Source organism: Lynx canadensis, chromosome D1 (assembly GCF_007474595.2).
Source record: "Lynx canadensis isolate LIC74 chromosome D1, mLynCan4.pri.v2, whole genome shotgun sequence".
In the NCBI taxonomy this organism is placed as follows: Eukaryota; Metazoa; Chordata; class Mammalia; order Carnivora; family Felidae; genus Lynx; species Lynx canadensis.
In genome coordinates, this window is record NC_044312.2 from 74,845,666 (window position 1) to 75,134,023 (window position 288,358).

At 44.6% G+C, this 288,358-nt stretch overlaps 5 protein-coding genes across 8 annotated transcripts; 2 read left to right on the plus strand and 3 right to left on the minus strand.

The window, feature by feature from the left end:
- Positions 1–50,036: 50,036 nt before the first annotated feature.
- LOC115526331 (60S ribosomal protein L17-like) lies at positions 50,037–50,614 on the plus strand (the record flags this gene model as incomplete). Its single annotated transcript, XM_032595078.1, is given in 2 exon segments — positions 50,037–50,205; positions 50,208–50,614. Coding segments are annotated over 2 exon segments (543 nt in total), but the record flags the coding sequence as incomplete, so codon positions are not given.
- Positions 50,615–53,195: 2,581 nt separating this feature from the next.
- MRGPRX2 (MAS related GPR family member X2) lies at positions 53,196–98,016 on the minus strand. The gene is made up of 3 exons (XM_030333295.1): positions 97,902–98,016; positions 63,003–63,099; positions 53,196–54,243 (listed from the first exon to the last, which is right to left on the minus strand). Exons 1-3 carry the CDS (start codon positions 98,014–98,016, stop codon positions 53,196–53,198), a joined length of 1,260 nt encoding a protein of 419 aa, XP_030189155.1.
- Positions 98,017–104,366: 6,350 nt separating this feature from the next.
- On the plus strand, positions 104,367–156,140 carry ZDHHC13 (zinc finger DHHC-type palmitoyltransferase 13). Of its 4 annotated transcripts, none has more exons than XM_030331670.1 (17): positions 104,367–104,466; positions 117,970–118,115; positions 121,369–121,491; positions 123,418–123,495; positions 125,389–125,533; positions 126,944–127,008; positions 128,412–128,574; positions 128,828–128,953; positions 132,729–132,862; positions 136,256–136,356; positions 141,334–141,458; positions 142,301–142,363; positions 143,060–143,153; positions 144,743–144,826; positions 149,117–149,274; positions 153,015–153,112; positions 155,534–156,140. In XM_030331670.1, exons 1-17 carry the CDS (start codon positions 104,440–104,442, stop codon positions 155,670–155,672), a joined length of 1,869 nt encoding a protein of 622 aa, XP_030187530.1. In that variant the 5' UTR covers positions 104,367–104,439; the 3' UTR covers positions 155,673–156,140. The 4 variants fall into 4 exon arrangements, with proteins under 4 accessions (XP_030187530.1, XP_030187531.1, XP_030187533.1 ...); XM_030331671.1 differs by having other exon boundaries at positions 117,975–118,115; XM_030331672.1 differs by lacking the exon at positions 104,367–104,466 and adding an exon at positions 104,657–104,674.
- Positions 156,141–164,710: 8,570 nt separating this feature from the next.
- CSRP3 (cysteine and glycine rich protein 3) lies at positions 164,711–183,359 on the minus strand. Its single transcript, XM_030331674.1, has 6 exons — positions 183,279–183,359; positions 174,124–174,273; positions 169,794–169,962; positions 167,709–167,841; positions 166,451–166,544; positions 164,711–164,877 (listed from the first exon to the last, which is right to left on the minus strand). Exons 2-6 carry the CDS (start codon positions 174,233–174,235, stop codon positions 164,801–164,803), a joined length of 585 nt encoding a protein of 194 aa, XP_030187534.1. The 5' UTR covers positions 174,236–174,273; positions 183,279–183,359; the 3' UTR covers positions 164,711–164,800.
- Positions 183,360–205,576: 22,217 nt separating this feature from the next.
- E2F8 (E2F transcription factor 8) lies at positions 205,577–222,126 on the minus strand. Its single transcript, XM_030333312.1, has 13 exons — positions 221,819–222,126; positions 221,363–221,489; positions 219,328–219,606; positions 218,804–218,960; positions 215,837–216,151; positions 215,450–215,611; positions 213,486–213,623; positions 211,509–211,712; positions 211,110–211,197; positions 210,328–210,859; positions 206,829–206,961; positions 206,326–206,714; positions 205,577–206,019 (listed from the first exon to the last, which is right to left on the minus strand). The coding sequence occupies exons 2-13, from the start codon at positions 221,375–221,377 to the stop codon at positions 205,837–205,839; spliced, it is 2,595 nt and encodes an 864-aa protein (XP_030189172.1). The 5' UTR covers positions 221,378–221,489; positions 221,819–222,126; the 3' UTR covers positions 205,577–205,836.
- Between the last annotated feature and the right edge of the window lie 66,232 nt (positions 222,127–288,358).

Consider the following 288,358-nt stretch of genomic DNA (forward strand, 5'->3'; position numbering starts at 1 on the left):
GGGCGGGATCTCGGACCCCTAGTCCCCGACCCTGATCTCTGGAGCCCCCTCCCCCCTACTCCGCTCGGAGTCCCCGCGCGCGCCGCCCCCGCGCGGAGGTTGCCTGGACAGGGAGGGCGGGGGAGCTGGAGAATCGCATGCATTTCATTCATGATTTTCTCTTCACGGGAGCCCCGGGCCCGGGCTGCGCCTATTCGGCGACCGCCAGAGGGACCCCAGCGGGGCCGTGCGCACCGAACCCAATGCGGGACTTACAGACAGATGGGGGTAGAGGAAAGCGAGACAAAGGGGTCAGTGCCGTGGGGGGCGGGGGGGGCATGCATGGAAAGGGTGCGGTGGCGCTCCCCGATGTTGCCCGCACGATGCCAACACCTGCACAGAGTGGTTGCATACCCGGGCGCACACGGCGCCGGGTGCCCAGGACCTGCTTCAGGGCTCGGAGGAGGCACCTGCCTTCCCACTCTTCCCTCTTCAGCCTCTAGGGAGCAAGACCGTCCTCCACTAGGTCTCTCCCGCCTGACGCTCGCCGCTGGGCGCGCACCTGTCTTGGCTTTCTCGTGGGCACCATGGGCCGGGATGCGCAAGGAGCTGCCCACGCACCCCACAATCCCACATTCCTCAGGCTGGCACCCTGCTGGCCGGAGGTTCCAGATGTTCCACCCAGATGGGGGCTTTTTGAGGCGTCAGGCTGCACGCAGAGCGGGATTCTAAGCTCCATTTCTACATGGGGAAACCGAGGCGCACCACCACACAGGTCTTACCCTGGTTCCAGCCACCATCCTCTTTCATCTGGATTTCTGCAATAGCCTCCTGACTGGTCTCCCTGCTTCCACCCTTGGCCCCCTGCAGTTGATTCTCTACACAGCAGTCAGAGCCATCCTTTTAAAACGTAAGTCTACTCCTTCACTGGAAATCCTACAGTGGCTCTTCATTTCATCCAGGAGAAAACTAAAGCCCCTATAACAGCCTGCAAGGCTTCTCAAGATCTGGCTCCCTTTGAGCTCCAACTTCACTTCCCACCATTCCAGTCACACCGACTTTTTTAAATGTATCACCAACATGGCACCCACTCTGTGGCCTCTGGACATTTGAACGGCTATTTTCTCTGCCTGGAAACTTCCTCTAAGGTAGTCACATGGCTTGATCCTTTACCTCTTCAATGTGTCGCCTCAAAGAGGCCTTCTGTGACCATCCTATTTTAAATTGTAGGCCTACTCCCCCTATTTTCTCCATGGTAGTCATGACCTTTGTTGTGTGTTTCCTGTGGCTCCCTGACCCTTCATTTCCAGCTCTCACCTCAGTCCTTTGGCGTTTCAGTCATCCAGGCTCACCGAAATTCTGTTCTCTAAACAAACTATATTTTTCCCATTTCTAACCTTTGTTCATGCTGTGCTTTCAGCCTGGAAAGCCATGCCCCTGTATTTTACCTAGTTTATAAGGTCCAGTTCAAATACCTCCTTCTCTATGGGGCCTTCACTCATATCCCCAGGGATACTCAGTACTCATTCCTGTCTGCTGTGACAGCAGTTCCTTGTCTTCCCCCCTCCACCCCCACCCCCCCCAAGCACACTAGAAACTCCTGGGAAAGGGCTGGGTCTCTTATCTCTCCCATCAGTACATATTTGTGTACAAAGGCATTGATTGGAAGGCCTGGATCTTGATTAGTCTTTTTCCCTAGGAGGGGCACAGAGGCAGGCTAGGTCTCCTTCTTATCCTTAAGTAGTTGCCTGTGGCGTGAGGGGAAGGGTCAAATGTCTGATAACCAGGCTGTGATGGTTGGTCTGTATGGAAGCGCGGGTAGACATGTCAGTTGCTGCTCAAGGACTTGCTCTCCCTCCGAGAGCATCTTCTCTGTCCTTCAGCATAAGGCTGATTCTCCCTGATGGCGTCCATGGAACAATAGCAGCGACCGTAAACGAACACTTAGTATGCTCTAGGCACCATTTTGTGTATTTTCAGTGCACTGCTCTATTTAATCTTCATGGTAACTTTGGGAAGTAGGCATTTTGATATCCCCATTTTCAGAAGAGGAACCAGAACAAATAAGTGACTTAAGGTCCCACAGTTGATATGTGAGGGCGTGTGTATTTCAAATTCAGATCTAGCTAATTCCAAAGCCCTAGTTCATAGAGCAGGGGTGCCTTAACAGTGAAGGCCCTGGGGGCTGATGGAGGGGGTGGGGGAAGAAAAGGGCTCAGAGAGCCTCTGCAAGATCAGCCTGGCCCAGATTCTTTTTGAACCCAGCTCAGGAGTCACAGAAGCTTGGCACTCCAGCAGGGCCAGGACCTCACAGGTTTCTGTCAACGGTGCTTGGGTTGTCCTGTGGTGGAGGCTAGTCGTTGCCCTTCAGAAAGACAACTCCAGAAGGCCAGTGCTGCTTCCCAGACATTTGCAGCTGGCTGCTCTAGGTTCCGAGCCCAGCCCTAGCTGTCAGATGTGATTAATAATGTTCATCTCGGGGCGCCTGGGTGGCTCAGTCGGTTGAGCGTCCGACTTTGGCTCAGGTCATTGATCTCACGGTTCGTGAGTTCGAGCCCCACGTCAGGCTCTGTGCTGACGGCTTGGGGCCTGGAGCCTGTTTCAGATTCTGTGTCTCCCTCTCTCTCTGCTCCTCCCCTGCTCACACTCTGTCTCTCTCTCAAAAATAAATAAAGATTAAAAAAAAGAAGACAATGTTCATCTCAAAGGGTTGCTGTGAGGAACTGTGATGATATATATGATAATAAACTTGCATGATATATACCTATATGAATATACCTACGAATTAGTAGAGGCTCAAAAAATGATCCGTCTCTTTTGCTCCTTGTAGGGCATTTCTATCACATAGGGATAGAGCTAAACTAGTCTTCTTACCTTGTTTCTGTCTTGTACATTCTCTTCCTGTTGTAGAGTTTCAGACTCCCACTGTCCAGCGAGGGGTACCCTAGGGTGCAGTTAAGGAAGGAAAGTCTAACTTTTATTAAAGGCTTTAAAAACAAGATATTCCATGTTATGTCCCTGTGTTCGCCCCTTTCATGTGCATGAGTACATTAGGAGGGACGCACTGTTATTACCAACAGGGAAACTGAGACCCAGAGAGGTCCAGGGGCTTCCCCATGGCCTCAGTACTCCCTAATTAATGGCTGGAGTGAGATTCTGGCCGATATCTGACTCTGTGCCCTGAGCAGCACCTGTCTGTGTCTTAACCCTATCGGCGTGGAGAGTGAGACCACCTATTTCCTTTCTCTTCTCTGATGGAGAAGAAGGAGAATTCTGTGAGTCCCACGGCAATGAAGTCGATGGGGCATTGGGAGGATTTAGGCTTATTGAGTCACTTTGTGTGACTCATTTACCCTCTCTGGAGGAAGGGAGGAAGAAAGGTTTGCGAAAGAGGAGGGGAAGGAGGAAAGAAAGATGGTCTGAGTAACCAGAGAGTGTCTTCCTGGTGGTTTTTGATGGGCTCTTAGAGATTAGAGTCAATATTTCTTGCTTTTGGTCTCACTTGGAATTCACTCTACTGATAATGAAATGTTTTGCTTCAGTGAAAATGTTCCCCTATCCAGATTTTATTTATTTACTTACTTATTTATAACCCACCCCAATCCACAAAGGATTTGAGGTAGCTTACCACAGGAGCAGAAACCATAAAACAATTTTAAAATATCAATAAGGAGGGAGAATCAGGACCAAGGAAAATGTAAATAAACTTTGAGAGAGAAGACCAAGCCTTGGTAATTACAGCTGATTCTTATCGAGCTCTTCCTGAGTGCAAAGGAATTTGTGTACATTATTTTATTTAATCCTTAAAAGAGCCCTGTCAGCTCAGTGTTACTATTGTCTTCATTTTGAGGCATAGGAGACTGAGGGCGAGGGAGATCGGCTATGAAGCTCCAAGCTACGTAGCTAGTGAGCAGAACCAATATTTGAATCTAGCTGGATTTTGGAACTCATGCCCTTCACCCCTGTCCTGCCCTGCCTCTCCAAGGGGCAAAAGACCACCAATGTGCAGACCATAGGGGCCTCTAGAGTACTGGGATGGAGCCTCAAAGCCTGTTCTGATCTTCTTGGATGTCAAAAAGAGAGGGAAATAGTTAGCACGTGGAACTAATGCCCTCCCAGCGTTCAAGTCTTAGCTCAGGCGTACCTCCTTGATGAGGTTCACCCTGACCACTCTCCTTAATAGCGGAGCCTGATTCTTCCTCCCGCTTCAGCTGCCCCCATACCCCTTTACCTTTTCCTTCAAGGATGGCACATTTTACCTTCTAACATACTGGGTAATCTGTAAACCGAATCGTATGTTTGATATGCCGTAAGGTATTCTTTAATATACTCTTCATTAATACCTGTATTTAAGAATTTTATTTATTTTAATTTTAAATTAGACAGATTAACTGTTTAATGTACTCACTGTTTCATCGTCCGTCTTCTTCCACTAGAATACAAGGTCCACATGGGCAGACACTGTTGACTGTTTGGAACACTTGATAGATCCCAAGGATCACAGACAATGCCTGCTATATAGATAGATTTTTGTTGAATGCTTGAATGATTATTTCAGAGAGGAAAAAAGAGACCAAGATGTCTAAAGTGGCAAAGTAGGTCACTTTTTTTTTCCTAGCTCATATTTTCTTTCCTTCCTTCCTCCTTTCTTTTCTTCTTTATTTTTCTCCTGTTCATTTCCATACAGAATTCAAGGTAACTCTAGCACTAAGCTCTCAGAACAAGTCTTCAGGAAGCTTTTCCTGATGGTAGACTCTTACGGACCCCATGGCCAATGACCTTAGTGTCATTGTTAAGCAAATGCATACATGAGATTCATGGAGCTGATTTTGATGAGGTCTCTTGACAAAAGCTGGGCATCATCCCACATCTAAATTGGTCAAGGTAATTCATTTAGGGGTCTGGGAATAGTTTCCAAGTAGCATTCCCAAGGACTTGGGGTTTGGAGCAGATGCTGTGGGGATGGAGATGATGGGCAAATTAAAAGCGGGGCATTTGTGTGAAATAATTGACTTAAAAGGAGAGGACATCTTTGTGTTCCTAAGAGCTCACCTCCGGAGTCATATTTCCTGGCTGCAAGCCTGAAGAGTGAAAAGCCAAGGACGTTAACAAGGTTTGTCAGAGGAGAAGCTGAGCCGAGACCAATTGCTGGGGTGGATGCGGGTTGGGGTGTGATGTGATCTTGCCGTAGGAGCTGGCCTCAGATCCGGGCCGAGCCTCTGGGAGCCGCAGACACCAGCCTGTCAGCTCAAGGTGAAGGCCAAGGACACCTGGCTGCCAATCCCAGGAAGAAACATCAGAAACACTTGTGTCAGGAGGCGTGGGAGTCAGAACTTTGTCTCTCTCTGGGATCCTACGAAGCAGATTCATTCGCCAAATGTTTTACAGAGGGCCTCCTCTGAGCTGGCCACTATTCTAGAGGCTGGGTCCCTGTTAGAAAACAAGACAGTTAGCTTCCCTGCTCTCATGGAATGTACGTTCTAGTGGCAGCACACTGCCTATGGACCGGGTTGAAATAACAAATAAAAGGATGATTTTGGATAGTGGTAAGAGCAATGAAGGAAAAGAAAAAGAGACGAGGTGATGGAGAGTGAAGGCAGGGGGAGGGCCACTTCTGACTGGGGTGTTCAGGGAAGGCTGCTCAGAAGAGATCACGTTTGGGCAGAGACCTGAGTCACAAGAAGGAGCTGACCATGCAGAGTAGGGGAAGAGCTTTCCAGGCAGAACTTTCTCTTGTAGGCACAGCAGGGAGGCCAGGGAGAGATGATGTGATAGAGGAGGCTGGGGGAATTCGGGTTTCATTCTAATGTGCTGGGAGCTACAGGAGGCTTCTGCTTGGGGAGAGTGATGGGACTTGACTTGAACGTGGCATCCTAGAGAGCAGCAGCAGCAGCAGCAGCAGAGAAGCACTGAGAATTCCGGCCCTCTGCTCTCATCCCCAGAGGATGTCAAGTCCAGTGGTTCCCAGGCTGGCTGCATCTCAGAATCATTTGGGAGATCTATTTAAAAAATATAGATTCTCGGGTGCCCCACCCCCCGCCCCTAAAGTCTGACTCAGTAGGAAAGGGTGACGTTTGATCTTAACAAAGTTCCCCAGATGGTTCTGCTGACTGGCTGGTAATAGCCAGCCAGTTAAGACCCCCCCCCCCCACCTTAGGAAAAGTATACTGAGTGTAAGGAGAAATTCCTTGTCTGAAGTCACACAGGGTGTTAATGGCTGATCTGTCTCCTGACCCCGGAGCAGTGATGGCTAGGGTTTTCTGGCAACAAGCCACAGAAGTGACTATTGGCTAACACAGGCACAGGGGAGTTTATTGGAAGACCATGGTGGAGCTTGTGGATGGAAGAGAAGGCTGAAGGACCATGCTTGGAAAGGTGGGAGTCAGGTTTGTAGGTTTGTAGGGTTGGAACGTCTCCACAGTCACATCCAGATGTCACCATGGAGATGCACTTGACTTGGTGTTCTTTCCTTCCTGCCACTCAAGACTCAAAGTCCTGGGAAAGCGAGAATCTGATTGGCTGGGTTCTGGTTGTAGACTTACCCCACCGGCTAGAGGAGGGCACACCTTGACTGACAGTCCTCTCCAGACTTCACCCAAGAGGAAACCAGGCATCTGTTACCAAAAGAGCAGCCAAAAAAGGTCCATTACATCTGGCACCTCAGAGGGTTGTATAGATTATTCCTCAGTATCATCATTTCATAGTAACACTTAGTCATTTATAGTGTGCCAGGTACTATTCAAAGCATGTTACATACATTAGCGAATTTCACTCATACTTTAAGGCTATGAGGCGGGAACTGAGGTAGGTAGTGAGCTAGGAAAGTGAAACACAGAGAAGGCATGTAGCAACTAACGTCTACATTCTGCTTTTGTAGGTTCCAAAGGTCATTTACACCTGTTGTCTAATTTGCTCCTGATAATTACCTGCAAGTAAGATCAGGAATTTTTACAGGTAAGGAAAGTGAGGGGGCATATGCTCTGGAGTTACACAGTAGGTGGAGGAGTCCTTGGATTCATATATTCACTCGCCCATTCACCATCCATTCCTTCATTCATCCCTCCGTTTACTCATTCATCCATCCATTGGCTCCTTCTTTCATCAAACAGCAAGCGGCTCTCAGGGGTCAGGACTGTGCTAGGTTCTGGGAACTCCTTGGTTAACAAGCCTCAGTTTGTTTTTTTTTTTTTTTTTTTTTTTTTGTTTTTGTTTTTCTCTCTCCAGGAGTTCACCAATTCCAGGGCAGAGCATTTGGGGCAGTGGCCAGAGGGGTCTAGAGCATGAGCAAGCCCAGAAAAAACAAAACAAAACAAACAAAAAACAAAAACGAAGCGCCTCCTGTTAAGGAGTTTGGATTTTTGTCTTGAGGGCAACGACAGAAGGATTTTAAGCTGGGAACTTGTGTCTTATGAGGACAACTCTGACTGCCAGTACGAAGAATGGGCTGGAGAGATAAGAATGGCGGAAGGGAGAAAATTTTAGGGTGATTCAGGTGAAAAAGCATGGCTGCCTGGATTAGGAGGTTGGCACTGGAGATGGAAGGAAGTGAACAGAGTTGACAGATAAAAAGTGGAATTGACAGGGCTTGCTGGTTGGCTGACGGTGGAGGGTGAGGGAAGGTTTTAGGATGAGGGCAGGGTTTCTGACTTGGGCAACTAGGTGAGGTGTGGCACTCTACATCGTGGGTAAAGGCTAGCTGGGGAGCCATTTGGGTGTGGGACATGAGAGCTCAGTTTTAGACGTGTGGTGTTTGAAGTTCTAGTACGACAGGGATAGGGAGGGATATCGACGTGTGTGGACCTTTTGCCTCCAGGCCCTGTGATCTACCCAGAATGCCTTGCTAAGTGAGAGCCTCCGTCTGTAAAGACCACTCAGAAACCCAGAGACTGCCAGATAAACTTGGAAATCCCCTACTTCATCCCCTTCACATTTCAGATGAGAAAACAGAGGCCAGAGAAAAGCTATTCCTGGAAGTGGTTGGCCGAGCTAAACCCAGAGCACGGGGCTTCCCAGAAGCCCCTTCCCTGCCATCCCATAGTACTCCAGTCCAGAGGGCACACACCAAAAACACTTGTGGCTCAATCCAGATTCCAGAAGGGCTCTGTTTGGACTGCAACTAAATCAAACTACTTGTCATCATTGAAAAAAAAAAAAAAAAAGATTAAGACATTTCCAGTACAAATCTATATTTTAAAAAAATACCAGAAGATCTGGCAACTTCAGCCTCCTGTGCCTGCATGACAGTGACCAGTGGCGCTAGAGAGCAGCCGCTCCCCTGAAGGGGGGCGTGTCCAGCCTGCTGCAGTCCCCAGTCTTCTCCCCATTACTCAGAGCGTGTGCTATTTGCCACTTGTCAACAGCCTTCATCTGTAATTTTCTTAAGGAGGAAAGTGATGTGTTTTTTGTGACATGACCAAAATGTCTCTTGTCTGTCCCCAACTGGCTTCATTTCCCTGGCCTCTGAAAGCGTTTGAGTTATGACCCTACCCCTTCCCCTCTGTGAACCACACGTCCCTCTTTTGTAAAGTGAGGCCCTTGAATATGACGATTCCAAGGCCCTCCACGTCGGCACCTCGGAAACGCGTTCTGCTATTGACAATGCATAACTGTTCTGCAGGTGGTTTTTGAGGGATTGCTCACCCTTGACTCTTTGGTCCTTGAATTATGATTTATCTAAGCCCTCGGAAGAAAAATGCCTTTTGTTTTGGGAGTTTATCCTTCATCTTTTGATTTTGAAAAAAAAAAAAAAAATGAGTACTTCAAACAATGCAGCATAGCTTTTGTTGCTAGGAAGACAGCAGCACCAGAGGCTGCCTGGAGACAGGGCCAGCAGAAAACTCTTGTCTCCCTGCCCTGCCCTGCCCTCCTCTCCCCTCCCCTATTCTCCCCTTCCCTCTTCTCCCCTCCCCTTCTCTCTCCCATCCCCTCTCCTTCCTTCCCTTCCTATCTCTCCCCTCCCTTCCCTTCCCTTCCCCTCTCCTCTCCTCCTCTCCTCTCCCTGCTCCTCCCCTCCCCCTCCCTTGCCCTCCCCTTCTCTCCCCTCCCCACCCCTTCTTTCCCTTCCTTTCCTTTCCCTTCCCATCATCCCTCCCTCCCTGTCTTCTCTCTCTCTCTCTCTCTCTCTCTCTCTCTCTCTCTCTCTTTGGAGCAAAGATGTCAAAATCAATAATCTCTTCTGAAAAGATCAGTCTTATCACCAGTAGAGTTTAGGTTTTCCTGAATCCAAAAGGTTATTGCTAAAGAACCACCCCTCCCCAGCCAAACTATTAAATACTCAGTGAAATGAACTCTTGAGTTTTAATTCTGGCTCTGCCATTAGACAGTCGTTTCACCTTGGGTAAGAAATTTATTTTTCTCTGGGCTTCAGTTTCCCCACCTATAAAATGGAAGGTTGGAGGAAATGCTTGAACGCTCTTGCCTTTCCTTATAGCGCTAACATTATAGGAGACCGCCAGAGATTTAGAGAATAAGGCAGCACCAGCAGGTCTCTGTGACTCTCCTTCAAGGTCAGCAAGACCCTGATACCTCTTCACTGTGAAGCCATAATACTCAGCAGTAGGTCTTTGACTTGCTCCTCTCTGACTCTGGGCATTTAATCGGTGGTAAAGGAAGGATTTCTAGCCACCCTCCTCCGTAGATGTAATGTGCCCCTGATATCTGTCTTGCTAGGTAATCTTACTTGTAGCATCGTTCCTTTGTTGTAGGACCTAAATATCTGTGATTATTTAATTCCTCAAGTCCGGTGTCACCCTAAGACTCTGCAGGTCCCCAGCCAGAGACGACGGAGATGATTTAAGCAACAAGTGCGCCCCCTGGTGACCTATGTAAAAATTGCAGAAAGGCTCATGCCTTCAACAAATACTGAATTTAGAATCTTGCCTCTGCCTAACCCTCAAGGTAAGATTTTTAAAAAGGGCATAAATGTCCTGTAAAGTAATATACGGCCTAAAAATAGAATAGTGACTGTTTCTGAAGGTTGTATGTCCACTCCCAGAGACAACTTTTGCCCATTTGACATATCCACCAGTTGGGGTAGCCGATGTGTTGAGATCCACTCTGCTATCCTCCAGTTACGCCTGTTTCTCAGTGCAACGGTGGGTTATTCTAGGACATAATCTCTCTCCGTTGTTGCAGGTGTAGAAACACATGTGGCAGGAGTCCTTCTGTTTTTTTTTTTTTAATTTTTTTTGTGTTTATTTATTTTTGAGAGAGAGAGAGAGAGAAAGCGACAGAGCATGAGCAGGGGAGGGGCAGAGAAAGAGAGAGACAAAGAATCCAAAGCAGGATCCGGGCTCCAAGCTGTCAGCACAGAGCATGACATGGGACTTGAACCCACGAATGGTGAGCTCATGACCTGAGTGGAAGTCGGACGCTTAACCGACTGAGCCACCCAGTTGCCCCGCAAGAGTCCTTCTTAGGACTGCTAGAAAAGAGTAGGGATAAGGTTAGATTCACTTATTCAAATGATCAAATACTTATTGTGTACCTACTATGTTCCAGAAACTTCCTAAGTGACAGGTGTACAAGTTGCGAACAAAACAAAGTCCTTCTTTTATGAGCTTACATTTTATTGGGTAAGGGGTAGGGAGAAAACAAGCCCCAATACTCTTATCTAATCAGAGATTCTCTGAGATTCACCAATTCCAAGTAATGGTGATCTGGTTTGGCAAAAATTTCTAATAGTGATTTGGCCAGGGACTCAGGGCCCTAAGGAAATTTAGTATATCTGGTTGAGAGCAATTGAGGCCTCAGGGCATCGTTTTGACAGACAGAAGCCCTACCCTTGGAAGTTATTCTGGGTCCTGAAAGTAGAACCTGAGGGAGGCTGGTTCAAGGTCTTCATTTTCCTAGTTATATGAGAAGAGGAGAGAGAGAGGAAGGTATACAGACATCAGGAGCTGCATATATTCACAAATCACCAGATCTGGAAGACCAACTTAGAGATGATCTCTTATAATATCCCCACTTTAGAGACAGAGATCCAAAGAGAAGTACCTTGCCTGAAATCACAATTGATGATCGTTAGCACAGTGGAATTAAAAATTGAATTTATATGTATTGATAAGGAGAACAATCGTATTACAAATCAGTGTAAATAGTCTGATTCCAATTTTGATTAAAAATTGTATGTGGATGGGACATCTGGGTGGCTCAGTCAGTTAAGCTTCTGACTCTTGATCTCAATTCAGGTCTTTTTTTAAAAAATATTTTATTTATTTATTTATTTATTTATGAGAGAGCACAAGAGCGAGTGAGAGAGGGGCAGAGAGAGATACAGAGAGAGAATCCCAAGCAGGCTCCACCCTGTCAGTGCTGAACCTGACATAGGGCTCAAACCTATGAACTGTGAGATCCTGACCTGAGCTGAAATCAAGAGTCAGATGCTCAACCAACTGAGCCACTCAGGCATCCCTTGATTTCAGGTCTTGATCTCAGGGTTGTGAGTTCAACCCAGGCTACACTGGGTGTGAAGCCTGCTTAAAAAAAAAAAAAAAAGAAAAAAAATCGTATGCTATATTTTGGAGGTGAGATTGCAAGGGTTTAAAATTTTTTGGCACATATTGATGTACTTTTAAAATATTCTACAGTGAGAGTACATAATTATAAAACAAAAAATAAACATTATTCAAAACAACTTGTGTTTTCTTTTTATTTTTTTTTTTTTTAAGTTTATTTATGTATTGGGGGAGGGGGGCAGAGGGAGAGGGAGTGAGAGGATCCCAAGCAGGTTCTGCTCTGTCAGCGCAGAGCGTGATTCAGGACTTGAACCCACAAACCGTGGGATCATGACCTGAGCCGACATCAAGAGTGGAACGCTCAACAGACTAAGCCACCCAGGTGCCCCAGAACTTGTATTTCCAATGATTCAAGGGAAACAAACCTAAACCCAATAGCAGTGGTGGAATATATATATATATATATATATATATATTTCTTTCTTTTTCTTTCCATGTTCATGATTCTTCTGCATTTTATTTAACAACTGTTGTAGGCCTTGCTAGCCTTCCCAATATGCAGTTCTTCCCTCATTCTGGGCATCCAGCAGCATTCCCCTGCCTTGGGGATTTCCCTGCCTTGGCTCTCGCACTTATCACATTACTAACGCTGCCCAATAGGTGTGATCTGTGTGATCAATGGAAACGGCCAGAGGTTGCCTTAGGGCCACAGCATTTAATCTCCACTGCAAGTCTCTGTAGCATCAGTGAACCCTAAGCCTCATGTTGAAAGGGAAGTATTTTTTTTTTTAATTTTTTTTATTTGACGCTTATTTATTTTTGAGACATAGAGAGACAGAGCATGAATGGGGGAGGGTCAGAGAGAGAGGGAGACACAGAATCTGAAACAGGCTCCAAGCTGTCAGCACAGAGCCCGATGCGGGGCTCGAACTCACGGAGTGTGAGATCATGACCTGAGCCGAAGTCGGTCGCCCAACCGACTGAGCCACCCAGGCGCCCCGAAAGGGAAGTATTTTAAGATGTAAGTTTCCTGCACTGCTGAGTGGTGGACCTGGAGGCCAGTGGCTCTGAAAGTGCCCAGACATGTTGTGGACTTTGTATGAAAAGGAAATAAACTGGGGCACCCGGGTGGCTCAGTCAGGTAAGCGTCTGACTTGGGCTCAGGTCATGATCTCGCAGTTCGTGAGTTCAAGCCCCGCATCCGGCTCTGTGCTGACAGCTCAGAGCCCGGAACCTGCTTTGGTTTCTGTGTCTCTCTCTTTCTCTGCCCTTCCCCTGCTCATGCTGTCTCTCACTGTCTCTCAAAGATAAATAAGCGTTTAAAAAAAAATTTTTTTTTAAAGAAAAGGAAATAAACTTCTTCTGTGTTACGTCACTGAGATTCTGGTGGTGTTTATTACCACAGCGTTACCTAGTCTATAACGACCAAATACAGTAACACATACCAATGTATATAGTAAAAAGAACCATTAGCATTTTGTAAAATGTAATCAATGAAATGTACAATATTTAGAAATTTTTATGTCACATTTCACACTAAATTATATGTGTAGTGAATAATCATCCTGCATTTGATTTAAAATCAAGATCAGTTTTTGTTTCCATTAAGGAATATTGATGTGTAATGACCAGTTAACTGAATTACAGACTTGTACTATTGGGAGAGGCCTCTAAGTTTCATCTTGCACATCCTACAAGTTCATACAGAGGTATATCAAAACCATCCGCTACAGATCAGTACAAATGAACTGTTTGAACTAATGGATTCCAAAACCTTAATAACCAGTCATGCCAGGAGAACTTCATGAAAACTGAGACTTCGCAGTGACACTTCTGGAGTTTTGGTTAAGGAGGCCTCGTACAGGACCCAGGCGACGGCATTTGAAGAAATCTGCCATGTGATTTCAATCCCAGGTCTGGGAATCGCTGGTCAAGAGGATGACTTCAAATCGCACTTGTGATTACTTCAGTTTAGATTTCGTTTCGGTTTTGTGCCCACGTTGAAACTGAACTCACCTTTGCAATCTCAGGTCAGGGTCTCCAGAAGCGGGGATTCCTGTGCACATGATTCGTGAAGTTGTGCATTCCGGAGGAACCTGTAAGGAAACGAGGAAAGTCAGGGAAGAAGAAGAGGCTGCCCCAGAGTATGATGTCAGCAAAGGTTGTCATCATCAGCTTGCAGGGAGCTCTGGAGTATAAATGGCACCACACCGGGGTCCCACCTTGAGCCAAGGGATCTGGGCTTCTGTACGCCCCCAACAATGGGCGATCATTAGTCATAGGCAGCCTGCACCAGGGGTAATGTAAACCGTGACGTGCATTCAGTCGGCCGAGGATAACTGGCTGGTGGAGTAGCAAGTGTGAGCTGTTAGCGGGAATTCAGTTGGCAGCTGGGGGGTAAGTATAGCAAACTGGGAAACGGGATCCCAGGGGCGCCAACGGCATCTGCTTTTGCCCAGCCAGCCCCAGCACCACTTAGAGGCACTTGCTTTTCTCCACCTTGTCTCAGCTTCTCCAGGATTCTGGATGGCCACAAGCTGTCGTGAAAGTTGCAGGATATAAGATGACTTTCAAGCCCCCAGCTCTGGGGCTGGCCCCAAGGCTACACAAATACTTATCATCGCCTTTCTGTACCACCCGTGACAGATTCTCTTTACCTCTGTTGGCATTTCTCTTTTTCAAGTTTACTTATTTATTTTGAGTGGGGAAGAGGCAGAGAGAGAAGCGGAGAGAGAATCCCAAGCAGGATTCTCCCCGCAGCTCCGCGTTCAGCGTGGAGCCCAACATGGGGCTTGATCCCGCTACTGTGAGATCACGACCTGAGTCACAATCGAGAGTCGGCCGCTTAACTGACCGAGCCACCCAGGTGCCCCTCTTCTAGCATTTCTGTCGGTCCAGGTGGCTTGACTGGTGGGGTAACCTAGACACTCCGGGTCTGAACCTCTTTTTATCATGTTCTTATTAGGCCATGGTTACTACCTTTTGCCCATTTACAGTTAAACTTGGCACAGGAGTAAGAAGGGACACTCCAGTGGCAAACATATTCCTTTCTACCCCCAATATGTGGTAGCAACCCTACCTCCTCATAATAAAGACCAGTTACTCCTGGGAATATGATGGTGTCTTTCTTTGGCTGGTGGTGTGCTGGCACAAAGAACTCAAAATGTCTAGGAGGCAGTCATAATTTTAAGTTCAACGAGACTCTTACTCGGTTCCCTGGTATAAGCATGCTCCCTCTGGGGACCTCTAGATTCCCAGAGTCCAGAACTGTAGATATGGGAGGCACCAATTCCTTAAGTGGGTCACTGGGAGTAAAGGTAAGGGGGACCACTCTCACTTCGATATCCTCATTCCTGGACCCAAGTATTCTACCCACGGAGGACATTCCGCCTATAGCGGCCATTGGCTTGAAAATATGTGACTCTTCGGCTGCAACTTTAAGAGGCCAATTCACCAGTATCAGGTTGGCCACTCTGAAATAATGCGATGTGTGATAAGGGCAGGGGATTCCACGCGCCCACTGCTTTTTTCTTTGGCCATTGATAGGGTTCCTTGGTCCAAAGCAATGTTATCTGTATTTTCATGCCGGTAAATGAGATGCTCTGCAGGGATGGGACTGGAGCGAGGCAAGAGGGGTGCCTAGGATGCGAACTTTAGGATATCACTCCCTCCTTTGTACTCCAGATGCTTCACTTGCCTCACCTTGGTCCTGGCCCTGACTCTGTGAGTGCTTGGATATCGGCTCAGGTGGAGGCAGGAAAGGCAAACTGAAATGCGTAGAATACGCATCAATCCTAGTCACGATGAATTGCTGCCATTTCCAGGATGGAAGCTTCCAGTTACAGCCCACATGTCAACAGGTTGCTTGTTGGCCTCCTTGGGGGGCAGGAGTTTTGGAGTTTCGGTCTTTGTTGCTGACGGATTGGACATCAGAAGCAGCGGTAGCCAGATCAACCTTGGTGAGAGGGATATGGTGCTGCCACGGCCCAGGTGTAACCTGTATCTCTGTCACCATGGCTGCTCCACTCATGATCCCATTTCAAGCAACACTCAGGTGGCCAAGGACAGAGGCTGGCAGGCATCTGTCTAATGGATCCCGTCCACTTGGTTATTTCATGCATCTTCTGCAGCGGGTGCCCTCTGGTGGGCATTAACATGTGATACAAAGTATACAGGTCAGTGGCTTTTAGTATATTCACAGTTGGGCAGATATCACCACAGTCCAATTTTAATATTTTTCTTTTAATGTTTTTATTTTCGAGAGGGAGAGAGAGACAGAACGTGAGTGGGAGAAGGGCAGTGAGAGAGAGAGAGACAGAGACAGAATCCGAAACAGACTCCAGGCTCTGAACTGTCAGCACGGAGTCACAGAGAGCACAAAGCAGGCCTCCAACCCACGGACCACGAGATCATGTCCTGAGCCAAAGTCGGATGCTCAACCGACTGAGCCCCCCCCGGGCGCCCCAGCCACAATCCAGTTTTAGAACATTTCATGGCCCCAGAAAGAAACTCTGTACTTTTAGCAGCTAGTCCCCATTTCTGCCCCTCTCCCTTTTCCTTCACCCCAGCCCCAGGCAACCACTTGTCTACTTTCTGTCTCTATGGATTCGTCTCTTCTGGGTATTTCACATAAACGGAATCACATAATACGTGGTCTCTTATGACTGGTTTCTTTCACTGAATGTAATGTTTTCAAGATTCATCCACGCCGTAGCATGTTTTAGTACCTCCTTGTTTTTATTGCCAAATGATAGGCCATTGTATGGGTATACATTTTGTTTACCCACTCATCAACTGACGCGGGTTTAGGTTGTTTCCACCTTTTCACTATTAGGAATAACGCTGCGGTGAATGTTTGTGCACGTGTTTGAGTAGACATGTATTTTCCTTTCTTTTGGGTATATTCCTAAGAGTGGAATTGCTGGGTCAGACGGTACCGTTATGTTTAGCATTTGGAGGAACTGCCAAACTTTTCCACGGTGGCTGCACTCTCTTACATTCCCTCCAGCAATGCATGAGTGTTCCTCTTTTCCTGCCACAGATACGTCTAGTACCGTGGGATCTGTGGGCCCTACGGCCCAAGTGACAGGGTTACACATACTGCAGATTGAAATCGCTACAGGGCCCTTTCTGGCTTTAGGTTACCCTCAACACTGGCATCCTTCCACATCACCGTGGGGCAGCGCAGTACCCCCCAGTGCGAAATGTGCTGCTTCCAAAACCCAAAGAGGCTTAGCAAGCCTTGCACTTCTTTCGTGGGGGCAGGAGGTGTAAGGTACAATATCTTGTCTTTGACTTTGAAGGGGGTGTTCCAGCATGCCTAAAACCACCAAACCCTGAAAACTTCACAGATAAGGCAGGCAGGGCCCTGAATTTTTAAATATTTATCTCCTAGATATCCAGAGTACTTGTCACTTCTTGACCAGCAGGTCAAATTAATATGATGGCATCAATATAATGGACCAATACGGTATTTTCTGGAATGCCCAGGTGGCTCATGTCTCTTCTGAATATTTTGCGACAGAGAGCATAAGTGTTGTATATACTCTTGTGCATCCTCCCTGAAACAAATTTCTTCTGGTCCTCCTTCCTGATGGGTATTAAAAATAACGCCTTTGCCAGGTCAAAAGCAATGCCATATACCAGGGACCACGTGACTATGTTCTGGTAGAGACAGCAACATAGCATGGCATCTGCCCTTGGCACCTCTAGTTGGTGGATGTCAGTGTCCAATGTCGTCCGCCATATTCATCTCCTTTGTACAGGGGCCAGACTAGTGGACTAAATGCATCATTTAACTATTTAAAAAGTTTTTTTAATATTTATGTATTTTTGAGAGAGACAGAGAGAGCAGGGGAGGGGCAGAGAGAGAGGGAGACACAGAATCCGAAGCAGGCTCCAGGTTCTGAGCTGTGAGCACAGAGCCCGATGTGGGGCTCGAACTCAAGAACCATGAGATCATGACCTGAGCCGAAGTCAGAGGCCCAGCCGACTGAGCCACCCAGGCTCCCCTGCCTCATTTAAGTATTTGAAGGGAATACCATTCTCTGCCATTTCCCCCGGATTGCAGCTTTTAAAAATTTTATTCTTTTGGCTAGTAAAGGTATAGTTTCAGGGACTTCTGAAACTATATGATCTTTCATCCACAATAGCTTTTACTCCATAGGTTAAGGAACCAGCATGGGGCTTTTGCTAACTGCTAAGGAAGACCATTCCAGTTATATATATATTTAAGAGCTGGAGAGATGACCACCAGCTGGTCTGTGAACTCTGTGAGTTCACGGTGAGACAGACCTGGCTTAGCATTCCATTTATTACTTGACTCCCATGTGCTACTTCTCTAACAGGGGACAAGCGTGGCACTTCGGTTCCCTGGGTTTCTGGGTCAACTCAGACTCTGTACATAATAGCCCTCAAAGATCCAGGCATTCTCCTTTACCCAGACATTGTACTATCCCCAGTACTGACAGTTAGTCAAATACTTTGGAAGGACTGGAGGAATCACTACTCTACATACTTAACTGTGGTATTTCACTTCCCCAAGGGGACTCAGCCTTTCTTTCTTAAAAAAAAAAAAAAAATTAAGATATGGCTTTTTACAGAGGTTTTATATTTTGAAACAATTTCAAGCTTGCCAAAAAGTTGCAAGAATAGCACAAAGAAATCTTATATACCCTCTCCCAGAAACCCCATTCAGGTTTCATCAGCAATGTCCTTTCTAGGGGCGCCTGGGTGGCTCAGTCGGTTGAGCATCTGACTTCAGCTTTGGGTCATGATCTTGCAGTTTGTGGGTTCGAGCCCTGCATCGGACTTTGTGCTGACAGCTTGGAGCTTGGAGCCTGCCCTGGATTCTGTGTCTCCCTCTCTTTCTGTTCCTCCCGAGTTCGCACTCTGTCTCTCTCTCTCTTTCAAAAAATGAATAAACATTGAAAAAAAAAAGAATGTCCTTTTTGGGGTCACCTGGGTGGCTCAGTGAATTAAGCATCTGCCTCTTTTTTAAAAAATTTAGGTTTAGAGAGAGAAAGAGAGAGAGAGAGTGCACCAGTGCACAAGCAGGGGAGAGTAGTAGAGGGAGAGAGAGAGAGAGAGAGGGAGAGAATCTTAAGCAGACTCCAGGCTCAGTGAGGAGTCAGATGCAGGGGCTCGATCCCATGACCCTGGGATCATGACCTGAGCCGAAATCAACAGTTGGGCACTTAACCCACTGAACCCCTCAGGTACCCCATGCATCTGAGTTGATTTTGGCTCAGGTCATGATCTCACAGTCGTGGGATCGAGTCCTGCATTGGGCTCAGCACTGAGCATGGAGCCTGCTTAAGATTCTCTCTCTTCCTCTCCCTTTCTCTCTCTCTCTCTCTCAAAAAATTTTTTAAATTTTTTAATGTTTATTTATTTTTGAGAGAGGGAGAGAGACAGAGCGTGAGTGGGGGAAGGACAGAGAGAGAGGGAGACGCTGAATCGGAAGCAGGCTCCAGGCTCTGAGCTGTTAGTGCAGAGCCCAATGCGGGGCTCAAACTCACAGACCATGAGATCATGACCTGAGCTGAAGTTGGTCAGCTTAACTGACTGAGCCACCCAGGCGCCCCCCAAAAAATATTAAAAAAAAAAAAATAAAGAATGTCCTTTTTAGCCTCCAATCCAGGATCACATGTCACGTCTCTGTGGTCTCCTTCAGTGTGCAGCTTTTATGACTTCTACATGTTTTTGAAGATCACAGGTGAGTCATTTTGTAGAATACTCCTCAACATGGTTGTGTCCACTATTTCCTCATGATTAGCCCCGGGTTATGCATTTTGGTCAGAATACCACGGAAGCAACGCTGTATCCTTCTTGTTGCAATCCTGCATGATGTGGATTTGTCCTATGAATGGTGGTATTAATTTGACCACTTGATCGAGATGGTGTCTGCCATGTTTCTCCATTTACAGTTACTTCTTTTTCTCTTTGTAAATAGCATGGATTTTGCAAGGAAATACTTTAAGGTTATACTAAATCCCATTCCTCATTCCATTTGAATCCTCTAGTTTTAGCATCCATTGAGATTTCTTGCCTTAACTAATTATTACTCCAATGGTTGCCAAATGTTGATTTCCTAATCCCATCTATCTTTTTTTCAGTTGGCACTCTACTATAAGGAAACACTTTTTCTGTTTCCCATTTTTTTTTTTCACTTCTATGTTTTTGTCATTGTGGACTCACTGATTCCTACTGTTTATTGAGTTATAATCTGGTACTATCAGCACTTATTTTGAAGCTCATATTGTTCCAGATTTTTCCTGCGTGAGTCCCCATAACCTGATTTCTGTGTCTGTTTTATATGTCTCTGTCATTCTTTGAGTGCTTCCTTACTTTCTAGAATAATACGACTTTTCCAAGGTCATCTTTGTTTTCTTCCTGCCTCAGTCCTGGGATCAACCATTTTTTTAAGTAGACTTACTTCCTTTAAATGGAGAATGGCATTTAGAAACTAAAATCTATTGGAGTATTGCTGTTTCCAGCCCCCACATTCTGCCACCACTTGGCAGACCTAAGATGTATGTATGTGTGTATGTGTGCATATACATAGAGATAAGTATAGATATTTCTGTATCTACATATATGTATATATATGTATAGTGATATTATTATCAATCTATTAGCTTACGATAGCTTACACCTACACCTCCAATTCCAATGCAACACCAACCCAACAGGGTTCACAGGTTTCCCTGTATTTGCCTTTTCTAACTATGAGAAATCTGACTCCCTTTATGCCCAATATATTTATTTGCTGAATCCCCCCTCATATAACTGATAATCTGACCACGCTGGGCCAACATTCTGCTTGGACCACCTCCTCATGCAGGCCCTGATTTTGCTCTGCTGGTCTGCCTCACCCCTCTGCTCTGATGTCCTTCTGGCATGGGCTTGTCAAGCTCCTTTTCAATTGGTGGGCTCTGGGTCTGAGACCTGGCTTAGGTCTGAAAACTGGATAAAGCATCATGACAATCTGTTGAGGTGGCTGACCTCAACCTTCTGCTCATTCACTCTTGATTTCTTTTTATTATGTATATTAAGTGATATCTTTGATGCCTGCAAATATTTATTGCCCCAAGGAATACCGTGCTCCACTTTCCATCTCCATAGATTCCTTCAGGTCAGGCACCCCCCTGGCTGCTACTCTGATATTGCTGCCCGTTATGGTTGATTAAGGTCATCTTGTCATTGATGATTAATGCTGCCATCTGGCCTCTACTACTCCAGAATCCTATCATCCCTTTTGAAACCAGAGAGCCCAACTTTGTAACAGCATCTCCTACTGCCAGTTCCAGCTTGCAGAGGACAGCCACCATGGAGCTTCTCAACCGTGCTGACACTCCCCTCATCATTCATTCCTTTTCACCTTGGTAGAGGTAGCATCCTCTGGGCTGTTCTGAGAAGCGGAGCCTGAACTGGGGATTCTTGCACAAGTGATTAGATAATGGAGTGTCCTCACAAAAAAAACCATGAAAGAATGGGGGAAGCAGAATAAAGAAAAGGGCAGAGCTGAGCATGGAAATGGTTGCATGTAAAGTCAAGTCTCTGACACAAAAACAGACACTCATATCAATGGAACAGAATAGAGAACACAGAAATGGACCCACAAACATATGGCCAACTAAACTTTGACAAAGCAGGAAAGAATATCTAATGGAATAAAGACAGTCTCTTCAGCAAGTGGTGCTGGGAAAACTGGACAGCAGTTTCTTCATGCAGAAGAATGAACCCGGACCACTTTCTTACACCATACACAAAAATAAACTCAAAATGGATGAAAGACCTCAATGTAAGACAGGAAGCCATCAAAATCCTCAAGGAGAAAGCAGGCAAAAACCTCTTTGATCTTGGCTGCAGCAACTTCTTCCTCAACCTGTCTCCGGAGGCAAGGGAAACAAAAGCAAAAATGAACTATTGGGACCTCATCAAAATAAAAAGCTTCTGCACAGCGAAGGAAACAATCAGCAACTGACGGAATGGGAGAAGATATTTGCAAACGATATATCAGACAAAGGGTTAGTATCCAAAATCTATAAAGAACTTATCAAACTCAACACCCAAAAAACAAATAACCCAGTGAACAAATGGGCAAAAGACATGAATAGACAATTCTCCAAAGAAGACATCCAGATGTCCAACAAACACATGAAAAAATGCTCAACATCACTCATCATCAGGGAAATACACATCAAAACCACAATGAGATACCACCTCACACCTGTCCGAATGGCTAACATGAACAACTCAGGCAACAACAGATGTTGGCGAGGATGCGGAGAAAGAGGATCTCTTTTGTACTGCTGGTGGGAATGCAAGCTGGTGCAGCCACTCTGGAAAACAGGATGGAGGTTCCTCAAAAAATTAAAAATAGAACTACCCTATGATGCAGCAATTGCACTACTAGGTATTTATCCAAGAGATACAGGTATGCTGTTTCGAAGGGACACATGCACCCCCATGTTTATAGCAGCACTATCAACAATAGCCAAAGTATGGAAAGAGCCCAGATGTCCATCGATGGATGAATGGTTAAAGAAGAAGTGATATATATATATATATATATATATATACACACACACACACATACACAATGGAGTATTACTCGGCAAGCAAAAAGAATGAAATTTTACCATTTGCAACTACATGGATGGAGCTGGAGGGTATTACTCTAAGAAAAATTAGTCAGAGAAAGACAAATATCATGTGACTTCACTCATATGAGGTCTTTAAGATACAAAACAGATCAACATAAGGGAAGCAAAAAGAATATAAAAACAGGGAGGGGGACAAAGCACAAGAGACTCTTGAATATGGAGAACAAACAGAGGGTTACTGGAGGGAGTGTGGGAGGGGGGATGGGCTAAATGAGTAAGGGGCATTAAGGAATCTACTCCTGAAATCATTGTTGTGCTATATGCTAACTAATTTGGATGTAAATTAAAAAAATAAAGTTAAAAAAATAATAAAGTCAAGTCTCATCTTGACTTTGAGTAACATGGGGATTGAATCACCTTGAGACAAGAAGGAGAGGCTCTTGTAACTTTGATCCCCCTTGATCAGGCACCTCGGGGTAAGGTGGCTCCATTCACCCAAGGACAAGCCTCAAAGTCGCTGGTCGAGCTATTAGCAGTGGCGCCTTCACCAGCTGGTGGATGGACAGATGGGAAAAAACCAACAAAAAGAGTTTCAGGGATCTAGACAGGTCACCAGCAGTGTCTGCTATACCCAGACAGGGCTCAACCATAGGTAATTCTGAATCTGCTTATTTTGTGTCTGCTCCCTCACAGCTGAACATGACTAGCGAATAACATCACTGAATGGTATCACTTTAAAAATGACTGACAGCTTCAGGGCGCCTGGGTGGCTCAGGCAGTTAGGCATCTGACTCTTGATTTCAGCTCAGGTCATGATCCCACTGTCATGAGATTGATCCTCACTTCGGGTTCCACGCTGAGCATGGAGCCCGCTTAAGATATTCTCTCCCTCTCTCTCCCTCTGCCCCTCCCCACACCTAAAATAAAAATAAATAAGAAGAAAAATGACTGACAGCTTTAAAGAGTCCTTAATGCTGCAGGCAACAATAGTACCTCTCCCCAGTCCATTCATCTCTGTTGTTCCTACATGACTGTTTGGTGACTTCTTCTTTCCTTAAGCCTCTGATACCTTCTCCATCATCTTCATTGTCAGCTGATGACCTTAAGAAGGACAATGGAAACAATCAGAAGAGAAAGTCCCCAAAGTTCCAACTCTCTATCTGTCACCTGCCAACATCTTTAACTATGTACCTTCTCGTCCCTTTTGTTACTGTAAGTGAACCATCCCTTCCCTGCTGTTACTATAGGTGAACTGTCACTATTCCTACTAAGGCCAACCCCCACGTGGTAGGAGTGGGGGGTTGGAGGGTGAAGCTCCTCCCAGATGGCACTGCTGGTCTACCAGGAGCTACTCTCATCCAAGTGTAAGGACTGTGCGTCCCAGAGTTGGGAGGGAGCAGGGTAAGACATATTTTGACCACTCTCTCCTACTTTCTGATCTCTTGCTGGTGCCTCCCATTGGCTGAACCAAGGAAGCCCGTGTGTTATACTCAGTAGTAAGTAGCCTCCTGGGGCACAGGGAAAGGCTGAGAAGGGTGGAGAATCGGTTGGGGTTGGAGCAGGTAGACAATAGCCACCACACGTGCCATCTGTATACTGATGTTTTTCAAATTTGTATCTTCACCATAACCTCCTAATTCCAGACACATATATCTAGTTTCCTGTTGAACCGGCCTATCTATTGCTGCATAGCAAATTACCACTAATTTAGAGGCTTGAAGCGGCACATATTTATTGTCTCAGAGTTTCTGTGGGTCAGGCATCAGGGCATGGCTCAGCCAGGTCCTCTGCTCAGGAAGAGCTCATGAAATTGCCACAGAGGCACATGATAGCTTTCATATGGGATCATATTTGGCTCCAAGGGTTTCACCTAAAGACTGTGGGTCTGTATGGTATAGGTTTGCTTGCCAGCAGTAGGAAGAATGTGTTATTCCACGGGGGATGAAACAGAGACCATGGAGAGGAAGAGCCTTGGGAATCAGTTGCCATTTGTTGACAGATAGTATTCTTCAGTCCGGGCTGAATCTGCACACATCAGGACTGTTTTGAGGACCATAGTGGCCATGACTTTGGGTAGTTTCAAGTGGTGTTCCTGGGGGAGTATGATTGAAACAATTGACCCTATCTCTATCATACAGTTGTGTTGGTGAAAATTTATAGGGAGGACCCAATGCTGGGCTGTTCTGCCCTTTGCTTATGGAGACCCCCAGAGAGCTGCAAGGAAAAGAAGACACCTCCCTCTGGTGTGACTGCAGTCATCTGGTTGTGGGACAAGTACAGTCATTCTTCACACACTTGCTGTGATGCTGAACTTCAGATTTTCCAGAAGGAGGAGCAGAGAGAAGTCTATGGGCCGACACTTGTTAGAGATACGGGAGTTTCACACAGTTGAATGGATAGGTCCCACAGTTTGGTGTAATCCAAAGCCAAATGAATAGGAATTCTTTTTTGGTACCTCTAGCAACTAGAGAAAACAATGTCTAATCAACTTTCTAGGCTCTCTGGCAATTCACATGCTGACTTCGACTTACCCTTCCATCCTCATTTATTACTACTATCCCTCTCCTATTTTCTAGCAGCATCCTCCCAAACCCTGTCCATAAAAGACATAATGGATCCCAGAACCTCGTCACACTAAGTCTGGTTAGAATTGGAGAATTCCTCTGAAGACAGCACTCAACAGACTCTACCAATTAATTGACATTAACCTGAGAGAGGAAACCTGCGCATCGTTCAAAGCTCCCTGAGTAATTTTTGTGCCTTTCCTGAAATTACCTCGTGTCTGCCTGTCTGCTTTCCCTGTCATCATGTATTCCTATCAAAAATTTTGTCTAGGGGAGGAGCCAAGATGGCATAACAGCATGGAAGTTTTTTGTGTGTCTCACGTCCATGAAACAAAGCCAGACCAACACTAAACCATACTGCACACCTAGAAAACTGATCTGAGGATTCACACAACAATCTGCACAACCTGAACCACAGAACTCAGCAGGTGCACAGCACAGAGAGGTGAACTGGGGGAGAGAGAAGCTGCGGAGGGCAGGGAGCCGCTTTTGAGAGCAGAGAGAGGACAGAGATAAGGGGGTGGGAGGGAGAATACGGGAAAAAGCACCTCCCCCACAAAAGCAGCTGGAGAGAAAGTGGAAAAGTGGAAACAGCTGCAGGGACTGAACTAAAAAGGGAGAAAGGGAGAAAGGAGAAAGGAGAGGGTTTAAATTCCATTAAGACTGTAAACAGGGGGAGTGCAGAGTCTGCAACTCTGTAGCTTGATACTGGTGGTGCTCTGGTGGGAAAAGCGAATTCCCAGGAACAGAGTGGAGTCCGGCGTTTTTCAGGCCACACAGGGAGAGGTGGTTCCCCTGCTAGGAGGACACCTGGTAAAGGCTGTGTGGCGCCCCCAAAGGCAAGGCCCCAGTGGACCTGGGAGAACAACCACATTCACTGGTGCTGGAACAAGGTCATTAAGGGTGAAGCCTGGTGCCAGATGTATGTTCTGATATTCCATAATCCCTGAAATGCTGCTGCTACACTATGTCGTGAACTTTTTCTGGGGCGGGCTGGCACCCGGCCGCAGTCTCTGGGCATCGGCAGCAGCACAGACCCGCAAACATTCCAGGGGGCTGCCGGCATCCGGCCAGTGCTCGGTCAGACCCTCCTCAGAGGGGCAGAACAGGTCAAAGACGCAGTCCCTCAGAAGTAAGGGGTCGGGAAAAACAGCTGCATCAGAGACAAAACTCAGGAGGGAGGTGCTGCCTGGGGCTTGGTCACGGACTGTATAAAAGGAGGGGGTGAATGGAAGCTGAAGACAAAGGACCAGTGCGCGATTGCTGATCCGGGAGAACAGAGTTCTGATATTAGAGATTGGGTACCTCGGTTATGCCATTTTCACCGGTCCTGCACATGCACGTCCGCACCTACAAGCTCCACAACAATCCACCCCAGTAGGCTAGCAGCACCATCTAGTGGAGAGCGGAGCCGTTACACTGAGCCCCGCCCACCTGGGCCAACCTCGCTCTTCAGGAACACAAGTCTCACCGCCTGCTTAGTTTATGGACTATAAAGCGCTTCATAGTTTGACTTCTAGGGGAAAACAAAGTAATTTCAGTCGTATTTCAGTCTGTTCACCAGTCCATCTCTTCACTTTTCTTTCTTTCTTTTTTCTTTTTCTTTTTTCTCTTTTTCATTTCTTTTCTTTTTCTTGAATACAGAAAGAGAAAAAATTCGTTTTTATTTTCAATTTTTATTAAGAATATTTTTATTTAATTTTTTTCTACTATATTTTTTACTTTTGTGTAAATTTTTTCAAATTCTATTTTACTTCCATAATTTCATTTTAGTCTACTTCAGTGTATTCATTTTTCAAATTTTCAAACAATTTCCTTTTTTTTCTTTCCCCTTTTTTCTCCAATATATCAAGCCCCTTTCTACACCCAGGCCAAAACACACCTAGGATCTAGCATCATTTATTACATTTTGTGTGTGTGTGTGTTTGTTTTTAATTTTTTAATTTTAATTTTAATTTTTTAATTTTAATTTTTTTACCTCATTAATTCCTTTTCTCCCTTCAAGATGACAAAGTGAAGGAATTCACCCCAAAAGAAAGAGCAGGATGACAGCCAGGGACTTAACCAACACAGATACAAGCAAGATGTCTAAACCAGAATTTAGAATCATGACAATAAGAATACTAGCTGGAGTCGAAAATACATTAGAATCCCTTTCTGCAGAGATAAAAGAAGTAAAAGCTAGTCAGGGTGAAATAAAAAATGTTGTAACTGAGCTGCAATCTCAAATGGATGCCACAGCAACAAGGATGGATGAGACATCACAGAAAATCAGCGATATAGAGGAAAACTTATGGAGAATAATGAAGCAGAAAAAAAGAGGGAGATTAAGGCAAAAGAGCACAATTTAAGAATTAGAGAAATCAGTGACTCATTAAAAAGGAACAACATCAGAAACATAGTGGTCCCAGAAGAGGAAGAGAGAGAAATAGGGGTAGAAGGGTTATGTGAGCAAATCATAGTGGAAAGCTTTCCTAACCTGGGGAAAGACACAGACATCAAAATCCAGGAAACACAGGACTACCATTAGATTCAACAAATACTGACCATCAACAAGGCATATCATAGTCAAATTCACAAAATACTCAGGCAAGGAGAGAATCATGAAAGCATCAAGGGAAAAAAAAAAAATCCTTAACCTGCAAGGGAAGACAGATCAGATTTGCAGCAGACCTATCCACAGAAACTTGGCAGGCAGAAAGGAGTGGCAAGATATATTCAATGTGTTGAATCAGAAAAATATGCAGCCAAGAACTCTTTATCCAGCAAGGCTGTCATTCAAAATAGAAGGAGAGAGAAAAAGATGCCCAGACAAACAAAAATTAAAGGAGTTTGTGACCACTAAACCAGCCCTGCAAGAAATTTTAAGGGGGACTCTCTGAGGGGAGAAAAAATGAAAAAAAAAAACCCATACAAATAAACAAAGACCAAAAGCAACAGAGACTAGAAAGGACCAGAGAACACCCCAGAAACTCCAACTCTACAAGCAACATAATGGCAATAAATTCATATCTTTCAGTCAATAAATTGACTAGTCAATAAATCTTTCAGGCAATAAATTCATATCTTTCATATCACTCACTCTAAATGTCAATGGACTAACTGCTCCAATAAAAAGACATTGGGTAACAGAATGGATAAGAAAATAAGATCAATCTATATGCTGTTTACAAGAGATCCACTTTAGACCTAAAGACACCTTCAGATTGAAAGAAAGGGGATGGAGAACAATCTATCATGCTAATGGTCAACAAAAGAAAGCCGAAGTAGCCATACTTATATCAGACAATCTAGACTTTAAAATAAAGACTGTATCAAGAGATGAGGAAGGGCATTATATCATAAGTAAGGGGTCTATCCACCAAGAAGACCTAACAATTATAAACATTTATGAGCCAAATGTGGAAGCACCCAAATATATAAATCAGTTAATCACAAACATAAACTCATTGATAGTAATACCATAATAGTAGGGGACTTCAACACCCCACTCACAGCAATGGACAGATCATCTAATCAAAAAATCAACAAGGAAACAATGGCTTTGAATGACACACTGGACCAGATGGACTTAGCAGATATATTTAGAACATTTCATCCGAAAGCAGAGGAATATACATTCTTCTCCAGTGCACATGGAACGTTCTGAAGAATAGACCACATACTGGGACACAAATCAGCCCTCAACAAGCACAAAAAGACCAAGGTCATACCGTGCATATTTTCAGACCACAACGCTATGAAACTTGAAATCAACCACAAGAAAAAATTTGGAAACGTAACAAATACTTGGAGACTAAAGAACATCCTACTAAAGAATGAATGGTTTAAGCAAGGAGTTAAAGAGGAAATTAAAAAGTTCATGGAAGCCAATGAAAATGATAATACCACAACCCAAAACCTCTGGGACGTGGGAAAGGCAGTCATAAGAGGAAAGTATATAGCAATCCAGGCCTTCCTAAAGAAGGAAGAAAGATCTCAGATACACAACCTAACCTTATGCCTTAAAGAGCTGGAAAAAGAACAGCAAATAAAACCCCAAACCAGCAGAAGACAGGAAATAATAAGGATTAGAGCAGAAATTAATGCTATCCAAACCCCCAAAACAGGAGAACAGATCAATGAAACCAGAAGCTGGTTCTTTGAAAGAATTAACAAAATTGATAAACCACTAGCCAGTTTGATCAAAAAGAAAAAGGAAATAAATAAAATCAAGAATGGAAGAGGAGAGATCACAACCAACACAGCAGAAATAAAAACAATAATAAGAGAATATTATGAGCAATTATATGCCAATAAAATGGGCAATCTGGAAGAAATGGACAAATTCCTAGAGATATATACACTACCGAAACTGAAACAGGAAGAAATAGAAAATTTGAACAGACCCATAATCAGCAAAGAAATTGAATTAGTAATCAAAAATTTGTCTCCCCCAAAACAAGAGTCCAGGGCCAGATGGCTTTCCAGGGGAATTGTACCAAACACTTAGGGAAGAGTTCACACCTATCCTCTTGAAGCTGTTCCAAAAAATAGAAATGGAAGGAAAACTTCCCAACTCTTTCTATTAAGCCAGCATTACCTTGATTCCCAAACCAGAGACCCCACTAAAAAGGAGAACTATAGACCAATTTCCCTGATGAACATGGATGCAAAAATTCTCAACAAGGTATTAGCCAACCGGATCCAGCAATACATTAAAAAAATTATCCCACGACCAAGTGGGATTTATACCTGGGATGCAGGACTCGTTCAATATCTGCAAAACAATCAATGTGGGTCATCACATCAATAAAAAGAAAGAACAAGAACCATCTGATCTTCTCAATAGATGCAAAGAAAACATTTGACAAAATACAGCATCCTTTCTTGATAAAAACCCTCAAGAAAGTAGGGGTAGAAGGAGCATACCTCGAAATCATAAAAGCCATATATGAAAGACCCAACGCTAACATCATCCTCAATGGGAAAAAACTGAGAGCTTTTCCCCTAAGGTCAGGAACAAGACAGGGATGTCCACTCTCGCCTCTGTTATTCAACATAGTATTGGAAGTCTTAGCCTTTGCAATCAGACAACACCAAGAAATAAAAGGCATCCAAATCATCCAGGAGGAGGTCAAACTTTCACTCTTCGCAGATGACATGATACTCTATATGGAAAACCCTAAAGATTCCACCAAAAAAACTGCTAGAATTGATTAATGAATTTGGCAAAGTTGCAGGATATAAAATCAATGCACAGAAATCGGTTGCATTCCTATACACCAACAATGAAGCGACAGAAAGAGAAATCAAGGAATCGATCCCATTTACAGTTGCACCCAAAACCATAAAATACCTAGGAATAAATCTAACCAAAGAGGTGAAAAATCTATACACTGAAAACTATAGAAAGCGTATGAAAGAAATTGAAGAAGACACAAAAAAATGGAAAAAGATTCCATGCTCCTGGATAAGAACAAATATTGTTAAAATGTCAATACTACCCAGAGCAATCTACATATTCAATGCAATCCCTATCAAAATAACACCAGCCTTCTTCACAGAGCTAGAACAACCAATCCTAAAATTTGTATGGAACCAGAAAAAAACCTGAATAGCCAAACTAATCTTGAAAAAGAAAACCAGACCTGGAGGCATCACAATCTCGGACTTCAAGCTATACTACAAAGCTGTAATCATCAAGACACTATGGTACTGGCACAAGGACACTCAGATCAATGGAACAGAATAGAGAACCCAGAAATGGACCCACAAACATATGGCCAACTAATCTTTGACAAAGCAGGAAAGAATATCCAATAGAATAAAAACAGTCTCTTCAGCAAGTGGTGCTGGGAAAACTGGACAGCGACATGCAGAAGAATGAATCCGGACCACTTTCTTACACCATACACAAAAATAAACTCAAAATGGATGAAAGACCTAAATGTAAGACAGGAAGTCATCAAAATTCTCTAGGAGAAAGCAGGCAAAAACCTCTTTGATCTTGGTTGCAGCAACTTCTTAATACATCTCCGGAGGCAAGGGAAACAAAAGCAAAAATGAACTATGGGGACCTCATCAAGGTAAAAAGTTTCTGTACAGCGAAGGAAACAATCAGCAAAACTAAAAGGCAACTGAAGGAATGGGAGAAGGTATTTGCAAACGATATAGCAGATAAAGGGTTAGTATCCGAAATCTATAAAGAACTTATCAAACTCAACACCCAAAAAACAAATAATCCAGTGAACAAATGGGCAAAAGACATGCAGAGACACTTCTCCAAAGAAGACATCCAGATGGCCAACTGACACATGAAAAAATGCTCAACATCACTCATCATCAGGGAAACACACATCAAAACCACAATGAGATACCACCTCACACCCGTCAGAATGGCTAACATGAACAACTCAGACAAGGACAGATGTTGGAGAGGATGCAGAGAAGAGGATCTCTTTTGCATTGTTGGTGGCAATGCAAGCTGGTGCAGCCACTCTGGAAAATAGGATGGAGGTTCCTCAAAAAATTAAAAATAGAACTACCCTATGACACAGCAATTTCACTACTAGGTATTTATCCAAGAGATACAGGTATGCTGTTTTGAACATGCACCCCCATGTTTATAGCAGCACTATCAACAATAGCCAAAGTATGGAAAGAGACCAAATATCCATTGATGGATGAATGGATAAAGAAGTGGTGTATATATACAATGGAGTATTACTTAGCAATCAAAAAGAATGAAACCTTGCCATTTGCAACTACGTGGAAAGAACTAGAGGGTATTATGCTAAGTGAAATTAGTCAGAGAAAGACAAATATCATATGACTTCCCTCATATGAGGACTTTAAGACACAGAACAGATGAACATAAGGGAAGGGAAACAAAAACAATATAAAAACAGGGAGGGGGACAAAACAGAAGAGACTCATAAATATGGAGAACAAACTGAGGGTTGCTGGAGGGGTTGTGTGGGGAGGGGATGGGCTAAATGGGTAAGGGGCACTAAGGAATCTATTCCTGAAATCATTGTTGTGCTATATGCTAACTAATATGGATGTAAATTAAAAAAATAAAATTACAAAAAATTTTGTCTTAAACTATGCACCTCCTAGGACTGTGTGCATATCAAAAGATCAAAAAGATAGCTGTATGAAGGCCCTTCCCCGCGGCTGCCCCATGTTTGCGACCTATCCTTCTGTGTTAGCTCTGAGACGGTAGTTACTGGTGGTCAACATCCCCTGCTCTACTGAGAACACACTGTAGTACAATACCTTGTCCATTTCTTCATCTCCCACAGGGTCCGAGTGCTTTTCTGGTGTTGATGCCTAATATTTACTTATTAATCAACTGATGGCTGGACAGGAATGGCCGTCCCTCCAGCAGAATGTGCAATGTGGCATCAGTCCAGATTCCAAGCAGGCTCTGAATAGCGGAGGGCAGTGCAGCATAGGTCTGAATAAAAACAGCCTGCATTTGACACTGATTTGTGTGGCTGGGTGGCTCAGAAGTCCTTTAGCATCCATGTTTTGTTCTACAACCCTTCCCTTTTGCTGGTGACAGATACCGATTTCCTGAAAAAGGATGATGGTTTGTGAGTAAACGGGAGGCCTTGAGAATGCACCATATCCTGTCTCTTGGGCCAGGTGGTCATGTGACAGGGCTGGACCAATGAACACTATCCACTGAAGTTTTGTTGTTGTTTGGGTTTTTTTTGGGGGGGGGCGTGTTGTTGTTGTTGTTTCTGGACTCGACGTGGCAAAGAAATTTCCTTTTCGTATGGAGCTTCTAGAAAAGATGAGGGGAGGATAGTTTATCCCCTGAGATCAAGGCGATGAGAGTTATTCCCATCTGTTACAAGGGTATGAGGGACTTTAAAAAATCTTACGATAAATGGGATTGTGTTTCTGCCAAGACATCTGTGTTGTTATGGGCTGTGCGCATGCTTAGGGGGAAAGTGTGAAACAGTCCCAGGGGGGCAAGGAATCTTGGTCTTAATTTTAAGACTGTACATGGCTTATTTTGGACCCCTCATTTGTCCTTCTGTCTTTCTGTCTCTTGTACTTTTAATTTCCAATTCACAGTGGATTTTTTAAAGATGTTTATTTTTTTATTTTTGAGAGAGAGAGAGAGAGAGTACATGCGTGCAAGTGGGGGAAGCTCAGAGAGAGGGAGACAGAGGATCTGAAGCAGGCTTTGCGCTGACAGCAGAGAGCCCAACGTGAGTCTCACACTCATGAACCATGAGATCATGACCTGAGCTGAAATCTGATGCTCAACCAACTGAGCCACCCAGGTGCCCCATGAGTCACAGTGCATGTTTGTTCTCACGGTCATTTCCGCCCCCTGAACCCTTGCTTTCAGCTCTTTTTTCATATGTTTTTCACACACCAACGCATATGTGTTAAAAAGCTCGTACAAAATTTTGGTTAGTGTAATAAACTTTAAGTTTTGGTGTCCATGCAAACTTATCCTGTTGTTTATCAGATAGCAAAAATTAGAATGTAATTTGATAATTAATAATAATAATCAATTACTAACACCTATGTATCACTAGCAGTTGTAATCACCTTATATATAAGCATACCGGATTCCCTAACAACCCTCTGAGTTAATATAAACATGAGTTAAAAGTCTCTGCTGTTATTATCTTTTGTTATTCAACACAGTTGGATTTATAGGCCATTTTTTATCCTCTCCACATTTTTCTAATCAACTTTATTGAACTCAAATTTACATATCACAAAAAGTGCCCACTTTGTATTCATGACGCATGGAAAAATGAGTTTTGACAAATACATACATCCTTAAAACCTCAACCATCAGTCAAGATACAGAACTTTTCTATTACCTCCAAAAGTTCCTTCGTGCTTTGTTGCGATCAGTCTCCCAAATCCGCCTGAGACAACCACTTGTCTGTATTCTGTTAGCAGGGAGTAATTTTTCCTGATTTAGAGTGGACTATTACATTATGTAATCTTTTGTGTCCTGTCTCTTTCTTCACGTACCCAGACTTTGTTCTTTTTATTGCTGATTGTACTCCATTGCGCGGATTTACCAAAATTCATTTATCTGTTCATTTGTTGTTAACTATTTGGATTGTTTCAGGTCTTTGGATATTGTGAAGAAAGCTGCTGTGAACATTCATGAATAAGTCTTGTGTGTATGTATATTGTTACATCTCCTGGATAAATACCTAGGAGTGAGATTTAGGACCATGTGGAAAAGTGCATGTTTAACTTCATAAAGACACGCCAATCTACTTTTCCAAAGTAGTTGTACCTTTGTACATCCCCACCAACAACACGGAAGTGATCCATTTCCTCCAAATTCTTCATAACCTTTTGCGTTTCCATCCAGTTTGGAATATTCTCTAACTTCCCTAGTTGTTTTTTTATTTTCCTTTAATCACGGGTTATTTAGAACCACATTACTTAATTTACAAGTATTTTGTAAATTTGGGCGTTTCTCAAATATCTTTTTGTTATTGATATTTTATTTAATTCTTTTCTGTTTGCAGAAAATACTCTGTATGCTTTCGATCCTTTTAAGTGGATTGGGACTTTAAATGTCATGAGCCTGGGTAGGGTCGATCTTGTCAAACTTGAATGAAATTTTCTTGACGTTTGATGTATTTAATTATTTAATATTTTTTTTTTTAAAAAAGATGACAAGTAGCTCAATTTGGTTGCAACATGAAGCTCTTAAAAGGAAGACCCAGGACATAAAACTGAAAATGTTTTCTGGACATAAAACTGAAAGTCTATTGCTGACAAGAATCACGAGTCGGAAGGAGTACGTGCTAAATCCCTTATCTTTTTTTTTTTTTAATTTTTTTTTCAACGTTTATTTATTTTGGGGACAGAGAGAGACAGAGCATGAACGGGGGAGGGGCAGAGAGAGAGGGAGACACAGAATCGGAAACAGGCTCCAGGCTCTGAGCCATCAGCCCAGAGCCCGACGCGGGGCTCGAACTCACGGACTGCGAGATCGTGACCTGGCTGAAGTCGGACGCTTAACCGACTGCGCCACCCAGGCGCCCCTAAATCCCTTATCTTTTAAAGGAGTCAGTAGGTTATGCCTGATACAGAAAGCTGTGAATTTAATCTGTAAACTTATCATTCAAAGTTATAAACAGAACTACTAAAAATTAGAAACGGAAGCTATAAATAGTGATTCCCCTGGGGGACGGACTGGGAGGGCTTTTGTCTTTTATTTTACACAATCCTATGTCATTTGAAGAAAATATTTAAAATCTGTGTGTATATTGCTTGTATAATGAAAAGAAAATGGTCCCACAAAACAAAACAAAACAAAACAAAACAAAACAAAACAAAACAGAAGGATAGAGTGGACCATGCCATGGAGGCCTTGAATGCCAACAACAGTGAGTGCACTTTTTTCTTTAATTATAAAGCCTCTTGGTGTGGGCTCATGTTACCTAGCAGTGGTGCCCGAACTTGCTCTGGGCTGTGAAGGATGCTGGATGGGTGGGGATGGGCAGGGTTGAAGTTGATTAACATCTTGTGAGGTTTTGTGTGTCCAACGAATCTGGGCCTCCAGCGGCCAGTGGGCCTCTGGGAAGGAAGTCACAGGAGCTGTCTGGCATCTTGATAAGCCTTCCTCAGGCACCAGTTTCCACTGGAGCTCCTACAGTCCACCCCCTGAGAAGGCAAATAGCTGAGAGGAAAACTTCCCTTTCTGCGTGGTCCACCCACCCTCGCCAGTGAAAAGAATGGAGGAAAGGTAAGGATTTCCTGAACGATTATCTTACTTTCAAAGCCAGTGATAGTTTTTCCAATTAGTTCACATCTTCATGACTCCATCCCCGGGTAGGTGTGTGTTGGGGCTCCCCTAGGAAGAGGCAGGAGGGCAGGAAATGTTTCCCTGACAGCTTTGGGTGCAGATAACCTTGGCTGTGGGAGATCCGATTAGGGTAACCAGAACTTTTCTCTTTTCTGGCCCACCTTTCTGTATTGCTTTGATTCCTCGAAACATTCAAATGTGCAAAATGGGAACAATAGTGGACGATAGTTCATATAGCAGAAGACCAGCTATCATTTGTGCTCACGGGGACATCAGAATATGTCTGAGCATGTGCACAACCCTCTCAGATGGGATGACTAAATTCATACCGTGGAACGTGAGCGAGCAGGCTAATCCTTTAAGGAATGACTCTACCTCATGGAGAGATCTCATCTCAGTGTTTCTGCCAACTTTTGCCTCTCAGACTCTGTGATGTTCTTTCCACAGCAGGCCTCCTTCCTGTGACTCAGTCCCTTGCCGGTTGCCTTACAGGCTGCTTTCCTGAGGGAGAAGAGTCCAGGACTCTGTTTCCTTTTCACAATGGCTTTCACCCACCTGTTTCTAGCTCCGGACTGTATTGACCGTTCTCTCATGATGTTTCTGAAATTTACCTTCTTCTGGTAGATTCAACATCCTCCCTCCCCCACATACTCACATACGCTCACACCCAGTCACACAAACACTGACTCACGTTGAGTGCATACACACTCAAGGTAACTTTGGGTTGTCTATTTTGTTTCACTGTGCACTAGAAATTATAGTTTTGGTGTTTTTTTTTTTTTTCTTTATGTGTAGCTCAGCGGAAGAACCGCTGGGGAAGGGGAGAGCATTGCACTTATGGTTGGAGATTCTGCAGATGGGTGGTCTGGGAATAGATCTGGGCTCTGAACCTAAAGCTTAGTGACCTAGTGCCTCAGTTAATGCTGCGTGTCTCCGCTCCTTGTCTGCAAAGAGACAATAATGTTAGCACTCACCCTTTAGGGTTGTTGTGCACATTGAGTGAGGAAAATGCACCTAGTACCTGGCAAGCAAGTCGGTATCCCATCATCTCTAGCTGGGACTATTAGTCCAGATGCCAGCTGTGCCCTTGCCCTCTGGCTCCTGAATCTACCTGGATTCACAATTTTCACTCATACCAACCTGAATGCCTTTTCTGGTTGCCCTCACTCACTCCTCAGAGCGGCTGCAAGGATTAAACGAGGCAATGCATCTCATGGGTCATCTGAGGAAGTGGCAACTGTAATTGTTATTTCCCCCTCAACAAGTGTGTATTCCACCCCCCCCCCCCCAACCTGCTTCATTAGACTAAGGTTCAGCCTGGGGCTGAAACTGGCCTACAAACAGTTTTAGTAAATGAAGTCTTCCTGGAATACAGGCGCACCCATTTGTTTAGGTATTGTCAATGGCTGCTTTCACACTATGATGGCAGAGTTGAGTCATTTCAGTAGAGACCCTCTGGCCCACAAAGCCTAAAATATTTTTAATCTGGCCGTATGCAGAAAATGTTGCCTCCTATGCTAGAGTAAAAGATGAAGGCAGACTAAATTTCGTTTGAGGTAGAGATGAGAAAGGAGAATTAGGTATTCCAGGGCACAGCTGAGTGGGCTGAGGTATGACTAGGTGACTGGAAGTTGGGGAGACCCAACCACGGAGGCTTCCAGTGGCATTCTGAGTGTGAAGCTTACTTGTGATCCAGCTTGACCTGGTGGGTAGTCTAGAACCAGGAGGAACCACCCAGAGAGAAAATTACTTTTGGCAACCAGAGGAGTGAGTGTGTGTATGAGGAGGGCACTGCCTAGAATTGAGTGGGGAACAAACGGTGAGATATCTGATTCTTTGAGACCAGGCAAAGGCACAGAAGGTCGAAGCTGTCCAGATATTCTAAGATCCTGCTGTCTACTAGCACTGAAAATCAAGAACCATCAAATCCCTGAGCGGGAGTTGTGTGGCGGCCATGTTACTCCAACCCCTCCTTCTATGGATGGGGATGCTGACGCCAGAAAGGGGAAGGGTGAACCCAAGTTTACACAAAGAGTTGGTGGATGAGGGGCCAAAAGTTGATCTTAGTGCACTTTGCACTGAGCTAGATTCTGAATCCTGTTTCCTCTTCTGTTTCCAGATGTTGTCCTGGGAGCTGAGAGAAGAACCCTCCCCAGAACTTTGAGACAGAAAGCTTCCTTTGTTCCACCATAAACAGCCAGCTACAGTTCTCAATTAAGAATGATTTTTTTTCAGGGGGCCCCTGGGTGGCTCAGGTGGTTAAGCGTGCAACTTTGGCTCAGGTCACGGTCTCACTATTCGTGAATTCAAACCCCACATCGGGCTCACTGCTGTCGAAGTAGAGCCAGCCTCACTTTGCATTCCCTGTTCCCGCACCTCCCCCCCACCCCCACCCCCGCCTCTCTCCTGTGTGTATGTGCTTTCTCTCTCTCTCTCTCAAAAATAAATAAAATAAATATTTGAAAAAAAGGACTTTTTTTCTGATTTGTGCTTTGGTCTGATGCTACCATTTCTTGTTTGAGGGCTGTTGTTAGAAACAACCAATGAGAGGTCGTGTAATAAAGAATCTGGCTGCCCTTTGTCCCTGGTTCCTGGGAAGAAGCATCTAAACCCTTGGAATCTCCTGAGTGATTAGGAGTGTATTTGTTATTCATGGTGGGCTTTTCAGACCATACCCGATAGTTTATGGTAATGCAGTGACTTGTGGTGGGCCTTAGACAATTTATGCTAACCAGATGACTCAGGATGGGGGTTACTCATGAGATTAGAGGGTTGGGGCTTTGAGTCCTGGGGAGGGGAATGTCCACCAAGACCACATGGCCAGCGAGTCCATTAATCATGCCTACGTAACCCAACTCCGATAAAAATTCTGGATACTGAAGTTCGAGTAAGCTTCCCAAGTTGGCAATGCTCTGAGTATTGCCAAATACTGGTGTGCCAGCAGGGTGACACATTTCTGAGGACTTCAAGTCCCAGACCTTGTCCTAAGTGCCTCTTTTTTTTTTTTGGCCTAGTCCTTATTTGTATCTCTTTGCTACAATAAAACTGTAGTCATACGTACAGCGTTTTTCTGAGTTTTGTGAGTCATTCTAGAGAATTACTGAACCTAAGGGGGTAGTGAAAAACACTGAATTCGTAGCCAGCTGCTTAGAAGTAAGGTTGGCTAGAGGTCCCCCAAACTTGCGGCCGGTGGCTGAAGTGAGGCAGTCTTGTGAGGACAGTGCCCTTCCCCTGTGAAGTTTGGTCCTACTCCTGATGGACAGTGTCAGAAGTCATTGCAGAGGCTCACGTCTGTGCGTTCTGTCAGGGTGCAGTTGAGAATGTTGAGTTATGAGAGCGTCCTGGGGGCAGAGTCCATTCTGATCTTGAGACAAAGTCCAAGGCGGTTCTCCTGGGAAGTTGGCCTATTTATACATATCACGAATGTGTGACTGACAAGACTTTGGTCTTCAAGCCTGCTGGAAAATTCGGGGCCCTGAGGGGTTTGCATGATAGACACTTCAGTCTCATTCCTGACATCACTTTGTCCCCAGCCCTGAGTGTCTTTTTTTAAATGTTTTGCCCCAATGTTTAATTCATACTGTCATGGATAACCCAGATGTCCTTGGGAGCCTTGCATTCTTCTCTGTCTCCAGGATCTGTTTTATACCTGACCTCTTTTTTCTCTGTATATCTTTCCAGAAGGAAGCTCATCTAACTTGATTTACACACACCCATACACACCACTCCCCCACCCCTCATCAACCTACCTACATTATTTGTAAGTGTGACGTAGACCTCACTGAAGATTTGAAGGTCATGGGAAGAGCTCATACTCCATATAAACAAATAATCTATGTGTAAATATTACACAGTTCTGTTTTCCCTCACTAGAGGTTTCTCACCGGCCCTTTGTCCTACCTGGTACCCAGCCAACCACCTGCCATCTTGCTGGTCCCTCTCTTCCTCTTTCTTCTCTTATTCTTTCCTCCTTTCTCATGAGCAACAATGAATTCTTCACATTTTCTCAGTGGCCTAATGTGTAGGAATCAGTTATCTCCTTCCTGGATGTCTCTCAAAGGGAATGGATCCTCTGTGGGAGGAGGGCAAGGCAGGAGCCTCCTACCCGGCCATCTTGCTCTTGGTCGTATTTTCATAGTCCAGCAATGAGCAATCGTAAAATGGGGTAAAAAATATCATGTACAATAACATTAGAAAACATAAAATACTCATTTGACAAAAGGTGTGCAGGACTTGTGAGGTGGAAGCCACAAAAAGTTGTTGAGAAACATTAAGGAAGGCCTAAATAAACAGCAAACAATACCATGCGTAGAATTTAAAGACTCTTTATTCTAAGATGTCAACTATTTCCAAATGAATTAAGAGATTCAACACAATCATAGAATGTTAGAGACGATCGAGGGGTGCAGAGATTACCCCCCTCCCCATAACCATTTTGTTCTCCTCAGGTAAGAATTCTGAGAGTTTCAGAACGGAGAAAGGACCCCATCTCCCAACACTGATGTCACCATGTGACTAGGCGCCGGCCAACGAGAGGTGAGCAGAAGTGACGTAACTAACTCCTGGGTCAAGGCTTTAATAGAAGGAGCATATCTTCCCAGCCAGGAGCTGAATGGGGCTGAATGAAGATGTGACCGAGAGCCATAGAGGACCAAAAGGATGTGATTTCCTCTAGAGGAGGCAGGAGCATCAAATTGAAAGGAACGCTGGTGTCTGAAGGTCTTGGAGTATTTTAGCCCAAGTCTAATAAACTGGGTAGCAACATGTAGGCAATGTGTGCTTGCATTGTGAGTTTTTTTTTTAATTTTTTTTAACGTTTATTTATTTTTGAGACAGAGAGAGACAGAGCATGAACGGGGGAGGGGCAGAGAGAGAGGGAGACACAGAATCGGAAGCAGGCTCCAGGCTCTGAGCCATCAGCCCAGAGCCCGACGCGGGGCTCGAACTCATGGACCGTGAGATCGTGACCTGAGCTGAAGTCGGACGCTTAACCGACTGAGCCACCCAGGCGCCCTGCATTGTGAGGTTTTATAATTAAATAGTAAAGTATATCATAGGGTCTTTGAAAGTTCACCAGATCCTCACCTCACTTCTCTTGTGTTTATCATAGTAATAACGCATTCATGTGTATTATTTCTTTCCAAATGATGGAGAAAAGTGTACAAAGTGACACTATCCCTGAATCCCATTCTCCAGAGGCCACCACTTATTACAATTTCCATTCTTATTTCTTTTACTATTAGTAGCTGAGGATGGCAAGTTTATATTTCCATTTTTAGTTTAGCAGCATTAACAAGTGGATCAAGAGACTTCTCATAAAATGTGAAGAGCTCAGCACATACAGCATAGTCTTCTACCTCCATTTCATGACACTTATTTGCTTATTTATTTTTATTTGGTGTAGCTATTAAAACATTTAAGTCTTATCTCCTGTGCCTTCCTTTCATGCGTCTCATGCTACAGTCAAATTAAGCTACTTGTCTTTTTTTTTTTTTTTTTTTTTTTAATGTCATTTGAATTAGAAACTATTTCAGGGGGGCCGGGTGGCTCAGTCGGTTAAGCGTCCAACTTCGCGTCAGGTCACCGTCTCACGGTTCGTGAGTTCGAGCCCCGTGTCTAGCTCTGTGCTGACAGCTTGGAGCCTGGAGCTTGCTGCGGGTTCTCTGTCTTCCTCTCTCTCCGCCCCTCTCCTGCTCCTGCTCTGTGTCTCAAAAATAAATTAAAAAAAAAGAAACAATTTCAGATATTCAGAAAAATTCTTGAATGGATTTATTCAGCAAGTATTTATTATTTTATTTTTTATTTTTAGAGAGAGACTATGAGTGGGGGAGAGTGGCAGAAGGAAAGAGAGAGAGAGAGAGAGAGAGGGAGAGAGAGAGAGAATTTTAAGAAGGCTCCATGCCCAGGGTGAGCCCGATGTGGGACTTGATCCCATAACCCTGGGATCACGACCTGAGCTGAAATCAAGAGGTGAACGCTCAACTGAGTGAGCCACGCAGGTACCCCATCAGCAAATATTTAATAAGGATCTTGTTATGGGCTGAATTGTGTTCCCCGGTGCCCCCCCCCCCCCCCCCCCCATTGTGTAGCAGTCTGCTTGCAGTAGGCTCCTTCCTTCCACAGACTGTGAGCTCCTTGAAGATGAGTATGTTGCCTTTGAATCTCCATTGCCTGGCACTGGGGCTGGAACATAGAAGATGTTCAATTATTATTTATAGAATCAACAGAAGAATGGCTGAGTGACTTTGCTATGAAAAGCTCACTTAACGATAAATTCAAGATTACAAGTGGTTAGGTTAATTGCAAGGTTCCGTTAAATGGCAATTATGAAAAAGGATACACTTGGATAAATATTTTATTTTTACTTAGAACTCATTCACCAAAAATGAAGGAGAAAGAAGGACTTCCCTTTGAATGTGGATTAGCAAATAGAGTTCTACTCTTTCTTGCAGAAAGCACATCCGTTAAGCATTGTTTGTGATTTGCAGTTGGATTTATTAAAATGCGGAACATAACATCATATGTACAGCATTCTGCATGAGGATATTTTTCAATATTGGTCGATTTTTTCAATCTAGTATAGTTGTCAGGATAATTCAATAACAATAATTTTGAGACTGGCTTTTTTTGCCCTTTTAAACATTCATAATTTTCATTAAAATTATAATTCTCCTTTTATTCTCTTATTACATTGATTCGCATTTCATTCGGTTTAGGTAATTACATAAACAAGTCCAACTGGCACAGATGGGATTAGAAACAGACCCAGTTGGTTCTTGTGATGCAGGTTAAGTCAGCGCTCTAGGGTCCAGGCGCACTAGAGAATCAGCGAATGGCCCCTAGGGCTCAGCGTTTATTGGGCATCAATCAATATATGTTCAAAGTAGAATGAACAGGATTGGTTAAAAAGATAGAGTCTACCAGCCAGGGACCTATTTAAAAGGTGTTTGCTCTACACAGAAACAGCACAGTGCTTGACCAGGTAGGCTTAAATAAAGTTTGTTGGATTCATGCACAAAGGAACAGTTGTGGATGTCAGCTCCCGAGGGTGCCAAAAGGGACTTTCAAATCTTTTCCTTCTCCCTGAAGGAAACACGTGGATATCCTGCTTGACCCACCCCAAGGTGAAGCTACAAGGACAATCATCGTTAGCTTTGGGAGGAAGGAGCTCGGGAGCAAACGCTTTCCTTCCCTCGTTCTTTGCGCCCCCAGAGGCAGCAAACAGATCTGCAACGAAAAGGCACAGCCTTCCTCAGACCAAGGGACTCCAGAGGACACTTTCTCTTGGGCCGGGGGATGCTTGCGCTACCGTGGTGCCTGGCTACACAGCCGGTCTTTTCAGGAAGCCGGACGATACCATGATTTTCAGGTAGGAGCTGCTTGAGAAAGATAATCTGAACCGCTTCAAAATTGCAGGACAAGTCCCATGCACCGGGCATTCAAAGACATGCTATCTGTTCTTGCAGACTTCACGGTGTGGCGGAGGAGGAGGCATACAGATGAATCATTACGGCAAATGTCGTAAGGGCTATAAGAGAGACATATCAGGGCCCAGCAGGTTCAGTGTGGGTGGCAGCGGCTAACTAAGCTTAAGCATCCAGGAACTCTGTCTCCTCGTAGCCACCGTGAAGAGGAATGTCCCTGACATCAAAAGACCCAGTTGCCCAGGTGAAACCCAGCAGTCTTTGATTCACACACTAGATGGAATTTTTCTACAGACCTCCTCATGATGTACGTAGTCAGCCAAAGCTGTGGGACTGATGCAATCACAGACTCCCAGGGCTGACTCTCACAGGAACCCTCAGTCTAAGCCGGTGGCATCACATCAAAGTATCGTGTCTGGTGCATAGGCTACAACCGTCTCTTCCTGCCTCCTCCCACGACCCGGCACTCCAGCTGAGCCAAACCTACAGCCAAGCCCTCCTACGGCATTTGGAAATCAGGAGATGCACACAGCATGTAGAAACGGCAGCGGGCTGGACAGAGATGAGCTTTGGATCTGGAGTCAAGGAACCAGGGTTCTCAGTGCCGAACCGCGTTACCGTCATGACTGATGTATTTGGGTGGAAAAATAGAAAACTGTCATTGGCTTCATTCTCATAGCTACCTTGTGCTGTCTCCTGAGTACTCGAGTTCATTTGTTAGCTCCTCTCTCGGAAGGGAAGGCAAGTCTGGGGGCAGCCTCACCCTCTGTGAGGAACAGACAGCCTGTTGTGCTGTCACACCATCTCATGGTAGCCCCTCCCTGTCTGCCGAGTTCTGTGAGGGCCGAGTAAACCGCTGGCAGAGAGCAGTCCAGCATTCTGTACGGAGTCTAAGTTTTTATCAATACAACTGACACGACCAGGGAAGGATCAGATGTTTGCAGTCCTGCCCTTTGTGGGAACTGGCCATGAAACTGACAGAGTCACAGCCAGAACAATCGGTACAAAATCTCGAGGCTTACAGAGTGTTCCCAAAGCTAATATCTGCAAGCTAATAATAAGTGCTTCCCAAGATAATTTTTATCTTGAAATCGATGCAGGTTGCAATGGCCAAATTAGAACTGGTGACACATATTTCTAGACTCTACACTGGTTGAGGCCAGAGCTGAATAGCCACTCACCAATTCTCAAGAGCAAAGGCCATGGTTTTCTTTATTGGAACCTAATTCCGGCTTGTCATCGCGCCACGGACAAAGGCCGCCGGAGGACTTTTGATAAACTGAATTACCTGAACTGTTTTTATGCAGGTAGAGAGTATGCCTCAAAGGACATCGTTTTCCTCAAACCCGGAAAACCCAATGAAGTTAAAAATAGCAGAACTTTCTTATTCAGTCTTTCTAACTGCAGAATGCCCCCGGTCATAGGATCAAATGTGAGTCTTAGGAGAACATAGCCTGAGGGAAAAATAAGGGATCTTCTTTTCCTATACTATCAGATAGAAAACAATTATGAACAAGGGTTTTATGGTTTTTGGATAGTGATCCTTTCCATTGCAGTGAAAATTGGCAAAAAAAAAAAAAAAAGGATTTGATAAGGAAGATTCAGAAGATTAACGCTTTCTCTCGGAAAAACTAGAAGAACCAGATTAAAAACAATCAATTTGAAGGCTTTGGGGATTCACTGAGGCATTTCAGAGGCTCGAGGTTGAGAGAAGAGTGAATAATCGCCAAGTCTGACAGGGCAGTGTCGACTCTCAAAGTCATTTCTGACCGACCAGGGCAGAGACTTCATCAATGACCCCAGTGTACTCCCAGGGGCACCCTCCACTGGTGTCCCTGGGAACACAAACGAGACTTGAGCACCCACTGTGTGCTCACTGATTCTCAGAGCCACCCTGCCACCTGGGAATTACTGTCCCTGTGTTACAGAGTAGGAAAACAGAGGCTTGCAGAAATTAAGAAACTTACTGAAGGTTGCACATCTTTGGAGTCCTGGAAGCTGAGTTCAAACCTGGTCCTCTCCAACTTTAAAGCCTAGGCTCTCTCTCCTGCAACACAGACCTTCTACTGGCATGGGAATGTTCTGTGATCCAAACATCCCCACTGACTGTCCTAGAACATGACATGTCCCCAGGAGGCAGATATGTCTGGACAGGTTGTGTGGGATGACAGACAACAGGACTCTGGGCCAGCATTACTTCTGCTCTGGGACAAGGGCTTCTGCTCAGGGTCAGGAAGTCAGAAGTCTTAAGCATGAACAACGGAAAAATCTCAGTGACTGTAGAGAGGTCCACCCACCAAGGAAAGAGGAGATCATGATTTAGGGTCATGAAGGGAATGTGACTTCTTGCCATGACATGGTGAGGATGCCTTAGGCTGTTGGGCCAGAAATAGCTCAATGTGTCAGCTTTATGAGGACAGGAAAGGGTTTACTCTTGTCCATTGCTGTGTCCCCAAGGCCTAACTCTGTGTGGGCGACACAGTGGATAGTCAAGAAATTTTTAATTGACAAATGAATAATGAATGAAGGAATGAATGAATGAATGAATGAGGAGCCTAAGGGTAGTGGAAAATTTAGGTTCAGTGTAACATAAAAAATTCTTAATGGAATTCGTTACCCAGAGACACACACATAAGGAAACGAAGAAAATTTCATTTCTCAGTATTCCTTCTGTGGAAAGTTCTGGTGTGTGTTAAAGAATTCCTAATGCCTGCACAAATAACTAGTGATGGCCACCGTGAGGTCCCCAACCCAGGGAGGGTCAGCATATGGCTTGAGTGAGCAACCAGAACTAAGCACATAATTTAGGGAGAGGATTCAGCTTAACTGAATTTCTCTGCATTTTAGAGGAAGAGGAAGCAAGGGTAGAAGAGAGAGACAGCGCTGGATCTGGATAGAGGTAGCTGAGGCATAGAAATACAGAAGGGGATTATGAAGTGATTTTTCTATGAGATGTATTGTATAAACCCCACCTATTTTCCCTGCATGTGATTCTGAGTATTCTTTGCAGATTAAAGCATTTGTTTAAGAGAATGGGGAGGGGGCGCTAAAAAGCTTGTATTCCCACTTTATGAAGGGCTTTGCCTGAAAAGAGAGATGCTCTTGCAGATTCCAGGTGAAAAATAGGGACCAACTTACTCGAAGATGAACTGTAGCAGCTGATTGAGTCCTTACTGTTATTACCTTTTCAATCTTCTACGTAGTCAAGTGAGGCAAAGACTAATATTCCCATCTTGCGTGTGACGAAACAGAAGCACAAAGGGGTTGAGTGATATGCTCCAGGTCTCAGGCCCAAAAGTGGTAGAGCCTGGATTTGAATCTCTAGCAGGGAGAAACTTGGCATGTCTGGCTCGTCATTGCCTCTATTTCCCTTGCTGCTATGACCCATAGCTTAGAACTTTCTGCTCAGCCCTGCCTGTAGGTATGTCACAGATTTGCAAAAACTGCTCTTTACCCAAAAGCTACCTCACCCAAAGAGATAAGGAAGTAGCCAGAGTGGTCACCATCCCAATTCCTCAAGATTGAGGAATGGCCATAACTCAAGGGAGAATTGAAACTGTGACCCATAAAGTTATGAGGTTGAAAGCAGAGAGTTTAAAACTTGTTTTTCAGAGAACTGCTTCCCGCCAATCAGCTATTTTGTCTTTTGAGACCCCCACTAACAAACCCACTGGCACCTGGGCTCAAGGTCAATTGATATGGTTCCAGCCCGGGAACAAGCAAGGCCCTGCATTCCTCAGCCCAAGACTCCATCCAGTTCATACCAGCTCTCAGGCCATGCCCCTAGCCCCTTCCCCTTGTCCTAAGATAACCTCCTGAGGTCAGGGACTGAATTTTGCCTCTTGTTGATGTTGTCTCTACCCCAAAGTGAACATGGGATAGATGTTACACAGTGTTTGCTCAATGTACACGCTCCACCTTTCCTCATGAATAAGTTTTCCCACCCTTTTCATCCATACGTAGGTAATCTCCGACTCTGAATTTCCCCTTTAAAAACCCCACAGTTAGTGGGTTCCAGTCTTGCGTCAGGCTTTGTGCTGACAGCTCAGAGCCTGGAGCCTGCTTCGGATTCTGTGTCTCCCTCTCTCTCTGCCCCTCCCCTGCTTGCTCACATTCTCTCTCTCTCTCTCTCTCAAAAAGAAATAAACAGTAAAAAAAAAAAAAAAAAAAAGATTCTGTCCCTCCCTTGCTTGTGTGCTCTCTCTCTCTCAAAAAACCCCCAAAAAACAAAACAAACAGTTACAAATACTGTGTACTCCCATCTTTAAAAAAAACAACAACATTGCATTTGATTCTCAAGGCATCTATGATGATAATGAGAGATTATTCCGGAGAAGTGACACCAGATACGGAGATGCAAACAGTGAAACAAACATACTGAGGAGATACAATGAGAAACTGACCGACTCGCAGAGAGACACGAAGTCCCAGGAAACATCAACTGGGAGGAGGCCATAAGAAGACATGGATTTTCCCCATTTGCCATCACATCTCATTTCCATCTTCTCTACCCGCCTCTCTGTCCTTATCGTCCTCATCAACGGGCTCCCTCTGTCTCTGGCTCCTGGTTGCTTTCAGCGAAAGGGAGACACAGACAGGAGCTGGAGGGCGCGAGGAGGGCGGCTGGGGGCTTGTGACTTTCTGGCTCTCTCTGTCCACCAGGCTGCAGTTTGGCAGTGGAGGTGTTACTCTGCCTGAGGACTTGGAGCCCGTCTGGTGGCCCTTTCCTACAGGCACAGCTACAACTAGCCCTACCGCCACAGCCCTCCTGGGTTCTGGTAACTTCTCCTGTCTTTTAAGCCTCGTCATAGTAAGGCTCCTGCCATGACTTTCAATTGGGGGTATCGGTCACCATCCCATGTAATTTCCTCTAAATCTGCCCATATTGATAAAGTGTCCCTTAATTAAACTCTTCTGAATTATCCCATTTTAGGCCATCTGTTTTCTGCTGGCATCCTGAGAGATACTGAAAGGAAAATAAGTTTCAAAAAGCAAGTCAAACAGATGACTAGGTTATTCACAGCACTTTAGCTTTGGGATGCGTGCGTGTTCCCAATCCTGCTCCCTAAATTAAGGAAAGCAACAGATTTCTCACCATGACAGCACAATCTGAATGGTAGGGAAGGAGGCGAGAATGGGACAAGGGTCTACCGAGGGGAACATGTGGATTAGCGATTCGGACTTCCACGGTCAAGGCTGCCAGCCCTGAGAGTGGCCAGAAGGTGCCAGAAGGTGCTTCATGCCTCCTGTCTTTTCCTGCTGGAGCCCCTGTGGCTCCCCGAATACTGCTGTTCCAGATCAGGTACATGTGTGAGCAAGAAGAGGAAAAAGCCAACAGTGGCTCTGGAAGGAAATACTTGATGAAGGCGCCTTTCCTCCATTCTTTTGGCTGGAGGTGGCAAGCTGCCCTGTACTGTCCTGTGATTGACTGTCGCCACAGGACGCTTCTTTGCCCTGGGGAGGTGCTGGCGGCAGCGGTGGCGGTGGTGAAGCCTGGTGCGGGAGCAAGGCTTATCGAGATGCTGGACGGCCCCTGTGACCTCCTGTGCGGGGATCTGCTGGCGTGTGAGAGTGTGGGGTTCTCTGAGTCGTGACCCCTCACGAGATGTTTCTCGCCATTTGAGTTGAGTCTACTCCCCTCTCTCTCAACCTCTGCTTATCCCCGCCCTGTCTGCTGCCCATGCCTGCAGAGGAGTGGTGTTCTGTAGCCTGTGGCTGCCAGCTGTGTGGGTAGGGAGCCATGCCAAGCAATGTGAGGCTGTGCTGGGAGGCTTTATAGCTGAGAATAAAGACACCCTCCTTACTTGTCATTCAAGGCCCTCCATGGCCTGCCCCACGCTCTTTCATTGTCCTAGGAGTAATGCACGCAGGTTTACAGTTTCTTTCCAACTGACATAGAAGTGGACCAAGTGAATAGTAAGTCTTCCCGAGCCCTCTCCTTCAGAAGCAATAACTTGTTTCAGTTTTGTTTCTAGACTCTTTTTAGTCATAGACTTGATCTGGGGTTTGTTTTTGTTTTTGTGTTTTTAGATTCTAATGTTTATTTATTTTTGAGAGAGGGAGGGAGAGAATGAGCCAGGATGGGGGGCAGAGAGAGAGGGAGACACAGAATCCGAAGCAGGCTCCAGGCTCTGAGCTGTTTGCATAGAGCACATATGGGGCTTGAACTCACGAACTGCGAGATCACAACCTGAGCCCAAGTCAGAGGCTTAACCCACTGAGCCACCCAGGTGCCCCAGTTATAGATTTGATTTGTAAAGTATTACTTCTGTCTTGTAACCTGTCAGTATTAACAATAGGATCAACCGATTCCTTACATAAGATGTAAAGAATTCAGGATATGGCTGAGGATTTGGAATTAGAAGGCTGGGAATTTAAAATAACTGTGATTAATAGGCTCAGGAATCCAGCGGACAGAGTGGACAAAAAGCAAGTGCAGATGAAGACTATAAGGAGGAGGAAATGCTAAAAATAAAAACGTTATAACATAAGTGAAGAATGCCTTTGACTGGACTAGCTATAGCTTTTCAAAGAATCCGTGGGCCTCACAATATGGATGGAACTAGAGTGTATTATGCTAAGCGAAATAAGTCACTCAGAGAAAGATAAATATCATATGATCTCTCTCATATGTGGAATTTAAGAAACAAAGCAGATGAACATAAGGGACGGAAAGGAAAAATAAGATAAAAACAGAGAGGGAGGCAAACCATAAGAGACTCTTAAATACAGAGAACAAACTGAGGGTTGACAGAGATGGGGGTGGGGTAGAGAAAATGGGTGATGGGCATTAAGGAGAGCATTTGTCGGGATGAGCACTGGGTGGTATACGTAAGTGATGAATCACTAAACTCTACCCTTGAAACAAATAAATAAATAAATAAAACTCCAGAAAGAACCAGTGAGCCTAAAGATAAGTTATGAGGAACGTCCTAAACTGAAAATCAAAGAGAAAGACTGAAAAAAAAAAGGGAACAGAATGGTCAAGAGCTGTAGGATGATTACAAGAGGTAAAAAATACATAGAATAGGAATATCAAAAGAAGAGAGAAAGGAACAGAAGATATATATGCAGTAATAATGGCGAAGAGCTTTCCAGATTATTTGCAGGCACCAAACCACAGATCCAGGTAGCACAGAGAACCCAAACCAGGATAAATAATAATAGTAATAATAGCTCTTCCCGTAAGTGGCCTGAGATGACATCTGAAAATTGCTCGCTCTTCACCTGACCCGGGAACCCCCACAAAATCGTGCCAATCAAGAGGTTCAAGCCTTCATGTTCACTTTAAGAACACACGTGAAACTGCCCAGGCCTTCAAGGGTAGGCGTATCCGAAAAGTCACCACGTCTCTGAAAGACGTCACTTTGCAGAAGCAATGTTACAACGCTACAATGGAGTTGGTAGGTGTGTCCAGGCCAAACAGTGGGGCTGGGCACAGGGTCGGTGGCCCAAAAAGAGTGCTGCATTTTTACTGCACGTGCTTAAAAATGCAGAGAGTAAGGCTGAACTTAAGGGTTTACATGTAGATTCTCTGGTCATGGAGCACATCCGGGTGAACAAAGCCCCCAAGATGCGGCACAGAACTTACAGGGCTCACGGTCAGATTAACCCACACGTGAGCTCTCCCTGCCACATTGAGATGATCCTTACAGAAAAAGAGCAGAGTGGTCCTAAACCAGAAGAGGAAGTTGCACAGAAGAAACAGATATCACAGAAGAAACCGGAGAAACTAAAACTTATGGCCTGGGAGTAAATTCTGCATAAAATACATGCAAATAAAAGTCAAAAAAGAAACAACAACAGACCCTACACCTACGTATTCATTTCTGGGGCAGACACACTGCTCTATATGATACTATTATGATAGATGTGTGATAATCTGCATTTGTCAAATCCATTGAGCTATATATACCACACAGAGGGAACCCTAAAGTAAACTATGGACTTCAGTTTATAATAATGTATCAATATTAGTGCATCAATTTTAATAAATGTACCACATTAATGGAAGACATTAGTAATAGGAGAACCTGTGGGCGGGAGGAATGGGGATGGGGAGAGAGAGTAGACAGGAACCCTCTGTACTTCTGTGAAAATTTCCCATAAATCTAAAAGTGTTCTACAGTACAAAATTATTTAAAAATAAATAGGCGAGGGGCGCCTGGGTGGCTCAGTTGGTTAAGTGTCCAACTTCGGCTCAGGTCATGTTCTCACAGTTCGTGGGTTTGGGCCCTGCTTTGGGCTCTGTGCTGACAGCTCAGAGCTCAGAGCCTGGAGCCTGCTTCAGATTCTGTGTCTCCCTCTCTCTCTGGTCCTCCCCCGCTCACACTCTCCCTCTCTTTCTGTCTCCGTCTTTCAAAAATAAATAAACATTAAAAAAATTAAAAAAATAAAAATCAACAGGCAAACCACCAACAAGATGAATATTTATAACGCACCTAACTAAGGAAAGACTCATGCAGCATGTATACAAACTCCTACAAATAAATAACAGAGAAAGCGAAACACTTAATAAAAATGGGCAAAACTTAGACACTTCAAAAAAAAAATACAAGTAGCCACAAGCACAGGAAAAGATGCCAATTTCACAAGTCACTTTGGAAATGCAAATTAAAACACGACGAGATACCACTTTATACTCATTAGAATGACTAAAATTCAAAAGACTGGCAGTGTTTGTGAAGAAGGATCTGGAAAAACTGGCACTTTCAGACATCGCTGGTGGGAATGTGCAATAGCATAACCACTTGAGAAAGGAGCTTGGCATTTCTTCAGAGTCAAGCAGACATCTTTCTGTGACCCAGCAAATTCACTTCAGGTTACTTATCCGAGGGAAATAAGAACATATATTCAGAAAGAGACGTGAATAAGAATGTTCATGGTAGCTTTATTCAAAATAGCCAGTGATAGCATACTACATAGATATCTATCCGTATGAAAATAAACCGGTGCACTCACACGATGAGACAGCGCTCAGGTTTAGCAAAAAGACTGCTGATATATGCAATTGCCGTGGCCTGGGTACATCCTAAAAATATTACGCTGAGTGATACAAGATAGGAACAGAAGAGTACATTGAATGATCCTAAGTATGTGAAGCCGAAGATCAGGTAAAACTAATCTTTGGTGATAGAAATAGGAATAAAAAAAACAAAAAACAAAAAAAGAAATAGGAATAAAGATTTCCTCTGGGGCAGGAGGAGTATGTAACAGGGACATGAGGGAACTTTCAGAGGTGATGAAAATGTGTTATGTTTCGCTTGGGGCTCGAGTCACGTGGGTATACCGTTGCCAAAGCTCACTGAACTGTGCACTTGTGATCTGTGCAATCACTCTCCCCTGATTGTACCTCAATTAAAAAAGTAAAAAATTATTAAAAGATGCAACATTTGAACTTAATATATTGTTTCTATAGAACGTGTAACTTTAGAGGTATTTGTAATCAGATTTATACAACTAACGTTGGGAGCTCTGCGGAATAAGAAGTAAATCTGACAAAGATCCTGTTCTCTGAGGACTAGAGAAGAGTCTAGTGTTCTAGACGTTTTGCCACGAAGGACCGGAGAGCTTCCAGGAGGGAGAACCAGTGCGAGAGCACTTGGGTGGGGGTGCAGCGGGAGTGAGAAGGGACCCCTATGAGGTTCCGCAGGAGGGCTTGGGACAGGAAATCATAGCAAGACGACCTGCCTCAAACCTTAAGCATGCTTCAACGTCGATTTATCCAGTTATAAAACTTAACTTTGCTCGCACAGACTGAAAATGGCGAAGGAAAAACTCACGGATGGTGACTCAATTCTGGGAAATGGGTGTTTAGCACAGGCTTGGTTTAAAAATTCGTCATTTATTCGTTCGTTAAGTCTTGGATTCAATAAACATTAAGGTAGGGACATATTCTAGGCCCTACCAAAATCAAAGAAGACTGCTCTCCGAGGCTAGTCTGCTCTTTAATTCTTTCAATTTTATGGAGACAGGATGCAGGAGGGTGACCACAGAAACTTGCCATGGAATGTTCTTCCAGTCCCTCCCAAGTGCAGCGACCAAACGAATTTAGACCGTCCTGCGCTGCTTTCAGCCTGTGCTGAAGGTGGGGTTCTCCTAAAGCGGACCCCGGAGTTGGTAGAGTTTGGGGTGGAGCGAAGGCCCTGGGGAAGGCAGTCCCTGAGGCGCGACACTCAGTGTTTGTTTCACAGGTGCCGCTGCAGTCCTCACGAGGGAGGATATTATCTTAACCGTAAGGTTTATCTTACAACTTTAGGGTTTGAAGGTCAGGGGCCCCGAGGCCGAGAGAAGTGAAGAAAACCTCCCCAACCCATAGGGACAGAGTTGGTTCTCAAAGCCACATTTGTCTGACTGAGGCAGACGCCGAATCAAGGCACCAGACTGTTTCCCGACATCGCCAGAGTTTCCTGAGGCAGGCGGACTTCGCTTTCATCCCCTCCCGATGCGTCCTGCAGGGCCCTCTGGAGAACCATCCTGAGGGTCTTCCGCTGCCGGGGCCACCGCTGCCTGAAGGAGCCAACAAAGAAGTAGATGATGGGGTTGGCACAGCTGTTGACACAGGACAGGGTGAGCGCAGCCAGATAAAGATGCCAGAGGGACTCATCAAAACCCTGCTGAATCCAGAATACGAGGAACCAGTGAATGCCGTAGGGCAGGCCGCAGAAGAGGAAGGCCAGCACTGTGAGCCCCACAGTCACATACAGCCTGGTCAGCTGCATCCGCTGGGAGCCCCACAGCAGTCTGGTCAGCAGGGCCAGGCTGGACCCAGAGAGAAGCACAAATAAGAAAATCAGCCAGGCGGCCGCGACGAAATCAAACGCCAGACACAACCCAGGGTCAAAATCCCTAAACAGGAAGCCACAGTACTTCCCTTCCAGGATGCTCAGCAGCAGGGAGAGGGCCCAGAGCAGGCCACACGTCACAGTTGACGTGTGTCTCGGGCGGTGGCAGCGGTACCAGATGGGACAAAGGACCGACAGGCAGCGCTCGGTGCTGATGGCGCTGAGAATGCTCACGCTCGCGATGTAGGCGAAGGTCCACATGGTGGTGAAAAATCTGGGGATGGAAAAGTACACCGAATGGAAGTTGATGAGCGCCTCCAGGGCATATACAACCTGGGAGGAGAGGAAGAGGAAGTCAGCTCCTGCCAGGTTGAGGATGTAGACGGAGAAAGCGTTCCTCTGCATGCGGCAGCCCAGCAGCCAGAGCACGGTCACGTTTCCCACCAGCCCGCCCAGGGCAAAGATGAAGGTCAGCAAAGTCACGATCAGGATTTCCACGTTGTTACTTGGAAGAAGGTCCTCGTCACTTCCATTCACTGGTGTGAGTGTGCCCTCCCAGGCCGGGGTGGTGGGATCGATGCTCAGAAACCCTCCACTGGTATTCCTGGGAACACAAACAAGACTTGAGCACCTGCTGTGTGCCCCGATTCTCAGGGCCAGCCTGCTACATGAGGATTACTGTCTCCATGTTACCGAGGAGGGAAACGGAGGCTTGCAGAAATTAGGATACTTGCTGAAGGCCACGTTGCTCTGAAGTTCTGGAACCTGGATTCAGACCAGCTCTCTCTAACTCTAAAACTGGGCTCTCTCTACCGCAACATGGACCCTCTACTGACATTGGAATATTCTAGGGCTCGTGCCAGGTCTGGCGGGGGGAGGCAGGAATTGAAAAGTCTGGACGGGTTATGTGTGATGACAACAGGACTCTGAGCTTGGCATTCTTTCTGCCTGGGACTGAGATTTTCTCTTAAGACAAGGAAGTCAGAAGACTCAGGCATAACCTGTGGACAATCTCAGTGACTTAGCGTGGTCCATCCACCAGAAAGGAGATCGTGATTTAGGGTCATGAAAGGAATGTGACCTTTTTCTGTGACAGGTATGAGTATGGCCAAGCCTCTTGGCCAGAAATGGCCCAGTGTGTGAGCTCTATGAGGACAGGAAGTCCTTTTCTTTCTGTCCATTAGTGTGTCCCCGGTGCCCAGTTCTGTTGTGGGGGACACAGTGTAGGTCACTCTTACAATGGATTTCTTTCTAGGGCAGCCAAAATCATAAACTTAAAGTACTTCTAAATACCTGTGTACTCCTACTTTAAAAAACAAAACAAAACAAAAAACCCCACAAAATTGAAATCAGTTCTCAAGGCATCTATGATGATAATGAGAGATTATTCCGGAGAAGTGACACCAGATACGGAGATGCAAACAGTGAAACAAACATACTGAGGAGATACAATGAGAAACTGACCGACTCGCAGAGAGACACGAAGTCCCAGGAAACATCAACTGGGAGGAGGCCATAAGAAGACATGGCCATCCCCATTTGCCATCACATCTCATTTCCATCTTCTCTACCCGCCTCTCTGTCCTTATCGTCCTCATCAACGGGCTCCCTCTGTCTCTGGCTCCTGGTTGCTTTCAGCGAAAGGGAGACACAGACAGGAGCTGGAGGGCGCGAGGAGGGCGGCTGGGGGTTTGTGACTTTCTGGCTCTCTCTGTCCACCAGGCTGCAGTTTGGCAGTGGAGGTGTTACTCTGCCTGAGGACTTGGAGCCCGTCTGGTGGCCCTTTCCTACAGGCACAGCTACAACTACCCTTACCGCCACAGCCCTCCTGGGTTCTGGTAACTTCTTCCCCTTTCTCTTCAGGCCTTATCTCTGGGGGCTTCAGTCAGCATCCTTTATAGATTTTCCTTAGCTCTGCCCATACCTGTGTAACCAGACCTTTCATTAAACGCTCCAAATATCCTATTAGCTTGTGCCCTACATTTTCTGCTGGGGTAATGCCAGATACAGGAGCCACAAAACAAAACAAAACAAAAACCCCACCTTTGAATAGCAAGCAAATCTGTGAAAGCGGAGGTTGTTAAAACAATTTAGCTTTGGAGTCTCATGCCAGCCTGCCATCTTGCTCCCTAAATTAAAAGTAGCAAAACAGACCTCTCCATAGTTGCAGATTTGAATGTTTGGAGAGAAAGAGAGAGTATAGGGAGAGAGGATAGAAGCAAAAAGAACTTGGTGGATCCTGTTTGGCTCTCCCACAGTCCAAGCTGCCAGCCCCCAAAGCATCACGAGGGAGCTTCATGTCCCCTGATTTGCCGTGGGGTGCCCCTGGTGTCCTGCATGCCCTACCTTGAGATGAATTCACGAGCATGTAGACTAAGAGGAAGAAAACAAAACTGCTTTTGCAAGAAGATAGTTCTTGAGCAGGCTCTTACCTGAGCACCATTCTTCTTGCTGGAAGCAGAGAATAGAAAAGGAAGAGCTTTCCTGAGATTGGCAGGTAGTGGAGAATGTTTCTCTCCCCTCTGGATGGCAAGATGTCTGCCGTAGCAGGAGTGAACTTCGGTGACTGCCTGAGGCTTATCAGGATGCTGGATGACAGCCCCTGTGATTTCCTGCCGAAAGGGCACTGGCAAATGAGATCCTGGAGATGTGTCAAACAAGAAACTTCACGAGATGTTTTTCATTTGCCATGACTCCAATCACTTATCTCAGCCTGTCCCCATCCTACCCCATCCGGTCCCCCGCCTTGTGAGGAATAGCTAGCTGCCCTGGAGCCTTTTGCTGCCCTTTGTGAGCCCGGGCAGTAAACCATCCACCAAGCAGTGTGAGCCTCCATAGCTAAAGAATTGTTTGCTTGGCATTCAAGGCCCTGCGTGGCCTGGCTCGCTTGATCTTTTTATTTTATTTATTTATTTTTTTATTTATTTTTTATATGAAGTTTATTGACAAATTGGTTTCCATACAACACCCAGTGCTCATCCCAAAAGGTGCCCTCCTCAATACCCATCACCCACCCGCCCCTCCCTCCCACCCCCCATCAACCCTCAGTTTGTTCTCAGTTTTTAACAGTCTCTTATGCTTTGGCTCTCTCCCACTCTAACGTCCTTTTTTTTTTTTTTTTTTTCCTTCCCCTCCCCCATGGGTTCCTGTTAAGTTTCTCAGGATCCACATAAGAGTGAAACCATATGGTATCTGTCTTTCTCTGTATGGCTTATTTCACTTAGCATCACACTCTCCAGTTCCATCCACGTTGCTACAAAAGGCCATATTTCATTTTTTCTCATTGCCACGTAGTATTCCATTGTGTATATAAACCACAATTTCTTTATCCATTCATCAGTTGATGGACATTTAGGCTCTTTCCATAATTTGGCTATTGTTGAGAGTGCTGCTATGAACATTGGGGTACAAGTGCCCCTATGCATCAGTACTCCTGTATCCCTTGGGTAGATTCCTAGCAGTGCTATTGCTGGGTCATAGGGTAGGTCTATTTTTAATTTTCTGAGGAACCTCCACACTGCTTTCCAGAGCGGCTGCACCAATTTGCATTCCCACCAACAGTGCAAGAGGGTTCCCGTTTCTCCACATCCTCTCCAGCATCTATAGTCTCCTGATTTGTTCATTTTGGCCACTCTGACTGGTGTGAGGTGATACCTGAGTGTGGTTTTGATTTGTATTTCCCTGATAAGGAGCGACGCTGAACATCTTTTCATGTGCCTGTTGGCCATCTGGATGTCTTCTTTAGAGAAGTGTCTATTCATGTTTTCTGCCCATTTCTTCACTGGGTTATTTGTTTTTCGTGTGTGGAGTTTGGTGAGCTCTTTATAGATTTTAGATACTAGCCCTTTGTCCGATATGTCATTTGCAAATATCTTTTCCCATTCCGTTGGTTGCCTTTTAGTTTTGTTGGTTGTTTCCTTTGCTGTGCAGAAGCTTTTTATCTTCATAAGGTCCCAGTAATTCACTTTTGCTTTTAATTCCCTTGCCTTTGGGGATGTGTCGAGTAAGAGATTGCTACGGCTGAGGTCAGAGAGGTCTTTTCCTGCTTTCTCCTCTAAGGTTCTGATGGTTTCCTGTCTCACATTTAGGTCCTTTATCCATTTTGAGTTTATTTTTGTAAATGGTGTGAGAAAGTGGTCTAGTTTCAACCTTCTGCATGTTGCTGTCCAGTTCTCCCAGCACCATTTGTTAAAGAGGCTGTCTTTTTTCCATTGGATGTTCTTTCCTGCTTTGTCAAAGATGAGTTGGCCATATGTTTGTGGGTCTAGTTCTGGGGTTTCTATTCTATTCCATTGGTCTGTGTGTCTGTTTTTGTGCCAATACCATGCTGTCTTGATGATGACAGCTTTGTAGTAGAGGCTGAAGTCTGGGATTGTGATGCCTCCTGCTTTGGTCTTCTTCTTCAAAATTCCTTTGGCTATTCGGGGCCTTTTGTGGTTCCATATGAATTTTAGGATTGCTTGTTCTAGTTTCGAGAAGAATGCTGGTGCAATTTTGATTGGGATTGCATTGAATGTGTAGATAGCTTTGGGTAGTATTGACATTTTGACAATATTTATTTTTCCAATCCATGAGCAGGGAATGTCTTTCCATTTCTTTAAGTCTTCTTCAATTACCTTCATAAGCTTTCTATAGTTTTCAGCATACAGATCCTTTACATCTTTGGTTAGATTTATTCCTAGGTATTTTATGCTTCTTGGTGCAATTGTGAATGGGATCAGTTTATTTATTTGTCTTTCTGTTGCTTCATTGTTAGTGTATAAGAATGCAACTGATTTCTGTACATTGATTTTGTATCCTGCAACTTTGCTGAATTCATGTATCAGTTCTAGCAGACTTTTGGTGGAGTCTATCGGATTTTCCATGTATAATATCATGTCATCTGCAAAAAGCGAAAGCTTGACTTCATCTTTGCCAATTTTGATGCCTTTGATTTCCTTTTGTTGTCTGATTGCTGATGCTAGAACTTCCAGCACTATGTTAAACAACAACGGTGAGAGTGGGCATCCCTGTCGCGTTCCTGATCTCAGGGAAAAAGCTCTCAGTTTTTCCCCGTTGAGGATGATGTTAGCTGTGGGCTTTTCATATCGCTTGATCTTTTTAAAGTCTGTTCAGTTATAATCTTTACAGCCGATGTGGGGCTGGAAAGCACAACCCCAAGATCAAGTCGCATGTTCTACCAACTGAGCCAGCCAAGCTCTCCTTGATCTTTTTAAAATTTAATTACAGAAGCAAGGTATGCACAATTAATTTTATTTCAAATGACACTGGGGTGTATAAAGTGAAAGTGAAGTCTTTCCCAATTGTGTTCCTCAGTAACAACCAGTATGTCTAATTTCCATTCTTATTCTTATTCTTCTCCTCCTCCTCCTCCTCCTTTTTTTAGAAAGAGAGAGTGTGCCAGCAGGAGAGGGGCAGAGAGAGAGGGAGAGAGAGGATCTCAAGCAGACTCTGCCCTCAGCATGGAGCCCAAGGTGGGGCTCGATCTCACAACCCTGAGATCATGACCTGATGACCGGAGCTGAAATCAAGAGTCGGACGCTTAACCAACTGAGCCACCTAGGCGCCCCTCTTGTTTCCATCCTTAATTCTTTTAAAAATTTTTTTTTCAATGTTTATTTATTTTTGGGACAGAGAGAGAGACAGAGCATGAACGGGGGAGGGCCAGAGAGAGAGGGAGACACAGAATGGGAAACAGGCTCCAGGCTCTGAGCCATCAGCCCAGAGCCTGACTCGGGGCTCGAACTCACGGACCGCGAGATCGTGACCTGGCTGAAGTCGGACGCTTAACCGACTGCGCCACCCAGGCGCCCCCATCCTTAATTCTTTTAGATGTTAAAGTTATAGCTTTGTATAATGAAACTACATTTCTGCTTTCGATTTGTCAATGCCAACAACAGGTATATTGAATTCCCTTTATGAAAGATAAGGAATTTAGCACACTGCACGTATTATCACCAACCTCCCTCTACCGTATGATACTTGTTAGCTAGATTATTTTCAGATCATCTAGAGCCTTAGCTCTTATGGCTTCCTTTCATGTGCCCGTGCCGCAGCCAAATTGGGTTTAAAAACTTAACCATGAAGTATTTAAAGCGATCAGAAAAATTTATTTACTCATTTGTTCATTTACTCAAAACCATAGGTTTGTTGTGAAGATTAATGGATTAGTTATGTAACAGTTTAGAATAGGGCCTCATAGGGGCGCCTGGGTGGCTCAGTCGGTTGAACTTCCGACTTCAGCTCAGGTCATGATCTTTCAGCTTGTGAGTTTGAGCCCCACATTGGGCTCTGTGCTGAGAGCTCAGATGTCAGCCTGTTGGGGCCTGCTTTGGATTCTGTGTCCCTCTCTCTCTCTCTCTGCCCCTCCTGGCTCATGCTCTGTCTCTCTCCGTCTCTCAAGAATAAATAAAACATTAGGGGTGTCTGGGTGGCTCAGTCAATTGAGCGTCCGACTTCAGCTCAGGTCATAATCTCACAGTTTGTGGGTTTGAGACCTGCATCGGGCCTTGTGCTGACAGCTCAGAGCCTGGAGCCTGCTTAGGATTCTGTGTCTCCCTCTCTCTCTGCCCATCCCCTGCTTTCTCTCTGTCTCTCAAAAATAAACATAAAAAAAGAATAAATAAAACATTAAAAAATTAGAATAGAGACTCATAGTAAGTACTATATATTCACTAATTCTTATGATGATTTTTATTACTATGTCGTCTGGAAGTCTAATTCAATACATGTTAAAGTTTCTTTTTTCTATTTTTCCACATCACTTACATTGTTTTTTATTTTCCACCTCTTCGTGTGCTAGGCAGCTTTCTGGATAATTTCTACAGATGCGTCTTCTAGGTTACTAGTCTCCTTTCCACTGTGTCGTTTAATCCATTCACTGAATTTTATTTTATTTATTTATTTTTTAATTTTTTTTCAACGTTTATTTATTTTTGGGACAGAGAGAGACAGAACATGAACGGGGGAGGGGCAGAGAGAGAGGGAGACACAGAATCGGAAATAGGCTCCAGGCTCTGAGCCACCAGCCCAGAGCCTGACGCGGGGCTCGAGCTCACGGACCGCGAGATCGTGATCTGGCTGAAGCCGACTGTGCCACCCAGGCGCCCCATTCACTGAATTTTAAATTCGCTTTTTACGGTATTAATTTCTAGAAGCTCTGCTTGAGATTTTGCTTTCAAATTTGCTTGGTCATTTCTTCATCTCTTGATGCTGGCTCCCATTGTCAATTTTCTCTTTTATATCTCTAACCTCATCAGCCCCGGCAATATTATGCTTCTCTGATAATTCCCGCGCTGAAGTCTATGTATGTCTGATTTTACCGCCTATTATTCCTTCTATCACTTTCATATGGTGCCTTGTTTCTTCCTGTATTTCTGATTTTTGACTATGAGCTGTTCACTTTCCTTGGGACTTATCTGTAGGAGTTCTTTGAGGCCTGAATTATACTGAATTATAGCTAAGTTCCTCCAGAGAGGTCTTGTGTTTTCTTTCGCTAGTTGACTGGGGGACCTTCCCGGCATGGCTTTCAACTTTTGGGATGTCCCCAGAAACCTCCCCTGTCATTTGATGTTTTAGGACCACAACGTGATACTGACTTGTGGCTACAAATTCTCAAGCGAGAGAATTTTTCTTCACTCAGAGCCAAGCTTGATCAAGCAGTTTCTCCATAGTTTTACTTCTCACTAAGAGAAACATACTGAAGGTTTAGTCTTTGGGGGTCCCAACTTTCCATGGAGCACCTCGCCTAGATTTCTGACCTTTGGGTTGCCCTAAAACTCTATCTTCTAGAAGCCTATATGATAGGAAATGTGCATCTCCTGAGAGCACAGGGGATCCATTTAAGGAAATTAAGCAAGGAAGTAACTTTATCAGCTGTGTGCTTCAGAAAAGTCCCGCAGGCTGCGGAGAGGAGAATGTATAGAATACAAATGAAAATATAAATCTCCAGTCATACCGCTACAAGAAAAACAACTGCATGAATGTTTTGGTATATGCGCACAAAACATCCAACTATTTATGCTGTTTGGTAATATATAGCATACTTCCGATTTGATACTTATTCACTGTGGACCCTGTTTGGTGTCAGTGCCTCATCTGTAAAATGAGATGCTTTCCAGCTGTGATGAATCTAAAACTAGGAAATCCCTGGGCCTGTGTCTCTCCCTCATGTGCCCTCCCCCCACCCCCTTGGATCTGGTCCGTACCAAAGAGAGTGGAGACCTCAGATAGGGCTCTCTCCAAGGCCAGATTTGATCCCAAGGTGATTCTCATCTATCAGGTCCTTAATAGTTCCCAGAGACTCCACTTTTCATCACGGTCATAAACTCATCAGTCTAGGCCCCCTCCATGGTCCCAAGTCTTGTGTTATGAATTCTTTTCATTCGAGTTGACAATGCAGGGCAATGTCATTTAGAAAGTCCCTATAAAGAACAGTTTTGTTATATAGTGGGGGGGGGGAGGGACGACGACAGTGAGAGATTGTGTGAGTATGTGGGTGTAGCTGATTTTACTATGTGAACTTGCACAGTTATATTTTGGGAGGGTGTGGCCCATCCCTGTATCTGAGCCTCTTCTCATTCTGCTCCATGGGGGACCGCCAGCAGCTGAAAGCCAGGCAGATGCCATGAAACCAAGGTGGGGGAGGGGAGGGGGCATCCTGATATCATCTGAACTCTGAATCCCGTCATGCCTGGAGCCAGGTTCCCTCACCGAACCTCAGTTGTTTGAAGCAAATGATGTCTATTTTTGCTAAAACTAATTTATTTTGGGTCTCTCTTTTGCTCACACAGCCACCAATAGGTCCCTATTAAAACATTGATCACATAGCACTTTAAGCCTCTGAGGACATATTTCTTTCCTATTGCACTGTGAGTGCTTTGAGAATAATGAGCATGCCTTTGAGTCTCAGTGCCTGGGACACTGCCTGATCCCAGGGCTCAGCAAATGTTTTTAAGCGTATGCATTTATGTCTGCAAGCGTGAGTGAAGTAGTGATTGAGCGGATCACTTGAAAAGGTGAGGATTGGGAAGTCGGTCTAGGCAGGGAATTTTAGAGCCTGTGAGAAACACCTGCCAATAGAAGAGCAAACCAAAATGGAGGCAAAGAACGGTTGACAAGATAGTCTACTTTAAAATTTTCACATTCAGGAAGCACAGTCCATGCGGGAAATGGAACGCTTCTGTAGTTTGACTTAGATGTGTTTCTCAATTACTGTGCAATTTGGGAAGCAGCGTTTTGAGGGAAAGGGGGAGCAGGCCACTGTGACATAGAGAATCACTGGGGAGTCCAGGAACATGGAAGCAGAATGAGCTGGGGTTGGGAGCGAGGACAGAAAAGTCACTGAGCTACAGGATCCTTTCTACAAAAACCCCACTGGAGAGTGCGCCACACCAATCTCTTGTCTCTTTTTGACCTGGGCTGGAAGACTGTGGCTGCATAATCAGAACGATGGTTGACGCATAGTGGCCCCGCCATGGGGGGGGGGGGGCTGGAGGAAATGGATCAAGATTGGCCTGAACTGGCTGGATGGAGGAAAGAACAGTCACAGGGCTTCAGAGAGGGAAAGAGAAGTCAATGTGGGGAGAGCCGAGCAAGGCATGAAGCAGGAGACTCCTTTGTGAGAGTGCTGTGCCCTTCTCATCCAATTATGGTTGTTTACAGTCCTTGCAGAGGAAATCACACAGCTTCTCAGGCTCCTGATAACACCAAATAAGGCAGCAACTTCTACAGGGCTCTCTCTAGCCAGAGGACCAGAAGTCCATTTCAGAGTCAGGGGTTCCAGGAAGGACCTCTTGCTTCAGGCAGCTCTGAGCTTTTTTTTTTTTTTAATGTTCATTTATTTATGGGGGGCAGAGCACACATAAATAGGGGAAGGGCCGGGGGGAGGGAAAGACAAAGACAGAGAGAGATAGAGAGGGAGGGAAAGACAGAGAGAGAGAGAGAGAGAGAGAGAGAATCCCAAGAAGGCTTGGGAGGTCAGAGCCTAATGTATGGCTCAATCCCATGAACCCGTGAGATCACCACCTAAGCCAGGACGCTTAGCTAACTGAACCTCCCAGGCAACCCTGATTTGACTTCCTACTGGACTAGAGGAGGAGGAAAGTAAAGGCTTATTGAATTCTTTTCTTTCCATTCCTTTGCCTTATTAGGTCAAACTGCTCTTGCTCAGCCAAGGGTTAGTTCCTCAGAAAGTCAGAGGATCACGGAGAAGGGAGTTCTGGGGCTTCTAGAAGCTCTGTGGTCAGAGAAGCCTGCAGCCAGGTCCCTCTGACTGAGCAGAGGCAGCTTCTTTCTCCATCTGGTCCTTTGTTCCTTCAGATCTGCCATCAGGGAACAAAATATGGGCCCGGGGAGCTTCTAGGAATGAAAAAGTTGGGACAACCAATGCTCTGGTTTTCCTAGTTGATATTTCTTTTTCCCCTAAGGATCACTTAAATTAATCCAACAAATATTTACTGAATGTCTACTTTGTACCAGGCACTGTTGTAGGCACTGGGGTTACGTAAGGATTAAATATCACAAAAATCAGATGGAGGGCTACAAATGTGACATTCCACATGACGCCACTAGGTGGCAGTCGATGATTATTATGGGGATCATGTAACCCTTGGCTGGCCTGCAGGGGGCGGAGTAAGTGAAGTCTGGGAAGAGCTCCTATTAAAGTGGGGTAGTGATGGGGAGCCATGTTCTTTCTGGATGGTTATTCATGGGTGGCAGTGTAGGGCAGTGTCTATGAAAGCCAACTCTGGAATGGTCATTCCTGGTCTCAAATCCTGGTTCTAACAATTATTATTAATTAACTGAACCTTACTAACAGTTAAGTCGTTCAATCTCGCTAACCCTCAGGGAAATGGTGATGTCCCCCTATAGCGTTGGCCTGAGGTGCTCAGGGAGTGCTTAGCACGTGGGCAAAGCCCTATAAAGACGTAAAGGATCATTATGGCTACTATAGCTCTCTTAACTCTCACAGGAACATTTCTTGGGTAGCAAAAGGGGCCAGACTCGCTGCTCTTTAGCTTCCAACAGAGAGCAGCTCCTCCCCAAGCCTTTCTGGCTTCAAGGAGCCCCGGTGACCTCCATGTCACCCTCTTCTCCCTTGGTTCCTTAAGGCTTGGCTGCCACCTGGTGGGGCCTGCCTGTCTGGTTTTCTCCAGCTCCCTCTGCCAGTGTTCGGCCAGGGCAGGGTGGGGAGAGGCAGCGGGATTTAGCCAGGGAGGAGCCGGGAGAGGTAGTGGGGCCTGGCCGCCAGCCAGCGGGGAGGGTGTGTGTGAACGCTGTGGTGGTGGTCTGGGCACCGAGGAGGAGGACAGAGGTCTGGCCCCAGACCCGGGTTCGGTTTAAACCTGCAGCTCCCCGAGGGCTGGTTTGGCCCCAGACCTTGTTATGGTTGCTAGATGGAGACCCGTTGGGGCCTGGGAGCTGGCAGGTCTCCTTATGAAACCAGCCCCTTGCATGAGGCTGGACTTTAGAAAACCAGCGCTGAGGAGCTGGGCACGTGCCCAGTTTACAGATAATTGCACAGTTGAGGCCTTCGCTTTGGGAGAAGGGAATGGAAGGGGCGAGGGCAAAATGTGTTCCAGAGATGAAGGAACACACTATATCTTGCAAGCCTTTCAAATGCTAAACTGCCCCTGCCTCTAAGCCTCTGCGCATGAAGGCCTCAGGCTCCGTGCTCTTCTCCCTTCTCTGCCTCCTGGAATCTCTCTTGTCCTCTTGGCCTGGTCAAGTTCCCCTTTTGGAAGATAACCCGGTTCATAGGAGGCACTTTCCTGGGCTGAAAATCACGACCCCTGTGCTCTGCCTAGAGGTTTGACACAGCACACGCTGTTCTATGCTGATACTGATGAGTATGTCCTCGGGGTTGGAAACCCTCTGAGAGCAGGGCCTATGTTATTCATTCATTGACTCGTTCATCCATTTGTTCAGCAGTATTCACGGAGTACCCATTGCCTGGCAGGCCCTGTTTTGGGTGCTGGGATTGGCCCAGGGAGCCAGGCTTGCAATCCAGGTCCTGCCTCCTGGCCCAGACCTCCTCCTCCCCACCCACCTCACCTGAAGCCCAGCCCCCTAGGTGTAGGTAGGGAAGCGGCGATCACGGCCCACCCTCCTCTCAGAGCATTTGTGGGCAGGTGTAGGGGGCTGGGAGGCACCTCTCTGCCCACCCCCCTCTTCTTCCTGGACAGTATCAGTAGGTAGCAATAGAAGCCCTTTTCTTTCCCACTTCCGCAGCATCACGTGGTGGCCCCAGGAACCAGGCCCCGGCGCAGTGGGTCAGGTCTGGTCAGCCATTCCTGGCCACGTGACCTCAGGCGAATCCTCCAACCTAAGTCTTGGTTTCCTCGTATCTAAAAAGGAGGTAGTAAGAATACCTTCTCCCTGAGGTGCTTTAAGAATTCTCGAAGATTCTGCGCCTTCAGTAAATGGCAATTCTTGTCCTTCCTGCCCCATTTCTCCCACCCCTCAGGCCACTCTTGACCACGGCAAGTCAGGCTCCAATTTGGCAGGTTCAGAGCTCAGAAGCCCAGTCTTCCTCTTCAGGCACCCAGCCCTAGATGAGAGTAGGAATAAAGATGAAATAATAATGACAATTATAATAACAGCAATGTCTATTTTTTTAAAAATAATTCTTACTCTGTGCCAAGTGTGAAATGCCTTTACATTTATTCACTCACATCATCCTCACCACCATATGAAGTGAGTGCCATCATCATCCCCCTTTTCTAGATGATGAACCTGAGACACAGAGAGGTTAAGGAATTGCCTGGGGCGACGCTGTACTAGCAGTCAGAAAGCAAGAGATATTCTGTACAGCTGTTGTGCAGCTGGTTGCCACAGCAATGGCTAAATTTCAAAGGTGGGCCCAGGATATGTGAAGTAGGGCATAGATTTCCAACACACCCAGGAACCTTTCTGGGATGCCCAGACCCCCTGTGAGTCAGACCCCGGCTGACTCGTCCTCCTATTGGGTCGAGCACATACTGTCATGTTTCATGGGTTTTCTATGTCCTTGAGAATTACAAAAATGTGTCTCCGTGGGACTTGAAGGTATCACTTTGAGACAGGGGGAGGGGAGACACTTGGGGACCCTGTCTCCCTCTGATACCTCTTCCCCCTCTGCTCTGCTTGGGCTGACTTTCTGTCTCTACTGACTATAGCCAGAGATGGATTATCTTCAGACATGTGGAACATAAATTAACATTTCCTTGGGTGTAAGCCTGCATTTGTCAATGACCCAGAGATTTCCAAATCAACTGGGTGAGACTAAGAAGATGTCAATTCAGCTTGAGGAGGGCTGGTAAGGGTTTACCACAACGAAGGAACAGAAAGAACTCGTTGGTCATTGATCATTGCTCTAATTGGAGGTAGCCATGGTGGAGGCAGGGCAGTGAATCCTGTTCTGAATTCCGATTCTGTAGATTTCTAGCTGCATGACAGTAACTCTGAGCCTGTCTCCTATGTCTGTGAGGATGACGGTGCTCTAGCAGACATGAAAGTGCTCTGTAAACAGGTGTGCGGGTGGTGGTGGGAGAATGGGACATGATTATAACCACTGCCAGCACAGTCATGTCAAAGGCCCCCTCAGACTGAGGGTGCCATCATGAAAGAGGGACTCGTGTGCTGTCGAGAGGGAACTCAAGGAGTATCTGGGTATGTCACCTAAAAGGAGGAGAGCCAGAAACTGTGGGCTGGGGAAAAAAGCCAGGGCACCTCAGAGCTGGGAGAAGTAGCACAAGAAGATGTGTCAGGCACAGGGATGATTCTGGAAAAATATTTTTTATAACATTCCTTGCTGCTGGGTATGGCAGGTTGCCTTTAACGGCCGGAGATGGGGCAGGAAAAGTTCCAAATTTTTTCCTAATAGAAAGTGTGTTGGATTTAATTTGGGAAGATAGGGATACTGATTTATATCATTAGTAGGCACTTTGATTATTTTTTCAAGTCTACCTGTTCATTTTTATATAGTAGTCTCCCTCTTATCTGTGGGGGACATGTTCCAAGACCCCCAATGGATGCCTGAAACTGTGGATAGTACTGAACCTTATATATACTCTGTTTTTTCCTATACATATATACCTATGATACAGCTTAATTTATAAATTAGGCATGGTAAGAGATGAACAAAAATAATAATAAAATAGACCAATCATAACACTACATAGGAATAAAAGTCAGGTGAATGTGGTCTCTCTCTTTCAAAATATCCTATTGTACCGTACTCACCCTTCTTCCTGTGATGATGGGAGATAATATGTCTTTGTGATGACATGAGGTGAAGTGAATGACGCAGGCATTGTGACCTAGCATCAGGCTGCGGCCAACCTGACCTTGCTTCGGGAGGATTGTCTGCCTCCCGACCGCGGTTGACCTTGGGCAACTATAACTGTGGAAACCAACACCGTGGATAAAGGAGGACAACTCTTTACTAGTCTCTTTAGTCTCTTGCTCTTTACTTACTTTTTATTCTTTCTTTTATTTCTCTAAACATGTGAAATATAATTGTTTTATATTCTATATCCCGGTATCCGAAGTCTTTGAGGGCCTGATTGTAAGGCTTGTTCTTTCTGCTCTCAGTCACGTGCTCTGTTTCCTTGTATGTATCAAACTTTTGATTGTGAACCCCTGTTTTTTGGTTTTATTATTTTTACTTAAAATTTTTTTTTAATGTTTATGTATTTTTGAGAGAGAGAGCGTGAATAGGAAAGGAGCAGAGAGAGAGACACACAGAATCTGAAGCAGGCTCCAGGCTCTGAGCTGTCAGCACAGACCCTGACCAGGGGGCCGAATTCACGGACCACAAGAACATGACCTAAGCTGAAATCGGACGCTTAACCGACTGAGCCACCCAGGTGCCCCTGTGAACCCCTATTTTTAAAAATCTTCTGATAATTCTACACGGCCTGGTTTGAGGTGCATTCCTGCAGGGAGGATTTTGTGATTGCTTCAGCCAGACATCGGACATACTGATAACATACGGGGGTCCACTTTAGATTTAAATGATCATTTAGGGATTTTAAGATCGTGCTACCAGTGTCATATCAGACTTTCACAGCACACAAGGGTGAGCCCTAAAATCTCAGGGACTTTTTTTTTTCAACTTCTCCAAATCAGGGCTGACACAGACACTTCTCTGTTTTTGCTTTTATTTATATTGTTTTCATTTATATTGATCACCCTTTTCCTCAAGATATAGGCCTTCCTGAGTCCTGGCTTTATGTGGCTTGGACTCCCATTTGACTCCCCGCCCCATATGGGTACAAGAACTATGGCTGAGGGTCACTTTCCTGTTCCTAGCAAAATTCTATGTGTAACAGGTCTGGGCCACGGGATTGTGTAGAATCTTCCAGAAGATGTGACCGTTTTTTTTCACATGTATCCACTGGGACTGGGGTCTGGCTTCATTCCTGGCCTCAGATTCCCCTTTCTTGAAGTCTCTACCATTGATTAAAAGCCTATTTTTAGCTTTTTTCTAACATTTTGATATATTTCCTAGGCGGAGAGTTTCAGAACAGCCTCAGCATCTTTTCAGAGATGCAGAATCTGGGGCTCTATCCAGATCCAAAGAATCAGAATCCGCATGTTTGCAAGACCCCAGGTGACTTATAGAGGTTGAGAACCAGGGTACCTGGGTGGCTCCATTAGTTAAGTGTCCGACTCCTGATTTTAGCTCAGGCCATGATCTCATGGTCACGGGATCAAGCCCTGCATCAGGCTCCATGCTGGGCATGGAACCTGTTTGGGATTCTCTCTCTCTGTCCCTGCCCTCAAAATTAATAAATAAACTTAAAAAAAAAAAAAAAGAGGTTGAGAACCATGGCTTTCATTCATCATATTGCCTAAAACAGAAGTAAGATAGACACTTTTTAAGAAACATTTTTTTATTGGGACATAATCGACATATAACATTGTAAGTTTCAGGTATACCACATAATGATTCAATATTTGTATATATTCTAAAATGATCACCACAATAAGTCTAGTTAACATCCATCATCAAACATAGTTACAGAATTTTTTTCCTGTGATGAGGACTTTTAATATCTATTCTCTTAGCAACTTTCAAATATGTAATATAGAATTATTAACTATAGTCATCCTGCTGAACACCCATGCTGAATTACGAGGACGGGCACTTTGCATGAGTGTTCCGGAATAGCGACAAAACGAAACTTCGTTTTTCCTCTACCTGTTTCTCCCCATCCGGTGGTTCAAATGGAGAGAAAGACTAGGATTAGTAGCGTTGATTCTGTCAGCTGCTGCTTTTCCCAGCCCAACAGAGACCCTAAAGTGATGGACTAAGTCCTGGCCCCAAGCTAGGCATGACCCCCAGAGAATGGGCTCAGAGGTCCCAGTGCTGTCCTAGACTGGTGCTTGCAGGGCAGGGCGCCCAGGTGCCTGCTGAGTTTTCTTTTCCCACCCACTCCCTCCCCTTATTGTCCTCAACTATATAGTTGATCTTCTGCCTTAGTTTCTCTGCTCTGAACAGAAGCTATAGCTAGCCCTGAGCCCCAGTCCTGACGACCTTCTAATCTCAAGGATGACTAGAATTTGTCATCATACTCCTCAGTGTAGGCTGGGAGCCTTCTCTCTGGAAACCTGCAGCTACCAGCCACTCATACCTTAATGTAATTAAACTTTTTAAGAGTCAGAGACATAGCTAGACTCTTCTTTGGCTAGGACTATGTCTAGCTGAGTGGCACAGCTTTCATCTTTATGTAGAAGATTCCCATGGGTGTCTACAACACAACAAAGCTAAAGGACTTTGCCCCTGTATATTCAAGAATCTATCCCCCTGGGAAAATAAGTAGAAAAAGGAAAGAGTCCAGAGTCCATGTTAGGAACCATAAAATTAGATAAGATTACATTAAATTCCATATAATAAAATATCCATTGTCATGCTTGAGCTGAGCCTTCGCCTTAACTCCATCATGTACTCAGTATCCTCGACTCTTTCAATATGGCAGCCACTTACTGAGCCTTCATACTGAATCAGGTACTGGGCTCAGTGCTTGTGCATCATATCATTTAATCCCCACAACATCCCTTTGCCAAATGAGACAGGTGAGGCTCAGGAATACCTATGCAGGGATGAGATGATGAAGCTTCAGTCAGTCTGTTCTCCAAGGTTATGGGATTGATAAATGGTAGAGCTTGGATTAGAGCCCAGGTTTTTGACAACAAATGTCATTCTCTTTCTGCTCCCTTGTGGGCAGCACTCAGCAAAGTGCCTGAGACAAAGTAAGCCCTCAATAAATGCTTTAAATGTGAGTGGATCTTGCCATATGAAGACCACTGCTGGTTGAATGCCCATTGTGTGCAAACACTTTCTATATGTTAATGCCAATGAGTTGATGAACTGGGATTTGAATTCAAGCCTTTCTTTCTGCCATCTAACGCCATGCACTTTTGTCTGTATCGCACCACCTCTAACACGGGAAATCTAGTCTTGGGAAAGGTGTCTCAGGGTTGACACATTACCAGTGGTGTTGGAGAAGGGAAGATCTGTCACCGCGGCACCAAAGGACAGACCCTTGAGCAGTGAGTGAGAACTACATGAAGGCAGATGATGGCTGGAGATAGGGAGACTTCTAGCAAAAAGTGAGGGAGTGGGCACTCCATCACTGAGAGTGTCAGATGACTGTCTCCCCAGAAGGCCCAAACGCTGGCAGAGGGCAAGGCACTTCTGAGTTCCCTTTAGCTCTAGTAGTCTGAAACACTATCATTCTCTTCGTCTACCCTGGAAATCCCTGGGGAGGATGACTCAACATCACCCATTCTGAAAGAGTATTTCAGAAGAACATAGTCCTGGCTATTCTAGTTTCTAGGGAGTATTGTGAAAGGTTTGATTGATGAGGAAATCATGGAGGATGATTAACGACTTAAGGTCAGCTTCTTTCCTCCTTCGCTGGCCTCCTCCAGCGGCCTTCCATAGGGGCTGAGTTTCCTCTTCACACACAGAAGTGGAAGATGTCACACAGCTGGTTCTGAATCTTGGGACTCAGCTGGGAAAAAAATTGAAATCTCAAATAAGTGGAACCCATTTCAATTTACAACTGAATCTCAAAAGACTGGTCCCCTAAAATGCTCTCTTCAGCCAAATAGTCTGAACTTAGAGCTATGAATGCTCTCAACTGTCTTTTGAAGACAAATGCTGAGTCAGTTTTCCTGAAGTCCACAGGAGCGCCAGCCCCCTCCTCTATCACTCTGAAAATCTTCTAAACTATAACTGGTAATAGTAACGATTTCCATTTGTAAAGGAGGTTGCAATTGACAAAGTACTTCTGTGCTCCTGCCACTTGAGCTTCTGAAGGTCCCATGTGAGGGATAAAGTGAGAAGTGTCATGCCCATTATACAGACCAGCACCACGTGACTCTGAAGACGGAGAAGTAAAGAAACTTGACTAAAGTCACATGGTTTCTAAGGAACACATCCAAGACCTGAATCTAGGCGTCTTGTTCCTAAATTCAGTGACGGCTACTGTTTTTCTCAAGGCAGATCATTTGACTTCTGGCATCAATGCAGATGCCCCAAATAAATAAATATTGGTTAAGGAGAAGAGTTTAATTTTCATAACCTTAAAAACAAATGCTTCAGTGGGTCATCTTGGGCTATACCTGTTCCCTGACGCCCTCCATCACTTTTCTCCATTATCACAGCAGAAAATCTCCTGGGGGCTCCATTGTGATCACAACAATGACCGTGCCTTTTTTTCCCCCCCACAAAGGAAGGCAGAGAGTATGGGTTCAAGTCCTGTCTCCTCTTCAGCTGTGTGACCTTCGATGAGTTAGCTAACCTCTCTGAACCTCAATTTCACATAGCTAATCTCATGGGGGTGTGGTGATGATTAACTGACATAAAGTACTGGAAAGCTTAGCACAGTGTTAGGCACATAATAGGGGCTCATTAAATACATACTGAACATAGGTATGTAAAGCAAGGACTGTAGGTCAAACCCTAACATTGCCAAGACTCCTTCTTACAGTGCTCATTCAACCAGCATTGACTGAATACATGCTCCAAAGCAGATGCTTCTGTGTGCCTTGCTTATTGGTACCTCCCAGCAACCTTCTGAGGCAGTTATTATTCCCATTTTAAGAATGAGGAAACTGAGGCTCACTTGCCAGCCACTGTCTGTCATATGTGTCAGAGCTAGAATTTGAACTCGGCTTGGTCTTACTCTTCTTCCAATGCTCTACTGTGCAATAGAAGGTCACCAGTTTGCACAGATTGGATAGGGTGCATTACTAATTAGGAGTGGTGACAGGACCTCCCACCTCCACCCCATTTGGGCTGTCCAGCGACTGGACATCAGAGCCGTGGTTGTGTCACATTTGCTGTGCAACTTTGAGCCAGTCACATTACCTCTCCGGGCCTCACTGACTTTATCTGCAAACCAAGAAAGTTGGACAGATTGTCTGAAAGATCTTTTCCAGCTCTGGCCTGCTGCAATACTCCTCAGATTTCCAAAAAAAAATGCCAGTGCACGATCCTGGAATACGGGAAGCATAACAGCGGCCCCTGAAATCTCAAATCAGTTTCGCCTTTTGAACCCATGTGTCTCTGCACAAATTCAGAACCTGCCAGAGGAAAACTCTCTAATTAACCTACAGGGACTAACTCAGCTAGTAATTACCCCTATTATTTTTAATTGTATTTTATAAGGTGCCTTTCATCCAAGATCTCAAAGGGCTTCTCAAACATTCATTAGCGGAGCCCCACCCCCTCCCATGTGGATATGAAAGGCAGAGACTGATTTTAATGTCAGAAAGAAGAGGTGGGGGCAGAGAGAAGGGGACTGAGATCCTGGGAGCAATTTCGCCTCTGAGTTCAAAGGAGAGAAGAGACATATGCCAGAGAAATGCTCACCTTCCGAAGGAATTCAAGGACTCTTCCTGGAAGAGCAGGTGGATTAGGAAATGCTCCTTCTTTTTAAAAGATCACCTTCTGGGGGCGCCTGGGTGGCGCAGTCGGTTAAGCGTCCGACTTCAGCCAGGTCACGATCTCGCGGTCCGTGAGTTCGAGCCCCGCGTCGGGCTCTGGGCTGATGGCTCGGAGCCTGGAGCCTGTTTCCGATTCTGTGTCTCCCTCTCTCTCTGCCCCTCCCCCGTTCATGCTCTGTCTCTCTCTGTCCCAAAAATAAATAAACGTTGAAAAAAAAATTAAAAAAAAAATAAAAAATAAAAAAAATAAAAGATCACCTTCTGTCTGCTAGGCGCCTAGGAGAGGGCAGATCAGTTTCGGTTCAGTTACATTTACTTCATTTCACTTTTCTGATCAGTTTCCTGAGCGCTGGTCCCCAGCACAGAGGTCTGTGCTTGGGGATGGAAGAGTATAAATGAGGCAAGGGTTCCAGAGTGTACCCACTACAGGTGTGGGCACATTGGTGCAAGCAGCAAGGATACAGGAACCTCCCAGGAGAGTCCTGGTTGGCTGCCTTGAATGAATGGCTGAGGCCAAAGGTCTCAGCATGTGGCCAGCTGCCTCCGCACTACCTCCCTGGCAGTCGGTGGAGGGAACATGAGTCTGGGTCCCTACGCTAAGTCCTGGGATCTGACTGACAAATGACACAGAAGGACCAGTTGGAATAGCTCATCATGGGGGCCACTCCTCTCCTTCCCTCCCTACTCCCTTGCACCATAACCAAGCCACCTGGGGTACTTGTACTGAGTCCCTCTCATCTCCATTCCAGTGAGTAGATGGAAGAGATCACAAGGAAGCCGCATGAGAAGCTTCACTCTCCCAGGGTTGGGTGAGGGCTCTATAGTCTTCCTTCCGGTCTGTGAGCTCCTGGAGGACAGAGCCCTGCCTGCCTACTCACCAATTTCCTTAGCACGCGTTCCGGGTGCAGAGTCATAGATGATCAGCACATATTTGTTGACCAACACAGAGCAGACCATGAAGTTGCCACCCTGTTTCTGGCCTTGCAAGATGGTCTAATGGAGGCCAGAGAAGGATCCTTTCTCTCCCTGTCTTGCAGATGGCTAGATCCAAGGGACAGCCAGGGCCACGCAACCCCAATGATTTTAGAAGCCAAGAACGGAAGACATCGTTAAGCTGTGGGTGAGGGTGCCAGTGATGTGGTGACCCAGGGCCTCAGGGTGAGATGGTGGGGGAAGCAAGGCACATGATGTGAGGCAGCAAAGAGGAGGACTGACTTGGCTGCTAGGAGCATGGAGATCTTTTAGCAAGAAAGTTGGGACTTATGGGGTAAGGCTTCCAATCATTCACTGACAGGAGCTCCAAGGGCCCATGACAGGTACTCTCAGGTGATACAGCCTGGAGGGATAGGCGTGACCTAGGAGAAGGGAGAGGATTGGCCTGGCCCACAAGGAACCGGCAGTTGTGTTTTGGAGATTAGATTAGATTTACATACAGAGCTATTAGAGAACAATGCAAGGAGATTTATCACTGACTCGATTGGGAGTTTCCCATGTAGAGAGAGAGAGAGAGTCTTATTCTTGCCACATTTCTTTGCTGGGCCTGACAAAGTTGTAGGTACTTTTGACCTCTCCGGATACACTTGACATTTAGTCTGATGGCATGAAAGGTTAAATGCCCTAGATGAGAAAAAGGAGGAGCCTGGAGGCCTAGATGCTGGGGAAGGCTTTAAGAGGAGGAGCAGCCATGGTGGTTACTAATAAACGATAAGTGAGAAGAATAATCACCCACCTTGTCAAAGGGCTTTCCCATCACATAAAGCCTGTGCTGTGAGGACAATCAGGGGAATATAGTTACCCGGTGAGAGGACATCTCGCTGGGTTTTGCCTGCCCAGTCCAGTGTCCATTCCCTTATCTCCTGGGAATGGGGAATACCACCTTGCTGTCGCTCTCAGTCCGTGTGTTTCATTGGGGCTGCCCTCACCTCTAGACGCAGACCCAGACAGTCAGTGCTGCACCCTCCTGGCCATAGAATTTGCCCAGAGATGACCCCATGATGCAACCTGGGCCAGGGAGGACCCTCTTGAGGACTTTTTGTAGAACTCGTAGGGGCAAGGCACTCTTTCCTTTGGTGTTGCAAAGCTAGAAGAACGTAAGCACGGAGCTCCTGGTTGTGAAACTGGCTACCAGGTGGAGGCAAGACCATTTGCAGAGGAAGCTAGAACAGAAGAAACCAGAGCTGCAAGACACATGGGACTTTGGTACTCTTGATAATTTCTCGGATATATAAATCACCACATTTCTTTTTGAATTTCCTCTTAAGCCACTTGGATTAAGGTTTCTGTCACTTGTCACTGAAAAACTCCTGGCTCATATGCCCATTCGGTGAGTGATATTGTGAACCATATCCTAGGTTCACATCCATCCATCATCCCTCAATCTGTCACCCATCCATCCTCTACCCATCTCTCCATCCATCATCATCCACCAGTGCATCCATCCATCCATCCATCCATCCATCAATTCGATACACATGTATTTAATGAATAAGGCAGTTGCACAATGCATTTTTATGAATTAACACATGGCTAATTTGTCACGATATATTTGATGACAAAGATACATCCACCTCCCTTTAATCCTAGTGGAGATTGGTCAACAAAGTGCAAACCAAGTTCTGAATTGAGAACTTGGAATTCAGTCAGGGACTCAGTCCCCCAAGGCAATGCTGAGTTTCATCAGTGTCATCAGCACACCGCCAGACGTGACCCTCCTTCTGCTAAACGTGATTCAGTCATGCCGGTGCCACAGACCAAACAAGAAAGTCCAGCACGTCACTGACAAGCATGTGGGTTTTCCTGTTGGAGCTGATGGCAATATTTTGAGCTCTGTGATGTCAGCGTGAATTACCTGCTCTAGCCTCACTTTTGTTCCTTGTACCACAGTGGCCACGTTGAGTGCAGAGCTGCCCAAGAACCACGAAGACAAGTGCCAGCTCTTTAAGGATGCCTCTGTAACACTCAAGAGTTGGGACACATAGAAGTAAATCAATTTCTATCTTGAACTCCTGTTTTCCAAGGAAAACTGCAACTCAGAGAAGAGGAAATGTGCTCAAAGAACAAGGGCACATAAGAAATTACAAGGAGAGGGGCGCCTGGGTGGCGCAGTCGGTTAAGCGTCCGACTTCAGCCAGGTCACGATCTCGCAGTTCGTGAGTTCGAGCCCCGCGTCGGGCTCCGGGCTGATGGCTCAGAGCCTGGAGCCTGCTTCCGATTCTGTGTCTCCCTCTCTCTCTGCCCCTCCCCCATTCATGCTCTGTCTCTCTCTGTCCCAAAAAAAAAAAAAAAAAAAAAAAAAAAGAAATTACAAGGAGAGACTAGATCCAAACTCATGACTCCCAATCTGGTGCTTTTCCTACTATGCCACTCTCCCTCCTTGGTCTACATTCCAAAGCAGGTGGAATTCGTCTCAAAAGGCTCACTTCCTCTTTGATCAGTTACCGGTATTAGTAGGTCAGGAAATACTGCAAACACTAGACCACATTTCAAAGCTTTTTCACACCGTCTGCTATCATCTGCTTGTGGGCCATGTGGCACAAGAAGAATGGATGGAAATGGTGATCACAGAATTGGGAAAGGATCTTAAAAGACCAGTTTCCCAGCCCCCTTCAGATGTTTGGATTCCCTCTATAGTACCTGGTGATCCACCTGTCAGATTGGCAGGTGGCAGAGTTGGGGAGAAAGAGCTGTGCTCTCAGTCCCCTCTACCGACTACTCCAGGACACCAATCTATCGATGGCCTCCTCTACCCCTCTCTAAAACCTTCAGTCTCTTTCTCTTCCACCCCTTCCCCTTGGTTAACAAATATTTTGGATCTCCTTCTCTTAAAGTAACAAAACTAATAAACAAGCAATTATTCATCTTTCAGTGTTGCCAGATGTCTTGAGATCTTCTTGTTTTTCTCTGTTCTTCCACCAAATTTCTTGACTCATTTATGTTTGCTGTCCGTACTTCATGATCCACCCACTTCTTTAAATTTTTTTTAAAGATTTATTCATTTTTCAGAGACAGAGAGACACAGCATGAACAGGGGAGGGGCAGAGAGAGAGGGAGACACAGAATCCAAAACAGGCTCCGAGCTGTCGGCACAGAGCCCAAAGCGGGGCCCAAACTCATGGACGGCGAGATCAAGACCTGAGCCGAAGTCGGACGCTCAACTGACTGAGCCACCCAGGCGCCCCCACTTCTTAACTTTTGGCAGCCTGACTTCTTTCAGAGGTTACCAATGACGTCTTAATTATGAAATCTGGTGTGTTTTTTTAACCTTAAATTTTTAAATATCCTTTGTATTATTGGAGATGTTGGTCACCCAGTATTCAATCTCCCTTGATACAATATTGCCCTGATTCTCTTTCTTCCCTTTGCACATTCTTCTGATTCTTCTGATTATATCTCTGTTTTCACTTCCTTGGCTCATTTGTTTTATGTTTCTCCCCCAGCAACCTTGTCCGTCCATTGGTAGCTCTGTGCTTTCAACAAATAATTGAGTGCAAGGTGCTGGAAATGGAGATTCAGAGATGGATCAGAATGTTTCTTGATCTCAGTGAGCTTACTTTCTATTGATAGAGACAGGTAAATTCATCTTCACACCAGGTGATGACAAATGCTGGACCAGTTACTTCACAGATTCAAGGAAATGGAGCACCAAGAGCAGAAAAGGACCTTGGAGATCACCTTGTCAATTCTTGCATTTTACAGAAGGGGAAACAGGTTTCAGAAGAGGAGACATTGGGAGAGGAAATCAGTTGCCTTAGGTTCTACAGAGAGCTGGCAGAATAGCTAAGAATGGACCTGAAGTCCTTTAAAATGTATCCTTGTCAGAGAATGGCCAAAGGTGACTTTTCTGGTGAGGTGGGAAGGTAGTAGGATACAGAAAGGTATTTGGAGTTTGCTCTGAGATATGAATCCATTTCACTGAGATTTTTCTGCAACTGAAGACCCATCATTGGAACCTACATCTTTCAAATACTCCAGCAAGAAGCCGTAGAGTAGGGATCCCAGAATTGGAGTTTCTTTATGGAAAGGAAGAAAAATGATACTTACTGAACACTTAATATGAGCCACAAAACTAAGGTCCAGAACTGACTCAGATCAATTTTGAAGTAAAACCAGGACTGCAGCTCAGATTTCCTGTCCCTCGCCTATTGTTCGTTTTATGAAGCTAACAGCCATTAGCTGACTGCCACAGCTAGAATTTTAGGCTATCACCTGCCCAGGAGAGAGAGGGAAATGAATGGCTGTGGGCATTCTGAATGTGGGAACCCCTTGCAAGCCCACTGCATGCATTTGGGTAAGAACCTGCCCCCATCATTGTCTTCAGACAGAGATCGTGGGCATCCAACCTGTGCTTAGAAGGGCCCCATGTTTGATTTAATGTTGCCACTTGAATTTCTTAATAATTTGTAAGCAATGGAGTCCCACATGTGGGTCTCACTCATACAAATAGCTCACTGTTCTCTCTGTCCTTATCCCCCTAGGAGGGACCATTGGAAAGACTGCCTGAAGGTCAGCTAAAACTATGCCAGCTAGGTGTTTCTCTGCATTCCATGGACCACTCCTGGAAAGGGTTTTATCCTTCTAGACATCATGAAGCTCTGTCTTCCTGGGTCACAGCAGAGTGTGGATTCATCTGTCTAGCTTTGGCAGGTCAGAAAGCAAAGTAACAACCACTTCAATCATTTCCTTCTCTGGTTCGAGAGCCCTTGGCAGCTCCCAGCGTAGAGGAGACCCCAGTTCTCTATAGCTGGCATCCCAATATGGCTCCAACTTACCTTTGCAGCATTTTCTCTCAGTGCTCACATATATAGAGTCTCGGCTTAGCCCACAGTATCTACTTTTCTTCCCCCAGGTCCACCTTAGACCCTTTGGCCTCTACCTTATTTCTCCTTTTCCATTCTAGTGCTCTGCCTTATTCTCATCAGCTGATTTTTTTCTCCCATTCTTCAAGGCCCAGCTGTGGCCCCCATCTCCTCTGTCAAAGGTCTTCTCTGGCTGCCCATTCTATATCCTCTCTCCCAACAAAGCTACATGGTTTCTGAAGACAGAGCCAGTGCCCCACATCTGTTTTCTTCACCAAGCCACACACCCAACCGTGGTCAGTGAATTGTTGCTGGTGCCTTGATTCTCAAGAGAGGAGAAAAGGAAGGAAATCCATTTCCAGGTGAGGCTGGGTCATGTGCTCTCAGACTCAGTTTGCCTGCTATTGGAGGTGAGCCAGCCAAGCCCTCATTAAGCTGTTTCCCTGACTGAGGCTCTTGGCCCAGGCCTGACCCAGTGCCCAGGTTTACCACAGACCTCACTGGGTGATAGAGGCTCATATGTTCAAGGAAGGGAGGCAACGTTCTCAACAAGGGCAGAAGTGTGTGGGGATGTCAGGGTAGAATGACCACGCTCCAGAAGGTGATGCTGACTGTCTTCTGGCTGACCAGACTCTGTATCCAGAGTTTGGGCACCTCATGATTAAATAAAAGGCGGGAGGTGGAAGGACTACCGGAAAGAAGAGGGGTCGAGAACCCTTGCCAAATGGGAAGTGGTTGTAGGAACTATGCATGAGGAAGTGGGAGAAAAGAGAGTTTGAGAGGGGGCGTCTGGATGGCTCCTTCCGTTAAGAGTCTCACTCTTGATTTTGGGTCAGGTCATGACCTCATGGTTTGTGAGATGGGAGCCCCCTCATCAGGCTCCACACTGTGTGGGGTTCTCTCTCTCTTTCCACCTCCCCCCCGCCAAATGGCATGCTTGCTCTCTCTCTCTCTCTCTCTCCCCCCGCCCTGTCTCTCAGAAATAAACTTTAAAACAAACAAACAAACAAACAAACAAAAGAAAGCTTGAGAGAATGTGACCCACGTCTTTAAAACGGTCAAAGAGGGGGGTGCCTGGGTGGCTCAGTCAGTTAAGCATATGACTCTTCATTTCTCCTCAGGTTATGACCTCACAGACTGTGAGTTGGGCCCCAGTTGGGCTCTGCGCTGACAGGGTGGAGCCTGCTTGGGATTCTCTCTCTCTCTCTGCCCCTCCCCTGCACTCTAAATATATACATACATACGTACATACATACATAAATAAAATGGTCAAAGGGCTGCCATATAGACTCTCAGAGATGGACTCGTTCTGTGTGGCCCCTCAGGGCTGAAGTTGGACCAGGACAGAAAAGTTACAGGGAAGCAGAGGTCTGCTCAAGCAGGACTATCAAACATGGGAGGGTCTCAAGGGGGAGGGAATACTGAGTTGGCTTTCCTGGCTGGGAGTGTCCACACAAAGTTTCCTCCTCAACCCATCCTCAACTCAGCCGCTTACTTCTTGTGCTTCTCCGTACAACTCTTTTCCCTCATCTTTCGAAGTGATCTTTCAAACCTCATCTTCAGTCCTTAAGCCTCAGATCCCACTTTGATGTAAATGCACCACCCCTATTCTGGTCTTAGCATCTCTTGCAACAGTTGCCTAAAAATTGCCCCAGCCAGCCGCCTGCTTCCATGTTGCCGACTGAGACTTCTAAAAGACAAATGTGCGTCCATTACACTCCTGTTATACTCTTTCCTGTGGATTTCTGGTATCCTCATGAAATGGGTGGATCCCTTTCAATGGGTGGGACTTTCAAGGCCCTGCATGGTCTGACCAGGGCAGCTTCTTCCCTTGTGCCTTACACACCGGCAACACTGATGCATTAGATCCGTGCCCTACCACACTCACTCCCACCCCTGGGCCTTTGCACATGCTGTCCCCCTTTGCCTGGAAGACTCTTCTTTCTTACTACCACGCCCATCCCACCGATTCCATTCTACCTGCTGTTCATTTTTTAGGTCTCAAATTCAGCATCACTTCTTCCAGGAAGCTCTGTCGGGCTCCCCAAGTCTAGGTTAGATGTCCCTGCCACATATTACCTCTGCATCATTTCACTAGCTTTTAGCATACAGTATTGTGCATGTATATATAATTACCTACACTCCACTCCCCTCCCCCACCAAAGGGCAGGGACCCATCTGTTTTGTTCACTCTGCATCTTTATTGCCTAGTTCCTAACACATAGTAGCTACTCCATCTACATTTGTTGAATGAATGATTGTCCTTTCCAAGAGGCCATAGGAGGAATTTCCTACTTTGGGCCCTTTCCACCTCTGGGACCATGCTTCTAGAAGACACACTTTTCCTGCTCTTACACATAATATGCTATCATGTACAACAGGAATTTCCAATGTCTATTTCCTCCTCCAAGCAAAAGTATGTTCTAGGCTGTGGGGCCAAGTGTAGCAGGACTCTCCTCAGGGATCCAGTATGAACGGTATTTGGTTGCACAACACAGTTCCAGAAGACTCAATGGTGGAATGTTTGGTTTCCATAGGATCAAGCTCCCTGGCCACACACGGGAGGTGATTAATTTCCTGCAAGGGATTGTGTTCCGACATCCCGCCTCTATGGGTATCATCTTACTTTTGTGACTCCTGTCAAACCTGGTGCTATTTCACTTGGCAGAAACAAATAGAACATCAATAGCCAATAAAATGAACCTGGGCCTACACCTCACGTGTCATACAAAAATAAACTCAGAATGGATCATAGATCTAAATGTAAAATGTAAAACCATAACACTCTTAGAAGAGACCACAGGGAACAAACCTTCATCAGCTAATAGGAGAAGAGCTGAGATGTGGTACCAAAAACAAAATCCATAAAAGAAAAGAAACTAACTGGACTTGGTTAAAATGAAAAACTTTTGCTCTGTGAAAGACTCAGTTGACAGATGAGATAATAAGAATGAACTCGGAGAAAATATTTGCAAATCACGCATCTGACAACAGACTAGTTTTCAGCTTAAAGATCATTCTAAACAATTCATTTAGAAAATGAGCCAAAGGATTTGGACACTTCACTAAAGAAGACCTACAGATGGCTCATAAACACATGAAAAGATTTCAACATCACAGATTATTTGGGAAATGCATAAAGTTAAAACCACAGTGAGGGGCGCCTGGGTGGCTCAGTCTGTTAAGTGTCCTACTCTTGGTCTCAGGGTCATTAGGCACCCATTGGGCTCCACGCAGAGTGTAAAGTCTAATTAAGAACCCCCCCCCATACACAATGAGATACCACTAGATACTCATTAGAATGGCTAAAATAAAATTTAAAAAAAACTCATAAAACAAATAGTGACAAGGATGCATAGAAAGTGGATCTTGCAAATGTTCTTGGTGGGCACGGAAAATGGTATGGCCATTCGGGAAACCTGGCAATTTCGTTGAAAGTTTAACATATACTTGCTATAGGCCCCACGAATCTCAATCCTGGACATTTATTTCAGAGAAATTAAAAACTTATGTTCACACAAAACGTTCATAGTGCCCTTTTTCCCCACACAAACTCATTTCACATAGAATATTTGCAGAACACGTTCACACACAATGTCTTATCCACAAATGTTCGTAGCAGCTTTATCGTACAGCTTTATCTGTAGTAGCCCCAAACTGGAAATAATCCGGATGTCCTTTGATGGGTGAAGGTTGAACAATCTGTGGTATGTCCACACCATGGAACACTCCCAGGGCAGAAAAAGGGAACAATTCTCAACACATGCAGCCGCCTGGGTGTCTCTTAAGGGTATTATACCGAGTGAAAAAAGCTGATCTTAAAAGGTTAGATATTATATCATTTCATTTATAAAACATTTTTCCAATTGACAAAATTACAGGGATGAAGAAGAGATAAGTGATTGCAGGGGCTTGGGAGGGGGCAGGGGAGAAGCAGCTTGACTGTAAAGGGGAAAGCACCCCTGCTTTGTGGTGATGGGCAGTTCTGTGCCTTGCCTGTGGCAGCTGTTATAGATTGTTATATAAATTACACAATGCAAAGATGTACCAGAAAAAGGTGCACGCAGAAACTGATGATGCTATTATGCCAATCAATTGATAATACATTACAGGCATCATGTAAAAAGTCGCCATGGCAGGTAGCTGGGTGATGGGCACATGAGACCTCTCTATACTATTTTTGCAACGTCTTGTGAATCTATACCTATTTCAAAATAAAAAGGATGAAAAACAGGCTGGGAAGGAAGAGGCAAAGGAACCTCATGCTTATTAAACATCTAGCTTGTGGGGCGCCTGGGTGGCGCAGTCGGTTAAGCGTCCGACTTCAGCCAGGTCACGATCTCGCGGTCCGTGAGTTCGAGCCCCGCGTCGGGCTCTGGGCTGATGGCTCAGAGCCTGGAGCCTGTTTCCGATTCTGTGTCTCCCTCTCTCTCTGCCCCTCCCCCGTTCATGCTCTGTCTCTCTCTGTCCCAAAAATAAATAAATGTTGAAAAAAAAATTAAAAAAAAAAAATCTAGCTTGTGCTGAGTGACTTCAGCTTGTTCATTTATTTGATGCATTCTGTACACCAATACAAAAGTAAACAAATGGTTATTGCCTTTTTGATATTTATAGTCTAGCTCAGGAAGATTAAGTGACTTGCCCAAGATCACATACTGGTAAGTGATGGAATTGGGGTTGAATCTATGGCCCTTGACCTCAAAGCCAGGGCTGCCTCCAAAATTTTTTAAGTACCATGTGGCCATCATGTGTTTACTGGTTTTGTCATTTACCAATGACAAAAAAAAAAAAAAAAAAAAAAAGAAAACAAAACAAAACAAAAACTGTCTGCAAAGCATTTATATTGGGAAGTGATTATTAATCAAAACTCTAGAGGGTGTTTTTACTCTGTTAGAGGGTTTGTTACAAAAGACATTGAGTCATGGAGAAATTAATCTGTTTCATCTTTTTTTGTTGTTAAGGACTCAATAGCAAACACAGAGAAAGAAGGGGAGTTAAAAAAAGAAAAGAGGGGCGCCTGGGTGGCGCAGTCGGTTAAGCGTCCGACTTCAGCCAGGTCACGATCTCGCGGTCCGTGAGTTCGAGCCCCGCGTTGGGCTCTGGGCTGATGGCTCGGAGCCTGGAGCCTGTTTCCGATTCTGTGTCTCCCTCTCTCTCTGCCCCTCCCCCGTTCATGCTCTGTCTCTCTCTGTCCCAAAAATAAATAAATGTTGAAAAAAAAAATTTAAAAAAAAAAAAAAAAAGAAAAGAAAGGTAAATTTCCCTTTCTCCTCCCACGAATTTCCCTCAGGTGTTCTGTTCTCAATTCTGGGCTCCTCTAACTTGGATGGCTGTGGGGAGGCGATGGCTTTTCTATTTCAGCTCCAAGATGTAGGGGGAAGGTAGATGGGTCCATAAGAGAGGGGCTAGAGGCTTTGAGGGAGCAAAAGTGAGGAGTGTGGCCCAGCCTGGAGGAGCTGGACGACAGGATTGGGATAAGAAGGAGCACTAGAAGCCCCTGAACCCCTCTGCCCACCTCCCCGGGGGTAGCAGGATTTCTGAGAGGTGAGGAGGACTATGGGGCTGCCTGTGTACTAAACACAAAGCACTATGCCCTTGGAGCCACGTGATGGCCCGGTGGCCAAGTGTGCCTGAGATGGCATGGGTGCCACCAGCGGAGCCACCACCTTGAAACGAATTGTTCACATGCTGGCTTGGCCATCAGTGTCCGCATGGCCCCGTGAGAATCTAGGTACTTCCTCAGCTTTCCTGGACTGTGCAAGGTCAAAATTCATGCACAGTCACAAGAGACAGGGCACAACCTTCCAAATGCCCAAGGTCCTATCTCCTGACTCTGCCAACCAGGCAGGTGGGACCTGAGCAAGATTTGAGTTGACTTAGAAAAATTTAAAAGGTGATGCTTCTCCTGTTTGGGTCTTATGGGTTACACTGATTGTGTGTGTGTGTGATTAGGAGAGAAAGGGGGGTGTGTGTCACGCATTTAAGTCAGCACTTGCTCTGCTGGGATGTATCAATTACATAAAATGACAGATCGCCCGATGTATTGACTGAATTTTAGCACAAGTGCCCTTTAAGTTGAATTGGTTTAAACATCCGTGTTCAAGAACCCTCATGTGGTGGAGCCAGGATGTGAATTCGGGTCTAGCCGATTTCAAAGCCCGTTCTTCCGCCTTAGATAAAGTTAACTCAGCAAATAGTGCCTGGAATGGGATTGTCATTGGGGCTCTAAACCCACATGGAGAGATGCCTGCCGCTTCTCCTGACAGTAGACCGGAAGCATAGGTGTTACCCAGGCTCACCTCTGCTCCTCTGCATGTCCCTGTGTCAGCCTCAGCTGGACTGAATGAGATGACAACTCTGATTTGCTTTCGTCCATGACCCCGCCTTGACCGTCCATTCCAAAAGAGCCTGAATGTTTTCTCTTTGTGGCGCATCTAACTTCCATCTCCCCAGAATGTCCTCGCACAATTAAGAATCCTATTGCCAAGGGCAGGACAGCAAACCTGCCAGGTTTTCTTGTCTGTCCCCTGGTCCCAGCCTCTCCAGCACTGGAGTAGAGTGTATCATGCAAACGTGTTGAAATGAGAACAAATTTTTGTTTCCATTTGGTCGTTGTTGTTGTTTTTTACACACAAGACGTTGAACAACTTTACTCTAATTTTAAGATAAGTTATTGCTAAAAAACAGAATTTAGCCTAGTAAACTTAAAGAGTTAATTGGCTTTATTAAACAATTCATGAATTGGGAAGTCTCCCATCCAGCAAGTAGAGGGGAGCTCCAAAGGTCTGCAGAAAGGGAAAGGTTTTTAAAAGTAGGACAAGGAAGTCATAAACAGAAAAAAGAGTATTTCAGGTGGGGTCACCTTCATCTGGGGACATAAGGGTCTTTGTAGGCCTTCCTTTCAGGGATAGAGAGGTCTCACATGACAACAAGATTACCTTGTTGGTACTGGACAGAAAATTCCTGACTGACCAGTTAAGACTACATTTCTGGGGAAGGTTACAAGTGCGATTAATTTAGGTATGAAGCCTTGGTTGGGTGACTTGGCCTAAGAAACACCATTTTGGGCCTGTGATTTTCTTTTTAACATTATTATAGTCAGAAGTTGGTTTTCGACAATTATTTCTGTAAGTCAAGAGTGAAGAATTATTTAAAAGTGTCTATGGAAAGAACATCATATTTATAAAACAATGAAGGTTGTGGGTTTTTCTTTTTTACATAAGGAAGTCGAGCCCATCTTCGTGCAAGGCTGTATCTGTTAGTGGATGACCTTTAGCAACTTACAGTAACCTCTGTGAGTGACAGTAACGCGAGGTGCTCAGAACTGTTGCCCTCTGTTTTGCACCCTGATTCTGATCTGGCTTATTCAGGGCCCCTCAGCTTGTGTCATCTGGGAGTGTCCATCCCTCCTCCCCAGACCTGCTCTGCCTGAGTCCCTGTGCCCCCTTGCCATGTCAGTTAAGTGTATTGAGATGTCTGGGTGTTAATGTCGACCTGACCCTCAGGATAGGGTGAAACCAGGAAGTCAAACTCATGATCACCATTATGCTTTGTAACAAAATAATTCTATCCGCTCCAGTCATTAGAGGAAGACAGACAAGGTCTCTCCAAGGCACCCTGCAAGCATCAGCATTGTTCCCTCATCCTGAAGTTTCTCTTTCTGTTTTCCTTTCTCCAAAGAAGTGACGGCTTTATGGTATTTTCTGTTTTTAAAACAATAGACACTTTATCTCTAAAAGCGTAGAAAGGCACAGGGAGTAAACATAACCTTAATCTCTCTATAATCTTCCAGATATATCATTATATCCTTCCTTTTTCTAGACTTATGTAGCACAAGCCTATTTATCTGATATTATTGGGACTGTACTTAGTGGGTTAAGAAAAAAAGTTAGTTGAAATAACGAATGATAATGGCCATAAAATATACACATACTTCAACTCTTTTAACTTAAAATGTATCAATTGTTTTTGAAGAGAGAGAGAGAGAGAGAGCAGGGCTGGGGAGGAGAGGGGCGGAGGAAGAGAGGGAGAGAATCTTAAGCAGGCTCCATGCTCAGCGTGGAGGTTGACTCGGACTTGATCCCATGACCCTGAGATCATGACCTGAGCCGAAATCAAGAGCCCAATGCTCAACCGGCTGAGCTACCCAGGTGCCCCAAAATGTATCAGTATTTTAATATAGTCTTTTATGTTACTATCACTCTGCTGAAGGGAGTTTACCTTTGTCTTTCTTATATAGACACCATCATAGTTTGTCTCAAAGTTCTTGGTTTGGCTTCTTTGAGGAAGAAAGCATTCCAAGAGCAGAATCTTGAATTTTTACGAAACACGCTCCCCCCACCCAACTATTGTAACCATGTTACTACTACGTTACTACTTCAAAGCATTCAACTTCGTTTTTAAAAGTAGCTTTTTTTCTGTTTTCACTCATTTTTTTCAATTTACATAATATTTAACTATGAAATTATAATTACAAAGACATTGGAATAAAAAGGCGAGAGAACTGTAAAATTGGTAACCGCTAACCACGTGAGCTATCTGGTGGGTGCAAAAGTAGGGACTAAAAAGGTACAGCTTTCCTCTTCCTTCCAGAACCTTCGGTGAATCTGAGTGTCAGCCCTAGGGGTTTTCAGGTGGAAGGGGAGGGTTGACTCAACTGAGGAGTCAGCTATGTGGTTGGATGCCAATCAGGAGAGATCACGCCGTATACACGCACAACATATAATTTATTTACAAAAGATGAGATCATATTACACGTATGGCCTATGTTTTGGTTTATCATGTTGTTTATTTATTTATTTATTTTTTTTTATTTATTTTTGGGACAGAGAGAGACAGAGCATGAACGGGGGAGGGGCAGAGAGAGAGGGAGACACAGAATCGGAAACAGGCTCCAGGCTCTGAGCCATCAGCCCAGAGCCTGACGCGGGGCTCGAACTCACGGACTGCGAGATCGTGACCTGGCTGAAGTCGGACGCTTAACCGACTGCGCCACCCAGGCGCCCCTATCATGTTGTTTATTTACATAACAATAAATACGGTCCAACATCATCCCTTTGAATGATTGCATAGTATTTCACTGTATGGATATACTACCTTTACCTTATCCCTTACTATGGCCTTTCGATTTTGTTTCATTTTTCTTTTTTTTTTTTTGCACTTGTTTGTATTTTTATATATTTATTTGATTATTTCCTCAGGATAAATTTCTAGTAGCAGAATTGCTGCATCAAAGCATATTCATAGCATTAAGACTTTTGGTACACATTGCTACCAACTCTCTAGAAAACACATACCAATTTATACACCTCCAGCAATGTAACCCCCTAATTTTCTTATTGGCCCCATGACTGCTCCCCTCCTCATTCAGCCTCCTGGTGAGCAGTAAGGACTCTCAGGAGGAAAAGGTTTAAAGGGTGAGGTGAGGCTCCCCCACAGAAGTGTCACTGAACAGTGATACAAAAGCGGTAAGTTCACTAGAGACAGAAAATGTTTGGGGAAGGGAGAAAGTGGGGTGGGTCCCTTTCTTTCGTGGGACTTCAGGATAGCATCACGTGGCAGAGAGAGCCAATAATGGGACCCCCAAAGACCTGGATATGATGGCTAGCTCTGTTATTTAAAGGTTGTATGACCTTTAGGCAGGTCATTTAACCTCTCCTAGTCTCCGTTTCTTCATCTGTAAAATAACATTATCTTCTGTGAGAGCATCTTCTGTCTACAGGTAGACATGTTGCAGCCTAACTTTCACCAGGGAATGGCTGCATTAGTGCAGGGAAGGGGTTGACCTTGGACTTCTGTGTGTATAACCGGGGTCGTATTTATCTCCCAAGAACAAGTCTTTGCTTACTACCCAATTAGGGTCTTCACCTTGTATTTGATGACCATGCTGCACATACTCCCCATTCCTATCAAGCTGGGTCCAGATACAGCTGGAGACCTGAGTGGAGGGTAAGGGGAACAGGAAAAGTTGTGTCTAGTACAATTCCATCAGGTGTGTCTTTGGTTACCATTAGGATTACTTCAACACAACCTACCTGACCTTGAACTTCAGACTGAAGATTCCCGTGCCAAGCACTATACATGTATTGTTCTCACTATGGTCCTAGAAGGTAGGCATTCCCATTTTATAGGTGAAAAAACTGGCTCGACGAGGTTTAGCAACTTTCCCAAGGTCACACAGCTAGAATGCAAATGAGCTGGGATGTGAACCAGTCTGTATGCAACAAAGCCTGGGCTCTTAGTCTTTGCCAACAACCCTGGGAAGCGGTGGGGGTGATGGGGGGGAGCGTCCAACACCCTTCTCGTTTTACAGAGCAGCAGGCTGAGCCTCAGAGCTTGTCAAGAGCACACACAGCTGGTCTGTAGCAGAAAGAAGCCTAGAACCAGATCCCGGGGAAAGCAGGTCAACTTGAGCTAGCTGGACCTAAAGGGGTCACCAAAATGTTTAGAGGTAGTTTTCTGACTCCAAATGTGGGAAGGAAGAAGAGACACTTTGATGTCTTGGATGGGGATTTGGCGGTCTTCACTTAAAGGCTTTTTGGGAAGAGCTGTGAAACACCTGTGCAGACAAGCCTGATTAGTCCCTTTCTTGATCTAAGGCAACCTTGAAATGCATACGCAGAGTGACAAACAATGTGTATGGAGTTGCCGGATAGCACCTTCTGTCATATCAGGGAAGACTTCCTGGAGGGGTGCATTTTCAATAGTCCCTGAAGGGTTGATACAATTCGAACAGAGCTGGTGACACCTGGATGCCTAGTAAGTGTACATGGCTACTGTAAGCCAAGCAAACCCTAGTGTAACATTTACATGCTTGGTGATGTTATTTTAAAACCATCCTTACTGAATGCATAGGCTGTGTTTGCTTGTGTTATTTTATTGAATGAAAAAGCAGAATGATCACCTATGTCGTAGGCCCATCCTCACTACCTCTGAACCTGACCTTCATAATCTCCTTGCACTGAGACCCCTCTACCTTTCTAGGCAAGGCTGTCCTTGACGGTCTCCCTACGAGTTCCTGTTGAGGACATATCTTCTTCGGTCACCTACTTTAAGCACTTATAACTGCTTTCCCATCCATTACATCATTTTATCCTGACACTGTCCTTAGAAAATAGAGGTGCAGAGAGTATTCCCATTTTCCACATGAGAAAACCTAGGGTTCAAGGTAGGGGTAGCAGATACGTGTCAATTCACTTTGACTCTCTACAACATTGAATTGAGGGTTCTGAGGTCAAGTCCAGGTGGTTAGCAAAAACTAGTGCTGTGATCAATTAGCAATGTCTGCCCTGGGCACCAAAATGGAATCAAGTCACCCGTGCCGGTGAGTTAAAGAACTCAGGTTTCCTGATTCCCAGCCCCAGGACTTCCCCCTGTTGCGTGTTCCTTATAGAGGGCTTGTGGAAGGAGATGCAGGTATTCAGATACAGGTAGGGAATGGTACAGAGTAAATGGCCCTCCAAAAGATATCCATGTCCTAGTCCCTAGAACCTGTGAATGTGACCTCATATGACAAAACAACAGTGGGAGATGGTCTTTGTAGATGTGATTAAGTTAAGGATCTTGAGGTGAGGAAGATGATTCTGCATTATCCAAGCAGGCCCTGGATGCAATAATGTGTACACTTAAAAGAGGGAGGAGAGACAAGTTTTGCACACAGAGAAGAAGGTGATGTGAAATACAGCTTAGACGGATTTGGAGATGTGTCCACTAGCCCAGGAATGCTGACAGCCACCAGGAGTCGGAGGCAACAAGAAATGGATTCTTCCCTAGAGGCTTGGGGGGTAGTGGGGATAGGCACGGAGCTCTGCCAGCACCTTGGCTTGGGCTCAGCGATACTGATTTTGAATCTCTGGGCTCCAGAACTGTCAGAGAAAACACTCCCGTTGTTTTAAGCCACCAAGTTTGGGATAACTTGTTACGGCAGCCACAGGATACTAATATACTCAGTAAGTATTAATTTTACTTCTCTTCAAAGACTTCCTGAGCTCTGGAAAATACATTTGCCCGTGTTATTTCATAATAAATAACATGGATTCCCATACAGATTCCATTGCCAGGAAGAAAGACCTCCATTATGAGTAAATATGTTCAAGGCAGAATCTAATGCCTATTAGGACCATGCTTAGATGTCTCCTGCCCAAGGATGTTTACTCTACATGGATACCACTTAAGAAGTAATCCTAATTCTGCTCCATTTCCTGCCAGAACAGTTATTTGTCTGAGGTTTTTTTCCATCCATCTTCAAAGGCCCACGGATGGGAGAATAGCATTCTGAACAAACGTAAGCCTTGGCTCCAAGGGCAAGTTGTGCCTCTACCTTCTGGGGTGTTTTCGTGTATTTGTTCTGAAGGTATTAGGGGATTCAGTTCTTACTCCTTTGGGAAGAAGCTGGTAAGGAAGCAGAAGTTCAGCCTGCCATAAAATTAGTACACAGGCGGAATTAGTATCCAAGGCCAGCTAACTGGAAGCAATAAATCATGTCATCAATTAAATCTCATTCAGGGATGGATGTGTGTCGGGGAGGTTATGAAAGATGACTTGGGAGAGGTTTGGAATGTTAATATCTGAGGATTCAGAAGATGACTGCCATAGATAATTGCAATGCAAACATTAAAATGTGAATCACCATGATGCTTTTTTTTTTTTTTTTTTTAATATTCTACACATGCCACACTCGGGAGAAAACACCTGCCTTCAGAAGACACAGAAGAGCCATCAGGAAAATCATCGTCAAAAAAGCCTCAGGGAAGATTTTTACCAGGCTGGACATCCTGATAGCTGGCTAATAGCTCTGGGTGCTCTCCAGGGCTGAATGTACTTAATCTAGCCCCTCCACCCCATTTCACCGATAAGAAGCCTGAGGCTTGGAGAACCTAAGTTCAGGGGTCTACAGTGAGCGAGTGTGTGGTAGAAACCTTACTCCTAGGCCTGTGCCCCTTCCTAGTGTCCGCACTGCCTCCCAAGGCTGCTTGCCTTGTCAATGTCAACGTGGGCCTCATCTCCAGCCTTCCTCATACACCTACAGAATCAGGTTAATCTCTAACAGGAATTTGTTGGGTAGATGAAGAAACTGGCCACTTCTTATTTGACTGGGTAAGAAAAAAATACCACTTAGAGTGTGCTGATCTGGTTCATTAAGGGCCTCTACCGGTTACTCTTGGGAAACAAGGTTCAAATTGTGTTGGGGCACCAGCACAGCTGGGAATGAGCAGGACTTCAGTAGCCCTTTAGTTAAGCCAGATCTTCTCTGGCCTAACATAGCCTCAGATCAGTGCTGCCTTTGTACACAGAAACCCTAAAGGCACCTCATTTCAGCTGCCCTCCTGGGAAAATCAGGGAAGCTTCCAGAAGTGCTATTTACCTGGTAGTGGCCAAGAGTAGAGATGTGGACGGTGTAAGCAGGGAAACAGGGTTGAGCAGAACTTTTTACTGTCCTGGCTAGATCTCTGCTATATCCAGGAGGTAAAGTTCAAAGACAGCAAGCACTTTTTTGTTTTGTTTTGTTTTGTTTTGTTTTTAAGATCACACGGTGAGTTAGCCAAGCTGGAACCTGAAATTAGATCTTCTAAGTTCTTTTTTTTTTTTTTATTTTTTTAAACGTTTATTTATTTTTGAGACGGAGAGAAACAGAGCATGAATGGGGGAGGGTCAGAGAGAGAGGGAGACACAGAATCGGAAGTAGGCTCCAGGCTCTGAGCTGTCAGCACAGAGCCCGACGCGGGGCTTGAACTCACGGACTGTGAGATCATGACCCGAGCGGAAGCCGGACGCCCAACCGACTGAGCCACCCAGGCGCCCCCAGACCTTCTAAGTTCTTAAGTCAAGCCCTATGTCCCACATGTCCCACAGGTAGCTTTCTAATTAAAGAAATCCCTTTTAGTTTGCCAATGGATGGTGGAGGAATAGCACATCATTCCTCCCAGGAGTCTCTGTTACCCTCTGGAGTTAAAATACCATGACCTTAACAAGTAGAGAAAAGAAATTCCCAAGAGTTGAAGTATGTGTGTGACTTGCACCCACAACCGTCTCTGAAGGGTCGCCTGGGGACTGACTGATGCAGATGCCCAAAGCCCAACTCCTTTCTCTTGAGGCAGGGCAACCTCTGTGTTGCGATTTATATTCTGGAGCTCCCCATGACATCAGGAGGAGACCGGACTTTGCCAAAATCATATCCTTGCTCTGCTCCTCTTCCTCTCCTGTGCTTAATTAATCAGAGTTCTTCAGAGAAACAAAACCCAGAAAGAGAGGAGCAGAGATTTTAAGAATTGGCTTGTATGTGATTGTCAGAGCTCTCACTCTGAAATCTGTAGGGCAAGTGAGCAGGATGGAGATTCAGGTAGGAGTCGAGGTTGCAGGCTTGTGTCTGAGGGCTAGAATTTCTCTGTTGCAGGCTAGAGGCAGAATAGCCTCTTCAGGAAACTCAGTCTTTGCTCCTGAGACCTTCAACTGATTAGATGAGGCCCACCCATGCTATATAGAACGATCTGCTTCACTTAAACTCAATTGATGACAAACGTTAATCACATCTAAACATATATCTTTAAAGCAACATCTAAGCTGCTGTTTGACCAAACAACCGGTCGCCAGTCTAGCCAAGGTGACACATGAAATTAGGCATCATGTCCCCTCACCTTAACAGGCGTTCCTGAGAGCACGCCCTTAATAAATCACTTTCACGTTAATCCTCATCTTATACTCAGCTTCCAGGGAACCTGCACTAAGAGCAACTGATGCTTTGTGTCCTGCTGCACTACCTGGTTTGTTTTAGGCTTGCTTTTGTATTGTCCACCCTTCCCCTCTAGAAGTAAGTTCCTAGAGAGCGGGTTTTTTTCTGTCTTGCTTACTGCTATAGCCCCGGTCCCTAGAACAAGACTTAGCACACAACCGATTGGCTGGTCTTTTGCCTGCTTGCTCTCAGCCTCCGTTTCTACTCTGCTTTGTTCTGCTCTGGACCTTAGGGAGGCTTGGACCCTGTAACTGCATTTTCCAGACTTTCCCACCAAGAGGCTTTCAGATAGGCTCTATCAATTAGGCAATGGTGGGAGATTGGCAGACGGGAGGCTCTTTTCCTGCTTTGGACTTGATTAACATCTCCCCAGCAGGCATGGAGAGCAATAGGTAATTTTTGGCACTTCTGGAATTTGCATGTGAAGCTTCTTTCTCAGAGTCTGAGTAGCTCTCCAACATGGTCCTGGCACCAGCCTGCAGTGTATCCCCATTGGGGTCTTGGTTCCGGCCACCTTTGGGAAACCTCTAGGGCTCAAAGCACCAGCTCACCTCGCCCCTCCCACGTTCTGGACTCTGGTAGCACCACCTCTACCCTGCTCTTCTCCCATTCTTAGGGATGGCAGCTTCTTCCTGCATCACTAAGCTCTGGATTCACTCAAAGTTCATCTTTTGCCTCCTCAGCCCTTCCAACGCTATATAGTCACTTTCCTATATTAAATTCCTTCTGTTCAAAATATCCAGAGGAAAAAAAAATAATAAAATACAATAAAGTATCCAGACAGGTATATGTCCCATGACCGGATCCTCTCAACCCTGACTGATATTTTGATCATCAATAAATACTTGTTGAAAGAATAAATTGTATTGCCATACTAATGTTCTGATTGCTTGTAATTCAAAAGAAAGAAACATCTTTTCCGGCATCCAAAATCAAATTGCATGGAAGGACTCTGGCTGGGCCACATGCTCCTCCGTCCCTTGGACCAGTCTCTCTGGGAGAAGGGCTGGAGCTCCCTGATTGGTTAGGCCTGGCTCACGAACTCGGGCCTGTAGCTCACAGCAGGCGTACTGACATTGACTGTCCCATCTGAACCACTTGCAGTGAGGGAGAGGCACTTCCCCAGTGAAACAGGGAACTGGACAGAAAACAACCCCAACATTTTACCACTATGGTAACTTTACAATCTTCAGGGGGGAAATAGACATGTTGGCAAATTATTATCATATGATGAAGTGAAGCACAAGTATTATAGGAGCACAGAGGAGCATTTACTCTACAAAACATGTCCACATACACAACATAAGTCATTCCTTAAGAGGCCAGCCACTGAGAAGAAGGTATTTTCATCTTCATGTTACAGAATCTTCTTTGGCCTCTGTGACTGGTCTGTTGTCTCCTTTTTGATCCAAAGCCTTGTCTGCCCAGCTCCCTTGGCCAGGCCACATCAGCCTTTGTTTTCTTTCTACTTCTAAACATCTCAGTTCCATTCTTTTTTTAAGTAAAATCGTCCTGAAGGAGAAGCGATTGCAAGCAAGTTTTCCCTGGTCCCATGACAGCCATGGCATGGACCACTGTACAAAACACCCACCACGGGAGACACCACCCCAGATAGTCAACACACATTCCCTCATTTAGTCTTCTTCAAACCTTACCAACTACTAGTGGTGTCCCAGAAATATTGGGTGACTTGGCCCAGGTCTGTAGCAACTTTAAAAGAGTCAGGACATAAAGCTACCACAGTCTGGCCCCCCAAACAGCAGCATTTCTCCTACTTTGTCTTCACGTCAATGGAGGAATGGTCGAGAGAACTGGGGATGTTTAACCAAGAGGTCAACACACATGGGGGTGTCATTATTCATTCAAATATCCAATGGGCTACGAGGTAGAAGAGAGAACTCACTGATTTTTTGTGGCTCCGAGAGCCAGAAACAGTGCCAACTATGTAAGTTACAGTAAGGTTAAGTTCTGCTCAATATAATCAAAATGGTAGAAGGTAGAGTGGGTGTTCAAGGAGATGGTGATGGGGTGCGCCTTTTGAGGGATGTGGGAGAATGAGAAAATCCTGATTCAGAGCAGTTGAAGACCCTACAACTGTGAAACCACTCCTTGCTTTCTGCTCACCCCATTTCCTGAAGTTACAATTCTTGCAAGGGGTACCCAAGATTCTGGGTCAACTCCAGATGGTAAATCGATTTAAAAAATCAAATAAGTAAAGATAACACATTGGTTGTTAAAAAAAAAAAAAAACCAAAAACCCACAAAAATGAGACCGTGTATTGATAATATAGACACACCACAGGGACGTTTTGCAAACTTTCATGCAACTCTGAGCATTTTAGGCTGCCTCAGACTTCTCTAGACTTTTAAATTTCATTTTATCATTTAAGAAGTACTCCATGCCTACCCAGTTAAGACTATACTGCTTGTTTGAAAAAAAAGTACTGATTTCAATATTCTGCCTCATACTCTACGTGAATTGCCAAAGAGAAGGACCCAGATGGGGCTGAGATGGGCAGAGGAGGTGGGGTGAAGCTGACAAGAGGGCGGGGTGGGGGTGTCTAGTTTGTGTCCTGTCTGGGAGGCATCTCGTGAGCTTCCTTCTGTCTCCCTCTGCCCTCTGCCCTCTGCCCCTGGGTCCATGACCCCACATGTGTGCTGAAGTAGTGATGTGGTACTATTTCTCCTGTGGCAGGAGTCCATCTTGTCCTTCACCACGAGGAGACACCTGTAAGTGTCCATGCTCCCATGTTTGGGACTGGGATCAAACTAACTTGGCCTTGGAACTCAAGACCCCCTTCTTTCTTGTCTGCAACATATGGCAAACTATGCAGATATTTCCATGGCAGATACTTTTAAGCGCTATGCAGGTATGCTGTGGCCAAAGTTCCATTCGCAGGTGAGGAAACTAAGACCTACAGAGTTCAATGTCTCGCCAATAACTGGCCATATGAGGACTTGAAAGCTGACCCTCCCGACTCCTAGCCTGGCTCCTTGCACTACCCCATACATCTCCTTCATAGGCTGCTGAGTGGCATGGTTGACAGAGGAGGAAGCTGAGCTAGGGAAAGGCAGGGCTCTTGCTTCAGGATTTCTGTGCCTCTGTGACCCAGCTCTGATCACAGCTGGAGGCCTGGCCTCTGGTGCCCTGTGTTCAAGTCACCAGTCTTGATTCTCCTTTCTGATTTGTCCACCCTCTCGCCTCCCGGAGTATATTCCAGCCTCGAGAGCTCTTCCTGGTCAGTGACAAGCAGGTAGCAGGTGTTGGGCCTGTAAGATCTTGTAGAGTCAGGGCTGGAGTCAATGTCACATATAAGTAGAAGTTGTGGGAAAGCAGAAATTGTGAGTACGGAGAGGGCCCCATGCTACAGTGAGAGCAGGACAGATGTCCAGAGCCGCAGAGACAAGAGAGAGAAACTAGTGACCATGGCTACCTTGGTTCTTGAGGGCACCTCAGTGCTCAACTCCAGTTCCACAAAGGATTTTGCCTCAGGCAATAGGGAGCCACAGAAGATTCAAGGGAATGGTAGAATTTCACGTAATCATTTTATTCAATGTTCTGCCTCTCCTACCATCTCACCCATTGCCCTTGCTGATAACCCATACCTCCAGTGGTCAGATTCATCAGGAAGTCAGTGGGTTTGGGAATGACCTCAGTGCCTTCAGCTTGGGAAATCCAGATTTCGTCTGGACTCACCATCTATCCAAAGCACAGTGTGGAATTCTTTCATTCAGAAACTGAGATGACAGTTAACCAATTAGGGCTTCCCTGGTCCCTTCTATATTCTTGAACAACTTGCACCACAGCAGGCCAGCTTGACCGGTTACCATGGACACCACCGTTGCTATAATTGGAGCCCGCTGGGCAGCAGCTAACAGCAGATTTTACCAGTTTCTTGTCTTCTAGTGAAGGCAGAGCCAATGGGAATGCAGCTCTCCTCATCAACACAAAGAGTTTAGTGTGTAGGGTAGGGTGGTGGTGGAAAGAGAAGAACAATTTCTCCTATAAAATGTCACAAACCAATGTCCTCGCTGAAACAAGGAATAAATTTTGACCAGTAGAACTGTGGCCATTATATTTCCGGTAGTCATGAATATTTCGGAGTGGGATCATAATCAATGTTAGGGCTGAGTTTTCCCTAAGATCTCAGCTTTTCTCTGTTGTCTTAATATCTAGTAACGGCCAACATTTACAGAGCACTTACTGTATGTACATTACATACATTCTTCCATTTAATCCAGACAACTAGTCTATGGAAGAAAGTTCTCTCACTATTCCCATTTTATAGACGAGAGCATGTAGGCTCAAAGTGGTAAGGTCTCTTGCTAAGAGCACGCAAAAAGTGAGCCTCTAAAACTCATGTCCCAACTTGATTCTTCCAAGTAGGTGGGAAGTTTGAAAATACTTTTGAAAAAATACCTGTGGGAGGTTTTTAAAGGTCCTAGGCCCCAAACGTAATTCTTGTCAGTGACTGTATTGGCAAGGCCACAGCCTTGTCCCACAGGAGACAGCCCTGCCCCTGTTACCGGAAGTTCTGGGCCTGGGCTCTTCTAAAGTCTCTAGCCTGACACCCTGGGGAAATTGCTTAAGCTTACTGAATTACAGTCTATAAAGTGGAGTGCTAATTCCCACTCTGCTTACATCACAGGGATGTTATGCCTCAATCTAAGTAAAAGCGAAAGTGTTTTGCAAACTGTATAAAACCATAGATGGGATTCTTCAACTCAAGCCAACATTTTTTGAGCACTTAGCCCGGGTTGGGAAGTGTGCTAGGTGCCAGGGATATAAATAAAAATTAATAATTTTTATGCGCGGGGCGCCTGCGTGGCTCAGTCGGTTGGGCGTCCGACTTCGGCTCAGGTCATGATCTCACACTCCGTGAGTTCGAGCCCTGCGTCGGGCTCTGTGCTGACAGCTCAGAGCCTGGAGCCCGCTTCAGATTCTGTGTCTCCCCCTCTCTCTGCCCCTCCCCTCCTCACGCTCTCTCTCTGTCTCAAAAATCAATAAAAACATTAAAAAAAATTAATAATATAGGATTGTTTGTTCACTCAACAACTGGGTATGGAGCTGAGTTCCCATGGACCAGGTACTGTGCTAAGCATCGGGAATGCATCTATGTCTGAATCAGGGCCGGGTTCCGTGCTCCCAGAACTGCTCATGATGTACAGAGAAGAGAGATGTTCAAAACGTTCAACAATGTTCCATGGGTGCTGTTAGAAGAACTCCGGGTGCTATGGGGGCATCTAGCAGGGAGTCCTAACCTGATCTAGGAGTCCAGGCCTCCCTGAGGAAGTGATATTTAAGTGTCCTCTGGGAGCACAGAGACTAAGTGGGGACTGGGTATATAAACCAATAAATACAGAGCTATGATACATGGACACAGAAGGTAGAGAGGCAAGTCTTGCCACACCTGTATTAATCACACACACACACACACACACACACACACACACACACACTAATCTGGTTAATCTGGCAAGTAAAATATAAGCTGTACACCATAGTCTCCTAATTCAGACCATATTAACTTAGAGTATCTCATTGCCAGATCTTGACGACTTGTATATAAATGAAGGGAAAGAGTCACTTTCACTTTTTAACTATGAGGCTTTTCATACATAGAACACAAGAGACCGAGAAAGACTTGTAAGCAATCCGTGTCCCATCCCGCAACCCTCAGCCCTGGGAATCCGGGAGGTTGTTTACAGTTAGAAACTGAAGCTACTTGACGGTTGTCGAGGTAGCCTTGGAGCGCGGCCAGAAGAGTTGTCCTAATCTTATCTTCTCCGCTAACTTGTAGAAATGGTCTTAGACAGGTCCCTCCCTCCTCAAGCCTCAGTTTTCCCACCTGTACATAGAGGAAGTTGGGAAAGTCCTTTTGAGCTAGTTTTATGCGTTTTTGAAAAGGACTTTTTGCCCTATCTCCCCAGGCTAATGTGGGTCCCTTGTTAGCACTTATCATTGTCTGTACTTCTTTTTCTTAAAAAAAGAAAAAATCTGTTTATCTATTTCTATCAGTATTTGCCCTCTCCTGAAGACCTGACCTTCAGAAGAACAGAGACTCTGCTGTTTGCGACTGTACTCATATGTTTTAGCCTGTACCTGGCACATAGTAGGAGCTCAATAAATATTTGTGGCCCCAATGTTCCTGATGAGCACTCATCCCTACCCCAGCCCTGCTGGCTTGATACCAAAAAGCATTGGGCTGACAGATGTGTAGAGCTTTTTGACATTACAAAGGGTCATTCCAGGGCCTTTGACATAATTACAAACACAAAGCCCTGTTACAACAAACACTCCTTTCCTTTCCAAGGCTGTGGAAGAAATGAAGCCAGAATCACAAGTTCAGTCAGAATGAAGTCAGTTGCCACCCATAGTGTGACAGTAGGGATTAGCAAACCCTATTATGGAATTTTTCTCCAAAGCCAAGAATTGTTAAACGTTGCGAAATCGGTACTGCTTAGAGTGATTTATGGAGGTGAACCACATTTGATTTCCTTGTGTCAACCCTTACTTTGACTGTATTCATTCACTTGTTCATTTGTTCGGATACACTTCTTTTTAGGCTTTACTGTGTGCCGACTTTGAGCAGAACATGGTGAGATGTGTGCCAAGAGCCCATGGAGGGAAGTGCATCTACCCAAGAATTGCAAGGCTCATCTAAGATGTTAGTATCTGGGAACCCATTTGACTAAGGTCTGTCTCTTGCTGGGGTGCCTGGGTGGCTCAGTGGGTTAAGCATCCAATTTCAGCTCAGATCATGATCTCATAGTTTGTGAGTTCAAGCCCTGCGTTGGGCTCTGTGCTGACAGCTCAGAGCCTGGAGCCTGCTTTGGATTCTGTGTCTCCCCTCTCTGTCTGCCCCTCCCCTGCTCATGATCTGTCTCTGTCTCTTCTCTAAAAAAATAAATAAACATTAAAAAAAAATTTTTTTAAAAGTCTCTTGCTACTAAACAGTAAGCCTCAGGGAAACAGGGACTATTTTTTTTTTTTTTTGTCTTGCTCAATATTGAACAGTACTTGGTACACAGTAGGAACTCAATATATAGTTGCAGAATGAGGGAAACAGTATCATCTAAAAGAGATCCAAAAAGTGCTATGGGGATTGGAAGGTAGAGCTTAGTCTCAGCTAGGGAAATTATATGATCAAAACTGAGTGCTTAGTGCTTAGTGCTTCCTGCAGCTGTTCTCAGCCCTATTTGACAATGGGGAAACTGCCACAGAGAAAGAAAATGATTTGTCTGGGGTCACACCGTGTTATGGGCTGAATTTTGTCCTCCTCCCATTCATATGTTGAAGTCTTATCACCTAGTACCTCAGAATGTGACAGTATCTGGAAGGAGGGTCTTTAAAGAGGCAAATAATTTAAAAATGCAGTCATAGGGGTGGGTCTTAATCTATATGACTAGTGCCCTTAAAGAAGAGGGGATTAGGACACAGACACCTATGAAGGGAAGAACCTTGCGAAGACACAGGGAGAAGATGGTTATCCATAGGCCAAGGAGAGAGGCCTCAGAAGAATCAACCCTGTTAGTATAACACCATGATCTGCTGTCCTCTAGAACTGTGAGAAAATAAACTTCTGTTGTTTAAGCCCCTCAGTGTGTGGTACTTGGGTATGGCAGCCCTAAGTGAACTAATATGCTCAATAAGTGATGGCAGAGTTAGGATGAGAAGTCAGGTCTGCTGAATCTCTCTCTTAAGCTCTCTACACGGCCCCACCCGGCTGCTCCCCAACACCTGCTCCTGGTGAGGGCGAGAACGATGATGCTAACAGCTAACCCATATATAGTGCTTATCATGTACCAGGCACCCTTCTACGTACTTTACATACATTGGTTCATCTAATTCTCTCAACATGCTTGGGAAGTAAGTACTATGATTGTTCCATTTTTACACATGAGGAAACCGAAGAACAAATTGAGCAAACAGATTGAGCAACTCGCCCAAAACGCCCCAAAGCAGCCAGCTACTCAGTGCTCCAGGGGCTGAGAGCCGCTCCAGGGACTGCTCCTACCCTCCTGCTGTTCTACTGTGGTTTGTCTACATACCAAAGTCGTTTTTAAACATGGGAGGTAATGGTGGCACTTCGGGCCTCACTGGGTTTGCTTTTATATAGCCATCCTTGTGGCCATACTTACCCCGATCTGAAGCGGTTCAAAGGAGGCATAAAACAAATGAGCGGAGGGGAACTGGAGTCTTGCTAAAGAGTAGAGTGTTGGGATTTATTTGTTCCAGAATCTTCCCATGTGTTAGGATATCAATCAGAAGCACTGAAGGAACGGATTTCAAGCATCCTGCAAGTTCAAAAACATCTTCTAATTCAGTTCTTGAAAGTGAAACAACCAAACGACTCCAGTCAAAGCCGCTTTGCAGTAAGAGACCTGGGTTTAAGTCCTCTCTTGACCACTAACCAGCTGTGTGACTTGGGTTTATATGCTTAGTTGGAGCTTCAGTTTTCTCTTTTGGGAGATGGGGGAACTAACACTCCTTTCGTGGATTAGACATAATATATACAAAAACACTGCCACGGTGCCAGTACATAGTAAGTGATCAATAAACACTGCTCTTATTAGCTAAGCAAAATGACCACACCCAAAGGCTTTCTCCTCCATGAAGCCTTTCCCGATGTCTCATCCTAGCCTGTCCAAATTGATTGCTCACAGCTCTGGCTCTCCCAGGAAGTTGCTTACACTTCTATTGTCCTTCATTGTATCATAGAAGTTGATGACATGCCAATCATTCTGTCCATCCACTCAGTGAAATTATACCAATCATTTTCCGCATCCCAGTGCTGTGCTGGGCACTGGGAGTTCAGAGATGGGTGCCTAGACACTCGCTTTTGCCCCTATCCAGCCCTGTTTTAGCTCTTGTTACCACATCCTTGCAGACTCCTTCAAAAAACTGAGGCTGTTAGTTTAGGCTGGGGAAAGGTGGATGGAAAGAGAGATATGTGCTAGCTATCTGCAAAATCCCAAAGGACATCACTCTGCGGAGGAGATGTTACCAGAAGACAGATGTAGTTCCAGAGAACAGAATGGGCCAGTGGGGGACATCTCAGGAGATAACAGGAGGGCATTCCAAGAGAAAAAGATTCTTGTCAATTTTGCTTATAGCTCAAAGAGTTTGGGCTTTGGGGCAACTCAGGGCTATTGAGACCCTGTGCTCAATAGGCAGGGTCGTAATAATAATAATAATGACAACAACAAAGATTAAAGGGTTTTTTTTTTATACAATTACATTGTATTATAGTATTTATTATGGGAACCCCCATCACTTTGTTGGGTTTCTAGACACTTCTTTCATCATTAAAACTATTTTTACAGAATAACATTTTCAGTTCCTTTCCAGTTTAATTTATAAAGGTCTCAATCTGGTTCAGTTTGGCAACAGATATATCAAAGAATAATTACAAAGGCTGTGTTAAGTGCTGGGCTAGAAGACTCCAGTGTTTTCTGGGGTCTGAGGTAAGAGAACCCCACTGCCCCAGTGGAGCTACCAAAGGGTGGGAACCAAGCCTTATCCTAGCTTCATAACTGTCCTTCAAGCTGAACAGAGTTTAGATGCCAGCTTCTTCAATGCAGTCCACAAAAGGGCATGGAGAACGCGGGGTGGGGGGTGGAGGGCTCTTACCCAATCTTCCCCTAGTCTGGGCAGTGAAACTCACATATTTTCTGTTTTGTATAAAAAACAAACAAACAAAAAAAACAACAGAGGCCCAGATGGTGGAAGTGACTTACTCAAGATCAAAAAGTGGAGAGTGGCAAATGTTTTAATAGTTAACACTTACTGATTCTTTATTATAATGTCAAACATTGGCTAAGGGGCTTTGCAGTTTTCTCTCATTTAATCCTCTGACAAGCTGTCAAGTAGTTACCCTTATTTTTCCCCATTTCACAGATGAGGAAATGAGGTAAAATAAGACATTTTCACAAGGTTATCTAGCTATTAAGTAGCCAAGTCTGCATTTGCTCTCAATAGGTGGTGGGTTGACTTTGGAATAACAGCCTGATCCTGGACGTGTGTTGGGGGGGGCACGATGAGGCACGAGGGACAGGTGGACGCCTACCTGCGCGTGCACTGCACAATCTTGGCCTGGGGCTGGAAGCACAAGGAGGGGGCGGGTTAGGGGTGGGGCCTCCTAATCGCGGTTCCCCACTAGCTTCCCCGGCAGAGGAAAAGTCCCGCCTCCCACTTAAGAAAGGGCAGGGATTGGCTCTTCCGAGGAAGATTGGCAGCACAAAGCACGAAGGGGGCCGCGGCGGAGGCGGGGCCGCAAGCAGGAAGTGGGAGTGAAGGTGGCTCGAGGGGGTGGCCCGCGAGCTGCTACCACCACTTCGCCTGGTCGCGGCCGCCAGGGGCGAGATGGAGGGACCGGGGCTGGGCTCGCAGGTGAGTGCGACCGGACGCTGGCGGTCTTGGGGCCGGGAGAGCAGCGGCGGCCATGGGGAGAGGGAAGGGCGTAGGTGTGAGGCGGCTCCTAACAGGGGCCTCCGGGGGCGGAGGGGCCTGGGCCGGGGAGGAGGAAGCATGGAGACGCCGAGAATGATGCGGGGAATTCTCTCGGAGGCGACCGGAAAGAAAAGGCGAGGACACACGGGTGAGTGTCCTCCCGGCCCTCCAGCCTGCACGGTGGGCCAGGATGCCCCCCCAGGACCGGTACCCCCGTGCCCGGCAGGGACCTCAGGGGCCTGGGAGTGGAGTGTGGCCGTTCCTGGGAGAGGTGTCGGGTGACACACCTGAGTTGGACCAGCCTGTCTTGACCTTGGCCTGGAATCCGTGCGGTTCTCTTGATCTCTTTTTTCCGTGGAGTTGCCTGGGCACCTGCCTTCGCCCCACCCAGCCCTGTTCTAGCTTTTGTTCCCACATCCTTGCTGACTCTTTCAAAGAACTGAGGCTGTTGGCTTCTGCTGGGGGAAAGGTGGGTGGAAAGAGAGGTAGGTACCTGATAGCGATTTGCAGACCCCCCCGCCCCCCCCCCCCCCCGCCCAAAAAAAGAGGATGCTATTCTGTGGAGGAGAACCTACCAGAAGCCAGATGTAATTCCAGAGAACAGAACGGGCCAGTGGGGGACGTTACAGGAGATAACAGGAGGGCGTTCCAAGAGAACAAGATTTTTTGTCCTTTTTGCTTATGGCCCTTTCCCAGTGCCTAAAGTGCCGACTGACATGTTGTAGCTGTTCACTTAATGTTGGATAAATGAAGAATATCCAGATTCTGCCAACATTTAGTGAGTGCTTAGCATATACCAGAAGCTTTTATATGCATTATTTTATTCTGGAATTGAAGCATCGTGAAGAACATCATATTGTCTCCTTTTTTACTGAGGAGAAAACTGAAGCTGCCTCCAGTTGGAGTGAGCTACATAGCAGATTTTCGGCCCTTAATGGGACCCAAGCAGTTTGAGATGACTGGATTAGTTGGCCTCTAAAAAAAGAAGTGTTTACAATCCTTACAGTGTTTCTCATGCTTCCTCATTCCTGTCCTTCTTTAAGCAGCCTGATGTGGGTTTAAGAGAAAGAATAAAACATGTTTAAGAGAAAGGATAAAACAAGAGAATTTGTTAAGTTGTTCTTACCGTATTAGGTGTTCTTGCATTTTGACAGTGGGAAAAAAAAAGGTTCGCAAGCCTGCTGGATTTTACAAAAGGGGGCAAGAGGGGGTATAGTTTCACCTGGAAGCTGTGTCTCATTTTATTTCTCAGAGAATCTCAAGGAAAAGTTGAGAGAATTACCTGTCTTATCTTAATTACTGCCACTCATTGACAAAAGCCTTCAAGTGCTTAAAGTCCACTCCCTGGTGCTGAAGGGAAAGATAGCCCTGCTCCAGTTTCATGACAGGTGGAGGAAGAGAATGATTCAGAGGTTGAAATTAATGGGGCATGGTAGAGTGGTCATTGTTAATAATAATTGTTGTTGTTAATAATACCATAATAATAATAATAATAATAATAATAATAATTGTTTTTCAGTAATAAAGATTTCACCTGTATATGGTGCTCTACAGTTTGCAAAATATTTCCCCATGCTTGATCACTCTGACCCTATGAGGTGGGGAGGGATTGTTATTCTAGTTTGAAAGATTAGAACTGACGCTCAGAATATCAGAGGCATTTGTTAAAAGTCAGATAGCTGCCAAGTGACAGAGTGAAGACTTCATTCTTTCTACTACGTGCCAGGCACTGGTATAGGTGCTGGAGATAAATCAGTGAACAAAACAGGCAGAAACTTTCCTGTTCTTGTTGGATTTGGTTCTGCTGATTCCAATTTCAGTGTTGTTGGGTTTTTTGTTTTTGTTTTTGCCAGAATTTGCTTATGCCATTTGACCCCCAGTTTCCTCTCTGACCTCTTTTTCTTTTTTACTACTTTCTTGCTTGCTTAATCAACCCTAGCCACACTGGCCTCAAGACCTTTGTACTTTCTCTTCACTCTGGCTGGCGTACTCTTTCCTCCTATGCCCACATGGCTTATTCCCCCACCACTTTAAGGTTTTTGTCTTTTTTTTTTTTTTAATAAAGAGTGTTGCATTTTTTGAAAGTTTATTTATTTATTTTGAGAGAGAGAGAGCACAGCAGAGCCTGATGCATACTTTGTCTTGTTTGTTGTCTCTTTCCTTCCATTGAATGTAAGTTCTATGAGGGCAGTGATTTTTATCTGTTATGTTCGCTGCTGTGTGCCTAGCATCTAGAACAGTGCCTGGTGTTGATGGGTACTCTGTAAACAAATGTCCAATGAATGAACTTAGAAGCAACTCTGTACTTCTGTTAATGTCATGAGAAGTTTTAATGGTTATCTATTAGGTTTCTCTTTGTTTTATTTGATAATCTGGCAGGAATAGTCATCCTCATCAGAGTTTGAATATGATTTTTTAGATCTTGGGTTTCTTTTCAATTAATGCCCAGTGTAACTTTAATAGTACTTATTTACTATTTAGAAAAAAATAATATGATTCATGATATCTCCATGTGAAAAATATACGATCCCTTATATCTTATATCTTATATTGTTGTATCTTAAAATTGTTCTAGTTTTCTATTGCTGTGTAACAAACCACCCTAAAACATAGTGGTGTAAAACAACCGTTGTCATGCTCATGGACTGTGTGTCAGGAATTTGGACAGGGCATAGCAGAGATGGTTTGTTTCTGCTCTACTGCTAGAAAGCTTTTGCTAGAAAGACTCATAATCTGGAATACTTAGTAGCTGGGGTTAGTATCATCTGGTGGTGTCTTTACTCACATATCTGGCAGTTTATGTTGACTTTCAGCAGGAACACCTACATGTGGCCTGGGCTTCTGCGCAGCATGGTGGCTGGGTTCTAAGAGTGAGCATCTCAAGAGACAGAGAGAGGAAGCTGACAGTTTCTAAGACCTGGGCCTGCAAACTGGTGAAGCATCAACTTTTGTGGTATTTGGTTAGTGAGGCAGTCACAGAGCTGAGATTTGAGAGGAAGGGACACAGACCCTCTCCTCTTGATGGAGAGGTATCAAAGAATTTAGGGACTTTGTTGTAAAAATCACCACAGATGTATCCATATCTCTGTTACATAATTTTCATAATGTCTTGCTCTTCCCTGTGAGGGAGATTATTCAGGCAGCTACCTATTTCTTGGTATCCTTTGTACTTTTTTAAAAAATTAAGTGTATTTATTTAATTTTAGAGAAACAGAGATAGCCCAAGTGGGAGAAGGGGGCGGGGGGGGGGGAGAGAGAGAGAGAGAGAGAGAGAGAGAGAGAGAATCCCAGGTAGGCTCTTTGCTGCCAGTATAGAGCCCTTTGTGGGGCTTGAACGCGTGAAACTGTGTGATCATGACCTGAGCCAAAATCAAGAGTGGGATGCTTAACTGACTGAGCCACCCAGGTGCCCCATCCTTTTTACTTTTTTTGAATCTTGCCTGTTGTGTTCACTGCCATATCCATGTGTCTAGAACAATGCCTGGCACATATAGGGCGTTCAGTAAACATCTGATGAGTAAATGAATGGATTGCAGCTGGAATTGTCTTATTCCCTAATTACCTAATACAGATCTTCCTCCAGTTACAAAGGGGTTACATCCAATAGGTTTATCATAAGTTGAAAGTGCATTTATTACATCTAACCTACTGAACATCATAACTTCGCTTGACCCACCTAAATGTGTTCAGAACACTTCCATTAGCCTGCAGTCGGGCAAAATCATCTAACACAAAGCCTATTTTATAATAAAGTGTTGAATATGTCATATAATTTATTGAATGCAGTATTGAAAGTTAAAAACAGAATGGTTATATTGGGTACACTATGGTTGAAAGCGTATCAGTTATTCACACTTGTGATCGCATGGCTGAGTGGGAGCCATGCCCAGCATCACAAGCATCCTACCATGTATCACTAGCCCTGGGAAAGATCAAAATTCAAAGTACAGTTCCTGCTGAATGCATATTATTTTCACATCATCATGAAGCTGAAAAATCCTAAGTTGAACAGTTGTAGGTTGGGGACCATCTGTATTGGGATTGGTACCTAGCAGGTGTTCTTTACATTTCTCTGAATGAATGGTTAATGAGAACTCTTATGAGTTTGCTGCCATCATGAGAATTTGCCTAGTCTCTTCTGTTACCTTAACATTGTAGGTCGCCAGATAGCAGTGGAGCTTTCACTGCTGTAAAGGGTGTTTGTTTATGTGAAAAGTCTTTGTCAGTGCACATTTCAGTAATGACTGTTGTAACAGCTCCTCTTAGATCCATACAGCATGGGCGTGGAAGAAACTTTATAGCTACACTGACCAGTTCTTTGTCTTTTACAAATGTAAACACTGAAGCCAAAAATAACCAGCATTCACCCACATTCACCAACATGAAATCTGAGACTTTGGCCTTGTTCTCAAGGGGTTTACATTTCAACAAGGTAAAAATGAAATCAGAGAATACTTAAACATTTTTTTAATTTGATAACTAGAGGGTAATTTCTAAGAAGGATTTATTATCTTGCTTTAGTCTTGGTGATAGGAATGTATGGTTGCTTTCCGTAAACATTTTTATGTGACTGCCCCCAAAGTTGACCTCCCCCAAAGCAGATCATTCCCTTTCTCAACGGTAGCTCTTGTAAAATTTTGGGGGTGTGTGATATCCAAAGCAAAGGAGATCTTTAAGCTGCTTTGATCATGCATTCTTATCAGTAAAACAGTTTTGAGCTTGTACCCCCAGAGTAAAACCCTACCATAATGTGAAAAGCGGAATCCCACATTTTCATTTTTGTAAAACATCATGTGCTGTGAAATTAATGGAATGAAAAATGAAGCCTGCACTGCACGCTGCACGGTCTACATCATCCAGGTACTGACTGCAGTTTGTTAGTCACTTGTTGGGAATTGATCACTCTAACTTACACATTGATGGCACAGTTCTGTGTTATGTGGTCGGTCAGCTGGGACTTAAAAAGTTCAGCTTCCCTCTGTTTGATGTACATGGGGGCTGGGGACAGGAACCCATTGCTGAATTCGTATCGTCACAGGGCATGCTATTGTAAGATCTGACAGTATGTTTCTAAATTATATTCGTTGACTGACACACAGCTCTGTTATATACCTATGGTAAGGTTTTGAACTAAAAATAATAAATATAAACCTGTTTCAAAGTAGTCCTTTTGATTAATTTTGATTTTTTTTTTTTTTTTTGTAGGGAGACTGGCTTTTTGTTAGATCAGATTAGATTGTCTTTGCTTTTACTTTAGGTTATACTGAAGGTACTATGAATAAAAGTATCAGCTCTGCTATTTTCTTGTTTGCTTGTACGTATGCTTATTATTACCCTACTTCACGGCTTCTTTGTAGGAATCAATTTAAGCCACTTGCTTATTTCCGGAGGAGTAAGTTAAAATGAGATAATGTAACTTGAAAATGAACTTAATCTGATAGATACTGCAGTATGCTGAAGGTCCCATTGTCAGCCCCTCTGGGTGGTGGAACTTCTACTCTGCACCCCCCCCCCCCCCCCCCCCCCCCCCCCCGTTACTTTGTAAATAGGCTGTAAAAGAGTGACTGGCTTGACATTTGAATCAAAAGAGGCTGGCAGTGCTAAAATTAGTAAAGCTTAAAGAACCGGATTTGTAAATTTTTGTGGTTTTCCCTTTTAAAAAAAAAAAAAAAGATAAAAATCATTATAATAGAAGCTTTAACATGTTCTCCCATTACCCAGTGGGTCACTGCATATGTGGCCTTGACTGGCCTTGCCTGACTTTGGAGATCACTGACTTTGAAAACAGGCTTTGAATTTATATGATCATTTTTTAGGTTTACTCTGACCTCGATTTTGGCAAAAAATGATGATGTGAACAGAAGGTAGCTTCTGTTCTTAGGCTTTACCACCCATTTTTGCCACTTAATCACATGTTGCCTTGCATTATCACTTTACTCTGTTTGTCTCTATTAGACTCTATTAGACTAAACTCCTGGAGGATAGATACCCATGTCTTCTGTGCCCCTAGCATAATGCTTTGTATGCCATAAATACACAGTAATGAATTGTTGAAAAAAATAAATGCTCTTAATTGTGGATATTCTTTACATTGAAATGTGTAATCCTCCTCAACTTTCTACATGAAAAATGAAGCTGATGTTAAGGCATTAAGAAAAGCAAAAAAATTTGTATCTGTGGAATGAGTAAATTTCTGCATTGAAAAATCTGTGTCTAAACAAAAGGTTAATCTTCTTAACATACAAATGGGGAAAGATACACAATCCACTAGAAAAACAGTAGACTATGAAAAGGGAGTCCACAAAAGAAAAAATATGAAAGCCAATAAACATAACACAGATTCATTAGCAACTAGGGCCATACAAATGAAAACCAAGATGCTGTTTTTAGCTATTGGATTGGAAAGATAGTAAAATGATTGATAATGTTCAGTTATGGGGAGGTTTGTAGGGAAAAAAGAATACTCACATACTTGCTGCAGAGTGTGAAATGGGGAGAGTAGTTGCTCAGTATCTATTTATGTTTCAGCATATATTTTCTGGCCCAGCAGTCCTACTTTGGGAAATCAATGCTGTAAAATGTATAGGGTGTTCTTTGTAGGGTTCTTTATAGAAGTGAAGGCTGAAATTAGTCTGCATCTGTGAATAGCACCGAGTTTAGGGGCGCCAACCCCCACACAGTAAAAAAAAAATCCACGTGTAACTTTTGACTCCCTAAAAACTCAAGTACTAATAGCTTGCTTTTGAAGCCTTACTGATAAGATGAATAGTTGATTAACACATATTTTGTATGTTATATGTATTATATGCTGTATTCTTACAATAAAGTAAGATAGAGAAAAAATGTTAATAAGTCATAAGGAAGAGAGAATACGTTTCAGTAGTATACTGTGTTTATAAAAAAAAAAAAAAATCTGTGTGTAATTGGGCCTGTGTAGTTCAAACCCAAATTATTCAAGGGTCAGCTTTATACATAATGAGGAAGGATACACCAAACTGCTAATAATATTTTTTGGGGGGCTGCAAGATTAGAGGGAAAATAGTCCAGATTGTTTACCCTTTGTTCACTTTTATATTGCTAGATTTTTTAGATGAATATGAATCACTTTGTAATTTAAAAAATTAGTATTGTTGTAAAAAGTAGACTGACTACTCTGTCAACTTTAACTACATCTGCTATTTACTGACACACTAATAATTCTGAGCATAGTTCAACTCTTTCCTCAACAGCTTGTCTTCCAATTGGATATCATTACAATTGCTGTGATATGATGAAAAGAATCCTAAAGTAATATTCTTATTTATGTTTTGATCTCACTACCTATATGTTTATTTTTAGCTGTGTATGAGTATGCTTGTGTGTAGAGTGTCAGGTAGTGAGGCTGAATCCACCAGCTAAAGCAGAACTTACCTATTGAAAGAGCATTCGTGGCTGTGGTTCTGGGTAAGGTGGAATACGTGCGCTCCGCCCTGCCAATCCCACTGAACGCACCGGGCACAATGTAAGTAGCAGCCGTTTAAGGATTCGGAAAAGTAAATTGTAACAGGTAGATTGCAGGGAAAGGTCAGAATTCAAAAAAATCACTGAACCAGGAGCGAATTTACATTTTTTTTTCCATTGGGGGTTCCCTCCCCTGTTCCCCCCCATGCTTGAACTTGAACCATGGAGATGAGCATCAGTGCAGACAGAATGCTCTGTGAGAAGCCTTCTAGTTCAGGTTCAGGGAGCAAGAAGAAGGTCTCTTGGCAGCACAAGCATCTGAAACTCTGTGGGAGGAAACCTTCCTCTTTGAACAGAGGAGTTGTGGTCCCAAGATAACTCTTCTTAGAAGTGACACCAAAAGCATGGTACATGAAAGAAAAAAATTGATAAATGGGACTTCACCAAAATTAAAAGTTTTTGCTATATCAAAGATTTTTAAGAAGTGGGAAAATAAACTACAGACTGGGAGAAAATATTTGCAAATCTCGTATCTAGCAAAGAACTTGTGTCTAGAATGTATAATGTGAAGAACTCTCAAAACTTAACAGTAAGAAGACAAACAGCCCAGTTAATAAATGGGTAAAAGACAATTCACCAAAGAAAGTAAACAGATGACAATAACCACATGAAAAGATACTCAACTTCAGCCATTAAGGGATATGCAAATTAAGACCATGACTATGTATTGCTACAGATCTATTACACTGACCATACCTGGCTCCCGTGGGCATGTAGAGCACTGGGCACTCTCATACATTGTTAGTGGCAATACAAAGTGGTATAGCCACTCTGGAAAATAATTTGATGATTTCTTATAAATTTAATGTATACTTACCAGATGGCCAAGCAGTCTCACTCTTAGAAGCAAAAACATATGTTCATACAAAAGCTTTGTTGGATGAATGGTTATAGCTGCTCTATTTATAATTGCCAAAAGCTGGAAACAGCTCACATGGGTTGTCTGAAAGGATAAACTGATATATTCATATAATGGAATACTATACAGCAAGGAAAGAACTGTTAATAACATAAAACCACTTGGATGAATGTTAAAACTATTATGTTAACTGAATGAAGCCAGTCTCAGAAGATTATGTACTATATAATTCCATATGACATTCTGGGAAATATGAAACTAGTGATGAAGAACATATTAGTAATTGCCAGGAGTTGAGATTGGAGGGGAGGGTATGACAACAAAGGAATATCCCAGTGGAGTTTTTTGAGGTGTTGGAACTGTGTTGTATCTTGATTTTGGTGGTGGGTTACACAACTCTATATACATAATGTGTTAAAATTCATAGAACTACATACCAAAAAGTCAATTTTATTGTAAGTTAACTTAAAAAAAGACCAGGCTGTTTCCTCTTTCAGTAAACCCTTTGAGGGGTTATAGACTTAGTAAAACTATCATTTCTTAAACCTTTTTTGGAACTGTTGGAGAATTGACTTAGGCATATTATTTTAAATATCTTCAGTTTTTCTATTCCTAATGTGTATTTATCCCTTGAGAATAGTGGGGTTTTTTGTTTTTGTTTTTGTTTTTGGTGGGGGGCTGTTTGTAAACAGTGAAAAGTTCAGAGAGATAGGTCTGATGAATAAGGTGCGTGAAGGCTGGATAACCTTATGGTAAAGCCCAAGAAGGAATGATGAAATAATTAGCCAGTTTCAATTTCTAGGAATGGTTTGCTAGATACTTGATGTGAACCTCCCCCTTGAATGTAATTAAAAATGCTGGATATGATAGAAAATGATCTTAAGTATTTTATATTTTTGATGCTATTTAAATTTTGTAAAGATTGCTTAGATCTCCTACGTATATGATCCTGTTGTCTGCAGATAAAGATAGACTTGTTTCTTTTCTAATCTGTATGCATTTTATTTCTTTTCCTTACTCTATTATTCTGTCTAGGACTTCAGTACAATGTTGATTAAAATTGGGGTGCCTGGCTGGCTCCATGGGTGGAGCAAGCGACTCTTGATCTTGGGGTTGTGAGTTCAAGCCCCATGTTGGGCGTAGAGCCTAGTTAAAAAAAAAAAAAAAAAAAAAGAAGAAGAAGTGGTGATAGCAGACATCCTTGCTCTTTCAGTCTTCAGAGTTAAAGTATGCAGTCTTTTGCCACAAAGTGTGTGTTAGTTGTTGATTTCTCATCCTGTACCTCTTTATCGGGTTAAGGAAGTTCCGTTCTTCCCCTGCTGTGCCAGGAATTTTTATTCAAGAGTTTTTATCATGCATGGGTGTTGAATTTTGTCAACTGCTTTTTTTCTACTGAAATGAATGTATTTTTTTCCTTTATTCTGTTAATATGGTGAGTCACATTGATTTGTTTTAAAATGTTTAAGCTTGGCTATAATCTGTATTATTCTTTTTACATATTACTGGGTACGCTTTGCTTAATGTCTTCTTTAAAGATCTTTGTATCTGTGCTTTTAAAGGATATTGGATCTGTAGTTATTTTTTGCTTTGTTTTTTATTTTATTTTGTTTTTTACTTATAACATCTCTTGATTTTAGTATCAGGGTAATGTTGCTTCCTAAAATGAGCTGGGAAGCATTCCCTATCATTTCTGAAGGAGTTGGTATCATTTCTTCCTTAAGTATTTTGATAGAGTTCATCAGTTAAAAGTTATATAGACCTGGGGTTGGTAATTTTTTTTTTTTTTTTAAATGGGAAGATTGATTGATTTTTTAGGGAGCGAGAGAGAGCATGTGTGCCTGTGCACACAAATGAGGAAGAGGGGCAGGAGGAGAGAGAGGGAGAGGGAGAGAGAGAATTTTAAGCAGGGTCTATGCTCAGGGTCGAGTCCGATAGGGGACTCGATCCCGTGACTCTGGGTCATGACCTGAGTCAAAATCAAGAGTTGGATGCTCAACCAACTGAGCTACCCAGGCGCCCCTAATGGGAAGTTTTAAAATTATGAATTCAATTTCTTTAATAGCTAGAGTGCTACTCATTTCTTTTTAAGCCCATTTTGATAACTTGTGTCTTTTGAGGTATTTGCATTCCATCTAAGTTGTTGAATTTATTGACATAAAGATGTTCTCAGTATTGCCTTACTCCCTTTTAAATTTTTTTTAATGTTTACTTATTTTTGAGAGAGAGAGAGAGAGAGACAGAATGTGAATGGGGGAAGGGGCAGAGAGAGGCACAGAATTCGAAGCAGGCTCCAAGCTCCACGTTGTCAGCACAGAGCTGGACACGGGGCTCGAACTCACAAACTGAGATCGTGACCTGAGCCGAAGTTGAGCGTTTAACCAACTGAGCCCTGCCTTATTACCCTTTTAACGTTCATAGAATCTTGTATTGATGTCTCCTTTTTAAGCCTGTTTGTCATTGACATCTTCTTTTTTCTTGATCCATTTGACTAGAGGTTTATTAATTTTTATTAATTTATTCCTTCCAAAGAATGAGTTTTTTTCAGTGATTTTCTGCATTGTTTTCCATATTGTATGGGTTTCTTCTGCCTTTACTGTTTTCTTCATTCTGTCTACTTTGAGTTTAATTTTCTGTCTCTAGATTCTTAAGGTGAAAACTTAGATGATTTATTTTAGACTCTTTTTGCCTGTTTGGCCTTTAAAGCTAAAAATTCACTCTGAACACTGCTTAGGCTGCATGCCACGTATTTTGCTGTGGTTTCTTTTCCATTCAGTTCAAAATATTTTCCACTTATTCTTTGTTTTCTTCTGTGACCTATAGGTTATTTAGAAATGTGTTTTTCAGTTTCCAAATATTTGAGAATTTTCCACATACCCTTTGGTTATTGATTTCTACTTAAATCTGTTGTAGTGAGAGAACATACTCTGTATGCGTTCAGTCCTTTTGACTTTGTTGAGACATGTTTTATATTGTCTGTCTTGGTATTCTGTGTGCACTTGAAAAAAAAATCTGTTCTACTGTTGTTGGGTTGAGCTTTATGAAAATGTATTGGATCAAGTCGGTGGATAGTGTTAAGTCTTCTCTATCCTTTTCTCTATCCAACAGGATTTTCTGTTTACTCCTTCATAGTTATCGAAAGAAGTGTTGAAATATCCAAATGTAATTGTGAAAATTTCTATTTTTTTCCAGTTCCATCAGTTTTTGCTTCATGAACTTTAAAGTTTTTTATAGGTGCGCACACGTTTAGGATTGTTATGTCTTCTTGATGAATTGACTTCTTTCTTTAATATTATGAAATGTCCTCCTTATCTCTGGTAATGTTTCTTGTGCTAATGTCTACTTTGTCTTATATAAATGTAGCAGCTACCTTCCTTACGCTTAATGTTTCTGCATAGCGTGTCTTTTTCTGTTGTTTTGCTTTTAACCTGTGTATATTTTTATATTGAAAGTGGATTTCTTGTAGATAGCTTATAGTTGTAGTATTTTTGTTTGTGTCTTAAAATCCAATCTAACAATCTCTGTCATTTATTTACTTATTTATTTATGACCATTTGCACTTAACGTGATTATCAATATGGTGGTTAGGTATGAAAATATCATCTTGTATGTTTTTCCTCTCTGGTTCTGTATTCATTTTTTTCTACTTTTCTTGCCTTTTTAAAAATATTAATTTGGTGTCTTTTATATATTTTATTTTATCTCTGCTCTTGGCTTATTACTTAGACCTCTTCATTTAAAGGTTGCTCTTGGGTTAGCATTATATGCTTTAAGTTATCACTACCTACCTGCAAATACTACTATAGTATCTCTTATAACTATTATAACATCTTTTAGAAGTATACTTATAAGGATACCTCCGTTTCTCTACTATCATCAAGAAATTAAAAAATGAGAAAAAAATCTGTTATGTTTACCCACATAATTATCCATATTTACCCATGTGGTCTGGCATTCTGTTCTTTTGTATTGATTCAGATTGCCATCTGGTATTATTTTCATTTAAGCCTGAAGAACTTCCTTTATCATTTCTTGGAATATAAGTTTGCTGGCAATTTTCTCATCTTTTGTTTGTCTGAAAAAGTATGTATTTCACCCCCATTTTTGAAGAATATTTTTGCTGTTGCTTCAGGTTTGTAATTCTTTCATTCAGCTCTTGAAAACTGTTGTGTTTGCGTTCTGGCTTGCACTTACTGATAAGAGGTCTGAATTTATTCGTATCTTTGATTTTGTTAACACAGTGTATCTTTTATCCTTAGGCTGCCCTTGAGATTATCTCTTTAACATTGGTTTTTGGTGATTTGATTATGATATACCTTTGTGTACAGTTTTTTTTTTTAATTTTTTTTTTAACGGTTATTCATTTTTTGAGAGACTGAGCGTGAGTGGGGGAGGGGCAGAGAGAGAGGGAGACACAGAATCCCATGCAGGCTCCAAGCTCTGCACTGACAGCACAGAGCCCGACGTGGGGCTCGAACTCACGGACCATGAGATCTTGACCTGAGCCGAAGTCGGCCACTTAACCGACTGAGCCACCCAGGATCCCCGCTTTGTGTACAGTTTTGAGGTTTATCCTTCTTGGGTTTGTTGAGCTTTTAGAGTTGTGAGTTTATAATTTCACCAAATTTGGAAGGCTTTGGGGTATTAATTTAGTCAAATATTTAAAAATATTTTCTCCTCCTCTCCTGAGACTCCAGTTATACCTATTCAAGAACTTGTTTTATTGGGAGGTTCGAAGGATCCTTAGGGTGTGTTTGCTACAACTCCCCAAAGCAGAGAGCTGGTGACCTTCCTACTATGTCGGTAGCCGTAACCCTCCAGCTACTACAGGTCAGAAGGTCCATTGGTGCCTTTGTAGATTACTTTTGTTTAATGACAAAATCTATAATGGGGAATTTTCTGATGATCATCTCACTCAGTGAATAGGATTAAGATGAAAATCTTCCCTAGGATATACCTGGAAGACTCAAAGTAATTCTAATTTGATAATATAGATACACTGTTGATAGTAGCAGCTGGTTCGTTATGTAATTGAATGTGACATTAATTCTCCTCCTATGCTTTGTCACATTTCTCTTATGCTTCAGTGCAGGAATCACAGCCACGGCCCCCACCCTCCAGGATTTGGTCGACATGGAGTCTGTGCATATGAAAGCAAAGAACTTGCCAAGGCGAGAGAAGCTCTTCCTCTTATAGAGGACTCTAGTAACTGTGACATTGTAAAAGCTACTCAGTAAGTCTCCCCAGTGCTTCATCTGATCATTTCTGCGTTCTGTGGAATCGTAATAATGTTTGTGCAGTTTGTGGCACCTTCCTCACCTCATACTCTAGCGGCTAGTATTTGTCCTATGGGCATCAGAGCACTTAATACAGTGCACCTTAGCAGTTTACTACCGGTGTCTGCCATTAGATCATGAGCAGCTTAGGAGCGAAAGCAGGTCATTTTCATCCTTGTCACCCCAGTGCTTTTGCATACTTCTTATGTTTGCTGCCAAATAAATGTTCGTTGAATGAATTAATGATTATAAATGACAGTAAAACTAGACTCTGAGTTTGAAACAAATTGGAGTTTTTAAAAATGTGCTACAACCTAAATAAGTCAACGGGATAGAAAAATATCAGCTCGGACACTTAATGGATATTTTAAACGATTATTTATCAAGTACTTTCTTTTTTTTTAAATGTTTATTTATGTTGAGAGAGAGAGCGAGCGCAGCAGGAGGAGCGGGGGAAAGAGAGTCCCAAGCAGTCTCCGCACTGTCAGCGCAGACCCTGATGTGGGACTTGATCTCACGAAGCTGGAGATCATGACCTGAGCCGAAACCGAGAGTTGGATGCTTAATCAACTGACCCGCCCAGGCGGCCCTCAAATACTTTCTATGTACCCATTGTACTGGGTGCCCTGGAAAAATGTCAGTAAAATAGAAATAGGTTTTCTGGCCACTTGAAACATATAGTGGGTTATTTGCTTGCACTGTAAATGAAAGTGTGTTTTGAAAGTTTCCCCTTGAGCTCTCCATATGTGGGTATTTGTATTAAATCATTTCTAACATTTTCCCCCTCATGGATCTCACTGGTTATTAACATCCACCCCACCTCTTGCCATTGAACATGTTTCGAAATATTTTGTCTTTTAGATTACATTAATTAGGAATCATTTTCTTAGTGATCAAATGTAAATCTGCCCATCAGAGCTTCTAATCAGCATGTAAGGAGCTAATGTTACCACACTAACTTGATATAATTTCTCTCAAAAGCAAAGACGTTTGGTGACTGATTAGTCTGTTAGGCCTTAACAAAAACTAATCTATTATTTATGTTAAAAAATAATCAACTTGTGGTGCCTGGGTAGCTCAGCTGGTTAAGCGTCTGACTTCAGCTCAGGTCATGATCTTGCAGTTCGTAAGTTTGCCCCACGTCGGGTTCTGCGCTGACAGCTCAGAGCCTGGAACCTGCTTCGGATTCTGTGTTTTCTCCCTCTCTCTGCCCCTCCCCTGCTTGTGCTCTGTCTCTCAAAAATAAATAAATGTTAAAAAAAGAAATCAATAATTATTTGAGTATTCTAATTACTAATTCATATGAACTCGAAAAGCCCTTGGAACTGCTACTTTAGGTGAGTCTTTTTTGATATTACTTGTATTATTATATTTATGTGAAGGTAAGAGTGTTCTTAAGGTAATTATTTGCTTTAATTAGCATAGAAGCATTTAAATGTTTCTCTGCTGCCAGTAGAGCTCTGTTATGATAAATAAAAGAAATTAGGCTATGTTCACAGAGAATTCCAGTAAAAACTCACGTTTTATATCTTTCCTAAAATTTACTTTAGGTCTTACACCTCCTTAAGTGGTTGTGGGAATATCATTAGGTGGGGTTTGGAAAAGGCAAAGAGAGCTAGGATATGTATGTTCTCTAAATCACCAAAATCCTAATTAATGTGTACTCTTACTGTATTTCTCACATAAAGGGAGTATTTCTTTTTCAGTAAAATGTTAAAGTTGACCTTTAAAACATGGAGAATATAAATATACGTATCTTTATTCACAGTTCACTCTCTTATTACTATTTTCACTTAACATTGTCAATAAGTATCTCTACCTTTTAAAAAGTACCATAAAGACAGCCTGATCAGCACACACATTTTGGTGAGGTATACGTTATTTAATTTAACATTGTGATTTTCACCCTTAAAGGCCTATTGAAACATTTGGCTCCCTCTAAATAGAAATAAGTATCGGGGCGCCTGGGTGGCTCAGTCAGTTAAGCATCTGCCTTGATTTCGGCTCAAGTCGTGATCTCACAGTTCGTAGGTTTGAGCCCCACGTCGGGCTCTGTGCTGACAGTATGGAGCCTGCTTGGGATTCTCTCCTTCTCCCTCTCTTTCTGCTCCTTCCCAACTCGCACGCACGCATGTGTGCTCTTTCTCTCAAATAAATTTAAAAAAAAAAAAAACACATAAAAAATAAGTCTCAAAGAAAGTGCTAAATGGTCTGTTGGGGACTTAATAGTTTCTATTAGAAAGAAATAAAGCTAATGAATGATTTAAAAATTTTTTGTAGTATTCAAAAGATATTTTTTATTCTGATAGTCACTTAAATAACCATCTTAAATATCCCTCAAGTCCATTCCTCCTTTTCCATTCTTACTGCCTCTCTTAGTTCAGGTTCTCATTACCTCCCACCTATTTTTATGCACAAGAGTCACACTCTTCTGATTAGCCTCCATACCACCACAAATGGGATCTTTCTTAGAACTCAAAGTGGGTATGCTTTCCTTTTTAAAATCTTCAGCAGCTTCCCTTCGAACTATGAAGTCTGAAGCTGCATAGCATGGCATAGAGGCCCATGCAGCCTTTGCCTGCCTCTTTTAGCCTGATCTCTTGCCACTCCCTTTTTTTATGCTTTTATGTTTCTGCTGTGCTAAATTGCTTATATTTCTCTGAACATCCATGCAGTTTCACGTCTCTGGTTTTTATACATGCTCTTTTCTCTGCCTGAAATGCCCTTCCTTCAGCCTATAAAACAGCTTATATATCATGCTTTATCTCCTTCAGGAAGGGCTAATCATTCCTTTCTTTGCTATAATTACACCACGCCCACATCGTATTGTTGAATTTATCCCATTCCATGTTTGCTGTTAGTCTGTCTCTCTTATTCAGGGATAGGATTGTAGTTAGGGACGAGCATCATACATTCCTGGCATATAGGAAATGATAAAATGAAATTTATTGAGGGAGGGCAAATGTGAATGTTGAAGTTTAATTAAGAAAATCAAGTTCAACTCCACGTGTATCTGTCTGATCAGTTAGTAAATAAAGTTTACTTTTATTGTTTGGCTTAAGAATACATCCTCTTTATTTTTATTCTTGTTAATTATTGTATCTGTGTTGGCTGAGAGATTAGATAAAGACATGGTAAACGGAATAAATTTTGGTATTTGAAATTATTTTAATGGTATCATTCTGCCTTTTTTTCCCCCTCTTATTTCAGGTACGGGATTTTTGAACGTTGTAAAGAGTTGGTAGAAGCAGGATATGACGTCAGGCAACCAGACAAAGAAAATGTGTCGCTTCTTCATTGGGCTGCTATTAACAACAGGCTGGATCTTGTAAAGTAAGATGGGCTGTGTGTGTGTTATTAAGTATGTATTTTTTATTCTAGACCTCTTTTCAGTTGTCTTTTTCTTTTAGTACAAGTATGAATGCTGTACCATCTATAATCTTTTATTGTGAATGAATACCTGAAATTTTGTGTTGCATGCATCGGTTATTATCGTGTTGAAAAGGGCTTTATTGACCATCTAGTTCAGGACTCTCACTGGCCCAAAAAGGAAAATTAAAGATAAAGCCATGGGACCCATTGTAAAGATAAAGTTCAGGCAATGAAATGGAATACTGTTGTTTTTGTTTTTTTCTTTTCTAAGTAGCCTCTAGGCCCCACGTGGGGCTTGAACTCACAACCGCAAGATCAAGAGTTGCATGCTTTACTGACTGAGCCAGCCAGGTGCCCTGAACATTTTTTGAAAAGGAAAAACGTAACATAAACTGTCTCAGGATAGAACAGAAAGTTTCGTCTAGTTTAGAAAAAACATGGAAATATTTTACTTTGTTAAAATCCCAGGAGGTATGGATGGGTAGGAGAATGATTTAACCATTTTTTAGATTAAATATGGAATACATTTTTAGGTAGACATGTTTGGATTGTATGAAATATTTCCCCTTCATAGAGCACTACTTCCCCATTGTGTGGTTTTGTTTGTTTCTTTATTTTATACCTTAGCATGTAAATTAAATGTGTGTATGTGAATGTGTATGTATTTTGTATTATATATATTTAAAATCCTTGGGATTTAAGAAAATAAAAATGTACTAAAGTTTAAAATACACTTAAAAAACCACACTTTAGGGGCGCCTGGGTGGCGCAGTCGGTTAAGCGTCCGACTTCAGCCAGGTCACGATCTCGCGGTCCGGTCCGTGAGTTCGAGCCCCGCGTCGGGCTCTGGGCTGATGGCTCAGAGCCTGGAGCCTGTTTCCGGTTCTGTGTCTCCCTCTCTCTCTGCCCCTCCCCCATTCATGCTCTGTCTCTCTCTGTCCCAAAAATAAATAAACGTTGAAAAAAAAAAAAATTAAAAAAAAAAACCACACTTTATAGTCACAGGCAAACACCTTTTCTGTGGAAATAAACTAGTATATTGTTTAGATGATATGATATATGAAGTACAACTTTAGCATAATGAGACCACTTCCTGTAAACCACAGAAGAAAAGTCTCTTCATCTTATAGGTTCACTTGATACAGTGTATCACCTCTGCGACCCCAAAATAGGAAGCCAAATACTCAGAATATCTAACTTTTCTGAAAGGATTTTGAATTAAGTTTTTACTACTTACTTTTAGAATTCAATTCCACATAGTAATTTTACAAGTGACATTATTCCACCTTTCTTCTTGTGGGTTAAGTAGAATATCTGTGTGATCCTAAGTGTTTTGAATATAAACCATTTAAAAAATTTTTTTTTTCAACGTTTTTATTTATTTTTGGGACAGAGAGAGACAGAGCATGAACGGGGGAGGGGCAGAGAGAGAGGGAGACACAGAATCGGAAACAGGCTCCAGGCTCTGAGCCATCAGCCCAGAGCCTGACGCGGGGCTCGAACTCACGGACCGCGAGATCGTGACCTGGCTGAAGTCGGATGCTTAACCGACTGCGCCACCCAGGCGCCCCGAATATAAACCATTTTAAGAGTGCTGGGTAATTAGAATATATGGTGAGAGTAGTTATCATGCGTTTGGTATGTAAGTTATGATGGAAAGCTTATGACAGCAGGAGTAATTACTGATATGCTAAGACTATTTCACCAGGGATCTGTTTGATGCCTTTGTGTGAATCTCAGACTTCTGTAGGTCTGAGTGTTTTGGGGGAGGGTTATTATTATAATTTCTGTTGTCATATATTTATTACTAAGAAAAATTGATGTTTTCTTTCTCAGTATGTATTTTAAGTTTTAAATCTTATTTTCATTTATGTCTGCTTTTAATAGGTTTTATATTTCAAAAGGTGCTGTAGTAGATCAGTTGGGTGGAGATTTAAATTCGACACCTCTTCACTGGGCCATCAGGTAAAGATTTCTTGAAACACTGAAATTGCTGTTCAGAGTCACAGTGACCTAAGTTCATTTTCTGAATCTTGTAGACTAGCACTTTCTGGCAGAACTTTCTGTGATGATGGAAATGTTCTATTTTGTGCCATCGAGTATTGTGGCTACTAGCCACATAGGAAATGTGAAATGTGGCTAATGCAACTAAGGAAATGAATTTTTAATTTTATTTAATTTTAACTAATTTGAATTTAAATAGCCAATGTGCCTAGTAACTATCATATCGGGAAACTGCTGTTGTGGGCCATAAGAAAGGCTTTCTTTCCCTTTTTTCCCTTTCATTAAAAAAAGAAAATTATAGTTTTGGGACAGTATATTTTTTTTGTTTAATTTAGGGTCCCACTATGATGCTAAAACTGAAATATGTGTATTATACTTTCTTATAATCAAAATAAGTATCTTTTATAGCTGATCACATGGATAAAGTGATAAGTCAGTGAACTGTAAACTTACTTAGTGTTTTTCTCTGGATTATATTGGCCATTTGAAGCTGAAATTAATATGTGCCTGTCTTGATACTTAACAGTTTCTTCATCTGTCATTTCTTTTTAAAGTTTTATTTATTTTGTGAGAGAGAGATTGGGGGAGGGGCAGAGGGAGAGATGGAATTGGTGCTTACAGTTCCAAGCCCCATGCCGGGCCCGAACTCAAAAAACACAAGATCATTACCTGAGCTGAAGTCGAGAGTCTAGTGCTTAACCAGCCGAGCCAACCAGATGCTCCTCTTCATCTGTCATTTTAATTCCAGTCTCTGGTTGGTGGGGTTGACGTGAACCTAGAACTAAAATGAGTACTTGTTTATTTAAGACAGGAGTGGAATCTTTTTCCCCACTGCCCAGAATTTTGAAGAATCTAAGGTTAACCAACTCCTCCCTTTTGAGCAAGTGGGGTGCAATGCTTTACATGGAAAATGAGCCATATTCAAATGTAGAAGTCTGTAGTTCTAAGAATAATATTATCATGGTATATACCTGCAATCTGAATGTTATACGTCAATTCTCATGATTATTTCTTGGTTTTAAAATAACAACAGTGAAGTGTACGTGGTTTTGAAGTTTTCATTTTCAGGGGCACCTGGGTGGTTCAGTCAGTTAAGCATCTGACTTTGGCTCAGGTCCTGATCTCATGGTTTGTGAGTTGGAGCCCTGAGTTGGGCTCTGTGCTGACAGCTCGGAGCCTGTAGCCTGCTTCGGATTCTGTGTTTCCCTCTCTCTCTCTGTCCCTCCCCTGCTCGCACTCTGTCTCTCTCAAAAATAAATAAACGTTAAAAAAAATTTTTTTAAGTTTTTATTTTTAGCATTAGTCACGTATAATTATTATTATTATACATGTATTATTTATATGTTATAGCAACACAAGGTTTGATAATAGATTGGGAGGTTATTAAGTGTATTACCTGCATTCAAGAAGGACTGTCCAGAATAGCCCTAAGTTTGGAGTGTCAAAGTGAAATACATTTGGACAGTCTCCAGTGTTTTGAAAGTCTGTTAGGAAATACTCTTTGTATCGAACCAAAATCTCTCATGTTTTAAAGTTTTTTTTTTTTAATATTTATTTTTGAAAGAGAGAGAGCGAGAGAGAAAATATGAATAAGCAGGGGAGGGGCAGACAGACAGGGAGACACAGAATCCGAAGCAGGCTCCAGGCTCCGAGCTGTTAGCACAGAGCCCGATGTGGGGCTCGAACCCACGAACCACGAGCTCATGGCCTGAACTGAGGTCGGACACTTAACCGACTGAGCCACCCAGGTGCCCCCCAAATCTCTCATGTCTTAGGGATACCAGTTTCTTCCTGAAATTTTTTCTTTTACTGCATGCTGTAGAAAACGGTGTAATTTTTACTCTCTATTTGCAGACAAGGACATTTGCCTATGGTCATATTATTACTCCAGTATGGAGCCGACCCCACTCTCATCGATGGGGAGGGATTCAGCAGCATCCACCTGGCAGTATTATTTCAACACATGCCTATTATAGCATATCTCATCTCAAAAGGACAGGTATGTTTAGAAACATATCTTATACTCCAGCTGCTGTGAATCTGAAGAGATTGGGAGGATGATTAGTAGTAGGTCTGCCCTCAGTTTTAGAGTATATGTTATGGGTATCAAATATTCAAATATTAGCCCCAGTAAGTCTAGGTATTGAATGCTGCTTTTCCAGCTTCATTGGAGCAAAAAGGACAGGTCATTTAGCTCAGTAACATGTAATAGATGTTTTTGAAACTTGTAAGCCTGTAATAGATTTTCTTATGATCCCAGTAATTTGCAGAGTTTTTCAAAAACATGACTTCAAAAGCCTGTATTTTTCTTCTGGTTGAATGTAGAAATGGTAGTCAGATCACTAAATGAACCCATCATTTGCTTTCATTATTTGAGTGCAAATGGGAGACCAATTTGAATGTGTGCTTCTTATTGTTCTCTAAAGTAATTCCATGAAAAATGACTTGCCTTAAGAGGCATCCATTTATGGCACAGGTTAAATTATAGGGTATTGGCAGTGGGAGTCTCCCTGTCAGCCATACTTGCCTGGGATATGCTTTCTGGTAGCAGAGTGGTTTCTGTATCAGCAGACTTGCCTATAACAGGCGTGGAAACATGTTTGCACAAATGCTGTTGGAATGATTGTGTTCCTTTTAAATAAGCACTTTCTCTCAGACTTAGCCCACTGAAGTAGAATAATTATAACCTCCTGGGTCTCATTTTGGGAAGACGTATGAGGAGGAGCCCTGTTTGCTTCTCCTTGGGCTCTTTCCCAAGTCGTATTCCTCCAAGGCCCAAGAGACACTTCGGTAACTGAAACTCTTTCCTTGACTTGGTTAGAACCATTATTGTGCACCTCAAACACGGGCGCATTTTATTAAAAGGAGCATATCCTTATGGAGATATGGTTTCTTTCCCCACCCCCACCCCCATATTATAAAAAATAGAAAAGAACTTTTCATGTTTTAGTCTTTGAAACATAAGTTCAAAATTACAATGAGTTGCCTCAGAAAAGATAGAGGTTTCATTGTCACTGGAAGTGTTTACATGGAGACTGGGTGGCTTTGTGTAAGACATGATAATTTGAATTACTGTGTCAGGTAAGGTCTAAACTAGATGACTCCTAAGGTCTCTTATATCTGATGGTGATTGTCAGCATTTTCCTCTTTCCCTTCGCTTTCTTCCATTCACATCATGCAACACTTTGAAGCGTATATTCAGATTTTTCCTTTATGAGTATTTTGTAGAAATCAATGGATTTTCACCCTTTGGGTGAGGAGCAGAACACTGTTTTGTTCAAATGATATCAGAACGCTTCTTGTAAAAGCAATGGTGATGTTGAATGTATTAAAGAGATACTCCTATTAAGAGAAGAGAGAATTTTGACTGTGTTTACAGTTAGGCTGATTGACTCTTCTTTTCGAACAGAGTGTGAATATGACAGATTTAAATGGGCAGACACCTCTCATGTTATCAGCTCACAAAGTACTTGGGTAAGTAAGTCTAACTGACTTGCCTTTTTCTGATTCTTGGTTCTAACAATTTCTTTTCTGTGTGTATAATTTTAAGTAGCCTAGTCTATGTTGAGATGATACTACATTCTGAAGATTTTCTACCCTGTGACTGTGGTATGAATGTTTAATGTAGTTACGGCTAGAAAAGCACAACTGAAATAAAATTTCTCTTCTGATAGCTTTGGGGAACAATTTGAAAACTGCTAATAAGAAAAAAATTTCCTTATAGAGCAGGTAGAGATTTTATAGTATATGCTGTGAACATGGCTTATATTTCTCAGTTTGCATTTTTAAAAAAAAATGACTACAGGTTTAAATGTTCTCAAAGTTTGAAATCGAGATGATAAAATCTTCTTTCCAGACAACAGTATGTTTTAAGGTTCTCTGACATTGTTGACTGCTCTGAAAATAGCAGATTTTGGATATCTATGAATATGAGTATGGTCTGTTTATATGTTTCTATCAGGTACTTACATGTTTAAGTTTTTCTGTTTGTTTATAAACACATGTGATTAATGGCCACCATGTAGTCTAACTTCTGGTATTCTTCTGTTCAAATACTTGCTACAGTTTTGCCTTTATGAATTTGTGTTGTGCTTAATTTCTGATTCTACTTTTACTTAGGATTTCTCTCCTAGGATCCAAGGTAGTTGTGATGCCATTTCCTTTTGATCACGGAGTGCTGGGGCTGAGGGTTGAATTTTGTTAAAAAGCATTTTGTCTTTTTCGCCGACAACTCTGAGGTCAGATAATAGTGTTTAAAGATGTTGATAGAATAAGTAAAATAGAATACTGCTTTATTAAAAGAATCTCTTGAGTAGTCATGAAGGAAGAGAAGGTATTTATGGTAAAGTAAAAATATTTTATTGAACTCTGCCTTTTAGTCCATAGGTTTCTAAGATAAATGAATGTTTTAGGACATTATTTATGCCTGCTTTATTTAATAATTGGTTAAAGGAAGCATGGAAGTCAGCTTTTGGTTTATCTCCTCAAATATAGTGTTGCGTACATTTAGTTTTTAATTAGATAAATAACATAGCATTGGCCCAAGTTAAATTCACAATAAAAAAAAAAAAGGTAAGCACTACAATAACTACATGAAAGTAAAAGTTTGAAAAACAAAAGCAGTTATTCCAGCATATTGATGTTGAAATTATCGTATTTGTATTGCCGACTATCACATAATAGATGTCTTTTTTTTGGAGGTGCATCTCTCCTATTAGCCCCTGGAATAGAACTCTGCACAAAGAAGTTTCTCGATCTTCAGAATACTTAACTGAGTGGTTAATTTATATGTTAGCTTAAAAGATTCATTATTTGCATTTACCTTTCAACTCATTCATCTCTCTAATACTCCTTGGTATTTTATTGTTTTGAGACAGGCCAGAACCAACTGGATTTCTTTTAAAGTTTAATCCTTCTCTCAGTGTGGTTGATAAAATACACCAAAACACTCCACTCCACTGGGCAGTTGCAGCGGGAAATGTTAATGCTGTAGATAAACTTTTGGAAGCCGGTTCTAGCCTGGACATCCGAAATGTTAAGGTATGACCAGGTATTTATCTCCTTTAGTTTATTATATATTCAGTTAGAAAATTAGTACATCAACATAAACATAAGCTATACATATATTTTTCAATTACCACAAGATAAATAACCAACGACAGTAACTGACTACTTCCAGAATGAATACACTGAGTCTATGATTCTGCTGATTTCTTGTACAATATTTAACACCCATATTCTATCAAAAATATAATTGAACTTTCTCTCTCTCTCTCTCTTTTTTTTTTTTAAGGGCGAAACACCTCTTGATATGGCTCTACAAAACAAAAATAGGCTCATTATTCACATGCTAAAAACAGAAGCCAAAATGAGAGCTAACAAAAAGTTCAGACTCTGGAGGTGGCTGCAGAAATGCGAGGTATTTTCATATGGGTCCTGTTCTGTGGGCCATAAGAACCGTTTTATTCATTTGTGTTTCTGTTTTTAAGGCAAATCAGGGGGGAAACCAGGATGAAACCAGGGAGTTGGCTTAGGGCTGCATTATATCCACTGGTCACATCTGCCCCATGTGTCCCATAGCCCAGAGTTGGAAGTGTGGCACTTTCATTGGCAATTTACTATTGGTCCTCAGCTAGATGGCTCTAAAGCTACATGTTATCTTGTGAATATCATAGCAGACTTCCACATTTACTTAATGAATGAATTGAAACAGATGGTTTAAATTCTTAGAGTAGCAAGAGGAAAATTTGTTTTTACTGAAAATCTTTTTCAAGGGGCAAACAGTAGCATTCAATGTTTTGTTAGAATCATGAGGAATTAGCAGATTTCACAAAATGAAAACATCTAGAATTTCAAGAGATGACCCCCAGTTTTATGCTTTGTTCAACTTGGCAGTTCTTCTGAGTGATGTCCTCCTGAACTTAACAGTTAAACTGATGGGGAAAGTTAAGAAGTTCAGCTTATTCTCATAAAAATCCAGCCCTAGTAGTGTCGTATTAGTCATAATTCAAATTGTTAAAATGGGGTGTTGAACTGATTCTGTTTTTAATGTTTTCAGATATGAAAGACGGCATCATCTTTTCTAATGATGATTAGTAATTATACTCTCAGAACGATTCTAAATTCACAGAGCCCAGATTTCTCTGCAGAGGTTCATTATGAATACTGCATCTATTTTGCATTCAGGCGTGTAGAGGGAGAGAGGAAGAAGTAACTGCTACTCCTCAGTATCCTTTGCCAGCTCCTCTGCTTCTCCCCTACCCTTATTGGTAGGGTGACCCAAGATTTTGTTCTTGGACCTCTTTTGGTGATCTCATGCACCTCCGTGGCGTTAAATGCCGTGTGTGTATTGACAGCTCCCAAAGTTATCTTCAGTCCAGATCTTTCCAGACTCCTATATCGAATTACCTACTTGACTTATCCAGTTCAATGTCTTATAGATATCTCCAATATACATATCCAAAACTGAACTCCTGATCTTTTTCCCACCCCGCCCCAGCTACTCCATCTACAGCCTGTCCCTTCTCAGTAGGTGGCAACTCCAGTCTTCAGTCATTTTTGTCTTTTCTCTGTCATGCCATGTATCCAGTCCATTAGGAAAACACATTGGCTAATTCTGCCCTCAGTATATATCCAGAATCTGACCTCTTCTCACTGTTCCACCAATGGCATTTTGGTCCAGCCGCCAGTGTCTTTCCTGCGGCTTACTGCAGTTGTCTGTCATCCCCCTGCTCCCACTCACCTCTAGTCCATTCCCAGCTGAGCAGCCAGGTGAATCTTTTTTTTTTTAACTTATTTTTGAGGCAGGGGAAGGGGCAGAGAGAGAGGGAGAGAGAGGATCTGAAGTGGGCTCTGTGCTGACAGCAGAGGCCCCGATGCAGTGTAAACTGTGAGATCATGGCCTGAACTGAAGTTGGACGCTCAACTGACTGAGCCACCCAGGCGTCCACTGATGAATCTTTTAAAATGTAGGTCAGATCCTGTCATTCATCTGCTCAGAATCCTGTGATGTCTCTCCCCCTTTCTCCTAGAATAAAAGCCCAAGTCCTTTCAGTGACTTACGAGGCCCTGTGTGATCCAGCTGTTTATATGCTATTAAATCACTTAATACATTTGGCTGTCATCTTCTGCTAGAATTTAAGCTCCATGAGAGAAAAACCTTAAATTCATGATGTGTCCCAAGTGCTTAGAACAGTGCTCCAGCATATAGTGTACAATGGAATATTTATTGAGTGAGTAAATAGTGTGGCTCATTTATGAGTGTTATATCTGGGATTGAACTTTGAGATCCAGGGCCTCCTGGGTGGCTCAGTTGGTTGAGCGTCTGACTCTTCATTTCAGCTCAGGTCACGATCCCAGGGTCATGGGATCAAGCCCTGTGTTGGGCTCTGCAGTGGGCATGGATCCTGCTTGGGATTCTCTCTCTCCCTTTGCCCTTCTTCCCCACTTGTGTGCTCTCTCTCTTTCTCTCTTTCTCAAATTAAAAAGAAAGAAAAAATTTGAAATCCATATTTAATTCTTATTTCTGTTCTGAGATTATGTTGCTCATAGATTCTAAGTTTACTACCTTTAAAAAAAATCTAAACTTGATTACCTTGCAAATTAGATTTAGGATTTTATTTTTTTTAATTTTTATATATATATATATTTTTTTTTTTTAATTTTTTTTTTCAACGTTTATTTATTTTTGGGACAGAGAGAGACAGAGCATGAACGGGGGAGGGGCAGAGAGAAAGGGAGACACAGAATCGGAAACAGGCTCCAGGCTCCGAGCCATCAGCCCAGAGCCTGACGCGGGGCTCGAACTCCCGGACCGCGAGATCATGACCTGGCTGAAGTCGGACGCTTAACCGACTGCGCCACCCAGGCGCCCCATAATTTTTATATATTTTTTTAAAGTTTATTTATTTTGAGGGAGACAGAGACAGCATGAGCCAGGGTGAGAAGGGTCATAGAGAGAGGGGTAGAGAGAATCCCAAACAGGCTCCGCACCGTCTGCCCAGAGCCCGACACGGGGCTCAAACTCACGAACTGTGAGATCATGACCTGAGCTGAAACCAAGAGTCAGACATTTAACTGATATAGGACTTTAAAAGATTTGATAGCATTTGAAAGTATTCATCCTCAGAACACTTAGAGAAATAAAAGTGGAAGAAAATAGGGCAGAATATATTTTTTCCCTTTGCCGTTGCAAAAGCCTTACTGGCTTCCAAGGTCATGTATATCGCAGTTAAGGGACTGCATTGCAGAAATGTGGTGCCTGGCTTCAGTACAGACAGTCACACTGTTGGTTCATAGACATTTCATTCTTTTCACTTTGCCAGCATAAACCTAAATGATTAGCATCCCAAGGACATGTTTCAGTCTTTGGCCTCCGTGTGACATTTGACAACTGAGAATTACTCCTTTCTTGAAACTTGAATCTTCCTTGGCTTTGCTGGGACCTTTCTCCTGTGTTCACGTCCTGCCTTTCTGGTCACACCAGTCACTCTTCGTTACCTTTGACAACTTAGCTTTTTTCCCCTTCAGCGTTTGTGTTGGCGAAGATTCTGCCCCTTTCTACCTTGCACACAGTCCTTGGGATGTTATTGGTTCATGGCTTTCCAGATTATATACTGATGAATACAAAGTTTTCTCCTGGGTGGTCGACCGCTTTTCTGACTGCCTCCTGGCTATCTCCCCATAGGCATCTGAAATTCCACATGCCTCCAACTGTCGTCTTTTCTGCGGACTTGTTCCCTCTGACCTTTATTAAGGATGGCACCATCTGGTGTCCAGGCTGGAACTGCTGCACTCTCCACCTTGAGCCTTGGGTGTCCTGATTTTTGTGTGGTCCCTTTGTTTTGCTTTGTGCTTTCTGACCTACAATACTGTTTGAAAGAAATTATTTTTAAAAATGTCAGCTCTCATTAGCACTCCTCTGAAAGACCCCTGTTTCTTGGAGGGGAAGAAAGCACAAGAAAACATGTTTAGGCAATATTTTATAAAATCTAAGGTTTTTAAAGGATTGTTTCCAAGATTGGTAATTTTCTCAGACTTCACATTTACTAATCAGCAATTTTGAAGAACAACTGTGTTCTGCTGTTGTATTAATAGTTATATATTTCAGAAGAAGTTCTTCTGTGGTACTAATCATTATTGGATACTTAGGAGGTGAAATCCATAAGGTTCTAAAATTCTGAATCTCTTAATAGCTCTTCCTGCTGCTGATGCTTTCTGTGATTACCATGTGGGCTGTTGGATACATACTGGACTTCAATTCAGATTCTTGGCTTTTAAAAGGATGTCTTCTAATAACATTGTTTTTTCTGACATCTTTGCTTCCAAGGTGTGTATATTAGTCTTTGCAAGGCTGGTTATTGCATTTCCGTGTGATTGTTTATTTCTGTTAATTAGCTGAAATCGCAGTTTTTACTGAGCTCTGAATGTTATTTACCACATAGAAACGTCTTCAGGGGTGGTGGGAGGGAAGGGCTTTGGTAGCATATGATTTGGCTAAAAGCAGATTGGTCAACCCAGTAGTTTGATTGAATTGGCAACTGGTAGGAAATAAAGACCCTAGCTCATTTTTTGAATGGTTGATTTTGGTAAATAATGAGATTTTTGTAAGTGTTTTGCATCTTGAAGCACTTTTGCCCACTTTTAAGAAATTGTGTTTTTTCCTTGATCGGAATTCATTTTAAGCTCGTTATTTTTGCTTTTAAGGTTTTTTAGTTGAAACGACCTAACTGAAATGTAGGAAATTATAAAATGGTAACTGTGGGATGGCTCTATTTTTAGGAAAACATACATGATTGTATTTAGTCATGGTTAAGGGTCAAGTTGCCTGGATTCAAGTCAGGCTTTACCACACAGCAGTCTGACCTTTAGCAAGTTGCTTTACCTCTCTGTGCCTCACTTTTTTCATCTATAAAAATGAGGATAATAGTTGTGACAATGCCTGCTTTATCGTTAAGACATGTACAATGGCTGGAACCATGGCTGACACACAGTACCCAGCAGTCATACCACACCCCAGTCTCTTCCTGCTTTCAGTAAAATGGCATCCAGTTCCCCGTGTGAATAACGACTGTCATCCTTGGATTACTGTTGTGTTCCATTCTTCCCTTCCCACATCTAGCTCATCACCACGTCCTTCCTGTTCTTTCTCCAGTTGGTCGGCTCTTATCCCTGATTTATAGTTCATCCCCACTTAGCAATCAGGGTGGTCTTTTTAAAAGGCAGTTACCTTTTTTTCTCTCTGCTTAATGGCTTCCACTGACTTTTCTGCGTCTTCAAAATAAAATCCAAACTCCTTGCCTGTGAGGTGTCATGTGATTCGATCTCTCCCTTTGGACTTCATCTCTTTCCTCTCTTCCCTTCTCTGCTCTTCTGCCCTCTTTCTGTTTCTAAAGCACATTGAGCTCATGCCGCTCCTGGGCCTTGACTCTTGCTTAGGTCTTTGTCTGAAGTGTTCTGATACCGTATCGTTTTAGAGCAGGAGACACAGCCATTCAGGCCTCAGGACCAGTGTCACCTCCTTAGGCCATCCCTGAATAACTCTGCATCACCCTGTTTGATTTTTTTCATGGCACTTACTCACCGTTTCCTGGAGTGTTAAGGCCCATGCAAGCAGGAAATGTTTCTCTTTTCAATTTTCAGTAAATGTAAACTTTCATTTACTGAATGAAAGAAAAATGTAAAGTATGATGATGATCCGTAGAAAAGGATCTAAAAGGATCTGTCTTCAGGGTGTGATGTTGAGTATTCCTATGCCTTTTTTTGCTTGCCAGCATTTTCTGGAATAAGCATGAGCTGCTTGAGTAATAAGGAAAAACAAAATATTAGAGGAATCTTACCTCTTGGTCACTCAAGAGCAAGACGGTTGGAAATGAATTAGAATATAAGTGTAAAGTAAAAACTTATATTTCTGAAAAATAACAAAATGCCTAAAATTGTCTGCTGTACAGAAAACTTATAACTTAGAGATATTTATACATTTTCCACTAAGTAGATTGTGAGTTGGTTGCCAAAGAAATTTTAAGCCAAATCACCAGAAATCGCAATGATCACTTTGGGGTTTTTGTGTTTTCTCTTTCAGAGAGAAAGCAAGAGCTGACAGTATCTACTCACCTAGGATAGGAGCATTTGAGATTTTGTTTCACTAGAAACCAACATTGTACAAAAGTTTATAGGAAACTTTTATTTTTGCTGACAGTGAGTGGAGGGCTTTGTATGCTAGACTTGGCATATGGACACGATTCAAATGGGACACAAATGCATATGGCAGCTTTATCCATACTGCTTTTATTTCATACCCTTCTGTAGAGACCGCGTCTCATGGAGGTAGGCAGCTGCAAACTTCTACTCTTCTTTAAGCTCCAGGCGCAGTTGCCTATTGATCCAGGCTGCTACGTGATGTCTGTTCGAAGCACACAGGTCGTGGTAGCAGACGCTTACAAGTTAGGTAGTTCACTGCACTGCTTAATTCATTCAGACACATTTGCGCTGCCTAATCTCAGGCAGGTCATGCTGTGGACGTTACGTGGGCTCTATTTGGCCTGTTCTGGTTGCATATTATGTGCCCGAGGCTTGGAACCTTCAGTTTTTCTCAAATATTTTATCATAATTACACTTCTAATCTTGATAGCTTTTAAAGAATCCTTTTCTTACCCATCATCAACCATTATTTTTTCGTGGTATAAATTTTAAAATAGATCCAGGTAAACCATATTCCTGCATGGATTTACTCTATTGAGTATTTAACATGAAAGACAGATTTTTTTTCTTTTGAAGCTACAGTATTAACATTTGAGTAAGATCTGTGCGGACTTTCACGTTGCTTGTTACCCAAGCGAGAGGATTAGTGTTTGATGACTAAGGCCACTTTCAGCCTTTATTTCTTCTTTTTATGCTCAGTGTCTGCTTCTCAAGCTGGTTGTGGGATAAAGCTGCTTAAGGTCGTGTGCATCTGTTATGGTTTAAAAATATACTGCTAGCCTCCAGAAGAAAGCTTGTTAAATGTGAAGGTGAATCTCTGAAGTATTTAAAATTTTTGCATTTTGGAATATTTGAAAATATGATATGCCAAAAAGAGAACTACAAATGTGATATTTTTCAATAGAAATAAAGATTCATTGCAAATAGAAAGTTATTGGGAATGAAATAATGTAGAAGTTAGTTTTAAGGACTGGAACATGCATTTCTTGAGTGCTTTACTTTTCTCATGGGTACAGTGGGGTTGAGATGGTGGCGAACTCTTGTTTTTTTAATACTTTTTTTAATGTTTATTTATTTTGAGAGAGAAAGAGCTTGAGTGGGGGAGGGCAAGCGAGAGAGAGAGAGAGATTGAGAGAGAGAGAGAGAGAGAGAGAGAGAGAGAGAGAGAGAGAATCCCAAGCAGGCTCTGTGCTGCCAGTGCAAAGCCCAATGTGGGGCTCGATCTCACGAACCTTGACATCATGGCCTGAGCTGAAACCAAGAGTCGGTAGCAGGTCGTGGTAGCATTAACCATGCTTATCCATTTGAGCTTCACCATTTGAGCCACTCAGGCGCCCCACAAACTCTTAATTACTATGTGGAAAGTGGCACATTGGAAGCACTCGGTACTGAAAGCTGCTATTGTTGTTACTTAAGGGAATCGTTATTATTACTGCTATTATTTAAGGGGATTTAGAGCTAAAATTAATATGATCCATACCTGTTTTTACTAATACCATATGTTTATCCTTTTTTCTTTTAGGTTCTTGGTCGGGTATAAGAGTCTCATCTACTTACCAACAGTCTTCCTGCTAAGTTCCATTTTTTGGATATTTGTAACGTGGTTCATCTTATTCTTTCCTCATATCCTTCCAGCTGAAATTTAAATACACATCCCATTTTTCCTTTAAACAATAGTAATGCCATAGTTAGAAATGTAGATATTAGAAGAGATCCAGGGACTATAACTCATATTTGTATGCATTTTAATTATTTTGGTTGAAGATGTTTCATGTTGAAAATCTGCTCAATTCTGGAAATAATCTCCAGACACACCATGGAAGCAGTAGTGTCTAGTATTTATTACTCAGAGGATAGAAACAATAGAGTGAATTATTGTTTTACTTGGACCCGTGAAAATTTGTCGTATTGCCTTGAGATACTCTCCTCAAGGTCAGCAGGTTCTTTTAACTTGGTCGGCAGTTACAGTTGATTAATAAATCTTCTGGGTGCCAAGATGGTCTATAGGGGAGGGATGTTCGGAGAAATGTGTCCTCCTCAGCAGTGGCCAGTGCAGTGTTCCTGTCCAGAGCAATGGATTCTCATCTACAGTAAAAATACATTTACATTGCCACCCAGACCGAATGTGAAACAGAAAACGATACTCCTAACGTGTGCTTTACTGTGAAATTCTGTAATTTTATCCTATGCTATTTCTTTTTTTAAAAATGCTGGTCGTACACAGCCCACTTAATTCTTCCATGAACTGCTAATGGATGGCAGCGCATGGTTTCAAATAAAAAAAGCTCATCCAAGAGATAGGTTTATCACTCGAAGAGCTGGGCTCAGGCCACGGCCAGCTTAAGCGTATGTTGTGCTCTTCGAGGAGAGTTCTTGGTTTATAGCTAAAGCTGCCATTAGGAGGGAGGCATTTTCTCTAATTTTTTATCTTCCCACCTCTTTCCAAGTTCCCTTTTCCCCTTCCAGAGACTCTAGGAAGCCATTATAACCTTGTTTTCTTTACAGGGTAGGAGAAGAAAGAATGTGGTGGATAGAAATGTACCTGTAAACATATTCCTTTAACTTCTGTGTTATGTGTCCTTCTGGTAATGGCATTTTTAAAAAGAAAGATGGTGTTTGTGGGAGAAATGCATACAATCAATTCAGGAATATTCTTTTCGTAGAAATCAATGTGAAGTGAAGAAGCATATGAGTTCTCAGAGGGCATATATCTCCTTTCATTATAGCATGTTTATACTTTAATGATATTTGTTTCTGAGCATTTTCTCTAATATTTTTCAAATTCCTTTAATGTAAATGAATGGGGTAGCATACCATGGAGTTCATTTGACTTTTATCAAAAGATGTTATTACACAAAGCCTTTGTCTCATGATTAATGATTTGGGGCAGCTTTTTAAGCACTAGTCTTACTGCCACTAGTTATTGAAGGCTTGCATGATATTATGTGTTATAAAAATACTTTATAAGTAACCACAAGTGTATAAAACAACAGGACAATATACACCCCAAATTATTTGCGGAAATCTCAAGCCTGATAAATTCTAGGATAAGTGACATGATTCTGAGAAGGGATGGCTAATATTTTTGTTGACCAACCCATGTGGCAGGGGAGTAAACACAGTTTTAGATTTGTGTTCCCTGATGATTTTTTTGCAGAATCTATATCAACAAAAAAGTAACTCCACTGTAGTTTTGCAAGCCTCGATCACAGAACCTCATATTCAGTTGAGTTTAATTGCAAGCAGCTCACCATTTGCGAAGATGCCATTACCTCAGAAGAACTGATTTCCAAAGCTAGACAGACTCTTATGTCGGAGTTGATGAGATGGGATCTTTTACTTGCGTGTACAGCAGAAAGCCCTTTGATCTAGGCAGCCATATGCACCTGCTACGGTTGAGTGCATGTCAGTCAGTAGGTGGCACACTTTGCCATCAGATCAGTGTCTTCCAAGCTGAACGGTAAATGTCGTGTGGACTGCCCCGGGTGTGACCGGAGGTGCTGCGCTCAGTTCTGAGTAGACGAATCTTGTCCCAGGTTTTGCCAAGTCTGGGCTTCCCCTCTCACGGTCCTTTATGGGAAAAGTGTCTGGGGCACTGTGGAAAGAGTACTATTTTTGCCATCAGAGTGAGTTTGACTTTGGCTCTCTTTCTTAGGTACCACTGGGCACATTATTGAATTTCACCGAGTCTCAGTTTTTCTGTTAAAAACAACAACAAGAAAAAAAAACCCGAGGGATAACAGTACCAAATTTGTGGGATGGCTGCAAGGAACGCTATGATGTCTGTAAAATGCTGACCACGGTCCTCATTGCATAATGGGCATTTTGTAAATAATACCTATTCTGTTATTATTCACTCTCCTGAATAAACTCTGTGTAGAAGGCTGCATGTTGAAATTAATTTTAAGGGAGACTCTGGACTGGTTCCTCAGATGATCCCTTCCTTTTGGTGCTTTTTTATATGTTCAGCAAGTAATGTATTTGACTTTTATGAGGCAGGATCAGGTGGAAGAGATAGGACCTTACTGATGAGTTTGGAGATGAGATGAAGACTCAGGAAGGAAATGGTGAAGCACGGAACGCTACGTCTGTGATTCTGGCATGTTCCAGATCAGGTGCAAAAGAGCAAGAGCTTTGACTGAAAGCCTGGTGTGGGGAGTGACACAGGTGTCAAGGGAGCCACTGTATTCCCCAGTAGTACAAGGATTTGAGTCCACACAAAGGACAACAGCCATCTCACTGTCCCCGGCACTGGTCAGTACAACCCGCAGTGTGCTTGTTCTGATTTGAATTCTGTTGTTTTAAGAGAAACATTGACAGATGGGAGCACAAGTGGAGGAGCATGACCAGGAAACTGTACTGTACAAGGAACAATGTTGCTGCTTATCCTGGAGGTGTGAGCACTGCCTTCCAATGTCAAGTGTTTGGAAGTCCATCATTTGTAAGCCAACGTATTGTATGGAATGGACGTTGGATAAAAATTTATCGAACAAATGAGGAATAAGCTTCTATAGGGTAGATCTAAGGACAGCTATAGTGTAGATCTTTAGCATAGAGCTAAAGGATCTAAAGAAGGAAAACCGGTTAGTCCAAGTTCCAGGAAGGCAGATTTCACTTGAAGAGCTGGGCTCCATATTGAGAGACTTGAACTGCAAAGAGTCACAAGCTAACTGGAGAGGCTGAGCAGTCTATAAATAACTATAAGGTCTAAGTGCCACAGAACAGGCATTTTAGACTCAGGGAAGGGAAAGAATCCTTTCGCTGTAGGGAATCAGGAAAGACCTGCAAGGGGAGGGAGAATAAAGTTAGACTTGGATGTCCTAAAAGTGTGTTTCTGGAAGTATATGGGGGCAGTGGGGAGCATTTGAGGTTAATGAACCACACAAAGCAAAGGCATGGAAGCAAGGAACATTTGGCTTTCCTATGAGGGGTTTGATGCATTCATTTTACTTAGAGAGGATCCAGTGATTCTCCTGGGATTTGTTTTGAAAGTTATTCAGAACAGGAGGCCAAAGTTCAGTCACTTCAGTATGCAGAATCATGTGATTCAACTGAATGTATTTTTGAGAATGTGTTGTGTTTTGATCAAGATTTTGTGGAAAGAAAACAGGATGTGATTCTTTAAAGGCCTTGACCTATGTGCTCTTTATCAGTGTTGTTAATCCAATCTAAGTAAGCTTCATTTGTTAGAATTTCATTTCACACAACACTTCTAGATCCTATGTATTTCTTAAAGCCAGGCCCTTCTGCAGACAAAGTGATAACCTAACTTTTTTTTTTTCCTCTAAATGTTTATTTATTTATTTTGAGAGAGAAAGAACAAGCAGGGGATGGGCAGAGAGAGAGGGGAGAGAGAATTTCAATCAGGCTCCTTGTTGTCAGTGCCAAGCCTGATGTGGGGCTTGAACTCATGAACCGTGAAGTCATGGCCTGAGCCAAAATCAAGAGTTGGGCACTCAACTCACTGAGCCGCCCAGGTGCTCCCAAACTGATAAACTAATAAACCAACAAGATTTGTTCCTGCCTACCTGAACCAGATGTGGTTGTGCTAGTTTTTGTGGGTCACAGCAGTGCTTCTTAAACTCTGTTGTGCATGTGGATCCCCTGAGGATCTTGTTAAAATCCAGAGTCTGGTTCTGCAGGTCTGGGGTGAAGTCTGAAGTGACGCCTTTCTCACAAACTCCCAGGTAAAGCCATTGCTGTGAGTCTATGGACCACACTTTGAATAGCGAGGGTTTAGAGTCTGTTTTATGGCTGCCTTTTCCACTCCAAAGTTTGGCACAAGACAGCCTGATAATACCTTGGAAGGCAGATGTGGTTACTGTGTTGGTAATGACTTAAACTGGGCAAGGAGAATTGGTTTACTACTGGTATACTGGCTTATTACTTACTGCACCTTCATTTGTCTTTCCCTGGAGCAAAGTTTTACTTTTTATACAAAGAATTTGTACTGCTTCAAAAACATTTCCAAGTGGGCAATATTTATCCTTGAAATACTTTTTATCTTAATGTGTCTATAGTATCTTCCTTTCCCAAATAGTACTTGATTTGTAATTAATTTGCAAAGAGCAGTTTTTTAAATTTCTAAATCGCTACAGCCTAATACAGTGACAGGCATTAATTAAACTTGCCATTAGTAAATTTTTGCAAGCATTTATCTAATGTATAAGGAAATATTTTTAATTGGAATCTCTGAATCAAGTGGTTTGTTTCTTTGAATGATTTTGTTAAAATGACTGATAATTATTCTTTTAGATGCTTACAGGAGAGCCATGGTAACACCATTAGAGATGAACTTATTTGGATCTTGAATGTTTTTCAGTTCTCAGGATGTTCCTTATATATTGCAACCATTCCTGTCAATAGTTTTTGTATGAGTTTCAGCTAATTAGAAGGGATTAATTATTAGCCAATTATGAGCAAATCCCTGTGGGATTAGAACATAGGATGGGGTCAGGTTTGGGGGCAGGGATGTGTATACATAATGGAACGTGAGGTTAGAATGCAGAGAGATTCTTAGGCACCGATGATGAGATTTGCTTATGTCATAATTATGTTATTCTTAGTGGAAGTTGATACATTCCTTAACGTGGCCTTCACATCTAGCAGGCACCCCTTTCTATTTTGCTTTCATTCTCAGCCTAATAGGCTTCCTCTACTTTTTCTACAAGACTTGGGCAACTGATCCAGGCTTCACTAAAGCTTCTGAAGAAGAAAGGAAAACGGTGAGCTTTCTTTGTAATGTTACTTTTTTTTTTTTTTTTTTTAATAGGAAGGTTGTAGCAATGTTCATGTTTCTCATGGCTGCATCTCCGGGGCCTTGGCATGTAATAGATGCAGCATAAATCAACAAAGTTGAGATTTCTCCACTGTCATTCCTTTTCATTTATTTATGGAAAAGTTTTAAAAAGTATTTTGTTTTCCTCTTAGTCCTAAGTCAGACCCAAGACTTTTCAAATGTAATTTCTGTTAGCGAACATGATCTGGATTTCTTTATAGGAACACTTAGATAATGATCATTTAGCTTAAATTCCCCCATTTGATACATGGCGAGTAACCAGGCAGGGGCCAGGGGGAGCCCTCCTTATTGCCAAGAGATGCCCTTCTCTCCTAAGATGTGAAGTGTCAGAGGACATGCGTGTCCTTCTTCACTTTGAATATTTAGAATTGTCGTTGTCGGTGTTACCTATAGGCAATTCCTGGAAGACTGAGCCTGTGGTGCTTATCACCATCAGTTACAACGTATACTGATGGGTTTTGTTTGCTTTTTATGAATGTATCCGTGTATGTTTAGTTTTCTCTAGCAGATTATAACTAGATGATTGCCATTCATGGAGAGAATGGGGAGGTGTAATATGTGTGCCTTCTAATTTATTGGCTGTGGTTGGAAATGCAGCCTTGAAAAGTCACATTATTTTCAGGCACAGAATGATGTGGTGGCAGGTATTCCAGATTGCTTTCCTGGCCACCTCAGTTTGGAGAGAGAGCTGTGACAATGGTGTATAACCGTGCATTTGTCCGTTCCCCAATAAAACATAATTGTAAGGTCAAATTTCGTGCCTTTCAGAATATCATCACCCTTGCAGAGACTGGCTGTCTGGACTTCAGAACATTTTGTACCTCATGCCTTGTGAGTCTTTTTTTTTTTTTTCAAATAATTTTATCCCGTAGTGAGAAAGCATATTCTTGGTAACATTTCTCACGTAAGCATTTGTTAAATCTCCCTGGTATATTTGCACACCTTCGTTTTTACCAGTTTCTGATTTTGTATTACTATCAGAATAGTTTTCTGCCTTGAGCATACGAAGGAATGATGTTTACAGTTTCTCCAAGATGTCTGTGGTTAGATCTCTCTGTGAATGATCCATAGTGTGTTTTGATTGCTTTTTCCTGCCATGAAGGATATATTAGAACTAACTTCAAGTCAGAGGCTCATGATGACCCTAGAAACCACTTAGTGAAACCTCTCATTGCAATTGAGGAATCAAAGCCTAGAGGGAAGAAGTAACTTCCCCCAAATTATTGGCAGAGCCAGAAATGTAACTTGGGTTTCCTTTTCCCTTTTTCTTAATGGTGCTGCCTTATTTCCCTTTCATCAGTGTGAATAGGTTCTGGAATTCAAAACCCCTTTAGTGTTGGCCTCCTCAAAATATATATGTGGAAGTAAATATTAATAAGGCATTCCAGAGCCTCTCTGTCAATTGATGATCTATTTAGGATTATTTGTACCCATGCCTTTATGATTTAGGAGTAAGAGTTTGCTTGTGGTTTGTTACCACTTTAAGACACTGAGTTTTGCTTAGACATGTCTTCATTGCCCACTTAGATAAGGAAGCCATTAAGGTCACTTCATTGCCACGTGTGTAACTCCTGTGTCGCTCGATACGATCAGCATTGTCTGTGGACTGGACGGTGCATAGGTGAGAGATTGAATTTCTTAGTTAACACTATGAAGTTAAGTATATATTTGGCTATATGTGTGATTAATAGAAAAAATAGAAGGGCATCTCGGGGGTCCGTTTTGTAGTTCTTCTTTGTCAGAGAATCCTCTCTACGGTGTTCACACGTTTGGAAAACTTGATGTTGATAATAATTAATGTCATTTGTATAGTATTTTACAGTTTATAAAGCAGTTTTGAATATAGTTTCCTGTCTGATCATCATGGCACACCTATGAGGTTGGCATTACTGTCTCCATTTTAGAGGTGAAAAAATATGAAAGGCAAATTATTTGCTTGAGGTTACTTTAGTAGTATTGGTCTTCTACACCAAATAACCAGGTTCTTACCACATTTTGTGGCTTCTCTCTCTCATGTACTTCTCCACTTGGCTCCTTCAAAGCTCAGGTAGGAGCTTGAACCAGAGATGGTGTGGAGTATTCCTTGTCCTGGTCGGTAGCCCTGAGTTTCCTCTGAGTGGTCACTGTAAAAGCCAGGGGATTATTATGAGGAACTTCAGAGGAACTATGGTTATTTGTCTCCAGGAGAGGATATGCTTTTATAATCTTGAGCAAAAGGCTGCCTCAGTGAGTCAGGTTTCTTTAGTGCATTTTGATGTTCTCTACTGTTCCTAGAGAACAGCGAAGAGACAATTCCTAGGGTCCCAAGCTTCATGGACCCCATCCCACCCTAAAGATGGGATGATTAACATTAAGGCAGGCAGCTGTGAATGGAAGTGGGAAAGCAACAGTAGTGAGCCCCTATATTTTTATTATGCTGCATTTAACGTAGTGGATCATCTTGTTTGGCTGCCAGGCCTATGAAGCAGACAGAAGAGAGATTATCCCCATATTAAAAGCAAGAACACCGGATCAGAGAGGTTAAATGACTTCCCTGTAGTCACACAACTAGTCACCCGTGGACCTAGGTCTCCTCATTGCACTGGGCATTGCTCCTGCTGCTGGGCTTTGCTGTCTTCGGAGAAAGTGGGGACGTGGTGGTACTTCGGTGCCATTAGCATCAGAGTGCTCACAACTCCATTGTCAAGAGAGCAGCAGAAACAAGCAGCATATGCGAGAGAGGCTGCAGGCTGCCCCTCTTTTTCTGTGTGTAGGCGCCTGCAGCAGATCTATTTAGTGCTGCTCTTCAGATTCATTTTCTCTGTTCCCCTGATCAAGTGAATCCCTGATGTTCAGAAATTGTACTTCTTAAATTTGTTATGTGCAAGGAGCATAGGGTATGATTTGCCCAAAGTCCTGCCTGTTCCCCTTCCTCCGATGCAGTATAGGCCACCCTAGAGCTGCATATGCTTAGTAAATCTTGCTCTGTTCAAAAAAGGTATCTTCTCTTAGGTAAGCAGCAGATAAATATTAGTTCATTTAACATGGACAGTTGACCATGACATATCAGAGCTGTTTGGTTTTGGTTTAATGGTATTTAAATGCAAAGTACTAGCTTATCTACTTTTTTACTTTGGTGGAAGCTTTTGACAGGAAAGTGGTTAGTAAGGTCTTGATCTGGAAAATCATTGTAAGCAAAAGTATTAAATGTGTTTTTTCTTTTTGCTGTAGGTTTCGGCAACCATCACTATTACATATTCTTCTTATTTTTCCTTTCCGTTGTTTGTGATTGGATTATATATGAATCTTTCATCTGTAAGTATAAATTTTTCTTACAGCAAGCTCATGCACCCATAGTCATACATACTTTTCTTGGTAAATTCTTGAATGGCACATTCTGGCTGGGTGACTATGAACCACACCCCTACTAAAAACGAAACGGGGGCGCCTGGGTGGCGCAGTCGGTTAAGCGTCCGACTTCAGCCAGGTCACGATCTCGCGGTCCGTGAGTTCGAGCCCCGCGTCGGGCTCTGGGCTGATGGCTCAGAGCCTGGAGCCTGTTTCCGATTCTGTGTCTCCCTCTCTCTCTGCCCCTCCCCCGTTCATGCTCTGTCTCTCTCTGTCCCAAAAATAAATAAACATTGAAAAAAAAAATTAAAAAATAAAATAAAATAAAAATAAATAAATAAAATAAAATAAAAACGAAACGGCTGCCTCTAAGACTCTCAGCATTGGGAAAGCTGCAAGGAAGACTTGAAGAGGTTAGTTGTCAGCACCTGGGAAGAGATTGTATTCTAAAGCGACCTTGATAAATTTGAGAAGTGGTCAGAATATAAAGTCATGTAAGGCAGGTGCAGATTTATCACCCAGTGAAGTGAGGAAAAATCAGCGGCTCAGGCACAAAGCGAGGGAAGTGATAAGTAAATAAAATAGGAAAAAGAAAAGGTTGGTGCTGGACAGGTTGAAGGAAGGCGGAGGTGGTCACCATAGTGAAGGAACACAACTCTTGATAAATGTCAAGTCACAGCTTAGAGCTAATGGGAGAGCGAATAGTCATTGAAAGTTTGGGAATAATGACCTGGAAGGGAACATTAGGCCACTTATTCTGCATGCCTGAGACAGAAAAATAACTTCTCAGTAGCTGTGTGAACAGGCGTGTGGGGGACTCGAGGAGGGAGTGACATCCAGCTGTTCCAAGCTGATGGACTAAGAAGAACGGGGTTTACATTGAAGCAGGAAGGATTTGGGTTAGCTCTTAACAGTTGCACGGCTGTGCTTCTCAAACCTGGGAGTGGTTTACCTAACTGGGAAAGCGTATAGTGCTTGTAGTTTATTTATTTTGGCTTCCTTGTTTCGCTGTTTATTGTTTATTTTGAAGACTTTGGGAGAATGTGGCTTCACTATAAATCCATTTCCTCCCACCTTCCTGTTACATTCATGCTCAGGTCTTAGATTCCAACAGTGGAATACTAGTTTGTTGCTTGTGCTAAAATGCAGAATGATCCAGGAAGATGTTAGCAACATTTTTTTCCACTTTAGTTTCTTTTTCCCTTGGCATCCTAAGCACCGCCTCTCCCTGCCTTCCCCCGGCCTCTGCTCCAGCTTTTTTTAGTTTAAATTTTGCTTAGTTTTTGAAAAAGAATTCCTTCTACTCTGTCCCCTAGCCTCCCAGTTACCCTCCCCAGAAACATCAAGTTTTGGGTTGTTTGGCATTTCATTTTTAGAGATTATTAATTAATGTCTGTGTGACATGTTGTGTTTTGGGTTTTTTTGCCCTGCCCTAGGCATGGAGAGGGCTTCAGTTAGTTACCTTGTCAGCCCCTTTCTCGTCTGACACCTTGGGTGTCTGTGATCAGTAGGGAAAGCTTCTGTAGTTCAGTGTAAGTGCCACGCTCTCAAATGGACCTAATAGTCGGAAGGTTGTGATCCCTGGTACCATTTCTTGTCAAAGGCCATAAATAATCCTGAGCATTGAAATTTAAAAAACCTCTTAGGTTATGTCCTGTGGTGTAAGAAGTAAAAGATTTCTTGGCAGTGCATCTTTCTACTGAAAGAACTGCCCTTTTAATGCCTAACAATAAAGCATGTTCCTGGAAGACCTTTTTAGGCTGGCCCGTGGACCAACTTGTCCCTTGGACGTGATCCTATTGGGAGAGAAGCCAGGTTTTACACCACTCTGTCTCTCCTGCTTCTCTCTTCACTAAAAATAGTCCCCTTTGTTTGGTGTCTGTGTCCAGCATAAGACTGTATTGATAAGGACAGAAGTAATTTTCCATCACTTTCCTTCTCTCCACTTTGCTTTCGTATTCTGTGCATTGCTCTCCCTCTTTGTTTCTATTCTCTGGCTCTGAACCAATTTTTGTATTATATTTTGTCTGTTAGAAATGGTCCTCTTTATATTCACCTGCGACCATGTAGACTAGTCAACGTATTTTGTTAGTTTTATCCCATTTATATTCTGGCACCAAATGAGGACATCATGTCATTTATCATTACTTCACAGACAGGAAAAATGAACTTGTGCCTCATTTTTCTAACAAGGCCTCCCCGCCATCCCACCTTCTTTGTTAGGCATTAACACTCCTGATGCGACAGCCCTGATGCACACGAGCCTTGCGTGAGCCAGTTACAGCTACTTCTGGCTCTGTGTAGCCTCCATCCGTTCTGTCCTTTGTGAGGTCTGTTTTCAGGTTGGACACTCAGAAAGGGTCAGCATCCTGCAAGTTACAGGGAGAAAGATTTTAGATCATGGTTAGAAAGAACACTGTAGCTGGCAGAGCTATCTAAAAATGAAAATGATCGGCTTGGTACAGTATGAGTCCCCTATCATTAGCCAGTGACCACCTGATAAGAATGTATTATTAGCGCATATTAAAGTTGTATATCGCAGAAGATAATGTACGTGGCCATTTGTGGCCATTATCTTTGACATTAAATCTGTAATCAGTCCTATGAAAATTCTAGTTGGGGGTCATGCCGTGTGATCAAAAAATTTCCCAGAAGAGAGCAGTAGAAATCTGTAAGCTGGAAGAAAGTAGGTATTCTTTCCCACTCAGCAGCTGTTTCCTGTACCTGCCGTTGGGAATTATAGTCTTTTTTGTCATATCAGGTGCACGAGAGGCATCTTTGCCGTCCTAATGAGAAGCTCTCAAGAGAGTGTAATTTGCCTTAACTTGTTGCCTTGATGGTTACTCTGTGGTGATTACTCTTAGATTGCTTCTGACGTATAGTCATGAAAGATGGTTGGGAATCAAATAAGGCTCAAAATGGGGGAAAAAAAGACTTTTTTCTTTTAAGACTAAAATGGACAGACAGGTGATAGTAAAGTCAGGGACTCATTTTCTTTCTGTCCCAGGAGCTCTTAAGTGCTGCTTTGGGAAACTGTCTGAAACTACTTATCAAATTGTCAGAGGCATTTATGAAACCTCAAGGTGAAAATTTACAGAATTCTTATTTCAAAAATAATTTGCCCTTTATAAACTGTCGTGAGGCCTACAGAAGCCATTGGCTTCGCAAGACCTTGAGGATTTGTTCCCTTGTTTCTGCTGCTTCCTACTTTCATTCTCTTTCGTGCTGCTCTTAGCTGCATAGCTTAGGGAGGTCACAAAGGCCATAGTGAAGTCCTCTCTTTTAATTGGCGTATAAATAGGTGTTCCTGGAGAGAAATTGAGCCGTGCCTATATGAATCTTTTTCCCTCCTATATGAATCTTTTTCCCTTTACTCTTTTCCTAGGGGTGTCTGTCTCATGAATTCCCTTACCTGGACTTTCTCCCTCTCTACAGGATAAATTATGGTGCCGGTGCAGAAGTACACCCAATAACTGCATGCTGTTAGGTTGTGTTCCCATGGTTATCTGGGCCCTTACAGGATTTCTTGCGCCTACAACAGCCAAGTGATCTGAACCCTTAATAAGAGTTTATTCAGTGCTATAATAGACTCCTGTGTATCATGGACAAAATAAAGAATTTTCTAAGACAGACATTTATTAAATCCAGTCATTCTCTGTCATCAAGTCCTTAAACAATTAACTTTGGGCCGGTTCATTTTATGCCGAAAATGGTGGTTTTAGTGGTGGTCTTATGGAACTTTTTTGCTTTTATTCCTTTACTGCCAGCTACCAATGCAGTGTTATCATATAGCTTTAGTGAGTAATGAGGTGCCAGTTTTTCACCTTGGCTAGTTAAGTTGGCACTTGGAAGAAAAATTCTTTTTTTTCACCGTGTTTTAGATTTTAAATTATTTTAATTTTTTTTTTAAAGTTTATTTGTTTATTTTCAGAGAGAGCATGAGCAGGGGTGGGGCAGAGAGAGAGGGAGAGAGAATCCCAAGCAGGCTCTGCAGTGTCACCGTGGAGCTCGACGCAGGGCCCAACCCACGAACCATGAGATTATGGACTGAGCCAAAAGCAAGGGTCGGATGCTTAACCGACTGAGCCATCCAAGTACCCCCGGAAGATAAATCCTTAAAGCTGGGTTCTATTCTGTGCTCTCATGTCTTACCGTCTCTTCTCCCTGAAAAGAAGTGCAGCGATTTTATCTTCTTGTACAATAATCACTGGTTTGTTGCCTTTTTAAATAATGAGTTTCTTTTTTGTGAATCCACAGATTGGTCAAATCATTGTGCCACGACATTCAGAGAAGATGGACTGTGGACCTACCTCAATCAGATTGTGGCCTGTTCCCCTTGGGTTTTATATATCTTCATGCTAGCAACTTTCCACTTCTCGTGGTCAACATTTTTATTATTAAATCAGCTCTTTCAGGTATTAATTTCTCTTCTGTAAAGCCTTTGAGTAAAATTTCCAGTACACTGTAATAAGGTAGAAAGACTTGAATTTTAAATCAGAAGGCTTTTGGGTCCTAGTTCCACCTCTGTCGCTTACTCTCTGGGTCTAGGCATGTCATTTGACTCTTGGATTTTCAGTTCCTTGTCTGTAAAATGGGGTTGATAATGCTACTCTCACAGGATCGTTTAAAGGTTAGAATAATGAGTTGTTAATTTGTCCGTAGGGATGATCTAATCTGATCTTTTTACTTTACGGATAGAGTTACAGAGAGCTGACTTGCTCAAGGTCACCCAGTAAGTGGCAAAATCAGAACCGGAAACTTAGGTCCACTGACCATCCTGTTCAAAGGCTTTTTTCATCATACAGTTAAATCATACAGTATGTGAAAACATGATATAAAATATAAAAGCATTGTGCAGGTGTGAGATGATTCTCTTCTCTCACTTTTTCCAACCCTGTTTGTTGTCCTGATTATTATGCAGCACTTAAATGGGTAGAAGTGGGGAGGAAATGCAAGATCCCACACTAACCAGTGTAACCATGGTAATTACACTTCTAGGGAAGGTCACGGCCATTAGAAAGTTCACTCTCCAGGGCAGTAGTAGCCACATTGAGCTTCCGAAGAAGCTACTGTCCCTTCCCTGCTGCCTTCCTTCCCCTATGAGCATAACCTAATTCTCATTGTTGCTGTGGCCCGTGCTTGTGGAATGGACGGCTGTGGTCAGTCTGAGCCAATTACTGTGAGACCTCACATAATTAGAGCATTACTCATCAAAAGTGCGTTCCACGGGGCGCCTGGGTGGCTCAGTCGGTTGAGTGTCTGACTTCAGCTCAGGTCACGACCTCGCGGTCTGTGAGTTCGAGCCCCGCGTCGGGCTCTGGGCTGATGGCTCAGAGCCTGGAGCCTGTTTCCGATTCTGTGTCTCCCTCTGTCTCTGCCCCTCCCCCGTTCATGCTCTCTCTCTCTCTGTCTCAAAAATAAATGTTAAAAAAAAAAATTAAAAAAAAAAGTGCATTCCACTTTAACAGGGAAGTAACCAGTTCTACAATAATAGTAACAAGGTGATAAAGACAGACAAAGGAAAAAAGTGCCAAGGAAAGGAATTAGCTGGTAACACCGACTGAACGGAGGCTTCTGAACATTCATCTTAATCTTCTGCCCCTCTGGCATCGACAGACTCAGGCAGTAAGAATGAGTATTAGCATCAGTGATTATTAATATTAACTACTATCTCGTATGATACCTAGTATTTATCTGTATTTTACATATTCCAGAGCACTTTCCTATCTATTCCCCGACAGACGTTTGAGGTATAGATTGTGCCAAAGTAGTGTCTCCATTCTAAAGGTGAGAAAACTAAGCCTATGAGATGTCGAGTGCCCAGTTTTGTCCATAAGGGTGGTGAGAGGTGGAAGCAGATGTAGAACCTAAGGTTTGAGACATGGATTCTAATTCTCTTTCTTCTTTTCTGGAGGCTTAGGACAAGGACAGTATATATAAGACTATAATATCAATTTTTTTTTTTTAATTTTTTTTTCAACGTTTATTTATTTTTGGGACAGAGAGAGACAGAGCATGAACGGGGGAGGGGCAGAGAGAGAGGGAGACACAGAATCGGAAACAGGCTCCAGGCTCTGAGCCATCAGCCCAGAGCCCGACTCGGGGCTCGAACTCCCGGACCACGAGATCGTGACCTGGCTGAAGTCGGACGCTTAACCGACTGCGCCACCCAGGCACCCCTCAATTTTTTAAAGAAACCTTAATTTTGTTAATACTTTCTAAGGCAAGGAAAATGAACTCAAAGTTTTGGATAGTTTTCAAATACAGCAATTTAATGTTGTTTTCTTTAAAAAAAAATTTTTTTTTTTAATGTGTATTTATTTTTGAAGGAGAGAGAGACAGAGTGTGAGCAGGGGAGGGACAGAGGGAGAGGGAGACATAGAATCCGAAGCAGGTTCCAGGCTCCGAGCTGCCAGCCCAGAGCCCGACATGGGACTCGAACTCACAAACCACGAGATCATGACCTGAGCTGAAGTCGGACTTAACCAACTGAGTCACCCAGGCGCCCCCTAGTAATGTTGTTTTCTTAATAAACAAACCAATTCTGTTGTTCGAAGCCTTTCATTTGATGACTGCTCTGGTGAGTCATGGGTTTGACTATAGCAAGTCAAACTGAGTATGTAGTTTGTGGTAAGGACCGTGAACTTTATTCTCACGCTGACTGAGGTATCTGTCTCAGTTCTGCCACTCTCTAAGCTGTGTGACTTTGGACCAGTTACTTTACCTCCAGGAGCCTCTGCACTGGGTATTTTAAATATATGATGTCAAGTCCTTAAGCAATCTGATGAGGGAGGATGGTGTGATAATCTCTGTTTTACAGATAAGGAGCTTGATGTTTGAGTTATTTTCAGGATTAAATGGGGGTAACTCAGTAATAGTTGTTTTAATGATTTGGGAGGGTCTTTTTTTTTTAATGTTTATTTTGAGAGAGAGTGTGTGAGTGGGGGAGGGGTAGAATCTGCTCTCAAGCAGAACCCAATGTGGGGCTCGATCCCACAAACCATGAGATCATGACCTGAGCTGAAGGCCGCTTAACCAGCTGAGCCACCCAGGCACCCGGATGATTTGGGAGGTTTTTTTTTTTTTTTTTTCTTTTACTTTATTCATTTATTTTGAGGCAGAGAGTGTGAGTAGAGTAGGGGCAGAAGACAGGGAGAGGGAGAATCTCAAGCAGACTTCACGCTGTCACTGCAGAGCTCATGTGGGGCTCAAATTCACGAAACCATGAGATTATGACCTGAGCTGAAATCAGGAATCAGACACAACCGACTGAGCCACCCAGGTGCTCCATATTTGGGAGTATTTAAGTTACCTGAATTCTTACCTTTCCCCAAATTGTGGATTTAAATGTTCTTCACTTCAGTACATTTAAATATTCTTTAACTTTTCCATTTGGCCCTTTTTTTTTTTTTAATTTTTTTTAACATTTATTTATTTTTGACACAGAGAGAGACAGAGCATGAACGGGGGAGGGTCAGAGAGAGGGAGACACAGAATTGAAACAGGCTCCAGGCTCTGAGCTGTCAGCACAGAGCCCGACGCGGGGCTCGAACTCACAGACCGCGAGATCATGACCTGAGCTGAAGTCGGCCGCTTAACCGACTGAGCCACCCAGGTGCCCCTCATTTGGCCCTTTCTAAAGAACTACTAAGAAGCATACACAAAGTGAGAATTGCAGTAATGCTGATCACATATTGTTTTATTCATCTAAAAGTTGCATGCTGAACGTGTTGAGAACCTAAACAAGGTGGTAAGCCCTGGTTTAAATCACTAAAGCAATTATTTCATGACTTTGCTTTTTTGAAGGTTAATAAAAATCAGTCAAAAGGATAAATGCTCAGGGGTGCCTGGCTGACTCAGGCAGCAGAGTGTGTGACTCATAATTTCGGGGTCATGAGTTTGAGCCCCGCATTGGGTGTAGAGGTTACTTAAAAATAAATAAATAAACAACTGCTCAGCTCCTAGATTTACATAGGAGAGTCTCATTTAGAGCTGTTGAGCTGTTGTTATCCTCACCATGATCCTTGCTTAGAGGGCGAGGTGACACTGTATTTGGGGGAGTACTGAATGTTTACCTCTGTCCTGTGATGCACGGAGAGAAACGGAACCTTGACGTAGTGGTATTTTTCATGTACCTTCCAAACTTCTTTTGCAGATTGCTTTCCTGGGCCTGACTTCCCACGAGAAAACCAGCCTGTTGAAGCAGAGCAGGCATATGAAACAGACATTGTCCCTCAGGAGGACCCCATACAAGTAAGTCCCATCTGTTTTGACCACTGAGTCCTGTGGAGGATGCTAGCCTAACCATTGGTTTCCCAGTCTGCTGCCACCACTCAGGCCATGCTGCACTCTAACTTGCTATCTGGTGGAGTTGAACCTCTTATTTCTTGGAAGCCTTAGTGACTGACAGGAGGTGAGTGGTGAGGTCATGAGCCCCAAGGTGGTAAGAATTTGGGACTTAGTCTGCTGGACTTGGCACAAATAGCTAAGTGACTTTGAAGTTTTGCCAACGTGGGGAATCTCTTCAGTCAAGCCACATGGTCACAGGATTGCATGTTGCTGGCGTGAAGTCAGTGTGAGATAACCGAGCACGTGGCTGAGAATTCCAGCCACCAGGCTGTCTGCAGAAAGCATTAGATTGTGAACTTTGCCAAGATTTTCAACCTACCTTTCTATCACCAGTAATTCTTTTAGCCCTGTGTTTAATGTGCCCATCCGCGTCAGGGAGAAACTAGTGTTTCGGGTTTGGGGTATGTTTTCCCAAGAGCATCGGTTGTATAAAACCTGTCCTCAGTAGAAAATGAGTGTTTGTAGGAAGCCTGTCATCTTACGATATGAACAGTGAGGCTTTGAAGCTTATCTCCCTGTCATATATATCGGGGTCTTGGAAGCTGGGAGTGCTGCAGAGGTGACCCTGAGCCCTCTGGGGATTTAACGCCCACTGCATATCTCATGAGCAGTCTATTTTAAAGCACACTTGTGGTACGAGATGAAACTGTTAGGCTGTTAGACAAGGAAATCAGAGCCTGGGATATGACTATGATCTGTGTTTAGAGAGGAGAGCAGTTGACTAAACTGAGAAGAGACGGCTTCGGTGGTGAAAGGTGGACAGTAGTATTGGGCTTGTGATGATTGTCTCAGACTGGCAATGATCGTAAAGTCCTTTCTCAGGAGTTTAACCAGAGAAATATTTACTCCACTGAAGAATGGAAGCCTTTGTGACAGAGGTGGAATTTTCAGCTGAGCCTTGAAAGATGTGTGGTGGGGCATGATGGAGAAGGACAGAAGGGCATTTCAAGCCCCAGAGAAGAGTCTGGAAGAAGGGCCTGAGATGAGAGAGCTGGGGCGTGTTTGGAACTGCTGAGTGATGGCAATGTGGGCTGGAGGACCTAATGGCAAAGCCTTAGAGCCACTGTGAATCTAGCTTCCAAAAACCTGCCCAGATTGAAGATTTGTCTGGTCTGTCTTACCCTGAATTGCTTTCCCTCACTAACTAGCTCTGGAGCTGGTCTTCCTAGGAGTGGAGATGGTCCTGTCCTGATCACTGTCACAGCAGCGGCAGATGCACAGCCATCCTCAGGCACAGATGTGTTTTAGTGTATAGGGTTTGGGTTTTGGCAAGGTTTTTGGAAGACCACACCGTGTCCAATAGGTAAGATTAATTGGAAGGAGCTCCCTCCCTTTGGTTGGAACTGCCATCTTCGAGTAATTCGCCAAAATGACCAGCAACAAGGGAAGGAGGGGAGGCCCCCGCTGCATTCTCTCTAGGCCTTTTAGACAACACGGAGTTGCTGTTCTGGCCACATGCTTGTGAATCTGTCAGAAAGGTGATATTGTGGACATCAAGGGAACGGGCTGCAAAGGTTCCCATGGCACAACCGCAGGAGTCTACGGTGTCACCCGGCGTGCTGTTGGCAGTGTCATAAACCCAGAAGTTGAGGGAAGATTCTTGCCAAGAGAACTAATGTATGTAGTGAGCATATCAAGTACTCTAAGAGCCAAGGCAGCTCGTGTGAAGCATGTGCAGGAAAATGATCAGAAGAAGGAAGCCAAGGAGAAAGGTTCTTGCGTTCAGTGGAAACGCCAGCCTGCCCCACCCAGAGAAGCACACTTAGTGAGAACCAGTGGAAAGGAGCCCGAGCTCCTCCGAGTTCATGGGATGATAGGTATAAAAAAGGACAAAAGACTTCTGGACTATTAAAAAAAAAAAAAAAAAAAAGGATTAATTGGAAAGAACTGAGACAGGGCCAGGGCCATATTTAACTTAGAAAGTTTAAGGAAAAAAAAAACACAAACATCTGTTGACTGTACTGTTGCTGGCCTGCCTGGCCTCTGAAATAATCAAAATCTGAATCAGGGCAGTGGGAACGGAAAGAAGGAAACTTCTTGATGACAGCCATCATTCCAGTGAGTGGGGCACTCAGAAGGAAATTAAGTTGCTGGGCAGGAGTCAGAGAATCTCACAATAGGGATTTAGGTCCAGAGATGGAACTGGGCGTCAATTTTAATGTCCCATAAGCCAGGGAACGGTCTGATTCACCTCTGGATTCCTGCAGGATCTTCAAAGGATGTCGTATATTGTAAATTCTCAGTGAATATTTATGGTCTGGATGAATGTTTGTCAAAAGGTAAACAGGAAAAGTAGTAAGATGTGTTCTCTTCCTTCCTTGGCAGCCTTGGGTTCACGCAGAACCTTGCAGATTTCTTTCAGTGTGGCTGCTTTGGCTTGGTGAAGCCCTGTGCCGTAGATTGGACGTCCCAATACAGCATGGTCTTCCACCCGGCTAAGGAGAAAGTCCTTCGCTCAGTATGAAGAAAAGCGACCCCAGACTCTCACTCTGATCTGTGTTCATGTTGATGCCCTGTGGTCTGCAAGTGAAGTGAAGATTAGGAGTTCACCGAAGCCCAAAGGAAAACACAGGTGGTCTGTAAAGCTATTTAGTAAAAACACAAGTTCTCCAGAAAGGCACTACGCTTTTAGATTTAGCAAGATGGACTGTTCCTGAACAATCTTGGCAGACATCTAAAAACGCTTTTATATGTTTCACAAGAAAATACAACTTACTTTTTTTTTTTTTTTTGGTGATAATATTCACCAATTATGGATAAAATGTAGTATTATCGAATACTTTATTGGTTGTTTCAAAATAGTACTATTCTTTAAGCTTGTAATTTTTGATAAATTATTTGTTTGTTTTATCTATAAATATGTAAAAAATATCTAAATAGAAGTACCTGTTTTGCTTTCACACTTAATAAATTTTTTTTTTTTTTTTGTAGTTGAGACTTCATTTCTGACACTTAACTTTCAGAATCTTAAATTGAGAAAAGGTGTATGTAGGGCATAAAGAAACTGATTCACAATTCCAGGACCGAGTTGAGCTCCCTGTTAACACCAGTAAGCAAGATTTAATTTTCCATCTTACTTAGAAAATGGAACAGATGAGGTTTTCAAGATTAATTACTGTTTTTACTTAGTACCCTCAAAATATTGGACTGATGTGATTGTAAGTGCTAATTTCCCTTGTTCTGGAGGAAAAACTAATTCCACTTTAACTCTTGGTATTGTATATAAATGCCCCTGGACATGGCACCTTCCTACTGAAAACCCTTCCTTAAGGCTCCCCTCGCTCTTGGGGTAAAGGCTTTATAAACTTCTCATCATGACCTATGAGGCCTTGAATAATATAACCTTATTTTGTTTCCCAGTCTCACTCTGGACTACGCTTTGTACTCTAGCCACATTGACCTTTCAGTTTTTCAAGGATCCTTTCTCCATTCTTCTACAGAGCACTGAGCCTTTGCAGATAAGGAAACTAAAGGCTAAAGAAGTTTGTATCTTCTCCAAGGTCACTTAGATACCAAGTGGGGTAGCCACTTCAGAGCCTAGAGTCACCTTGAATATTGTCAGACACGTTGTGTGTGTTCAATAAATGTTTCAATTTATTGAATGAAGGGTTTTTAAGCAGGGTATGATGTGATCATAATTGTTTGAAGTCTCTGATTCTCAGTTGGGGGACAGAAGGACTTTCTCAAGCTATAGCCTTTCCCTTTCTCTTCAAACCCTACCAAGTATATATTCTCAAATTGTGGCCCACACACCATTTAACTAGAGTTCTAGGGATGGAGCAGGGGCTTACTTGTTTAAAATTCAAATTCCTCGCCTCACACCTTCCAAACCACTATATGCCAGTGCTTCTAAGTGATACATGGCACGGAAAGCACATTTCATTAATTTTTAAATTATTCCACGGATATTGATTGAGCACCATGATAGGTCTTTCAGGCCATAAAACATTTAATTGGGCATACTAATCACAGAGCTTGCAATCTAGAGGGAAAGCTAAGATGAATGAAACTATAGGATAACGTAGAAGATATTAAAAGCCATAAGAAAGGTACAAAGAAAATATTGTTAGAGTTTAGAGGTTGGAGAGAGCCTCAGTAGATGTGATAAGGGAAGTGTCTATGGACGATAAGGCATTGTAAAGGGCCTTTCAATGATACTTAGTTTGGAAATCTGGAGTTGGAAGTGAAAGGCATTCTCATGTAGAGAACCCTCCGAGTGCAGATAATGGGAGAGTCTGAAGTATAGTTAGAACCATGGCAGCTGGGTCTATAGGGTGTTTCAAATGGGGCACTCGGTTAGTAAATCGAAGTGGTTGATTGGGACGAGGTCACCAGGGGCCTTGAATGTTAAGCCAAGGAGCTGTAAGGTTTAAGTGAGCAACAGGAGCTGTTTCCTTACCTCGTCAATAAAAAGTCCTTGAAAAGGTTGTGGCTCGCCGGTATCTCCAATTCCTGTCTCCCCTTCCTCCTCTTAACCCACTTAAGCAGTCAGGCTTTCACCCCTGCCCTCCATGGGAACTGCTTAGCAGCATTTGACGGTGGCCAGTCCGTCTTCCCAAATACACTTTCCTCACGCGGCCTCCACGAGACAGCACCCCTGAGTTTCCTTTTAACCCCACTGGTTCCTCTCGAGATCCCCCAGTCTCCTTTGCTGTTTTCCTTCCCCTGCCATTTAATGTTGGAATGTCTCAGTGGCTAGTTCTTGAACTTCTTGTTCTTCATCTAAACTTACTTCTCCTTCCTTGACAATCTCGTCCAGTTGTGTGATTGCGTATACGGTCTGTGTACCAAAATGCCCCAGCTTTTAACTCTGGTTCAGACTTCTTCTCCAACTCTATCCACTTAAATAAATGTTTAATAGACATCCTAACATGTCCAAAATTGAAATTGAACTTCTAATCCCCACTCTATCCTCACCCTCACAAATAAAAAGTAAAGAATTAAATAAAACATAGTAAATTTAAAGATAAAATAGGGGAGCCCAGATGGCTCATTCGCTTAGGCGTCCAACTTTGGCTCAGGTCATGATCTCACAGTTCATGGGTTCAAGCCCCATGTCAGGCTCTGTGCTGACAGCTCAGAGCCTGGAGCCTGCTTTAGATTCTGTGTCTCCCTCTCTCTCTCTGCCCCTCCCCAGCTCATTCTCTCTCTCTCTCTCTCTCTCTCTCTCTCTCTCTCTCTCTCTCAGAAACAAACATTAAAAAAATTTTTTTGAAGATAAAATAAATAAAAAGTAAACAACCCTGTTCCCTACCCCTTAGTCTTCCCTATATCAGCTGTTTGGAAACTCCATCCTTTCAATTACTCAACATCAAAACTTTAGAATCTTTTCTTGATGATTCTTTTTCTCTCGTGATATGCCAGATTGAGATTTCTTTGAGAAATCCTGCGGACTCCATCTTGAAAATACATCCAGAATTGAGTGCTTCTGACCACCATTGCTGCTGTCGTTCTGAGTTACCATCACCTCTTGCCTGGGTTACTGCAGCCTTCTTATTTGGTCTCCCTGCTTCTACCCTTACCCTGCCACAAGCAGCCAGAGTGATCCTTATAAAAGACCGACTGAATCCTATTGCTTCTCTGCCTAGAACCTTCTAGTGACTCGAGCTCACCAGAGGAAGAGCCAAAGCCCTGACAGTGGCCTGCAAGGCCCGACAGGATCTGACCACTTGTGCTTTCCCTCTTGCTGATGCCTGTACACCTGCTAGGCATGCTTCCGCCTCAAGCCTTTCCTTGCTGTGCCCTGCCTGGAATGCTCTTTCCCCAGATATCCACGGGGTGAAATGCCTTTCCTCTGAGCTTTTTTCCAGATGTCAACTTCTCGATGAGGCCCATGCTCACCAACATCTAGAAAGTTGGAATAGCCTTTCCTTGAACTATTTGTCCTCTTTACCCTACTCTGCATTTTTGACCTAGCACTTGCTGCCTTTTAACATACTATGTAATTTAATATGTCTGTTGCATTACGGTCTCCTTCCCCAACCCAATAGGATAGCAGGTCCCTGAGGGATTTTTGTTTTGTTCACTGATGTATCCCAGATACCTAGAATATTGCCTACTGCATAGTATGTATTCAGTAACTACTTGAATTAATCTGTTACATGAGCTTGTTGAATGAATTGAAGGGATTTTAAGCAGGACATGATGTGATCGGAGTTGTGTTTGAGGACTGAATCTCAACTGGGGGACAGAAGGATATTTTTAAGTTCTGTCTTCCTGTCTGTTCTCACCAACCCCTGCCAAGTAAGTATTCTTCAGTTGTGGCCATTTGCATCAGAATAACGGGCCTGTGGTGATGGGAGTGGTGTCCAGGGATCACTTGTTTAAAATTCAAATTCCTCTTCTCAGACCCTCCAGAGTCTGACCCCCTACCTCCAGAGTCAGACCCTACCCTCAGTTTTCTGAGGAGTGAGTCTTAGAATCTGAATTTGTAACACGTTCCCCAAATGATTCTTACATGTACATGCTACAGTTTGAGAATCATTTGCTTAAGGCCTCTTACCCCTACCGTCTGATTGTGACTTTTTCCTCAGCTACGTATTGGTGTGAAAGTTTAAAAAAATAAAAAGTTTGAGAGTCAGTGTTTTATAGCTAGGCACCCCGGGTTTGAATCCTGGATATGCCAACTGTAAGTGACTTTTGCCTCTGAACAAATGACTTCCCTATATAATGCTTCTGTTTCCTCGTTTGTATCATGTGGGTAACAATAGTATATACTCCCAAATGTTGTTAAGAGGATTAAATGTCTTAATAACATATAAAGCGCTCAGAATTATACTTGGCTCAATAAATGCTAATAATTTAGAAATATTTGGGAAATTGGTTAGAGGTAAGGAAATGTGCCAAATTCACCTTTCTATACTGTGTTGTGTGTTCTGGGACTAGCATTCTAAAAACTACAATTTCCTTGTCAGCTGATTTTCCATTAAGTTCTGCAGATAGGGGAGGAGGAAGGGAGAAGAGACTTAACTCCACTTTTCTTGCCAGCTGTTCCTCTCAGTGTTGTCCCTATAATGGCCTTGAACCCTGATGAAGACAGCTGGAATCCGTGTCTAGCTTTTCTCCCGCAGTTCCCCAACCACCTCCATTGTCTTCCCTTAGAAGCCCCAGCAGGAACCAGGCAGGACTCTCTGCTCAGAGGTCTGACTCCTAACCCTGGGAAACCTGTCCTCGAGGGATCTAAATTAGGGCACCCCCATCTCTTCTCTTTGTTTTCCCCAGCCCCACACTTCATGGCTGCTTCCTGCAGTTATCATCTCTGTGCTAAGTCAGGGTGCTCCTCTTTACTTTCTGAAAAAGGTTAGCACCTGCTTAATCAATTCCCTCTATTATTTTCTCCCTGTTGAAGCAAAACAGAACACACTATTTTTCTGTGTTTCTGACTGGACTCCGACGGATATAGAATGTTAGAGATAAGCTTTTGATAATGGTCCAGGCAAGATGTAATGAAGGCCCAGATTACTGATTGAATGTGAGGGGAAGAGAAGGGAGAGTCAAAGATGACTTTGAACTCAGTGAATGAGAGGGTGACAGTGTTCTTCTGAGAAGTAAGGAAAACTGTGTGGGGAGACTAGGTGATGAGTTCGGTGGGTGGGGCCTATTGAGTTTAAGGTATTGCAGGCTATGCAGCAGAAGAGTCTAGAAGGCAGCTGTAAAGAGACCAGGGTATGAATGAAGGTCATGAGCACGGATGGATGAGGTTGTCACAGGAGAGAGGTAGAAAATTGAGATGAAAATGGAAAAGGGAGTTGCCCTCCTGAAATGGGAAGATCGGTTCTAAAAAGAGACCAAAGATGACAACCAGTGCGAACAAACAAAATGTGAGGGAGAGAGAGACAGAGAGAGACAGAGAAACCTGTCCTCGAGGCATCTAAATTAGGGGACCCATCTCTTTGTCTCCCCAGCCCCACACATGGCTGCTTCCTGCATTTATCACCTCTGTGCTAAGGGCAGGAACACAGCCTTCCAGACCATGGATTTAGGGAGCTGGAGAAGAGGAGGAGGGCATGGGGAGGAGGCTGGATATAGGAGGATAATCACGATAGCATAGTGGCATAGAATTCAAGAAGAATTCATTTCGGAGAGGGAGGAGTCACTTGTCGGGAGCTGAGGAGAGGTTGAGAAGAACAACTGAGGGAAGACGGGGTTTGTGGTCTGGAGGTTATCAGTGGGCTCGGTGGAGTAGTGGCAGCCGGCAGTGGGGTGGGCAGCAAGGAGGGCACCTGGGAGCCAGCTGCTCAGGCCGTAAGACTAAATGGAACGGAGTCTTACAGTTTGGCTTTGAAAGGAGAAGGGAGAAGGCAGGTTTGGGCTTGTTTTATTTGTCGGGGCCACGGGGACATGACTATTATGCTGTGATGCCCTAACTTCATTCCTCTTTCCAAATATCTCTATAGTCACATCGGAGACAGTGCATTTGAATCATTTCCACAACTGCTACGCAAAATCCTGATGATGCTCCCTGTGACTTAACAGCCTGGCTGGACACTGAACAGTGAGAAGTGGAATATCTTGGCTATAGCACATCCAGTATCATAGCTGGGAGTATTATAGTCACGGGAGTTAATGGGATAATAACCACCCCCGCCCCCGCCAATATCTCACTGGCTTAACACCACATAAGGTTTATTTCCCCCTCTTGTTACAGTCCATTTAGCTGTTCGAAGATACTCTTCCATGCAGGGACCCGAGCTCCCTCCCAGCTAGTGTTTCCACTGTTTCCTAGGGCCTCGGCGTCCACTGGACCTTCTGCATCCACAGGTGTGGAAAGAGACTGGAGACTCTCCTGGATGTCGTGGGGGCCAGGCCTCCATTGGCCAAACTCAGTCCCGTGTCCCAGTCAATGGTAGGTGAGCCTGGAAAATGTAGTAGAACAGTGCCCAGGAAGCAGAGGGGAAACACAAAGACTGCTAAGCCACAATAAGGCCCTTTCTTTGTTTTGCTTGGGTTTTTCATTTCTAAACTTCACTCCACATATAATAATCTCTTCTTTTATAGTCTAGCAGAATTTTGCATTTAGTCCAGCCTACACTCTCTCCCACTTCACTCACTCAACAAATGTTTAGTGCGTGCCTACTGTTTGTCGAGCACTGTGAATACAAGCGTGTCACATTCTAACAAGGAAGCAGATGGGAATTCAAAATTTCAAGGGAATGACAGCAGTGCTATGTCAAGTATTGGCTGTGGGAACACAGAGGTGGATTAGTTCTGCTCAGGAAGTTCAGGAAAGATTTTGCAGAGGAGACGGCATTTGACCTGTGACTTGATTATAGGAGTTTGCCAGGCTAAGAAGTTGGTTAGGTTGTGAAGACGGAGGGCGTTCCATCTTCTAGATGTTCTAGGCAAAATGAACAGCATTAGCAAAACATGATGAGGTGGGGTACTTGGCATATTTGGCAAGCTTCAAGTCTTGGAGTGTAGCTGGAGCTCCTCTGGAAGAGATGGCTGAAGCTAAGTTGAAGGGTAAGTCCAAGGCCAACTTGTGAAAGCCCTTGTATTGACCTACTGTTATGGGCCGAACCGTGGCTCTCCTCCTTGCCCCCACATTTATATATTGAAGTCGTAACCCCCACAACCTCAATACGTTAATTGTATTTGGAGATGGGGTCTTAACAAAGGTAATTCAGTTAAAATGAGACTTTTCGGGGTCTCTAATCCAACATGACCGGTGTCCTTATAAGAAGAGGAAGAAATTAGGACACAGACATGCACAGAGAGAGGGCCATGTGATGACGGTGAAGGCGGCCACTTACAAGCCAGGAGAGAGGCCTCCAAAACTAACTCTGCTGACCCCTTAATCTCAGACTACCAGCCACCGGAAGTGTGAAAATGTAATTTCCATTGTTTGAGCCACTGGTCCATGGTTCTTTGTTACGGAAGCCCTAGCCGACTAATACATATACCAAAGGGTAGGAATGGAGGGGGTTACTCTAGAGATGTAGAGAAGTCAGAATCCAGGAAGCCTGGGGAGTGAGGCAAGGGAGGGGGAGGGGGAGGGCAAAGCCAAGGAAGACAAGATTCTAGCTCCGTCTCCAGGGCGGCTGGCTGGGTGGTGGGGCTAGTAACCGTGAGTTGTGGTAGAGGAGCAGGTCATCCTGTCCGGTGCTCATTTTCACATGTTGTGTGTCTTACCCCTCTGTAAGCCTGGAGGTCTCTAGCGTAGGGGACTTCCTAGCCAAGGCCAAGGTGCTATATTGCTCTTAAAGTCCGTGCAGGTTAAAGGGGACTTGATGTAGTTAATTCAGTTTATCCCTGGTGTTATTAATCGTTGGACTGACGTCGATGGGATCTCACACACCTCTGGCCAGAAGCTGACAGATGAAAAATAAATCGCCCTGTGCTCCCTTCCCCCGAGAATGTAAAATGTGCAATAGTTCCACCCTCGGGTCATTTTGGTGGAACTCGGTGGCCAAATCACCCTCCGCAAGGGTCTCTGGACAAATAAAACATCTACATTTTCTCTTTGAAAGTGGGATGGGGCACAACCTCTGCCAGCCCTTGTTTTTCTCTCTGAGCCCTTCTGTTAATGCCAAGCAAATAGAGAAAATGATGAGATGTAATTGCATCCGAAGCGTCAAAAAACCAGTAAATAAATAATGAAGTCAGTGCGGGGCTTTGTCCATGATGGTGCGTAAGCAACCCTGAACATGTGCTCTTTTTAACGGAAGCCTTCTTGGGACTTGGTGTGTAGAAAAACCATGGTTTAGTCTAGCTTTTCCTTTGCTTTCATTTCCTCCAAATAATTCAGAATTGCACGTTGGTGGGAGAAACGCGGTGGTTGTTAGAAGCGGAGGCCCGAGAAAATATGCACACTCAGGCCGCTGAGAACATGCTGAGGAAGCACAGGGATATTTTTAATTGGCTGCATTTCATTGGTGAGGCTGGCGATTTGACGTAGGAGAGATTTTAAGAAAATTGCCAAGCCCTAGGGAATTGTCCCAGAATCAAAGAAAATCATCCTGCTGTTGTTTGTAACACGGAAGCAAACTCCACATTTTGTTGCCATTTCTGGGTTTTTCACAAAATGGGCGAAATTGCAAAGCCCCTGATAGGACAAAAGGACCGACTCTTCAGCAGTTTTATTAGTTTTGATTTTCCTTCCAGAATTTGCTCTCATGTTGTCTTGCTTCCTCTGGAACCCCGTTTCCTTCTCTGTCAGTAACGAGAAAGAAGCTCAGTGGACAGATCCTGGAAGCCTGCTTTCCTTTGCCTCTTGTTCCTCCTCCTCACGCCTTCCCCAGTTGACATCAAGATTCATTGCATCATTTGCAGCGCGTTTTTAGAAACACCTCTCTATTTTTTGAAAATCTCCCTCCATTCGAAAGAAAAGATCCAGAGACACGCCAGGTGCCGCTAAAACATTTATTTATTGCCTCCCCCGCCCTGGGTGTCAGAAATTAACAACGCATTTGTTACAGGCTAAACTTGTAATACTTTTCTTCCGAAGGTGTCTTCTAACTTTGGGTAAAGACTACGATCGCTTCTGAAGAGAAATACTGCCCGATCCCCAGCGAGAGGACGTTCGGGGGAGGGTTGCCGCCTGGCAGGATCACGTGGCAAATGCTGGAGGCCCACGGAAGTATGTCACACTCTTCACTCTTTCTTCTCCACTTGATGTGTTAGGCCTCCAAACCCAATACCCGTAGGGCCAAAATTTTTGGCATAGCAAACTGAACGAGAGGGAGGAAAGGGGAGAGAGAAAGGGTTGGTTAGACCGTGTTTGCACTTCCTTGCTCCTAGACACAGTCCTTTCATCTGTGAGAGACGTCCTTGTGATCACTGTATTCATAAGTTCACTTTTAAGCATATCGAACTGCATTTATTTTAGATCTGCTGATCGAAATTGTTCATACTTTGGGGCACTTGGGTCTAAGTGTTCACAGACGTTTTCTCACTTGAGTCAACACGATCGGGGCCATGATTGCCTGCCCAGGCTCGTCCCCTCCTGCCTTTGCCTCCCTCCTGATACTGCAGGCACACGGAACCACTCGTGGACCCTGGAATGCCCCCACCAAAACCCACATTCATCCTTCAAGACCCACAGGGGGCTTGTCTTCTAAGAAGCCTTCCCTAACACCCCAAGCTGGTCACTTGCCTCTTTATGTGCTACTACCGGAGTTTTTTTTCACTTGGTGATGCAATTATGCTATTATTTGTCTACGTGTTCATCTCTCTGCTGGCCGCGGCAACATTTTAGCGTTTTGGGGCCTGTGAATGCGGAGGACCCTCTGTGTCCTCCACTGGCGGGAGGAGGCACCCCCTCTTGGATAGGGCGTTTGTTTGCATTCTGTCTCACCGAGGGGGCAAAGTTTGGGCACCTTGCAGTCTTGATTAGTAATGTCCTCCCTCTTGCCTTCTCCCGTTGCTCCCCTCCATTCCAACACACACACCTGGAGACCTTGAGACACCATCATCACGTGAAAGGGTGGGAGTACCCCACTGAGAAACGATAGGCCTAGGAGAGGCTCCGAGGTGGAGAACACATTGCCTTGGCCCTGATTCATCCCTTCCTTTTCATAGCATCAGAGAAGAGCTAACCCCTACTGCCTTTCCACAAGACAAAGGGATTGTGGAGGCATCTGGGAGCAGAACTGTGAGGACCAGAAGGAAAATTAGTTGTCAGTTCTGTCCCTGCGATCACTAGGTGATAATGCAATGTTAGAAACAAATGCTAGGAAGGAAGGAGGGAGAGAGGCAAGACCTGAGGGAGGAAGGAGGGAAGGAGAGAGAAGGGAGGAAAGAGAGGAGGGAAGGAAGGAAGGAAATAGATATGTGTCGATAAACTAAGGAGAGGTCAAACTCTCTGAACTAATAAACTATTCATTTAATCTAATATACTAAAGAGAGTTCATCCTTCCCCAGTCGCCCCTAACCACCATTCAGGTAGACAGAGGGTATTTGGATTTTCAGAAGGGAATGTGATACTGTTTATCCAGGCCCATGGCCTCTTCTGAGTCAGGACACTGTTTTCTCCTCGTCCTCTCTGCCCCCAGGCGCCCAGCTGCCCTGAACCACTGAGTATCTTCAAGCATCCGGTCCCCCCACATGCTCCAACGGAGAGGACCAGAGCTGGGTTGGGGGGGGCGGAGATTTCTTCCCCTTAGGTGGCTTTGCTCCCCATCCTGAGAGCCCAGACTCTGCTCAGGCTGAGCAGCCATGCCTCCTGGCAGACACAAACCTCTTGGCTGGACACAGCTTACCCTCCAAGGACCCTCCTTGGGAAAACAGCCCAGAACCACTCACCTTTGCAGTAAAGTTCCCCATCTTTGTCAGTGACGTTCGTGGACTCTAGACTCTTCCCACAGATGGCGCAGCGAAAACAGGTCTTGTGCCAAGGCTGAGGGGCACAGGAGAGCAGGAGAGTTACATTAGCGGGGTGGGCTGGGCAGCGTATTCTGTGTCCATGTTAAATCCCCTGACGAGCAGCGTATAAAGGGGTGCCACTGTCTAAACCGTTCGCGTATGTAATAGGCCCCAGACCAGTTTTCCCGGGGATTTGGAGAAAATGAGATGCTATGGAATTGGCCAGCAAGTCCCAGAACCCCTAAAAATAAATTTACCGGAACTATTACCGTATGTATTCCTTCAGAACAGACTAGAAAAGGGCTTCCCCCTTCTAGAAGATCGAGGAATAAAGTGGGGGCCGTGGGTAACATTTACATCGAATATAAAGTTAAAGAAGACGAGAAGAAATGAGGCGATTAGCCAGGTAATTCAATTTCGCTTGAACTCCGTGTCTTTCTGCCAGAAGAGAGTTGCGTGGCTTGGATCATGGGAAGACGGCCTTCTTCTGCACACCTGTACGTCCACCAGGCATGGCCTAGGCGTTCTCCATCTTCAAGTGGCCAGTCTTGGGGGTGGAGAATGCCCTCATATTCGAAGTCAGACCCTCCCCATGGCCCTTCTTTCCACCCACCCCGTTCCGCTTTAGTATAAACAGTTTTGTTTTTTTTTTCCTTTCCGTCGGGCCCCAACCCTTTGGTGAATATCCTGAAACCGGAACTTGCAGAGCAAGTGTGCATAACGGTCTCGGACATTGGATGACTCCTCCGATTGCCAAGACGCTTGTGAGCAAGGATGCTCCTTGCTGCTATGAGGTGTCTGCTCTATCCGCCGGTGGTGATGCCAGTGGCAGATGGAGTGATGCAGTGGTGATGGGCTCACAGGGCTCATAGCTTTCTGGAAGCATTGTGGACACTGCAGGGCAAGGGGCTTGTACACTTTGTATCTCCAGCGCTTCCAGCCGGGTGCCTGTCACCTAGTGGGCTTAGGCCTGTTGCATCGCATTTCACCAGCTCTAGATTTCCAGGGCTCTGCACAGTGACACTCACAGCCAGGAAAGCGGGTGAGGGTGGGTGGCTCCTAACTCGGCTCCTGGGAGCAAAGGAGAACGAAGGGCCTGGCTCCCACCCGCTCACAGTTCCTACTTTCCTCTCTTAGCCCTCCCGCCCCGTGTGGTGCAGATGAGCAAGCCCCACTTGGCTCACATGGCCGTCCTTACCTTGCCACCTCCCATCACCTTCTCAGCAGCATAGACTGACTTGCCGCATCGAGGGCACTTCTCAGACTCTCCGAACTTCGCAGTGAACTTGGAAGGGTTGCTGGTGGTGGCTGAGCGTGCCGGCTTTGGGGACCTGGTCGACACAGACAAATGGATGAAACCCATAGAGCTTGTTGGAAAAGAGTACTTTAAGCGAGTTACTAAACTTGTCTGTGCCTCAGACTCCTCATCTGGGAAATGGGGCTCATCATGGTGCCTTCCTCAGGGTTGCCGAGACGGTTTAATGAGGGGACCTGAGTAAAACACTTAGAAGTCTGTGTGTCTCCTGGCATTTACTGAGGACTAACAAACCTAGTTCTTTTAAAAAAAAATTTTTTTTTTAACGTTTATTTATTTTTGAGACAGGGAGAGACAGCATGAATGGGGGAGGGTCAGAGAGAGAGGGAGACACAGAATGTGAAGCAGGCTCCAGGCTCTGAGCTGTCAGCACAGAGCCTGATGCGGGGCTCGAACTCACGGACCGCGAGATCATGACCTGAGCCGAAGTCGGATGCTTAACCGACTGAACCACCCAGGCGCCCCAAACAAACCTAGTTCTAATGAGCTTAAATCTTTCCTTTCTGTGGTAAAACACTTAGCTAGTGTTCCATGTGTGTTCGCTTGTGTTGTTGTGTTATTATTGCTGCTAGCATTTACATTCTTCTATACCGTCTTGGAGCCCACTGGTCTGCTTTATGGAGTGAGTTGTGGAAACATTCTAGAGCAAGATGGGATCTTGACAATTGATAGCAAACAAACCATGGTCCAATAAACTGATGCAGTCCCTGTCACAGGTCAGGTTGCCATCCTGCATCCAAAGGTCACCTGTCCCCGGGTGAGCATCGTCCAAGATGGAAGCACAGTAAACCACCCCTTGCTTCTGTATCTGTTGGCACTTCCTTGTGCGTTTATCACTGATGTCTCGCCGTAACCTCTAGGTTAGGCAGGGCTAGTCGGAAGAGAGTGAGGGCATGAGGGGCAACTGCCCAAGTTTAGGCAACTCGTAATCAGAGCTGGGATGAAACCCAGGTGTGCGGATTCTTGTTTCTCTCGGTGCAGTGTTACAACCAAACCCTAGCGGAGGAGAGTGAGCTTTGGGCAACGTGTGGCAGAGAATGTGGTTGGTGGCCTCTTTCCTCATTAAATGGTGTCCAGTTGGGATTAAGTGATCAGAAACATGTAAGCGACGACTCCTACATTCCTACGTTTTCCCAGGCTCCACCACGGGCTATAGAAGGGGCCAGATGACTCTTCAGATGGTCTAACTGCTGCTCTCTGGGGGAGGCCCTCCATGGACCACTGCCTCAGTGGGGCTAGGCCTTTCTGTCTAGTCCCACTGCAGAGCTGAGTCCGGATACCAGCTGGCCAGACCCCAGCTGCCTGCGGGTGGCTGTCAGTCTGTACTCAGTTCCAGGGAGGAACTCAGCGCGAGCAGCAAGACAGTAGAACAGCCTGGTAAATGGAGGTTGTGCAGGGTGATATCCCAGCTTCCTTTGATAGTGTTGAGGGGGAAACCTCAGCGCTGCATCATCAACAGGCAACTAGGGAGACCCACAGAACAGTCATAATTGATTGTTTACTCCTGAGGCACAGAGCCCTCCCTGTAGACCCACCCGCCCTGTGATGTGGGTATTAGTCATCTTACAACCCTAAGGGAGGAACTGAGTGACAAGGACGCAGAGAATGGCCATTGCTTCCCTGCCATATTTATGTGATTTACACAGAAACGCTCCAAGGGGAAGAAAAGGGACTCCGTGCAGTTTAGCAAAGGTCAAACAATGGAACATCTGTACTTTCTGGGTTTTCTCTTGACATGCAGACCAAGAGCCATGGTGTAAAAGTAATTGCCCTTTAGAAAGGCAGATAATTTGAAGAGCGTCTTGGGAGAGATGACACATTGTTAAAACTTGGTCAGAGTATTCTTATTGTCAGCCAGTCAACAATAGAGTCCATTCTCCCACTTCCAGAAAACGTTGCTATGGGAACAAAATGAACTGTCCTGATAGCTAGGGCTCTACTGGGCTGGGAGAAGTGGTGGTGACTCACTGTTGGAATTGGAGGCCCAGATGTTCGCCCGTGTCCGTGCTGAGGCAGCCGGCGCCTTGTCCGTACCCGATCCCCTTGGGGCCATATCTGCGCCCGTAGCAGATCTTACAGTAGATCTCCGACTCATGAGCTGCGACTGTGGTGCTGTCGAGAGCCTTCCTGCAGGCCACTGCGGAGGAAGGGACAGTCAGGGGGTTGGGGCCGAGGCTCCTCCCCCTTTCCCCGAAGCCCTAATGCCATGCTCAGGGCCAAGAGCCCCAGCAAGAGGGACCCTCTGGCCGAAAGCACAACTTTGATCCCTGAGCGGAGCACCTTGAGCCGTGGATTCCAAAGCAGCCCTGATTTCACAGGTGAGGAAACTGGGGAACAGAGAAGGGACATAATGTGTTCAGTGGAACCCAGCTAGAAAGAAGGGGAGGCCAGGATGGGAACCAGGTGTGTGGTCTTGGGCTAGTTAAGAATATTGTTCCCGAATCCGAACAACCTGAATTCCCGAGTGTCTAACCTCACGTGACATCAGGGAAGCGCGTGTGTATGCTTGTGGGGTGAGGAGGGGATAAGGCACTGAGGCAGGGGATGAATTTATTTTTTTTCTTGGTAATACCAGAATCGGGACCGAGCGGTTTCTGTACTTACCGTGGCCTTTGAAGAGCACTCTGATATTCAAGGAGACAACTACCACTGAGGCTACTTTTGATCCAGGTCTGGAAGCAGGAGGTGGTGTAGATAGAGGTAGACCTGTCTCGCAGACCCTGAGGCTTTAACTGGGGGAAATCCCCAGTCACTGTATATTGCCTAATATAAAGTGTCCCCCGGAACATGAAGTATATAAGGCAAGCCCCCATTTATCCCCAAAAGAAGATAGATACATTAAAATAAGTGAGTGTGGGGTTTTTTTTGGCAATTTGAAAAAAGAAAAAAACTTTTAAGGATGTAAATGAAAGTGTTAACTACCTACTTATAATATTTAATTTAATAATAGAGATCAATAATGTATTGATTTGGAGAGATGACTTTTTTCTCATCTCACACAAACTCAGGGACAAAAAATTTCACCGTCAGCACCTCCCTGTCACCAGGGTTTTCCTCAGGCAGTGACTCCGCTCTCCAAGACTTACCACTTCTGTGTGCATCTTTGAGGTCTGGTGGTACCTGAGTAGGAGGCTGTCCCCTGGAATTTGTATCTCAACCAGGAGTTCCTATTAGCATAGCATTTGGGCAGCTTTAAAAAAATATGTAGGATTTCCCCCACTTGATAACTTGCGGTGTTGCTCTGTAAAGGTTGATCCTTAAAGGTTTTTTATGGTGGTTCTCACTGCTTATAACAGTGAGGTCATAGCCCCAAGAAAAATAAGACACGTGCATTCAATTTATTTGCCTCCTTGTTTTTGTTTTTGTTCAAGTGACCTTTATAAGCAATCGACCATCGAATGAAGTTGTTTCAGGGTAATATGCTTTCCTCAAATAGCATTTTACTTAAAAACATCATATAATTGAATATGAGAGTGGGGGAAGACAAGGTTGTAGATGAGGGGTTGGTGGTTGTGTGGATGGGAAAAGAAGCGTATGGAAATACATTAAACAAGTCAACATTGTGTGTGTTAAAAACTCTCTGTAAAAAAAAAAAAAAAAAGTTGAGAGACTGTCCTATAGTGTAAGATACTTTATGAGGCTTTGAACACAGGGCAAATCCTTTTTGTGAGGAATAATTTTTGGAGAAAAATACCTTCTATTTGGGCATATAACATACACACGCGTCTCCACCCTTCTTGTTGCTATCAGCTTCTAGCCTCCAGAAAAACGTCTCAAATATTCATTGATGTTCTAGACTCTGAGTTCCTTGAGGGCAACACTTTAATTTTTACTATCCTCAGAACATGGTATGGGGCCTAGCCTGAAGTGAGTCCTCATTAAACATTTGTTGAATGAATGAATGAATGAATGAGTAAGTGAATGCAGGCATGCACGCACGGGTCAATGATGGTCAGTGACTTGTCCACGATTAGACAGCAGTTAAGTTGCAGAGCCATGACTGGCCTCAGGTCCTCTCACCCCTGCTCCATTTCTTATCCCCATCCCTCCAGGGCTGTGTTACTCCCCGTCATGCCTGGGCCCTTTCTATCACCACTCCCTGGCTTCTGACCAGCTTGCACACACAGGCAGAGTCGAGCTGTGTTGGCCACTGCTGCGGCCACTCACCACCGTGTATGTTATGTGTTCTGAGTGCAAAACGCACACCGATTTCAAACACTTAGTATACACAAAAAAGAATGTAAAGTATCCCATTAACAATTTATGTATTGATTACATGTAGAAATACGATTTTAGGCACATTAGGTTAAATGAAATGTTTTAAAATTAATTTCACTTCTTTATACCTTTCTAGAAATATGCCTACTAGAAAAGCTATATTTATATCTGTGGCTTACATTATATTTCTTTTGGACAGCCCTGATAAGGAGGATTAAGATTTGTCTAGGAGTTTGGAGAACACTGGCCAGGGGACAAGCTAAGGTAGGCTCTGTCTTTTTGAAGCCTATTTACAACAACTACAGGTTGGCCTGTAGACAAGCAAGTTCGGGGATGGAAATCTAGAAAAGCATGCTCCTCTGCGGGACCCTTCTGTCCACTCCTATGGAAACATGTACTGCTCGGACCCTCAGCCCACCCATGAGTTCAAAGGGTTAAAAGGGACACACCAGCAAATGCTCAAATCCCTTCTACCGTGGCTCCATTGAACAGGGCATCTGCCTGCTACCTAAGGACAACAAGACACCCCGACCATGGAAAGCTTCCCTACCACGTCCTGTTCTCACTCAGACATTGAAGTTGATCAGAGGAGAATAGAGGCCTGATCAAGGACCCCGGTTTCCATCTTGTGACAGCCTGTGTGGTGGGTACTGTCATCTCCATTTTATGGATGGGGGAATTGAGGCTCGCAAAGGTGAAATCACTTGCCCAAGGTCACGCAGTTAGTCCACAGCAGAGCCCAAACTGAAACCCTAGTCATTTTTAGTCTAATTCTAATATCTTTCCATTATTCCCAATGCCTGCTCTTTTTAAAAGCACTGGCTTTTTTTTTTTTGAGCAAAAGCCAGAAGGCTATGGAAGGAACTCTTGAACAATGACTTCTAGATGATTGTAACAATGATGATGAATCTGATGGATGTGTATGATGACTTAAAAATAATTACCCATCACTAGAGCCCAAAGCTTACTAGTAAGTCCACCAACCCAGTCACTCAGAGCCATGCTTCTCCCTGCTCTTCGATGACAATTCTGTTTGCCATGGAAGGTGAGAGATAATGGAAACTCTGGCAGCAGATAAAACATTACTATTTTCGGCAGCTTAAGGATGAAGTGCCTTCATGCTTTAACAGATGGAGCCCGATCCTTGAAGTTCCATTTGAAACAGTTCGGGGCAGTGTGACACCTTGTGGCCACTGGGCTAAATCATGGGGGTGGTGTGGGGGAACATGTGGGGAGGGAGTCTGCCAAATGTCTAGCGAAACTAGCCCTTAAGCCAGACCTACTGGAGGGAGGCAAGGAAGGTAAGCGGGTCAAAAGAGACTGTTCTCCTAGAACTGGACTGGCCATTGGAAACTCTAGAATGAAGTCATGTTGAAGGGACCGGACTGGGGGTCTGAAGATACGGGTTCTACTCCTGGTTCCGCTGTGGGTTCTTGTGACCCAGGCTTAGAGACGAGAAATGGTGTGTCCAAAGTCATGGGTCAGGCAAAGCCAGACTCCCAGAGGGACCCCAGGGTTTGTATTCCCCCAGCTGTGACACTGTGCATCTGTGTCCAGCAGGTGATGCTAAAGGTTCCCTTTGTGACACTACTGGTGTCCATGCCCCAAACTCTTCCTGTTTGGACTATTACAGAATGGGCAGATGTTGTCCCTCACCTGACACAGGCTCTTTCTTGGGAAAGACCAGTCGCAGCTGGCTTCAGTAATACTGGCCAGTGGGAACAACACAGAGCCAATGCATCCGGGCTCCAGATAAGCGATGGCTTCCTTTCTTTGCCAAGTCACACTTTGCAAATGTTGCCACTGGGTCAAGGTTCTTGCCACAATGGCAGCAGTAGGCCAGCTTGTTCTGACTTTGGCAAGAACTGGGCAAGTTGTTGGCGAGAGGGTCCTCAGGAGAACACCATCCCTTTAGGTGGGGTCCCAGGGTGATATTTCTATAAGTTCCCAGGGGATGCTGTTGCTGCTGGTCCCGGGACCAGACCCTGAGGACCACCTTTATGCAGCATCTGTGGCTAAATGTGAGCTTTGAAATGCCCTCCGGACGCTGAGGGGCCCCCATGGTGTTCACCCAACTCACTGCAGTGGAAGCAGGTCTTGTGGAAACTCCTTCCATTGCACTGGATTTCTTCCGCGTGGTAGACCGTCTTTTCGCAGGCACCACATTTCGCTCCTCCGCCCCAGTTCGGCATCTTGAAGACCTTCTGACCAAGGTCAAGTCTAACAGGATCTAAAACAAATACCCTAAATGTTGGCAAACTCAGGAGTGAACAAATGCCCCGTAGTACCGTGTTCTCAAGGCCAGGATCCAGCTCCGGTGTGTTTGGTGGTTCATTCATCCATTCATTCATCCATCCACACATTCATTCAGCAAATAGTCACTTGTGTGCACATCACTGAATAAGCTCAGACACTCAGATGGCCCTGAGCAAGTCACTTAACTGCTTTAAGACTCAGTTTCCTCTTCTGTTAAATTTCGGTAGCACCTGCCCCTAGGGTTCTTGGAAGGGATAGATGAGCTAATTTTACGTACATAAGATTATATACAAATATTAAGTATAATTGTTTCATCTAAGGTTTTAAATACGATTCCATCAGTCGTGGGAATAATCTATGAAAATGGTGTTATCTTCTTATTTAGCTCAGTGCTTCTCGAATCACGTCAGCTTTTGCTACTGTGTGGATGCTGGTTTGTTAGATGTGGGAGAAGCAGGCAGTTCTGTATTTCTAATAGTCTCCAGGCAGTGCTGATGCTATCAGTAGGGACCATGCCTTGGGCAGCAAAAGCCTTAGCTAATCTTTTTTTTTTTTTTTTAAGTTTTTAAAACAACTTTAATGTTTATTTATTTTTGAGAGAGAGAGAGAGAGAGAGAGAGAGAGAGAGAGAGCGCACAAGCAAGGGAGGGGCAGAGAGAGAGGGAGACACAGAGTCTGAAGCAGGCTCCAGGCTCTGAGCTGTCTGCACAGAGCCCCACGCGGGGCTTGAACCCATGAACTGTGAGATCATGACCTGAGCTGAAGTCAGTGGCTTAGCCAACTGAGCCACCCAGGCGCCCCAAGCCATAGCCAATCTCGCCGATAAAAATCCATGATCTATAAAATGTCCCATTCAGATTTATCCCTCCTATCTCTTAGACCCAAGCAGTAAGCTATGGTGGCACTATACTAGCTCAGTGGTCTGGAAACCTGCCTTCTGCTTTCAGGGCTAGCACACCTGGCCATGTGCAGGGAGACGAATTGCACGGCTTCTCTTACATCTGCCTTCCCACCTACACTATGGAGAGAGTCACTCTTTCCCTCGCTGCCACGCAGTGTTGTTTGGAGACCCGAATGACACGATGTGCAGGAAGGCGGATGGCAGAACTCACAGTGCCAGGTGTGATCACAGGAGCCAAGCGATGATGATGATGCTGCTGCGTGTCCTCCCACACCCTTCCAGGATGTTCTGCCGCAAACAGTGGCTGAGAGTCCCAGCCCCGGGCCATCATTGTCTCCTCCCTATGGCATTTGTGTAAGAAATACCGGACAAGTAGCGGCATCAAAAAACAACTTTCCCTTTCTTTCTGTGTCTGTGTGTAAGTATGAATCCAGTTTTCAGTTTCCCCAGAGCAGAACTGAAGTCAGCCATCAGTAGTGAAATTTCTGAGATCTGGCCAGCTCCAGGGGGCCAAATTTTCGCTGAGATCCTTTGGTTTCTAAGAAGACTGGTATGCCATCTTGTCATTGAGACCAAGCACTATCAGCCCATTCCGAGTGGCTGCTTCTGACCTTCTCTTTCCCTTCTGGGAAGCCAGTCACCTTCTTATAATAGTTGGCGATTAACACTAAGTTCTCCTGGGTCAACTGGTCTGGACTGTGCCTTCCAGCCTCATAACAAAGACAGGTTTTGCTAAGAAACAGAAGGTAAATAGCAAACAGACCACTGAACCTGATACCAGGACCAAAGGGAACATCTCTACCTAATTGTCCCTGTAAACAGCTTTCCCACTTAAAAAATAGCGTGAGGTTAGCCAGGAACACCCAATCCTTCCTCTCATAGAAGCAGGCTGTTCTTTTTATTCAGTAAATTTAGAAAATGCACTTAAAACATTTTTTTTTAAAGGAAACATAGGAGCACCTAGATGGCTCAGTCGTCTGAGGGTCCAACTCTTGATTTTGGCTCGGATCATGATCCCAGGGGCATGGGATTGAGCCCTGCATCGGGCTCGACGCTGAGCATGAAGACTGCTTAAGATTCTCTCTCTCTTCCCCTCTCTCCTGCTCTTGCTTTCTCTAAATATAAAAAAAAAAAAAAAAATTTTTAAGGAAATATTTAGTGCTTCTATTTCTGTATTTCAGGTTGTTTAGTACAGAGGAAGGAATAATGCATTTTGAAATGAAAGGCTTGGGATCAAGTCTGCATTCATTCACTCATGCATTTACTACCTACCTACCTGTCATGTGTCAAGCACTGTATTAGGTACTTGGCGAGGGATCAAGGGGAGGAAAACTTATAAGAACGAGTAATTTGTGTTGCCTGTAATGAGAAGTCCACATTCTAGTGAGGAAGAGAAGCAGGAACCAGATACTGGGTACCAGAGAAAAGTCTTACAAGAGTACCATGCAAACTCAAAGGAGAGTATGGCTACCCAAAGTTAGACTAGGGATGAAACCAGCGAGTCGCTGGAGGATCACAGATGTCACATCCAAATGGGTGAATAAGAGTTCTCCAGAGAGCAAAAAGGGAGAAGGACATTTCAGGCAGAGTAAAGAATACACAGGGCATGTCTTAATATCCCCTGAAAGAACCCAAAATTGTTTATTTTTGACTTTTTAAAAATGTTTAGGTCTCTAGAGTTGGAATAGATTTTTAAGAGTGACCAACCTCCTCATTTACAAACAAGGTAAGACAAAAGAAGGAAAACGTTTGGGAGATTTTCTTAGGCAATTTCTTTTTCTAAGATCCATCCTTCTCTGACTAAAGATGATACATTCTCTGGGAAAGAGTAGAATCACATAATTTTGATCATGTTCATTTTGATCCTGGGTTGTAACATAATATAAAATAGAAGAGAAATGTCATATATATCCAGGAATAAGACAGTGACACTTGCGAAATTAATGAGATGGAAATTTTCAATGAAAACAACCCTAGGTCACATTTCTTATTTCAGATCTTTGGTGGAGATCTAATTGGCGTGTCTTGCGAGTTAATGGTAGACAGAGATGCCCCCTGGGAAGATGTGTGCCTATGCACTCGGCAGTTGCCTCCACATGATTCTTCTCAAAGTGAGGATAAGATTACAGATAATACCTTCTTCACAAGGTAATGGATCCTAGCACAGGTTATTTCTTAAGTGATCATAAATATCTGACGTACGTATATTAGGACTTGAAACCCAGAATAGAAATCCGTAGGCGTTTTATTAAACAGGTGCCGAGTTCCATTTTTAAAATTGGAAATGTAGCTACGAAGGCTAAACACAGAAGACGTCTCTGATTTCTTCTTCCAATGCTCCAAGGCCAAAAGGCAGAGCATGTTGTAAAGCATCCTGAATTGGAAGACACAGGTTCTAATCTTGACCTTGTCACCTTGAACTTGGGTGAAATATGATGGAATTTAAAGCAGTATTGAGGAGCTATTCTAAGGCAAGTCCTTGTCGTCCCCCCCCCCCCCTTTATTTCAGGTTATCCAAGTAGCACGCATCTGCTAATTAAGTCACTGTGATTTGAAAGCACATTTAAGTCCTGGCTCAAGTACATAACCTTTTCGGCCTCCGGCATTGCTTTGGAATTCCTGTGTCTCAACACTCCTCTAGCCAGGCCCAGAATGTGAGTTTATGCTGGCAAGATACCAAGGGATGGGCCATTTGTTTATCAGCGTTGCCTGGCACAGGCAAGGGTCATTGAAGGTAGGATGCCAAATATAGGCTCGCCCGTCACTCAGCCCCATTTGCCACCTGGGTCACAGTCTCCATCACATCACCTGGCATTACTCCCCGGGCCAGTCCTGGAGATGGCCGTGTTGTCACTGATGAAGTCAAGGGTCACGACTGAAATGGGGGACAGTTTGGGGTTTCTGAAGAGGATAGAGAATGTGAGCTTTGCTACATTGGTTAGGGGGAGGGTGAACTCCAGACTTTTGGATACCCAGTTCCCAGTGAGAGACTACCTGTGTCGATTTCTTCACGAATAATGCTGTGGAAACAGTTATACTGGGAACGTGCGATAGTGGGTACTGGGAAAAGCATTGGATCAGATGCAAGAAGCCAGAGTTCTAGTTCCGCCTTGCCTCTTCAGAGCTGTGTGATCTGGGAAAACCAGTGAAGCTCTCTGAACTTCAGTATCCTCTCTCTAAAATGGGCATACTGTCCCATCTGTTCCACTATTGCTGGGAGGATTGTGGCAGTTGAGGTACATCATATCACTTTGTAAACTGTGGAGTATTATAAAATGTGCGAACTAATTAGATCTGCAATAACTCTAGATTGTCACATATTAATCTGGCCCTTCAGAAGAATAACGATGCTGTGTATTTGGGCACCTCCTTCCTACTCCAACACTCACTGTTTGGTGCTTATCAAGCTTATCAACTATGGAGCTGAAAGGTGACACCTTAGGGCAAAAATGGGTGGGGGAGGCAAAATGGACACTCAGTGACTCAGTTTCTTCTTTGTAGGCATCCCTTAAAGACCGTGGGAGGGAATCTTAGGCCACGACTTTGAGCGGACTGTTAGTGACGATGCCATTTTCAGCTCAGTGTTGGTTCATGTGGTCATCTTATTAGATGCCTGATTCTCCATGGTGAGTCAAATTGTCTACACTGGCTGAGGCCAAGATTTTGTATCATAGGAGCGTATGTCCGGAATGTAAGGGATAATCATTACCAACATAATAATGTTATTATTGAAGCTAAAGTGTGTGGAGTCCCTTTGGCCCGGCTCTGTGGTGTGTATCATTCCATGCCCATAGCCACCCTTCAAGGTAGGCACTATTAAAAAAGGTACCTTTTGTAACTTTGGGCGAAATGGAGTCTTAGGGAAATTACATTACCCAAGGTCACATGGCTACATTGGAATTTAGGGCTCTGACTCCAAAGCTGTGTTCTTATATTAACATTAGCTACTCTTTATTGTTTACTCTGTATCAGTTGCTTTATACGTACTATCTTTAGAACAGCCACCCCACAGAGCAAATGGTTTTATGTCCGCTTTGCAGATGAGGAAACTGAGACTCAGAGAACTCGAGTGACTTGTCTGGGATCCCACAGCTAATAAGTGGCAGAGCTGTGATTCAAACCCGAGTGAAGCTGGTTCTATATCCCAGGTCTCTGCCTATAACACGCTAGAGAGGGGACAAGGGTCAGTGTCTCCATTAACCAAACTTCCCAGTTGATGGGAACTGGGATCTGGTTGACCCCATTGTCTCCCCATGGGACAGAGAGTACTCATGGGTGGAAATAGCAGGGAGCCTGAATTTAACTCAGTAAGTAAAAGCCTCTCTAAGAGTCATTGCCATTCAGACACAGAAAGAGCTCCTTTGGAGCTCGAGAGTTCCCTCTCACTATTGACTTTAGCTCAGCTGGGGATGGTTGTTCACATGACTGCGATGTTGTGAAGTCCCTTCAAGGACCCTTCAAGCCCTGAGACAGGTAGAGGGATCTGAACAGTGACTGGAGCCTCACCTTGCAGAAAGCTTGCCCAGTGGCATCTGCTCTCAAACACTGCCTCTTCTCTACTCTTCTAATCCAGGGAAGAGAGGTGATGTAGCATGGTGGAAGACCACGAGCTTTGGAAAGAACCAGCCAGGGTTCAAAAAACCCTCTGTGTTGGACCTTGGGCAGAATGCTCAAAATCGCGAGCCCAGTGTTCTCGCGCGTGTAAAGACAGACGAGAAGGGTTGTCTTCAAAGGTTTCCAGGTTAGATAAGATCACCATGATAGCTAAGGTACTGGGTATACAAATGCGTAATACATGGCAGGTGTCTAATAAGTTTAGCTGCTCTCCTTATTGCCACTGTTATTATTTTATCTTTAGCTTTTAACTCCCATTGTCTTAAGACAAGCAGATCTTTCCTTGCTTCTTCCCCGTGGCCCCTTTGGCTCAGACTGTGAACCAGCTCTATTTCTCAGCCTTTGGACTATGCTGCACCCAGGAGCAGATGCAGCCAGGCCAGGGAGAGAGCTCCCTGGGGGGAGCAGGGGGCCTGGTGCCAGCGATGGCATGTCAGGCAGAGTCCTAAGCCTGTGCCCCAGGACAGCTGCTTCCTCACTTTGGCAGCCCTGGTGCCTAACACCAGCTGACCTCACTGGCGATGTGGACAAGGAAGCAGCAAGCCCAAGCGGAGTCCCTGGGGCCCAGGGAAACCATGCCCTTGAACTCGCCCGTGTAGGATACTCAAGGTCAGTGGCTTCCTCCCAGGCTTCAGAACAGAGGAATGAAGTCCCCTACCCGGAGGCCCTTTCACCAAGCCTGGGAAGCCTAGGTTGCTTATTCCCAGCACAGAAATAACCCCGAGCGTTGGCTCTCATCCCTTTAAAACTTACGGTAGACACGCTTGCCCGTTAAACTGCGGCCGGAACACCGGGGTTACGTTATACCTTTCCTGAAATTCTCTCTGAAGTGTGGCCGAATTTTACTTTCAGAAACTGACTCTGTTCCATTTTGGCCTTTATAACGTGTTCCTAAAGACCATGTGGCACCCTGGTTTATATCCCGGCCCTGCCACGTTCTAGCCACATGACCCTGAGCCACATGACTTTGCTTCTTTGAACTTTCTTCCATTTCTTCCTCTCAAGAATGACTTCTCACAGGACTTTTGTGACAGTCAAATAAGTGAATATTCATCCACGCCCGCACCGGGCAGCAACCAACCAACAGACACATGCTCGAGCCTTTCCCACGATGAGGTCTATACCCCGCGGCCCTCACAATCATTGTGTCCCCTCCCACTTTTCTTCACTGTGCTAACTGCGGCTTTTCACATCTGAAGCCATCACATTTCTCCTTGGCCGTGAAGCCCAACCCTGGCTACAGTATTCCCAGACATCTGAGCAGTGCGCTTATAATTGGAAGCCCGCCTGCCTCAGGAGTTGTGTTTCCTGTGTATTAGATTCCCTGTCTGTGTCCTTCCTCCTATAAAGCAAACTAATCATCATCTAACTCCTGGGCATCTTGTTATCCACTCTGACCTCTGGACTTTTATCATCACACTTGTACTTAGCAGGAAATCCTCCTGCAGCCTGCCGGGTTTGGCCCTGTGCCTTTTCTCAAAGGCCCCGCATATTTGGACCGTTTTATTCAGCTTTACAAAGTACTTCCTATACTTTATATCATTTGATTCTAACAAATCCCTTTGGGATAGGTGGCCTTAGCTTAATTTTATTGTTCGGAAAATGGAAACTCAGAGAAGTTAAAGTGATGTCCAGAGCTGGCTTTTGAACGGTCTCAATGACAGATGCCGTTTTCTCCTATCTCCTTGTTCAGATTCCCAGGATTTCTGAGTTTGTGTTCTCCCAGGGTTCTGTCTCTCCCGCTTTCAAGAGAATGGTGACTATTTGCCTGCCGAGTGACGCTGCTCACTCTTTCCTCCTCTTTCTCTCTGTATCTGTCTCTGTTTCTCTATCTGTCCCCTGCCCCTGCCCCCTGGTCTCCCTCCCGTATCTCTAATGGATGGCTTGTGTGCCTGAGCTGTGGAGCACCTGTCTGCCTGGCCAGCAAGAGCACCAGACCCTGGGGCTAAATTGCACTCTGTGCCAACAGCCGGGCTCATTTTAATGACTGACTTGTTCAGAAAGGAACCAAAGCCAAGCCAGAAGACTCCCTTACATTTTCCGGGTCATAAAACCATCTTACACACTTTGTGATGAGTTGGATGTACCCAGCATTGACATTTTGGTCCCAAAAGTAAACTGAGGAGACAGGCTCTCCCTATTTCCCCATCCTCCCCTGCATCAGTGCTGCCTCTTCCCCCAACCCCAGCCTCAACACACAAGACGGTCAATACAAGCTCATTGAATTGCTTTGAATTGTACCGCAGAAAGACAGAGTTCCTCAGACCTGTCACCCATCTCCTCCTTCTCGGAGATGTCACTGCCCCAGCTCAGGGATGGGAACAGAAATTAAGAGTGGCAACTTTGATCTTTGGACAGCATCTCCACTCAGACCATTGCTTAAAACCACTTCCCATTCTCGGGGCACTTGGGTGGCACAGTTGGTTAAACGTCTGACTTCAGCTCAGGTCATGATCTCGCGGTTTGTGAGTTCGAGCCCTGCGTCGGGCTCTGTGCTGACAGCTCAGGGCCTGGAGCCTGCTTCGGATTCTGTGTCTCCCTCTCTCTCTGCCCCTCCCCCCGCTCACGCTCTGTCTCTGTCTCTCTCTCAAAAATGAATAAACTTAAAAAAAAAAAAACAACACTTCTCATTCTCTGTCACACTCATGCCTGTCATTCAAATCCTTAACTGAGACCTGGAGGAAACACTGGGAATCACCCCTCACCCTCCATGGGGAACATCCTCCTATTCAACAGAGCTTTTGATGGGTTTCTCAGTGTAGCAATGTCTTTTTTGGGGTCCTGTTTTGATTAATTTTAAATTATTAGAAGCGAACCTGTTGCTGAACATCCTTGGGACATGAAATGTATTTTAAACCAGCAAACTTCATTGAGCATTTCCCACGTGTGGGGCAGGGTATGGTGAACTATAGAGATCTCAGTCATTTGCCCGCACCTTCTGAATAGCACAGTTCCTCGTGTTCTGAGCATTGGAAGGCTGGCTTCTGCTGTATTGTATCTATAACAACCACTTTGTAACTGTGAAGCACTTTACAGTTAGAAAAATATCACCACGTCCACTCTGAGGCTCACAGAGGAGACCAGGGCCCTGAGGTCAGGAAGTTTTCCACAGTCACACATCCAGTCCTTATGTCATAGTTCCAGGACTGGGTTGGTGTCTTTTGACTAAGACGATAGGAAGCATTCCACCGTGGAAATAGTTTTATGCCAAATATAGTCCCTTACTCATTTCTCTGTGAGGCTCCCTTGAACCCCCAAATACTAATCCCACTTTTAGAAATTTTTTTAAACCACTGCTGGGTCCACACCAGAATCGCGCATAGCTTGAGCCTCCTACACAGAAGCAGAATGGACACTGGTCACTGGGACATGAAACGCACTCATGCTCTATGGACCCTTCATTGTCCCAAACAGCCACCAAACCAGGCCACCCCCAGCCCAAATATCTGCTTTGCTCCACGTACCTGCCTGCGTGGTCTCTGTCGGCTCAACTGAGTAAGGGGGGCTCTCGTCCTCTTTAAATACGTGGAGGCCGTCCCTAGCATTGGCCTGCAGAGGGAAGGGCGGGAGGGAGGCTGAGGGGAGAGGGTGAATGAGACATGAGTAACACAACTGCTATCAGAGGCTGAAAATAGCCCGTGACCAAAGCCCCGAGTTTTGTTCCCCCCACACCAGCTGTGAGGCCCTTAGAGAACAATATTGCACAGGTTCTGTTTTAATTGCCAATTGCCTGTGGCACTAAAGGATCGATCTGCGGAGCGTAGATTTCTGATCAAGTGGTTGGAACAGGAATAGGAGCAAAGAAGGATTTTATATCTAAAATCATTTTTCCAAGCTCCTACTCCCCTGTCCTTCCTGGAAATCAATGCAAGGTACCTGCAAATGAATCATGAGCCATATCTGGGAGCCCTCTGGAACTCTGAGACACAGGTCACGACACTCGTGAAGAGAACTCACAGCTAAAAATAAGAGTGATGGGTGCATGAAATGATACTTAGATAATCTCTACAAAGAAGCTTGGGGGCGGGGGGAAAGGTCAGCTAATCACCAGGGTTCTGGCACTCCATGGCCCGCCATCCTATGAAGAAAAGTATTCTCTCAATAGTTTTGAAATACTGTGTTCATCATCTTTTTCTACTTAAGAATTTAATATGGCAGCATGTCTTATTTACGACAAATCTTGATAAGCCTCTATGAAACCACATTTTCTTTGGAGGCCTAGTTTCTCTTTGCCTAATATGTACATATTTTTGGCTTTGATCAAGCATCAAGGACACATATGAATTATAGAATTTGATAGGTGACAAGAAGTTCAGAGATTTAATAGACTAATTCTTCACGTTGTCGCTGAGGAAATTGAGGCACCTAACTTGCTCAGGCCAGGTTCCAGGCAGGTGAGCAGGTTCTGGAGTGAAATTCAGGTCATCCGTTTCTCAGACAAAGGCACTTTCCCCTAGTGTTGACCTGGAGGTTGAGGACAACAGGAAGGAAGCATACGAAATCCAAACAGGAAGCATATGAAATCCAGCCTTTCAAATCAGCCATTTTAGCCCTTTGGTTACATGCCCACAAAGCAATTGGTTGAGTGATTAAATATTCCATGGTAAAGAAGATTGGGGTAATTTCGTAAATATGGACCTGGCACAACCTCATATAGGATGTCCTCAATCTATATTTCGATGCAAAAGTATTCATCGGATAAATGGGGAAGGGGCAAGTACTTTAGAATGTTAAAGTTAGAAGGGACTTTAGAAGTCTTCTAAGATAGCAGCTTGGAAACATTTGTGGGTTTTTTTTGTTTTTGTTTTTGTTTTTAGAATAATAATACTTTTCAGGGCACCTGGGTGGCTCAGTCAGTTCAATGTTGGACTCCCAGTTTTGGTTCCAGTCATGATCTCATGGTTTCATGAGTTCAAGCCCTGTGTCCAGCTCTGCACTGACAGTGTGGAGACTGCTTGGGATTCTCTCTCTCCCTCTGTCTCTGCCCCTTCCCTGCTTGCATTGTCTCTGTCTCTCTCAAAATAAATAAACTTTAAAAAATACTTTTTTCTATAGATGATCTTAAATGAAACATCAATACGTAAAACAGATAAAAGAAGAACTTCACAGCTTGAAACAAGTAGGTGGTCTTAGAATCTTGCTCATCACCTTTCCCTGAATTTCCCAATGTGGCTTCTAAAATACTTCTTTGGGACAGAATGTACAAGTCACAAGTGTGGTCCGCCATATTCATTTTTTAGATACAGATATTAAGGTCCAAAGAAGGGATCTGACTTGCTCAAGGGGAAATGCAGTGAATATAGTCGAATTATTTCCAGAGCCAGAAAATCTGTGGTTGAGTCAAATGCTTCTGACCCTTAAATAAAATCTTTTTTAACTGTACAAATAACACAGGAATCCATTTTTATTGTGAAGACTAAACAAGATGGATGTATTTAGGGTAAAATGTAAAAGTGCCCCCCCCCACAGCCATATTCTTTTTTCCAGAGTTAATAACTGACAATATTTTGAGTTTGACCCAATTTGAGTCATCTATTAAAAGGAGACTTTAGCCCATTCACATTTATTGTGATTTTGGATATATATGGATTTATTCCCTTTATCTTATTTTAAGTTTTATTTTTATAATGGTTTTTTCTTGCCTTTTATTGAATTTAATAGTTTCTTTGTGCTGTGTTTTTCTCTGATGATCTAGAAATGACACTCCCCCCTAATTTAAAAAACAAATACCACAATAATATATAATATTGTAACTATATATATATATATATAGAGAGAGAGAGAGAGAGAGAGACCTAGATCTAATTGGTAGCTCGAGTCCATTTTTTCCCAGAGGTGAGAAACTTCAAAGAACCTCAGCACACTTTCACTATCACCACCTTGCCCTCTTCCTTCACACTGGCCTTGTACTCACACACCTGCCCACCACATCCCGTGTGTAAATCATTTGGGATTTTACTTCCAGGTTGTAATTAGTTTTGTTCATTATACTCAGTAGTTGTTCAAACTTAATTATAAATATTACTGCTTTCTTCATTCAACTACTCTTTCTTGCCTATTTTTTGTATTTTCCCTTTTTAATTCTGTGTGTGTGTGTGTGTGTGTGTGTGTGTGTGTGTGATAGAATGCATCCTTGATGAATTCATTGAGGAAATCTGTTGTAAATGAAGTAAATTCTCACATAATTGGAAAGCTCTTTGTAATAGATTGCTAGAACTACTTTAACAAATACCCTACCCTGGAAGGCTTAAACAACAGAAATGTGTTGTTTCACAGTTCTGGAGGCTTGAAGTCCAAGATCAAGTCAGCAGGGTTGCTTTCTTCTGAGGTCTCTCTCTTTGGAGTGTAGATGGTCATACTCTCCACATGTTCACGTGGTCTTCCCCCATGCATGTCTGAGTGTTCATCTCCTCTTCTTATAAGGACACCAGACATATTGTATTCGAGCCCACTCATATAATCTCATTTTAGTTTTAGAGACTCTGCCTTCAAATACAGTCACATCCTAAGGTACTGGAGGTTGGGACTCCAATGTATGAATTTGGAGGAGACAGAATTCATCCCATAACAGTCTTTAGTTTGCCTTATATTTGAATGCTGGTTCAGCAATCTCTAGAGTTGTACTGAAAAATATAGTAGCCAATAGTCACATGAAATTATTCAATTGAAATTATTTAAAATTAACTAAAATTAAAAGCTGAGTTCCTCATCACAGTATCCATATATTCCAAGGGCTCAATACCCATATGTGGCTGATGCCTGTGCATTGACAGCATAGATATCGCATGTTTCCATCCTTGCAGAAGTTCTATTGGATAACAGTGCTCTAGACCTTCTACATCTGAAAGATGAAGCATATTTCTTTTGGATTCTATGAATAGATAATATTAAGCATGAGTTGGACTTGTAGCAGGTGCTCAGTCAATAGTAGCACAATGTTAACTCAGCAGTAAATGAATGGTAGTATTAGGACTAGGATCCACTGTTCCTGCCCCGTTGTTCCCCCAGAATAACTATAAATGAGTAAGCCATTGTGAAACACAGGACATGAAGAAGACCAGGCAAGAGAGGTGAGACAATGGGTTCAATCTTTAACACACGCTTTAAAACAGCACCTTTATACCCCAATTCAGAATCAACATTATTCTATTTAATCCTCTCAATAACTTTGTAAAGAAGGTATTATTATACCCATTGTCTGAATAAGGAATGAAGTAAATGGCAGCTCATGAAAGCTAATTCCTCTGAGGCCACACCGTTAAGCCAACAGTGAGTCAAGGGCCCTGTCAGGACTAGAATCTACCGCATTCTGCTCTTCTTTTCTCTAGAATAACCAAAAGCTGGTGAGTCATCGGGAAACGCAGATCACTAAGGTGACAGGGAGATTTAAAGCCAGATCTAACTCCAAAACCCTTCTCCAAAGGTGGTCCCCAAATTTGTTTGATCGTGGTCCCTCAGTAAACATGTTTGAGCATTACACGCACACATGTACACATACGCAATTTGTGTGTGTATGTATATGTGTTTGTAATGTGTACTTACATAATGATATGAACTTTTGAAACATATTCAAAACTACACCCTCAAAAAGATGATAATGTAATAAAAGTTCTGATTCCTGTTCTCATACTCCAGTATCATTTCACATGTTCCCTGGCCTGTCTTCCATTTTGGGAACCACCACTCTAAACCATGCCACACAAAAAGAGAATATGCTATAGAAGAAATTATAGGCCTGAGAGTCTCAGCTTTCACCTGCCCACCCAAACTACTTTGAAAAGACACATAATTGGGCCATAATGTATTCAGTGTCAGCCACATTCTTGGAGTAACTAAGGCTTTTCACTGTTTCTATGCACCAGTGGTCTGACATTTGTCGTTGGCTCTTATTTCAAAGAGAGAATTAATTTTAAACTACCATTCAAAGGTTGCTCCTGGCCATATGTCCCATCCAGGAAAGGCAAAGAAATGGGCAAAGCAACACTTGAGTGCATCAGGATGGTTCTTTTTTCTCAAGAGAGGGAAAAAAAACCCAAATGTTATCATCTTCACTGAAGTGAAGTGAGACTTGGTGAAACAAATACACGAGTTACTTACATCACACAGATTTTTTTTTTTTATTCGTCTTCTCATGTTTGTGGCCATTCATCACTTGCTGGTTGTAGTAGCAACAGTGTTCCCTACATAATGCTTTTCAGCTTAAAAGCACTGGCTCAACTAGTACTTTTCAGCCTTACCATGTGTTTAATTCTCTCGGGTGTGATCTCTCTCCTCTCCCTGTCCCTTTCTCTCTGTTTCTGTCTCTCTCTCAAGCAGCAGAAAGATTGAGGTATTCTTATCCCCCTTTCCAGATAAAGAACCTGGCTCGAGGGGTTAGGTCCCACAGATTGTATGTGGCAAAGTCAGGACCGGAACTAGGTTCTCCACTCTAGAGCCAATGCTCTGAGGGGAATTTTAACTAATTTGGTTGGCTTTATGTAGTTAGAAGACAGGACATCGTAGGGTCTGAGAATCACCACAGGTCTGAGCACCTCCACAGCCCAAGTACCAGTTCAACTTCATCCTGCACTGAGAGATGAGCAGGGCTTTACATCAGCGGTCCCTTGGGTTCTGTAGAGGCCATTCCTACATTTGTTATTCAGCGAGTACAAAGCCCGAAGCAGTACAAGCCCCTGAAGTGGCGATCACAGGGCCAGCAAATTGACAAATGTGAATGAACTCACGGAGATTCAACAGTGGATCAATGGGATTGTCTGCTTAGGAGATATTTCCATGGGTTGAGTAGAGTCTATGACTGTTCACTTGCATCAACAACAGATATTTAAACAATGCTTTTGAATCCAGCCCTTCTTTTTATCCCTGCTCCACTTATGCCCAGATGTCCTGCCTAGACTATTTTTTCAGAAGCCTCTCAATCATGTAGATTTCCCCACCTCTTTTCCATCTCTCACACTGCCCACATCTGATGATGCCCCCTTTCAGCCTGAAGACCGCCTTGAGCATCCTGTCACTGCACGATCATGCTAAACAATTTTGACCTGGCATCCAAGTTTCTTCATCTTGCCCCAATTAACTTTCCACTTCTTTCTCCCACCACCCCCATTTTCCTTTATCCTATCTTGCAGCCTCTCCAGTCTAATCACTGTTCTCCAAAAATAGCCTGCACTTTCATGCCTCTCTGCTTTGCTCATGTTCTGTCCTCTGCCTGGAATGTCCTCCACCTCCTTAACCTGCCCCCTGCCGGTGGGATCTTCCTCATCCTTCCATAAGCAGGTCAAATGCTGTCTCTTCAGTGCAGGCCTCCACACCCAGCCTTTTCCAGGTGGGATATGCCACTCTCCGTGCTGGGACCCACGCACACTTCACACTTCTCATAACAAGGAACCTCGGCTGGCTGTTCACGTGTCATTTTGACTCATTAGGTGGTGGACTCCTTCCGGGGAGCAGAGAGCATCTTATTCATTTTTGTGTCCTTGCTGTTGGCACCCAGTAGGCACTTGAAAATTTTGGGTTGAATTTATTCATATAACTGAGTGGTTTTGAGAGCCTCACAAAGGCTAAATTTCTATCAGATCTGGAACAAGCAGCGAAAGAGAAAGCACAAATTCAGCAAGAAGAAATTACTTATTTGAGCAATAGCCGCTCCATCTAAAATGTAAAAATAAGGATTGGAGGCATTTTTAGAATATTTGGAAGCTTTTTTTTTTTTTTTTAAATCAACTTTCCCAAAGTGCTCACGCTGTGCCTAAAGTGGAAATAGTGACGAGTTGGAATGGACAGATAAGGGTTTCTTTCCAGTCTCAGCTCTGCTATTAACTGCCGTGTGCCCTTTGACAAGTCAGTTCCCCTTTCCGATTTCTTTATTTACAAAATGTTCATGCTGAACAAAATGACTTTCAAAGCATCTTCTAATTCTAAAATTCGACGATTCTCATTTTCTAGCTAGGAAAACCAAGTCTTTACTTCCCATGGAGTGTGATGATTCCTTAGTAATAAGAGGAGACATTCTATATTGTCACAAAACACCTTTGTTCTAAGGTGGCCCCCTTACATAAAATTCGGAGGTTAGAAATCATTCAAAATATTTTATGATATTTTATAATATTTTTAAATTATTAAAAAGAATTCAAAATAATAATTCAAAATAATTCAAAATATTAGAAATAATTCAAAATATTTTTTTTTAATTTTTTTTTCAACGTTTATTTATTTTTGGGACAGAGAGAGACAGAGCATGAACGGGGGAGGGGCAGAGAGAGAGGGAGACACAGAATCGGAAACAGGCTCCAGGCTCTGAGCCATCAGCCCAGAGCCCGACGTGGGGCTCGAACTCACGGACCGCGAGATCGTGACCTGGCTGAAGTCAGATGCTTAACCGACTGCGCCACCCAGGCGCCCCAATAATTCAAAATATTTTAATTCAAAATATTTCCTGACACAGGAGAAAAAAAACAAAACTAAAAGCAAAAGCAACTAATAAAGAAAAAACTCCTTCCTGCCAAAGCATTAGGATTCTACCCCTTTAGAGTTGAAAGACTGTGCATCAGACGAAGAAAAAGACCTCGGAAAGATGAGTTGATCTAATCTTGGGTTTATAAAGATGGAGGAGAGAATAAAATGGTCCAGTCATACATGAAAATGGTTTGCAGATGAAGGAGAAGGTACTTGGATGTTGAATTTGAAACGCAAGCCTTTAGGGAAGGCAGTCTATAATATGTCACCGTTACAAAGAGAATTGGAAGTCCTAAGACGGTGAGCACAGCTGTATCCCTGGCTCCTGCTAGATGCTGTGACAGGTTCCTTTTGTACAACAAGAAACCTGAGAGCCCAAATATTCTGAAATGCTGTTCTACCCATTTTTTAAAAAGAGGCTTTATTTTTTAAAAATCCACTTTAGGTTCTGAGCAAAACTGAGCGGATGGTACAGAGAGTTCCCATGTACCCCCTCCCCCCGCACATGCACAGCCTCCCCCAATATCAGTGTCCTGTCCCAGAGGGGTACATGTGTTACAATCAATGAACCTACACTGACACATCATTATCAACCAAATTCCATAGTTTACCTTGGGGTTCACCGTTGGTGTCTTACATCCTCTGAGTTTTGACAGATGTATCATGACCCGTATCCACCGTCAAAGTATCATACAGAGTAGGTTCAAGGGCCTAAAAATTCTCTGCGCTCTGTCTGTTCATCCCCCCTTGTCTCTTAACCTCTGGAAACCACTGATTTTTTTTTTTTATTGTCCTCACAGTTTTACCTCTTGCGGAGTGTCATACAGTTAGAATCGTACGGTATGTAGCCTTTCATGATTGCCTTCTTTCACTTAGTAAGATGCAGTTCAGTTTCCTCCAGTTCTTTTCATAGCTTGATAGCTCATTTCTTTTTAGCATCTAACACTACTAATTGAATTATTCATTGTCTTATTGTTTTACGAGTTCTTTGTACATTTTGGACAACAGTCCTTTATCAGATGCCTTTTGCAAATATTTTCTCCCCGTCTGTGGTTCCTCTTCCCATTCTCTCAGGGTCTTTCACAGAACTGTTATTCTCATTTTGAATAGACACACTCAAACAAAATTCTACTTTTACATTGTTTTAGCAGAAATTTCTTTATAACCTAGAGAAATAGGCTTTGTTTTACTTGCATTTCCTTAGGAATTAATAGAAATAGAAGTTAGAAAAACCATCCGCGATCAAATTTGAGTTATAACTTGCAACATGTGTTTCAAATATCCATCGAGGGGATGTCTTGGGGTTGGCAGACTTTCACCTGGTTTCTTAACTCAGTTTTTGCCACATCTGGGGTCATAGGCCAAAAGATTTCAGTGACTATTCCATAAACCCACAGGAGATAAAATTCATTTCTTACTGAGTATACGTAAATGTTATAGCAATGTCTGTCCCCTGGAGTAGTGGGTGAGATGTCCCCTGGAGTAGTGGGTGAGTGAGCAGGAGTAGTGGGTGAGTAGTGGGTGAGGAACAATTTCCTGAGAAGATCTGCTGGAACCTAAGAAAGGTCTCCTATTTCCTGGAAGATGGGAGGACGTGGCCTCAGGAGCTTTTGAAAGAATGTGGTCAGGGCAATAAGGATCTCTAGTCACAGAATGACATAGTGCTGAAGGGGGCCAAGTATATGGTATGACAACTGCAGATCTTTTTATAGATGTGGATCCTTTTATAGATGCTGAGATATGGTGTTGGTAGTTGTGTTGTAGTTATTGTTGACTTGTTTGGTGATATTTTAAGTCTATGAATTCCTTCTAGTGGGTTGTCCCCAAACACTAGAATTTGAAAGTGCTCCAAGAACTCTCAGAGGGTATAGAGGCAGTTCAGTTAGACCACAGAAACTGACGAGCATGAGAGCCTGTAATATTTTCAGTCTTCAAAGAAAGCTTGAATTATGTGTTCACTCTTGGATATGTGAAGGCAGAAATCATAGGACCAATTTCAATAAAAATGTTTTCTTTGTAGATCCTGTGCTAGCTGAAAATTAAATATAATGTTCTATTCTGGAGATTGGGAAGAAATATTGAACGTAAAGATCATGTTTCATAAAAAAAAAATCTTAAAAACATGCCATGTGAGGAACAGCTCAAGGAACCAGACACATTTTCGGGGAAGAGTTGGTGATGGTGGGACGATGAATATGGATAGCAACTCTTCAAATATCTGATGAACAGTCATATATATAAAGAAGGAATAAATTTGTCCTGAGAAAGGGAAAAACTAGGACCAATAAATGTAGACATTGCAGATAGGCTGATATTGTTTCAATGTATTAGAAAATCTTTGAGTTATCTAATAACATAGTGCGTCCTTTTTCACTTTATGGCAATAATAGAAAATGAAAGAATCTCACAGCCCACTATGGATAAGAGCAGTCAGATGACTACTGATGCCCAAGGGTGAGATATTTAATATCTTTGAATCTCTAACCCATTCACAGCAGAGTGGATGGGAGGCTTTGTCATAATAGCATTAGTGGTCTCTGAAAAGAGTAAATTCCTCACCGCTGGAAATCTTCAAGTAGAGTTTGGAAATAACTCAGATGGGGTGTTATAATGGCAAATTAAAAAAAAAATCTCTAAAATCTATAAACTTTTTATTATACAGTTTTACGAATTCTGGAAAATGCATAGACTCACATAACCACTACCATGATGAAGACACAGAATTCTTTTGTACTTCCCCTTTGTAGTCAAGCCCACCTCCATCGCCAACCGCTGGCAATCACTCATCTGTTCTCTATCACTATAGTTTTGCCTATTTGAGTATATCATATAAATGGAATTACCATATGCAGCTTTTTTTTAAAGAAAGTATCCAGCTTTTGAAATTAAGTTTCCTTCACTTTGCAGAGTGTATTTGAGATTCATCCATGTTGTTGACTCATCCATGGTTTGTTCTTTTTTGCTGCTGAATAACATTCCATTGTATAGATTTAGCATAGTGTCCATCCATTCATGAACTGAAGAATATTGGAGGGACTTCTGGTTTCTAGTACAGCATGTAAGGAGTTTGGAAATCATCACTTCATTCTAATGACAAGTAAAAAGCTGAACAAACTGACAATCAACATCTTTTCTTAGATCTATTAGGGAATCAAGATCACAGGACAAACTTGCTGCCCCCCCAAATTGGAGAGACTGTCAAGTGGATACAGAGAATCACAATTTACTGCAATAGAAATGTCTGTGTAAACCAGTACAGGGTTTCCTTTACCCAGTATATCACATTCAGCTTTAAACAAAAAGTTAGAAGACCTATCAATAGGCAAAAAAGAGAGTTTGGGGGCACCTGGGTGGCTCAGGTTGGTTGGGCAGCCAACTCTTGATTTCAGCTCAGGTCATGATCTCACAGTTGTGAGATCAAACCCTGCATAGGGTCTTTGCTGAGCATGAAGCCTGCTTGGGATTCTCTTTCTCCTTCTCTCTCTGCCCTTCCCTGCTTGTGTTCTCTCTCTCTCTCTCTCTCTCAAAATAAATAAACTTTAAAAAAAATTTATTTAAAAAATGAGAGATTTTAAAGAGTCGTATATGGCCAGGATATTGGAATAATCTGTCCAGGAATTTAAAATAATTATGGCAAATATGCTAAGAGCTTTAATGGAAAAAGTAAACAATATGCAAGAACAGATAGACAATGAAAGCAGAGAGATGGGAATTCTAAGAAAAAATGAAGAAGAAATCAAATATACTATAATAGAAATAAAGAATGCCTTTGGTGGGTTCATTAATAGACTGGACACAACTGGGGGAAGAATCAATGAACATGAGGATATGTCAAGAGAAATTTCCAAAACTGAGAAGTTTTTTTCACTTAGCATAGTATACTCTAGGTCCATCTACATTTCATTCTTTTTCAGCACTGAGTAATATTCCACTGTGTGTGTGTGTGTGTGTGTGTGTGTGTGCGCGCGTGTGCGCGCGCACATGAACGTGTATGTGTGTGTATCACATCTTCTTTATCCATTCATCAGTCAGTGGACATTTAGGCTCTTTCCATAATTTGACTATTGTTGATAGTGCTGTGATAAACATTGGGGTGTGTGTGCCCGTTCAATACAGCATTTTTGTATCCTTTGGATAAATACCTAGTAGTGTAATTGCTGAATCATAGGGTAGTTCTAGTTTTAATTTTTTGAAGAGCCTACATACTGTTTTCCAGAGTAGTTGCACCAGTTTGCATTTCCACCAACAGTGCAAAAGTGTTCTCCTTTCTCCACATCTACTGCAACATCTGTTATTGCTTGAGTTAATTTTAGCCATTCTGACAAGTGTGAGGTGGTATCTCATTGTGGTTTTGAATTGTATTTCCCTGCTGATGAACGATGTTGAGCATCTTTTCATGTGTCTGCTAGCCATCTGGATGTCTTCTTTGGAAAAGCATCTATTCATGTCTTCTGCCCATTTCTTCACTGGATTATTTTGTTTTTTGGGTGTTGAGTTTGAGAAGTTCTTTATAGATTTTGGATATTAACCCTTTATCCGATATGTCATTTGCAAGTATCTTCTCCCATTTTGTCGGTTGCCTTTTAGTTATGTTGTTTCCTTCACTGTACAGAAGCTTTTTATCCTGATGAGGTCCCAATAGTTCATTTTTGCTTTTGTTTCCCTTGCCTCCAGAGACATGTCTAGTAAGAAGTTGCTATGGCTCAGGTCAAAGATGTTGCTGCCTGTTTTCTCTAGGATTTTGATGGTTTCCAGTCTTACATGTAGATCTTTCATCCATTTTGAGTTAGATAAAGAAGAAAGCGGTTCAGTTTCATTCTTCTGCATGATGCTGTCCAGTTTTCCCAACACTATTTGCTGAAGAGGCTGTCTTTTTTTTTCCCCATTGGGTATTCTTTCCTGCTTTGTCAAGGATTAATTGGCCATACATTTGTGGGTTCGTTTCTGGGTTCTCTATTCTGTTCCATTGATCTAAGTGTCTGTTTTTGTGCCAGAACCACACTGCCTTGATGATTATGGCTTTGTAATATAGTTTGAAGTCCAGAATTGTGATGCCTTTAGCTTTGGTTTTCTTTTTCATAATAGTGGTATTTTAATATGGTTTAAATTTGCACTTCTTCAATGAACGATGATGTTGAGAATATTTTTGTGTGCCATGCATGCATGTATCTTCTATAGTAAACTGACTTTTCAAATCTTTTGCCCACTTAAAAAAAAAATCAGATTGTTCTGGGGTGCCTGGCTGGCTCAGTCAGTATAGCATGCGACTCTTGATCTCGGGGTCATGAGTTCAAGCCCACATTGGGTGTAGATATTACTTTAAAAAATAAATAACAACAAAAATAAATTAAACAGAACTGGATTTTTTTTAATTGTTCAGTTTTGAGAATTCTTTATATATGGAACATACAAGTACTTTGTCAGATATATAATTTGCAAATAGTTTTGCCCAACCTGTGGCTGGTCTTTTCACTTAAAAAATATTTTTTGGGGCTTTTTATGAACATACATTTTTCATCTTGGTGGAGTCCTACTTAATAAGTTTATCTTTCATGGATCATGCTTTTGGAGTTGTATCCAAGATTGCTACTCAAAGTAACAAGATTTTCTCCTATGTTTTCTTTTAAATGTTTGATAGGCTTACAGTTTATATTCAGGCATACTTTCCTTGTTGAGTTTATTTTTGTGTAATGTGTGAGGTATATGTTGAGGTTCACTTTTTTATGGGTATGGATGTCTAACTGTATTAGCACTATGTGCTAAAATGACTGTTCTTTTTCCATTGACGTCCCTTTGCATTTTGTCAAAGAAAAACAATTGACCATATTTGCATGAGTCTATTTCTGGACTCTCTATTGATTCAGGGTCTTATTACATTCTCTGGAGAATGTTAATTTTTGTTTGTGTTATTAAGCCCAGCCAATGAATTTCTCTTTATTTCAAAAACTGTATTTTTAAGATCTGAAGTTTCCACCTTATTCTTTTTTTTTAAATTTTTTTAATGTTTATTTATTTTTGAGAGAGACAGAGACAGAATACGAGTGGGTTAGAAGCAGAGAGAGGGGGAGACACAGAATCCAAAGCAGGCTCCAGGCTCCGAGCTGTCAGCACAGAGCCCGACGTGGGGCTTGAACTCACGAGCTGTGAGATGATGACCTGAGCCGAAGTCGGACGCTCAACTGACTGAGCCACCCAGGCGCCCCTCCACCTTATTATTTTTTATAGTTTTTAGTTTTTGGTGGAGAACATCTGTATTTCCATTCTTTTGAAGAGTGTCTACCTTTACTTCACAAAGCATGTGTTATAATAGTCACTTTAAAATCTTTACAATTCTGGGGCGCTTGGGTGGCTCGGTTGGCTAAGTGTCCAAACGTTGATTTTGGCTCAGGTCATGATCTCATGGTTCATGACATGATGGTTCGTGACATTGAGCCCTGCGTTGGGCTCTGTGCTGACGGCGTGGAGCCCGCTTGGCATTCTGCCTCTCCCTATCTCTCTCTGCCCCTCCCCCCACCTCAAATAAATAAACTTAAACATTTTTTTAAATAAAATCTTTATAATTCCAACACTTGGGTCATCTTGGGTTTGGCATCTGTTGATTGCCTTCCTTTTGAAAATTGAGCAGATTTTCTCTTTCCTTTTGTTTTTTTGTTTCTCTATAGAGAAGTAATTTTGAGTTGTATTCTGGAATTTTGAATATTATGTTGCGAGACTCTGGGCCCTCTTAAAATCCTCTGGAGAACATTAATTTGTACAGTCATTGTTTGTTCTAGCAGGCAGCGTACCTGGCTCAGCTCATCCCTCCAGTTGGGTCTTGCCTTCTGAGAGTGGTGCTTCCAATGTCAGCTCAGTTTTCAAAGCTTCTGCTGCGCCGTGAGTGCCCGCCTAACATGCACCATTCAGGTGTTAATCTGTTACATGGGCGGTGATTTCTATCGTTGTTTAGTCCTCAAAGCCATCTCTATTCTTGTTGGGGTCTGTTCTGCGCATGCCTAATGCAGGGGTGAATCTGAAACTGGTAGTAGTTCATATACAAACTTCAGGGGTTTCCTTCTTGAATTTTCTCATCCTTGGAATTTCCCTGAGACTCTCTGGCTCCCAGGGGGTCTTTCTTCCTAGCTCTCTGGCTGTGAAACCAGTGTCTCTCTGAGAATTTTAGCCCATGCACAGGGACACATTTCTGAGCACCTGGGGTGCCCCAGGGCAACCTGAAGAGAAAAAAGAACGAGAAGAAGGTGATAGGCATCCCATACTTTTTGGACTCTTGAGACCCCTTTCCCCAATACCTGTGTCCTGAGGGATGGTTGTCTTAGGGTTTTCAGTGCCCATGCCAATGCCACTGCCACTATGGCAGTGCACCTTAGGGCTAGTTGAGGACTCGGAGAAAAAAAAAAAAGAATAAAAATAGAAAAATTAAAGGGATGCTCCCCATCTTCAGGTTCAGGGGCCCGTCTTCCTGATCCTCTGTCTAGAAAAGGGGTTCCTTTCACATGTTTTGCTATCGTCCTGTGGCATAGTTTCAAGCATCAGCCCACCCTCTGACTAATGCCAAGAAATAAAAAAGGAAAGTAAGTTCACTGCCATACCGATCGTTCTTCAAGTTTTGCCCTCCTTTCCCAATCTAGTTGCTACTGTTTACTTTTCAGAGTCCTCGGCTAATTGCTTTTGTATTATTTCTAGAGGTTTTGTTTATAATCAATGGGAGGGATAGGTTGTAATGGACTTACTCTGTCTTAGTACCAGAAGTTCTGTAATGACAATTTAAATACTGGATGAAGATTCTTCCAGAGCATCATTCTCAAACCTACCAACAAATTTGAATTAGCCAGGAAACTTAAAGAACAGACAAACAAACCCCAAACAAAAAATGATTCCAGGGCCCTACCCCAGACTCGTCTCTGAGGATAGGAACCCAAGAATCTTTAGAAGATGCTTCTGGGTTTCCGATAGCCAACATGGCACTGGTTTAGGGGCCCAAAGTAGAGGTCCATGCTGGAAGTTTGGGAACCCTTGGATGAGAGGATCTCCAAGTTTCTCTCCCATCCTGAGACGCCCAAGCTCTATATTCAGAATATTCCATTCATAAAGCTACTTGTGGAGTGAGTTGCCAGTTCTGTTCACTTCCCTCAAATTTTAAACTGAAGCTTTAGATGACATAGGACATCTCAAATAATGTCACAGGCACGGACAGAAAAAATTATAGAACTAATAGGCAAAGTCAACATATTAAAACCAATGCCACAAATGGACTCCCCACCTGTAAGTTTAGTTTCATGGAAATTACAACTCCGTGGAATAACAGCAACAATAAATTCTAAGTCTGCTTTATTTGGTTTTAGCCGCGAGGAATACTGGGTGTACTCATGTCTGAGGATTAGTGCTTTCATTAAGAGCCCCCTTTCCTCCCTAGGATTAATCCTTTCCCACATATTTGACAAAATTCTTTTGGTTGAGTGCAGTTTCTTCTTATGTGCTAGGAATCACTGGTGACTTTCAATTTGCTTTTCTGAAAATTTATTTCTAAGGGACCTCAGAAATGATTTCCTTGAGCTCATGTCTATGAAACAAGAAACCAGACCTAAAAAGTAAAGCGTCTTGTTCTGGGGGTCAGAGCTGGGACTAGCAGTCAGACTTTGGCTCCTGGGCCGTGCATTTTCTGTCTGACTGAGTCAGGTGAGATCTTGGATGCAGAGTGTCCTGGCATCATAACTGAGCTGAGTCAGATAGCTGCAGAAGGCAGTGGCTGAGTTCCATGCAATGCATCTGTAAAGGGCACTTTGACCTAAAAATGTTTTAGCTCGTAGATTTGTGGCTGTGAACATATTGGCAACCAAAATGATCCACAGCTTGTCAAGTGCCAGCATCTTGCTGGCATATCCTATGCTGTGGGCACTGGGAAGCAGACAGCCCCTGGCCACCTCTGGAGCATCCCCCCGTCCCCTTTGCTCCCCAAAGTGTCACTTGTCTAGTCAGGGTTTAATCAGGGATGCAGAACCACGGTAAGTTATGATATAAGGGATTTCTTATAAGAATCAGACCTTGGGGGCGCCTGGGTGGCGCAGTCGGTTAAGCGTCCGACTTCAGCCAGGTCACGATCTCGCGGTCCGGGAGTTCGAGCCCCGCGTCGGGCTCTGGGCTGATGGCTCGGAGCCTGGAGCCTGTTTCCGATTCCGTGTCTCCCTCTCTCTCTGCCCCTCCCCCGTTCATGCTCTGTCTCTCTCTGTCCCAAAAATAAATAAAAACGTTGAAAAAAAAAAAAATTAAGAATCAGACCTTGAACGATTGTATGAGGGAAGTAAAGGTTTGAAAGGGTGAGCTGGAGAATCAGAGCAGTCACCAACCACGCGATCTGAGAAGCCAAGCATTCCTCTATTGGCCAACTCAGAAGCACAACCATAATAACAAGAAGGGGTTTTGTGAAATGTTGTTCTGGCTTGTATGACTCCATACAGTATAAGTCACTACAGGTGGAAGCCTGAAAAACAGGGACACCTCAGGAGTAATGTTCTTGAAGCTCTATTCTCCCTTGCCAGTGAACAATCTAGAATCAGCCTGCCCGGGGTGACTGGGTGACTCAGTCGGTTAGGCATCCGACTTTGGCTCAGGTCATGATCTCACACTGTGTGTGGGTTCGAGCCCCGTGTCAGGCTCTGTGCTGGCAGCTCAGAGCGTGGAGCCTGCTTCCGATTCTGTGCCTCCCTCTCTCTCTGCCCCTCCCCTGCTTGCTCTCTGTCTCTGTCTCTCTCTCTCAAATAATAAACAGTAAAAAAAAAAAAAAAAAAAAAAAAAAAAAAAAGAATCAGCTTACCTTACCACAGTCTGGAAATGGTTGACAGCTTTCGTACGGTGGCACTCAGGAATGTGGTGTTTTGAAATCAGTGCGGAGTTGTTGTTAGGCAGTTCTGCATGTCCACGCTGGCTTTGCCCCATCAGGTTGCGACTGGGACGTGATCTTCCTGCTTTCTGAAATTAGCTTCCTGACTTGTAAAATGGGGCCAGTGGTTACCACCTTACAATGTTGTTTTCAAGTAGGTATAATAGTAGATGCTCAATAAACACGATTCTTTTGAACTCTCAAGTCGCACTCTTTGCCCTGGTTCATCTAAGACATGTTGTTTTTCTCAGAATGTCTTCGTGCAGGGGCACCTGGGTGGCTCACTTGGTTAAGTGTGTGACTTCAGTTTGGGTCATGATCTTGCGATCCGTGAGTTCGAGCCCTGCACTGGACTCTGTGCTGACAGCTTGAGCCTGGAACTGTGTCTCCTTCTCTCTCTACCCCTCCATTGTTTGTGCTCTGTCTCTCTCTCTCTCTCTCTCTCTCTCTCTCTCAAACGTGAATAAAAATTTAAAAAATTACAGTATCTTCATGCAGGAATGCCCTTATTGTCTAAATGTTGGATTTTAGTAATGAATATAGGTATATAATTTATATTCAGCATTCCTGCCATTCCATCATGAGTCCCAGTATCAACAAGTTGGAATTCGTGCGGACAGTGAGAAAGACCACCGATTGGCCAGGGAAACACCTGAGATGGAGGTCATGGCCTTCACCCCACAGGACAAAGATAGAGCATTTCTTAAGCAGTTAGAAATCTATTGACTTGGAATGGTTTATTAAAGTGAGTGTGGTGACCTCAATTCCCCTGGAATCTTCTAGTTTTCCTGGATTAGAAGAGAGATTACCATGAGGGTAGAGGGAAGAGACAAGTTGAACTTAGAGACAGACAACCATAAAAACAGCATGAAAAGCATAATACGCTGGAGCCATTTATTTTAGGAGGATACACATCTAACAACCTCTGAGTGTATTACTGTGTCATAGATGGACTACATTGTTGGTTGACTTTGATTTAAAGAAACAGTAGTGCTCATGAGTTTCTGAAACATGAAGAAAAATTAGATTCCAAATACTCTATTTAAGAAACTGGGGAACTATATTATCATTTTAGAAAGATTTTAGTCAATAGTAACTAACAGTTTTCAGTCAGGATAAACTTCTGGAAGATTTACACACATAGGATCTTTTCTTTCTTTCTTTCTTTCTTTCTTTCTTTCTTTCTTTCTTTCTTTCAATGTTTATTTATTTTTGAGAGGGAGAGAGAGAGAGAGAGCGAGCAGGGGAGGGGCAGAGAGAGAGAGAGACACAGAATGTGTCTGAAGCAGGCTCCAGGCTCTGAGCCGTCAACACAGAGCCCAACACAGGGCTCAAACTCATGGACCCAGAGATCATGACCTGAGCCCAAGTCGGATGCCCAACCAGTCAGGTGTCCAACCGACTGAGCCACCCAGGCAACCCCACACAAGATCTTTTCTTATCCAAAGTAAGATAATAGACATTGTTTTGCATGATACAGTGCTAAGCAAATGGTAAAAACTGAGTAAGTACTTTTTAAATAGAATTCAGTTTTTACAGGGCAAATGAGACTCTGTGCCTAACTCCTGGAAAATGGAAGATTTTCCTGTAGCCTTTCAAAAATGCAGTTAATTACTTGACTGTCAGAAGACGTCGATAATATATTCCCTACCTGTGTTGTCCTGCAAAATGTTGGCCATTGTGAGAAGCCCTCATTTAGTTACTTATCCAGCTGAGCAAATAACTGACCCGAATGTACTCAAATAAGACATTGAGATATAAAATCACTTCTTTAAAAGTTGATTTAAAAATTGATAGTTTTTTTAAACCTAAAATAATGACACTTTTCCTTCCAGCTTATCTCTTATTTTAGGCTCTCAAGATTTGAAAGCCAGCCAGTGATACATGCCTTAAAGAATCTGCAGTCAACCCACACGCTTCTATATAATTAATAGGATTGCTCAGACAGCTTATCTGCTTAAGTTCTGAAAATCTCTTTATCCTTTATCTGCAGGAACACTAATCACTTGAAAAGAAGAGGGCTGAGGGAAGTTGTTTCAAAGCCAAGTTTAAAAGAATTTTCTTGTATCAAATTTTATCAGTTTTCTGGGTTCCTTGCATCTCATTCCCTTTCAGGTATTTTAAATTTTCGGGAACGTGGGTGAGTTGCTTGCATTGCTGGTGAGATAAGCATTTCTTAAGGCCTTATCTATTCGCTCTTTGGCTGGATTCCACCAGGCCCAGGAAACAGAGAAGTATCTGGTCTGGGAATTGGGAAGGCTTGGCTCTGGGTTTCCCTCTGTGATTTGGTAAGAGACCTTTAGTTACCAGGTGTGGAAAGGATTGGCAACTTTAAGCAAAGGAAACTTACTGGAAGGGCACAAAAGGCCGGCAGAATCAGTGGATGGCTGAAAATCAGGCTGGAACAGGAGCAGGTGCCATGGCCTTTCCAGAAGTTGGGAGACAGGAGCCCCAGCAGCAACCTTGTAACTGGACCAGAGGGGTGAGGGGCCACTGCTAGGGACAAATGGGTCAAATCGCAGGGAGGTTGGCCTAGATTTACAATCCATGGGGTCCACCTCATAATTCCTTAAGAGGAAACCAGGAGGCAGTTTGGGAAAAGAGACTCCATGCTGGGCAGATAACTTTGTCTACTACTGTGCTATTACTTGACATCTTTAAAGTTGCTTCCTGCTTTAAAAATGAACGGACAGTGCTTCTCCCATGAGAGCCTTTCAGGTTACCATGTCCCTGTACTGTTTGCTTCTATGAGTGTCTATAAGACCAATGAACAAAATAATAAGACAAACAAATAAGGCAAAGACATATAGGGAAACTAGTGGGTTATTAGTTGTCCTGCTTTTGGTAATTTTATCACTGTATAATAGGGGTTGTATTCATTATTTGTTGCTGCATAACAGTATTACCACAAACTTAGCATCTTTTTTTTTTTAATGTTTATTTTTGAGACAGAGAGAAGCAGAGCATGAGTTGGAGAGGGGCAGAGAGAGAGGGAGCCACAGAATGTGAAGCAGGCTCCAGGCTCTGAGCTGTCAGCACAGAGCCCGACGCGGGGCTCAAACCCACTAACTATGAGATCGTGACCTGAGCCAACTAACTATGAGATCGTGACTCAGACGCCCAACCAATTGAGCCACCCAGGTGCCCCCACAAACTTAGCATCTTAAAACAACACAGACTGATCACCTCATAGTTTCTATGGGTCAGGAGCCCAGGAGTGGCTTAGCTGGGTTCTCTGCTTGGGGTCTAGATCCAGGGCTGTGGTCAAGGTATCATTTAGAGTTGCAATCTCATCTGAGGCTTGACCGCAGAAAGCTCCATCTGCAAGCATACTGAGGTTGTTGGTAGACTTCTTTCCTTGTAGCTATAGGTGGGACTGAAGATTTCACTTTCTTTTTGGCTGTTAGCTGCAGGCTCCCCTCAGCTCCAAGACACTGTCCCCAGTGCCTTGCCATGTAGGGTTCCCTAGTTGGGTTACACTACAATCTTAAGTAATGTAAGTACATAACCATGTACACATAACCACACATACACCATCACCCTTACTGTATCCTGTTAGTTAGAAGGAAGACACAGGTCCCACCCACACTCAAGGGCATGAACACCAGGCAGCAGGGATTATGGGGGAACCTTATGAATCCGAGTAGAAGAACCCAGTGGGACAATCCTCAGAGCAGTCTTGAAGTCTAACACAGCTCATTCTTTCTGTGCATCTGATTTCCCTAAACCTCAGTCCCAGGGTGGGGTGGGGGGCAGTGCGGGTTACTTCTTATGAACTGATAAGGGGGCAGAACAAAATCCTGGCCTCCAGTCCCTCTAGTTCAGCTTTAGAGCAGAGAGCGGGGATGTAAGGAGCTTCATCGCCTCAGACCTACCATGACCGGGGTGGTTTCTCTTCACAGTTGTCTGGGTGTAGTTGAATCTGGTGGCCTCCACTGAAGTGTATCTTTTGCCTATATTTACCATTGGGCAAGTTACCTTCTCTTTGGTACTTAGTTACCAAGTTACCTTCTGCATGGAAATGCTTTCATTTGTTCATGTGCACATACTGTCTCCCTCAACTATATCATAAGCACCTTAAAGGCAGGAGACATTTCTTATATCAGGAACCATTCACATATCCTCCCAAGTAGGATAAAAGCAAAGGCAGAGGTACTCTGGAAGAAATAGTTCATATTAGTTCTCTAATGGTGTGAAGGAAGGGGAGTCTATAAGTCGTTGTGAAAATGTGCTCTCTTCGCTGTACATGGTTATAGAAACAAAACATGTATATTCGAGAGGAATGACCTTACAAATGCTTAGAATACCCGGAGTGTGCTCGGTTCCTACTACGGCAGCTAGGCATACATGTGGAAGCGTATTCTAGCAATGGGATTCTGGACTTACTGCTTTAATCTCTGTGAGCCTGTGACCTCATCGTCTTAGCTCGGGGAGACTAGGTCTTTAAAATGTATAGCGCAGTACCTAGCATATAGTAAGTATATACGAAATAGGTATCATGCTGATGCTTTAAGACCCTGACCAGTGAAGGCCTGTGTCAATTCTGAAGGTGTAATTCATCCCCATAACAAAGGGGTCAAGGAGATGCACACATAACAACACACTGTAGCTCGTTCCTTCCCTTAGAGCTCATGGGGGTTCAGTGTGGTAGTTCCTGGAGTAAATTAGACTCCCCATTGCTGTTTTCCCATCCCTGAAGTCGGGCTGTTTGGAAAGTGTGGTAAGACTGGAGCTGTAGCCCCCCCTCCTCTGTAGACAGCAGGGGACGGGGCCAGAGGCTGGCCATTCGCGGCCAGGGTAGGAAGTGCCTCTGCTCCTGTCTTTGGTTTCTAAGTGCCCAGGCCATGGTGGAAAGCTCAGGAGACTTAGCTGCATTTCCTGGGACAAGCAACAGCCTCTCCAAAGCCATTTTCACTCCAGAAAGTAGAGCCATGTGAGGGGGGGATCAAGAGGGGGGAGGAACACGGGAACATTTTATACACTTGGCAGGTCTAAAGGAACCCAGAAGGTATTCTCCTTACCAAGGACTTGCCTCTGAGGTTTGTTTTCATTTTCTCCCAACAGCGTCCTAACTGGCCAAATGAAAATGTGAAATATATTTTAGAAAAGTTTTAATTTGAACAATTTATGATTAAAAATACAGTTTATAAATAATTTTTCCATAGACTTGATTGAGGATTGTTGCAAACTTTACAAAAGGACACATTGCAACAAGAACAGATTAAAGAAATTACAAAAAATACAGCTATAGCCCTCCTATTTAAAAATACAACATTATACATCACAGCATTTTCATTGTGCAAAGTCGAAGACGATGCGGCGTTGGGCATGTCACATATTCACTCAAAGGGAAGTCAACTTTAATATAGTTACTTTGCATAATAGCATAGGCACAGCTGAGACAATGAATCCTTCCCCCCCTCCCCCCCCCCCCCCCCCCCCCCCCCCGGCAGTTAATATACCTGAGGTTCAACTTTTTGCTTTTATCTGATAGGACTGATGGCTGAAATTGGCTTAGTACAAATATATGTGTGTGTGTGTGTATGTGTGTGTAGAGAAAAAAGTGTCTGCTTTGAAATTAAGTAAACCCCCAACATATTTACAGTATTTTTAGAGAATGTGTTCTCCAAATCAGTCTGATTATATCTTCTCATTAAACAACTCTTTAGAAAATTAAATGAAGCCAGATCTGTCAATTAATGGACATCCTCTGTCGAGACTTCCAGTTTTCGCTGTGGGACAAAGAGAGTTCCCACGGAGGTTTTATTAGCACCATCGAAATCCATGCAGGATGGGCCCATTGGCTTCATTGGTCCGCCTGGGGTACGGAAGAAACTTTCGGCCACTGACTGTGACCCTTTGGGTGTCACAGGAACAGGCTGATCGGAAAGAGAGGAAGAGGAAAAGGAAGTCAAACCCACACAGATAGGAATGGCCTAATAGCCTCAGAGGGCTGGACCGGAAGGGCATATCGCACGGTAGGAGCCTGGCATAGTTTGCAATCGGCTGGGGGTACTGTGGACTCTCTGGGTACTCTTCCTGGGTTTGGAAGGCAGCTAGGCCTTCAGTCTCCTCCTCCCATCCTTCCCCTCTCCAAAGAAGCAAAGCAAAAGCGAATCTCCTGTGATATTATTTGAGCCTCAATAACCCCAGGAAAAAAATCCACTGAATGGAAATACTCTCACCTGTTGTGCCCCTGTCGCAGCAACTGATTGTCCACTCGGTTGGTTCTGGCCGGGGACTGGAGAGTCGTACCTGGTGGCCCTTCCTTGCTGAGTCCCTGCATTTTCTGGTACAACACTAACAGGGTCTATTCTTGGAGACACAGGAACGGCTCCGGGGCTGGCAGACACCTGCACACTGGGGGAGATGAGTCCCAAGTGCTGCAGTGTGAAGTTTACAATGGCTGAGCTCGGGTTCTGGCCGGGAATGGGGTGGCTCGAAGTGAGAGCCGGGCTGTTCCCGACAGGTACAGCTGCCACGGAAGTTGGTGAGACCATTAGCTTCAAAGGTGTTACATGAAAAGAGGGAAAATTAACAGCAGTGAGTTCGGATGATGTCACTGGAATGACACCTGAAAGACAAGGGGGGAAAATATCTTAAAAGCACAGGCATTTGTCCAAGAAGCTTACAAGGCTTAAGTGAACTTGAGCCTGACCCACATTTGTATAGTTTTACATACACTCACCTGTGACTGGGGAGCTGTAGATCCTGTGGTTTGGGGAAAGTGTACTTGAGTTTTCTTTACTAGACAGAATAGACTCTGCCCCCAGGGATGAGCACTGGGTGAGAGGGATTAAGTATCCTGATGGGAACAAGGTCTAGAAAACAAGGAGGAAGGATTTATTTTACACACAAATATGGAAGAAAAATGGCCATGTGCCTGTTCCAGGACTCCTATCCCTTAGTGGTTGGTTGTCTCATCAGGACCAAAGCGTCCAATGGTATGGGCTATGGGTGGCCCAGCTATATGGCTCCCTGAAGACAATATCCCTCCCTTCTATTCCTGACTTTTGAAAACCATGTGTGTATTAAATGTTATCTGTGGTCTTAGGAAGCGTCCTAAAGCTAGGACTGACCTAGCAGTCAGCCTGTCAAGAGATAGGATCTGCCCAACACATCCCCTCCCACTGACATCCCTAAGTTCTGCTATCAGACTTTTTGGTGTGATGTGGTGCTGTCAGAACCATTTTAATGCCGTTGGATGCCATAATGGCATTGCTGTATTATTCTATGGTTGTTCTTGAATTATGTAGAGTGGTAACTTCCCAGAGTGTTCCGAGGAACCCTACTTCCATGGGATGCAAGTTGTCCCTACTTGAATCGTGGTCCAACCTGCCACGGAAATGGTTAACTGAACAAAGGAAAATGGCGTCTTTACTGGAGAATTCCTGGGGGGCTTTAATGATGGCATGCATTGTAAATCCCCGAGGGGCATCCAGCAGGTAGCATTTCCCAGGCAATTTAACAGCTAAACTTTTGGTAGTATTGGTATTCAAGGAAAACATTTTAAGAAATGTTGATTTAGAGAAGGGGGCTGCCAAATCCTGGGCCAAAATCTGGCCTCCTGTCCACTTTTGTAAAGAACACTGTATGGGAACACAGCCATGCCCATTCATTTGTGTTCTGTCCATACCTGCTTTCTTCTATTTTTACAATGGCATAGCTGAATAGGCAGCACGGAGACCATAGGGCCCACAGAGCCAAAAATATTTACTACCTGGCTCTTTACAGAAAAGGTTTGCTGACCCCTGATTTAGAATAAAGTAATTATACAACTGCAGATGTATTCTTCCTAGCACTTTAGGTTCCGGTGATACCAAGCACGCTTATAACGCGCCAACCGAAGGGCAGGGCGCCAGAGTTCAACAACTATAGTTGAAAAGAGAACTGACTAGTTCATACTGGAGACCCTCGTGGCACAGAGCAAAAGCTTCAGGCAATAAAGTTATATCCTAAAGAGAAATGGCCAGTGTTGGGTTGTGTGTACCCCCCACCACGCCTGCTTGGCCCCCGTACTTTAGCAAACGGAGAGCCTGCATGGGTGGCTGAACTTACCACGAGCAGGCCTGGCAACAGCTAAAAGCAGCTCTTGTAACCTGGGGGCCCTCTTTTTATCTTCCTTCAGATCTTTCTTCTCACCATTGTCAAAACAACAGTCTACACTTTGATCTAGCTGTTAATAGGTCCCATCTTTTCCTTGGGAACCAGCGAATTCCAAATCTGCAAGGCTAACAGTGTTTCACGACACTGCTATTTATCAGTTTTGTTTCTGACATGTTTGGCACTGTTCCCTATCTTTACTCGTTGGTTCCTTGAAAGCCGCAGGAACAGAAAGTTTTAATGGGTGGATTTAGGCGATTTACAAGTAGCTGTTCTTTACTACCGTTCATCACACTCTCTCATGGTACAAGTTACTCTGGTGGCTGGTTTAATTCTTTCAAATCTTTAGCAAAACCTATAGTACTCTAATAATTATTTTTCAATTTTCTACAGACTACGTTCATCACAAAATCTTTCAACCTAAGATGCCAATTCCTTTTTTTTTTTTTTAATTAGAACTGTTAATTAGCAGGTTGAATGAATTTGGTATATTTCAGCTTGCATGCTTCTCATCCAGTCTACATTAGCTCTCTTATCCCTTTCTTCCTATTCTATCAGCCTGTTTTATGGTCATTGCCTGACATATTTGTGTTTGTTTATAAACTGTCTTCTCTCCACCCACAGAAGTGCAGATTCTTAGTAATGTTTGTTGAATGAATTAACACACAAATCTCTCATTTCCTTTGTTCAGCTTAGTCTGTGCTAAAAAGAAATGGTCAAAATGAAGCCGTAGAGATGAAAAGAGAAGCAGGGGCACACGGAAAATCTATCTACTGAAAATCCTAATCCTGAATAACTAAGCGAGCAACAGGAGACCATTATTAAATCATATCCATTGGCCCAAAGAGATTATGGACCTCCCAGAAAATTGAATCAAGCCAAAGCCTTGTGATTTTCCCCTTAGCATGTATATTACATGCAAAATGATAGTATGCCAAGATAATAGATGTTTTGAACGGTTACCATGAGGCCATCCTCAGGGAAGATTTGACAAACTCTAAAGCCTCTTTAATAACAACAGTTGCAGATAATACCCTTCAGCTTATACGGTGCCTTAAAAGGATCACAAGCCCCTTTATGTATATTATCATGTAATAAATTCACTTAACCTCACAAAAACTGTAACGTGGCCCTGGGGCAAGTATTCAAAAGCAACAGTCACCAAAGGCAGGTGCTGGGTTTGATTTGATCCAGAGCACGGTGCTTTATACCCAGTAGATGATCAGGAAAAAGTCATGGAATAAATTCTTTATAGATGTGGAAAAACAAGATGTAGAGAAGGAAAATAACTTGAGTTAATAGCAGGGACAAAATGAGAGATTAACTTCTGCCTCCATGTTTAGTGGTGTTTATTTGGTGATAATGTCCTCCATATGTAATTGTCCTGAGGGAGAAAAATGAGATAGCCTATATAAAAATGCCTAGTACTTCTGCTGCCCGGTATATGGGTAAGCATCTAATAAATGTTAATTCCTTCCTGAACCTAACTCCACCTAGGGAAAACAATTACCTGGAACATCAAAGTCTCTAGAAACCAATGCATCAAGTGTACCTACAATCTGCCAAGATACGCTGAACTTTTCTGTTACATAAAATAGAAATTTTGGTTTAAATTCTAAGTGGACAGTTAAAACAGAGGGGACGGTTTATCTTCCGGGCAACAGATGCCAGGTACGTGACATCCAACAAACATTAGGTAATGACTCAGAAAGCAGGAGTTACAGGAACCCTATGCATCCACCCATTCATTTGGGGTTACGTCTGCTTGTAAATTATTTAAGACTTTCGTGACAGCTGTTTGCATTCCAGTATGTGACACAGCAACAGACTTAAGGACAACCACCCGTGGTGCTTTAAAAAGGGAGCAAATAATCCCTTCCTCCAAAGGTTAAAAATGTCCCTGCCGTCATCCCCGTCAGGGGATTAGCTGTCTGGGGCTTTGTTTGGATTATGGGACACTAAGGAACAGAACCTTGTCTTCTGAGAAACTGCTCTTTGCTCTGGTAAATTTCACAAGCTACCAAATTCTCCTCTAATCAACTGTGCACTTCCTAAAGCTTTACACGGTTCGGGGCTGTACTTACTGTGGAGACACTGTCAAGTCCTTTCAGGTCCTCTTTAAACTTCTTTTTGGAACCACTGTCCTCGAGCATGCTTGCCCTCTTTGAGCCTCTTTCTCCAGCAGGCTCCTTGTCTCGGTTCTTCGCACCTGGTCTCTCAGGCACTGGCTGCAAGCTTCCAGGCCTGGTGGAGGCACCGGATTTGGTGGCGTCATTGGCTGCCTTCTCGGTGGTGGCATCTGTGGAGTCTTTTGATCTTGTAGCTTTAGAAGAGGGGGCGGGGCAGACTGTCGGGCTCAGGCCTTGGGGTGGCGTCACGGTCTGGGCGTGGGCAGGCTGCAGGTAGATGGCATAGGACGGGCCTGAAGGGGCCTGAGGTAGGATCATGGGCACTGCGGGTGACAATGGGCTGGGGATGAGGGGGACCACCCCCAGGGGCTGGATGAGGGGCGGGGCCGTCAGTTCCAGCTCAGCGTTTGCTGGGGTGTGCAGAGGAGACACTGGTTTGCAGTGCCCGCATCTTTCCAGCTGTCCCTTCGCTTTCTTGCTGGGTTCGCTAAAAGACAAGATGTAAAATATGACACAGTGGAAACACATCTTCTCTAAAATGTTCTAAGACTGGGCCAGATTGTAGCCGTGCGTTTATGAAACAAGCAGGTAGCTTCTGCAATGATTGCATAAAAGTTATAGAGAAGACGGTCTCACCAGTCTCCAAGGCTGGTGCATATTCTTACGTAAAGCAAGTAATCCTAACGATGCAACGTAAAAGTAATTCATCCTGCTACTAAAGAGTGTTACTAACCTACCTTGACTGCTCTTCTAACTGCATTTTGCAAATAGCTGCGAGCTGAGCCATTTTACTTGGGAAGGGTGCCGGATTCTGAGCGCTCTCAGCTGATAAAACAGAAAGGGGGGCGGTGGTGTTGGTCACAGCAAAAGAAGGAATGCTCATACAGATAAAACATCATTGAAGTCAAAGGAACAGAAAACACGCACCTCCCTTCCAAATCACATAACCATTAAAACCCACCAATTATTTTTCGTCTTTTCATTCATACGTGGGTTAGGCTTCAAGTGAGTGGATCGGGGTATATGGGTATTGAAACAAATCTCTAACAAGTACCGTAGGGATCAAGTAAGTGAAAAAAAAAAATCAGATAAAAAGGAATTCTTCAGAGCAGAGCCTGATGTAACCGAAAACATACCTTTGCTTGTCTTGATGGGGCTACTGGGAGCAGAATTTATCTTTCTCCGGTCACTTTCTATGCTCTTAACCAGTTTGATCAGAGATGGGTGTCGAGTGAAGTTTGGTTTCCCACGCGTGGAAAAGAGGTTTTTGGCACAGTTGTCTTTTGAAGGCCGCTTCACTTCTAGATCGGAATGGGGGAAAGGAAGGACTTGGCCACGTCCTGAAAGAGAGAAGGGCAGGGGGTCGAAACCCGGCTGGCTCGGCCTCCTCGTAGGAGATGAAGTCAAAGTGTAGGTCGAGAATGATCTTTAGGAATGAAAGCAGCAACATTTATAGAGCACCAGCTCTGGGATAGACACTGTCTGAAGGGCTTTCTGTACAAAACCTTGTTAATCTTATTTTAATGGAGTTCTGAGGTAAGATTTCACACCTCAACATCTCTGAAACCCACAGCATCTTACAGCCAACCAGTGGTGTGCTAGAGTGTAATCATTAGTGGTTTCTCTTTCTTATTATATATATAATATATATATATACTAATATATATAATTGTGCATCTTATAGTCAGTGGAGTCCTACCCTGATGAAATATGGTGGCTCTCACTGCTATGGACTGAATAACGGGGTCCCCTCAAGTCCACAGGTTGAAATCCTAACCCTCAATGTGATGGCATTAGGAGGTGGGGCCTTTGGGAGGTGCTTAGGTCATGAAGGTGGAGCCTTCTTGAGTAAGTGCTCCTATAAAAGAGGCCCCACAACACTCTCTAGTCCCTTCTGCTGTGTAAGTTATGACGAGAAGACAGCCATCTAGATAGCAGGCTCTCGCAAGACTTCCCAGCCTCCAGAACTGCAATAAACTTCTGTTGTTTATAAGCCACCCAGTGTATGGTATTCAGTTATAGCAGCCTGAATGGACGAAGACACTCTCAACAACTCCACCAGGTAGGTACTTCTTAGGAAATGCATCCCCATTTCAGAGACATTCATCAACTGACCTTGCTCTCTCAGCTAGTACAACGTGGACCTGGGATATGAGCCCATCAGTCTGGCCCTGGAGCCTGCACTCTGAATCCCCTGCACCAAAGGACCTCTCTCTGAGATGGCAGTTGACTCTTGAACAGGTTTGGACTCTGCAGATCCACATATATGCAGATTTTTTACAGTGCAGTGCTGTAAACGTATCTTCCTTTATGGTTTCCTTGGTAAGATTTTCTTTTTTCTAGCATACTTTATTATAAGAATATAGTAGATGATACATAAACATACAAAGTATGTTTTAACTGTTTATTTTCTTGGTAAGTCTTCTGGTCAACAATAGGCTATTAGTAGTTAAGTTTTGGGGAGTCAAAAGTTATATGCAGATTTTTTACTGCATTCCTAACCCCTGCATTGTTCAACAGTCAATGTATATTCAAAACTGCGATAACCTTGCAAAGATACCACTCTTCTTCCCATCTTGCAGGTGAGGAAACAGCCTTGGAGATGTAACTTGTTCAAGGCCACATAGCCAGTAAGAGGCTAAGTTTCCCTCTGCCCCCATGGCCCATGTTCCTGCTACTTTAAACATTTCTGCGTGGGATCTTTGATGGAACATAAAATGTCAGAACCCTGGAGCTGAGATGGAGACTAGAATATTGATACTGGAGTGAATTCACTTCATGTTCTCGATGTGTGTAGGCTCTGTTATGGTCACTGGGCAGCCTAACAATTAAGCAATAGTATCTTATGTTTTGTGATGCTTTCCACTTTTTCAGATCCTGTCACGCACAGAGATTCTGCCTCGTGAGTACAGGGTTGGAGGTGTTTTGGCCCTTGGGTTGTTGATGGAACCAGTAGCCAGACTTTCCATATTGGCACTCATCTTTGTCTTTCCAACAACTTATATATGTTCTTTCCATGTGGGAATGTGGGCAGGAAGGGGAAGGGAGAACATCTCCCAACGCACATTAATTGAAAACAATGAAGCAAAGAATGAAGGAAAACAAATACATACCACTGGGATTTGGACTGATTTCTGGGCCTGTCCATTTAAAAGCTGGTTTTCGGCCTCTTTCTTCCGTAACATGAACTTTCTTGATAAGATTCAGGCTACTCAGGACATTAGCGATATCATACAACCTCCTAATTTTTGCTGGAAAATAAAAGATATATACCACTTAATGGAATAATGAAAGATCAAAGGACTTTGCTTCTTGAGGACTTCATATATATTCAAAAAGCTATCCTAGTCATCAATGTCAGGCAGAGAAAAATGTGACTCTTTTAAGTTATTCTGGTGATACTGCGTTAATTCAAACAAGAAAATAGTTTTAAATATTGAAAAGACTGTTACTGCTGGTACTGAATTTAGAAATGATAGAGGTTGAAAAAGGAAAAATGACTTTGTGAGATCACCCTATCGGGAACTATGTTACAGAATTTTTTTAAAAAAAATTTTTTTTTCAACGTTTATTTATTTTTGGGACAGAGAGAGACAGAGCATGAACGGGGGAGGGGCAGAGAGAGAGGGAGACACAGAACCGGAAACAGGCTCCAGGCTCTGAGCCATCAGCCCAGAGCCTGACGCGGGGCTCGAACTCACGGACCGCGAGATAGTGACCTGGCTGAAGTCGGACGCTTAACCGACTGCGCCACCCAGGCGCCCCCAGAATTTTTAATAAAAAGTCCCCATTACTGGTAATCCTCTAATGAAGATTCAGAAGAATTTTATGAACAAATAGAAATAAAGCGTCAATGATAAATGTATTGCTTTGCAACTTGTGACAGTTTATAACAATGAGATTTATTTAGTATCATAAGCATGGAGGGTGCTATAACCCATCAAAATGTGTAAATTAAAAAAAAAAAATTTTTTTAATGTTTATTTATTTTGAGAGAAAGCGAGAGAGAGTCCGGGAGGGGCAGAGAGAGAGAAATCCAAGCAGGTTCTGCACTGCCAGTTCAGAGCCTGACGCGGGGCTCGAACTCACGAACCGTGAGATCATGACCCGAGCGGAGATCAACAGTTGGATGCTTAACCAACTGAGCCACCCAGGTGCCCCCAAATTTGTAAACTTTTATATTGTCCTTATGTTATATGCAGATCACTGATTCGTTAATTCTACACATCTTACACACCTTAAAAAGTTTTATTACAAGAAACTGGTCTTTACTTCCAGCTTGATACCACAAAATTATAAATTGACCTTGTTCTTCGTAGCCATGCCAGAAGGTTTTGAATTCCCTGGGGATGCAGCAAAGTACCCATCCACAGCTCCTGGAATGGTTTCCAAGGCTGTGACTAACTAGCAAAACGCAGAGCTGAAAACTGTCTGGTGAGTCAGAAAAAGCAGGCAGCCCATCCGTAGTGGGTTGAAATTGCACATCTCCCGAGCCAGTCGCCAGTATTACTGCCTTTACTCTCGACTTAATTTTGTCTTTATAGAGACACTATCAACCTGGAGATGTCTGAATATACTTTCATGGGATTAGTGCAGCTTTACAGGAACGGGAAAGGAGTCGGTGTGATGGCTCCCGGGCACTCCCCACAGCGGTCCCCTCGTCAGGCGGGTCCCCTGTTCAGGCTAGCCTCATGCCCTACGTGGAGGTGTGCTGATACCCCCAGAAGACGTGGGCATGCTGCAGACCCTTCCCATGTGCTGAGCACTTCTTTCCACACTCTCCTCTTCTGGAGGCTCCTGCAAAGCCTGTCACTGAGGCGCGGGCAGAGCTCTGCATCGGGAACCCAGCCCAGGCCCCTTTCCTACTTCGAGCAGGTCTGGCTGAACCTATTCTTTCAACTGGGCTGCAGGTCACTTCTGGGAACAATTTTAGAAGAGTTATTTATACCCTTCCCTATAAGAGCAGAGATCTGGGTTCCAGACCCACTTGACAATGTATTGCTCATTTAGACGTTTCTGAGCGACATTTTACGGTTTGAGAATAGGTCCGAAAGCCCACGGCAGTCCTGACACTTACTTTTAAACTTGCTTTTATCCAAATCTTCCACGTGGTCTTCCCCAATTAGAATCTTGGCAGCAATTTCTAGGCTTACTATCTGAGGCGTCGACACCAGAAACAGCATCACAAACTTCTGGCTCATCACTCTTAGAGACTTATCTTTGCGGCTGTTTACAGAAGCTTTGGAGGAGGAGGAGGATTAGAGAATTAAAATTCATGAAGGGACAAGTGACTTCTAAAGTAACAGGGCTAAAAATACCACAACCTGATCAGACAGCTGACAACCGCAGCGTTTTAGCATGTTAAAAGGCAGGATTTGCTTTAGAACTGCGTTCTCTAAGAAACCATTTTCTTTAGACCCAGGAGGAGGGCCCTGTGGCCCAGGCTCTTCCAACCATGGCTCACCTGCCCGAAATTCCACTCCAGGGAGTTCGACAAAACACATGTCCGCGTGTCCATTCTGGCCGGTGTTCGATTTGATGACATGATCCTCTAGGCTGATGGTCTTACCAAAGTCAAACTCTTGTTCGTATTCTTTCTTCTTGATCATCATAATCTGCTCGGCATACTTGTTCTCTTCCCCGACGCTTTTCAAAGTCCCCAGGGTTTTGTGGAGATTATGTCGCCCGTGCCAAGTGTATCTGTTTTTGGCCAGGCGGCTCACCATGTGTAAACTCTCCAGGACATTCACGATATCGTAAATGCGTCGCCGCTCAACATCTGCGAAGAATGAGCAACGGTACATAACGAGGATCAGGTTTTGCAACGTGTAGAGAACTGAGTAACTTTTTCTTCCACGGTTTATGAGTCAGCGGGTCTGGATGACACAATTCTACTTACACTCAACAAAGAGCGTAAGGACGAGCCAGACACGTTTCTGCTCTCATAGCGTGTAAATAACGATAATAGGAATTGGAAAGGTAACATTTATTGAGGACCTACTCTGTGCCATACAGCTTTAGGAGATTTTTATCCTAAACTGGTGAGGCAGGTATTATTATTCACACTTTAATGATGAGGGAAGGGGGCTCAGGCTGCTACGTAGCCCAGGCCAAGGCACGGAGCCAGTAAATGACAAAACCAAGTCTTTTAATATTCTAAACCCCACACATTACAAGCTGGTTTTTTTTTATATTACTCTTCAAAGCACGTGTGTGCACACACATGCACACACACATGTGCACACACACAGGCAGTTGTCATAGAATAGGTACAAAGCACTGAGATTTCTTGCTGTTCCTGGAACCTGCCAGATGTGCCCTTGCCTGAAGGCCTTTTCCTGGGCTCCTCCTTCTGCCTGGAATCCCTCTTTCAGATGCCCTCATCACTCCTCACTTCCATCTTTTCAAGTTCTTGCTCAGATGTCACCCTTTCAATGAGGCCTGACCTGACCACCTAATGTAACATTGCAAAAACACACTCCGAGCCCTCCTGGTCCCCCTCTACCCTGTTCTACATTTTATTTTTCCCCACAGCATGTATCACCTCCTAACATGTTATTATACCTTGCTTGCTATGTGCTTTGCATATCTGTTATGATCTCTCCTTATCTGTCCTTTGCATACTCATCTATTCCCCCCGCTATAAAGTAGGTTCCACAGGAGGAAAGATTTTATTCTTTGTTTAAAAAATGTTTATTTAGCGGGGGAGGGGCAGAGAGAGAAGGAGACAGAGAATCTAAAGCAGGCTCTGGGCTGCCAGGGCAGAGCCCCACACAGGGCTCGAACTCAGAAACCATGAGATCATAAGCTGAGCCGAAATCAAGAGTTGGATGTTTAGCTGACTGAGCCACCCAGGCACCCCAGGGTGTTATTCTTTTTATCCACTGATGTTATCCCAAGCTTTTACAGTATTGCCTGGCACACAGTAGGTGATCAACAGCTACCTGCTGAATTAAAAGTACAGCCTGCAAAGCTACAATTAAGTGTGTGTGACTAGATGAATCTAAACGGCTATTCTTAAAATAGGAAATCAAGTCAGTATTTATAAACACGCATCCGAAGAGCAAAACTTTCTTCCTGGAGTGACAGCTATATATTAAAATATCCTTCCTATCTCTTCAGTTTCAGACTCTGAGATTTTCATGACTCCAAAAGTATCCCAAGTTTACCACAGACCCCTTTCTAGCTGTAACTAGATTCAAGTCTATGAAGACAAGAATAAAGGGGGTAGGAGGATCACAGTAACTTGCCAAACACCAACACGTATTGTCCTCAGAATCGTGCCGAGTGGCAGGCGATGCTAAAGCCCTGCTTCTACTCACAGAACAGGCTCATCACAAACCAGGAAGATACCATTCTCCAGCCTAGCTCTTCAAGGAGAGAGCCAGGGAGCCCAGAGAGTGCAGACAAAAGTTCAAAGTTGTAGCTGTTTTTGAAACAAGTCATAAAACAATGTTGCCTTTCTCGGGCGCCTGGGTGGGTCAGTTGGTTAAGTGTTGAACTGCAGCTCACGACAGGCTCTCACCGTTGGTTCCTGGCTCGTTCCTGAGTTCCAGCCCCGTGTGGGACTCTGCCCTGGAAGCCTGCTTCCCATTCTGTCTCCCTGTCTCTGCCCCTCCCCACTCTTTCTCAAAATAAATAAACATTCAAAAAACAAACAAACAAACAAACAAACAATGTTGTCTTTCTTTACAGCTTCAGAGCTTTTGAAATGCAACCAGAAGCAATCTCCGTTGTGATTTTTTACTTCTGTTTGAAAACTCACGGAAGTTGGAAACTATATGCCTTTATTTTTTTTTTTTTTTTTGAATTTTTTTTTTTTCAACGTTTATTTATTTTTGGGACAGAGAGAGACAGAGCATGAACGGGGGAGGGGCAGAGAGAGAGGGAGACACAGCATCGGAAACAGGCTCCGGGCTCCGAGCCATCAGCCCAGAGCCTGACGCGGGGCTCGAACTCACGGAGTGCGAGATCGTGACCTGGCTGAAGTCGGACGCTTAACCGACTGCGCCACCCAGGCACCCCTGCCTTTATTCTTAAATTAAAAGGGCTTCAGAGGGGCACCTGCGTGGCTCAGTAGGTTAAGTGACTGACGGGTTCAGGTCATGACCTTGCGGTCCGTGAATTCAGCCCCGCATTGGGCTAGGTGCTGACAGTTTGGAGCCTGGAACCTGCTTCAAATTCTGAGTCTCCCTCTCTCTCTGCCCCTCCCCTGCTCACACTCTGTGTGTCTCTCTCTCAAAAATAAACATTAAAAAATAATAACTAAATAAAAGGCTTCAGAGATTTATAATTTCCATGTGGCATTATCTGTGTCGTTAAGAACACTGGCTAGATGAGCGTGGGTCTGAAGGAGTAAGTCCATGAAGTCACTTTAATTATTAACCTGAAATGGTTATATGGTTAAATGGTGAGCTCTTTGCATACTTACTAAGTTCTTCAGCTACTTCATCAAGACAGATGTCATTGTTCACAGCAGGGTTGGGGTAGTTAGGGTATCGTGCTAAGAACTTATGACACAACAATCCTAAACTTTTTTCTTTTCGACTTGGTTGGGATTTCTCATATTCATCTCCAGATAAGTGTTCCTACAAAAGAAGAGGTAAATCATGTCTGAATCGGAAATAGAGTTGGACAGATTTATTAGGGTCATCTGCCCATGACGGCTAACACGCTTAGCTTCAACAGCTGCAAAACTGGGGGTAGAAAGGTGGGAGCCAGTGTAAACTGTGTGGCAGATCGAAAAAGGAGGCTTGTGCTGAAATAAGTCAAAGGCTCAGGATTCCTAGTGCTATATTTGATGGAGTCCTGTGCTCCGAAGCAGGCTAATAAGTCTGTGGGTGTCGATGCTTCATATTGCTGGCACTTCTGTAATAGCTACTCCTCCCTGCTCCTACACACACACACACACACACACACACACACCAGCCTCCTCCCAGCCTTTTGCAAACCTACGTGCAAACAATCTTTGGCCTCAGGTAATCCGTTTCTGCTATCAAACAACCCCCTTTTCTGATCTCTATTTCGTATCTCGGGGCTCACGGCACTGATGAGCATTTTCAGGTTGGCTGTTGGTGTCCACGGTTCTCCCTGGGAGAGTTCCTTGGGCTTGGTGGGCGTGGTCAAAGGGCCAAAGTCAGGCTGTATCTCTGTCAACACTATATTTGCTGCAGTGGATTCTTTCAGAGGTGTTTTCATTAGTCCTCTTTTATGTGGCTCAAAAAAGAGATTTTCCTGGTTTAAAACAAGCAAATAATTAAATCCACCATAAAACAGGATTTATCATACAGCTTTCGATTCTAGAAATTGTACAATAAATAAAATATTGTCAAGGGAAAAGTGCCTATGAGGTTATAGGGCCGATTAAATTAGTAACTATCCCAATGATCACTTGACACTTACTGTCCTTTTTACTAGCTAAATTTCCCATTTTTAATTTTGTAGTTCATCCTATGTTCCAAGAATTGAACAAAAAAACCTTTAAGGCAGAATTTTAAAACCTTTTTGACATCATTTTTGATTTAGAATAGTGTTGCAGTTAGTATAAAGCGTTCCCATACACCTTTCACTCAGCTTCCTCTAATAGGACTGCTAATTTTAAATGACCCAAAGTGACTTTTACACACAACACTGCAATAAGTAAAGGCCTACATGGCAGAAACCATGTCCCATTCATCTGTGTGTGTCTCATCTGGCACATGGCTCCATACACTGAGTGCTCAGTAAAACACCACTGATGTGGAAGAGTCAGAAAGCCAAGGAGACCAGGGTGAGGGCTGGCATATGGTCATACTTACAGGCAAAAGCTAGAAGGGAGCAAAACCCAGAGTGCCGATGAGCAAAGAAAGTCTGCTCTTACAATATTTACCCTTCTCACTTTATAGAAGGAAAAATGGGGCCCCATAAGATAAAATTAGTTATGGTTCCTGGCAGAGGCAGGACTGCGACTGAGACATGATGGTAAATGAATAGCAGTTCACAAGTAAGAGTAATGGAGACTATGTTTCTTCCACTTTTGGACACTGGGGACTTCACACATTCTTACTCTCTATCTATCGCTATTTTAAAGGAAATGCTTGGAATGACAATAAGTAAAAGAACACAGAGACTCACTAATTCCTCAGTGACTTTAGGAACAAAGATTAATGGAGCTGTTTAACATGTCCGTGATTCCTTAGGATTTATCAAGTGCTTTTCTATTTGTATTCTCACCATATCCTACATGTAATTCTGGTCTGCAGAAGAGGAGAGGCTGGCTGAGAGAGGTTACACAGGCCTTGAACCTGAATGTCCTCAATCCAGCTATGGTGTTCTTCCAGGGAAATCAGTGTGACGAATACAATGGGGGACCCTCCTGGGCAGGTGCACCTGAAAGGTGCTGACCCAAGAATGGGATTTCTCTAAAGGCTGCTGTCCTTTACCTCAGACTATCAGACACAATAGCAATTCTCATTTGACTAGTATCTAAACCTTTTAGGAACTTTGCATTTTTCAACCTATCAGTAGCTGGACGCTGATCAAGACACCCCTACTGACAATTCTTATTTACAAAATGCCTATCTCACAAATAGTATTTATGGCCCCCAAGTTTAAGAAGCTGCTGATTCAGTAGAAAATCATCTCAAAAAGAAATCTGATCTCAAATCACGTCAGATGCCCTCTCTAAATTCTAATTGTTCAAGAATTCTGAGAAATATCATAATGCAGCTAACGAATTTTAGTATTCTTAAAAAAATACCTTTTCTCTCTGCTTATTTCTTTGAGACTTCCATTTGCAATCAAACTATTAAAAGCTTTGGGTTACCTTAACTCTGGCCAAACTCTTCCCTTCTTTAAAAATTAAATTTCCCTTTCTTCTGGGTTTTTATAGAAGCTAACTAAAAAGGGATGTAGCTTTAATAAGATATTGGATATGGGAAAACCATAGGGTTAAATCAGGATGGCATTGCTTTTAAAACTGCGAGGATGAATACTAAAGTTAAAAAGGTACCTTTTCATTCTCCATTCTGTAAATTTCTCATACATTTAGAGTTTCTTTAAAAATGAAAAACTGGAGTTGCTCCCAACACCCTGATGGTTTAAGTAGTTCAATCAGTTCTATTAAAACGTTTAATATCCTTAAAAAGAAAAGGAAATAGAAAAAGTTAAAGAAAAATAAAACCAGGAGATCGGCTGAATATTCCCTCATGGACACCAGAGGCCACTTAAACAAAGACTAACGAAAAAATGACAAATTACATTTACATTTTATTCCCGACCAGAGATCACGCTCCTGGGCAGAGAACTCCCATCAAATGCCAGTAAATTCCTTCAGCAAACCGATCCACTGTCATGAGACTCAAAGCAAACCACAGAACTTCCAGTGACAGCTTTCTCCCACCTTCAGGGACGGCACGCCATTCTCCAGACCCCACCGAAAAGGACTGTAGCAAGCACTAACACCCACCTGTTCACAGGTCAGGGTTGGGGACGGAGCCAGCGTCCCAGCCCTGCTTCCGGCTGAGCAGACACGTCCCCAAGCATCTGGATAAAAGTGTACATCTTGATGCCTGAACTTTTCCCCTGACACACACTTGCACAGGCTCAGCAGTAAAGACTTGGGAAATAGCTTGATGGGAAACTTCCAAATTCAGTTCTTAAGTTCCGAACATACTCCGGGTATTTAAAGAGCGCCTTATGATTAAGACTTATTCTCTTTTTAGGACATCCTTAAAGATGAAAGGCGCGGTGTACTCTCAATTCGGGTGGCGCGTTCACGCCACGATGTTGGATCTCACCAAGGAGGCTGCATTGGTTCAGTAAAGCCACCAGGTACAGTCCCCCGGCCGCCACCCGCTCCGCGCCCCGCGCACTTCCCCCTCCGCCCAGCCAACTACCCCTCCCCCCGGGCCCAGTCCGCGCGCCACCAGCCCTGCAGTTCCCGGACAGCATCCTCGCCGTTCCCAGGGCAACGATTCCTAACCAATCAGAGAGCTGGACGCGGGCCTGCGATTGGTTGGTGGCGCCAGGGGCGGGTCCGGACCTTCCGCCTTCGATTTAAAAATTTGGCGCGGAAAGCCGGACCGTGGCCGGCACCGCCCCTTGGCTGCGCGGGGCTTGAGCGCGGGCAAACCCGCGCCCGGAACCACGGTATCCCCGCCCCTCCCCCTCGCTCGCCCCCTCCCCTCTGCGCGGGAGCTCAGCTCCTCCCTCCACGGCCCCCGGCTGAGCGAGAGGCGGGAAACGGCCGTCGCTGCCGCAGCCCTCCCGATCCCTCTCCCGGTGCCGGGACGGCTGGGTGCCGCATCCCTCTGCGTCCCGCTGACCTGTCAGTTCACTTCACGGTTGGAGCCTGCGGGGGCTGAGCGGGGGACACTTCGGCACCGCTTTCCCCGCTCAGGTCCGGGAGCCCGCGTGTCGGGCCGTCAGTCGGTCCTCACGCTGCGCCGAGGTGGGTGCCACGGAGGGAAACGCCGGGACCGGGCTTGGCGGGCCGGCGGGCGGGCAGAGGGAGCGTGACCGTCCAGGAGCAGTCAAGCCCCCGATTTGAAATTAACCCGCTCCCGGCGCGAGCCGATCCCGCGGGCTGGGAGGGCCGCTCCCCTCCCCCACGCCCGCTCTTCCCGGCCCCGGACCCCGCGCGCCAATCGCAGCCTCCAGACAAGAGCCGGCGGCGAATCAGGGTGCAGGCACCGCCCTCTGGTCCGCCTCCGAGACAGAGTTGGGGGAAAAGTTCAGCAACTTTTTTTTTCCTTTTTTTTTTTTTTCCCCTGAATACCCCCTCCCCTTGCTAAAGTTGGGGAATGAAGTTTGGCCCGCCCAGGGCACGAGGACTGAGAAGCGGGCGCTCTGCGATTCCCGGTCTGGCTGTCCCACTCCCTGCCCAGCCCCAGATCCACTCACCTGCCCTCCGGACCCCAGCCGGGACCGTCCCCCCTTCCATCTCTGGCATGCATTATTGTGCTGCCCACCACCTGCCCCACGGCCTCTAGAAAATTGGTGTGCAGAGGGGGAAGCCTGACCAACTGGTGCCCAAACTCGTTAGGCGTGGGGTCTTGGCCGAGTTGTGAGAACTCAGGTGTGGGAGGAGGAGTAGTAAGGTTGAAAACCCGCCAAGCCAGTTCCGGGGCGTCTGCCTTCTTCCCTCCCGTGGTCTCCCACCCGCTCGTCCTTTTCCCCTCCCTAGTCGTCTTCCCTCACTTTCCCCTCTTTTTCCGGTTTCCGATCCTCGGACAGTTTCAGCATGGAATATTGCAGAGTTCTAGATTAACAGTAGGATTGGAGGACGCTCTAGTCCAAAGCCCTCGTTTTGCAGACAGGGAAACCGAGGCCCGGGGCGGCAGAGCTGCCTTGCCTGTGCCCGGATTGGGTTGCCCTGCGTTGGCTTGCCCGGCGGTTCTCTGCTTTAAAGCGTTTCCCCTTTTCTGGGGACCTGTGCTGGAGTCGCGGTACCGCATGTATTGCCCAACCGCGCCTAGATCAGGGCGCCCATCTACCGACGGTTTGGTTTGAGCTCTTCCCTCTTTTTTGTGGTCTCGCGTCTCTAAGCTCCAGCAAGGCCCACGACCCCGATCCCCCAGTCCCACTCATACTTACGTGTCAGTGAATCACCAGTGCTGATTTGCAGCGCGGGACAGTCTCCTATCCCCGAACGAACGCAATGTAAGGGCGGGGATGCTGTGCTACGGTGGCTGGGGTCGCAGCGCTGCAGCGACAGACCGTAGGACCGGGGGTCCGGGTGGCGAGCAGTGGCTTTTTCACCACGCAGATCTCAAGCCTAGGGGTGCACAGGGTGGCTGTCCCAACGGTTAGCGCCCTGGTGTCCCTGTCCTCTCCTCCAGCCGCCAGCCGGGGGGCACGGGCCATATCGACTTCAGGCAAATGTTGCTCAGGAAGGCGCTTCTACTTGGAAGTCGGCCTTTCGCGGGTGCTGTGCAGATGGTCTCAGATTTACAATAAAGAGAGAGTCACTGGGCAGAGTCTCACCACCAGCAGCGCTAAGCAGCTGGTTTTTATTGAACTAGGGTACACCTTTTCCAGAGCAAGGTGTGGTGACACATGCATGAACAAAAGGGGGGCAGTGGGTGTTTCTGCTTTAGCCGCAGTTTCAGATTTTTGCCTCCCTGTCCCCCATCCCCAGCCCTTAGGGGAGTGCTCCCGTTCCCCTGTGTTCAGGGGCAGTGAGGAATGGGTTCATATCTGATCTAAGTGGGCATTTATGCCCCAGGTCTGAGTGCCAAGGACCTGTGAGGCACACAGCGCAAGGAACAGCCACCTCTGCTGACACCGCACAGATGGCATCTCATTTGATACTCAGCACAGGTGTTAGTTAACCACGGGCCATGAAAGGGAAGCAGAGCATTTTAAAGTAACCGTCCCTAAATGACAGGGCTGGGATCTAAAGCCAAGTCTTGTTTACCGCTAAGGGCTTTCCACTGAAAGCTCTCTTCTTCACTGTGCTGGTGCCGGCCCTCACTTCCTTCACAGGATAGTTGTGTCCCTCTTTATAGAGAAGGAAACTGAGGCACAGAAAGGGTTAAGTGATGGCCACTTTAGCTGTTGAGTCAGAATTGGAATCCAGGTCTCCCTGCTCCCGGTTCATATATCATCCGATTTCACGGTCTCTGAAAGTTCCTATGAAAACAAGGTTGGCGACACCTGAGAAGGATCTTTAAGCATCTGCCCCTCCCTGCACCCCAGCATAACAAAATAGAGAAAAAGCAGGACGTGTAATCCTTGTTTTAGTGACAATTGTCATATCTTATTGAAGCATGTGAAAGTACAATCCAAGTCACTGACTGATGAAAAGTAGCTCTATGAAGAGTGAAATGGTGTGGTTTTGAAGTCTTAACTCTTTTTTATGTAAGAGGTAATGAAAAAGCAAGCTGAAGCCTTTCTCCTCGACAGACACTATCGTGTGTTGGTTTGAAATTCAGCATGAATATAAAAGGAAGCTATGAGAATACTGAAAACGTTTCTCTTTACTGCGCAGCTGAGAAGGGAGGATGAGGGGGCAGGTTGGAAATCTTGTAACTTTCCCATCAAACATGCGTTCTGTCGATTAGTTATAAAATCCGAGGGAATATTCGTTCATTTATTTCTGGTCTTTTGTTCACCGTGTTGTGTAATCTGTGTCTCACTGAAGTTAGACCAGTTTTTCAACTCTATGCTACTACCCTTTATGGTTTGCACAACTTGGAGGGTGAGATGTTGTGTAATACGTTAAGCACTAATCAAAGAGAAAAGATACCAGACGTGAGGGGGAATGATGAGTGTTGTCTGAGGTGTCTAGATTCAAAGGTAACTTTCAGGATTTGGGAATCATGTGTCATCACCGGAGCCGCACTCTGAAAAGAGCAGCGTCCCCTGCCCCCCGCCCCAGGGCTAGAGAGGGAGGTGCCCTAGCTGGTGGGGCTCCTAGACCTTTTTGTCTTGCCGCCCACCTCCCAAGTTTGACCAGGGGGCAATGTGGGGGTTGCGCTTTTTCAACAGCATGAGTTGGCACAGCCACCACAAAACAGCTGTCTAGTGCTTTAAATGGCACAAATCCCCAGGTGCGGGGTTAGATCGCAGCTGCTCGTGACCAGATCTCAGTCCTCCCCGGTTCTTTCAACTAGTTACTCTGTCCCCAGATGAATTGTGCTGGGTCCAGTCTGGGCAGGGTTTTAAGAGGGTGGATACAAGCAAGGGACGCAGGCGGTGGGACAAGCTGGATCTGGCTTGTGCCGACTGTGGAGCTAGATTTGGTCCGAGCCTGTTGGCAGGGGCAGGCGGCTGTGGGAGAAGTCCCCTGCAGCTCTCCTTGGCTTCCTGTGGGAAACCTCACTCAACTGATGAGCCCTGGATGGATATCTGCAGCCCTGGACTCAGCTGCAGCCGCAACAGTTGCTTCCATATATCGAGCAATTACCACATCTAAATTTTTTAAATGCTTTGGGGATAACTGAACACAAAATACTGAAGACCCTTTTATAGAATGGGAGTCTGAGTTCTGTGCTCGCTGTATTACTATGTCATCCGATCTTAAAATTATCACAGAGCTGAGGATCATGTAGTCTTAGTGCTTATTTGTAGATTGGAAGAACCCATTTTTTCCAGGTTCTAGAGCATTAAAAATGTATATATACAGATTCCTGGGAGTGGGGGCAGGAATTTATTACATGAAAAAGTCCCAGTCAGTGCAGGAATCCCAAAAGCTCCATGGTTAGCAATGATCACCTTTTGCTTGAAGTCTGGTCGTGAAAGGTAACTGGGCTGACCCGCTTTAGGCAGATTCCTTATGTCCTGTCTTGATCATAACCCTGTACACCCATCTCTGGCACAGACACACCCCATCTACACCACTGTGAGCTCCTGGAGGGCGGGGAGAGGGACTTCCTTATCTCTTTCTCCCCAGAGTGCCCAGCTGGGTACCTGTCCCAGAACAGGAGCTTGGTGAGCTTGGTAAGTGTTGGTTCATTGAATAAGGCCCTAGTCTTGAGTGCCATCTCACCAAGCCCAGAAGATACCTTGTCTTTTAACCTCTTTATCTTCAGGGCCAAGTTCAATGCCTGACACCTACTTGGTTCTCAATAATGTTAGAGAAAATGAGCTCATAACTACCATCCTTAAAAAAAAAATTTTTTTTTACTTTACTATTTCCACCTCCCCCCCATACGCATAACTGTTTTATCTATTCATTTACTAAAGCATAGTAAATGCATAGCATGTTCTGAATGCCTTCCAAGCCCTGAATTAGGTGCGCTGTGTATACAGGTGAGTGAAAGAGGCAAAGTCCTTGCCCTTTTGGAATTTACAGTCAAGCAGGAGAACAGTATCTGGCACAAAGCGTTAACTGCTGTTCCTATTATTACTATTATCATTTTATTTTTTTCTCCTAAATGTGAGACCTCTCTGCCGCTCCTCAATCTAGCAGACGTGACTTTTCTCTACGTTCTTCCTCTGTTGGACTTATTTAACGAGTTAGTGAGTTTTCCGTAGGTATTTTTCTCCCCTAGGAACCCGTATTCTGTTCTTTTCCTCCTTTCAGCCACATGTAGGAGTCACTTGCTCTGAGCCCAGGGACTGTGCCGGGCACTTGTCCTCTGATGACAGAGACAAGGCCCGCCTTTCACTTACCACTCTTCTTTCTCTCTTTTTTCTTTTTGCAGGGAAATGACCTTCATTTGGAGAAGTTGTTTGCTTTTCTGAGTCTTTCACACTGCTGCTTCAGAGTCACTGGAGGAGGCCTGGTTTCTCGTGGAATGATCACTGAAGTCAGCTTAAGTCAGTTACTTCAACCTCGGCCCCGCTGTCACGTGTGTCCTGGAGTGGGGAGCCAGGAAGACAGAACAGGGTCCCGATCAGCCACATCAGGCTCCGTGGCATCTCCCCACAGGCTTCCAGGCCGCCACCGAGCCCTCCAGTCTCCCACTTCTTCCTCTAACAGTGCCTCCGCGGCACCTGTGAATTCCCCTTGAAGTCATGGATTTCAGGATCTGATCTGACCTAAGATATCCCACGATACCCAGACATAATTTGGTAGAGTTTAGCTGCTCACTGTACTGCTTTATCATACAATACAGAGACTGACTAGGACATACGTAATTCCTTTTGTTGACAAAATACTTAGGATCTTCCAAAAAGAAGTAGGTAACTCTCCTCTCAGCTTTCACTGCAAATGCTCAATAAAATCTCACAGTATGTTTCAGTATGGAAATTGGCTACAGTAGATTGCATTTGAATCTGCCCACAAAATGGATAGTTTTACATGTGCGTTTTAAATAGCACTAAGCTTTGTTCCAAATTCAATCTCGGAAATAAGAGTCTATAATTGTTTTCAAGTTAGTTCGAATGATATGAAATACATTTTTTTATTACAAAAGGAAAGATACTGGTTAACCAAAATTTTCAGATGCTCGTTATGGCTTGGTGTCATTGTGATAATGTCGCATCTACGTCATATCATAGATGGTTGCCTCTTAAGGAAACTCGGGGTTTGGAGAAGGGAGAGGCATCTTCCCGTCGGTTATCTTCTTTGAACGAGGATAGGATGTGGATACAAGTTAGGGCTTTGGAGGGAAATAGACCGTGGTTCCAAGTCACCTCATCGTTAACATCTGTGTGACCTTAGCTAAATTACTTAACATCTCTGAGCGTCACATTCTCCTCCTCACTGAAGTAGGGATCAAAACACCCACCTTGAAGGGTTGCTGTGGGGCTAGATGAGCTGAGGGATGTAAAGGACTTAGCACAATGTTCGCACATTAGGGTAAGTACTAAGTAATAATTGTTATACTCTTTTTTAAAAAAAATTTTAATGCTTGTTTATTTTTGAGAGACAGAGACAGAGTGTGAGTGGGGGAGGGGCAGAGAGAGGGAGACAGAATCCAAAGCAGACTCTAGGCTCTGTGCTGACCACTCAGAAACCAGGAACACGGAGCTTGAGCCCCTGGACTGTGAGATCATGACCTGAACCAAACTCACGTACTTAACCCACCGAGTCACCCAGGTGCCCCTGTTCTACATTCTTAAGATCCAGACAAATCAAGATTCCTTTTTGTTTTTTATTTTTTCTGGTTGTGATCACTCTGGGGAAAGAGATTCCCAGGAGCCAGACTATTTGGCCAGGAAATCGTTCCTCCTGACCAGCTGGGTCTGCGTCTTCTGTCCCCTTCCGCTACCTCCCGCCATCCCCTGCTACAGGGAAGCTGTGCTCAGTGCTCAGCTGTGGGGGCAGGTCTTTGAAACCTACAACTAACAGTCTGCTTCAGCTTTTTTTGCGGGGGGAGGGCGGACTTCATTTATAGATATGCTGGAGAAAGATACACTGAACAAGAAAAAGTACTCTAAGATAACATATTCTTATCTCTTAGTAGAATTGGTAAGTGCATCCTAATTTAAGGTCTCTCATCTAGTTTGTTGGCTCTATTAGTACATATTGCCTTCTCCTGCTCTCTGCTGTTGTATCTCTTCTCCCAGCATATAAACATCTTAATTGCTCTAAGCACAGCCCCCAGCATTGAGTTGATTTGGTTAATACTGGCCAACTGGCTTACAACCCAAAGACTCTGGCTCTAGCCCTGGCTGTGCTGGCTCTGTGACCTAAGGTAAGCCATGAACCTCTTTGTACCTCAGGCTCCTTTTCTGTGAAAGGGGCTGGAAATGTCTGTGACATAAAGACTTCACGGATGGTGTGGGACCAACCGAGGCAACAAACTTAAAAAAAAAAAAAAAGAAAACATTCATTTGTATTTGATTGTAAGGAAATAGTCTGATTAATATGATCTAGTATCTTGCTAGGAACTGTCACATGCTGTGTGATCTTAGACAAGCCACCCAACTCTGCGCTGCACTTCTCCTGTGGTATGGAAGGGGGAGAGCAGACTTGATTACTTGAGTCTCCCAACATTGTATGATTCTGTGCCGAGGCTGAGGTCCCCTTGGAAACGGGAAAAGGCACAGGCTTTCAAGTTTGACAGACTGGGGTCGATCCCCTGATTCATCGTTTGCTGTCTTTCTTTGTTTTTCTGGACCCTTACAGGAGTGTCTCAGAGGGTTGTGGGTATTCGTGAAAACTTAACAGCAGTTTGGGTGAAGGGCAGTTTTGCCTGCAGTTAAGACAGCAGCTGTGAGCAGAGCTCTGCAGTGACAGAAAATGGATCAGACCAAGATTTAGGTCTGTAATTTCCAAACACCAGGGGCCCATTTGATAGAACCAGTTTGCTTTGGCGTGTTGAGTTTTTGTTGCGTGCATGACAGTGCCCCCTCCAAGAACCGGGCTGGTTTATTGGCCCCTTTGCCATTTTGCTGCTCTCAAGGTATAGCTCAAGCGTTTCAGACAGGGCCCCGCCCCCCGGCCCTGGCCCAGGGGCCTGCAGCTGTGTCAATAGGGCTTTGAAGTTCACACACAGCAGCTGACTGGTCGGCAGCCCCTGGGATCATCTTGGCCACGTTTGTCCCCGGAAATCAGGCAAGGGATGTGGAAGCTGGTGTTGCCTGAGAGGCATGGGCAGGAAAATGATGGAGCCCTTGATGAGAAGACAGGAGGAATTTACCCAAATTCATGGGCCAATTTCATTAGCAGAGATTGTTCCTCACTGCTGTTTCTCCTTCTGGCTCAAAAGCTTAATCATCAAAATGTGAATATTTGTTCCGGAGAATTTGAGTGTAGAGTATTATTATTATTATTTTGTATCCCCTACTTGGGGGCTCTGGCATTCTTTTGTTCGGCGTTTACTTCGTACTCTCTTCGGACAGGTACTTTGCAGGTGCATCACATTATCATCGCATTTTATCTTATTTAATCTTCACATTCCTGAGGAGTATGTTGTTTTTATCCCTATTTTGCAACGGAGGAAAGCTCTGGGAGGTGAAAATTGGCTGAGGGTGACACTGTTAGCAAATAGCATAGCAGGTGTCCCTAACTGACTCGTAAGCCCGTGTTCAGAACTCCTACTCTATGCTCCTTCCTATGGGGAGAGCTTTGTTTGGATAATGTCCTGGGTAACTGGGAATCAGAATCTTTGCTGACTAGCAAGCCCCCTTTTCTGTCCGTGATATTCACATTCAAAGCCATAGTCATCTCCTCCTCCTCTTTCTCCTTGCTCCGCACATCCTCTTGGTCACTGAGTCCTGTCAGTATGTCCTTCCCAATGTCCCTTGCATTTCTTTTCATTCATACCCTTGTTACTGCATGGTTGGACCATTGCAGTAGCCTCCTAGCTCACATGGTCACCAGTCTTTTCCTTTTCTATCCTTTCTGCTCGTCCTGCCAGATTCATCTTCCGTTAACACTGCTTTGTCCTAAAACATCATTTAAAATGTTCCAAGGACTTTCTGTGGCTCACAGGGTAAAGTTAATAATAGAGTTAATAATAGTTAATAATAAAGTTACTCAGGGCTTGAAATTGAGATCCACCCCCCCCCCCCCCCCCCCCCCCCGCCGCCATGTCCCCCTGCCACAATTGACCTCAAAGCTGCTTTCCAGCCCCACACATCACTTCAGCATCTTTGCCCATGCGGTACCTTCTACCTAGAATGTTACACATCTTTCTACTCAGTCTCCCCTCTGTTAAAATCTCATCCTGGCCTGTCATCAATGAAGCCTTCTCCAGTTGTCTTGCAGGCACGATGCCCCGTCCCAGAGCATTTTGTCACACTTAAGCAGTACATCTCACATGTAACTTCACCGCAGTTATCTGTGTGCCAACGTTTCCTACCTAATCCCAACGTGAGGAGGGAACCCGCGTGCGTGTGCGGGTGCACGTGTGTGTGTGTTTCCCGCTATGGTCGTTGTTACTTGCATCGTGCCTTGTGCATAGTGGGCCATTACTTGGTTGAATGAATGAACTAATGAAGGGAGGAAACTAAACGGGAAGAAATAAGTCACTTTTTGGGTGTTAATATGTGCCAGATAGTGTTCTTGGTACTTTTATAGGTAACGATTCCTTTATTCCTTACATCTACCCGGAAAGATAGGTGATACTATTGTCCCCGTGACAGAGATGAGGAAACCAGGGCACAACGAGCTGAAGTAACTTGCCAGAGAAGTAATGATGGATCCAGGATTCAAATCCACGCAGTCTGTCTCCAGAACCGAGGTTCTCCCTGGGGCTACCTGTCCAGGACTCTTTTTCACCTCTCCATGGACAGTCCTGAGCCTGAGAGGTTCACTCACATAAGAAATGCCTCACAGACTTGAAGCAGGTGGTTCAGGAGACTCTGAGGATGGTCCGGATCCGGCCTTTCTTTTCTGCATCAGCCCGCAAAGCCTTGCCCACCTCAGCGATGCGCACTGGGCAAGTTGGCGAGCCAGGGTAACCAGTCTCAGCTGCTGGGCCGGCGCTGTGTAAAAATGGAGCCCGTGTTCCACGTCCTAGGAAACATGGCAACTTCATTACACAGTCATCAGATTGTGGGCCAGGGGCTCCTAGAACCCTCCACTTCAGGCATGAGACGATTACTCAGTTAATAATCCTAATCAGCCTAGTGCACATGCCCTATGTTTATCACTCCTGTCTCATAATCAACTTTCATATTTTTCTTAACTTTACAACTCAATCTGTGCACCAGAGTGACTGCAAACCCATATTTATCTTATTTAGCAAACATTTACATGTGCTGCAATTAGCCTCACATGTTGTGTGATCAACGTCCTTTGCTAATTGCATAATTCCTTTTGCGTTTATCAGATGGCATCCTTTTTGCATACGTGTGTGTGTGTGTGTGTGTGTGTGTGTGTGTCCGTCTCCACGGTTTGCTGCTGGTTGTGAGCTGCATGCGTCACAGGCTGAGGCACCTGCAATGACAGAACCAAAGACATCGAGAGCTGGGAGGAGCGGCCTTTTTTGTTCACAGGTGAGGAAACAAGGCCCAAGAAAGCGAAGGGACCCCCTATCCAAATAGCTCATTACTGAGAAGTCCCGAAGGCATGGAAGGATGAATGTAATCTGCAAAGAATATCCCCCAAACCATTCCAGGGTAGAAATTCCGTGAATAATTCAATCCAGCCTCGGTGGTTAGCGTGGAACTTAAGTCTGGACAAGATTAGGCCAGGCCTAAAAGAAATCAAGTTACCGGCAAGGAAGAATCTTAGGATATCCTGAAGTTACAACCCTTAGCAATTGTTTTGCGTGTCAGGCTGCTTATCCCCAGCACACGTTTCCTTATAAGGGAGGCTGGCTAACCTCTTTCCTCTTCCTTCGGCATCTTCTTGTAAAATGTTTTATTCCTCTCCAAGCCCAGGTGAAAAGAGAGTGGACGATCCACTCAGGAATTAGGGATCAGCACAGAGAGAATCAGAATGGTATTATTGCTGAGTGGAGACCCAAAGATCTAATCTACAGAACTTGCTCTATAGGCCGGCATCTAAAGTCACAGCACTGGTTGGTAGCCGATCTGGGACTTGAGTCTGTGTCTCTTTGCTCGGGGCTCAGGTTTTTCTCCACACAGCGCTCTGCTAAGGAAGAGACCAAGAGGACAAGGTGTGCCTTGACACCTTGCACTTGTCCTTCCTCCCTCCACACCTTTACATCGTGCCTGGGAGTGCTAAGCCAGGGCTGTAGGGGTGCAGAGGTTAAGGTAGTCATCTTGTCTGGGATGAGAGGGCTAGGGAAAGGAACACCCCCGATGGGGAAGGCACCTGCTCCCCATTGCGGAGATTTCGAATTCAGGATTTAAGAGAATGCAATGGAGCCCAACACAAGCGTCTGGTCCACAGCAGGGTCTCTTCCAGTATTTGCAGAATGAGCATGTGCACCGGCCAGGGGATGAGGTGGGGGGGGGGAGGCTAGAAAAGTAAGAGGAGGCTAGCTATTGCTACCTGGAGCTTCTTTGCTTAGAAGGCAGAGGACATCACAAGAGGCTTGTCACAGTGGACTTCGTCCCTTCGCCTGCCCCAGAAGAAAGACGCGATCATTAATGTGGAAGCACCAAGGATCATTGGGGCTGGAAAATATAGGCCAGTGGTGTGCTGAGAAAGAAGACGAGAACGGCTATCGGCCTCTGCCAAATCTGCCGAACTGGGAAACCTTCCTACTGCTGCTGACAGCAATAGGGAGGCCCTGCTCTCTGAGCCCCTAGCAGCCACGGCGCTGCGACTGCTACTAGGGCACTGGCCACCCCCGTCGGCTATACACCCTCTGCATCTCTTGGCTCCTATCACAGTGTCTAGGAAATAGTAGGTGCTCAGTAAACGTATATGGAACAAATGAACGCGTGCACTGGACGCTGTTGCAATGTGTGGCTGTCCTCAAGTTGGCAAGGAGAAAGAACATATGGAAAGCCAAAGTAGTATTAACAACGTTTAAAAAAAATTTTTTTAATGTTTCCATTTATTTATTTATTTATTTATTTATTTATTTTAGCGTTTATTTATTTTTGAGACAGAGACAGAGCATGAACAGGGGAGGGGCAGAGAGAGAAGGAGACACAGGATCTGAAACAGGCTCCAGGCTCTGAGCTGTCAGCACAGAGCCTGATGCAGGGCTCGAACTCATGGACCGTGAGATCATGACCTGAGCCGAGGTCGGGCGCTTGACCGACCGAGCCACCCAGGCGCCCCTGTTTTCATTTATTTTTGAGACAGAGAGAGACAGAGCATGAGCAAGGGAGGGGCAGAGAGAGAGAGGGAGACACAGAATCTGAAGCAGGCTCCAGGCTCTGAGCTGTCAGCACAGAGCCCAACATGGGGCTCGAACTCATGGACTGCGAGATCATGACCTGAGCCGAAGTCGGGCGCTTGGCCGACCGAGCCACCCAGGCCCCCCAACAACGTTTTAATAACGTGTATAGATGGGCCAGAGCAGTAAGATGATATTTACCTAGTGCAAATGTGACACAAAATCTACTTTGAGTTTCAAAAAGTTGCTTGCCCAAACAGAGAGTGTGGTATGAGGCCCGGTCCATATTTTCCAAAGCCAGCAGGGGGTGGGTCGTGGCAGGCCTAAGCTCAATGGGGAATAAGATTGTGATGCAGCTGCGAAAATGGGATTGGATTCCATAAGTAGAGGCCGGGTCCAGACCAATGCAGGCGACACTGCCCATAGTTTTGAGCCCGCTCAGGTCACATCTAGTGTCTAACGCTCATTTGGGGTTTCATGAACAGCCACACTTTAACCAAGCCAATGCTTTCATTTATGAAGTGTTTTCCCAGGCGTTATCTCATCACGCTGTCCCAAAGAGATGGTTTCTATACCATCAAGGGCAAGCTGACTTGCTCAAGGTCACCTAGCCAGCGAGTGGCAGAGCCCAGCCTTCTGACCCCTTGTCCATACTCTTTCCGCTGCATCACACCGCCTTTATGCAGGCCAGAGCCCCACTGTGCAGCATCTAAAAGCAAGACCAGCGTGACGCTTGTCAAGTGCTGTCAACAGCAGACACGCTCAGATGGTCACCTCACTATCAGACAGCCTGACAATGATGTCTCAGAAACCACCTTTCCAAACCCAGGAGGGCTCTGACGGGCCAGCTCACAGCCGCAGGTGCAGTGGCCCTGGCCTGTGTCAGAACTGGTACCAGACCAACATCGAACATCACCTCACCTCTGAATGAGCCCAGGAAAGGACAAATCTTCATGCTTAGCTCGTCGGGTCCCATGGAAAGGATTTGTGAGCTGGACTGTGAAGGAGGAAGAGGGAAAGGAAAAGAGCTAACATCTGTCAGATGCCTATTAAGTGTCTGGCTCAAGACATTCACATATATTTGTTTCCTGTTTCTAACGCAGTGCCCGTTTCTGCAGCCTGACTGCTCACCCTGGTCACCGTTTGACTCTTCCACCGCCTGTGTCGGGTTGTCATAATAATCCCGCACATTCATCTGGTCTCCCCACCGTGGTTACCCGCTTTCCAAAAAAAAAAGCCCACGAAGAAAAAAAAAAAACCTGCATGCTCTCACTTATATGTAGAATCTTAAAAAGTCAAATCTATAGAAGCAGCGTGTAGAACCATGGTTAACGGAGGTTGGGAGGTGGGGGAAATGTTGGACAAAGAGCACAAATTTGCAGTAATATGGGATGACCATGTCTAGAGACCTCATGCACAGCATGATGGCTGTTCTTTTTTAAAAAAAAATTTTTGGGGCGCCTGGGTGGCGCAGTCGGTTAAGCGTCCGACTTCAGCCAGGTCACGATCTCGCGGTCCGGGAGTTCGAGCCCCGCGTCAGGCTCTGGGCTGATGGCTCAGAGCCTGGAGCCTGTTTCCGATTCTGTGTCTCCCTCTCCCTCTGCCCCTCCCCCGCTCATGCTCTGTCTCTCTCTGTCCCAAAAATAAATAAACGAGAGAGACAGAGTATGAACGGGGGAGGGTCAAAGAGGGGGAGACACAGAATCCAAAACAGGCTCCAGGCTCTGAGCCATCAGCACAGAGCCCGACGCGGGGCTTGAACTCACAGACCACGAGATCATGACCTGAGCCCTGAGCCAAAGTCGGCCGCTTAACCGACTGAGCCACCCAGGCGCCCCAATGGCTGTTCTTAATAAGACTATTACATACTGGAAATATACTAAGTAGAATGCAAGTGCTCTCATCACAAAAAGGTAACAATGCAAAGAGATGTGTTAGTTTTATTAGTAATCACTTCACTATATATATGTATATAAAATCCTAATTTTTATTAAAAACAAAGAGATGGGTAGGGCAAGAAGGCCTTTCTGTCCTTTGTCCATCTGTCCACTCATCCATCCTTTCATTCGTTCTTTAACAGATATTTATTAACTTACTCCTCTGTGCTAGGGACTGTGTAATGCACCAGAGAAGCAAGGATTTCTGGGAAGCTCTTGGGAGAGATACAAACTTCTACAAGAAAAGGAGGTATATTTGGGGCTTGTAAGTAGGGAGGCCACGCTTTTACAGGATAGGGTGGTGGGATGTCATTGCAGACCATGACCAGCAGGTGGCACTCTGGATCCCAGGAGGCTCCAGAGCCCTTTCAGCCTCCCACGCCTCACTTTCATTTTATATTCATTACTGTACTTAAAATCAAATTCTGAGTCATATCATTGAAAGACTGTGTTCAATTTGGTTTTAATTCCATTTATTTGATATTGTTTCATGCTCTTCTAAAAATGGTTAAATTAAATCCAGTTGTGTCAGGGCTTTCTGGGTAAGTAAAAGACATGTCCAGAAATTTAGAGTCCTAAATAAATTAACACCTCTAGTGATTGGTACTAGCTCCTGAATTCCTCTTGTAGGAAATGCGCCTTTTGTAGGAAAAGTTAATACTGTTGGGAAAATATGTGGAAGGATACACTTTAAGAGTCAGTTGTACAGTCTCCTAGTGGCGAGACTATCGACTTTTTCTTTTAGCTTTGTCTTCACTTTGTTCATTTTTCACAGCATGTATTAATTTTTTAGTTTTTCACTGAAGTATAACCTACAAATGGAAAAGTGTGCAAATGTCAATAAGCTTGGACTTATGTATTTATACACATGTGTCATGTTCACCCAGATTAAGATATACATTACCAAATCCCCCAAAAGCTCCCTCATGTCCCTTTCTAGTCACCCTCCCTACCCCCAGGAATCATTTTTCTTTTCTTTTTCTTTTTTTTTTTTCAATTTACATCCAAATTACTTAGCATATAGTGCAACAATGATTTCAGGAGTAGATTCCTTAGTGCCCCTTACCCGTTTAGCCCATCCCCCCTCCCACAACCCCTCCAGTAACCCTCAGTTTGTTCTCCATATTTATGAGTCTCTTCTGTTTGTCCCTTTTCCTGTTTTTATATTATTTTTGTTTCCCTTCCCTTATGTTCATCTGTTCTGTGTCTTAAAGTCCTCATATGAGGGAAGTCATACGGTATTTGCCTTTCTTTGACTAATTTTGCCTAGCATAATACTCTAGGTCCACGTAGTTGAAAATGGCAAGATTTCATTCTTTTTAATTGCTGAGAAATACTCCATTGTGTGTGTGTGTGTGTGTGTGTGTGTATATATATATGTATATATATATACATATATATATTTAAGATTCTACATATTATATATATATATATATATATATATCACTTCTTCTTTAACCATTCATCCATCGATGGACATTTGGGCTCTTTCCATGCTTTGGCTATTGTTGATAGTGCTGCTATAAACATGGGGGTGCATGTGTCCTTTCGAAACAGCACACCTGTATCCCTTGGATAAATACCTAGTAGTGCGGTTGCTGGGTCATAGGGTAGTTCTACTTTTAATTTTTTGAGGAACCTCCATACTATTTCCAGAGTGGCTGCACCAGCTTGCATTCCCACCAGCAGTGCAAGAGAGATCCTCTTTCTCTGCATCCTTGCCAACATCTGTTGTTGCCTGACTTGTTAATTTTAGCCATTCTGACAGGTGTGAGGTGGTATCTCATTGTGGTTTTGATTTGTATTTCCCTGACGATGAGTGATGTTGAGCATCTTTTCATGTGTCGGTTGGCCATCTGGATGTCGTCTTTGGAGAAGTGTCTATGCCTGTCTTTTGCCCATTTCTTCACTGGATTATTTGTTTTTTGGCTGTTGAGTTTGATAAGTTCTTTATAGATTTTGGATACTAAGCCTTTATCTGATATGTTGTTTGCAAATATCTTCTCCCATTCCTCCAGTTGCCTTTTAGTTTTGGTGATTGTTTCCTTCACTGTGCAGAAGCTTTTTATTTTGATGAGGTCCCAATGGTTCATTTTTGCTTTCGTTTCCCTTGCCTCCGGAGGCGTGTCGAGTAAGAAGTTGCTGTGACCAAGATCAAAGCAGTTTTTGCCTGCTTTCTCCTCGAGGATTTTGATGGCTTCCTGTCTTACATTGAGGTCTTTCATCCATTTTGAGTTTATTTTTGTGTCTGGTGTAAGAAAGTGGTCCAGGTTCATGCTTCTGCATGTCGCTGTCCAGTTTCCCCAGGACGACTTGCTGAAGAGACTGTCTTTATTCCATTAGATATTCTTTCCTGCTTGGTCAAAGATTACTTGGCCATACGTTTGTGGGTCCATTTCTGGGTTCTCTGTTCTGTTCCATTGATCTGAGTGTCTGTTTTTGTGCCACAGGAATAATTTTTCTATTACCATAGCTTAGTTTTGCCAATTCTGGAACTTCATATAGATAGAATTATACAGGATCTCCTCTTTTGTATCTGGACACTTCTTGTTCAATATCATGTTTTTAAGTTGATGTGTCTAAACACAGAAAAACTCACAAATCTGGTTGTCGCGTGTGATGGAAACCTGTTCTTTTTCACTGATGTGTAGTATTCCATTGTGTGAATATATTGCAGGTATTTTTTTTAAGTTTATTTGTTTTGAGAGAGAGAGACAGAGCACCCAAGCAGGGGAGGGGCAGAGAGAGAGAGGGACACAGAATTCCAAGCAGGATCTGTGCTGTCAGCACAATGAGTTTAGACAGCAGGAATTGGCTTGGGCACAGATGCACAGGGTCTTTGAGAGAGAATGAAGAGTAAGCCCATTTTGGATAGGCTGGTGGTGGCTGTCCCACTGGTTGTGTGCCCTCGGGGCAAGCCTTTTAAGTCACCTTGTTCTCACTGAGCCCCAGTCTCCTTGTCTGTAAATGTGTAGCATTACCAGATTGAGAAGAAAGAAAAAAAACCAGAGCATCTAGTTAAATTTGAATTTCAGATAATGATGAATAATTTCTTGGTATGAGTATGTCCTGAGTATCACGTGGGATATACTTATCCTAAAGAATTGCTCGTTGTTCATTGTAGTTCAGATATAACTCTATTTTAACTGGCAACACCAAAAAGAGGTATAATCACAAACACAATTGTTTGTGAGAAAGCGTTCATCATAGGTAGAAAAGTATGTGTGGATGAAAAAACCCAGAGAGGGCCAGAGAAGCAGAGAGGAGGACCCCTAGGTTTGGAACTGGGCTCCGTAAGCCCCAGCAGGACAGGGAGTTGGTCTCTCTTGGCCACCCCCACCCCAGTGCCCAGCTCATGCCTGACTCTGAGAAGGAGGCACATCAACATTATCTGGGGAATTACTGAACGGATCTGATTTCCAGTTCCTGCATTTACTTGATTTTCACCTTAGGTAAGCTATATTTTCCCACTCTGTGGTTCTGTTTTCTTATTGCATTCATTCAACAAATCCTGCAGGGAGCCAAACTCTGCCAGGTACTAGGGAGAAACCCGATGCACTGACAGGTTTCTGCCCTTCTGGAGTTTGTCTTATAAAGAAGGAAGAGAGAAAGTCTGTCACTCTCTCTCAAAATAAATAAACTTTAAAAAATAAAGAGATAAAAATCCCCTTCTCCTAGCTTTTGTCAGGGAGAGATAACAATAAATGAACAAGTGAAACAAAGTGTGATACCTGTTATGGAGACAGAACAGGGACGAGGAGGGGAGAATGGGTGGGGGCAGGCAGAGAAAGCCTCCCTGAGCTGCAAGGAAAGAGGTAAGGGAGAAAGCCACCTGAATATCTGGAGACAGAATGTCTCAGGCTGGACAGACAGTGAGTGCAAAGGCCCTGAGGTGGGGACATACCCTGCCTGGTATGTTCAAGGGAACGGCAGAGAGGCCAGGGTGACAGAAACAAGTTAGAGAAGGGGAGCGAGATAAGGGGAGGGGAGGGAGATAAGCCAGAGCAGAAGGGGCTTTGACCTCTGAGCCATCGCCAGAACTATGGGCTCAGCGCACACTTGAGAAGGGCTTGCTCCTTGGTTGGAATTTGTTCCATGGGGATAGAGCTTTGAGTCTGTGAGGAGCAGGGGAGCCTGTGCCTGGCTTTGTGATGCTCCCTGTCCCCAAATCCAACTGGCGGGCCTTTCACTCTCTTTGCTGCAGCCTGGAATACACAGTGGCTCTTCCCACTCAAGCCCATGCTGTGGGGCTCAGATGGATCTTTTTGACCTGAAATAGAACCAATTCAAAAAGCACTTGTGAAATCAAGTCTAGATTTGCGTTACCTGTCTCCGTCTCAGGGTGAGTTTTTTAGGTTCTTAACAGACAGAGTTGATCCTTGTGGTCGGCAGATTCTGTATTTGCAAACTCACCTGCTTGCTAACACCTGATTGTGACTTCCGAATGGGGGCTCCCAGGGCTTCACGGTCATTGGCTGACGTGCGCGGGTGGAAGAGTGAGCTGGCCCTTCGCGCACATTCCCAGTGAGGCGGAGCAAGGTGAGGCCCCGCCTCCTTGTTTCAGTTACACTGTGAACAAGGATTCCCTCACAGTCTACCTTGGGCCCAGGTTTTTGCGTTTTTGTGCCTTTTCGTGATTTTACTGCTTAAAACGTGTCTTCAATAAATGGTGCTGGGAAGGGGACACCTGGGTGGCTCAGTCGGTTGAGCGTCCGATCGGCTCAGGTCCTGATCTCACGGGTTGTGGGTTCCAGCCCTGCGTTGGGCTCTGGGCTGACAGCTCAGAGCCTGGAGGAGCCTGCTTCAGATTCTGTGTCTGTCTCTCTCTCTCTCTCTCTCTCTCTCTGCCCCTCCCCCGCTCCTGCTCTGTCTCTCTCTTTTAAAAAATTAAAAAGAATAATAAAAAAATTTTAAAAAATGGTGCTGGGACAACCGGACAGCCACATGCAAAACAATGAAACGGGACCCACTTTCTTACACCACACACAAAAATGAACTCAAAATGGATTAAAGACTTGAATGTAGGACCTGAAACCATAAACCTCCTAGAAGAAAACACAGGACATAAGCTTCCTGACATTGGTCTTGAAGATTTTTTGAATCGGACACCGACAGCAAAAGCAACAAACACATAAATAAATGAGTGGGGCTACATTATACTAAAAAGCTTCTATACAGCAAAGGAAACCATCAACAAAATGAAAAAGCAACCTCCTGCATGGTAAAAGATATTTGCAAATCATATATCTGATAAAAGGCTAATATTCAAAATATATAAAGAACTCCAACTCAATAGCCAAACAAAACCAAACAAAAACGAAACCAAGCAATCTCATTAAAAAATGGACAGAGGATCTGAACAGACATTTTTCCAAAGAAGACATCCAGATGGCCAACAGGTACATGAAGAGATGCTCAGCATCACTCATCATCAGGCAAATGCAAATCAAAACCACAATGAGATAGCACCTCACACCTGCCAGAATGGTTAGAATCAAAAAGAGAAGAAGTAACAAGTATTGGTGAGGACGTGGGGAAAAGGCAACTGTTGTGCACCTTTGGGAATGTTAACTGGTGCAACCACTGTGGAAAACAGAACGGAAGGTCCTCAAAAAATTAAAAACAGAACTACCCTATGATGTAGAAATTCCGCTTCTGGGTATTTATTCAAAGAAAACGAAAACAGCAACTTAAAGAGATATGTGTGTCCCCATGTTTATTGCAGCATTATTTACAATAGCCAAGACGTGGAAACAAGCTAAGTGTCTGTTGATGGATGAGTGGATAAAGAGATTGTGCACATATATAAATGGAATATTATTCAGCCATAAAAAGAATGAAATCCTTGCCATTTGCAGCAACGTGAATGGACCTCCAGGGCACTATGCTAAGTGAGTAAGTCAGATAGAGAGACAAATGCCACATACGTGGTCCCTTATATGTGGAATCTGAAAAACAAACAAAAACCCCAAACTTCTCTCATAGACACAGAGAATAGATTGGTGGTTGCCAGAGTGGGTGAGTGGGAGAAACGGATGAAGGGGTCAAAAGGTTGAAAGGAAAAAAAATTGTGTATCTTTTACATGGTATAATTAGAGACCAGAGAATATCTTATATTGAAATAGCCATTCTGCAAAAAGATGCAAATATTGAAAAACTGATTTCTCAGCCATCAATCTTCTCTCACTAATCCTTACTCCGTGATTTCTGAATTACATTTTTAAGGGATAAATATGATCACATTATTGACTCAGTTTAAACTCCATTTTTTTCCAGGAGTTTTAAAGATGAGGGGTTTTGTTGAGCCAGGGAATCTGATCTAATCTCAGCAGCTTCATTCCCCTTACTCCCCTCCTCTTGTGCTTTCCACAAACCAAGGACTATTGTCGGGGGGAGGGGGACACCCGAAAAGAACCCACAGACTTATCCCCATTATACTGAAAGCTCTTTGAGGAAGGGCATTACAAAAGCATAGCATTAGGTGGGAAGAAAAGTGGTGATACAACTGATACAAGAAGTTGAAGCATTTCTATCCCGTTTTCCTAAGGTGTGTTTTAAAAATTAGAGTTAACAAGAGAAAGAGCTTGCAAACAGAAAGTGTAATCGTTTCTGGTTAAAACAACCTCGATGGTGACTCTAGTTAGTAACACGGTATTGTATATTTGAAACTTGCTAAGAGAGTAGATCTTAAGAGTTCTGGTCACAAGAGAAACATTGTACCTATGGGTGGTGACGGTCGTTAAGGAGACTAACCGTCTCACACACAAATTTGGAAACGTGTGCACCTGAAACTAACACAATGTTACACGTCAATTGTATTGCAATGCAAATTTTTAAGAAGGTTTAGAGAAAAATGAGAAGCCCCTCCAAATCTTCCACTGATCTCAATTGAGGTGAGTAGTACCGAAAATGGGCATTCTAGTGAGCACAGGAGGAGCAAGCTATACAACAACAACACAACATGTCCCTCGAAGCTAGTGCTTAAGTGTTGGCTAGTGTTGCTAAGCACAGGCTAATGTTTCTAAGCTGGGATGTGCCTTGTGGAGAACATACCTGTGTTGGAAAAGCTTTGTTCAGGCCTGGGGTATATAGGGCTATTGGCTATGCGTTCAGTGTTAATGGATCAACAATATACGGTATATTAAATAGGGTGTCTTTGAATAGAAACACACGTAAAACAAGGTGGGTGTTGATTGGTAGACAAAACCATCGTGACCAGAGGCTCACAGTAATCTAACCTGGTATTTCCCCTAGGACTGGTTGTTCAGTATTCACTAACTCAGTGTTCACGGTGACTTCATAATACATAACTGATGGAAATAACAAGAATCGACTAAATATGGCCAAACTTGGGGTGCCTGGGTGGCGCAGTCGGTTAAGCGTCCGACTTCAGCCAGGTCACGATCTCGCGGTCCGTGAGTTCGAGCCCCGCGTCAGGCTCTGGGCTGATGGCTCAGAGCCTGGAGCCTGTTTCCGATTCTGTGTCTCCCTCTCTCTCTGCCCCTCCCCCGTTCATGCTCTGTCTCTCTCTGTCCCAAAAATAAATAAACGTTGAAAAAAAAAAATAAAAATAAATATGGCCAAACTGTTTTCCAGAGAAGTACAGTCAATGTGCATCATTACTAGCAAGGTGTAAGAATGCGTGTTTTACTCCACATCTGGGAGCATTAGATATCATCATTAAAAAAAAACCTTTTCGGGGGCGTTTGGGTGGCTCAGTCGGTTAAGGGTCTGACTTGGGCTCAGGTCACGATCTCATGGTTCATCAGTTCAAGCCCCACATGGGGCTCTGAGCTGACAGCTCAGAGCCTGGAGCCTGCTTTGGATTCTGTGTCTCCCTCTCTCTCTGCCCCTCCCCTGTTCCTGCTCTCTTTCTCTCTCAAAAATAAGAAAAAATTACTTAAGAAAATTAATAAGAAAAAATACTTAATTTTCTTTTGCTAATAAATCCTTGCCCTACCTTCACACCCTCATTCCTATTAAACTCCTCTCTTCTACCTGCTAGATGAGATGATGTTACCCGATCCATGAATCAATAAGGCCAATTAGACCTCCAGATTTACTCAGGTAAATTTTTGTTCTTTAACATGGGAATTTTAGTTTTGCTGCCCATTTGTTGATTTCTTGGGCGTAAATCTCGTCACCCCTCAGAACCTCAGTGTCCTCACCGGTTAAAAATACAGGCAAATGCCTACCCTTTCCAGGCATCCTCACGTCTGCTATTTGAGCTTCACCACTCTCATGTGACATGTTTTGTTGGTTCCCGTTTTGCTGACCTGGAAATTGCAGCTTGGAGAGGCAGAGGTGACTAGGAGCTGGTGAGAGGGAGAACTTTGGCCTGGCAGCCCGGGCCTCCTCCTTCCCCATCACTGATGTCCCTGGTGTAAGATGGGGAATTGATTTCGAGGGCCATCCATCCCCCACCCCCACCCCTCCCGCTAGGAGTCAGCACCCCTCAAAAGGAAGAGTTGTGTGCAGGGGACCTCGTTGACTCAGTCTTCACGGTCGGTTAAATACACTCATCCCGACGCTGCCGTTGAGATGCTTCAGCTCTTCTGACCATCCCCTCTCCCTCGGTTTCCACCGAATAGGTGATTCTCGACTGCTGTCTCCTTACCCCACCACCTTGCTTTCTGGCTGGAGGCTCTCCTGCTTGCCTTTGTGACCAGCATCAAGGGCTTTCCTCTTCCTTGCTCTGCTCCTCCTCTCTGGCATTTTCCTGATGCCGCAGGAAAGGGGTCTTCCTCGGGCGTTGTTCTGCACTTCGAACAGTTAGGCCAGTCCCACCGCCCACCGCTGATGCGCTCCCTGCCTCTTCCCTTGGAGAATGAAGTCCCTTCCTTTGCCTCCCCTCTGATCCTGTGCAAGTGCACAGCGGCTAACACCCTCTGGTGACCTGGTGACATCATCTGCACCTTTTGGCAAGGCCCGACGTTACTTTGCTGTCGGACACGATGTCCGATGTCCTTTCTGGCTCGGTGATGAGTGGTGAGTGTGGTATTAGGGTTTAGACTCTTTGCTTTCCCTCTGCGTCGTGGCTGCTTGGTTGTCACAAGGCTCCCAGTCCTAAGTCTGTAGAATCTGAAATGAACTTTATTGGCTCAGTTGCAACCATTCCAAGTGGCAGCTTTATGAGAATGGCCTCCTTAGCTCTGTCTCTGTCACCTTCGCCCATTGCAGGGGCTTTGGCTTGTCAGAGGAGGAAGGGTTAATTGAGGTACCAATGATTGGGTTTTTTTGCTCCGTTTTTCTCACTGGTTAATGCTGTTGCCGCACGGCTGGTGCCAACCTTCTCCGCCTGCCTATTTCTTGGCAAATTAAAAAAAATTTTTTTAATGTTTATTTATTTTTGAGAGAGACAGAGAGGCAGAGCATGAGTGGGGGAGGGGCAGAGAGAGAGAAGGAGACAGAGAATTGGAAGCAGGCTCCGGACTCCGAGCTGTCAGCACAGAGGCCGACGCGGGGCTCGAACTCACAAACCGCGAGATCATGACCTGAGCCGAAGTTGGATGCTCAACCGACTGAGCCACCCAGGCGCCCCTTAACTTAGTTCGTCTTAAGGGCCACTTTGAGCATGCTTTGCTCTTTGACTTGAATACCTCCTTCCTGTTATTCGTTTAACAAATATGTGCCATTCTTTGTCTAGGTGCTGGGGATGTAGCAGTGAACAAGACCCAACTCCCCACCTTCATGGTGCTGATGTTCTAGTGGCCTCTGTGAGCGTGTGTGTGTGTGTGTGTGCGTGCGCGCGTGTGCATACATCTGTGTGGAAATAAGCACAGCCATGAAAATAAATACAAATCAGAATGCAGTAAAGGTCGTGGAGCTAATGAAATCTTCTACTCATCTTTCACGGTTCAGACCAGGGGCCACCTTATCCTGGAAGACTTACCTGGCCCACACTGCTGCTTTGAGTTTTCGTCCTTGTCCTATTCTGTGCGTAGGCCTTGATCATAGCTCTTGACATGCTACACTGTAATCTAGTTCCCTACGAGCTTGTTTTTCACCTGACTACGGGCTTCCTGAGATCAGAGGCGAAGTCTTCTCTGTGTCTTCCCAGCATTATGGAGAGGGCCTGGCACAGGAGGGGTCTAATACATGTTTGTGGAACGAATGAATGAGGAAATGAATGAAGTAGTGGGCAGATGCTCCATCTGTGTGGGCCAGCGTATTCTCATAGTGGGCACAGCGAAGTCCGAATGCTGTCTATCAAGTGGGTTCTGACTTGCAGACGTACTGGAAAGGCACAGTGTGATGAATGTCATTTGCTCAGCCAGACCCCATTACCAAAGGCCCGGGAACCCAAATGCAACAGACCCTAAACCCAAATGAGAGCAAACAACCCTGCTGCTTGGAACCTCAACTCATCCCAAGTATCGGCCATCTATCGGAATTTCCAACGGAACTGAAGTTGTTCCCTCCTGCCCAAGCCAAATTTTCCTTGGTAAACCAGTTACAGTGGGAGTCAGGCCTTTATCTCCTTCTAGAACAAAATAAGGAGTTTGAAAATATTTTCAACCCTGCTTAAGTCAAGACTTCATTTCGTTAGCCTCCTGCCCTCCCGAGAGTCTGGTCATCTTGTAGGCTAAATGATGCCTCGTTAGACACATTACTATAGCCTCAGAGGTGGGGAGGACTGGGCCCTCATTTTCAGAGGGTAAATCCAAAGCCAACCTCCCTTGTCCCCGGCACTGGCTTCCGTGTCACCAGGTGATGGTGTTTAACACCTTGTCGTGTCAAATGCCCACAACCACAGGGAGTTTCATTGCTTTCAGGACACATTCAGAGCCACCTCTTGCTCTGTCCCAACAATGGCCCTTGGAATTTGGCGGGTCCCAGATATTTCCCCCATTTTACAGATGAAAAAGTAGAGGCCAAGAGATGAATGACTCACCCAAGCTCACCCTTGCCAGAGTGGTAGAGACAGGGTTCAAACTTTATTTGGAGGGGGGTGCCCCACGTCCTTTTCTCTTCTCTCTGTGACTCAGCTGTGCCCTCTGGAAGGGAGCCAGCTGGATACCCTGAGCAGCCAGCCCGCCCATCACTGGCATTTGCAGAATTTGGTTCCCCAAACAACGATGTCTTCCCCAAGTGAATTTGAACTCCAAGTTGAGGAAAACTGTTCAGTGTGAGGGGGAGCATTTTGTCCTGTGTCATCAGTTCCCGCTTCTCCTCCCTTCCTTTCACTGTCAATGCAAGAGCCCCCTTGGTTTTATAAAGAGCCCAGCGCAGGGCAGGGGGAGGAGGGTGGGAGAAATGCCAGTGTGGGACGAGCTGGAGCGGCAGAGGTGTGATTCACGCACGTTCCCCGGGGCCGTGAGGCCTGCACCCACCTCTGATCACCGGCCTTATACCTGCAGTTGCTGCTGGTGTTCCCTGAAGGGCCCTGTGGACCCAGGGCGATGGAGAATTTTCTGTGACTCTATTACTCTGGTAGGAGGTTGGATACAGTGCTGGTGGGTTGTCTTTGGAGAAAGCAAAGCGCAAAGGGAGCACTGCCAGCCCCTGAGTGGGCGCTTCATCCACAAGGGAGGAGGTAGGTGAGTCATCGAAGCCCCAGGCTGGTGGCAGCCAAATCCCCCCGGACACGCTCACAGTGTGCAGGGCAGAGTGGCAATCCCGTGGGCGGGGAGAGGCGTGAGACCGTCTGCCCCCAGGCTCCTCCTCAGGAAGCCTGCAGATGTCTGGGAGTGACAGAAAGTCACGACGTAATGGGGCTGGAAAAGCCATTAGCGTGTCCCCTCCAGGTGTCCCTGAGTGTCCCCTGGTGGTCTGAGAGACGATCTTAGGAGTCACATGGAGAAATACTGAGTTTTAAATTTCACAGGCATGTGTTTTAATGTGTCTCTTCTATGCATGGCCAGTCATACAGTTTTTCGCTTGACGGACGTGATATATGAGTTTTTTAAAAAAAGAAATTGACATTAAAAAGTGAATTCGTTGAAAAAAATATTTAGGGCAGTAGCATATGATAATAAAGAGAATGAGCTCCGAAGCCAAGTTGCCCGAGTGGCATTTGCAACTCCGCACTTACTAGCTGTTGTTTAGCGGGCGAACTTCATGACGGTGTTGACGGTTAAATGAGTCAATACGTGCAAAGCTCTTACAACATTTCCCGGCTCGTACTAAGTAACTGTTCAATAAAATGGGGCGAACTGAAGGTGGAGGGGGCGTATGGGACAAAATCACGAGGACAGTTCCAGGACAGCGGAAGGGTGGAGAAAGCTTGACTGCTGCAGACCTTCCTACGACAGACCCGGGATCCTGAGGCCCCGAGAGCAGAAGGGAGGTGTCCAAAGTTAGAAACTGACCTGGCGTCATGGAGCCAGGTCGGAATCCCTGTCACTGCCAGGCTCCAGGGGTGGCCGCTTCCATGGAGAAACGTGACCCGTCCCACGGACCACTCCACAATAATGGGGAACACCATCTTCAAGAGAGGGGACACAGACATTTCCTCAGAGGAACCCTGCTGCACCTTGGACCTTGGAGTCCCTCACAGCTCTCTGGGTGCTGGTAAACTGACCATAGCTCTGACTGGGCTCCCCTCGGGCCAGGGCCAGGCCCGCCTAGTTCGCTGATGGGGCCCCAGGACCTAGCATGCAGCCTGGCCCAGAGAAGCCTCTAAATAAATGTTTGATGACTGCCTTCCTGACAGCCAGACTGAATAAATGAGTAAACAATGATCCCCCATCATCCCTGACAGGAGTGTTTTCAAGGGCCCTCTTGACGTGTGTGTGTGTGTGTGTGTGTGTGTGTGTGTGTGTGTGAAGCTGTTAAGGTAGGTATCTGGAGGAGATCTTAGCCCAGCCCTGGAGGAGTCAGACATGAACCCGTGCCCTACATGTGTCATACATGTTTTCTGTGCCCTTCGGGACCTCAAGCGTCCATATTTCCGAGAGTGCCGAGAAACAGTAAAACTAAGATTTTGGAGGAGGGAAGGGAAATGAGACAACTCAGGGGCCCAGGGCCCAGGGAAGTCAGAAAGGATGGTGTTTGAAGGCACTTAGCAGTAAGAGCCAGATCTTCTAGGCAAGTTTAGGGTTTGATGATTAGAGCCAATTTGCAGGAGCAGATGACAAGTCTATCACTGTGCAGTTTCCCTGAAGCACTGTCACAATGGATCCTCACCACCACATGAGGTTAACAGAGCAGTTGATACAACTGCCATTTAAAGACAAAGACAGGTCAGAGAGGTTAAGTAACTTGTGCAAGGTCACACAGCTATTGAATGGCAAAGCTGGACTAGAACCAATATCTCTGATCCCACGCCTGGTACTGTCTATCAAACCAAGCTGTTTTCTGGGGCGTCTGGGGGGCTCAGTCCGTTGAGCATCCGACTTTGGCTCAGGTCATGATCTCGTGGTTCATGAGCTGGAGCCCTGCATCAGGCTTGCTGCTATCAGCGTGGAGCCCGCTTCAGATCCTCTGAGCCCCCTCTCTCTGCCCCTGACCCGATGGCTCTCTCTCTCTCTCTCTCAAACATGAATAAACATTAAAAAAAAAACAGGCTGTTTTTCTGAGCAAGCAGCCCTGGGCATAGCATGGTCCTCGGCACATGGTGGCTGTCGCCCACCTTCAGGATTGTTTGCTGATGGATCGGTGACCAAAATGAGCAGTGGGAATGAGAGATGACCAAAGATCTGTGGTAGGGGCTGGTGGTAAGAAGGGTGTCAGGTGGGGCTGGAGGGGCAGGAGGAATAAACAGCTAGAAGGATTTCTCTGAAGACAGGTACCCTTTTTCATGACTATGCAGTTGGCCAGGCCAGGCTTCAGCTCGAGCCTCCCCTTCCTTTCGATTTATCAGAAAATGTCGTATCGGTCTCTTAAAGACTTAGAATAAATCCAGAGCCCTCACAATGGTCTTCGAAGTGCCACATGAACCGACTGCCCATTGAGGTCTTATTACGTTGGCCTTTGCCATTTCTAAAACATTCCGGTGTGCTTGGGCCTCAGGGCATTGGCACTGGGCATTCCCTCCGCCGGAAATGCCTTTCCCCTAGATGTTATGAAGTCCACTTCAAATGTCGCCTCCTCAGAGAGGCCCTTTCTGCCACCTTATCCCATTGTCCTGCTTTATTTTTCTTCCTAACATTGATCACTCTCTGGATGTATCATGTATGTACTTGTATCCGTTCACTGAAAATTACTCATCATGGCGGCAAGGACTTGTGCCTTTTCACTGCCATCTGCTCAGCGCCTTGCACAATGACTGGCGTGTATTAGGCACAAACGAAATGTATTTCGTGAGCCAGTTAGTGCATTCTGAAGCGTTCCCCTCTCTGTGGCTTCTAGGTGCACCACGTTCACAGGAACACCGATCCTGGTCTAGCTGGCCAGTGCCTCCAAGGCATCAGGACTTGTACTTTAGCAAGTTCACCGGTCCCTTGTAGAGAGGAGGCATGTTTGGCAGGAGGCAGCCCCAGGCCCAGAAACCGCTGGGGCTTCGTGTCCCAGTCTGGGAAGCAGGGTTACCAGCAGTGGGGGAAGGACCCTGAGGCTGGATGTGGACCCGTAGGCCAGAGCAGTCAGGGGTGGGCAGGGCTGGGAAAGATCAGGCCTGAGAAAGGCTGCGGTCAGGATCAGGATGGCAGGGGTCAGAGAGCAGGTCTTGTGTGCAGGTCGGGAGGGGAAGCAAGTCGTGGGGAGCCACCCGGCAGGGTGGCACAGTAGCCCGTGTGTCTGGAATGCGAGCAGAGTGCCAGTTCATGTTCTGTTCCTTGCAGGCAGCTGGCGTGGCTGGGCCCAAAAGGTCCATTTCCTGGCAGGAACAAGGGCAGCAACAACAACACTGAAGTGTATAAATGCCCTTCATATCCACGATCTCATAACAACTATGCGTAATGCATCCATTCATTTAGTCAACAAACACTCTTGATCCCTTCCTAAGCACCACGCATTTCTTCAACTAAATCTATCAATTATTTACTGAAATATATCAGGTGCTTTATCATCAGTTTTAAGAATAGTGCCTGTCACGCAGTAGATCCTCAATATTTTTGAATTGCTAGATTAATATATAGGTTAATCAGTTTCACCATTCAATAAACAAGGAAATAGCCCAGGAAAGTCAGATATAGGAGTTTGGTCCCAGGGTGGTCTCACTCTTGAGGACAAAGGGCTCTGGTCTAAAGCAGAGGTTCTAAGACTTTGGGGCTTCACAGACTGGTACATTTCTTAACGAAAAATGCCAAAAAACATTGGAGGGAAGAGGTCAAACATTGCCAGCTTTTCATTTTTACAAGTAAGGAGATAGAGACGGATGTTACTGATGATCCTTATTTTACAAAAGGACATTTTTTATTTTTATTTTTATTTATTTATTTTGAGAGAGAGAGAGCGAGAGAGAGAGAGAGAGCGAGTGCACGAGCAGGGGAGGGGTAGAGAGAGAGGGAGGGAGCGAGAATCCCAGGCAGGCTCCACAATGTCAGCACAGAGCCCGAGGCGAGGCTTGAACTCATGAAACTGTGGGATCATGACCTGAGCCGAAATCAAGAGTGGGATGCTTCACCGACTGAGCCACCCAGGCGCCCCAAGACACTTTCTAATACTCCAGTTGGGTGAGGGATGATCCCATAATTTTTTTAAAGTGGGGGACATCTTGGCTGTGTGGAAAAGCCACTAGATTGTTTTTATTGTTCTCCTCTCACTGAGGGTTGTTTCTGGTCAGCATTGAAGGGACAGGTCAGGGCTCAGATGGGCATTTGGGAGCCTCTGGCCTGGAGGCACCAGTCACTCAAGGTCCTGCCTCTCCCTCTCTCTCTCTCTCTAGGTTTTCTCTCTTGTCCTTTCTCACCTCTTACATACAGACACACTGAGGCACATTTCAAAGCTCCAAAGAGAAGCGTGTCATGTATCCGATACGGATCTCAGATGAATAAGAAAGACAATCTCTCTATTCCGGTACTGAAACTCTGCAAAGGGGTAGGGGTGAGGGTGGGGGATGGAGAATCTTTCCCACTTCCCCACCCACCTTCTTTATTATACTCTCAGTATTTGCTTATGATTCCTATTAATCACATGTAATAACCCTCCCAATTATTAAATTATAGAGACATGTATTCCCTCAACCAAACAGAATAATTATTTACTAAAATGAATTAACATATAGAAAAGCCTCAGTTCTATGGAGGCTGAAACTTAGCATAATGAATTTATCAGGCTTTAAAAGAAGCCCAGACAGGCTTTTTTTTTTTTTTTTTTTTTTTTTTGGTGAAATAAATACACTGATTACAGCGAAGCTCATTCGTGCTGGCATCGTGCCATTTGCTATTTCTTTAATAAACACAGCTTGAGTTGTTTATCTGTTTTCAATATAATTTATCGAGGCTCCCCTTCTCAATTAACAGCCATAGTAGGGGTGGGGGCGGGGGCGGGGAGAACATGTTCTCACCAGCCTTCTTCTGCGGGTCCCCAAAGTTGCTCATTTGGGGCCTCCTTTGTGATTTGATAGGACTGCCAATCAACAGGCCTAGTGCATGGATCTGCTCTGCGTTGACAATATACTTGTCACTTGGAAAGGCATCTCTGGGACATCGGCCTTAGCAGGGAGAGGAGCCAGTCAGGGGGAAACAATTATGCAAATTTAAATTCTCCAGAGCCCCTGTCATGACCTGGCAAGAGGATAAAGGTCTGCCTTCCATCCTCTCCCCTAGAGGCAATAGGCCTTCTTGCCACGTCTTCTGGAAGGATTTCTAAGTTATTTACACATCTTCAAAATGGCCTCATGGACACATGGTTTGGAAACCATGGGTTTTATGGGTAATTAGGCCTGAAAACCTCTATTTTTTTCATGGTACCACTAGGTGTCCTCAGTTTATGTTTAGTAGTGATTTAGGGACTGTGCCAAATGTTTACCAAGGGACATTTAGCTCATTCATCTAGTCATTCATTCATTCCTTCAACAAGTATGTATTCTATAGTGCAGCACTGGGAGCTCATGGAACTTATGGCTTACCTTGTTCATTTAAAAATATACAATGAACATCTATGTGCTCGGCATCGAGGACACCCCCAGCCCCAATGGCCAGGCCATCCGGGATGATGCAGGTGTCAGAAGTGAGAGCTCCAGGTGAGGATTCTGGGTGCTCTCCATGTCTATTCCACAGTCATCCTGTCTTGGGTCAAATACCCCTAGTGATGGGAATTACACATCTTCCCAATTACTCTGTCCCATCTTTGGGCGTGAAAAATCTGCACGCCTGTGGCTTTATCTCCCTGATCCTGTTCCTTTTGTGGCCACACACCTGCTCTGGTGGTTTGAGCCCCTCCCTCTTCCCCAGATAGTCATCCAGCCCTTCCTTGTTTTCTCTCTCTTCCCTGAGCAGCGTCCCCCACCCCCTGCTTTCCTTCCAGACTCTTGGCCTCATCCGTTTTGATACTTTTGACCTATATGATTTGGCTGCTTTTTGAACTCCCCTTCTGCCCCTTCTGCCTTAGGCCTCCCAGCACAGTCCCTGCTTGCTCTTGTGGTCTTGGTGTCCTGCAGCTTTAGGTAGGGATTCTGAAACCCTGGGGTTGGTTCACTGCCCCTAGATGTGTCACGCCGGGACCCCTCACTCACGTGGCAGGTCCTTTCCGTTGAGCCGAAAAAGGCTCATCTGGCTAAACAGGCCTCCTTGGCACTCCACTCCCTCCCCAGTGACTTCCTTTCCCCTCCCTCCTCCACCAGCCTCAATTATCGCTTCTGCAGATGACTCCCTAGAGGTTGGCTCCTGTCTAGCCAGCTGCCTGAGGGACGTTTCCTTGTGACATCCTTCCAGGCTCCAGAGCTCAGCATGCCCTCCTTCCTGCACACTGAGCACTCACATGGGGCCAGCACCCCTTCCTGTAAGCATCCCCTCTCCTCTGCTTCCCCACTGGTGTGCCTCCTGCTCTCCCACGTTCTAAACTGGGGGAAGTCCGAGAGTCTTCTCTTCCTTCACATGCTAAATCTGTCATGCCGTCTGCCAGCGTTTTCTTCCCAGGGGCTCCTTCATCTGCCCCTTCATCACGCCCCAATCAGCTCACCCCTGGACTATAACAATCCCTGTCCCCCGAAGGCTTTATTACACGGGACAGTGCTGGGCGTCGCGAGTACCTGGTAGGCAAGGCGGGCCTGGTGTCTGTCCTCATGGAGCTTACAGGTGACCACGTTCACCCATCCCTTCATTCGAATACCTGCCATGTTGACTTTGTCTAGTTGACCGAGATTTCTGATAGTTGGAGGTAATAATAACTCCTTTGCTTTCTCAGCTGTACTGAGCAGGGGTGGGGGCAGTTTCCAATAAACAGCTTGACAATTGCTTTAATAATTGCTAGCAGTGAATGAGAAGGACTGTCTGGAAAGCCTGGCACACGTTCATTCTCTACCCAAGAAGCAGGGTTCCGAGAGTTTCTGGGCTGGAGCCTTATCTGTAGGTCTGAGTGACTACCAAAAGCCCCGTAATGACATCCCAGGAGAGGCCAGGCCCGGAGAAGCCACCCCCAGGGACTGCCTCTATGTTCTCTGGATCCTGTGAGTTCCCTGGTCTCAGCCCACCTTCTTCCCGTCACCTACGGCTGACCCATTTCTGGCACCTGCGGCATCCCGGATGGCCTGGCCATTGGGGCTGGGGGTGTCCTCGACGCTTGTAGGGAGTCAAGACGAGCAGGCAGCATTGGAGTGTCTGTGTCCAGACAGCTGCCTGTGGGATGCCAGGGAAGGACTCTGGGCCAGAAGGAGGGAGGGAGCCAGTGGGGAATGATCTAGCACACTGCAGGCTATGGGGGTGTGTGTGTGTGTGTGCATGCTACAAAGGCCAGCGAAGGCAATGAGGCATCAGGGGTAGAGATCTTAGATCTTAGGGGTCCCAGAGCCTTTGCCGCTAGCTTGTTGGTGTCCTTGGGCTAGTGATTTAATGTCTCCGAGTGGCATGTGTGTCCCCATCTTAAATGAGACCAGTCATACCAACCTCAGAAGATTGTTGGAGGTTTACAAGGTCATTGAATGATGGCTACTCTTTATTATTAAGGTGAGGCTAGTGTTGACGCTGGGGCCAGACAGAAAGAACCAGAGGGGCGCCTGGGTGGCGCAGTCGGTTAAGCGTCCGACTTCCGCCAGGTCACGATCTCGCGGTCCGTGAGTTCGAGCCCCGCGTCGGGCTCTGGGCTGATGGCTCAGAGCCTGGAGCCTGTTTCCGATTCTGTGTCTCCCTCTCTCTCTGCCCCTCCCCCGTTCATGCTCTGTCTCTCTCTGTCCCCAAAATAAATAAACGTTGAAAAAAAATTAAAAAAAAAAAAAAAGAAAGAAAGAACCAGAAGACGGGAAGGAGCCAGAGTCCTCCCAGAGCATTTAAGTTCAAGCCGGAGAAACCAGAATCCCTTTCAGAGACAAAGAACAGGCAGAGGGATGAAGTGGGGCACAACTCAGGTCGGAAGCGAGTGGGACGTCAGAGATGTGGGGAGGCCGTCAGCAGTCGTCAGGAATTTTTCCGGGCTCTCAGCAGCTGCCTTTATCAGCTGTCTGCTGGGGAGGTTGGACAGAGGGGGCAGAAAGTGGGGCATCGAAATTGCTGCCCTCTGGCTTAGGCCAGGACTGTTTTCAGAGTAACGCAGAAGGTCCGGATGACTGCGCAGGTAGCCCCTGGGTCAGGGACTGCAGGGCCCCGGGGGCAGGGGGTCAGGGAGGCCCATCCGCACCCGAACCGGGCCCACCTGGAAGCCTCGCACCTTCTCTCCTTCTGTCCAGACTGGTCAAGCCCGTGCTCGTCTCCCCTCCTTCAGGGATGCCTGGCTGACGGCCGTAGCCTGTGGATGACCGCTGCGCCTGGACTGCTCACAGCAGGCTCTGTTTCCGCAGTGCTGGGCCAGCCGCCTGATACTCAACGTGGCGCGTACTCCTCCAAGCCTTCGTGTGAGGCAGATGTTATTCCCATTGTACGGACAGGCAAGACGAGGCTCAGACGGATTAAGTGACTTTGCCAGCATCCCTCAACTGGGAAACGGCAGGGCTAGGATCTAAAAATAGGTCTGCCTGGCTCTGAAAACCCAAGCTCTGTTCAAGGAACCAAGATATTCCAGTCACTATGACTGAGTAACAGATGTCTCCAAACTTCAGTGGCATGAGACGACCATGTATTGGACTCACGTATAAATGCAGGGAGGGCATGGCGGGGAGGGCTTGCTTCCACGCCACGGTGCTAAGAGCCTCAGCCGGGAGATTCAAAGGCTGCAGGCTGTACTCACTGCAAGGCTGGCTTGAAGGGGGGAGGGGTGGTGGCTCTGTTCCTCTCCACGTGGATCTGTCTCTGAAATGTCTCCCCACCTTATGGGGGCGCCCGCATTAGAGGGTCCAGAAAGGAGAGAGAGAGAGCCAGGCAGACGTCATACTGGCTTTTATGACCCGGCCTCGGAAGGGGGGCCGTTCTGCCCCCTGGTCAAGGCCGTCACGGGGGGCTGTGTGTACCCCTGGGGAGGGGAACTAGACTCCACATGTTGGCGGAGGGGTAGCAAGGCAATGTCTGAACAGAAATATTGCCATGGCTGGCTCCTTTTGGAAAACACGATCAGCCACGTAAAGGAACTCATCCAGTGGGCTCGCTAGGGCGGCTTTGTCCCCATCTTTGTAGCACTCGTAGACCCAACACATGGAGACACGCGTGGGGTTCGGTGGGTTAAATGAATAAATACAAAAAATCCAAGTCAACCTCAATCCGGTTTATTCTTCTTCAAGCTCTTTTGGGGGCTTTATGCTTCTTCCAATTTTCCACTTAACTGTTTCTGCTTTTAACTTCTGCAGCCAAAGCGTTCTAGTTCATCGTTTTGCCTCAAGATTTGTTCCTTCCACCAGGGATTCCAGGAGATGCCATTTCATTGTGGACACCTGCTTCATGCCTCGCGGGAATCTCTGGGGGAAAAGCTCTTAAAAGCCTTGAAGGCATGTCATCGAACGTCCATCAGAGCCTTGAACTCTGAGGACAACATCGCCTTTCCCCTTTGCCCAGCCATGCTCAAAGCCTGGGGAGTTTTCTTCCCCTTGAGCTTTCCATGGACTGTACCTGGAGGTGACAGGGGACCTGAAACTGTGGCCTTGAGGCTTGTCTTGGACATTTGAGGGCTGGCGGTATGTAGCCCCGTGACTCTCCCATTGCTGCCCGTGAGACCGCAATAGTGGCTCTACGTGATGGACAGCACAGCTGTCTTTTTCTCCCAGGCAGGAATGGGTGTGGGTTTTTTTTTGCGGGGAGGGCAGGAAAAGGCACGTCGCTTCTTCAGCGGAACATAGGGCACTGGTTGAGGAAGACCAGAGGGGCGAAGGGGGGCATAGCCCTCTGGCAGCCCTGGGTTTGTGTGGGCAGGTGGCCGCTGAGGGCTGGGGAGAGGCACAGCAGGTAGCCTGGCAGCCCAGTCCTACCTTAGAGCTGACAGCTCTCTTGGGGAGTAGAGGGAAGGCAGAAGGCAGGCAGGCAGGGTCCCCTGCTCCTCCTGCGTGAAGAGGACGAAGCCAGCAGGTATGGCTCAGCAAATAAACCCCGTGCTCCATTGGTGACCCCAGTTAACATCAATGTGGAATTATTTCTTTCATAGGGGCTATTGCCTATTAACCGGGGAGGCACAGCGCTGGCAGCTTTTGTAGAAATCATCGGGGAGCCAGGCTGACAAGTGGGGCCCAGATAACTGTGCATCTGCTGTGTTTACAGAGCCTCCAGGTGGTCTTTAAATCATTCAAGGGTCACATCCAGAGAGCTGTGAGGTTGAGAGTAGAATTAGGGAATCTGTGGTTCTCTATAGAAAGTAAACGTTTAAAAATTTTAAATCACAGGGAGTGTGTTCAAAATGAAGAAATTTACAAATACAGAAGGTCAAAAGAAGAGAGCAAATACTCAAAAAAGAAAAAAGCCTTGGTCATATTTCCAGAAAATTTCTTTCTGTACATATATACACACAGGTAGAAAATGTTTTGAAGCAAATACACATGGCTTATACTTTACAGTATATACTTTATACTGGTAACTGGCTTCCTTCACTTTCCTACCCCTAACCCCTATGTTTCCATCAATAAGCATTTCCCTTTTGACACCCACTTTGAAGAGTGATTATTCATTTTATGGGTGTGCCATGATTTACTTTACCAATTCTCATTTTAGGACATTTAGTAAGTTTTCTTTCTTTCTTTCTTTCTTTCTTTCTTTCTTTCTTTCTTTCTTTCTTTCTTTCTTTCTTTCTTTCTTTCTCTTTCCTTTTTTTACTAGAATGAACAGCACAATGGGCTTTCCTGCAACTAAATGTCTTCATACATCTCTTATTCTTTCTTTAGGATGTATTCCTGAAAATATAATGCAGTTAGTCGAGGCTGTTTAAAGACAGCTTTTGAAAAAGCTGAGAAGAATGTCTCCCAAAAGTTTGTAATTTATGTAATAGCATCAGTACTTGGGGTTGCTAATAACTCATCACCAATGCTTAGTGTTTTCCATGTGACAAATATGGTGAAGGCTTTACAGACATCATTTCAGATTCTCCACCGACTTTATGAAACAGTGTTGTCATCCCCACTTTACAGATGGGAGAAGCAAGGCCCAACGGGACAAAGTAACTTGCTCAAGATTATTCAGCAGGAAATGGCAGAGCGGGGATTCAAGCCCAACTCAGACTGGCTCCAACCCTCTGCTCTTATTCTCATGCTACCTTCTTCCACTTGCATGATCATGAAAACTGCCATCTGAAGAAGTTTTCTTTTTCCTTTTTTTCCTACTACCAAGCTAAGCGTTCCTGCTGTTGGCCACTGTTGTCATGGGCTGAAGAGGCTCTGAGTGACTCAGAACCATTTTTGATTAATTAGATTTTTGTTGCCAAGGAATTAATTTGCTCCCCCCGCCTCTCCCTTCTCGCTCAAAAAGCACAGGAGAAAATGATTTTAGCAGCGGGGATAATTATAGAAAATGTGGTGTTAACTCGGATGGAATGCAAATAGTTTAGATTTTTTTATTGTTCTCCAGGACCGCCAGCGTGGAAGGAAGAGAGTGAAATACACATCAGCAGACACAAGGGGAGGGAGCAGGCACCAGGCGGAGAGGCTCACACTCACCTCTGTGCCCGCCCCTCTAAAAGTCTCCCAGAGAAGCAACCTCCGGGTTTGAGCCTGGATGATGGCAGGAGGGCCGAGGCCCCCTGGATGCTGGGTATGCTCACAGGTCAAAAAGTCCTCGCAAAGGCACAGGTGAAGCCGAGGCCTTTCTTTTTCTGGCACTTTCCTTGCCTGGTTGTCATAGAGTCTCTCCGACAAGTGCACAAATACCTCAGCCCCATTGGAGGTTCACACCTGTGGGTTTAGACTCTGAAGGCTACAGGCGATTGTTTGTCAAGAGATAGAAAAGCGAGTGGCTCTGGATAGGGGCTGTCACTAACACGGGCCATCCAGGTGGACACGGATAGGACTGCATCCTTAGTTCCCCTTGCCTGGACTTGTCTTACACTTTCTTCATTCACTCCTTCATTTTGCTTGAACACCTCTTAGTAGCTTCGGAGGAAAGGATCCAAGAGGATAGATTGTCTTCATTTTTGCCAGCCTCGACATTCCATTGTTCAGCTCTCTCACGATTGATAGTTTGGGTATGTAATTTGGGGCTGAGAACCAGAATCTTGAAGGCATTTCTTCTTCCACATTGCTATTCAAAGTGTGGTCCGCGGGCCAGCATCAGTCTGCAAACTATCTGCCATCCATCCGTGAGAAGTACAGAAACTGAGAGTAAGCTTTCCAAAACTTATACTAATTTGCATCATTGTTTGTCTATTGAAGCTGATGATAACATTTTACTTTGGCTTTTACTTTGTTTTGTCTAGGAATTGTTTTCTACTCTATTTTAAAAAAAGTAGCAGCCAGTGACAGATTGGAAACAAGTGAATTCTTTGATTCATATTTTGAGGAGCACTGTTCTAGTATAAGGTGCTGTTCTTTAAAACAAAAAAAAAATTTAATGCTTTATTTTATTTTTGAGGAGAGAGAGAGAGAGAGAGAAAGCAGGAGAGGGGCAAAGAGAGAGGGAGTCACAGAATCTGAAGCAGGTTCCAGGCTCTGAGTTGTTAGCACAGAGCCCAATGTTGGGCTCAAACTCCTGAACCATGAGATCATGGCCTGAGCCGAAGTCAGACACTTAACCCAATGAGCCACCCAGGTGCCCCTATAAGGTGCTATTCTTGAGAAGTCCTTTGTCAGTCTGGTTTTGGTATTTTGTAAATAGTGAGTTTTTCCTCTCTGAAGCTTTTAGGGTTTCCTCCTTATCCCTAGGGTTCAGAATTTTATTATGAGAAGCATTAGCAAGGACCTTTTGTGATTCATTGTGCAGGGCTGCAACGGGTCCTTTAATCTGGAAATTCATTCATTCATATTAATTTCTTCCCTCTCTTTTCACTCTGTTCTCTTTTTCTGGAGTTCTTGTTAGTTGGATATTGGGCCTCCTGGCTCATATGTTGAATCTTCTATTTATCCCCATATTTTCAGTCTGTTTTTCTGTTTTACATCTTATAAGAGCCTTCAACTTTATCTTCCTATTTTTTCATCTATTAATTTAAGCCATCATTTATTATTTATATATACTCTCATTTAAAAGGAATTTCACTAAAAAAATTTTTTTTAATGTTTATTCATCTTTGAGAGACAGAGAGAGACAGAGCATGAGCGGGGAAGGGACAGAGAGAGGGAGACATAGAATCCGAAGCAGGCTCCAGGCTCCGAGCTGTCAGCACAGAGCCCGATGCAGGGCTCGAACTCACAAACTGTGAGATCATGACCTGAGCTGAAGTCGGATGTTCAACTGACTGAGCTATTGAGGCACCCCAAGAATTTCATTCTTAAGTAATCTCTACCCCCAGTGTGGGCCTTGAACTCACAACCTCAAGATCTAGAGTCGCATGCTCTACCGACTGAGCCAGCCAGGTGCCCCTATATGACAATAGTTTTAATTTCAATAACTCGTTCTTATTTTTTTGATTGCCTCTTTTTTGGTAATATTTTCTTCTTGTTTTTTTTTTAATGTTTTTATTTTTGAGAAAGACAGAGTGTGAGTGGGAGAGGGGCAGAGAGAGAGAGAGAGAGAAGAGACATGGGATCTGAAGCAGGCTCCAGTCTCTGGGGTGTCAGCACAGAGCCCGATGCTGGGCTTGAACTCATGAACCGTGAGATCATGACCTGAGCTGAAGTCGAATGCTTAACTGACTGAGCCACCCAGGTGCCCCCTTCTTGTTTTTGTTTTGTTGTTGTTGTTGTTGTTGTTTTTTTAATGCAGCAATCAGTTATTTTGAGGAAACCGACCAGATGTCTGTCTGTCTTTCGTCTTTGTTTCCTACATTATATCTGTTTCCTTTTTTCTATTGATTGAGTTTAGTTAGCCTCTCTTCACATTGTCCAAGATCTTGGTTGTCCATTCCTACCTGATCATAAGGCATGAAAAAGCTGATGCATAGATCTGTGCGTGAGTATGGATATAGGGGTTTGGCAGTTGGGAGACTGCACCATTGGGCAATTGGGTGGGAGGCTAGCACTGGGGGAAACCCAAACAATGGCCTGTGAAAATTTTTTCTTTGGGACTGTTCAGATTTTCCAGATAAAGAATTTCCTGATCCCTTCCCTGGGGAAGGGTGGTGACGGGTGAGTGTGGTAGGTGTGTCTGACTGCTGGTGCTCTGCATACCTGGTGGGAGGAAAGGACTAGGGGTTCCAATGTTCAGATACAAAATGTGTGTAGCTCTGTGCTGTCCCTGCCCTTCTCCATGGCAGTTTTTAAAAAAAAAATTTTTTTTAATGTTTATTTCTTTTTGAGAGAGAGACTGACAGAATGCAAGCAGGGGAGGGGCAGAGAGAGAGAGGGAGACACAGAATCTGAAACAGGCTCCAGGTTCTGAACTGTCAGCACAGAGCCCAACGCAGGTGGGGCTCAAACTCAGGAACCCTGAGATCATGACCAAGCCGAAGTCAGACGCTTAACAGACTGAGCCACCCAGGAGCCCCATTCATGGCAATTTTAATCAAGTCTTGAGCTTCTCCGGGGTTCTGTGGCGGCAAACTGGGGAACCTTTCTCCTTAGCCTCCTCTGCAAACATTTTAATTTGTGCCTTTCTCTGGCCTGCTGTATCATTTCATCACTGTTCAAATAACTTTTCCCCTTGCAAAAAATTCTTGAAATCTCTCATCCACTGATGTCCCGTTTCCCATTCTCTTTGTCTGGGAAGGAGAGCAGATACATGTGTGTGAATAACAGATCATTTAAAAAACATTTTTTAAAAATGTTTTTTAATTTTTGAGACAGAAAGGCAGAGCATGAGTGGGGAGGGGCACAGAACGAGGGAGACACAAAATCCAAAGTAGGCTCCAGGCTCTAAGCTGTCAGCACAGAGCCCGACGCGGGGCTCAAACTCACGGACCGTGAGATCATGACCTAGCCGAAGTCGGACGCTCAACCGACTGAGCCACCCGGGTGCCCCTCAATGGGTCATTTTATTATTTTCTTTTTCTTTTTCTTTTTTTAATTTCATTTTTTATTTTTTAAAATTTACATCCAAATTAGTTAGCATATAGTGCAACAATGATTTCAGAAGTAGATTCCTTAGGGACCCTTACCCATTTAGCCCGTCCCCCCTCCCACAACCCCTCCAGCAACCCTCAGTCTGTTCTACTCATAAATATGGAGATCAATGGGTCATTCTAAACCAGAAGTCTACATCCTGCTCCTTTCCAGTTAACTTGTGTAAGATAGAATATTTCTCATTGGGTTTAACCCATTTTGGATCCCATTTTGGGTTTAACCCTTCCTTGTCTTCATCCAACTTAGTGATAAGAATGTTGAGCAAGAGAGGCTCCAAGAGAAAGCCCAGGGGCATATTCCTGAAACCTCCACTGATGTAGACAGACGCTGTGGCTGTCCTGTTCGTGCTATAGCCCCTGCGTGGGAACTTAGTTGTTGCATAATGAACATTTGTTGAATGTAACAATCGTATCAAAGAAAGAAATGAGGGTGATCCTGTGAGATTTGTTTCCAGAAACCCGTGCTGCATGTAGTGCTCCCCATTTCCCTTTTGCTCATGAAATGTTATTAGTTAATTATCCCTCATAGGATTTTTGTAGGGATGGATAGTCAATTCATTGGTTGTGGCTCTTGGAATATGCCTCTTTACTCCTTCTGAAAAGAAGAATACTGCCTTTCCTGGCTCCTCTCCTGATCTCACAGATCCCAGTATATTATAACACTGGTACTGGAGATGCCTCCCTGCCCTGGGTTCGTTGGTGTGGGCTTGGCCCATCCATCTCATTTAAAATAGCTTAAGACCGTCTTCCCAGTTCTGTTTACCTGGTGCTTCATTGTCTTCCTAAACATGTATATGCGATGTTTTCAGGTGTGAAGGTTATGGTCCTTGATAGAGCTAAAGGAGTTAAGTAGATTTTGGTTTGCTTTTCTTATTTTTCATCTGTGAGCATCTCAGACCACCCCTCCTTGTTCTTCCTGGTCTGGACGTTGATTTTAAGAAAGGGGGAAGCTAAGAAGCCACTCGATCAGGTGCCTAAAATCTTACTACTGCCTGAAGTTATTTTACTTCAGTCCGTCTTCTATCGTGCCAGTGAAAATTGGTATGTTTTCTTTGGTAGGGGAGCCTGTTTGTAGCATTTTTAGAACAGCTCCCGCTGCATGCAGTGGACCCAAGCAAGGTCCCGAGCCTGGGAGCGATCAGGTGAGGTTACAGGGAGAGCCAGGACTTCTGGACAATGGCAAGGTGAGGTCAAGGCCAAGCCCTGTGGCTCAGATGGCTAAGTCTGCTGTGACCTTTGACCTCCTCTTAGCCTCATCCCAAACCACACTCTCCTTGCTTACTATGTTCTGGCCAGACAGGCCTTTCTGTTCCTCAGACCCACCAGGCCTGTTCCTGCCTCCAGGCTCTTGGCATTCATGTCCTCACTGCCTGACAGCCTGTTCCGTGTCCAGGTCTTTGTGTGTGAGCCCCTTCTCTTCACTCTGATGCGAGCTAGGAAGCACCCTCCTCAGGAGCCCTTCCCTGACCACTCTAGCCAGACTGGGCCCTCCCCCTCTCTCACCATTACTTTCAGTTATCATCTTTGTATCACTCATCGATACCAGAAATATTCTCATTTGCCTGTTTCCTGGGTTAGTGTGTCCTCCTCTGTCCAGCGTAAGCTCTGGGGACTTTATTTGCTTTTCCGCTTCTGACTTGCAGGGTTTCACCGAGAACGTGGCTCCCTGAAGGAAGCCGGTACGTGTTCCTTGAATAACTGAATGGGAACAACTTTGCCAGCTTCATACTTGTCCTGAGGGCAATCCTTGACCACTCCAGGCACTCCTTGAGGATTTTCAGTCTACACTCCGGAGTAAGGGTCTGCAAACTATGGCCCCTGCGGCACATCCAGCCCGCCGTCTGTTTTCGTGTAAGTAAATTTTAGTAGAACGTGGCCACGCTCATTCCTTTCCAAATTATCTGTGGCCATTCGACCCCCACATAGCAGTGTTGAGTTGGTGAGACAAAGACCATATGGCCTGCAAAGCTGAACATTTCTACTAGCTGGGCTTTGACAGAAAAGTTTGCCAACTGCTGCTCTAAAGGAAAGATTCTCCGGATTACTTCAGACCTTTCTTTCATGTGAGTTGATGCCGCGGTGGCAAGAGGCTTTGTTGCTTCCCAGCTCAGAGGCATCTTTCATGCCAGCCTCTTTAGATACGGGACCAAACCTTCCTGTTCATAAAATTGTCGGCCTTGACAATCTGCTTAATTCAGGTGGAAAACTACTTTGACCCAAATCATCCGGAGAACAGAGATCAGTGTGTTTTCTCTAATTGTTAATTATCAGAATGACACGTGATATGAGCCGCTCTGCCCGTCTGTCTTTTTATCTAGAGGAAGGGTTTAGCACCGCGCCCTGGTGGCATGAAAGATAGACTTCATCTGTAAGAGTTTATTATTTTTATTATTTCCCTTTGCTTAGATCTCTATAAGAATCATGATGTTTCCAAGGCAACACATGGCTTGGGGAAATTGGAGAGAATACTCTCGATGCAAAGGGATAACATCACAGCTACCACAACAATGCTATCCTGCGTGTAAATGTCGGATGTTCAGAGGGACCAAGGCATCTTGATTAGAATCTAGGAGGCTGGAGTTTCAGAGTGGAATAATCGTGCTTCTGTTCCATAAATCCGCAAGTCTTCCTTGTAGTGCAGTGGAGAAGGGGGCACGCTTGCCACAACGTATGGGACTCGGCTCAGGTATGGGATGGTTGTCAGGGAGCGTTTTATTACCTTGCCAGGATGAATTAGATGCATTTGAATCTCTTTTCTATTGTACGCGTCTACTGGGAACGCTAGTTTCCTTTTCTTACCCGCCCAAAGTATCAGGAAGCTATTCACCTTGCCAGATTGTTTTCCCTGAAATGACACTCATTTCTTAAAAAATAAAGAAAGAAAGGAAATGTTTATTACAAAAAAGAACATGTGTATTGTAGAAACACCAGAACAGACAGCTATTTAAAGATAGGAAAGCAAAAAGATCAAACTGCTTCTCTGAAATAATCATTGTTAATATTTTACTATAAACTTTTCCAGACTTTCCCTTACGGGCTAAAATAAAACAATATATATTCACATATATATGAAGCAGTCATGGCAAAGTATTAGGCCCACTAGTCTGTAATCTGTTTTCTTTTTAACTGAATAGCCTGTCGCGAGAATTTGTATGCTCTGCTGTGGTCAGAATAGTGTGGTGTCGGTATCATGTACTCTGAAGCCTGACCGCCTGGCTTCAAATCCAAACCCTGTCAATTACTAGCTAGATCACCTTGGGCAAGTTCTGCAACCTTTCTAGTGCCTCAATTTCCTCATCTGTAAAATGGACATGATAACGATGGGATCTCCTACATCTAGTTGTTGTGACGATCAAATACGTTAATACAAAAAAGCTCACGATACGATGCCCAAAACGTGCCTCTCATTAAATATTAGCAGTTATTATCTTTCCACGTCAATACATGCACGGTGACGTCATCATTTTACTCTCTGTGTGTCGTACTATTGGACAGGGGTGCGAACGCTCTTTCCTGCTGATCCTGGTTTTGTGGTTGTGTGTGCACTTCGAGGCTACACCTGCTTTAATACTTTGTTTTTGTGTACCGGGGAGCTGGAGTTGTGGAGTGCGTCTGAGCAAAGAGAACTGAGGAGTCCGTTAACCCTTTTGCTGTAGGAGCTCTTGACAATGTCAGGGTAGAGGGGAGAAGACTTTGCATTTGTGCTGCCCCATAGCTAAGAGGTGATGCAGGGACCACTCATGAGCTTTGTGGAACCTGGCCTTGGACCCGCTACTTTCTGGTCATCACGAGAAAGCTACTTAGTGTCTCCGCACCTTAATTTTCACACCTGTACAATTAGAATTCTTTCGGCATCGGCCTCCTTAGGTTCTTGTGAGGGCTAAATTAGATCACTGATGTGAAGAGTTTAGCCTTTGCCTTGTGACCGGCAACTTCTTAGTAAATAGTAGATACTATTGTTAGAAATGGGAAGCTGCCATCAAATATGATATTCACAACCAGAGATAATTCCTATACCCATACACTCACACACTGTTTGTCTGCTTACACATTCACACTGCTTATCTATGGAACAGTCATTTGGTAAATTATCAATTTATATCTCTTCTTCCTCCTGTTTCTATTATAATGCTATTGTGTCTCAATACTACTTTTTATACTTGGCGTTGTGATGCTGGGGCTGGGGGCTGGGACCCTGTAAGCCCCTGTCTCCTTGGCCAGCGGGTCCGTATCAGGCTCTGGCAGCAGGGGGCGCTAGGTGGGGACTGGAAGGCTGGAGGAGGAAAGGAGATGTACTTCCCCCTGTTTGCGTCCAGTTCCTTCCGGCATCACCCCCCTCACCTTGGCAGGTGGCAATTGATTTCAATACAGCAGCTGACCCTGGTTTCGTTTTTTTCTCACACTCTCAATACCGGTATCTGTCCCTCCTCGGAGACCCCAGCCCCAGCCAGTTGGTGGGCCTTCCTCAGAGGTCTGGGTTCCATCTCTGGGGGCGTCCTCCATGCTTCTGGGTCCTAGAGCCCCAGCCTCTTCCCTTTGTTCCTGCAGCCACGGCGGCCAGAGTGGCTTCCTGCAGTCAGTGTGGTGAAACTTCAGTGTTCCCCCTGCTGCTTCAGTCTCCTGATCCCTGGTGGAAGGAAAAATTCTCCCTCCCTGCCCCCCACCCCTGCCTGGTTTTACTGAGAGATTATTGCCATGGACCATTATATGAGTCTGAAGTGTATAATGTAATGATTTCATACATGAATTTATTGTGAAACAATTACCACAATAAGTTGTGAACAATTTTTTATACCAGACGACCTCTCTTAAAATGACGATTTTTTTTCTTTTCTTCTTTTTTTTTTTTGTGGACGAGACCCTGTCCGATACTGTCCACAAACTGTGCTTTTCCTGAATGAGTCACTTGAGAGGGACACCTACGTTTTATGAGCAAAGATCTCAGTGTTGCACTGCACAAGGGGTGCTGGGAGTCTGCTCTTTATCCCGGTGCTCTGTGTAGACTCTCTTCAGAACAGCTGAGGAGACACCACCTGGCCCCTGACTGTGCTTTGTGGGCCAGGGTTGCCTTGGGGAAGCAGGGCTCAGACTTCCGTGGAAAGTCAGTCTGGTCGAGAGGGGAGAGCTGTGGTGACCAGGGGAGTCAAGAAGGACAGTTTCTGGGGAGGAGGAGTTGCCGAAGGCCAGGTGGAAAACCTGTCACCAAAGGCTGGCAGAGGCTGGGGCTGGGGAAAGACAGGGCATCCAGGAGGATTATTAGGACAGTGTCAGCCTTTCGTTTATTTACACATAATAAAAAAGGCCTGCACACTAGGTTGGTCAACACTTCTTTCTTGCTTCAGTGGTTTCCAAAAGGACTCGCCGCTCCCCTGCTGAGAGATTGTTTCCAGGAGCCCGTTTTCAGGTCATTCGCCATAACCTCCTCGCTCCGTGCTCCGTTCCTCCCTGTCTCTGTCTGTCTGAGTGTCTGTCTGTGTGTCTCTCTCTCTCACACACACATACACAGGGAGTGCCGGGAATCCCCCGGCCTCAGCTGGGATGCTCCTCCCCACCTGTACCCCAGTAGCGGTCCCCTCCAGCACAGATCTGGCCAGTGGGGGGTTTCAAGGGAGCAATGGCAGAGGCACCACTGCCCTCTGACCCTTGGCTGCCTGGATCCATGCATGACCAGGATGGCTTTGTTGAGTTCAGACTGCCGCTGGGGCTGCTGATGGAAGGGGGGTGGGGAGGGGGTTGGAAGGCAGAGGGGCTCCGGTGGGGGAGGAGTTGGAGGACCTGGCTGCCCTGTTTGTAGGGTTTTATGAGTCACAGCAGAGAAGCTCCTGCCTTTGGCTTAGAAATTAATTCGTGGCTGAAAAATAAAATGCAGATCTACTCTTCTTGGGAGCAGATCCAACAAGAAGAACACAAGTGCCTAGTGCCTCCACTGAGATTTTTTTAAGACGCTTTTTATTTTGGAATAACTTCAGTTTTGAAATTTGCAAGGATAGTACTCAGATGCTCCTCTCCTAGTTTTCCTGTTGTTCACATCTCGCAATATTCATTGGAACTAAGGCACCACGGTTGGCACATTCCTAGCGTTAACTTAAGTCTTTATGCAGATTCCATTAGTTTGCCCATTAGTATCTAGTGTCCTTTTTCTGTTCCAGAATCTCATCTAGGATACCATATTCCATTTAGTCTTTGGGTCTCTTTACTGTCCTCTGGTCTGTGACAATTTGTCAGTCATTGTTTCTGATGACCTTGACGGTTTTGGGGGGTGTTGGTATTGAATAGAATGTCCCTTAGCTTGGGTTCATCTGATGCTGAGACTGGTTTTGGGGGAGGAAGACCACTGAAGTGAAGTGTCCCTGTCATCACGGCTATTAACCCTTCCTCCTCCAAGTTCCCTCCTGCTTCTTTGTCTCCAACCCTTTCTCCCATTCCCAGCCCCTGGCAACTATTGTCTATTTTTTGCCTCTATTTTGCCTTTTCCAGAATGTCATATAAATTAAGTCATACAGTATGCAACCTTTACGTTCTCAGGGTTTTTTTTTTTTAAGTTTATTTTTCAGAGAGAGAGAGAGTGAGCAGGGAAGGGGTGGAGAGAGGAAGAGAGAGAATCTCAAGCAGGCTCTGTGCTGTCAGCGCAGAACCCAATGTAGGGCTCAATCCCACAGACCGTGAGATCATGACCTGAGCCAAAATCTAGAGTCGGGTGGGCAACTGACTGAGCCACCCAGATGCCCCTATTTTCTCAGTTTTAAAAGCAGTATTATTGAGGTTTAATTGACATAAAATGTGCCTGTACATATTTAAGGTATACAATTTGATAAGTTTTGACATACGTATACACTTGTGATCTCATCACCATATTAAGATAGGGCACGTAGCCCTAAAAGTTCTCACACTCCCTGGTGATCCTTTCCTTCTGTTGTTTGGCCTCACGCCTTATCCCGACCTCCTCCCCCTGCCCTGGGCATCCTTGCAGATCCCCTCACCCTCCCTGGTACCTGGTGCTTGTTCCCGCACTCTTAAGTTCTCCTCCCGCAAAGCTACCCACCCCGTCCTTTCGGTCTGCCCAAATCCTGCCCATCTTTCAAGTCTCTCCTGTCACTCCCCAGACGGCTAATGGGGCTTTAAAGAAGAATCCGGCTTACACTTGCCACTTCCTTCTCTGGTACTCATGTACTTATGCAGAGCCTCTTGATGGCCTTTATTTACTCATGCAACAATGTTTGTATCTTATTGTCCTAAGGTGAGGGGGCCCAGTGGTTAGTAGCATATGCTCCGGGCTTGGATACTTGGGTTCATATATTAGCCTCAGGCTTCTTCTTAACCTCTCTGTGTCTCATGGTCCTAATCTGTAAGATTGGGAAGATAATATAATACCTACCACAAAGGGTTATTGTGAGGATTGATTTGATTTATCCACATAGAGCACTTAGAAACGAATTTTGTTGGGGTGCCTGGGTGGCTCAGTCGATTAAGCATCCAACTTCAGTCCAGGTCATGATCTTGTGGTTCATGGGTTAGAGCCCTGTGTTGGGCTCTGTGCTGATGGCTCAGAGCCTGGAGCCTGCTTCGGATTCTGTGTCTCCCTCTGTCTCTGCCCCTCCCCAACTTGCACTCTGTCCCTCTCTCTCAAAAATAAATATTAAAAAAAAAAAAAAAAAAGAAAGAGAGAAAAGAATCTTGTTATACAGTGGGCACTTAATAAACGTTAGCTCTTAGCAGCAGGATCATTATTATTAAAAGCCCTTTAAGGGCAAAACTACAGCTCTTGGTTTACTTATGTGACCATGATGCCCTGCACAGTGGTAGGCATGTGGGAGAAACTTGGATATCTGCTAGATTTAGGATCCAGGGACCGTTCCCGTGAGACACGAGTTCCTGTGACTGGTTAACATACTACGGTGCATGCGTTCTTGTGTTCTGCTGTTCGACAAAACAAAAACAAAACAAACCAGCTTCCCGAACCAAAAAGCTGTGACGCTTTTGTCTGGGTAAATATAGCCATGACATGTCTATTTCCATGGTCTAGAATATCACCGGTGGAAATCTACAGTGGAAAATTGAGTACAACACTTTTGTCACATGACTCGTTTTACTCATGTTTGGGGATGCCAGCAGCCTAGGAACCGGGTGGCGGAGGCTTTCGCGGTGAGGAGTCTGCTAGAATGCGTTTTGCACAGAAGGCAGGAAAAGAGTCAGACATTTACTGAGCATCTACCTCAGGGATGTGCTAGAGATAGCTCGACTGTCAAACTTTCAGGGGCTTTGCAAGTTGGTTATTAAATGCAGCTGTTATGAAAACTTATAGACTTTGTTTCTAATACAAATAATGATACCCAACTAATTATTTTCCTGGTACCTATGCCTTTTGAGGTTATTGACATTTATTGCATCTGTGTGGTGAAAACACTCTATAATGGTGTGCTATGTCCTATCTCTTCCCGTCTGTTTTCAGTGATGGCATGTTGGTAGCTTGGAATTGACCACGGTGGGAGTATTTACACCAGAGATATTGGCAATTGCTTAAAATCAGGGCTGTTCGTCCCCGGAGCACTGGCTGTCAAACATTTACCAGCACATCACTAACTGCACACGAGGTGTGGCAGTTGAGTGGTTTCGGTTGCCAGAAGCAGACTCGTGTTAGTTCAAGTAAAGTGAGGAAGGGTTTATGCTAAGGGCATTTATTGTGAGAAAAAGGAGCTAGACTATCCTGGAGATTCAAGAACAGGCCCTTATCCAAGGGCCTGATGGAGCTGGGGGCTAGAGGGTCTGGGTCTAAGGCTACCATAGTGGCCCCAGCACACGGCCTTGGGGGTTGTGCTCTGGTTCACTGCTATTCTCATGGTCCTTACTTCTTTTTGTCCTTTTCTCAGTTGGCTCCCACCCACCCTCTATCCTATATCATCTCTATTATTGCTTCTGCCTCCTTATGATTTCTCATATCTTTGGCTTGTATTGATTAACCATAGCCATTCCAGCTTTTCGCTATTTGCTCCTGTTGAAGACTGTGTTACACTCTGCTGTTTATTTGCTGCTGTAATTTCTGAGAGGGGGGGATCAGATGGGTCCAGCTTGTTTTTTCACGGAAGGTAGTATCAGTTGGTAGCTGGCCTATAATTCACCGGGCTTTCTGCCCAACGCTTGTCTCTGGCCACTACTGGCCGGGAAGGAAGGAAGGGTCGCACAGTGCAAATTTTGGCCTAGTAAGTGAGGGATATAAAGAGGAGTTAGCTAAAGTGAAATAGACCAGACAGAGAAACTCAAAAAGTATGTATGCTATCACCCATATGTGGAACAACAACAACAAGAGAAAGGAAGTCAAACTCATAGAAATAGAGACTAGAAAAGTGGTTGCCAGGGACTAGGAGTAGAATGGGGAACATAGAGGTTGGTAAAGGGGTACGGACTTTCAGCTATCAGATGAATAAGCTCTGAGGATCCAAAAGGTATAATGTGACTATCATTGATAACGCTGTATTTTATCATTGAAATTTGCTAACAGAGTAGAACTTAAATGTTCTCACCAAAAAAAAAAAAAAAAAAAAAGAAAAAAAAAAAGATAAATATGTGAGGTGATGAGATGTGTTAATTAACCAGATGGGGGAAGCCTTTCACAATGTATACATATATCAAATCTCCATGAGGTACACTTTCAATCTCTTACCATTTTGTATGTCAATTGTACCTCAGTAAAGTTAGAAAAAAGAAGATGAACTAGCTATTACCGGAATGAATAAAATCAAAAAGACCAACAAAGCTTGGTGAGGATTTGGGGCACTGCTCCAGATTTCATACACTGCTGGAGGAAATGAAAATTTGTACAGCTAGTTAGAAAACCATTCAGCAGTATCTACTAAAGCCATATACTTGCCCTGTGATCCAGAAGTTCTGCTCGTGCTCACACCCAACAGGAACGAAGGCTGGTTTCCATGACAGGACGTGCACGAGAATTTTCCTCAGAGCGTGGCCTGTTACAGTTCCACACTGGAAACTCCCTAGAGTCCATTCGCAAGAAAGCAATCTTGCGAATTTCACGCAACAGGAAAGAATGTCCGTTGCCACACATAACAGCATGGATACGTGGATACATCTCAGAAACATTATGCTGAGTGAGCAAGGCGGTATTCAGAAGAATAGATACTGTATGATTTTGTTTATATAATCAAGAATAGATCAATAATCTATGATAAAAGAAGTCAGAGGGGCATGTGGGTAGCTTGTTGGGCTGGGTGTCAAGCTCTTGATTTTGGCTCAGGTCATAGACTCAGGGTTTGGCTCACGGTCATGGCTTGGGATTCTTTCTCTCCCTCTGTCTCTGCCCCTCCCCCACCCTCAAAATAAATACACAAACTTAAAACAAATTCAGGATAGCATCAGCTCTTCTGGGAGGTTCTGACGGGGAGGGGCATGGAAGCACTGGAGGGCGATTCATCTCTTGATCTGGGTGGCGGCTCCCCAGATATAAACATGTCTAAATGTTCTTAGAGGTATACACTTAAGATATAGGCTCTTTACTGTACATGCAGTAAGCCTCAGTAGAAAGTAAATAAAAGAAGATAAAGAAGAACGAGATATAGTCATTGCTTCTAAGAAGTTCATAGCCCACCAGTAGAGGGAAGGAAGTGACTGACATTAAAAACACAGAAGTGGGGCGCCTGGATGGCTCTCGGTTGGGCTGCTGACTTCAGCTCGGGTCATGATGGTGCAGTTTGTGAGTTCGAGCCCCGCGTCCGGCTCTGTGCTGACAGCTGGGAGCCTGGAGCCTGCTTCGGATTCTGTGTCTCCCTCTCTCTCTGACCGTCCCCTGCTTGCACTCTGTCTCTCTCAAAAATAAATAAACATTAAAAAATTTAAAAAACCCAAAAAGTTTAGTTGTGAAGGTAAGTGCTAATTAAAATACGTGTGAAATGCCCATCGGTAGATGAACGGGTAAAGAAGATGTGGTATATGTATATATACAACAGACTGTTAGTCATAAAAAAGAATGAAATCTCGCCACTCATGACAACATGGGTGCATCTAGAAGGTATTATGCTAAGTGAAATAAGTCAGACAAAGATAAATACCATCTGATTTCACTTATCTGTAGAATCTAAAGAACAAAACAAATAAAACATCCAAACAGACTTATAAATACAGAAAACAGACTGGTGGTTGCCAGAGGGGAGGTGGGTGAGGGGTGGGCAGAACAGATAAAAGGGATTAAAAGGTACAAATTTCCAGTCATAAAATAAATAAGTCGCAGAGATGAAAAGCACAGCATAGGGAATATAGTCAATAATATTGTAATAATGTTGTATGGTGACGAGTGGTAACTACATTTACCGTGCTGAGCATTTTGTAATGTATGTAATTGTCAAGTCACTCTGTTGTAAGTCCATATGGAACTAATAATATAGCATATGTCAACCATACTTCAATGAAAACCAATTTATGAAGTGTATGGGACCTCGAAGGAAGGGGCAAGTGGATTCCCCTGGGAGACCAGAAAGGAAGGAATAGTTCGTGTGCACAGAGTGTCTAGTGTGTATAAGATGCTTTAAATAAGCTACCTCATTTAGTCCCGCATACTCTTCCCATGCTACAATTTATAACACAGGAAAGCTCTGAATGGGCTTTTGAGTGATACGTGGGTATTCAACACAAAGTAATGAAAACAATTATTGCAGGATTGTGGGACCATTTACAATCAAACCTTTTTGGTGCATTAGTTTCCAGAGACGGCTGTAACACATTAACACAAACGTGGTGGTTTAATGCAACACAAATTTATTCTCCAACGGTTTTTGCAGGCCAGATGTCTGAAATCTGGCAGGTCTCTGAGAAAAATCCAGCCTCGGGTAGCTGCCCTGACATCCCTGGGCTTGTGGCCGCAGAGTTCCAGTTTTTGCCCCTGTTGTCACATTGCCTTCTCTGTGTTTCTCTTTTATAAAGATACTTGTGATGGCAGTTCGGGCCCACCCTGATAATCCAGGACTTGATCTTCATGTCAGGATTCTTAATTTAGTCACATCTGCAAAGACCCTTTTTTTTTTTTTTCCAAAAAAGGCAACATTCACAGGTTCCAGGGATTTGATGTAGACATTAGCCTATCACAAATGGTATTGAATCAATAATATATACCAGCTTATTAAAAATGGATACGTAGGTGTTTGCTAGGCAGAGGGGAAGGGAAGTCTGTGTATATAGGAGAATCCTGGACTGTGCTTCATGAGGATTATAATATATTTCATTGTATACTTGCCCCTGGCCCCAAACTCATTGGTTGGAGGAGCACATACATTCATGCACATGTACACATGTGAGTGCACTTTGCACGCACACACAACTTTAGCCTCGTCTGGGATCGTCTAGAGATCTGGAGTCACCTATAGCCCTTAATTCACCAACCTCCGTGTGCCCCTCCAGAGGGAAAACATTTTGAACTCTTGTATGTATCCTAAACCGCTTTTAGCTGTAATCCTTTTCTTCAAACAAAAGCATGTTGTGTGTTAACTGATAAAGAGCTAAAGCCTGGAGCCCCACTTCTCCTTGATGCCCTTGGTCCATTCTCCAAAGAGCCCATTTAAAAATTACTGTTGTCTCAGATCAGGAGTTGGCAAATTTTTCTAGTAATGAGTCGGAGAGTAAATATTTAGAGCTTTCCAGTTCTTATGGTCTCTGTAGCAACTATTCAGCTGTTATAAACCATACAAACACAAACGGCATGGCTGAGTTCCAAAGTTAGCTTATGGACACGGAACTTTGTGTTTAAAAAGTTTTATTTTGTTGTTTGAGTATAGCAACATAGTGATTCAACTCCTCTATACGTTATGCTATGCTCGCCACGAGGGTAGCTACCGTCTGAATGGACACTGAGATTTGAGTTTCATATAATTTTCACATCATGACATAAAATTATTCTTTTGAGGGGCGCCTGGGTGGCGCAGTCGGTTAAGCGTCCGACTTCAGCCAGGTCACGATCTCGCGGTCCGTGAGTTCGAGCCCCGCGTCAGGCTCTGGGCTGATGGCTCAGAGCCTGGAGCCTGTTTCCGATTCTGTGTCTCCCTCTCTCTCTGCCCCTCCCCCGTTCATGCTCTGTCTCTCTCTGTCCCAAAAATAAATAAACGTTGAAAAAAAATTTTTAAAAAAAATTATTCTTTTGATTTTTTTCCAGCCATTTAAAGATGTAAAAAAATTATTCTTTTTTTTTTTTTTAACGTTTATTTATTTTTGAGACAGAGAGAGACAGAGCATGAATGGGGGAGGGTCAGAGAGAGAGAGGGAGACACAGAATCTGAAACAGGCTCCAGGCTCTGAGCCGTCAGCACAGAGCCCGACGCGGGGCTCGAACTCACGAACCGCGAGATCGTGACCTGAGCCGAAGTCGGCCGCTTAACCGACTGAGCCACCCAGGAGCCCCAGTAAAAAAATTTTTCTTAGCTCATGGGTAATTCTTAGCTGTCTGTGCAAACAGGCAACTGGCTCGATTTAGTCCGCAGGCCGTAGTTTGTCAGGCCGTCTTAGAGAATAACATCTGACCGGTGGAGGCTCTTTTGAGATTCAACATCCCAGAGCCCCAGGATCGGAGAGGACTGCAGGGGCTACTAGTCCTTAATTCCCACCATGATATCCACCTGCCATCCAGTGGCAGCCTCCCTGAGTTGTCATCCAGGGCCTCCCTGAACTCCTGCGGCTGCAGGAAACACCACCTCCTGGGTCAGCTCATTCCGCTCCCCCTAGACCGCGCTGATTGCTGGAGTTCTTCCCCACGCAGAGCGGCACCTGTCTCCAGCGAGAGCATCTCCAGGATAGAGTTGGAACTGTGAAGCACAATATTAACACATCAGGTTAATTTCATGCTCTGCTTGTCTTGGGCTGATATTAACGAAAATTAAATTTTGTGCTAATCAGCCCTAGCGTTCGGCATGCACGACACAAATTTGTGGTTTCTGGCAAGGGTGGTTAAATCATATTTATGCTATTTGTGTGGTGCCTGAATAACAGGGAAATACTGTTACCAACAATTAAACTCCCAGGTTGACAGATGTCACCCTGAGCAGACATAGCCGAGTGCAAGTGCAGATTCTTCTTAGCAAGTTGCAGGTGGAAAGGACACAAACCAGGAGCCGCAGCTACTTTTCAATTTCCTCCTTTCCTTTGGATAGCTAATTCTGAACATTTGACTCATGCAAATGATTTTACTCTGTCCCCTGATTTCGCCTCCTTCCCCCTCCCTTCCCTCTTTCCCCTTTTTTGGCTTTGAAAAGTACATTTTTAGGGACAAGAAAGGATTGTTTTCCTCTTTCCTGGATGCCATAGGAAGAGGTCTTTTGGGCACCTGAAAAGCTTTCTTGTTAGTTGCATCTGGCTTATTGGTGCGAGCAGTTGGGAACTTAAAAGGGAGGTCTCGTATTGGTCAGTAGAGCTGATGAGAGGAGGAGTAGGTGAGTGAAACCAGTCTGCGTCTGAAGTGTCTTCCCTCTTTAGGGGAGAGATGCTTGCCCAAGCCCATAGACAGGTCATCTGGCGTTTTATCTGCGCTTTCTCTGTGATGAGTCAGTCACTAGCCGAGGTGCTGTGTGGATGCTGTCTTGTAGGTCTTATTTCCTGGAGAAGGTAAGAGCCACTGAGCTCGCTGGCTCCAGATGGATTTCTCTCCAAAGTCCCCTCTACTTCATTCACAAGGAAGCGTCAGGGGAATCGAAAGTCCTTAGGCTCTTGGATAAACATTTCAGTAAGAGTCACTGAGTGCGTCCAGAGATAGGCTCTTGAAGGGTACCTGGCACATCTTTTTTTTCTAAAGGAGACTGTGCGCTCCTGGTTACTAAGCTGCAGGATCAGCCTTGTGCCCGTGGGGGCGGGTAAAGCTTTTATACCTCCTGTCGGTAGGGCGATCAGTCAACCCAGTTGGCCTGGGACTGAGGAGTTTCCTGGGATGTGAGAATTTCAGTGTTCAAACGAGAACAGTCCTAGGCCAACTGGGGTGGTTGGTCACTCCACCAACCCCCACTCCCACCAGTGAGGCCAGACGGGCAGTTCTAGGCCACCACCCGGTAAATTGCCCATGGTCCCCCGAAAGGCTCTGGCAATTGTGTCTAGAGTTTGGCGAACCCACCTCTGGCAACAACTGGGGCCCTTCAGAGCCCCATTTTGCTCCTTCCCTTTTCTTTTTCCATGTGTCCAGGTCTCTCCCGCAGGGGCCGAAGAATCCTCATTTGGAGAGATGGGCTGGGGCAGAGGTGACCTGCACACCACACGCTTACTGCCTCTTTTGCTCCCTGACCCTGGGCAGTCAGTGCTAAATGATCTTGCCCCCCCCCCCCCCAGGTTGGCCTCCTCCCAAACACTAATCCCAGGCAAGTTCTACCAATCACTAGAAGTTGGCACAAAAAATTAAGACCCGTCTGTCATCTCTGCACTGGGCCATTCCTCCAGAAGCTGCTTTGACCCAAGGGACAGTTGCAAATGGAAACCAAAGTGCTGAAGGTACGACTCAGCCAGTGAAGCACCGTGGGCACCAGGCCAAGGGGAGGGTTTGAGGACTGTGGAATGCAGGAGCCACCATGGTGGTCAACCGATCCAGGGCAGGCCCCATTTCCAGTGTATTCAGACTGGGTGCTGATCTTGCAGTAAGGGGGCTGGTAAGCTGACCTCAGGGTCCTTGGTCAGGCTGACCTCTGGTGCCACCTGGACTCAAGCCTGTGCCCTCTCTTTACCCGGTAGCCTGGTTGAGCACCCAACCTTGGGGCAGCATAACAGGCCTCTGTTCCCCCTCCTCTGTGTGGTGGGTCCGGCCTCGGGACAATGGTGCTCATGTGCACAGGACAGGGGCACATTCGTAAGGCCGTGCTGGCTGCCAAAGAGTGAAAGGGTCTAACGTTGGTTCGTTGAAGAGCCAGTGCCCCGAGGACCCGGAGGGCCGCGTCTCTTCTTTCCCTTCCTACCGCTGTGGCACCACTGCCCTTCACGCCAGGACCTGCAGGTCGTCTTCCCCATCCGGCAGCTGAAAGCCAGGCCTGGCGCAGAGGCAGCCTCTAGGCCTGATCTGTCGGGTCCGACGTGGAATAGCAGCACTTTCCAGTGTTATGTGATGTGTCGTTCCTAAAACCCTGGCTGCAGCCTCGCTTTTCTCTCCCACCCAGGAAGCGCATCGGAACTGCCGGTGGTAAATAGGACATATTTGGTATTTGTACCCAGAGCCTTTCCAACATCACCCCCTTTACTACTAGTAGGAAACAATCCTAGGAGCGAATACGTCTGTAGGACTCTAGACATTTTAAAATGCGTTAGTTCACTTCATTGTCGCAGCAACTCTGTGAGGTACAAACTATTGTTATTCCCATTCTACAGATGAGGAAACTGAGGCACGGAGAGGTTATGTGCAGGAGTGTTAAGGGCAAGTGGTCAGAGGCCACCTCTTGGGGTCCTCACGCGCTCACACAAAGCACGGAACGCAGTCGAATGTGGTCCTGTACAGCAGGACATGGAGGTCCAGCCGGCCTTGGGCCAAAGCCACCCGAGCAGCCATATGTGTGACTCACACCCAGAGACCAAATGGGCCCAGGAACATCCCCGTGGATGACAGTGGGCCAGGTGATGACTGAGAAGACACCTCTTTCCCACATGCTTTGGTACCCCCAAAATGGAATAGGCAACATAAAGGAGAAGAGCTAGGAAAAAAAAACCCGGAGTGAATAAAATTCCACTGAGATTAGGTTTCTGCAGCTCTAGTACAGAAAAACACAGAAGGTTCTATTTCTTGCAACCATTTCTTCTTAATTTTCCCTTCGGTGCTTAGCTCTGGCCAAGGATCTGACTCTATGGTTCTGTTTCTGGTTCCCTGTTCTGCTTAATCCCCCCAAAAGGGAGACGATAGGTGCCTTGTGGCCCCATTTAGCTGCTCCGAGGGGGATAACTGGAAATGCTGGAAGCAAGGAGATCTATTCGTCCACATGCCCCCTCACTTGCTTTTCCTAGGCTCAGTAATGCTTTTGAATGTCAGTTTACTGATACTTTGTCTTTAGCAAATTTCCTAAATAAAACAGCGAATGCATTTCAAGAACAGAAGCCCACGGCTGCCCCAGTACTACTATGAAGTACCCAGACCATTTGGAGAAAGGGGACATAGGAGCAGACACAGAGCAGGACATTTGTTCCATATCTTCTCGCTGGCTGCAGGGGCCAGGTTTGAGCTCCAAACCCTAAGATGTAAAACAGGTGTAATTTCGTGCAATGACTAGGGCCACTGGGGTACAGCTGTGTTAAGAAGGATCCTGAGGCTGGGTCTGGGCTCCGCAGGGAAAAAAGAAAGCGATTGATTGATAGATAATGCCTGACGTAGGCCGGAGCATGGAGGAAAGGGCGACAGTTCCTGCCAGGTTCTTGCAGAACTTATTCAAAGTCATCCTCTCTGGAAGATGTAGGGAGGGACCCCAAGCGGTAAAGCAAAGCCAGGTTTCTCCTTGATGTCAAAGTCGTAGGTCACAGCGGCCTCTGAGCCGTTAGCACCCCAAAGCAACCAAGCATGACAAGGCAGGACTGGATCTGAGACTCTTGTCTACAACCCCCAAGAGTGTTTTGGTTTGTTAATTTTGTTTTGCTTTTTAACTGCTTGGAGTTACCTTTTTTTTTTTTTTTTTTTTTTTTTAATTTTTTTTTTTTTTCAACGTTTATTTTATTTTTGGGACAGAGAGAGACAGAGCATGAACGGGGGAGGGGCAGAGAGAGAGGGGGACACAGAATCGGAAACAGGCTCCAGGCTCTGAGCCATCAGCCCAGAGCCTGACGCGGGGCTCGAACTCACGGACCGCGAGATCGTGACCTGGCTGAAGTCGGACGCTTAACCGACTGCGCCACCCAGGCGCCCCTTGGAGTTACCTTTCTATCATCATCATCTCCATGAAAGGTATAACCCCGTGGGCAAAGTGGGCAACTGGCTCTTCAAGCTCTGAACCAACAGGGGGCACCAGAGAGCAGAGAAGAGCCAGTCTGCCTGCCCCCACTCCCCCACCCCCTCAATACCCAGGAAAATGCTTCCAATCTTCTTCTACTCCCTTGGAAAGAGAATTCTTGTGGGCTCACAATGTTGAGCCTGTTGTCCACACAGCGGTGTGGTTCAAAGGCACAGCAAGAAAAGCCAGAGGGCGGGAGACTTCTTTGTGGTTCAGGTGGACAAAAGCCTTTGTTGGATGCCACACTGCTGTGAGAATAGGGAGGAGGAGGAAGAATAAGAAAGAATGAGTGACAGTTACCATTTACTCAGCACCTATAAGGCCCCTCTGTGACTGTTCTTTCTATTCACTTTTTCAAAACCTCTAGTTTACAGATGAGAAAACAGGGACCCAGAGACTTGCCCCAAATCACGTGACTAAGGAGGGACTGAACTAAAATTTGGACTCTCATCTGCCCAAGCCTCTGAGTTATCATGCTCTTCCAGAAAGGAGGCAGGAAGGTGCATGTGGCATTAGGGTGTCCTGGGGGAGTTCTGCGGGCCCAAGAGACGGCAAATAGCCCTCCTGGTGCAGTTTTCTCTCTCCTGACGGCCATGGATGCCCCCACTATATTTAGCCAACTCATTGGCTCTTGGATCCATTCACCATCCCAGGCGGGGCCGGGATGAGACGCTGGACCACGGTGAGAGTGCCTATGAGTGACGGTGAGGGAGTGAAATCTATCAGTGAGATGGTGTTCTCACGAAGGCGTGTCTATCCAAGGAAGCCCTCCAGCTGGGTGAGTGAGAACATAGAGTGTCAGCCTGTAGTAAGACCTGAGGAAGCACTTGACCCTGGGCCAGCCATCTCCTAGGTCCTTCTTCTTACCTCTGTCCCCCGACTCCCATTTGAAGCCCTTATGTCTTCCCTTCTGCCCTCATCCTGTGCATCCATTTATTCTGTACTCAGTGGCCCAAATGATTCATCTGCTCTGTGTGGACTGGAGCCATGGCAAAGGACGGTCCCAGAAAGGGATGGAAGAAAGATTGTAGGAAGTTGTATGGAACTTTCAAGTGCTCATCATGGAGACCATTGACTTAATCACCCATCTGGGAGGTAGTTAGGTCACCTCGGAAGGATAGGGACTAAGCAGGGAATAGAGCCTCCCTCATCCCCTGTGGGCTCAGCTCCACCTGGGCTCAGAAATCAAGACTGGCCTCACTTAGGGGAGGATGTTCATGCACATTCGAAATTTTGGAGGTGGGCTTGGGGGCATTGGCACCAAGGGCATCTTACTGTCAGCATTGCCCCCAATTCTGAGAACTCTACTAATGTCACGTTCCTGAATCCAGGCCCGGTTCTAGGAACTGGGCTGCTGCCTCAGTCACTGCCCTGTCCCCTGGGTCCCCGCAGTGTCCGTTTCTCCCACCCAGCAGTCTACCAATAAAACCATGTGGCTGAATCCCAGCTGAGGTCCAACTTGTGAGCTAACTTCAATTCCTGACTCAATCACTTCTTTGGTGTTGCCTTTTTTTAAAGTATTTTTTTCTGGTCATTAATATTTTTTAGAAAATATATTAAGGCATAATGGAAAAAAATCGCTTTTACCATTCCCTGCTTCTTGATTCACTTCTTGAATGCACTTACTACTGTCTGATGCCCCATATCTTTTCCTTATTTATGTGATTACTGTCTGTCTTCTCTTCCAGAAAAGGAGCTTGGCAGGAGGAGGGTCTTTCGTGTCTTGTTCACTGCTCATTCCTTAGTGCCCAGAACGACACCTGGCACATTTGTAGAATGAGTGAATTTAATTCACAATGCCATGAACTCAGATCTAATTTTATTTACCATTTTACAGGGAGCATTTGTCAGTGCCAATAAGTGTTCCCCAAAAGCATCATTTTTTAAATGTTTATTTATTTTAGAGAGAGAGAGAACGAGGGAGCACGAGTAGGAGAGGGGCAGAGAGAGGGGGAGACACAGAATTGAAGCAGGCCTCAGGCTCTGAGCTGTCAGCATGGAGCCCAACGGGGGGCTCATACTCATAGACCGTGAGATCATGACCTGAGCCGAAGTCAGACATTTAACTGATAGAGCCGCCCAGCTGCTCCTAAAAGCATCATGTTAAATGCTGGATAATCATTTCTGGTATGGACATCTAAGCTGTGTTGACTATTCCTATGGTTTTGGACACTGGAGGATTATATAGATTCAAGGGATTCTCCACTTATCAAGCTATACCGGGGCTATACCTCTGCCTTGTATGTCATTTCTTGGTTCCTTGTTCCTGGTTGAATGAATAGATGTGAATATCTAGTGGCCCATGGAAAATTCCCGTCATTGCCCTCTTTAGCCTGGGCCTAGCACTGTGGAACCTCTCTCCAGATGTCTTGGCGAGCAGCTGTCTGGGCTCTGTGTCCTAAAGGAAAGGGACCCAGGGTGAACAGAATCAAGAGTTGGCCCCTGTTCTTATAGAAACTGCCTGCATGCCCTTCGGCAGGGGACCTTACCTTTGCTCGTGTCCTCTTCTGCAAAATGCTGGTTACGGTTCTCTTACCCCTTTCCCAAGGATTTCCCAGGAGCACATGAAAAAACTGTGTGTGAAAACATTTCTAAAAGAACTCAGAAATCTACCACCCCCTCCTCTCTTACCTCCAATTTCTATTCCAGAACAGTCCTTTATAAGAACAAAGAATTAAGCACAGAAGTTGGGAACATTTTAGATCAGCCTCAAAGAATGCAGGAACTGTGGGATCCTGCTTGATGAAAAAGGCATTTTAGAGTTTATTTGGTGAGATGAGACCTAAAAAGAGCAAAGGGCCTCGATTGCCAGCAGGCTCTCCCAACTTCGGGTCCTCACTTCAGCTGTTTCCTCAGTCTGCAGTGCCCTTCCCCTCATCTGCCTGTGGAAAGACCCCGCTTCCAAGAGGCCTTTCTGGAACCTTCTAAGTGGGGGGGGGTGAGCTTTTTCTCGGGCACTGCACATACATAGCCTGTGCTATTCACCACTGACTGCTTTATTCAATGTTTGGATTGCTGAGGACAGTGGTTCTCAGCCCTGGCTGCACATTAGACTCCTGGGGAGCGTTAGACTCACTTGGCCCCATGGATCGGCATCGGTATCGTTTACAAGCTCCCCAGGTCAGGCTAATGTGCAGCCAGGGGTGAGAACCGTGGGCTGAGACCTCCTCCCACCTCACATGGAATTTTTCTCCAGGTCTGTTCTCAGAGCCCACAGGCCCCTTTCCCTCTTGACCCCAAAAGAGAGACGAGTTTCCACGAAGAGAAGATCTTAGTTCTGCCTTGATGCCTTTGGCAAGAAGTGGAAAACCTAATTCACCGTGTCAGCTGGGTCCTGAATTTCTGTTCCAACCCCTATGGCCAACTGGCAGCCTGGACTGGGGTGAGCGACAGATGTCTCCTGAGCAGGACAGCCAGGTAAGCATATGCATCCACAAGCTGCCCAGAGAACCAAGAAGCATCTTGCGCCTAAAGGGCAGGGTGCCCATGTTTGCTGGTGAGCCCTGTGAGATGAAGTTATTTACCTGCCGTTGTGGGGTCAGCAAGATGCAATTCTGGGGAATTCGGGCCCGTTGGGTCACTTCAGATCAATGGCATAGAATTCTTCAGCTTCCATGGCAAATGGGCATCTGGATGTCTGCTGTGGATTGTAAATGAAGCTTGCTTGGTCCTGGGTCCTTCGTGAAGAAGACACTGAGCTTGGGTCGCGGATACTTTGAGCGCATCGTTCCTTGCTTGTTGCCTTCCATGGCTTGCTACTGCTTGAGCCTAAACCCTCCTTCGCCGGGTACTCGAGGCCTCCTACCATCAGAACCTGGACTTACCTTGTCCAGATCTCAGGTAGTCATTAGAGATGTCCTAACCCCACGGTTGTTATCGGGGCTCCTGGGGTAGGGTGGATGGTGCCAGAAACTTCCCCTACTGTTTTATGCCCTATCTATCTATCTATCTATCTATCTATCTATCTATTTTTTTTCCTGAGGAACAAATCCATAACCTTCAGGTTACCAGAAGGATCCATATACCCCTGGTGGTTAAAGAACTGTTAGTATCATCTAATTCTGTTGTTTTATAAAGGAAGATACTGAAGCCTAGAGGAGGCAGCTCGCCCAGGGCCACATAGAGCTGGTCTACAGGTGCCCCCACCAGGCCCTCACGGATCAGCCCTGGAAGTTCCCAGCTTCCTCCACGATTTCCCCAAGTGAATGGATGCACTGTACTTTTCTTAGCTGATCTTCTTGGCAATTCTGATCAGGGCTCTGGCCGTTAGGTTGGCTGAAGCTGGTTTTCCTGGCATTTGCTCTCCCTTCATCCTTCTTGGGTCCTGAGCATCTGTTCATGCAATGGGCCACCCAGCTGGCCTCCTGTGAGGACCTTCTCCAGCTGTGAAATGGGTCTCATGCAGGCATTTTCCTTCTTTTAAAAAAATTTTTTTTAAAGTTTATTTCTTTATTTTTGAGAGAGCGAGAAAGAAAGAGAGGGAGAGAGGCAGGGAAAGGGAGAGAGAGAATCCCAAGCAGGGTCTACACCGTCAGCACAGAGCCTGACATGGGTCTTGATCCCAGGACCGTGAGCTCATGACCTGAGCCGAAACTAAGAGTTGAACGCTTAACCAACTGAGCCACCCGGGGGCCCTCAGGCATTTTCTCACTAACGTACTGCTTACCTTCTCTGTCCTTTGGCATCTGATTCACATGAAGTTCGGTTAAATAGGGCTTTCAGGTGTTTTTAATTTTTAAATTATTTTGATTTTCATTCTTTAGTGTTTCTGTCTCTATCAGATTACCACCTCTTGATTGATTAGTAGGGCACTTAGCAACTTGATGCTTCATTAATTTGCAACTCAGATATCAGTTGAACACATCTTACAGTCACGTGACGGACAGGAACACTGAGGCTTGAAGTCCTCGTGACTGTCTGCTGTATCGTTTTTACGATGAAATAATATGGGTGCTAAAGCGTGGTGGATGGGCGCTAACCGGATGGTAACCATTTTCATTGTCGTTGCTGTTTTTGTGGGTTTTATTCTGGCGAAGACTTTGCAAATTCCTCGAGGGCAGGGATTATGTCTTACACTCTCATTATCCCAACTGCAAGCTGCACAGCGCTGGACGTTTCGGCAATGCTCCGTAAATCACCGTGTGCCGATTTCAAATAAGCTTTCTGCCAGGTACAGGCTGGGGGAGGAGATGCCTGGGAGGAAATGGTCAGACTGGGTGCTGTGTCTGCTCTAGGAAGGGTGTGAAAGAGTGACTTCCTGGTGAGTGGTCTTCCTCCCCTCGTCGGGAGCATACCTCGGTCCCAGGGGCACAAGCTGATCGGGCTTCCTACCGCTCTGTGACTGTGTGATCCCAGGAGAGGAGGATCCACAGACGCAGCCGGGGCCCCCACCAAGAGTGCCTCCACTGTGGTCACGGGGGTGGAGCCTCTGGACAGACCCTCGGTCATGTGGCAGATGGTCTGTACAGATGGAAGTTTGAACATCTGCCGACTTGAGCCCAAGACCTGGGAGGTTCCTCCTACACAAAGCACGATGGTGGGACCTGGGGCTCGTGGCACTGACTCCTCACCTGCACCCAGGAGCAGGTCCTCGCTGCGCGTTCAAGATGCCAAAACAGGGCTGACTTAAGTCCGTCTCCCTTGCCCACCTCTGGCAGGAAGATGGCCCTGGGAAGACCCCACATGTACACCATGGCCCTGTGAAGTCGGGGCCTCTCCCCAGCCCCTCTCCCTGTGTCCCATCATTTCCTGTCCCTTGCCTGGGATGTCCTTTTCACTTCTCTCTGAGCCTGATCTGAACTGCCTCCCCGCCAGCTGCCTCAGACCTGGCATCTCAGAACCAGGTCTGCAGGGAAATGTCTTTAGGGTGCAGGTGAATTCAGGGCTAAACTTCCTGGTCAAGATCATTGACTTTGGCAGCAGACGCATCTGGAATCAAAATCCAGTTCTACTCACCGGCCAGGTGAACTTGGGCAGGAGCTTCCTCTTTCCTAGCCCTAGTTCTATCTGTAAAATGGGTGCGTGTGTGTGTGTGTGTGTGTGTGGCGGGGGGTAATACCTGTCAGCATATTGCGGACAGAATTAAGAGATGCCAAATGTGAGTAATGTCTCCAGCCCCTAGCCAGCCTTCAGTAAATGGAAGTCATTTTTTAATGCCAAGTCTTCAGCTCACTGGTTTTCTAAGTGATTACGTGCCCAGGCCTACCTCTGCTTAGGACCCCCAGGATATGGGGATGTCATTGGCACCCTGACTTTCTCGGCACGTTCCTTTGGAAAGCCTGTGGGGACTGTGAAGTGATGTTCCTCCAGAGGCTGCCCTCTGCACCCCCATTTCAGGGAGGCTGGGATGGGAGGCCGTGTCAGTTTAGATGGCTTCCCAGCCGTGGCTTCCCAGACGGTGCCGGTGTCTAACCTCAGTAAACATCATTTGGATGTGGTGCGAGCCTCAGTCCCCTGGCCTAGACATCAGGGTGTAGTACCTATCAGGGCTGGTGCAGGTGCTGAATGAATGAGTTGATACAACGTAGTGATCAGGAGCCCAGCCAGATTCTACAACCAGACTGCCTGGGTTCAAATCCAAGCTCTGACACTTGCTCGCTCTTGTAATGCCCCCGATTTCGAATCCGAGAGACCACCAAGGAGCCGATACCGATGCAAACGCACGAGGGTTTATTTGCAAGCTCAAGCTTGGGCCCAAGTATACCCCACACAGTGGAGCAGGGACTTGGACCCCGAGGTTAAGAGGCATAGCAGTTTTATGGGGGCCAATGGCCAATGAGATTGTAACACACACAGAAAGTTGCATAGTCATGTCAGTCCACACGCAGGTGGCCAAGTGAATTACAATTTACCCTATAGTAACTGTTTGAACTAGCCTATCACTCTGGTCAGAATTGGCGCGCAAGTTTGGCGGGCAAAAGGCGGGGTTTACATTCTCTGGCGGTTAGGGGTTCCGCATTCCTAAATGAGCCGGTTTCCGGTAAGGGTGTGCTCAGCGGCTTGACTAGGGTGGGGGAGCGTCTTAAGCAATAAGTAGGTCATGTGGGGGTTATACATGAGATGGTGGGTGTAGCACAAAATGGAGTCAGTCTTGCTCTGCTTGTCCAGGGGTAGGGGATTTTTGTTCAATCCCTTGGGTCTCACACTCTGCAGTTTTGAGCAAGTTAATTGCCTCCTGGTTTGAGTTACTCTTTTGGAAAGCAATATGAATATCTATCTCATAACACTTTCATATGTAAACTCCTCACAATATTGTTTGGCAATAGGTACACACTGGGTAAACATTGGGTCCTGTTTTATGATGAAGAGAGCTCCCGATACAGTGCTTGGCACACGTTAAGCTGCTCAATGACACCTTTCCTTTCAATCGCCTTTCTGACCCGGGGTGGATGGTGGTGCCTGACATTCCACCGTTAGGAATTTTTGATCTCCTAGAGTCTGACAATCATGTGGAAATACCCTAATTCGAGGACAAGAATCCCCTGTGTATTATCCAGGTCCGTTCTACAAT

Coding starts and splice junctions, on each gene's coding strand:
- MRGPRX2 (XM_030333295.1), bottom strand. CDS start 98,016: ATGAGGAGAGCTGCATTCCCATTGGCTCTGCCTTCACTAGAAGACAAG. Junction 63,100..97,901: donor TAGCAACGGTGGTGTCCATG/GTAACCGGTCAA, acceptor CATTTCCTCCAG/CCCCCCCCCCCCCATGGCGG. Junction 54,244..63,002: donor CAAAAAGAGACAAGAGATTG/GTGTGGCGCACT, acceptor CGGGGCACACAG/CAGGTGCTCAAGTCTTGTTT.
- ZDHHC13 (XM_030331670.1), top strand. CDS start 104,440: ATGGAGGGACCGGGGCTGGGCTCGCAG. Junction 128,954..132,728: donor GGTGGCTGCAGAAATGCGAG/GTATTTTCATAT, acceptor ATCTCTTAATAG/CTCTTCCTGCTGCTGATGCT. Junction 142,364..143,059: donor CATTTTGTACCTCATGCCTT/GTGAGTCTTTTT, acceptor TTGCCCACTTAG/ATAAGGAAGCCATTAAGGTC.
- CSRP3 (XM_030331674.1), bottom strand. CDS start 174,235: ATGCCGAACTGGGGCGGAGGAGCGAAATGTGGTGCCTGCGAAAAGACG. Junction 169,963..174,123: donor CAAGACCTGCTTCCACTGCA/GTGAGTTGGGTG, acceptor CTTCCTCCGCAG/TGGCCTGCAGGAAGGCTCTC. Junction 166,545..167,708: donor AGGTGATGGGAGGTGGCAAG/GTAAGGACGGCC, acceptor TGTGCCCCTCAG/CCTTGGCACAAGACCTGTTT.
- E2F8 (XM_030333312.1), bottom strand. Junction 211,713..213,485: donor AATCAGTCCAAATCCCAGTG/GTATGTATTTGT, acceptor TCTCTCTTTCAG/GACGTGGCCAAGTCCTTCCT. Junction 206,020..206,325: donor CTGCGACAGGGGCACAACAG/GTGAGAGTATTT, acceptor CTTTCCGATCAG/CCTGTTCCTGTGACACCCAA.